A 288,358-nucleotide genomic window follows, 5' to 3' on the forward strand; every position below is an offset into this window, starting at 1 on the left:
CAATATATGTACATTCATTTTTTTAAATGATACATTCCAAGTTTACATAAATTTTAATTTCATATCCTAGTCTAAAACTACATCTTGATCTTAAACCTAGAAACATAATTGCTCTAACACATTAAAGAATACTTCATTTTCCAATATTGTAAAGTGTACTGTATTTTCAAATATGTAGTATAAATTTTTTTTGCACAAAGTTTATAAAGGCATACTATTAGCGAGTAATAACTACCGTGTTAAGCAATTATACATAGGAAAAAGTTCACAACAAAACATAAAATTAAGCATAATAATGATTGCATTTAACACAAAAACACAAAATCAAGTACTTTTGAATATACTTTCTTCTTGTTTTAGTAATTACATTACAAACAACTATTAGTTTGATAAGCATAAGATTCTCTAAGATTTGTTTTTCTTGGTGGTTATTTTTCTTCCCTAATATCCTCTACAATAGCAATTAGCAATTAATTTTCTTTTGAATACATAGTAAAATAATGTTTATAAGTTTTTATCTGAATCAAATAAAAGCTAGTCCTTACCTTACTTTCATTTTAAAAGTTATAGTCCATCATTTGGACCAAAATTAAAATTAACCATATGTTTTTTGTGATAAAGTACAGTCTACATGTTAACAACTTGCTAGGGGTTATTAAAAGGCATATCTTGATTTTATCTGTGTTTTAACTATGGTTACACAAGCTTCTCTCTCCTTTTCCATGAGAAAAGGAGATAAAACCACGTAATGGTCCTCTTCACTCTCAACTATTTTGAGATACAGCTTTAAATATAAGGGTGGATCAAATCAAGTAATGTTGGTAATCTCCTATTTTGCATAGAAAAGAAAAAATAAAACAAAGGGAGTTATTTCCTTCCTAAGGTCTCAGCTAGTTTCTTAAGTCTTTTCTTCAGCTCCAATGGAAATTTTTCATAGCACTTCTTACAGACTGGCTTCATGTCAAATTCCACAAATTTATTCCTAAAGAGAATAATAGCAGAAAGAAATTAGTGAAAATATATTCAGAGTAGACATAAAAATCACATTAAATAATTTTCACTGAAGTAAATGAGAACACTCAATGACAATATCTATATTCATGTTAGATAAAAACTGTAATCTTAATCTCAATTCTTGTCAATTGTGGCAGATATAAAAAATTCACAGTATCATTTGAAAAGAATTGTCCTTGTAAACTGATTTTATACATCTATCTCTGCAATACAGAATGTATAACACATTTTAGTCAGTACTAAATATACAGGAAATCTAATGTAAATATAATTTACATAAGTAAATTTGATCACATTTTACAGTATCATGAGAACATTTTAAATTAAAGTTATTTAAAACAAAGAATTGTATTTATATAATTTAAATGATCCCTTTTCTTAAAGGCAAAATGACATTACATAGTATTTTACATTAGCTATGAATTTTCATCTTTTCTGTCATAAAATAGTTTGCCTTCTATCCCCACACACAACAGAAATCACTTTAAAAAATCTTCCCCCCATAAGTCTTAAATCATAATGGGATATTTTGGTAGGGGAAAAGTTGGTAGGGGAGATTTTAATCACTCTTAAGGAACACAAATGGACAAATTGCCTGTAGTTACCTTTTGAATGTTAGCTCTATGGATAACTTAATTCTTCTTTTTAAAAACTAGAGTAGTACATGGTATCTGTTTATTTATAAAACAGTTCTGGCGATAAGTTTTCAGGCAGCCTACTTGTACTACATTTCCAATTGGTAATAACTGCAATTGCTTGTTACCATTGAAATCTGGGGTCCTTAACTGTGGCTTGAGTAAATACATAACTTTGTAACTGGTTCATTTTCTGTGAAATTATATTTAGGAAGTATCTATGGAACAAGTCCAGTGGCACATTATCATCTGTTGAAATTATTAAATCTGCTAATATAACTAATGTATTTTTAAAGTATATTAAACTAGAATATATGCTTCATGATAACTACACATTTATTTATTTATTTATTTATTTATTTATTTATTTATGCATGCACGCAAGAGCTGGGGTGCAGGCTAAAAGTGCAAGGGGTGAGAGGATTCACCAGAGACAGCGGGGAGCAGAACAGGTAGATGGACGGAAATACACTGCTGAGGGGAGCAGTGGGCGAGACAGGAGAGATCTGCTGCGCCATGTGGGTTACTCCCTGGCCTGGGATCGAACTCATACTGCAGTAGCTGCGGATTGCCTCATAATGCAGACGCTTAACCCCTTGTGCCATCAGGAAGGCCTGATAACTACACATTTCAAATGAAAATTTTTTTGTTTTTTAATACCACATGAGAATTATTTTCTGTTTTTTTCAGAGACTGTAAAGCTGACTATAATTCAAAATGATGTTATATTTCAATTGGTACTTAAATGTACCAATACTTAAATGGTATTACTTAAATGGTAATACTTAAATGGTATTACTAAGTCAAAAATTTCTACCAAAGTCTCTTTAGAAAAAAAGCTATTAAACTGCCATTTTTTTAGATAACAGAAATAAATGGTCACTGTTTTCAGAGCTACTGCTAAGTGCAACTTCCAGTGTTTTGATTTTATGTATGAATTGCAGAAGGAAACAAGAGAACTGAAATTAAAAAAGAAAAACAACTTATAGCATGTAGAACACAATGGTAACCATGAAGGAAAAATGGTACAATCATGCTGGTTATTCAACAGATTTTCAAAGATTGAAACATTTCCCATAAAAATCAGGAATAAAATAGAGAATGAATTCATAAACAGTAGCATATGGGCATTGTATGGAAGTACAGATACATACACCAAAGATACCAGAAAGCTTATGTATCAGATGGTGCTTAGAAATGAAACATGTTGAAAGGATTTAATTTTTTAAAATATTTATTTATTTTTATTTACTTATACAAGAACTGGGTACAGTCAGAAGCGCGGGAGGGTGAGAGAATTCACCAGAGCCAGAACAGAGAGCAGAACAGGCAGACTGATGAAGGACACTGCTGAGGGGAGCAGTGGGCGGCAGGAGAGGTCTACGCGCCATGTGGGACCCTCGCCCGGTGGCTGGGGATCGAACCGGTGCTGCAGAGGCTGCAGGCAGCTTTGCTACCCAGCGTTCAACTGCTGCGCCACCGGGGAGGCCCTGAAAGGATTTAATTTAATAAAGAACTTTGAATACGTAACACTTCAAATTTATCAATTAAGTAATTTTAGGCAAAACCACAAAAAAAAAACCCCTCAGGATTTAAAAAGCTGCAATAATGAGACAAAAATACTTCAAAGCTTTTCCCAATATCTATTAAGAGAATGGATTCTTCCTTTTGAATCCATTAAAGAATTTCATATAATATTGCAAATTTTTTTTTCAATGATTTATTTATGTGTACAGGCCAGAGGTGTGGGGGTGAGGGTGAGAGGATTCACCAGAGCGAGTGGGGAACAGAACAGGCAGATTGACAAAAGTACACTGCTGAGGGGAGCAGCGGGGCAAGTCAGGAGAGGTCTGCTGCACCTTGTGGGTTGTTCCCTGGCTGGCCAGGAATCTAACTCATGCTGTAGTAGCTGCAGATAGCTTCATAGGATGTGTCTTAATTCTTGCGCCACCAGCGAGCCCCAATATTGTAAATTTTAAGAAGAGCGATGAGGGAAGTAACTAAAGTACAGGCAGTATTATTAAGTGTGGCTTTTATTCATGTAAGTCTTATAATTTTAATAATTACGCAAAGACCCAACTCTATACAGATTATTTGTATTTCAATCTCTGATGGCTACAAGTACATGCCAAAAACAAATAAAAAAAACCAAAATACAGAAACAGATCAAAAACATATTCTAAAGAACTAACCAAAGAAGAAAGTAGTGAAAATGATGATAGAAGGGACAGAAAAGTTTACAAACAGACTGGCTTTTTCTTCTTCTGTTTGTCCTTATCCTTTGCTTCTCTTTCTCGTTTGGCAAGTCGCCTCTTAAATTCTTCTGGCATTTTCTCATAACAGTGTTTGCAGACTGGTTTTAGATCAATCTCAACAAATTTATCCCTTTGAACAGGATAGAAGGAATAGAGGAAAGAACAGGGAATAATTAAAGGAAGAATATTTATTTTCAGAAGGCCTGAACAGAAAGAAGAAATAGGCATCAGGTAGATCTCTTTTTAAAAACTGTACTAATATTTAAAAAATGTTACCCCAAAGTTTTCAGTTTTAGGGCTCACACTAGACCAAAATGTTTACTTACTTGAGTGTTAATTTAGTGTTGCAAGTAGAACAGGCAAAACAGTTCACGCACCAGGCCTTATTAAGAGCAGAGACCACTAGAGAAAGAAGAAGATATCTGGTCACACACACTGGTATGGTAAGTGGGGGGAGTTTACATTTGTAACTCTAAATAGGAAGAAGTCAAGTTTACTTGCAAAAGAATCACCTAGCTAAAAAAATCTCAGTGCCAATAACTAATATTTATTGAATCAATTATATTAATTCATTAAAGTTTTCACATTATTAACTGTGAAATCAAAGAACTTTCACATTACAAAAACATACAAACTAAGTGCTTTCATACGACTGTAGACTTCTTACTAAAGATTACTGCCTTTCTCAACCTTTATTTATAGTTACACGTTGTCCCTTTCATTTGAACATCCTGTGAAGCATTTAAATGGTATAAACCATGTTTTCACACCAAAGCTCATGTCCTCTACTCTCATGGATGCTTGGACAGACAAGCTTCGTCGCAGAGTGCTTGCTTAACCAGTGCGCTTTCCCCTCATTTTCTGTCCTTACTACCATTGGTCCAACAAAGAAAGATGGACTAGATAATATAAAAAAGAAAAAAAATCTGGACATTAACTTATCTACCTGTCTTTCTTCCAAAATTAGTAAGAAAAGGGTTTTCCTTTGATAGCTTTTTCCATCTGGCAACTGTCTCATGTAGAAGGGAGTTAAATTTTATTTGCAATGGCACTAAAGATTGCTTTCCTGAACAAATCCCTTCACAAAATGCATATGGGCAGTGTTTCAGAAAATATTTCCTGAGTTAGGTTCTCTGCCAAGAACCATGAAGCACGATGAAAACAGGAATGTTTAAAACTCTGCCAGGAAGCTTCTGGCAGTGATGTGCTAGTGACTATTAGCAAACACAGCTGTTTCCTTTCTGTCCCAGTCAATCAACCCTCCCTAATTACCATGGTACTAGGGTGGTTAGCATCTACAGGATTAAAGGGACTCTTACTATCACGGGCAGATTAAACTATTCCTAATAAAACAATACTCCTCAGATTCCAAGTCATATAATTCTAGGAAATAGAAATAGAAACAGGTTTCAGGGTCAGCCATGACTAATTCCCTCAATTCCTACTGTATCAATCCTATGGGACTATTACTATTAAATTATAATGGTAAATAAGTATCAAGTTTAATTGTTATGTGTTATCAACTCACTGCTAAAGATTTGGGAATTTTGCCAAAAAAAAGAGAAAAGTAACTGATAATGATCATATTCCAAACAATACCAATCATAAACCTCATTCAATGTTCATATTACCCAAGTGCTTTTGTGTGAAAATGGTACCATAAAATTCCTACACTTACCATCACCTTCTATCACACGGTTGCAGTGGAAGCAAACATCACCAAATAGCTGAAAAGGATAAAAAAGGGAAAAAAATATTCAAGATGTATTAGAACTAAGTTTTAGAAAAACCAAACTTTAAATGCAGAATTTACCATTACTAGAGAAAATTAGTGGAAGTTCAGACTAGTTTTTACTTCTTACAATGAAAATAATTTACTTTTCATCACTAGCAAAACCAAAAACAAAAAGGCTGTGGAAAAGCTCCAGACTGAAGGAGGTTGAAGGAACAGGATAACCCTATATTGGATATAGGAAATATATCCAATTATTTTTTTTCCTCAAATGGAAAAAAAAAAGCTATAAAGACATTCTTACGTTAAGTGACCAAATTGGGAAAAAACAGGTTATAAATGTCAAAATGATAACTATGTAATATGAGAGAGTTCCATATTCTTGGGAAATACACATTGGAGTTTTTAGGGATAAAGGATCATTATGACATTATCCTCAAATGATTCAGAAAGTATATATATTTGAATTTATATATACATATATTTGTATGTAAAAAGAAGTGCATTAATGTAAGTGTGTGTTTTTATAGAGTGTGAACACATACAAATGATGAGCCTGAGTATAAAGTGGTATAGGTATTCTTTGTATTTTTATTTTACAATCTTTCTGTGAGTCTGAAATGGGTGCTTTGGTGGTGGGAGAGCTACAGTGACCACACCAGAAGGAAGAAATGCTACAATGTCAAAATATTAACAAGGATGTAAACAAACAAACAAAAAAAAGTTAAAAAGAAATCTGTACAGGCCTATGTACATTTCTTACGAGATTTCCTTGTAGCTAAAATATTGCTAAATTCAAATTTATAAAAGTATATTGATATTCAATGAGTATGATCAATACCTGATTATAGTGGGTTTCACAATATGCCAGGCCTTTCCTTTCATAATGGCGATGTCCAAGAAATGGTTTTTCACACTTGGCACAAACAAAATGCTGGAAAAAAGTTGCTGTGGGTCATTTTTAAATTGCCATATTTTATTTAATGAAGAAAATTTGGAGAAAATCCCAAAGTTAAACTGTCCTCAGAGAAGATACATGAAAACTTGAGGTAGTTATTTCATGAGCGGAAGGGTAAACATAAAGTACTTGCAATCTTAATTCAGGTGTCTTGAATCTTTGACTGGTTGCTTTAAGGCAAAGCCCATTTGAACAACACAGAATGACAAAAGAGGTGAACATCTTAGTAGCATCCCTAAGGGAGGGTCTGGTGGTGGAATCAGAAAGCACATCCTGTATTATTACTGAGAGTTCATAAAAAAATACATATTCTATGTTCTTAAATTTCTACAAAGTCGACTTTCATTAACATGTCTATATTAATTTTTAGAATCCCCTAATCTTGCCAGCACATCCAAACCATGGAAGTGCAAAAGTATAGATTACACCACCACCATTTGGAACTCACCTCCACATGCCACTGCTTACCCATGGCATTTACCACACGCCCTTCAATGGGTCGGCGACAAGCACCACAGATGGGGACCCCCATTTTATCATGGCATGGCAAGCAATACAGTTCTCCTTTCAGCTCCCGGGCATCAGCAGTCAGCTCTTTCCTATCCAGGAGAAAGATAATCAACAGAATAATACCATCGAGAGAGAAAATCAGGCATCCAATGTGGCTAACCCACTTTTTAAAAGGTTTTTGGTGATATTACTATAACAATCCCTGTAATTTCTATTTTCTCTCCTGAGAGGTGATCAGAGTAACAAGAATTAATAGGCTTCAACAGGTTTCAGATTCTAATCCAAACATTAGTATGTAATAACAGATGTACAAATAAGTCAGATATATACCATGATACCAGTCACATTTATCATTTCCTTTTCTATTATCACATTATAATCCATTTTTATTCCTACAAAGCTAGAGGAGAATCATCATAGTACTAAGGACAGACTCAATGATACCACATTTCAAAATAACTGAGGAGTTAGGATACTAGTCACACAAAACATTTAACATCTTAAGGGAAAAAAAAATTTCCTTAAGGAAATGCAAATGGCCAACAGGCATATGAAAAAATGTTCAACATCACTTGTAATCAGGGAAATGCAAATCAAAACTACCATGAGATACCATCTTACACCAGTGAGAATGGCACATATTAAAAAAACTAGCAACAACAAATGTTGGCGAGGGTGTGGAGAAAAAGGAACTCTCCTGCACTGTTGGTGGGAGTGCAAACTGGTCCAACCACTATGGAGAGCTGTGTGGAGATTTCTGGACCTACTAAACATAGAGCTTCCATATGATCCAGCAATTCCACTCCTAGGTATTTACCCAAAGGACACAGAAACATCAATTCCAAAGGGCACCTGCACCCCTATGTTTATAGCAGCACTGTTTACAATAGCTAAGCTTTGGAAACAGCCCAAATGCCCAAAAATAGATGACTGGATCAAGAAGATGTGGTACATATACACCATGGAATATTACTCAGCATTCAAAAAAGATAAACACATGCAATTTGCAGCAACATGGATGGCGCTGGAAGGGATCATGCTCAGCGAAATAAGCCAAAAAGAAAAAGAAAAATACCGGATGGTCTCACTCATAGCAGGAATCTAGAAAACTTAAATAAGGGACCAGGAAAATGAATATAAGAAAGTGAAAATCAAAATCAACAAAAAACTATGAACCAGAGACACTTTTTGGGGGGTGGGGGGGCGGGAGGGGAGGGATTGGGGTCAGAATGGGGCGTTTGCAATTGTATGGGGGAATATAAAAATAAAATTTATTATTTAAATTAAAAAAAAATTCCTTAAGATTTGTCCATGAACAAGAGCTTTATATGTATGTGTTTACCACAGTATGCATTACATTAGGAAAAATTTTTTTTATTTCATTTGCTAATGATTATTTAAATTGTCACAAACTGTTAAGAATAGTCACAGGTTAACAGTAAACTAGTCACTTATGTCAAAAAACACTTCGCCGCACGGGGCCCCAATTCATCAAATGGATTTGTCTGAATTTCACCTACTTAATTCTTTAGGAAAAGTTCTAATGAAAAGGAACAAAAAAATCCCACCAGAAGGACGATAGGCAAGAAAGCAAAGGCACAAATGATAATTACAAAAAAAAGTTGAGGTAGTTGTATTTATACCATGAAGGTGTTTTCTTAATCTTTAGCCTACCTTGTCTCTCCCCTTTCCAGTGTAATTTAATATGTGAGTTCATACTTTTTCCATTACATTTTTATAACAGAAAATTTAGAAGAACCATAGTCTAACAATTCATCATGTGTTTCCGAAGGAAAAATTCTTTTTAGATGTAAATCAACAAAATAAACATAATTTAAGATACTTGAGATAAGACCTAACTATTTCAAACTGTAAAAGTTATATATGTAAGATGATAAGACTTTTTAATTCTCTTTAATCCTGCATTGGAAAAACATAATGAAAAACAGTTTTGGGGATAATGGTATATTTTAATATGTACTGAATATTTTATTTTTTATTTTATTATTTTATTTATTTTTAAATTTTTTATTTTTTACATCATTGTTCATTTTTTTTTTAAATAAATCTTTTTTTTCCATGTATTTATTTATTTGTTTGTTTGTTTATACAAACACTGGGTACAGTCAGAAGTGCGGGAGGGTAAGAGAATTCACCAGAGCCAGAGCGGGGAGCAGAGCAGGCAGAAGGACCGAAGTACACTGCTGAGGGGAGCAGCGGGCGGCAGGAGAGGTCTGCGCGCCATGTGGGACCCTCCTCCGGTGACCGGGGAGCAGCGGGGGATCGAACCGGCGCCGCAGAGGCTGTGGGGAGCTTCGCAACCCAGCGCTCAACCGCTGCGCCACCGGGGAGGCCCCATCATTGTTCATTTTTAAACAATATTTGCTTCCCCCCACCCCCTCAGGATGGACTGAATATTAAAGGTATGTTGTATATACATGTACGCATGTACACATTCTCAAATGTGGCAAAATATTAATCGGGAATAAAATGAAGAGTATACAGACATTCTTTTTATTAGTCTCTTGACTTTAAGTTTAAAATTTTTCAGGTTAAAAATTGGAGAAAAATAATTTGATTTGCCAGAGCGTAAAAAACAAAGATATTTGTGGTCTTTTGTTTCCACTATTTGTACAATAATAACTGAATAAACTATAATACCCGCAGTTGGCACAGTTGAAATGGTCTGGATGGTAAGGGTCATTCTTGAAAATCAGAGGTTGTTCATCAATGATGGCGTGGCATTTCTGGCAGATGTATTTTCCAAGGCCTCTGGCTTTCTCACGATTATGACAAGGGCGACACAGATGTCTGAACAGAGTCAAAGTCATTGAAAAATGTAAGTTAAAATCTAAGGGTCTTCCTATTAAAGAGACTATGCTACCCAGAGTTCTTAAATTAAAGAAGCCATGTCTTTAAAGATCACTGCTACACTTCGTAGAGCAGATGCAAGCCATTGCTTTTTACATAAACAATTATTTATTCCAAATCAGATTATCTGATTGATCTTTAAAAAACTCCATCTTAAGTACCAACCCCCCTTTGGTGACCCAGCAGCCATGTAGCAGCCATAAACTGCTACACTGAAATTCTAGAACCCTCTCCTAACAGTTACCAGATAAGCCAATATATTGCAGCGTAGGTCCTTACACCTTAAATTCAGTGATCTACTGTTCTACCTTAGAGTCCCATCAGAAAACAAGCATGACCCTGTAGTAGTCACACTATCCACCCACACTCAACTAGGATGAAAAACTCCTACCTTCCAGCATTCTTGACAAACCCAATATCTGCCAGAACTTCCTGGCAGATGTCACAGCGGAAACACTCAGGATGCCAGCTGTTGTTCATGGCTTTGATAACTCGGCCAATGATGAATTCACCTGTGGGAAAGTAAACCACAAAGGATGTCCAGTGGGACATCTTAAAAGGAAAAAATGTGTGATATCTTAAGGGAAAAAACATGAGAAAAAAATACATTTAAACCTTTCTCCATAAACAGGAACTTTACATGTATGTGTTTACCACAGTAAGCATCACATTAGGAAAAGCATTTTTTATTTCAGCTGAATTCTTGTTTTTGATTCAGTGTCCCTGTTTTCTGGCTGCTTCATTATATCTTTGATTCTGGCTTTCCTTTTCTAAAGGATGAGTGGGCTCTCTTGAATGCCTTCTGGTTATTTCTGGTGATTGTTGACACAGAAAACTGAAATCCACAGTATACTTTCTTATATCCCATTGTTGTGCAACCATGCCAGGCTGGGTAGGTTCACTGCCAATTCTCATAGATGAAAAGAGAATTTTGGAGACTTCAGTAGATGTTACAGGCCTTTAATGCTGAATAAGGGGCCAAACCATCCATCAGGGAGATAGCAACTGAGCCCACTAGCCCCAGAGTGAAGGCCCCTCTGTGAACACCAGAGCTGAGGAGCCCCTTTGATCCCTTGCATCTGGGTCCAGGTGTTGCATTTACATATGCACATGGATGTGCTCTCTGGGCCCAGGTGTCCATAATCACAGGGGCAATGCCCATGCCAAAGCCTCTCACCTGTAACCTAGAAGCGCAAGACCACGGGTGCCAGCCAAAGAGGCCAACAGTGGGAGGGTGGAAAAAGCCTGAGTTAACTCCATTTCCCCTATATCCATACTTAGTTTCTTCATTAAATCTTGAGAGCATTCTATTCAGTATGTCCAAATTATGGAGGCCTTCAAAATAGAGCTGTCAGGAGTCAGTGCAACAGCTGAGAAACAAGCAGCCTAAGTACTTGGGTAGCCCACAAGCAACTCTTTGGTATCTTTTAAGCACCATCCTGATGTCTTCCCTGTCTCTTTCCTGGCAAACCTCAGAAGTGGGTAGGTAAAGGTTGCATTAACATAGGAAAGAACATTTCAAAAGACCATGTAACCGAAGTCCTAGTTAATCCTGAAACATCTTTACACTTGATGTCCTGAAAAATCACTTCTCTACAGGTTTTGATATTCTTCTACCTTGTAAAACTACTGATAATCGGTAAGAGGACTAATAAAATATCTAAATGCTACTTATAACGAGCACCAGAAACCATTTAAGTAACAAGTAATCTTAAAACTTACTCTTTACTTTGCATTCAGTAGTAAAACTTACCACACTGATGACAGCAAGGAGCAAAGAGCATCTGAAAATCATGTTCACAGTACTTTCTTCCTTCAAACTGAAAAGAAAGTATTACCAACTAGTGAATATGAAATAATCAATGGGGCCTCCCTAGGGGTGCAGGGGTCAAAGACAGCGCTATCAAGCTACTGCTAGCCACTACCGCGTGAGTTCCATCCCAGGCCAGCCAGGGAGCTACCCACATGGCGCAGCAGACCTCTCCAGTCTCGCCCGCTGCTCCCCTCAGAGTTGTATTTCAGTCAGTCTGCCTATTCTGCTCCCCACTCTGTCTCTGGTGAATCTTCTCACCCCCCACACCTCTGGCCTGTACCCCAGTTCTTGCATGCATGCATGCATAAATCTTTTTAAAAAATGAAATAATCATAGGTGAATATCATGATTTTATGGAGACATAGGAAAGATGTTTTTGATCTAAGAATTTATAATTTTCTGGGTAATTTAAAAACAGATATACTTTTATACCTTCCATACATCTACATATGAGGATGGAAAAATACACCCAACGAATAAGAAACTAAAACTAATATTATACACCCAGAGCATGTGAACTCACTTTTAACTATGCTTGTTTTTTGGCTCATATATTCTCCCTGTAAGAATCTGATGAAAGCTTCAGCACCCTCTCTGCAGAAAGTATGTATTGAATACATACACAAAATCCCCTGAGCACATTATTTAGGTTGATATCTACAATATTACACAGTAAGCTTAAATATTTACAAAGATAAACATTCTAGCATATTTAAATTTTAAATAATTTTAAATGGGACCCAAACCCATTAAAAAAGTAGACATATTCTTCCTTAAGGACACAGGAAATTACATCCTTCGCTTTTCTTCTTGAACCGTTTCCATTTACTTTCCCCAAAGTTTTAGCCTAGTTTAGTATTTTCTACACTTGAGTCTTTAATCACCCACAAAACATTCCTGCAATTAAAATGTTCATTAATGAAATTAAAATTTATTTCACTTTCCAAATCTATAGGCTCTAAAGGTTAGCATTCTTATAATCATTCACCACAAGGATTATTAGTATAATATAAATACTCCAGTGTTAAATTTTATATTTTGGGGGTGGGGGGCGGGGAAAGGAGGGATCGGGTTCAAAATAAGGGGTTGCAATTGTATGGGGAATATAAAAATAAAATTAAAAAAATAAAGTATAAATTCTATGTGTCCTGACACATATACAGATTAAAAAAATTTATTTTTCACTATTTAATAATTTACTTTAAATGTGTATCTTAGGGCCTCCCTGGTGACGCAGGGGGTAAAGACGCAACCTATGAAGCTGTCTGCAGCCTCTGCAGCACGAGTTCGATCCCCGGCCATCCAGAGGGCAACCCACAAGGCGCAGCAGACCTCTCTTGATTCGCTGCTGCTCCCGTCATCAGTGTGCTTTGATCCATCTGCCTGTTCAGTTCCCCACTCTGTCTCTGGTGAATCCTCTCACTCCCTACACCTGTGGCCTGTACCCCAGCACTTGCTTGTATAAATAAATGAATCTTTAAAAAAATTACATAGCAGTCCTTCAGCCTCTTCTTAACCTTTTTAAAAAAAATAAGTGCATCTTAATAAGGAGCAGAGGTACCTTCTCTTCTCACAATTATTTCATATATCTGCTACAGGGCAGCCCCGATATAAAACGGGTTGCCTGACTGTGGGTCCTCACCTGCGCGCTTAAAAGGACTTATCAATACCCTACTGCAGGCACACGCAAAAGGTTAATAAAAGGTTTATTTACAAGGAAAGGGCAAATGAGGAAATGTACAGCCCAGGGAGAAAAGTGGGAGACAAAGTTTTAAATGCGTCCTACCCGATCCGCAGATCTGGAATCCCGAATGGCACTCTGAGAGCTGGCCACAAGCCAGGCGCCCAGAAGCCAGGAGGCGAGCGAGAGAGCGAGATCCCCCAAGGCCCACGTGTCTGGTTTTTATACCAAACCTGGCTGCTTAACTCCACCCTCAGGTCCCAGCCACCTTTCCTTTGGTGGTGACGGTATTCGTCTTTCCCAATGTCTTGATGGCTTTGGTCTGGAGTGGGGGTGGAGTCCACAAAGCCTGCATGGGATTAGCTCAGGACGTCCTTTCCCCCTAACATATCCATGATTAATGACTTATTGCTAGAAAAGTCAGGGCTCAACATTATTTCTAGGGTTCAACATTAGTTAATTTTCTATTTTGGATGCTGCCCTTACCCTCGTCACATAAATAAATTGTAGAAATTATATCATGTCCCCTTTTGAGTCTCTGAGCTCCTTACAAGTTATATGTTAAAAAAAAAAAATCACATACTCTTTGATTATCAAAACTATTTTTTAAATCAACTCAAAATGGTTAAAAGAGTTGAACATAAGACCTGAAACCATAAGACATATAGAAGAAAATATAGGTAAAACGCTACATAACATACACCTCAGTAACATCTTTAAAGACACATCCCCCAAAGCAAAGAAAGTGAAGGAAAAGATAAACAGCTGGGATTACATCAAACTAAAAAGATTTTGTACAGCAAAAGAGACATTAACCAAAACAAAAGAGACACCCCACTGATTGGAAAAAACTCTTTGCACTCCATACAATTGATAAGGGACTGATCACAAAGATAGACAAAGAACTCAAACAACTCAACAAAAACAAAGTAAACGAATCGGTCAAAAAATGGGCAAAAGAACTTAAAAGACATTTCTCCAAAGAGGAATGCAAATGGCCAACAGGCATATGAAAAAGGTTCCACATCCCTCATAATCAGGGAAATGCAAATCAAAACCACAATAAGACACCATATGACCCAGCAATTCCTCTCCTAGGGATCTACACAAAGGATACAAAAACATTAAATCAAAAGGATACCTGCACCCCTATGTTTACTGTAGCACTATTTATAATAGGTAAACTTGGAAACAACCCAAATGCCCAAAAATAGATGGCTGGATCAAGAAGATGTGGTATACAATGGAATACCATTCAGCAATCAAAAATGATAAACTCATACTATTTGCAGCAACATGGATGGAGCTAGAAGGGGTTATGCTCAGTGAAATAAGTCAGAAGGAGGGCCTCCCCTGGTGGCGCAGCGGTTGAGCGCTGGCCTGCAAAGCTGCCCGCAGCCTCTACAGTGCTGGTTCGTTCCCCGGCCACCGGCGAGGGTCCCACAAAAAAAAAAAAAGAAATAAGTCAGAAGGAAAAAGAAAAATATTGGATGGTTTCACTTATAGGAGGAATATAGTGGAACCAAATAAGGGATCAGGGAAAAAATAATAACAATAAAAAACACACCAAAATAAAACATAAAACAGGCAACTATAAATCAGAGACATTGTGCAGGACAGGGGGAGGGAGAGAGATCAAAACGTGGGCAGGAAGAGCACAAGGGACTATGGTGATGGTGCATGGGTGAACTAGTGGTGGAAATTCTACGGGAACTACACCTGAGAAAAGAAAGCAAACATTGTACAACAATGAACAATGATGTAAAATATATATAAATTAAAAAAAGAAAAAACCTATTTTTTAATGATTTATCAGTTGTTAACTCAATTTCCTCAACTATGGAAATTAGCTACAGACTTAGTTCACTTCAATTTATTGAACATATCTCCCATAGTTTAACTGGCACACCAGTCAAAGCAGATTTGTATCAGAAAAAGTCTAATTTAATTTTAAAATTCAAATGAGTGAGCTTTAAAATTTCCTAAGTTACAGACAGCAGATAGTAAATCAATATGCTATTATTCAATTCTCTATCATAATGCATTATTATGTATATCCAAAAGTAGAAATTACTTATGAAGTGAGATATGTTTCTTTATTGAATGTATATTATTTACCTGATATTCAGTTTTTAGCAATAATAAAGAAATCCAGTATAAAAACTCAGAAATAAATCCACTAATTTAGTTTGAAATTCCTATTCAGTGTTAGCAGTACCCTCTCAGAACTGTTTGTTTCAATTGGCCATTAAAGTTTAACTATAAAAAATGTTAAACTTTTTTTTTTTTTTTTTTATAGAGGCATGCTTTATTTATTTGTTTGCTGGTTTCTTTGTTTGTTTTGTTTATACATGCACTGGGTACAGTCAGAAGCGCGGGAGGGCGAGAGAATTCACCAGAGCCAGAGCGGGGAGCAGAGCAGGCAGAAGGACCGAAGCACACTGCTGAGGGGAGCAGCGGGCGGCAGGAGAGGTCTGCGCGCCATGTGGGACCCTCCTCCGGTGGCCGGGGAGCAGCCGGGGATCGAACCGGCGCCGCAGAGGCCGCGCGCAGCTTCGCAACCTAGCGCTCAACCGCTGCGCCACCGGGGAGGCCTAAACTTTTTTTTTTAAAGATTTATTTATTTATGCATACAAGAGCTGGGGTACAGGCCAGAGGTGCAGGGGGTGAGAGGATTCACCAGAGACAGAGTGGGGAACAGAACAGGCAGACTGACTGAAACACACTGCTGAGGGGAGCAGCGGGTGAGACAGAAGAGGTCTGCCTCGCCATGTGGGTTTCTCCCTGGCAGGCCAGGGATTGAATTCATGCTGTAGTGGCTGCGAATTTCTTCATAGTGTGGTGCTTAATCCCTTGCGCCACCACCAGGGAGGCCAAAAAAAGGTTAAACTTTTAATAGTGAAACTATTGCATCATAAGACTTTGAGAAGGAAAGGAAAATGTTTTGTGGATCATTGTGTGTGTGGGTGGGGGAGGAGGGGACAGTTTTAAGTTATCAGTTTTTAATATATTACTTTGTAATGGAAACAACTTGACTAACAGTCTCTCACAGAATTTTAAGTCTATTACAAAGTTTAATGAGAAAAAAAAAATCAACCTCTAATCTGTATTTAATACATAAAGACACAATGTTTAAAAAAAGTCTAGTATTTACTATATATACTGTATGTTAGTAGATGGTAGAAAATGAATGTAAAAAATGAATGTAAAATGAAATAAAGATTTGGTATAATTTTAAAGTCTTTTGAGATATGATTTGAATAAATGACATTATAGGAGTGAAGAACACTGACTGAGGATCCAAACACCTGAGTTGAAGTCCTGGCTGAATCACTAACAGGGCTGAATCACTGACTGACTACGAGACTGTTTAAGATGCTTAACCGCTCAATGCCTCATGAGAATCCAAAACCTACTTTGGCTATTTGCTATAGACTTGTAACAACATATACTCACAATTTCTTAACACAGCTCTTTTGCTTTGACATATAGGATTCTCTTTTTGAAAGGACAAATCCTTTTGAAATTAGGAGATGAAAAAGGAATAGTCCTGAAAGCAAAGTTGTCATGACGATCCCACATTCCCTCCAAATTTGCCAGGTATCTAAATATAGAACACCTTATACAATTTCTAAAGCAAAGCTTCATGGTGGGGGGTGGGGGTGTAGGTGGGGGGGATGGGTAAGGACTTCCTCTTGACTGGTGTCTGGGACAATTCATCATAAGTAAGATTTGAGATTCCTTTTTTTCGGTAAAGTGAGAGAAGCCTAATTTGAATACACATATATTCATCACAGATGCACTCATCACAAGAAAAGAAAATGCATACAGTTATGGATGGTAACTAAACTTATTGTGTTTAGTATTACAGTATTTGTATATATATACAAATATTGAATCATTTTGTTGTACACCTGGAACTACTACAAGGTTTATGCTAAATATACCTCAATTAAAAAAAAGAGAAAAACATATACATTACCATGCAAATCTACTGAGGTCTAACTTAAGAATAATCTAGAAATTGAATTATGTGAAATCAAAATATACGGATTTAGAAGTGAATTTCTTTGAAGCCAGCCTTAATGCAAATCCCTTGCACACCCTAGGGTGTGCTTCACTACAGTATGAGAAGTACTTGCAAGTTGAGAATTCCTTTTGCTACTAGCAGATGTCTCCTTTCTACAATGTGTAGAAATGATTAAACAGAATTATGGCCTGATTTCCAAGGCTAGAAGAAAGTAAAATTCTAATATGTGAAATGGTAAAAAATTAGAAATTGAAAATTTGGAAAAATCAAACTTACATATATATGGCCATTCTGAGTAATTACATATCATATCACCAAACTATAAGAAATATAAAAGCTCCAAATCAGTAGCATTTAAACAAAATGCCTTAGAACCCTGGGGGTCCCACCACCTTCAGGGAATAGGGGTTGTTTAGTAAGGGAAGGGTAAACTCCAGCTAAGAATAGCTCTGCTTTAAACCGTTCTAAGTTTTATATAGTTTTGGGAAGATTGTCATTGGGGTTAATAAAATTACTCTGTTGCCACAATAAAGCTCAGAATTAAAACTTAACTGATGGTCTCATTTTAAGTCAAGTGAGTGCTGAAAACCTTCAGTTTGGTAACTTACACTGGTTTGTCAGAAGTTACTTTAAAGTTAAGTGCACCAGCAGATAAGTACCTCCTCTAGTTGGAAAGTTTCCTCCCAACCAGTCTGTCTGTCTCAAATTTCAGTCTTCCTGAATAATCATGATTCCCTATTAAAGGAAATGAGTGAAGAAATCTCTTTGTAAAACATTTTTCCACTAAATCACTCGTTATAAATTGGTCTTTCCTGTTCTGCATTTTGTGATAAGGAAAAAAGGACATATTTGGGAAATTCTAACTAAGAGAAAATCTGAAGTGTTAACAAAGAACCCAGTCCCTAAATGTGGACTATGCCAAACTGAAAAGGCTACACAAGAAGTTCCTAGTGCTTGGTTCAGTGCATCCTGACTTTTAATATTCCTGGAGCTGTATCACCCTGTAACTACTGTACATTTCATTTTCAAAAGTATTTGTTTAGGGGAAAAATTAAGATAATTTCATTGGTGATAAGCCCAGATGTCATAAAGTTAGACTGATTGTTAGATTGACTGTTGATTCAGTCATTTTACAAGTATTTCTTCATCTATAGTGAGTATGACTGGAGATACTGGGAACATAAAACTGAAACTTAAAACTTAACTGAAAAGCAAACTTAACTGAAAACCAGTACTGAAACAGATTTCCCTTTGAAGATAACTATGAAGTCAAATTTAAAGATCACTAATCACATGTATTAGGAGATGTCTGAAAGTGATGAAAAGAACCATGAAAAAGTCATCAAGTTCTACCCAAATCACTTTGAAAAAGGGATTCACTCCTGAAACCAGAACAAACTGTGGTCTATGCAACACATTGTCGTTTTTCCATTATATTTATTGAATGATAAATCAAACAGCAGTGATGGCCATATATAAGAGAGTGTTATCTGCCAACTTTATAAAAAACATCATTCCTAGGAAACCATTTCAGTTTCAGTGACAGTTGGGGAATCATAGTGGAAAAGAAGACACCCCGTGGAGAAAAGCAGGCCTAAGATAAAATCCTGATTTGACTAGTTACTCATCAATTAGCCCTAGGCACGGTCTCAGAGGCTCATCATAATGACATGTAAATTGGCAAAAATAATCCCTAACTTTCAGGGTTTACGTGAGAATCAAATGAAAGAAAAAGAAGAAAACCAAATATAACAGTTTATAAAACACATATTACATAGGTTTAATAGTTACCACAAAAATTAAAATAGTAATATATTTCACGCACCCTCTAAAATGAGCAACTGTAGAACATTCATTCATGTATAAGGCATTACATGCCAGGCAAGGTAAACGAACGTGAAGTAACACAAGCGAGGTGAGCTCTACCTTCAAGAAACTCAGATTACACTGGGAAGTAACATTTCAACTCTCAGTAGTGGTAATGGTGAAAAGCAGTAGCATGGTTGTTTGTTTACATTGCTTTTGTTATTACCCTGCTCACTATCTTCTGACATAGATAAAAACTAAAATATGAATAATTTTCATAACCATTAATATTTAAAAGTTATTTAACATTAAGTTATAGTGTCCGGAGCCGCCTGGAGCATGCGCCATGTTGCACATGTGCTCGATGAATTAGGTTTCGATTTACTGTTTTGCCTTCGGAGAAACCCCTGCGTTCTCCTGTAAATCACGCGAGACTGAGAGGTATGATGGGAGGAGCGACCTGGGTATAAGAAGGAAACCACGAGAGAGAAAAAAAGGAGACTGCGAGGAGGCTGTAAGGAGATACGGCAAGGGTTTCTGCGAGAGGAGCAGAGAGAAGGCCAGGGAAGTAAGAAAGACAGGGAAAAGAAAGACATGGAAAAGTAGGAAAAGGATAAAGGAAAAATAAAGAAGCAAACGCTAGCGTCAAGTTGTCTCAAGCCCCTCATTTCAATCCTCAGCCCTTCTCTTTTAGTGCCTCCGAATCCCGCGGGCCGGGACATTATAGAATAGCTGGATAGAGACAAATGGATTTCAGTCTCGGGAGCCAATTCAATTACTACATGGAAAATGCATCTTGCTCTCTGCTAAATGAGGATGATATCTTCAATATAAACAGTTGAGTGATGAGCTATTCAAGAATGACATGCTTATCTTCCTTTGGTATACTTTCTTCAGTGAATTCTTTATAGAAATAATCCTTTCGGGCCTCCCCTGGTGGTGCAGTGGTTGAGCGCTGGGCTGCGATCAGCGAGGGTCCCACAAGGCGCGCAGACCTCTCCTGCCACGCCCACTGCTCCCCTTAGCAGTGTATTTCGGTCCATCTGCCTCTTCTGCTCCCCGCTCTGGCTCTGGTGAATTCTCTCACCCTCCCACGCTTCTGACTGAACCCAGTGCTTGTATAAATAAATAAATTAAAAAAAAAAAAAAAGAATCCTTTCTAGAAACATGTCCTAATTTAAAATTCTACAGTCAGATTTTTAGAGTCAGAATTAGGAAAAGTATTTTGTGCAGGTGTTGCCTGAACAACCCAGGAACATGCCACTTAGAATCATCATGCTGTTACTATAGTGAGATTATAAACTATTTGAAGGGAAGCCCTTAGTACATTGATTTTTCAACTGGGGTGATTTTGCTACCCAATGGATATTTGGCAATGATTCAGGATATTTTTCTTTCCACAACTGGGGATCTAATGAGTGGAGAATAGGGAGGTTACTAAATATCCTTCAATGCACAGGACAGTACCACAACAAAGAATTATCCAGTTCAAAATGTCAGCAGTGCTGAGGGTTCGGAACACTGGCTAAGGGTGTGCAAGTATTATCTGTAGTGACACCCACCAGGAAGTGGGAGAAAAAACTAGGCTAACTTACTGGATACTGTAATGCTACTTGGGTTAAACTCATCACCTCATGAGAAATATGTTCCCTTGTTATTCCTTTGTTAGAGAAAACTGAAATTCAGAAAGATTAAATAACTTGCACTGAAGGCAGTGGAGCTGGGGCTCAAATTCAAGGCTGCGACACCAAAAAATATGTGCTTCTTCCTCTGTGCCCACTCTCTCTCAGATACAGCAAGAGAATACATCCCAGAATTCTTCAATTATCTTGTAGGTTTCTACCAGAACTTAAAAACCATGGCTGACTGAAAACTCTGGCTTCTTTCCAACAAATGACATGACCTTTACTTCAGAATTGCTTATTTGAAGAGGTAATTCTTTCAGATTGGGGAACAATGGCATTAGTCTTATAATACTGGATTATAATTCTTTTTGACTATGCACCAAAAAGTGAATCCTCCCCCACTGAGTAAATCTGAGAAAAATGTCAGGACCCCGAAAAGTCCTAATTATGGATGCATGCCTCCTAAGACATTTTAGGATACACAGTTTCATTGACAGCTTCACTCCATCAGCAAATATTCAAAGTACCCTCTAAGGCAAGGCACTATGCTAGGAACTATTATAGATATGTGTACTAACAGTCTATAAAAATCACACCATGATTATTTTCTAAAACCCTTTTTCTTCCACTTACTCAGTTCTTACCAAATGTCTGGCACTATTTAAAACATCCTCTACTCTAATTTACATTAGATTATGGGTGGGAAAATCTGTCCTCAAGGAGATTAACTTTTACCAGACCATCATTCATGTTAAGTTTTGGTATCAAGCTTTCAATGACTAGATCTTAGTCTACTTTAATTTACTGTAGGATAAGTTCTTTGAAGACTACATCTATTTTACTTTATTTATAAATAGAATGTTTATATTCATAAACAGAATAAAACATAGCATCTGGTACACTGTAATTTCCTAATTAATATTATAAATATTTGCAGAATGGATGGATAGATCAATAAGTAAGTGTCACTCAAAATCCTGTAGAAGTCAGATCAACTGAGGCTCTTTAGTCTCCTCCAATCTGTGATGGTTCCTCAATCTTCCTGTCTTATTTGACCTTGACACTCTTGAAGGGTACTAGTCAGTTATTTTAAAGAGTGCTCTTCCTTTATGTTTTTAATCTCATGATTAGACTTAAGTCAGAGATTTTTGGGAAGAATACCACAGAGGTAATAATGTGCTCCACTTGTTGCTTCCTATGGGGAATATATGATATCAGCATGACTTATTAGAGATGAGATTAACCTGGAAAACTGAAGGCTTCTTGCTCCCTTCTCTGTACTTGGAATGTGTACTGCCCACATTCCTGCCCACTCCCAGAAGCTGCCCAAGGACAATTCTTGAGATACAGTGTGTTGTTGAGATCATCTGGACTGTGCACAGGACTAAACCCAGCTAAAGTCTCTACATAAACTTTAAAGATTTGGGGGATGGGTGTAGAAAACTCTCTTATTTTGCAGCTGCCCAAGATTAAGTCTTGTAAGCTCCCTTGGTTCTTAAAACTGCCACCTACCAAAATGGACTGCTCTGCCTTTTTCCTTGGTCTTTCCTTGCCCTCCATTTACAGGGGCAGGTTTCAGATTACACCTGGAAAGTTCCTGAGGTTGTGACCCAACAAACTGTCTGTTTTGTAAAAAAACATGTTATATGCTTGCTCTACATGCAGGCATGATAAAGTAAAGACAAGGTGTTAGGGGGAAAGGGGCTGCCCTGTAACAAAGGTTCATGAGATGAACAACAGGAACTGGATAAAGACTACCAAGATTTAAATCTAGTCTGCAAATGTTTACATTAGAAAATATCAGACCTAATTCCTCATTAGTATGTTAGCAGTTTATTTTGCAATCTATACATACAAGTACTGTATATATATCATTGTACTTAATAAGCACATAAGTCACCAAATAATGTAAAACCAGTGACGAATATAACTAAAGACTTACTCAAAATTAGACAGAAAGAACATAAAAATATAAATAAATACCTATAATAAAATGTGTACTCTCCATACTAAAGGTTTATTTATTTTTTAAATTATTTTTTTAAAACTTTTTTTTTAAAGATTTATTTATTTATTTATTTATTTATTTATTTATACAAGCACTGGGTACAGTCAGAAGCGCGGGAGGGTGAGAGAATTCACCAGAGCCAGAGTGGGGAGCAGAGCAGGCAGAAGGACCGAAGTACACTGCTGAGGGGAGCAGCGGGCGGCAGGAGAGGTCTGCGCGCCATGTGGGACCCTCCTCTGGTGGCAGGGGAGCAGCCGGGGATCGAACCGGCGCTGCAGAGGCAGCGGGCAGCTTCGCAACCCCGCGCTCAATCGCTGCGCCACTGGGGAGGCCCCATACTAAAGGTTTAAACAAAAGACTGTTAGGTCTCAGATAAGAGAATCGAAATTAAATATATGGGATAAAACTGGAAACACCACTAATGATGTCCTATAGTAAGAAACACCTTGAGTAAAGCTAGTCCTTATTATTATTCCACTATTTGGTGGAAATGGATACAATGACAAACTTTCAGTTCATTTTTTTTTTAATTTTTTAAAAAAGATTTATTTATTTATACAAGAACCGGGGGACAGGTCAGATGTGCGGGAGGGTGAGAGGATTCACCAGAGACAGAGCGGGGAACAGAACAGGCAGACTGAAGAAATACACTGCTGAGGGGAGCAGCGGGTGAGACAGGAGAGGTCTGCCGTGCCATGTGGGATTCTCGCCAGCCGGCGGGGATTGAACCCGCGCTGCAGAAGCTGCGGACAGCTTCACAGTGCGGTGCTCAACTGCCTGAGCCACCAGGGAGACCCTCAGTTCATTTTTAAAACCACATAATCTAATGGGATTCAAGTTCACCTTGGGTGGGGAGCCCATGTGGGTAATTATCTGAGTTGCTGCAAAATCACTCACATGAGAAGCTGCAGAGAACCAGAAATAACTGCGCTCAATTAGCTTATCTATCTCCAGACATAGCTCTTAGTCAGTAAGAAGAAATTCTAGACTTGCCTTTGTGGTCAAAGGGAAGAATGTCCTGACTTTCTGATGTAAAAATAAAAAAGTTCCACAGTAAAAGTGAACCACATTTTCAAGGGAAGTGGTTACAGAGAATTCACCTGAAAGATCTCATAGAGTACCTTCAGAGAAAGAGACTGTGGAATGAAGAGAAGAATTTTAGTAATAAGAAGAAAGCAATGTCAAAGTTACAGAAAAGAAAAGATGCATCTGCTATTACTATGTAAACTGAAACACATAAGTTGTTTCTCAAATGGGAGAAAAAAACTAGGTAAGTTTTCAAGCTTCCTTTTCTGGAAAACAACGTATAGCTGAACATAACCAAAAATACAGATTATTTCTTGTAAGCCTCGGACAGATGTCTTTCCCTCTAAATATCACTCAACCCAAAGGAAAGATCTTATTTTCCATATGTTGATTACAAATCCCTGTCTTAGAAAAGGGGTTTTATTGGTAAACATAGCTAAAATAGCAGTCTTCCTCAGGACCCAAGGGAGCCTGTGCTAGGCAACAGCCCATTAACAGAATGGATCTGGGTATTCATAACATCTGGAAGAAAACCAGACAGCTCCAGGGAGGTATTTATAGTCCAGAAGCAAAGAGGAGTAAGGGGTGGGCAGGACAAGGGTGAGTCACACTTTATTCCGTTTTGCTCTTACAGAGCCTTTCCTCTGACTAAGCACAAGTAGCTGACAGCTGACAGGAACTAGGAACTTGGGAGGTGATCATGCTCATCATTATGAATTCTAAAGTGGTAGGCAACAGATAAGGTGGGAATAAGAACGTGACAGAGTATTGGTGCTCCAGGATGCTTGCAGAACAGCAGGCCAGGGAAATCAGAAAAATGTTTGGGAAAACATTTTGGGAATCAGAAAATGTTTGGGAAAACTTTCTCTTGAGTTCTTCCCTACTGTTTCAGTGGAATCTCTACCAATTTTAATAAAAATATCTTAGCTTTTAAAAGGAAAACATCATTGTTCATTTTTGTACACTGTATACTTTCTCCTCTCAGGCTTAAGTCCCTGTAAAATTCCCACCACCAATTCACCCGCGAACTATAACCATAGTCCCTTGTGTTATTCCCTCCCATTTTGACCTCTCTACCTCCCCCTCCCTTGCAGAAAGTCTCTGATATAGAGTTGCCTGCTAATTTTTTTTATTATTGTTGTTATTATTTTTTCCCCCTGCTCCCTTATTTGGTTCCCCTATGAATTTAAAAGGATTTATAAGGGAAAGAATAGCATTAATGGATATTAGGAAATCAAATACTCCCATTCATGTAGCAAAACTTTTGTGTTATCAAGGACTTTGCAATCTCTGGCAATCAAGTCAAGGGAGGGGAGAAAGGCAGTGGTAAAGAGGGTTTACACAGTATAAAGGCTAGTCTCCTCCTGAGGCCAATTCCAATATCCTCCTTACATATGCTTGGGAGTCTCACCTCCTTCCTGGCATGGTCCTGGCACCCTCTACTGTGCTGACTTAGAGAACTCAAAGTGTTTTGTCACAACCCTATATAAGCAAGTTCTTAAGTCTTTTCCCCACCTTGAATATCATCCAGAACCCCTCCCCTGTCCTCTGTTCCTGCTGCCTCAGCCCCTCAGGTTTTCCTTCCCTGAATTGAACCGCCACCCTTCTCACTGCGGAAGTCAGGACTACCACAACCTCACAGGGGATGTATAACTTGGTGCCAAGATCACACTCTCTTCGCTCCTGCTACTGGAAACCTTCCTGCTTCTGTTCCACCTCAAATGTCACTTGCCATCTCCATCCTTGACAGGAAAAAGATTCCCACTGCCCAGGGAAGGAGCAAGGAAGAACTGAGAGAAAGAAAAAACCTTTTTCTATTTCTAGGGTTTTTGTTAGAGGGGATATGTACTTCTGGGACACAGCAGGAGGTCAAAATCTCTGTCCCAATAAATAAAAAGTGTCCCCTAATCAAACTCTTAAAGCTGTTTCCAAGAGTTGTACATACATGGTAGGTTTGTATTTAATGCATCATGATGGACTAAACAGCCTCTCTGCAGACTGGCCTGGGAACCTCTCTCTCATGAGGCATTGTTTCTATGGGAAAATGTTGCGTGAATGGCAAACAATTGGCTTACTAATGACCTTTCAAAACAATCTTTCCTTCCTCAGGAATGGTATGTAAAACAGGGAAATTATAAAATGTGCTAGACAAAAGAAGAAATCAGGGAGTAGCTGAGACGTCCTTGGCTATAACATAATTCTGCACAGGCACACTATGAAACAGAAACACATATGTACACAAATATGTAAGGAGTATGTTAGAAAAAGTAAATTATCTAAGTGGTCTTCCCCTCACTCTAGTCTGTTGTTAACAGCATAGGTTTGGCCTCCCTAGACTCCCAAAAGTAGACATTTATTGTGAAAACTGGTTTCAGTAATGATTAAGAGCACAAAGGAAGTGTAGACCACACGGTAAATGTCCAGGATCAAGAAAAACAAGCACTGGAAAAAAAATATAAGGCACACCGAAGAGCTAAATATAGACAGGGTATTTCCCCCAAATAATCAATTTCTTAGGAAATAAATGCATGGAGATCCCACTCACTACCTGAGAGTTGTGGAATAGGTAACAATTCTTCCTTTACAAAATACATCAGTGGTGTTCTCAGAAGAGGGCAAGACACACAGGCAGGAATCAGGAAGGTATGTGTAGGGATAAGCAAGTAGGGACCTGAGTGGAGAAACCAGAAAAGCTGTGGTGAAAGGATTTTGTCTCCTAAACTCAGTTCTGACAGGGCCCAGTCACGAGGCATTGCGGGTTCTGAAATAGGAAGGTAAAATAAACAGCATAAATGATGGAACCTATGAGGGCATTCCATACATAAGCCACTGTACCTGACAGGTACCAAGTGGCTGACACAGTATCAGGCACTTCAATATAATCTTTGATATGGAAACTTAAAGTGAAGAAGGATGCCTTGGAAAAGAAGGGAAGTAGAAGGGATGGGTGGGCAATGCTACCTCTGAGTTTCTGTCCAGGCTGACTCACCTCGTAGAAAAGTCCTTCTGGGAACTGCTGGAAGCACTGCGCACACACAAAGCACTGCTCGTGGTATAGCTCGCCATTGCTGTTGACGATCTTCTCCGCAGGGGCAAAGCCACCCCTGCAACGCTCACAGGTGGCGTTGGCAAGGGCGTTGGCCATGTTGCTGTAAAACACAGAAGACAGGAAATCACAAAATGTCAACCTTTTTTTAGACTTAAGGCCAAACAACAGGGCAAAATGAGGAGCAAATTCTATCTTTTCACAAAAATCCTATTTTATCAGTAAAGTCCAAGTCCTTGTTTGTGTCTTAGATACACTTAAATCAAACTGTTTCTTCTTCTTTGTGCTAGCATCTAAATGTGCTCCTCCTGCTCTGAATCTCTTTTTTCTTTAACATTTCTGACATTCCTCTTGCTAAATATGCTATGAATGAGTGTCTATGACCTATTGAGTACTTGGCCTAGAGATAAAAGTCAAGTGTTGCCACTCAAGGAGCTAGAATTTACAGCTTGATATATAGCTTAATTAAAGACCCATAAGTCAATATCATAAAGCCAATTTCTCTCCCTTCTGAGACCAGAATTTAACTGAATGTCAGCTGAGTATCAAGTGATAGCCTGGACACAGGTCATCCATTTTGAAAGCAACAGTTTATGTAACTCTTAAAACCAACCAAAATGCCTTAATTTTATAATCTCATTGGTAATACAAATCTTAAACACAATATTATAAAATGTATCTTAAAATCATAGAATTTTACATTATAAACATACTTTTACATATGACAAAATGCACGTTCAGAGGGGTAGAGTAGTACAATGTCACAAAACTGATCAGTAGAAGACAGGGGTGAGAAACCAGGTCCCCCACTCAAAAAATCATGACCAGATTAAGATTACAATATGAATTTCAGACACTTGAGGATGACGACATCAACATACTTCTCAGATCAGGAAAGTGAAACCAGGCAGTCAGGTAAACATTGATAAGCCCAGCAACTTGGTACTTCATTAGTAATTTCACCATACCGTAAACCACACGGAGGCATTCAAAGTATTTTTATGATTCTATGTAATTACTGTGTGGTTTAGAAGAAGAAAAGCATATAAAAAGCTTATAATCAAATACTTAGTCACTCTCTAATGAATTGTCCAGACTTCACATAAAGAACTGTTTTGCCTGAAAGGGCTCCAAGTAAAGAAAATCCCCTAACCAGAACAGTCATTGGCTAAGCCTTCCTTTATAATTCTGCAAGTTTATTTTCAGATTCCCAATCAAAGTACAAGCTCTACCTGTGGTCCATACCCCGGTATAACCCAGATTGGAACGACATACCTCATAAGATTACTCCAACGTTCTCTCTCTCTCTTTTTTTAAGATTTAATTAATTAATTAATTAATTTAAGAACCAGGGTATAGACCAGATGTGTGGGAGGGTTAAGAGAAGTCACCAGAGACAGAGTGGGGAACAGAACAGGCAGACTGATGAAATACACTGCTGAGAGGAGCAGCGGGCGAGACAGTAGAGGTCTGCTGTGCCATGTGGGGCTCTCGCCAGCTGGCGGGGATCGAACCAGCGCTGCAGAAGCTGCGGACAGCTTCACAGCGCTGCGCTCAACTGCCTGTGCCACCAGGGGAGACTCCACTCATAGTAACTGCCTCGTCCCACATCAATGTCTAAGTTTTGCTGTTTCCTTAGCAAAAGTGTTCCCGCATATCTTATTTCACTTCAACCTTACCCCAGCCTCCAAAGGAGGACAGCGTTGCCTTCTCCAAAAATGAACAGTGTTTCTGTTTTGTAGCTTTGCCATAACTTACTCTATGTAGAAGTACCATGTTCATAACTCATACTAATCAAAACTTAATTTTACTTAGTAGAATTGAATACATAATTTAAATGTTACCCCCCAAAAAAGGAAAGGAGGCAGCCTCACTGCTGGGTAAACCTGGCCTAAGTCTCATATTAAAACATATTTCTGGCTATTCTCCTTTGAATCTGCCTACACTTATTCGAGTCCATACTATCACACTCGAAGCTTCATTTCCAACTCACCTGAAAGAAAAAATGACCTTATTTTCTACCTTGTCATTTTAAAATAACCTGAGTTAGGGAGAGAAATCCATAAATTTCCCTTCTTTACCTAACTGCAATAACCCAGATAAATTGTGGTAGTTTCAGCTAAATTCTGGAAGGGTTGCTTTCCCTTTTTCCTGACCAAAATCCACAGGTACTCCTGTCGAAGTATGGCATGTCCACATATGCCCAACAATCCTTACCACTGTTTTGAGATGAGAAAAAGTACGTAAAAAGCACTCTGGAAACCAGAAGATGCTACTCAAATATAAAAAATTATTAATTTTAAATACTTTCAAAAGATTCACCAAATCCTCAATAATTTTAACAGAACTCTCCAAGAGCTAGAAAAGCACATTCTGATTCACTACTCCCTAGATCAGTGGTTTTCAAAATGTCACTGTGACTCTTTCAGGAATTTGAAAGATCCTTCTCCCCTTTCTAAGTATATCTCTAGGGGAGGCCATATTTTATTTATATACTTTATCTAAAATAACAGGCTACAAAAGGACGGATGCAGAGGCAGATATGAGAAACTGTCTTTTTATGAAGATAGACATTAACAAAATTTGCAAAAATATAAGTATTTTTACAATATTTATATAGAACTTTAAGAGTAACTGGGACCCATTTGAAACCTATATGTTATAAAACAATGTTACTTAAATAAAAACAATTTTTTTAAGTACTTAGAAAATTATAATTAAACAGTAATCATACTGTTTGGTGAACTTTCAGGATGCTTTTTGGTTGTACACATTTTTGCATTTTAATGCCAGGAAAGTTGTTTCACATACTTTGATAAATGAAGCACTTGAGTAATACCACTCTTCCCAATAAGTTGTTGTTGTTTTAGAAAGTTATTTTTCATGAAAATCAGTATTAATGGCTATTATTAACTTGCAGTAAGCTTATTTATTTTTTAATGACTTAAAAAATGTTGATTTTTTTTTATTTTCTAGCACATGAAATATTGATAAACAAAAGCCCTCTTAGGACCTAAATAATTTTTAAGTATAAAGGGGTACCATGATTAAAACCTTTATCATGGACCTGTTTACACAGGTTTCCCCTGCTATCAAAAAGTAGAATGAACATTCTGTTTGGTATGAGTTGGAGGGTTTTTTTGGGGGGTTGGGGGTTGGGGGTGGTGTCTGAGAATGCTATTCCCATTAATTTACTATATGGACAAAATTTTGCACTTTCCCAAACCTCCAAAATAAACTAATGAATCATACCAAGTAGGGACTTTCTACTTTCAGGGAGTAGAGAATATGTACTCATTATGATATTGATTGTTTTTATTCAAGTCCAAACACTAAAGTAGTTAGAACTAGGAAATAGGAAAACATTATAGCAAGCATATAGTTTTTCTCACACACAGGAAAAATAAACTAGTTTTAGATATAATGTAACATGTACTTTTGAAGAGGTTATTTTTTTAAAATAATGAGCAGGAAAAGAAACAGAACATTAGAAAAATTTTCAGAAAATAAATACCAATAATCTCACCAACCTACTGAACTGTTCACATTTCCCCCTCCTGTCTTATCTTTGACCATCTGGCCCTATACATTTTTTTTAAAGGACTTTTAAAAGAGTAGTTTTAGGTTCACTGCAAAACTGAGCAGAGGTACAGAGTTCCCATGCAGCTCTGCTCCTGCACATGCACAGCCTTCCCCATTACTAACATCTCCTACCAGAGTGGTACATTTGTTACAAATGATAAACCTATATTGATCTATGCCTTGTTTAATTTTATAGTTGATTTTTATATATAAGAGCATATGACAGAAGTTACTTTTTAAAAGTATGAATGATAGTTATAGCTGTCATTTGTTATTTATAATTAATTGGTTAATTTTTCATAAAAGTTTTTCTGAAAAACTAAAACAGAAATGCTGAGGATAAGAAATATATACTTTAGGGAATATATATGTAAAAAACCTTTAGTACATAATCTTCATCACTGGCCAGTCGTGATTTAACTGATCTACTTCCACAAATCAACCTCATATAGAAAACTTACTATCATAGAGCTTTCTGTTACTCAAGTGCCTCATTTATCAAAGTATGTGAAACAACTTTCCTGGCATTAAAATGCAAAAATGTGTACAACCAAAAGGTATCCTGAAAGTTCACCAAACATTTTGGTTAATGTACAATTATAATTTTCCAATTACTTAAAAAAATTGTTTTTATTTAAGTAATGTTGGTTTATAACATAAAGGTTTCAGATGGGTCCCAATTACTATTAAACAGTTCTTTATAAATTGTAAAAATAAATAATAGTTGTGCTACCACAAAGCACAGTTTAGTGGAAATAGAGAATCAGGTTAAGTTTTCTTTAACTCTTAATTGACAAATTGGGGATATGCAAGAACTCTAAGCTTTCAAATTGAATGAGTTCAAGTTGGCCTCAACACTACACACTGCACTATTTATATAAAGATTTGCTAAATCCCACTTAATAATATAAGTTGAACTAACTTTTAAACTTAATGCAAGATATATATATGTATGTATATATTTATGTATATCTTTATAAGCAGTTTATAAATCAATTTTTCATTGTTTCCCTCAGCCTGCACTTTATTGTTGTGGAGAGTTTTAGAAAAGAAAAATTTCTACTGTAAACACAGACAAGGAAAACCCCAAGCTTCCCTTTTGGACTGCATAATGAAAATATACTATCATCAGGAATCTACTGAAGACAACGACATTGCTACTCTTTAAAGGTAGCACTTTCCTCCAGATCTGCATTTCATCCAGTGGAAGTTTTAAGTGACCAAGAAGCCGATCTGTCTGCTGGAATATGCGGCACTGTGAGCAGTCCTCTAAGCACCCGTCACCCAGGAAAGCTGTTACTGAAAGTTGAGGATATGAACTCGCAGTTGGTTAGTGCACAGAAACCCAACGAGGCTACATCTGGAAAACGGGGATTCCAAGAGAGGAGACACTTACAATTTCGCATAAAAGTCACAAAACTCCTTGTAGACTTTTACATCACTATGCCTGCGCTGCAGTTTGGACTCAGCCCTCTCATCTTCATTGCCATTAACCTGGTAGGTACTGTTAAGGGCTGTCTGGGGCATTTCTTCATTCTCAGGGATAACACAAGGGCGCATCCTCCCTGGGAACGCCATCTTCGGGAGCTCATGAGCTCTGAGCCCAGGCGGATAGCAGTGGGACAGGAGAAGGGAGAAACAATATCCACTCCTCCCCCACTTCCCTGCCAGGGACACTCCCACTGTTCCCACACGCTTCAGCGCCAGGCCAGCAGGGTAGCTCCTGACCCTTCATGTTAAGAGCTCAGACGTCAAAGCAGTCAGTATGACAATCCTGATTTACTGAGGCAATTAGAAAACCTTTCACAGAAGCAGTGACACAGTCCTTGCAGGAGCAGGCTTCCTGGTATACTGTGTCTGAAAAAACTGGTACAGGAATAGAGAACTACTTGGTAGACCTCCAAGAGAAAGAAATTTCCATGTGCTCTGGTAATCTGTCACCAGGCTTTCTATATACACTAGCGCTGTGCTTCTTGACCTTGGTGGGTGTGTAAGTGTCTCCTGGACATCCTGTCAAACACCATGAGAAATTCTGTTTCGAACAAGCTCTTTGGTAAGAATAATGCAGCTGGAATGCACTCTGAGCGGCATCATAATGCCCAGGCAGCTCATTCCATGGCTGCCTTCCCCAGGAATCTGGGAACCCCTGAAAGTAAGAGCAATGTTAGGCTTTTATTTACTTAAGCACTTCGTACACAGTAAGTCTTCAATAATGTTGATCCTACTACTTGGCTCACAGTCCAATGAATGTAGCAAAAGGAAATAGGAAAGAGCTGGGGTTTGGTCAGAATCCTTTCTGTTTGAACCCCAGCTAACCCTGTAACTTTGGTGAGCCATTGTTTTCTTGGTCTTTATCATGATTAAGGATGCCACTGATAGTCTTGGTATATTCATTCCATATTAGTATTAGCAATGAAGATAATGTAGTACAATGGACAACAAAAGGGTTTAGAATCTTCCTCAAGATCCAGTCCTCTCAGTACCAGTATGCCATGCCATGAAAAACAAGGTCCCAGAAAAGAAAATTGAGACAACAGTCAAAGTTACATTGCTCTGACCACCAAAGCAGATTACATCAGAGATAGACATGCCATGAAATCAACAGCAAGTGGGCAAAATGCAGCTGAGACTCCTGAGTGAATAACTACAAACAATGGTAGCTAGGCATTGATAAGTGCTTACTGCCTTGTCTCTGTGAGGTGGCATGATTTACAGAGGAGGACACTGAGGTTGAATAACTAGAAAGCAGGTGGCGGTGTTAAAATTCAAACCTAGATAGTATGCTATCACAGCCTATGCTGTTAACCACTCTGTGAGAAAATGGTTAAACAGAATATGGGACTAGAAGCAGAAAATATTAATACGGGAGCCCAAAAGATGTTGGAGTACTGGTCAGGAACTGATCATGGAACAACAGACTCGACATTTTTAACAGGAAAGAAGCCACCTCAAGTTTTAAATTTTTTGTTTCTACAAAGACCATGTGGAATAGAGGCAGGTTTGCGGTGGGAAGAAAGGGAAGAACAGATTCTGACACCAGAAACAGGGTGAATTAAGGGCAGCATGTAGACTACTACTCATGATAACAAAGATAAATTCATGCCATTTGCTACAACACTGATAGAGCTGGAAGGGATTATGCTAAGTGAAATAAGTCAGAAGGCGAAAGACAAACATCCAAGTTTCTCTCACATGTGTAATATAGAGAAACCAAACAAATGGGTAGGAAAAAGACAAAATTTGCAAGCTGAATGAAGAGCTGAGGAATACAGCAGGGGAGGGACAGGGAAAGAGGTCAAAACGGGAGAAATGAGCATAAGGGATGGGGGAGATGGATCCCGGGTGCTGTGGTGGTGGGAGAGCTACGGGGACTACACCTGAGTGGAGAAATCAAATACTGACCAAATATTAACAATGATGTAAGGAAATAAATTTGAAAAACCCAATAAAATTAATTTTTATGTTCATCATCTTAAAATTTATCTATGTAAGTATAATGGAACCAAGTCCATGTGCACAGGGCCTTGCCCTCCCTAAGAAGAAGATTCTAGACAATGACTTGTTGGTAAAGAAGGGGTCCCAAGCACCATTATGTGTTCTCATTAATAATCTGGTTCCAACTTGCCAGTCTACAATTAACTTTCACATAGAATTAATTGATCCTGCATAAAAATAGGCTATATTTACCTTCTTAAGGGAAGTTATGTGATTTGCTCAAAGTCACACAGCTAATAAGTGGAAGATCCTAAATTCAAACTCAGACATCTGACTTCAGTGTTTTTGTTTGTTTTACCTCTTTATAAAATTCAGTCTGTATTAGCGCTTCCAATAACTTGTCCATACATCTATGATTTGATTGCAAATCATGTTCATTCTCCTGCCAGAAATATCATCGGATCCAAAATAGTCTCCTCACATTGAGATAATGCTACTTGGAGACTCAAACCTTTAGGGTAGAACACTGGTTCTGTGTGGGCACTGGGAAACTTCCCCTTCCCTTCAGTGTCAAGAGCATCCAGGAGTCACAAAAAGTAAGCAAGCAGACAAATCCTCTACCTTCATTCAGTCTCCTTTCACAAGGCAGGAACTGTCTTGTTCATGACTATACACCAGAACCATGAATAGAACCCACCACTTAATAAGTGTGCAGTAGTTATTTGTTGAAAGAATGAACTAGGGTTAATGAGCCATCTGCTTGATTCAGAGAACCATGAAAATAACGAAAGCAAATTAGCCACCAGTCTGCCAAGTACTTTGATTGAGTCAACAGATCTAAAAATAAAATTTCTTATCTTCTTTACTTCATAACAACTACTCTTATTTCTGTTAAGACTGAAGAAAAAGTTTATGGATCATGAACATATGTCACAATGAAATCTGTTATCTGTCAAAGAAGAACAATGTGAAAGATGTACAATCAAATCTTAAAATTTTTATTTTGAAGTACAGTCACAGGAAGTAATAAGGATTGTACAGAGAAGTCTTTTGTACCCTTTACACAGTTTCCTCTAGGATTACATCATGTGTAATTAAAACCCAGTATCAAGTCCAAGAATCTGACATTGGTACACTGTGTGTGTATAGATCTGTGTCATTTTGTCACTTACCAATACCATAATCAAGATACAGAATTACTCCATCACCACAACAATTTCCCTGTGTTATCTCTATGAGTCACACCCAATCTCTCCCAGTCTGCCATTCCTAACGTATGGCAACTAGTAATCTCTTTTTCATCGATAGAACTGCCATTTAGAGAATGGCACTGAATCTTTGTGTCCCTCCTAAATTCCCAGGGTGCAACCCTAACCCCCAATGTAACTGGAATTTGTTTGGTCTTCTGAAGAGTTGGATTACAGTTAGACTAGGTCACAAGAATGGGCCCTAGAAAGAGGGACCACACTCTGTGTCAGCCATGCAAGGACATGGCCAAAAGATGATGCTCATGAGTCAGGAAGTAGACCTAAGACACCACATCTCTGGCACTCTGATTTTCGATTTCCCCACCTTCTTGGGAAATGATTACATATTTGCTGTTTAAGTCACAGAATCTATAGCATTATTGTTACAGCAGCCCAAACTAACAGTTGCATACATAGACACTTATAAGTGTGTGGCCTTCTAAGTCTAGCATTTCTTTTTTTCTTTTTTTTTAAAAGATTTATTTATTTATTTATACAAGCACTGGGTACAGTCAGAAGCGCGGGAGGGTAAGAGAATTCACCAGAGCCAGAGCGGGGAGCAGAGCAGGCAGAAAGACGGAAGTGCACTGCTGAGGGGAGCAGCGGGCGGCAGGAGAGGTCTGCGCGCCATGTGGGACCCTCCTCCGGTGGCTGGGGAGCAGCTGGGGATCGAACCGGAGCTACAGAGGCTGTGGGCAGCTTCGCAAGCCAGCGCTCAACCGCTGCGCCACTGGCTTTTCTTTACCAGGCAAAGCGCCCTGGAGATCCAGCCATGTTGTTAGGTATGTATACATAACCTCCACAGATTGTTTCTTTTATTTCTGAGTAGTATTCCATGGTATGGGTTTTGTTGTGCATAAAACTGTGTATAAGTTTCTGGGTAAATATAAATTTTCACTTTTCTGGGATAAATGTCCAAGGGTAGAACTGCTAAGTTGCATGTTTAATTTCTCTAAGAAACCATAAAATTGTTTTCAAGAGTGGTTTTACCACTTATGTTGTCACCAGCAATATTTGAGAGATTACATTTCTCTACAGCCTCACTGGCGTTTGTGTTACCATTATTTGTTATTTTTTGGTGTTCTAACGTGTCACAATTTTCATAACATATATGCATTACATTTACATTTATGCAAATAAGTATAAAAATGAAGTCATAAATTTCACTCCAGCAGTATTAATAAGGAGGGAAATAGAATAATGCTTATATTTTGGAAGAAGTCAAACACCACAGAACAGGTATAAAATGAAAAGTAAAGTCTCTTAATGGTGCGTGTGTACTCCTAACTGTCCTTTTTGACAAAACTAAAGAGCTTACTGAAAGAATGATTTGTTTCTTGGTCACCAACAAGATATTATGTTGTCATTAAAGCAAAGATTTTCAGTCTGTATTTTGTTTTCTGCAGGGCCCTGAGTTCACTCAGGTGCCAAGTTCTGACAGCTGAGAGCCACCAGAGGGCTGTGTATAAACACAAAGTACATCTAGCCCTCCTTCCCTATTAGCCACTAAAATGCTCCATGCCTTCAACTAAGTTGATTCCATGGTATCCTTCTGCTAAACCAACAGAGCTGAAAATTTAGTAAAAATTATCTTATCCCACCTATGGTAAGAGGGGGAAGACATGAAACTGTTTCCCACACCCACCCTGCTCCACCCATTTCCCTCTACTTCCACCTAGAACACTATTTATGAGGAAGTCACGTTGATGTGATTCAGTAATATGCTCAAGAACAGCATGTATTATGGAGGCTTTTTTAAACTGTTTGATCAATCAGTGTAATAGGATCCATACAGATGTTAAAACAGATTTGTGGCTGTCTCTTTGTTTACAATTGTGCCAAACACATTCTTTCTTCCTTTCCTTTCTTTTTATCACCTAAGACTATCCTAACTAGGGCCTGGAAGGGAGAAAGGAAGCTGGGTTCTAAAGGGAGAAAAAATGGGGCATGAAAGAGCCAGATCACCTCCTACCACACAACTCCTTCCTGTTAGCTTTTCCCTATGAGCAAAGGGACCTGACTAGTTGATTCTCACAGTGGAATTCTCATGGCAGAGAATTTTTTTGCACCTTATCCAAGTTATATATGCTGAAACAAGGTAGTTATTATAGTAAGGGTTCAAAGGCAAAGGCCTGGACGTTGCCCACCACGGCAGCCGTGTTGATTAAGTAGACAGTTATTTTAGGGGTCTGTGGCAATACAATGGGCTGCCCTTTCTTTAGCAGCTTTTCCATTAAGTTTTATTGTTGCTTTAAAAAGTATTGTTCACATTATTCCACCGTTTGCTTATATTACTTTACAACATATCTGAACATAAGGAACTTTTATTATGTGCAGCAGACCAAAGTGGGCAGGACAGAGTATTTGTTGAATGAATAAACAGGTGAATAAAGGCACAGTCTCTGTTTCTATGAGCATATGATGTTGTTGGGAAGACAATCTATGAATAAAGATGGGTTTTTCTATTATTCAGGCATATCATAATGCAGATTTCTACTTCAGTGTCCAGTATGTAAGGATCTAAACCATGCAACCACTGAAAGGTTAAGCAGCACTATTCACTCAAAAGGACTGTGTGCTCAGGTGAGATTGTTGGTGAATTACTTTTCTTATCCTACTACCATCCATAGAGCAGAGTGAAAAGAAAGTGGGTTATTTTTCCAAGAGGACAGAGGGCAAATAAATACCATTGCTGAAGTTTGATATACAGGCATTTTGTTACCTTTAAGCCATTTTTGTTACTTAGTAAGTCATTCTGAGAAATGCAAACAATCCTTTAAAACGTTGATTCTAACTATGAAAATAATATTTATCTGAATTGCCTTGACTGAAATCACTACTACCACTATAGTAGCATCAAAATAGCCCTTGAAATAGGATGGAAAGCTGTTTTTAAAAACACTGAAAAAGCTAGTCTTGTCTCAACAGTGGGCTTGTTAGGTGGGTTTTTCTGAAGACCTAGGATTTCTTAATTCATGACTCCTTAAGAGTTCTTCCCAAGAACGTCTATAAGCTGATTAGTCCTCCTTATTACCTTGGTTTATATGGATCAAGAGAGCCAACAGGACAGGTCTGAACCCCAAACTTCCCTTAAATTCATCCAGAGTAGAGAGAATTATATTTGATAAACTCAACATTTTTTTGGTCACCTACTGTGTGCTAAACTCTGTCATTTACTGAATTACCTCCGTGCAGTGTCTTTGTCCACTTGTGCTGCTTGTAACAAAGTAACACAGATTGGGTGTCTTTTAAATAGCGCAATTCTATTTCTCATAGTTCTAGAGGCTGCCAGTTCAAGATCAAAGTGCCAGCATGGTTAGGTTCTGATGAGGGCTCTCTTCCCTTCTTCTTGGTTCAGAGTCCCTGCATTTACTTTCTCACTGTGTCCTCACATGGTGGAGGGGTTAGGGATCTCTGTGGGACCTCATTTATAAAAGCACTTACCCTGTCCAAGAGGACTCCACCTAAGTATAACCTAAGCACTTTCCTCACCTTCTAATGCCATCACCTTTGTGAATCAGGCTCCCCAGGTTTGAATTTTGGGGAGGGCATAAACTTTACCGTAGTAGGAGGATCTGGCCCCCTGGCTAAGTACAACTAACAGTTTGTTTGATGCCAAACCACACACAATGTATCTGATGTTAAGCTGACCATATATTTTTTTAAAGATTTATTTATTTATACAAGAACTAGTGTACAGGAGGGTGAGAGAATTCACCAGAGACAGAGCAGGAAAGAACAGGCAGACAGACAGATCAAAAACACTGCTGAGGGGAGCAGCGGGCGCAGCAGGAGAGGTCTGCTGCGCCATGTGGGAATCTCCCTGGCCGGCTGGGAATCGAACCCGCTTCACAGGGCTGCACTCAACCTGCGGCACCACTGGGGAGGACCCTAAGTTGACCACTTTAATGTCTGTAAAGAATGCTGCAGGGCTTCAGAGTATCAGTCTAGTTCACTCCTTATCAGTTAAGAATTTGAAAAAAGAAAAAAAAAAAAACAATTTGCAGCTATTTTCAAACACTTAAAACCAGGTATAATCATGAGCACAGGTACAAAATTCCAAAGGCAGTTTAAATTTTTTAAATTAAAATTTTTTCAAATAGGGGCCTCCCCCATGGCACAGCACTGTGAAGTGCAGCACTGTGAAGCTGTCTGCAGCCCCTGCGGCGCGGGTTCGATTCCTGGCCAACGAGGGAGATCACACACGGCATGGCAGACCTCTCCTGTCTCTCCTGCTGCTCCCCTCAGCAGTGCTCTCCGCTCTGTCTCTGGTAAATCCTCTTACCCTCCCGCGTCTGGCCTGTACCCCAGTTCTTGTATAAAAATAAATATTAAAAAAAAAGATTAAAAAAATTTCTCAAATAGCAACAACTGAAATCTGCATATTACTACCAAACATTTCATCTTTGTGGATTTTAAAAATCAGGCTGAACATTTTAACCAACTGCCTCTAAAACCCTATTATAGGAAAAAGGGAGTGCTAGTAAATGTTTTACTTCACTCCACAGATAGATTTACATTACATGGATGACTTAAACCAAGCACTTGTCAATAACAACTATCAGAATGAAGTTTTCCCAACTTCAAACAAAAGAAAAGCTTTACTCAAGTTGTTGTAATGGTCTGGTTAAGTTATCATATGGCAAAATAAATTATTCTCACTTTGATTCTCTATCCCACTCAAGTGGAAAATTTAATCTGATTTCCCCCTAAACTAAAAACAAAACAATCATGACATACATGCAAAGATAATGAAGCTGGAAAGTTCTTTCTCATCTCCCAGCTTCCAGGACAAATGTACTGTGGTTGTTTTTTTATTTTTTCTTTTAAACAGTGAGGAAAGAGACAAAGTTTGGTCAGAAAAGGAAATGGAATTGCAATTAATATGTCATCTTCGCCTTGACAAAATTATTTCCTAATTCCTGACAGCAAAAGCAAAAAGAAATTATTACAATAGGGGCAAGAGCATGAGAGAAGTATGGTGCACATCGTCTCTAACTTAAAATGAAGACAACTGCACATCTGTTGAATGCATGTATTGGTGTTGCTTTTCTGCATCCTGATCAAAGCAGGGCAAAGCCTCTATGTGTTTACAAATAAATGAAGAGGTTAAATGAAAAATTTCATCACCTAACAAAGATGAAAAGAAAAGATTGTAACCAGTGAAGGCTATTTGCACCTGATTTTAACAGCCTTCAAAATGAGACTCACTGAAAAATTAAAGACTATCTTTGGAGGTGGAAACAGACTTATAGTATCCCAAACCTTGTGCTATTTTCAGAAAAGTGTTCATATGCCTCATAAGGAAAATGAGTGAAATGTAACTCCACTTCAGATTGAAAATTTTTGAAAGGCTAGCAGATATGCTTCTAGTCTTTTTTTTTTTTTAAGATTTATTTATTTATTTATTCATTTATTTATTTATTTATTTATTTATTTATTTGTACATACATACAAGCACTGGGTACAGTCAGAAGCGCGGGAGGGTGAGAGAATTCACCAGAGCCAGAGGGGAGAGCAGAGCAGGCAGACTGAGAAACACACTGCTGAGGGGAGCAGCGGGCGGCAGGAGAGGTCTGCATGCCATGTGGGACCCTCGACCGGTGGCCGGGGATGGAACCGGCGCTGCAGAGGCTGCAGGCAGCTTTGCAGCCCCGCGCTCAACTGCTGTGCCACTGGGAGGCCCTCCCCCCATGTTTCTAGTCTTAAAACCAACAATTAAAGACAGTAAAGAGGGTGAGGTAAAAGTTTCTTCTCTGGTGTCAGAAGGAACACTGTCCTGGATTTATTCTTGAAGACCACAGGCAAAAGGGTGGCCACTGGAGGGCTAACAGGCAGAGGCCCCCCAGGGACAGTGCTGTGCCTTGGGGCCACAAGGGCTCTGTGACCAAGACAGGGCCTGGAATCGCTCTACAGCTCAAAAATACTCTGCTGCAATAGACATGAAGTGCTGCAAATAAACAGTTCAGCTACTCAACCTTAAGCAATTTAACAAGTATTGTCAGCCCTCTGAGTGGCCTATTTCTTAGGAAATAAATCTCTCTGGATTATCTCAAAAGTACTTTCCAACATTACTAACCAAGAAATACCCATCCATAACCTCACAGATTTACAAATGAATTCTACCAAACATTAGTGCCTATCCTTCACAAACTCTTTAAAAAAATTGAGAAGGAAGGGATAATACCAAACATGTTCTATGAAGCCAACATTACACTAATACCAAAACCAAACAAGGTAACACAAAAAAAGAAAACTACAGGCCAATCTCTCTAATGAAGACGGATGCAAAAATCCTCAATAAAATTTTAGCTATCAGAATCCAATCATGTATCCATAAGATAATTCACCACGACCAAGTAGGATTTATTCCAGGGACACAAGGATGGTTCAACATCCGAAAATCAATCAGTGTTATCCAACACAGCAACAAAAAGAAATATAAAAACCATATAATAATATCATTAGATGCTGAGAAAGCATTAGACAAAGTACAACACCCATTTATGATAAAAGCCCTTGAAATTCTCGGGAAACAAGGCACATACCTCAAGATCATAAAGGCCATATATGACAAGCCCACAGCCAATATCATTCTCAATGGTGAAAAGCTGAAAGCATTCCCATTAAGATCTGGAACAAGACAAGGATGTCCACTCTCACCACTGGTTTTCAATATAATACTGCAAGTCCTAGCCAGAGCAGTAAGACAAGAGAAATACATACAAGGAATCCAAATAGGGAAGGAAGAAGTCAAACTATCACTATTTGTGTACAATATGATAATATACATAGAAAACCCCAAAAACTCCACAGAAAAACTAATTCAACTCATCAATCAGTTCAGTAAAGTGGCAGGATACAAAATCAACACATAAAAATCAGTAGCCTTCCTATACACAAACAATAAATCTAAAGAAGAAATCAGAAAAACCGTCCCTTTTATTATTGAAACAAAAAAAATCAAATACTTGGGAATAAACCTAACAAAAGAGGTAAAGGACCTATACAAAGAAAACTACAAAACACTGTTAAAAGAAATAGAAGAAAACACAAAGAAATGGAAAGACATCCCCTGCTCATGGATTGGAAGAATTAACATTATTAAAATGGCCATCCTTCTAAAAGCAATATACAGATTCATGCTATTCCAATAAAAATTTCAATGACATTCTTCAAGGAAATAGAACAATTATTGATGAAATCCATATGGAAGCACCAAAAACCCCAAATAGCCAAAGCTCTCCTCAAAAAAAGAGAAGGGAATGGAGGTATCACATGCCCAGACTTCAAACTATAGTACAAAGCCATAATCATCAAAACTGCATGGTATTGGAACAAGAACAGACACACGGACCAATGGAACTGAACAGAAAATCCAGAAATAAACCCACAGATTTATGGTCAACTAATCTTTGACAAAGGAGCAAAGAATATGCACTGGAGCAAAGAAAGTTTGTTCAGTAAAGATGCTGGGAAAACTGGGTCGCTACATGCAAAAGAATGAAGCTTGACTACTACTTCACACCATGCACAAAAACCAACTCAAAATGGATTAAAGAACTAGTCATAAGACCTGAAACCATAAAATACATAGAAGAAAATATAGGCGAAACACTACATGACATGCACCTCAAAGACATCTTCACAGACACATCGCCCCAAGCAGTGATAGTGAAGGCAAAGATAAACAGCTGAGACTACTTCAAATTAACGAGCTTCTACACAGCAAAGGAGACAATAACCAAAACAAAGAGAAACCCCACTGACTGGGAGAACATTTTTGCACACAACACTAATGATAAAGGACTGATCACAAAAATCTACAAAGAGCTGATTAGACTCAACAAAAACAAAGAAAATAATCCAGTCAAAAAATGGGCAGAAGAACTAAAAAGAAACTTCTCCAAAGAGGAAATGCAAACGGCCAACAGACATATGAAAAAATGTTCAACATCACTTGTAATCGGGGAAATGCAAACCAAAACTATAATGAGATACCATCTTACATCAGTGAGAATGGCACATATTAAAAAAACTAGCAACAACCAATATTGGCAAGGTTGTGGAGAAAAAGGAACTCTCCTGCATTGCTGGTGGGAGTGCAAAATTGTCCAACCACTATGGAGAGCTGTGTGGAGATTTCTTGACCTACTAAACATAGAGCTTCCATATGATCCAGCAATTCCACTCCTAGGTATTTACCGAAATGACACAGAAACATTAATTCCAAAGGGCACCTGCACCCTTATGTTTATAGCAGCACTCTTTACAATAGCTAAGCTATGGAAACAACCCAAATGCCCAAAAATAGATGACTAGATTAAGAAGATGTGGTACATATACACAATGGAATATTACTCAGCAATCAAAAAAGATAAATACATGCAGTTTGCAGCAACATGGATGGAGGTAGAAGGGCTCATGCTCAGCGAAATAAGTTAGAAAGAAAAAGAAAAATACCGGGTGGTCACTCATAGCAGGAATTCAGAAAACCTAAAAAAGGGGCCAGGAAAAACACTAATTAATACAAAGTAAAAATCAAAATCAACAAGCAACTATAAACCAGAGACACACTATGGGGGGCAAGGGAGGGAAGAAGAGAGGAATGACTAGGGTCAAAATAAGGGGGGGTGCAATTGTATGGGGAATATAACCAAAATGATAATGTATACATTGTGCAAAAATGAAAAATGATGTAAGAATTATATATAATAAAATATTAATTAAAAAAAAGAAATACCCACCCATAAAAGACTTCATCTTGTGCAGTACAGAGAGTTTAGGGAAGGTAAAGAAGAGAGACTGAAATAAAAGTCATCATAGCATTCTCCTCTTTCTCCATGATACTCTGAGATGCACACATCTGCTTCTGAATCAAGTGTAGAGAAAAAAGAACAGAGTGAAAGATTTGTGACATCGTCCCCTCTCCATGTAACACAACAGAGCTGACTTGCTCCCTGCAACTTGCTACCCTGGTGCTACACAAGGCAACCCACTAAACAAAGAAAAACACAAAATTACTCTGGGAAAGTAGCAAAATATGTAGGAAAAAGGCAAAATCAATTAAGAGCAGAAAACATGACTTAAACAATGGGGCAGTCTACATTTCTGTAAGTTCTACATGTCTCAAAAATGTGAGACCAATCCAGGATCACTGGATTGCACTGTTGTTTGATAAATTAATTTCCTCATACCCATCAGCCCAAATATAATATAGAATATTATAGAAATTTTATAATAGGCAGAGAATTGTATACTTCTGCCACCTTGTATAAGCACTTTAACATTTTGATGTCTGTTCATTTTAAAATACATATACATACATATGATTTTAAATAAAAACAAGATTGTTGCAATGAGATTAATTTAGAAGAGTCGTTAATCGTATCTTTAATAGTGATGAGCAAACACTTCCAGTACTGGGGGGCAGATCCAAAAAGGATATGAAGCTTTTTGGATGAACACAACCCCCTTTCTCCCAACTTTTTTCAACCTGAAACCCATCCAATCCTCACATTCCTACTCAAGTTCTTCTCTAAGAAGCTTTGAGCATTCCAGCCTGTACTAACCTATTTAGAATCTACAATGCTCACTCTCCTATTCAGTGAGTGAGTAAAATTTCATTAAGATTTAACACTGTAAGGCGCCATTAGAGAAAAACAAAGATTCCGAGGAAACCTACAAATAGCCCAAGGCCAGCCAGTAAGCTTGTGTGGAAAAGCGTGCGCTTGAAAAGCATACGCAGATCATGGCTGCCCAGGTCCCCACGCCTGTGACCTAGGCTTGCAGGCAGACATGCGGGAGCCCTCACTGAGGTGAATGTCCCTCATTGAGTAATCAGAAACCAGGCACCTTGACATGGGAGCAGGGTGCAAAAGGCGCCATTTCTGCGGACACTGAACTGGGCTACAGCCTGCGTCCTGATCTGAGGGTTTTGGAACACAGACCCTGGGCATGAAATTCGGGGTGCGGAATCCACGACGGTAGGGCACGGGGCAGACACAGCACCCCCATGCCGTTGAGGTGCTCCACGCCATTCCCACCCTGTTCCCCCGACCCACGGGAGAAAAAAAAAGTTCTGGAAGGACACTAGGAAAGAGCTCTGGTGCCACCTAGCGACCAGAAAAAAATCACCAAGACCCTATAATTGGAAATCAGGGATCCCAGAAACACCCTCATGCTCTGAGAGAGGGTGGGCCAAGCAAATGGGGGTAAGGAGGGAAATAAGGCATGGAGCAAGACCCCATCCTGGAACTCGGAGCCAGGCACAGGATCTGGGGCATGGGACGCGCTATACAGCGTGCACTGCACAGGGTGACAGCCAGCGTTTTGGATCTGATAGCCCTGGAACTGAGAGCTAGAGAACAGAATTCAGGGCGTGGGATCCACACAGCTGCAGGCACAGCAGCTGGTGAACACTGGGCAGACACACACCCAGCTTGAATAAGATCCCCTGTGTTGAGGTGCTCTCCTCCGCGCCACCCCCTCCACTACTAAGAGAACCACTGGGAAAAAGCACAGGTCAGCAAGTACGGGTCTCTGGCGCCACTTCGTGACCACAACAAAATCACCAACTAGCTGATTCCCTGTTGGAACTGAGTAAATACAGAGGAAGGGAATTGTAAGGGACAGTGCCCAGCAACACAGCATCAATACCCTGGTGGAGTTTTGGCCTACCAGTGCTGGTCTCAGTCTGGTAAACAGTTTCCAACACTCCTAAAGGAGGACTCCAAAGGGATGCCTGCCAACACCAGTGGCACAATGTCCAACGCATAGAACTAATTAGAAAGCAAACAACAGGGAGAAGAAAAAATATAAATAACCAAGCAAGCCTGGAGGAGGACACACCACAAAAAGAAATATAGTCACCAGAGCTCAACAATGACATGGAAGAACTCAGCCTATCAGATAGAGAATTAATAATCATCCTGATTAAAAAGCAGAAAGAAAAAGGAAAAAAATGAGTTGAGACAAATAAAAACTGAAGAATGAAATTGAGACCTTAAGAAAAGAAAGAAAAGAAATGAAGGAGATAAAAAGATTACTAGAGGAGATAAAGAACTCTGGGAAAAGCAATGAAAACAGAATTGATGAAATGGAAGAACGGATCAGTACTATCGAAGATACAGAAATAAAAAGAGCCAAAAGAGAAAAGGAGAGAGAAGTGCAAATGAAGCAGTATGAGGAGACTCTTAGACAATTATCAGACTCCATGAAGAGAGGAAATGTAAGAGTTATAGGCATTCCAGAAGGTGAGGAGAGAGACAAAGGAACTGAGAAATCATTCAAGGAGATTAATTGAAGAAACTTCCCAAGCATGAAAAAGGAGATGAATATAGACATACAAGAAGCGAGAAGAACTCTCAATTACCACGATGAAAAGAAAACTACAGCAAGACACCTAACCTAATAGTAAAGCTTGCAAGAGTCATAGACAAGGAAAAAATAATGAAACTGGCAAGAGGGAAGAAACAGATAATTTATAAGGGAAAACCAATCAGGTTAACTTCAGACTTCTCCGAAGAAACATTATGGGCAAGAAGAGAATGCAGTAACATATTCAGCAAACTTCAAGACAGCAAATGCCAACTAAGAATACTTTACCCTGCAAAGCTCTCCTTCCTCTGCGAAGAAAAAATATGGACCTTCTCAGACAAACAGAAACTCCAGAAATTCGTTACAACTAAACCGCCACTCCAAAAAATTCTACAAGAAGTCCTAAAGCCAAAACCAACAGAGGAATGAACAAGAACAGAATAAAGCAAGGAATAAAATCACAAAAAAGATAAACAAAATGGCAAACACAGATGCCAACATATCAATATTAACTCTAAATGTAAATGGATTAAACATCAATAAAAAGACACAGAGTAGCAGGCTAAAAAAAACAAAACCCAACCTTCTGCTGTCTCCAGGAAACACATTTAACCACAAAAGATAAACACAGACTGAAAGGAAAAGGCTGGAAAACAATCCTATAAGCAAATGGACCAAAAAAAGGAGGGATTGGGGCCAAAATAATGGGGGTGCAATTGTATGGGGAATATAAAAATAAAAAAATCTAAAAAAAAACATTAACATTGTGTAGTGTACTGCAAAGGTGCTCCTTATCACCTCAAGCACACAATAAGCTCCTTAATGTAAAAATTTTTTGATTTTGTATCTTTCTATTTGGATCCATTAAACTGAATCTCTTTGAAAAGTTGTTATAAAACAGGATTGGGCAAGGGTTCCCTCCCCCAAAACTCAGACAACTGCATCCATCATTATTTTCTTTTCTCAGGAAAGTTAACACACTTAATTATGCTCACTGCAGTTTGAAATCTACAAGCTCTCTCTCAAATTTCTTCTCACTGTATCCCTATAGCTGCTCAAATAAACAGTGTTTGGTCAACTGAAAAAACATTCTTAAAATTCTTTTTCATAGGTTGGGCAATTTTTTCTCTGAGTTTTCTAAAATATCTTTGCTGGAAAACACTTCTGTAGCAGTTCCTTCATTTTTCAAATCATTTCTCCATGTTTTTCACATTGCCAAATACTAACACATATTTCACCCTTAGACATCTTTCTGAAAAGTTGTATTGTACCTGACCAAACATACAAGTTTGAGGAAGCCTTGTATATCAAATATAGAACAAGAGCATTTCAGCCAAAAGTGTTAAAAGCCCAGCTTAACAGGGAAATCCATGTAGTGTGTCTATGATTTTATATGGCTGTGGTGCCAGCAGCACCAAACTTTCTGGCTCTGATTTACATTCTTTTTTTAGTTCTGACTAAGCCAGGGGCTATCTCACTGAACACTGACCTTCAGCTAAGTTGCTAAAGGAAGTCAGTGGGAGTTTTTAATTTTGTAACTAAGTGTACTTTCTTCAGTGAGAAGGTAAAAACAAAACCAAGAATTTCAGTATGGAAGGAGAGAAAAATAAAACATGTTACTCAGGTCAAGTGAAAATAACCCTTTACAATATAAATCTGCATCTTTCATTGCCAATTGTTTTCTTTTTAACATGGAACATGTTTTCATGTATTTTCTACCGCACTAAATAACATTTAAAAATATTGTACAGGAGGGCCTACCCTGGTGGTGCAGATGTTGAGCGCTGGGTACGGTCAGAAGCGCAGGAGGGTGAGAGAATTCACTAGAGCCAGAGCAGGGAACAGAACAGGCAGACCGACGAAATACACTGCTAAGGGGAGCAGCGAGCGTGGCAGGAGAGGTCTGTCACGCCATGTGGGACCCGCACTGGCGGCCGGGGATTGAACCGGTGCTGCAGAGGCCGCGGACAGCCTTGCAGCCCAGCACTCTGGCGAATTCTCTCACCCTCCCCCGCTTCTGACTGTACCCAGCTCTTGTATAAGTAAATAAATAACTCTTAAAAAAAAAAATTGTACAGGAATAAGTGGAGGAATAGACTTTCTCCCCCTAATTTAAAAAAGATTAACTTCGAGTTCTGTGAAGTTAATAGAAAGTCAAGGAATTGTTTCAGATTTTTTCTCAAATATGATCTAAAGATGTGGAAATGATGTAAAATTGTAGGGAAGCCCTCCTGCCTGCTGGTGTCAAAGCAATGGTGTTCAGAACACAGTTAGGGCTTCAGTTTCTCCTAGTTGTCTTCTGCATACTCCTTGTGTTCTTCTAGCTTTTGTCCCTAAGCTCTTTTCTCTCCCCAAAGAGTTCATCATTCTGTCACAGAATGAGGTCTGGATTTTTGAAAGCAGTTTATTGGGCTAGGCAGGAAACTTTTTATTAAATTCTTTTAGTTCTCAAGTAGCCATTCTATAAATCTAGCCATAATATATAAAAGTATTGGTAAATATGACGATAGACAGACCCACTCATTTGCTGGGTAGAGGGTCAATGGGATAGCTTTAACATGCCCATGTGGAGTTACTGCCTGCCCTGTGAAAGTGGTCTTCTTTGCAAGCCGGTGCAGGGGTTTTTCAGTAGAGGGCGCTAAGATATCCAGGAGGAAAGGGGTTTGCATCTTGGTCCTGGCAATGCTCCCTTGCCAAGATTCTGGGTGCAGGGCTTTCTCTGGCACCAGCTTCCTTCTGCACACAGAGCTTCTTCAGTGTCCAACTCCTGCAAGCATGGTAGTCAGAAGCAATCAGTGGCAGGCAGCTTCGTTGGCAGCAGACCCTGGTGACTCTGCAGCACAGGGCCTTACTACACAACACACACTTTATTTCTTGGTCATGGCCATCCCTGTCTCCCTTTGTCATATTACTCTTGTTAAATAATAATTAAACAGCAATCTGCTTTCTAACAGACCCTCAATTTTAGAAAATTTGTGGTGAAAAGGACCATGTGTACAGTTTAACACTGACATGAGTGCACTTCTCCAGAAGTATGGTCACAGATGCTGAAGAAAGCACACTTGAGGGCCTGAACATGAGGCTCCAAGCTTACAACATCATGTTTTGAGCTTCCATACTTTCGGTGGGGGTTGGGTGCAGTGGGGGGTGTTAGGCAAAATCTAAAATATCATACAATAATGATCTAACAATTTCTGCCACAAAATAAGCCTTTGAGAGATGATATATAACTTCAGTATCTCTTCCCCTTCCTCATTATCTACCCACCTCTCAATCTCCATACAGGATAAAAATTGAGGAAAATGGCCGGCAGGCACAAGACAGAACCAAGAAAAAAAGCTTGGGGAACAACAGCAAGGAGGCTCACCGAACATTCAGATACTTTTGTAATTGAAGCATACACATGTGTGTTTTTTTGCACATGTCTTTTAACACTTAGTTACTTAATATAAACTGAAAATAAATCTTCCTGACTATAGGGCTATAGGGCTACAGCCCTTCCTGACTATAGGGCTGACTCCCTGCTCTAATCCTTTTATAAAAATAAAGCCCATGGAGGTATTAGCAGTAAATTGAGATTTTCTTGTTTCTCAATCCAATCTTTCTTCTACATTTTGAGAATTTCACTTTCAAGCAATATTAAGGAGATATTCTTTTTCAACAAAAGCTGTGAAAACTTTGATAATTATCATAGGTAGACATCCTAGATTAAGCTCCTGTGGGGTTCCTATTTCTTTCCCTTCTTTCCCTTCTCCTCCTACCAACCTCCAAATACCAGAGACACAAAGGTTGAAATTCTGGTTTGGTTTACATGCCACTAACAGGCATGTGGCTAACGGCAGAGGGAAACTGTCTGGTGCTCTGCTATGTACCTGATTATTGATACAAGTGTCTGGATGAGGCACAACCCTGATAACTCAAATAAATGATAAATTATAATGTGATAGTTACGTAAGAGGGAATGGTTAAAATTGTGCCAGTCATCATAATACATATCAAGAAATTTTTTAGCTTTGACTACTGAAGACTTAGCACACATATTAAATAACTGAGAGTAGTAAAATGAATGTGATCCAGCCCATCAGTCAATGCCAAAACTTACTAATCACAATCATTTTGTTTTACCTGTTCAACTATAAAATACTTTGACAAGCAAGTTCCATATATCATATAATTTGATCCATAAATTCTTCAGCCTATATCCACGGTATACATTTAGGTTATTTCCATTGGGGTGTAACATAATACAGTGAATTTGAGGGGAACTTACTGCAGAGATTCTCAAACCCCACTATGCAAAATTATAGACCCTTATGTGTCTATTTGGTGGGTGGGTGGGGGAAATGTCACTTCAAATCATGCTCTCCTGAGATTAGATGCTTCAGCTGGTGCCCAGCAATAAGGTAATAAATGGAAGTGGAAATCAGGGTGCAATACAGCAGGATGTAAAGCACACATAGGGACACTGCAGTGCTCTGTCCATTCACACAGGGACAAGTGGATCTCAAGGACAGTGGTCAGTGACAGAGATGAGATGATTCAGGGAAAGATTCTGAGTGCAGAGAAAGCAGGTGGGTTTAACAACACATCAACATCTAACACTGCTTGGGAGCAGTTCTTATTCTCTATGCACTATTGTGGTGGCAGGAAGGGCCATAGCAGGTTTTCTAATCCAGCAGCAGGGGTAAAGGAGGAGTCCTGGAGCCCTCAGTGACTTTTGCAGGCTTTTATTGGGATTTACCAGGTACACAGCAGGCAGGGATGCTGGGGGGCCGGAAGGGATTTACCAGGTACACGGCAGGCAGGGGTGCTGGGGGGCCGGGAGGCTGCCAGGCCCCCCAGCCCCAGCAAGTCTTCACTCTATCTGGGCTCTACAGCATTTTCTTGTGGTCTTTTTTTCTCTGCTCCTTTCTTTCGCTCTCGTTCTCTGCTCTCCTGGCGTCCCAGTAACGCCACCCTTATAAGCCCAGCCTTAGCCCAGGGGTACCCACTTACCCATGTCCACACCCTACTCCAGGTGCCTGCCTTCAGGCATGCATTCAGGACCACAAGGATCCATCATCAATGCTAATGGCGGGAGGGCAGAAAAGCCTGAAAATCACTTACCCCACAACTATATACAAGTGGTCTTGGGTCAGTTGACTCTCTCTCTCTAGGACTCTATGGTGAGTCACCTCTGTGTGGCAGGCAGCCACTAGGAGACCCTGGAGACTGACAAAAGATTTTTGTCTCTCCTTGACCAAAGTCTAGTCAGGTTCTTCGGAACTCTTTTGAGCTTGCATGTTCACCTCTGCATTGTCCAACTGTAGGATAAGGTAAAAAGTATCAGGCTTTTTTGCCCTTCTGCCATTAGGATAGATGACGGAACCCTGTGGTCCCGAATGCATGCCTGATGGTGGGCACCTGGAGAGGGTGTGGGCATAGGTAGATGGGATTCACCTGGGCTGAGACTGGGCTTTTAAGGGCGGCGTCACGGGGACGCCAGCAGAAGCTGAGAAGCAGAAGCTGAATGAAGAAGCAGAGAGAAGCAGAGAGAACGCGAGAGAAGGCCAGAGCCCAGACAGAGTGAAGACTTGCTGGGGGATGGGAGGCTGTCAGGCCAGGAAGACTCCTGGCCCCCAGCACCCCTGCCTGCTATGTACCTAGTAAAATCCTAGTAAAAACCTGAAAAAGCCACTGAGGGCTCCAGGACTCTCCTTTACCCGTCCGCTTGGATCATAGAGACCCTGCTCCGTCTTCTTGCCTCTACACTGTTGTAGGGTAAGGTAAAAGTATCAGGCTTTTCTGCCCTCCTGCCATTAGGATAGATGAGGGAACCCCGTGGTCCTGAATGCATGCCTGATGGCGGGCACCTGAAGTGGGTACACCTGGGCTGAGAAACTGACTTTATAAGGGCGGTGTCACGGGGACGCCAGCAGAAGCCGAGAAGCAGCCAAGAACGAACGGAAGCAGAGAGAGAAGCAGAGAACGCTGGAGAGCCCAGATAGAGTGAAGACCTGCTGGGGGCTGGGAGGCCTGCCCGCCTCCCAGCCCTCCAGGCCCCCAGCCTGCCATGTGCCTGATAAAGCTAAATGAAAGACCTGCAAAAGCCACTGAGGACTTTGACTCCTCCTTTACCTGGTCTGCTGGATCAGAAAACCTGCTCCGTGGCCATTCCTGACTCTACAATTGGCGTTAAGTCGGCAAGATGATCCATGCAGATGGGTATGGGGCCCCCCGAAGACCTGGAGGGACTGAGGAGTAGCAGACTGTTTGCCTGTGCCAGCACTGGAGGCGTTATGGCGGCACAGAAGGTGGACAAGGTCCGGGAGCTACGGGATAAGACCTCGCCTGGAGGAGGAGACGCCCGTGAGGACCAGCCAATGACCCCTGAGGCAGCAAGAATCGTTGGGAAAGAGAGGACCATGGTTCGGAGCTCACCAGTGCTGATGCAGGGAGAGGCCAACGGACTTGGACTGATGGACTTGGACTGATGGATTTGGACTGACAATCCCGCAAGGAGGAGGAGGAACTTTGGCAAGTTAAGTTTTTTGGGAATCTGGGGGTGGCCAGTGGGCCTCAGTGGCCAAAAGCAGCCTGTGTACTGCCCAGCAGCTAAGCAGAGGAAAAAAACCAATTTTGAGAAGGCAAAAGCTGGTGCTAAGTTGAGAAGCCCTGAGCGGCTGTTAAGCAGCCTAAGTATGCTGAAGACCAATGAGTCTCTTAAAATCACCTGTGGGTGATGCCCTGCTCGTTCTTGAGTGAGGGTGAGGAGCTGAGGAACCCATCCTTGGGGGACGGGTGGGGAATGTGGCTTGGGGTGGAGCCCAAGCCGAAGAGAGGACCCAAGCGAGGCCGCATGTAGAGTTTGGATCCCCGACCCATGTGCTTGTGCAGTGGGTTGGCCTGAGTGCAGGGGTCTGTGTGTCGCATTGGTGGCTATGAAAGCCGAGTGTTGGAGCAACAGCAGACAGAAATCCTGAGGGTTGGCGATTACCCCCAACAGAATAGAATCGCCAGTCCCAGAGCTAGTGCATCCTGGGGGTGGATGCTGTGTGGCTTGTAGCTGAGACTACAGCCAGAGAAGGCCAGGAAGCCTGACGGCTCCTGGTGTGTTACAGTAGATGCCGTGAGTGGTTCCCCTCCCTCGTATGAGCAGTGCCTTCGGCAGCAGATTTGGTGGATCATCTGCTGGTGCCAATAATTGTGTTTTGCCACTTGGTTGGTGCCCTGCCTGGAATTATTTGTGTTCTGTAGTATTTTATGTATTTTGTTGTTCTATTGTGATGTATATTATTTGTTTTTGTGGACCATGACTACAGTGTTCTATTGCCAAGAGAAACGTATGTGACTTGTGTATACTGTCTGGCAGAAAACCCTGAGGGGGTGGATTGTAGGGTAAGGTAAAAAGTATCAGGCTTTTCTGCCCTCCCGCCATTAGGATAGATGAGGGAACCCCGTGGTCCTGAATGCATGCCTGATGGCGGGCACCTGAAGTGGGTACACCTGGGCTGAGAGACTGAGTTTATAAGGGTGACGTCACAGGGACGCCAGCAGAAGCCGAGAAGCAGCCAAGAACGAACGGAAGCCGAGAGAGGAGCAGAGAACGCTGGAGAGCCCAGATAGAGTGAAGACTTGCAGGCCTCCCAGCCCCCCAGTCCCCCTGCCTGCCATGTGCCTGATAAATCTAAATAAAAGACCTGCAAAAGCCACTGAGGACTCTGACTCCTCCTTTACCGGTCTGCTGGATCAGAAAACCTGCTCTGTGGCCATTCCTGACCCTACAATACATTTTAATTTCTGTGTATCTGTGTAGCGGCAGGAAGAGCACGGAGCAGGAGCTCTAGGATTCATGCAGACCGGTAAAGGAGAGAGTCCTGGAGCCCTCCGTGGTTTCTGCAGGCTTTTTATTAGGTTTACCAGGTACACAGCAGGCAAGGGTTCCCGGGGGCCAGAAGGCTGGCAGGCCTCCTAACCCCTGGCGAGTCCTCACTCTTTCTGGGCTCTCTGGTGTTCTCTCGTATCCTCTGGTTCTCTGCAGGCTGTTCTCTTTCACTCTGCTGTTCCGCTCTCTTGTTCTGCTAGTGTCCCTGTGATGCCGCCCTCATACAGTCCAGCTGTATCCACTTACACATGCCCACACCCCACTCGAGGTGTCTGCCATCAGGCACGCATTCAGGACCACAGATCCATCATCAGTCCTAATGGAGGGAGGGCAGAAAGGCCTGATAGTTTTTTACCTTACCATACAATCTGTTCTTTTTTTTTTTTTTTAAAGATTTATTTATACAAGCACTGGGTACAGTCAGAAGCGCGGGAGGGTGAGAGAACCCACCAGAGCCAGAGCGGGGAGCAGAGCAGGCAGAAGGACCGAAGTACACTGCTGAGGGGAGCAGCGGGCAGCAGGAGAGGTCTGCGCGCCATGTGGGACCCTCCTCTGGTGGCTGGGGAGCAGCCGGGAATCGAACCGGCGCCGCGGAGGCTTCGAGCAGCTTCGCAACCCAGCGCTCAACCGCTGCGCCACCGGGGAGGCCCCAATCTGGTTTTTTGACCATATAGTACATTCAATGCTAGTAGATAATGAAAGTTCTGTTTTAATTAACTTGATATATCCCCATTTCCCTAGCACATAGTAGGATCATAATGAATATAGAGTATGAATTTATGCTCAGTCATGAACTACACACTCTAGGGTAAATGGACGTTATCAGGTTCCCCCCATCCGCCATTAGCATCAATGATCACGCCTGTGGTCTTACACGCGCGCCTGATGGCGGCACCTGGAGCATGTGTGCGTGTGCACGAGTGGGTGTCTGAGCAGGAGGCTGAGCATATAAGGGTGGCAGAGGATCATGTGGCAAAGAGCGGTAGAGAACGCCAGAGAGCCCAGAAAGAGTGAAAGAACGAAGATTCCCGGGGGCGGCCTGCCAGCCTCCTGACCTCTGGCCCCCACCTTGTCTGCCCTGCACTTGGTTGCTGCACTACAAATGGTGTAGAAAGATCATTAAAAGCCAATGAGGGCTACAGGATTCTCCTTTACCCATTCTGCCCCTGGTTGTTGGCACTACACACACTAATGCAGAAAACTGATAATCTTACATTGTAACATTTAAACAAAGTCTGACATTAAGATCCAAAATGACAATTTATGCTGAATAGCCTGTTTCCAGTTGAATCCATTTTAAATATATTTGTTGACTGCTACATGAAGGATGATTCCAAATACATCTTTTAAACTCAGTATAATTTCATAAATTTTTTTTAAATACATAGAACATCAGTTTATATCTGATACTTCCAAGATTACAGCTGTTACTTTTTCACTTACCCTACACATAGTAAGAACTATCAGGCTTTTCTGCCCTCCCGCCATTACATTAATGATGATCCCTGCGGTCCTGAATGCATGCCTGATGGCGGGCACCTGGAGTGGGGTGTGGGCATATGTGGGTGGGTTCACCTGGGCTGAGACTGGGCTTTTAAGGGCGGCGTCACAGGGAAGCCAGGAGAACAAGTGAGAGACTAGAATGAAAGAGAAGCAGGAGAGAGAGAATGACAGCGAGAGAACACCGGCGAGCCCAAACAGAGTGAAGACTTGCCGGGGGCCGGGAGGCCTGCTCCTCTTGCCGTGTACCTGGTAAAATCCCAATTAAAAAAAGCCACCAAATGCTCCAGAACTTTCTTTTACCCATCTGCTTGGATCATAGAGATCCTGCTCTGTGCCCTTCCTGCCCCTACACTATGAAACAAAAGCTTTCTAGCATCTGGAGTTGTTACTGAAATTTTCCAAAACACCAGAATTTCAGCTTTGTCCCAATAAATTCTATTAGAATTAAAAATTAAAGATGGCAGCACCAACTGTCAAACATAAAAACCTATATGCAAAGATTGATTGTAGCTTCCCAGTTTGGTTCCCATCACACTAATGCCAGGGCAGGAGGACATATTTTAAGGCAATATAAAAATCTGGTGTGGCGGCAGGATGGGCACAGAGCAGGATCTCTATGATCCAAGCAGACAGTTAAAGGAGTCCTGGAGCCCTTGGTAGCTTTTTCAGGCTTTTATTGGGTTTACCAGGTACACAGCAGGCAAAGGTTCCAGGGGGGCTAGGAGGCTGGCAGGCCTCCCAGCCTCCAGCGAGTCCTCACTCTTTCTGAGCTCTCTGGTTCTCTCTCGTGGCCGCTCCTTCTCTGCTGGTCCTTTTCCAGTCTCTCTTTCACTCTGCTGGTGTCCCTGTGACGCCACCCTTATAAGCCCAGTCTCTAAGCCCAGGTGTACCCACCTATGTATGCCCACAGCCCACTCCAGGTGCCCGCTATCAGGCATGCATTCAGGACCGCAGGGATCCATTATCAATCTTAATGGCGGAGGGCAGAAAAGCCTGACAAACATTTACCCTACAACTGGATATACAAATTTAAGGAATATATTCATTTTCAAACATGAATTTTTTAGCTTTTTTAACCTATATATTCTCTGGCAAGCATCTATGAAGAAGCAGCACAAGACTTGTTTTAACTTTATTACCCACAGGTAAGCATAACAGGTTAACTTTTATGTTCAATGAATTTTTAACCTTTTAGTTAAGTCTTAGCACTATCAATATTATGGCCTGAGCTCAATCCCTGGCCAGGGAGCTGGCCTACAGGGCACAGTAGACCTCTTCTGTGTCACCCACTGTTCCCCTCAGCACTTGTATTTCAGTCAGTCTGCCTGTTCTGTTCCCTACTCTGTCTCCGTAGACTCCTCTTATCCCCTGCACCTCTGGCCTTTACTCCAGTTCTTCTACAAAAATAAGTATTTTTTAAAAAATTTTAACCGTTAAGACATGATCAAGTATATTCAGATGGGGCCTCCCTGGTGGTGCATGGGATTAAGACGCAGCCTATGAAGCTACCCCGCAGCCACTTCAGCATGAGTTTGATCCCCAGCAGGCCAGGGAGCAATCCACATGGCGCAGCAGACATCTCCTGACTCACCCGTTGCTCCCCTCAGCAGTGTATTTCAGTACATCTTACTGTTCTGCTCTCTATTCTGTCTCTGGTGAATCCTCTCACCCCCCACACATCTGGCCTGTACCCCGGTTCTTATATGCATCAATAAATAAATCTTAAAAAAAGAGTATATTCAGAATTCCCATGTAAGACATCATACTCTACAACCTAAGAAGCTTAAGTTCATTAAAGGCTCACACTTTCAATATAAAAACATAATTAGGTACAGCCCTGAGTTCAAATTCTACCTGCCCAAATTACCATGTGTCTGAGTCCTTGTCTTTCTCTGTCAAAAGGGGGGAATATGCCATATCTCACAGGATTATTGTGAAGATTCCATGGGACTATGAAGTATTTTCCAGATAGGCAGGAAGCAATAAATGGTATGAAAGGTCAAGTTGATTTTTAAAAATGAGTTTATATGGAAAAAGTTTATTAATGATCTCATGGACTGTGGGTTTTGGAAAGATGTCCTAATAGGACACAAAAATCACAAACTAACCAAAAAAAAAAAAAAATAAGCCAACAAAATGAAAAACGTTTGCTTCTCAAAAGATTGAGAATACAAGCCACAGGTAGGGAGGAGACATTTGCAAAATATGTTATCTACAAAGGACTTCTATCTAGAACATATAAAGCATTGCTACAACTGAATACAATGAGAAACAACTCAATAAAACAGGAGCAAAAGATATAGTCAGAAGAGGTTATGGATAGCAAATAAGTGAAATTTCATGAGTCATTAGAATCAACTTTATGAGTCATTAGGTAAGTGCAAATTAAAACTGCAATGAGGTACTGATACAAAATGGTGTAAACTGCAGTTTTTTTTTTTTTTTTTAACCATACCAAATGTTGGTGAGAAGATGGAGAAAACAGAATTCCCAGACACTGCTAGTGGGAATACAAAACAGTATTTGGAAAATGTCTCAAAAAATTAAAATACACCTACCAAATAACCCAGTCACTTCACCCAAGAAAAATGAAAGCATATATCCATACAATGGCTTATACATTAATCAAACTGGACATTAAAAATGTACTTTATTGAGGTTTATTAGTTTACCTCAAAAAAACCTTTTTTTTTCCTCAAAAAAACCCTGCACACTAGAATGATCTTTAGCCTTTATATACTACAATATGAACAGACCAGTGTTATGGGTTGATTTTCTGCCCCCTAAAAGGGTATCTGCTGATACCCTAACCTCAGTGTCTGTGAAAAAGATCTTACTTGGAAATAGCCTTTGCAGTCACAATTAAGATACATGTTAACATGAGTCATACTCCAGATGGAGCAGCCCTTCATCCAATATGACTGGTGTGCTTATAAAAGAGAGGAGAAACAGAAATAAGACACACACCGGAAAAGGATGGCCATGTGATGTCAAAAGTCACAATGGGGTAATGATCTATCACAACAAGCCAAACACTAAGCACTGCCAGCAACCACCAGAAGGTCCTGGGCAAGGAAGGATTCTCCCTTTCAGGTTTCAGAGGTAGCATGGCCCCACCGACACATTTATTTCTGACTTCTAGTCCCCAGACTGTGAGATGATAGATACTCATTTGAAGTCACCTAATTAGTGAACTATGTTACAGATGATCTATGAAATTAACACAATCACTAAAAGACTTAAAAGTTTTATAATTACATAAGATATTTAATAATCATTTCTAGAGATTTTCTCTAAGAATAGTTATAGTAAAAGTTTGTTTTAATCACAGAATGGCTGTTGGGTTGCACAAATAAACAGCAAATGACTATATCTCTAAGACAGATATACATACACACATACATATATAAAAGAGCTGCTTCATTTTAATAGTACCTATCCTTGGGCCTCCCTGGTGGTGCAAGCGGTTGAACGCCACACTGTGAAGCTGTCCGCAGCCTCTGCAGCGCAGGTTCGATCCTAGCTGGCCGGGGAGAAACTCACAATGCGCGACGGACCTCTCCTGTCTAGCCCGCTGCTCCCCTCAGCAGTGTATTTTGGTCAGTCTGCCTGTTCTCTTCACCGCACTGTCTCTGGTGAATCCTCTCACCCTCCCATACATCTGGCCTGTACCCCACTTCTTGTATAAATAAATAAATCTTTAAAAAAAAATAGTACCTATCCAAAGTAATGTAGGTAAAGCCCAAATTTAAGTCAACTGCTACTTTTTTTGTTTTTATAAGGAATTTATAACAGATACTTCAAGATTTTCTATTTCTTTAAACCAATAGGAAAGTAATGATAATGATTAAAATCTTAGTAGCTGGCATTGTGAGTCATTCAGAATATTTTATGTATATTGACAACAAATTTATAAATTGATTCTGCTAAAGCTGAGGTTCATTACTAAAGCCTCTTAGCAGTACAGAAAAATAAAAAAGGAATCCTTATCTAAAGACATTTCACTTTAATTATTCCTTTAACATACCTAATTTTTAAGCATTAACTGCTATTTTTGAATTTCAGCATATACTCCTTTCAACTATACAGAAACAGTGTAGGTGACAGAAAAGAAAACATATTTCCTTCCCTTTAGAAAATCAAGTTCCCAAGCCACTGAAAAAGAAAACAAAATGATGGTGATCTATACTTTGGTGGATACAGTCCTCTCTGAGGCTTCTCAGTGTGTGCTATATTTAAAGTGTAAGTTAACAAAGACTAGAAAAGTAATCAGAGTAAAAGGAGTTTAATTTAAAACAAGAGGTATCTGGAAGTCACTTTAGTTTCTCATTCCTTTATTCATTCAATGAGGTATAGATACTGAATAGTGATAACCTGCTAGGCACTGGGGTAGATAATGGAAATGTAAAAGAGTGAGGTGAGGCCTCTGGTCCTGGTCAATCCTCTTTATTAATGGGGGTGGGAAGATGAAAGGTGTGTGCCTGTAAAATAAATTATTACAATATGAATACTTACGGATCATACTCTTTATTTTTTTAATTAACTATAACAGGCATTAAAATTGTACAAGTTTGAGTTGCACAAGTGTTCTAATAGTTTATATTTGCAATATGATTACAATAGCATCATCAAATACTTTGTCACATAATTATAATTTCCACTTTGTGTTGAAAACAGTTAAGATCTAATCTCTTAGCTACTTTGAAGTTCTTAATACAGAATTATAGACTATAGTCACTACTTTGTACATTAGTTCTCCAGAACTTATCTCTAATAGTTTAAATTTGTACCCTTAAACAAGTCTGCAATTCCCCTATTGCCCTCAGCCCCTGATAAAAACCATTCTCTTATTTTCACAAGTTCATTTTTATTTTTAGATTTCATATATAAATATCATACAATATTTGTCTTTCTTTTCTGACTTATCTCACTTAGCATAATGCCCTCAAGAACCACCTATTTTGTCACAAATGGTATAATCTCCTTTCTCATGACTGTCTATTCCACCTCATATATATAAACACACATACATGCATTTACACTAGAGCTATTAGTTTATGTGTTGCTTTCTAAAAGGTTACTGCATAGTGGTTGCTTATATTAGAAAACACTGCTACCTTTTAGTAAGCAACAATGGCAAACTGATAACTCTCTTACCAAAGAGAAGACATATTTGGTATGTATTGTGAGATAAGCTCATTGCTAGGAAGATTAAGTGTGTTTTCACTGAATCACTAAATAATGAGAACAGATAAAAATGGCAAAGCTGCAGTTTTCTCCTCCTTAGTTATCTAACACTCAAACATTGTTTAGCCAAAAGATAGGCAAAAAAATAAACAGCAAATTGCAAAACAGGTATGTAAAGAAATGCGCATGCTAGGTGGACCTACTTCAATCTCAAATGAACTCAGAGCCCTGACTTGTTTGAGTCAAGGACAGCAAACTGTGACATTAGGATGTATTGACTGAGTCCTAACAGGCCTCGATCAATGGCAATGTATTATTCAGGAACACGTGATTTCAGCGCTGTTGTACTCTCAAGCGAGTCAAGGACATTCCCACTACTTCAGTGATTACATACTTATCTAGAAAGATACAAATTCACAAGGTTTCTTTACTAAACAGAAATTAAAGGTTACTTTTCTTGGCATTTCCTTCTAGTCCTAGTTATTCATATACGTTAGGAAAAGGGCAGCAAAGGAACTTCTTATTGCTGCACTCAGTTAACCTCACAGAGATACAAATCTCAAAGGACATTTTCTTGTTCACATTCATTTCAAAAGACTGACAGGGCCCTGATTTTATCCAGGGATAAAAAATCTAACTAGGAAAGGAGTAGGGAGGGGAGATATGTAATTAAAGGAACAACAGAGAAGATCTAAGGTTTCTTTATCTTAGCACATGACTGGGACCTAGTGACCAGGTCAGCCAGAAAACACTTTTGCTGGCACACAGGTCTGTGTCACAACTCAACTCTGCCACTGTAGCAACAAACCACCATAGACAACATGCACAAGTAAGTGTAACTGTTATTTATGGACACTGAAGTGTGAATTTCATGTCATGAAATGTGTGTGTGTGTGTATACAGCTTTTTGTTCAACCAAAAAATTAAAAAAACAAAAACAAAAACCAAATGAAAAATGTAAAAAGTCATCCCAAGTTCGTGGGCCACATTTGGTCTAATAGTCACAGTGTGCCACACTTTGCATTTAACTGTGTTTTAGGTCCAGCCAGCAAAGGCTTGAATTCTGAGGTGTCCCTAATTGGTTACTTACATATCCTTCATATTTGAGGCAGACCAAAAGTGACTGAGGATTTTAAAGGGGATGGGGTGAGGCATGTGCAAAGTTCAGTTTTGTTTTTCATTCAGTTTCTTTAAGAAACACTGGGTATGACATAATTTAAGAGAATCAGTAGTTACAGAGCAAATACATATATCCTAGATATTAATTAGGGGCATCAAAATTTCAGGGAAGAACAGGTCAATGCTCTGAAAAGGTATGAGATTCTGAACACTTTCTGAGTCCAGTTTGGCCCACTGGACTTAGAAAGTGTAAGCTCCTTCACACTAAGGAGTTTACTGCCTAAGTTTCAAAGTCATACCAGTTCTATCCAGGTTACAAGGAGATGGACATTGTAAACTATTTGTGAACAGTCTTTATGTACAGGGTCATTATGTATAAATAAATATACACACTTTGTCCAAATCCTTAACATTTAGCTTCATAAGGGAAAATAATTTCCAATTGTTTCTTAAGCATGTTACATTCTGGCCAAAATTAAGGACATGTTCCAGGACTCAAGATAGGTAATAAAGGCCCACAGGACACTCTTTACTAGAAGTGACAATTACTATTTAAGATAAATACTTTGGTGTAACATAACCCTAAAAACACTGGATAATGTTACACTGTACAATATATACTGCACAAATTATGAATTTAGTGTTTTTCATGCTGCTCTTAAACTAGCTTGTATTTTAAACAATTTCAAGTTTGAGATCAGAACTATTTTCATGTCTATTTAGTGCTCTTTGAACAATTGGATTTGTTTTGGGTCAGTCTTGTATTTAAACCGGGAAGAAAAATGTTTTAGGCAATGAGCACAGCCCAATTTTGTACCTGATAGTTTTCTGCTAGAGCCCACAAACACTCCCAAAATATACTCCATGAACATGTAAGTAAGAAGGAATGAACAGAGGAATGGGTCTTGTGCAATACTTGAGACAGCATTTAAGATATTTGATAGTGTGAGTGTTCAAAGTTGGATAACTGCTCCTAGGAAGAACATCTGTTGGCCAAAACCTAAGTGTTCCCTGAGGAACTATGTCTGATTCATCACTGTATCTTCATTTAGCACACAGTATGCTCTCAAAAAATAGTTAAGTAATCAAGAAGGCATTACCCTTACAGCACTATTCACAAGATAATAATAACACATTCTACCTCCCAAGTTGGTGGTGAAGATTTTGAGATATCAAGGATGCTCAGTAACACTAGCTATTTTTATGCTGTATTTTAAAGAGGAACAAACTGAGGTTCAACAAGACTTTATAACTTGTCCAACTGAGTGGTGCTGAAAAGGGTGTGCCTACCTTCCCAGATTCCTACTAGCTAAGAAACTTGATTAATACTAAAAAAATTCTATTTTCGATTTCTGAATAGAAAACTAGAGAAAAGAAAAACTCTGCCTCTCTAAATTAATAAAGTTCAAAGAAAAACAATTGTCCTACACTCCTAAAATAAGGAAAATGGCCATTTGTTTCTGCTTTAGGGGACAGAAATGGCAGAGACATAAGCTCCTTGTAGCACCAGGGAACTACCTCACTAAATGGTTGGAAAAGTATTTCCCCTTAGCCCAGTGGAACGATCATTACTTCTAAAAAATTACATTTTGTCCTTTAATTTAAACTCTCGACAAAAGAAAAAAATCTAGTTGCTTGAAAGGCCATTATAATTATATAAATAACTGTTACCAGGCACAGAGGGAAAGTTACTACTATCTGAAAATTCATAAAAGATGGTTACTCCCAAATGTCATTTTACATACCTTAATCTTGATTAATCCTTAAAAGGAAATCCCTTAGCCCCTCCCCCCAATCTGAAATTAAAACTGTTTTTGGTTAAATTTTCTTTTTTTCCACATCAGAAGGGTAACGTGCTGACGTCATAACAAGGTTTAAGGGAGGCACATCTCACACAACCGCATGAACACCCAATCATCATGCTTATGAACTGGAAAAGGATCTTCGGTTAAATTTTCACTCAAGAGATTTATATTTATATTTCAGATCAGAAGATTGGAATACAAAACTAAATGTCAATTTCAGAGATCACTTTCAATAGCTTATGTGAGTTTGAGAGCTTAATATTTTTGAGATATCTAGGTAAAAGAAATGGAAGGCCTGTAATATTTTCACTAAATCTCATACTTAAAATGTTTAACATTTCAAACAGTAATGCTTATAAATTGTTTAATCCAATCACTCCAAAGCTAATTTTTTAAATTTACCTGAGACAGATTACATATCATTCTAATGTTAGTATGTTATCCTGGAGACCACCCTGTTGCAAGTACAGTAGCAATCCTTTAACACTATTCTCTTCAAAAGATATTGAAAGAATCAATAGTATTCAAATAAATGTTTCTCTACAAAAGTACAGTTCTTGTAGTAGAGCTGGCTAAAAGACAAATACAAATTTAACGGAAGGTTTAAAAAGCTTCCTTGTCATTTTTCCCTGTCAAATTTAAATGAGAATTTAAGATAAATTCTAAAAATGAATTCAAAAGAAGAGCAACAGAACATAATGTATAAATATCCTTCCTACAATCTAACTGGACTATTCAAACACTTAAATCAGGAGTCCATAAACAAATGAAAGTACTATTACAGTCTTCTGTCAGCACCGAAACAAGAATACTTCATCTCAGAAACAGAAAATCTCAACATTTCACAGTTAACATAGTATTGTAACATACAGATTAAAGTTGCAAGGAACTTTTCAGAGACTAACATTAAAAATTTTTATTTAATAGTTACAACAAAGACTACAACTGTATTACTTCAGGCAAATTAAATTTGAAAACAAAAGTCCTAACTTTAATAAATGTCTCCAGATTTTTTTTTATGTCTTTCTTTCCTCAGTTATATTTAATAGTTTCACTGCATTCTTTCGTGAAACTATTTCAATAACAAAGCATATTCAAAGAACACCACCCAATCCCCACCCAAAACAACACAACCTACACTCATCAACCAAAAATCAGAGAAAAATTCCTTACACAAACAAGTCTAAGCCAAAACAATTTACCTTTAAACTATGTTGGAGAAGGGGGAATCAATTGTTCCCAGTTTTAAATATTACTCTGGTGATTATGTAATTTTAAAAACATAACAGAGTAGGATTGAGGGAGGAGCTAAAACATCTCACAGATTACTTTTTTGAAGAAATGGGAAAGAGTTCTACTTTTGTATACTGACAGTGAAGCACACTCCTGGGGTTGTGCTCAATCTTCATTTACAGACTAGAAGTTTCCTAGTAGAATCTTCTTAACATGATCTCCCCATTACTGCATCTACTTAGCCACGAATCTCCTGCAATCTTGAAGAGCCTTGACCTTTAGCCAGCCATGACTTTGCACTCACCTTAGCTCTTCTTCCGGTAACCCATTCAGTCTCAAACTATCAGGACGATCTCGTCTTCTCCTATAGAGACCTGAATGTGAAAGCTCTTTAAGCTGTAATGCAGTCATACTTCTCTCTACACGTCAATTGCTGACAATTTATGCTGAGCAGTGTGGCTTTCAGGGCTGAGGAAAACAGTGTCCCTTGCCGCGGGGCCTGGGCACACACACCTGACCAGACTCAGAGCAGCCAGGCAGGCAGGCACAGAAGCACAGCTTCCTGTTTCTCTGGGTACACACCCTTTTCAGCAAGGCCTGGCCTGTCTTATCTCTGGGCCTTCCACCTTGGAGGGGGAGTCAGTGACCTGCAATGCTCACATGTTTACTAACACGCAAAATTTAATTGTTATGAATAATCTTATTAATGCCTTTATAAACATTTGCAGCATCATTCTGAATTAAAATTCAGAACTAAAAACTTCCAGTAAGGTAATGACCAAAGAAGAGTCCTACTTTATTTGCCAGAAAATCCATTAACACTTCACAATCAGTTGTCAGTTTAAAGAAGTGCCTGGTCATCATGAGTTCTTTTGGATAATTTCTTTAAAAAAAAAAAAAAAAAAAGGCAGAAATCTAAAGGGAAGCAGTTCAGTTTTTCCCTCTCACCACTAAATCCTCTTTAGAAAGGAAATGACTAATTTTCTCCATTAATTATTACTCAAAAATTCATAACTGAAAGGAAGATGATTCTCAGATTCTATAACTACCCATCCTGTCATGAAATGATCCTGTCATGAAATGTGCCCCTCACTTTGTTCAATATTGTTTGTCTGAGGTGTTATAAGCACCTATGCAGCATATCTGATCTGAGATATTGAGAAAGTTAGGAAGGAGGTTTGGTTTTTGGGGTGTGGGTGAGTGCATGGGTGTGGGTGAGTGTTTGCAGGAGGGAGGTTAGAGGTTGTAGATAACATGACAGATAATATGGGGCAAGTTCTCTATCAAACAGCTATACAAATGATGTTAGTGTGATTGCAGGTGAGCCTCTGACCAGATTCAATGCCACTCAGTACACACCACCACATTACAAACACAGGCTAGTCATTGCCCAGTTTTCAGCAAATACTTTGACTTCATGAATCCAGTAATTTCTCTTTGGGTAGTTTGTATCAGACACTTTCCCTACTAGAATACCCTCAACCACAAAAGCACAGAAAAACGGGTGTGAAACTTTTTAGTAACAAGGATTAGAGAGTTAACATGTTCACCTGTCTGTAAAAATCTATATTACAAATACAAAAATTAAAGTACCCCTGTAGAAAAGGGGAGGGGTGTGGATCTTACTGTTAGGGAAGGTACATGCAGCCCCTCTGACTAGCTACTGGGAACTAGGGGCAAAGCTGAGTGGCCAGGTGAAGCTGTGTAACATGGAAGGCAGGTGGGTTTGGGGGTTCATGCTTCCTCTGGCTGACTTTTCACCCTTTTCACCCTGGTGTGTTGAAAGAGTGAGAGACATGGTGGGGAAGCTGACAATGGCAACCGTTTTCTTGATGTGCCAGCTTTCTGGGAACTGCTTAAATCCCTTCTTGCTGTTTCCTGCCAGAATATGCTTGAGATTTGTGGCAAGTTTTTGGCTTCAGTGGTCCCAGTTCAGGCTGACCTTGTTTGGTTAGGTCCTTGCCCATGAAGCAATGGGTAATGCTGAAAGTTTTATTAGGAAACCACTTTATTAGGAATATCATCTTTTCGTTAAGCACACAACTCTATTTAGGCTCTATCACAATAAGTAGCTGCTTCCTTTGTCTTTATGCAGTGGGTGGCTGGACTCTTAGCACACCTTCAGCTTGGGGGTCTTTGGGTACACCTCGGTCACATGCTAACATTAATACTTTAATCATGACATACAGCTGCTAGCACCTTTTTAGGGCTACCATTAGTCACCCTCGTTCTATGTTCCAATGAAAATAGACAACTTTTTTATAGCTGCTATAAAAACATAATGTACACATTTAAAGATGCAAGGAAAATACTAATTTTATTGCTATACTGCATTTAATTAGCAATGAAACGTGAAGTAAATCAGGTGACGGATGTCTCTTTCTGGAAGGATACACGAAAAACTGATAATATTGGGTGCTTCAAGGAGACCTGGGGATGGGGCAAAAGCAAGCTTTCTTTTCACATATACTTTGTACCTTCTGAACTTTGAACATCCTGCCAATTCAAAAACAAAAGTAAAAAATGTAGAAAATTTATATGCAGTTTGAGGATCTCGGTGAGATGTTAAGCAGCAAAGTTTAAAAGTTTTTAGTTACATAAGCAAACAGAATTAGTATTTCTCAAGTGTCTCAGTTTCACATTTTTGTGAAGATGTGAAAAATAAATGAAAACATAAAACCACTATGTCTTTAACTTTTTTTACTCTATGTATCAAAATAGAACAGATGCCTGATGAATAAAATACCAATCAATGGTATTCTGTACAAACACAGAAACCTCAAGAGCAAATATGACTTGTTTCTATAGAAAAATGTAAATAAGATAGCTTGATTGTTAACAGAACTTTAAAAAAAAAAGAAATGCAGCATATTGACAAAGAAAAAGAGCGTGGTAACTACTTAAGGTTAACAAGACAGGAAACACCCAAATATGTAGGATGAATCTGTACTTGATGAGTCTAAAGTTAAAAAAATGTGAACAGAAAAAAATCACCACACTATAACAAACTAACATTTCTTGTCCTCTTACTTTAAAATGGCAATAGTGACAAATGGGGATTTCAGTAAATCAATGTTCACATTCTAATTTGACAAAAATTTATAAGATGACCATCTTCCATCCCATTTCCATTACAGTACAGTTGGTCTGTGGACCTAATTACAACTTTATATTCACTTCTGTCCAATCTGTGGGTTCTCTTTGGATCTGTTCTTTTCAATTATATAACATAAATACTTGTTGAATTTTAATGCTATCACTGTAGCTTATAATTTCTTCTTTAAGTTCAAGATCTTAGTTGAAATGACCAAATACAAAGCTCTATGGAGCATCACACAAGGTCTTTACTCTGCCAGACTAACATGTAACCTGTAATCAGCTCTAACTAGTAGTTTTCCATCTTTTGGAGGGCCATACACCTTTTGTAAATGTGGTGAGAAGTTAATAACTCTCAGAAAATGCATATGAGCACAAAGTTTTGAGGTATTGTTAGACTCCTTCAGAAACTGACAGACTTTACCTTAGAACTTCCAATTTGGATTTATCTCCCCTTTCTCTGAAAACCCTAACACGTGGTGCCCTGCAACGGGCTAGACACAATTTCTTCAGAATTCCTTTAGTCTCCCCTTAATTTTTCTCACTCTCCTGAGCTTTTTGCCACAGATCTTATCCTCTTCTAAACTACTATCAAATTTCAAAGTGCTCTTCTAAAATGTAATTTGATCACCTACAAATCCTGCTGAAAAGCCCTTCCTCAATGGCACCAGGTGAACCCTGAGACCCCATCTCCACTGTACTGAACTCCAGGGGGCTCCCAGGAGACTTCTCCTTGCCTGGCATTTCCCACATGCAGCTTCCTAAGAATGGAAGAAAAATGTCTGACAGGACCTGCCTTGTCATTCCACCAGGACTCGCAGCAAAGATTACCTCCTCTAAGATTTTCTATGCTCTCTGAACCCACAATCCCTTTCTGTGTGCTCTCAGAACCACCTGTGCTTACTTCTGCCATCATATTCAGTCTTGCGACAGGGGTTTTCTCACCCACTCTCTTTGGAATAACAGTTCTCTGAGGGCATCATCATATGTAATTTATCACTGTATCTGCATTGTCAAGTACCTGGTAGACATCTGCAGTTACTGAATAAAGCTCCTCTTTGGTTTAGCTGTTCAACTGATTTTGAGAGCCAATCACTTTACAATGGTATATTTGAGACTTAGTTTCAGCCATATTTGAGATTTAGCCTCAGTGTTGAAGCTTTTTTTTTAATTTAACACTATTATCTAAATGAGATTTTTAATCTATTTTTAATCTATTCTGCCATTTTGGAAAAATTTACTTTCTTGGTGAGACTGTAAAAACTCAAAAGCTTTTCTTCATATTTGTACAGTTGAACAGTACAAATATAAACACTTTAGAACCTAATTAAACAAGAAACCCTTAAAATTGATCGTTAGTGTTAATTAAATGGTCAATTCCTTCTTTTTTTCCCCTATGAAATGGAGTACAGGCCAGAGTCGCGGGGAGTAAGAAGATTCACCAGAGAGAGAGCGCGGGGAGCAGAACAGGCAGATGTACTGAAATATAACTGCTGAGGGGAGCAACGGGCCATACAGGAGAGATCTGCTGTGTCATGTGGGTTGCTCCCCAGCCGGCCGTGGACAGCCTCACAGCGCTGCGCTCAACCGCCTGCGCCACCAGGGAGGCCCGGTCAATTCTTTCTTTTATACAGAGTTAAGGCAGCTATAAACTGGCTTCCATAGCAGAGGTAATTTGGCCTCATTAGCAGTACCTTTTAAACTAGGTATAAAAGCCTGCAAACTGGCAAGCAGTGTAAATTTCCAGGTCATTAGTTGTGTGACATAGGTAGGAAAAGAATTTTATATTTCACTACTTTGAAATTAATTCAATTAATCCTTTTTTTGAGGTTAAATTTTATGACATGAATAATCACTTACAGGAGAAAGCAAACACTAATAAAAGCAGGACACCCTTCCTCACTATTTCCAACACATTCATATCTTAAAAATTTATTTTCCAGACATGTCATCTCTCTAAATGAAGCCTCTCATAAGTGTTCTAGGTCACGAATATGAGCTAAGAACTCCATGTTGAAGACAGAACGGCTGCAGAATAATTTAAACTGTAAAATGTCACATTTGGCAACTTGTTGCGGTTGGTGTATAAGCACACAAGAAGTCATTTTACTTCTATAGTCCTCTGTTCTTTCATTTGGAAATGAGTGTCCATTTCAGGTACTCTCATTGCCTTCCTCTCCAGCTTAAAATGACTTGATTTTAGAAAAGAACCAGAAGAACATGGTGTACCTATATTGACTAAAACCGCCCACATGGCACCTCTTAATCACTTAGTCAGAAATTCCACTCCTGGATAAAACATTTACACATGGTGAGGATTTATACATTTAGCCATTCAGCAAACATTTCTGAAGGCTAACTAGAGGCAGAAAAAGAGTCTCTAACTTGTGTAGGTGTTACTCCCCTCTTTACTTTTTTGTGGCCAAAAGAACTGCTCTGAGGTAAGTGTTATACAGTTTAGGGTAAGGTAAAAGTATCAGGTTTTTCTGCCCTCCCACCATTAGGACGGATGACGGAACCCTGCGGTCCTGAATGCATGCCCAATGGCGGGCACCTGGAATAGGGTTTGGGCATATGTAGATTGGATTCACCTGGGCTAAGACTGGGCTTTTAAGGGTGGCGTCATGGGGATGCCAGCAGAAGCAGAGAAGCAGAAGCAGAACCATGAGAGGAGCAGAGAGAACACGAGAGAAGGCCAGAGAGCCCAGATAGAGTAAAGAACTGCTGGGGGCTGGGAGGCCTGTCTGCCTCCAAGCCCCACCCAGCACCCCTCCCTGCCATGTACCTGGTAAATCCCAATAAAAGCCTGCAAAAGCCACCGAGGGCTCCAAGACTCCTCTTTTACCGGGTCTGCTGGATCAGAAAACCTGCTCCGTGTCCATTCCTGCCTATATATACAGGATATAAAACACCACAAAAAGGAAACTGATTATCCTAGCTCCACACATACCTGATGCTAAGTGAACAGAGAGAATCCTCCTCCATGGAGTACTGAGGTCACAGGGAAGGAAAAAGGAAATGGATGTTTGTAGGAGGACTGCACTTTTATTCCATGAGGGCAAATTACAATGTATTTCATTTGATACATTAAACATATTTTTTGAAAATGGCATATGAAACTTAAAACTTTTATAAACAAAATAATTTTCAATTATCCAGATGCAACAGCTTTAAAAAAGGAATTCCAGAGGTAATATTTTCACAAATGAGTGTGTGAATCCAGATTTTCATTTAATTTGGCTTAAAATGTTTCTAAATTGCTTTTTATATAACATTAATATAGGTAAGTTTCTACTCATTCTATCTGTTCACCTTAGAGCATGTTCACCTGCTGAGCATATTTCTAAACTAAACCCTCATTTAAAAAAATTCAATAGGAAGTATCTGCATGTGAAAGGAGGAAAGAAACAGCTATTTTCTCATTCTAAGCTAGGCAGTGTAACAAGTCAGTAATTCTGATCTTCTGAGGACCCAGAAGAATAGACAACATCCTCCTCCCTGCACTGGAAGGTAGGAGGTGAGTCCTAAACAATTAACCACAATTTCTGCCCCACACCTGTATGGGTTTCATGATTATAGTTAGTGTTGTCAACACATCAATTTTCATTTCAAAACTATTTCCACCAGTTTATCAAAATCTTCCCTAGTTTATTATATAAAGTCTAATCTTTTTTTTTGTAAATTCTAATCTTAATGACATTTTTTTAAAAAGTTGTGTTGCCTCAGTGCTGATATCAGTATTATCCCTCATTGACTGTTATGAGTTTGGTCTCCCCAAAAGGATCAGATAGGTTTTCCTCGATATGCCCGAGTAGGCCTTCTGTCATCTAGGGATGGGAAGTAGAAGGCAACAGAGGGCCCCAGAGCCTTAGGAGGTTTATTACCATCACTTTATTTTATATTTATTTTTTTAAAGATGTATTTATTTATGCATACAAGAGCTGGGGTGCAGGCCAAATATGGGGGGGAGGGTGAGAGGATTCACCAGAGACGGGGTGGGGAACAGAGCAGGCAGATCCACTGAAATACACTGTTGAGGGGAGCAGCGGGCGAGACCAGAGAGGTCTGCTGCACCATGTGGGTCATGTCCCTGGCCGGGGATCAAACTCGTGCTGCAGTGGCTGCAAGATAGCTTCATGGAGAGCTTCACAGTGCTGAGTCTTAACCCCTTGCACCACCAGGGAGGCCCTATTACCATCACTTTAAAAGGATGGACTACATGGAGTGCACAGAGGACCCTGAGGCTGAAAAGTTTTTCTCCTTAGTCAAGTCCTTTTCCTAATCAAAGAAGAAATCACTGTTTCTCCTTTTATGATCTAGGATATCTTTTTTTTTTTTTTTTTTGGTGGGACCCTTGCCGGCAGCCGGGGGAACGAACCGGCGCTGCAGAGGCTGCGGGCAGTCTCGCAGCCCAGCGCTCAACCGCTGCGCCACCAGGGGAGGTCTGAGAATCTTATCTTTTATCCTCAGAGTAAGGATTGTCTGTTACAATCTCCCCCTCACTATCCTTGATGCCTCAAGTCCCTAAACATAGAATAAATCTCTCCAGTTCATTCCACTATTCTTTCTAATGTACAAACACTGTAAATTCTCCAGATATATGTTATTAAATTGAGTTTTCCTTTGCTAACCCATCTGATGCTATTTTGAGTACTCATCCAACCTGAGATGAACCCAGAGGGAAGTAGGTTCCTTTGCTCCCTGAGACTGATACTTTTTCTCCCCAATGCAGACAAAAGTTCAATTGAGTGAGAAAAATAGTATTTAAAAATTAAAAGGCTCAGTATTTTAATAAGAACAATATTTTTTGCATTGTTTCAGAGATTGATGAAGACTGACCATGACAATGTAAACAATTTTTTTGTATGAAAAGACATTAATGATATAAAAGAAGACTACAGGTCACTATACACTGGCAAGACTACATACATATGTACCACGTACGTTTATGCACACACCATGGGGGATGAAAGAGAAAATGACAAATCCTGATAGGCAGAATTTGAGAAGATGTGAAATTATTTTTTATTACTATATTTTTTAATGTTCTATAATAATAAATACTAAAATGCTTAAAATAAATGGAGAGAACAAAAATTAAAATAAATTCATCTTCCAAGGGTTTTGCAAGGTACTCAGATGCTGACACTTCATGAAGCCTCAGTGTGTGTGACTGAGGGGCATGTCACAGGGATGATGGGATTCCAGAGTACAGACCATTGAGGCCAGGACCACAGCTTTCAAGTAGGTAAGAAAAAAATATAAGTCATGTGTAGTGTCTGTCATTGCCCAAATATAAGATGAGGGGCCAGTTGAAGCTCGCATGAGAAAGCGGAAGGGGAACGAGACAGACAACATTTTAACAGGACTGCAGGGAAGTGCATTAACAGGATATAGATGAGAGCACCCTGCACCCCTCCCCACTGCAAACGCCTGCTTACACATGGCTAGTGAGCATCTTAACACATAGCAGGCTTGGCTCTAAGCAGTAGAGACTCAGGGTTCTCATGGAACTTTTAGTCTAGCACTACCCATATAATTACAGACCAAAAAAAAAAAAAAATAGGTCAAGTAATAGAAGAACGGTGCTATAGGGCTGGGCTGAGGAGAAGGGTTAGGAAGTGAAATGATACCATGAGATACCATCTCACACCAGTGAGAATGGCACATATTAAAAAAACTAGCAACAACAAATGTTGGCGAGGGTGTGGAGAAAAAGGAACTCTTCTGCACTGTTGGTGGGAGTGCAAACTGGTCCAACCACTATGGAGAGCTGTGTGATTTCTGGACCTACTAAACATAGAGCTTCCATATGATGCAGCAATTCCACTCCTAGGTATTTACCCAAAGGACACAGAAATATCAATTCCAAAGAACACCTGCACCCCTATGTTTATAGCAGCACTGTTTACAATAGCTAAGCTTTGGAAACAGCCCAAATGCCCAAAAATAGATGACTGGATCAAGAAGATGTGGTACATATATACCATGGAATATTACTCAACATTCAAAAAAGATAAACACATGCAATTTGCAGCAACATGGATGGCGCTGGAAGGGATCATGCTCAGTGAAATAAGCCAAAAAGAAAAAGAAAAATACCGGATGGTCTCACTCATAGCAGGAATCTAGAAAACTTAAATAAGGGACCAGGAAAATGAATATAAGAAAGTGAAAATCAAAATCAACAAAAAACTATGAACCAGAGACACTTTTTGGGGGGTGGGGGGCGGGAAGGGAAGGATTGGGGTCAGAATGGGGCTTTTGCAATTGTATGGGGGAATATAAAAATAAAATTTATTATTAAAAAAAAAAAAAAAAAGGAAGTGAAATGAGACCAAAGTGACAGGCAGTGGCATGTTTCAAAGGGCCTCTGTGTTTTGATGTTTGCAAGTGAGGTCACAGGGAAAGAACAAGGAAATAAGATGTTTGCAGGAGGACTGCCTCAGGAGGGCAAATTGTTATGTATTCGATATAATAAACATGTCTTGAAAACTGCATATGAACTTTTTATAAATCAATGTTAACATGTTTACCTTACCATACATATTAGGATTACAGGTTCACAACTCTTCAAATTTTTTTATTCTAAGAGAGACCCACTGTTAAAAAGTGGATCAAATTTGTTTTACAAAGATTCCTCTTTACTGCTGCATCTGGGGAGAATGGATTTAAGAGACTAGTGGAGATGAGGATACAGTTAGGATCCTGTGGAGCAGTCAAGGGAGTGGTGACAATGAAAACAGAGAGGAGAAATGGTGTGAGAGGTACTTAGGAAGTAAAATGGGGCTGGGGATGTGGGGAGACCAGACACAGAAGTGTAGAAGGAAGCAGTAAGCATCCAGTTGTTACCTCCCCACCCCCACATGCTTTCACTAATACAGCAACAGATCAAGCATGCTGAACCAGCATGTTGTTTTACTTTTGACTACTGTTTTAAAATTGCCACCCCAAAATGTATCTTTGACAAAAGGCTGGTTTCATGGAAGGGAATCTGATGCCTGGGTAAAAGCTGCTTTTGAAAGACATTTATCTTTTTTTTTTAATTTATATATATATATATATATGTATGTCTGTATCTTTTACATCATTGTTTGCTTTTGTACAATGTATGCTTGTATGCTTTCTCCTTTTAGAGAAATTCCCTATAAAATTCCCACCACCAATTCAACCATGAACCATCACCATAGTCCCTTGTGCTCTTCTCTCCCCTGTTTTGGTCTCTTTTCCTCCCCCTACCTTGCAGAATGTGAAACCATTCGATATTTTTCTTTTTCCTTTTGGCTTATTTCACTGAGCATAATCCCTTCTAATCCCTTCATAATCCCTTCATGTTGCTGTGAACAGCATGAGTTTATCTTTTTTTTATTGCTGAGTAGTATTCCGCTGTGCATATATACCACATCTTCTTGATCTATGAATCTATTTTTGGCATCTAGGTCATTTCCATATCTTATCTATTAGATACAGAGCTGCAATAAAGAGGGTGCAGGTATCCTTTGGAATTAATGTTTTTGTGTCCTTTGAGTGGATTCCCAGGAGTGGAATTGCTGGGTCATATTGTAGCTCCATTTTTAGTAGTTTGAGTGGCTGCTACATAGCTTCACTATTATCAAGTCCAAAGTCTCCTGACTATGTAATATTGTAATTATTATTAACAACAGCTGCGTTTTTTTTGTAGGCCCCCCCCCCGCCGGTGGCTGGGGATCGAACTGGCGCTGCAGAGGCTGCGGGCAGCCTCGCAACCCAGCGCTCAACCACTGTGCCACCAGGGGAGGCCCCAACAACAGCTGAGGTTTCAGTGCCTGCCAAGCATTTTACATGTACTATCTCATTTAATAGTTTGACTATTATGAAGCTTGTATCATTATTATTCCCATTATGTATAAGAGGAAACTAAGTTTTTAAGTAGTTAAATGTCATGCCATGTAATACAATAAGGAAAAAAGTGTGGCTCTAGACCCAGGTCTATTTGACTTCAAAGTTCCTTTTTTAGGCAATAACTACACTGTCTTTGGGCCCCAAAACACTTTGCCCAAAGATCACCAAAAAGTCCATTCTGAACTGGAATTGTCTAGTGCTAAAAAAAGAAACAGGCCCAAAGTGGGCAAGCTCTACCAAGACTAATTACTAATTGTAGTTTCAGTCTCTCCCCAAAATGAAATTTTACAACTAGTGAATGTGGAAATTCCTGGTCAGCACTAATGAGGTCATCTCTTTACCTCCCACCTCCCAAATCCACCTCCTTATACCCTTGCCTTTGCCAGAAATCATCTTTCTTGCCTTTTGCTAATAACCTTGTCTATATTGTCTGTGACTATAAAAACCTTCCATATTTTTTGCAACTCCTAGAGGTGTTTCTCTACTTGCTAGATGCTTGTTTTTCTACTTGCTGCCCAATTCATTAGACATTGAATAAAGCCAACTATATTTTTCAAATTTATTCTGATGAATTTTGCTTCTTTAACATCATAAATACTTCCTACAAAGTGCGTGGAAAACACAGGAGTACCTCCAGAAAACCTCAAGACTGTAAACACAGACTAGAAAGAGACTAAACCAGTTACCTTAGTCAGCCCACACTTACCCTTCCCAACACAAGTAGTCCATTTCCAACAACACAGATCTTCCACTAATTTTTGCTTTACAGCTCAGGAAACAAAAGGAGTGAATTTGTGACCTTTGAATTTAACTGAATTCTGGATTCCTTAGAGGTGTTTTAAGTCCAAATTATAGATGCTGCCTTATTTTCTTTTACAGTACATGTGAGGCCTCCCTGGTGGCACAGGCTGTTGAGCGCTGCACTGTGAAGCTGTCCGCAGCTTCTCAGGTGCAGGTTTGATCCCGGCTGGCGGGGGGAGATGCCCACGTGGTGCAGCAGACCTCTCCTGTCACACCTGCTGCTCCCCTCAGCAGTGTATTTCGTCAGTCTGCCTGTTCTGTTCCTCGCTCTGTCTCTGGTGAATCCTCTCACCCTCCCGCGCATCTGGCCTGTACCCCAGTTCTTGTATAAATAAAAAAAATCTTTAAAAAAAATAAAAAGCAAAGTACATGTGATTACTGTTTCCAAGAGTTTGGGGGGGAGGGAGTGCAGTGGGGATGGTTAGGCAAAGATTTAATGGCAACAGGTTTTCTTTATCATAGCTAAAACCAAGTACACAGTTGAACAGCAGCAGGAGGGTTACTGGAAGCACCTAAGACAGCACAGAGACCTTAGGACAGCATAGGTATACAAAGAGGTGCTGATACTGTGACCTCTCCAATTTCCATTCCTCTGGGAACACTTTATGACCACAAATAAACGTCTGAGTTTTTTGGGCCTCCCCGGTGGCGCAGCGGTTGAGCGCTGGGTTGCGAAGCCGCCCACGGCCTCTGCGGCGCCAGTTCGATCCCCGGCTGCTCCCCGACCCCAGAGGAGGGTCCGGCATGGCGCGCAGACCTCTCCTGCCGCCCGCTGCTCCCCTCAGCAGTGTACTTCGGTCCTTCTGCCTGCTCTGCTCCCCGCTCTGGCTCTGGTGAATTCTCTCACCCTCCTGCGCTTCTGACTGTACCCAGTGCTTGTGTAAATAAATAAAATAAATCTTAAAAAAAAAATAAATAAACTTCTGAGTTTTTTAATAAAAAAGTCATGCAACATGGAAAGACGGAAAACAACCTTTGTAATGAGCCAAAGGGTTGTAATCTGTCCAGTGTCCTGACTTTCCCCCACTTATCACCATCCCTATGGACCCTTGTCCCCTTCCTTCCTCAACCCCTCTCAAGTTCACAGCCCTCTTGCTATTTATTGAGGTCCAGTGATTTCTGAAAGTGCATTGTCATCAAACTGTTATATGAATTTCCAACATTTGTTTTTATCATTCTGACTTGTTTGGCTGCATATAATTATTTCAAATCCCCTCCATTTTGTTGAAAATGGCTGCATTTCACCCTTTCCAGAATACCCAAACCTAGAAACAAGGTCATGACACAGTTTAGGGGCTCAGTCTCCCAAGGTTGCCCTACATTTCAGAAGCTGAGTGCAAACCCAAGGCAAGCCTTCTGACCAACAAAATATACATCAGGATCACCACAACCCTTTCCTCAGACTTCAGGTGATAGCTGAAAGTTCCAAATTATGATTTGTGAATCTGACTGTCCAGCTATCAATCAGACTGAACCTCAGGTTCAATTAATTTGCTAGAACTGCACACACAACTTGGGAAACCCATTTAGTTACGAGCTCACCAATTTATTAATAAAGGACGCTAAAGGGTACCAATAGCCAGATGGAAAAGTGGAGCAGTGTAGAAAAAAGACACAAAAATCAATGTGTGGGAAAAGCAGCCAAGATTCTGTGCCCTCTCCAGGACAGCCATTCTCCCTCAAATCCTCACAAGTTCATCAACATGAAAGTTCCTCAGAGCCACTTCTTCTTAAGCTTTTTTTAAAAAAAGATTTGTTTATGCATACAAGAACTGGGGTACAGGCCAGAGGCATGGAGGGTGAGAGCGTTCACCAAAGACAGTGGGGAACAGAACAGACAGATTGACTGAAATACACTGCTGGGGGGAACAGCGGGAGAGTCAGGAGAGGTCTGCTGCGCCATGTTGTTGCTCCCTGGCTGGGGATCAAACTCATGCTGCAGTGGCTGCAAATACATAGGTTGTGTCTTAACCCCTTGCGCCACCTGGGAGGCCCTACTTAAGCTTTTATGTAGGCTTCACTACTCACAAGCTTGAGGGTTAAGTAATAGCCCACTGACAATGGCATTCCAGCCCTAGCATCAGAAGTCTGACTGAAGGTCCTTCCTCTATTAATGTTGATTTCCATGGCAACCAGCTCCAACCTTTCGATAATTTCCAAATGTTACCTTCATTAACACAGACCCATTTGGAGTAACAAGACACCCATTTAAACGTTTATGGCTCTGAAGCTTTCTCAGAAACTGAGAACATAAGACTAAATATGACAAAAGACGCTCCCATTGCCATAAGGGCTGAGGAAACTCCAAGATCTGGGATCTGTGAACGAATACCAGATATGCATGAGCAATATATTTTGGTTATTTTAATAACCATATATACATATGACCCATTGAAACAAGCCACAGTGCATTACTGGCCCATGCTGGCCAGCACTGCTGATGGGTGACCAGCACTCTGGCCACCTTTGAGAGTTATCCACTGCTTCTTATGATCTGGCACCACCTTCCAGTGCTGTTGCCTCTACTGCTGTCTGGTACAGCGTATGGTACTGCCCAGACCAGTGCTGTGGGCTACTGCTGTGTCATTTCAGCAACTCCACATGTGAGCACCTCCAGCTGCCACCATGAGTTGTATCCTGCCCACTGCTTGCCAGTGTGCCACAAGCTCTAGGCCCTTGTTGGGACAGTGCCATCTTGAACGAGCAGTCTTTTGTTTAGAACTATACACAAAAAATTAACTCAAAGTAAATTAAAAACTACATTCTAAGATCCCAAACCAAAAAACACCTAGAAGAAAATATAGGCAGTAAGCTCTCCAATACTGGTTTAGCAATAACTTTTGGATTTGAAACCAAAACACAGGCAACAAAAGCAAAACTCAACAAACAGGACTGTATCAAAGTGAAAAGCTTGTGCAGAGCAAAATGATAGGGTCTAGGTAGGCAGATGAAGAGTGCACCATGCATAGTTTAGGAATGTGCATGTACACATACTTCTTGTTTGCTGAGTTAACTTCCCAACCCAGGAGGTGCCTGGAAGAATAATGGATGTGATTTCTTTTTTTTTTTTTAAAGATTTATTTATTTATGCATACAAGAACTGGGGTATAAGCCAGAGGTGTGGGGAGTGAGAGGATTCATCAAAGAGAAAGGGGAACAAAACAGGCAGATTAACTGAAATACACTGCTGAGGGGAGCAGCTTGTGAGACAGGCGAGGCCTGAGGCGCCATGTGGGTTGCTCCCTGGCTAGCTGGGATTGAACTCATGCTGCAGTGGATGTGGATAGCTTGACAGCACTGTCTTTAACCCTTGCGCCATCAGGGAGGCCCTGGATATGATTTCTGTCAGACACTGAGCTGCCCCAGAGGCAGTAAAGTGCTCTAATTCCAGATGCCATCTGAGGGGGAGCTGCCAGGGAGAACAAGCAACATAAACTTCCACAGTTGTTAACCATCTGGAGTCAAAGTCCACTCTCTGATAATTAACTGTCTTTGTTTAACTCACAGCCAGTTAGAGAGGAGGTGTTAGAACAGTTTCTTCGGAACATGATTTTTGCCATTTTCAGATTATCTGACCAATCTATTAAAGTGCATATTAAAGATTCAATTCCTTTGTTTGCTTATTGAATTCTAGCTTATTGGCAGGCAGCAAAGAATCTGGAATTTTCCTGGCAACAAAGGACAATCAAAAAACTGAAAAGGCCTAGAACTATGGGCTAAATGAAAGAAAATATTTGCAAATCATGTCTGATAGATTCATCTCCAAAATATATAAAGAACTAATAAAATTCAATAATGCAAAAAAAATCTGGTTAGAAAGTGGGCAAATGACAGGAATAGATGTTTTTCCAAAGAAGACATATAGATGGACAACAAGTATATGAAAAAGTGCTCAATATCACTAATCATAAGAGAAATGCAAGTCAAAACCACAGCAAGGTATTACAATCCACCTGCTAGGATGGCTGTTATCAAAAATACAAAAAAATAACAATTATTGGCAAGAATGTGGAGAAAAAGATACCCCCGTGTGCTGTTAGTAAGAATGTAAACTGATTTGAGGGGGGAAAAAGCAAACCTTGTTTAAAAATGAATAGTGACATAAAATATAAATACATTAATTAAAATTAAAATAAAGAAGAAAGTGCCTAGTAAGAGAGCACATAATAGTAAGAAAATGGAGTATTTATTGACTGAACTATTTATGGAGAGCCTACCATCTCCTAACATTGTGTTAGACACTAGACTATTAAGACTCTTTCATTTAACACTTATTTGGGGAGTACCTGTTTTGTACTCCCAGGTGTAAGCTAGAGTAAACTTTAATGAAATAAAAATATCCACCATTCCACTTAGGAAGTTTAATAAAAGGGAAAACTATATTTTAAAAAAAGAATGTAAACTGATGCAGGCAATATGGAAAACCGAGGTTTCTCAGAAAGTTAAAAACAGAGCCACCATATGAACCAGCAATTCCACATCTAGGTACTTATCTCACAGAACTGAAAAATTGATATTATACATATCTTTTTATATGTATAAAAAGATACATATATATCCACATTCACTGCAGCAATCTTTATAATAGCTAATACATGGAACCAACCTATATGTCCACTGATGTGAGTGGATAAAGAAAATACAGTGTAGACACACAGACACACACACACAGATTATTAAGCCATAAAAAAGGGAAATCTTGCCATATGCAACAACATGGAAGGACCTTGTGGGCATTATTCTAATTGAAATAAGTCAGAGAAAGACAAATACCATATGATCTCACTTATATGTGAACCCTTAAAAAAAACTCATATAAAGAACAGACTGGTTGTTGTCAGAGGTTGAGGTGGGGGGCGGGGAGTGAGGAGGTTGTTGATGGGGGGGCATAGTGAAATAGATTAAGGTGGTTTAAAGGTACAAACTTACAGTTAAGAAAGAAACAAACCATGGAAAGGTAATAAACACATGCTGACCATAATGAATAATACTGTACTGCATATTTAAAAGTTGGTATGGAGAGGGCGGAGCAACATGGCGGCGAGGAGACGCTGCGAGTAAGATCTCCCATTAAAAAAAGTTAATAGGGAGGAAAAGCGGCAGGTCCCAGTGAGAACTGGGACAGGGAAGATAAACGGGTGACTCCAGCAAACTACCCGAAGAAGAAAGTTGCCATAAAAGAGGACCAGAAGGGAGGAAAGCGCAGAACCCTGCTCCCCTCCCCCACCCACAGAGTCCGCACTCTCTGACCAGCAGAGAGGAGGAAAACAACAAACCAAAACGACCAACAAGAACAAACGACGCAGCAAGCGGGACTGTGAGTGGAAAGGAACTATTTCAGCCACCACACCCCGTGAACGGGAGCTGTGGAGAATCCTGCAGGATTCGCCACGGAGGTGAGCTCCAGGCGCCATTAAAGAGAGCCCCCCCCCCAGGAGGAGACCAGCACCAGCACACGGCCCCAGGCCGCACGGTAAGCTTGCGGGGAAAAGCGGCGCGCTGGAAAAGCAGGCGCGGATCAGGATCGGGATCGTGTGGAAAAGCAGTGCGGTTGAAAAGAAAACGCGGATCCGGATCACAGCTGCCCAGGTCCCCGTGCCTGCGACCTAGGCTTGCGGGGAGACGAGCGGAGGCCCTCACTGAGTGAGCAGGAACCAGGCGCCCAGGCACGGGAGCGGGGTTCAAAAGGCGCCATTCCCGCGCCACTGAACTGGGCTACAGCCCGCGTCCTGGAACTGAGGGCTTTGGAACTGAGACCCGGGGCACGAAATTCGGGGCGTGGGTTCTCCACGACGGTGGGGCACAAGGCAGACACAGCACCCCAAAGCCGTTGAGCTTTACCCTACCATTCCCGCTCTGTTCCCTGTCCCACGGGGTGGAAAAATCAGTTCCCCAAGGGCTCTAGGAGAGATCTCTGGCGCCACCTAGCGACTTGAATCAGCAGAGGCTCCTGGAGGAGCCAGTGGCCAGCTGGGGAGTTAGCCCACGCCGGGCCCCTTCCGAACAAGTAGTCTGAGCCCACAGGGGGAGCGAGCACCCACAGCCTGGGCAGACCAGGCGCGCAGAAGAGTGTGCCTGAGACCAGACGCGCAGGGAGTGTGTCCCGCATCGCCATTTTAGAACAGGGACATTTCTTCAGTAAAGACTACCTGCAGAAGGCTTCCTCAGGAGCCAGAGGTGAGCGGGGGAAGTTCGCCCACGCCAGACCCCCTCTGGCCTGCAGTCCAAGCCCAGAGGAGGAGCAGGAACTCACCGCCGGGGCAGACCAGGCGCACAGGGGAGTGTGTCCCCACATCGGCATTTTAGAACAGGGACCTTTCTCCAGTAAAGACTGCTTGAAACTGACAGATGGCTCCTGGAGGAACCAGAGGGGAGCAGAGAAGCTCACCCAAGATGCCGGCCAGTCCCAGCAACACAGTGTCCCAACGCATACGGCAAATTAGAAAACAGACAGTAGGGAGTAGAAGAACCACACGCAACCTAGCAACTCCCCAGGGAAAAAGCACACCACAAAAAGAAAACCAGCCCCCAGATTGCAACGAGAGTAACTTGGAAGAACTTCTGAGCCTTCCAGAAAGAGAATTTAAAATTGGCGTGATTAAAAAACTGACAGAAGTCATAAAGGAAAACAATGATAAGGGAAAAATAATCAACGATCAGAAGAATGAAATTGAGTCCCTAAAGAGGGAAGTAAAAGAAATGCAGGAGACCAAAGAATTAATGGAAGAATTAAAAAATTCTGGGAAAAGCAATGAAAGCAGAATAGATGAAATGGAAGAACGAATAAGTTCTCTTGAAAACACAGAAATAAAAAGAACCAAAACAGAAAAGGAAAGAGAAGTACGAAGGAAAAAGAACGAAGAAAGACTTCGGGAACTATCTGACTCCATGAGGAAAGGAAATATAAGAGTTATAGGAATACCAGAAGGAGAGGAGAGAGATGTAGGAACAGAGAAAATATTCAAAGAGATAATTGAAGAGAACTTCCCAAATGTGAAGAAGGAGCTGAAAATTGATATACAAGAAGCAAGAAGAACACCAAACTTCCACGACGAAAGGAAAAATACAGCAAGACACATAATAGTAAAGCTCCCAAGAATCCAGGACAAGGAAAAAATAATGAAGCTGGCAAGAGGGAAGAAACAGGTAACATTCAAAGGAAAGCCAATCAGGCTGACATCAGACTTCTCCGAAGAAACACTACGGGCAAGGAGAGAGTGGAGGGACATAGTCAACAGACTCCAGGAAAACAGATGCCAACCAAGAATACTCTATCCCGCAAAGCTCTCCTTCCTCTTTGAAGAAAGAATATGGACCTTCCCAGACAAACAGAAACTCCGGAATTTCATTACAACTAAATCCCCACTCCAAAAAATTCTACAAGGAGTCCTAAAGCCAGAACCTCAGAGGGACTAATAACAATGAAAGAAGGCCAAAAAAAAAAAAAAAAAAGTTATTGAAAGAATAAATAAAATCAAAGGAAAGACAAACACAATGGCAAATACAGATGCTAACATATTAATATTAACTCTAAATGTAAATGGACTAAACTCTTCAATAAAAAGACACAGAGTTGCAGCCTGGATTAAGAAACAAAACCCAACCTTTTGCTGTCTCCAGGAAACACATTTAGCTACAAAAGATAAAAATAGGCTCAAAGTTAAAGGATGGAAAACAATCCTACAAGCAAATGGACCAAAAAAGAAAGCAGGAACAGCTATACTTATATCAGATAAAACAGATTTCAAACTCAAAAAGATAAAAAGAGACCCCAATGGTCACTACATTATGATCAAGGGGACAATACTTCAAGAAGAAATAACACTCATTAACATATACTCACCAAACGAAGGAGCACCAAAATATATCAGACAACTGTTGTCCTCTCTGAAAACAGACATCAGAGAAAACACATACGTAGTGGGAGACTTCAACACACCACTATCAACAATGGATAGATCAACAAGACAAAAAATAAGAAACCAAAGCTCTAAATAAGGACCTAGAGCAATTGGGCTTAACAGACATCTATAGAACACTAAACCCAAAAAAATATGAGTACACATTTTTCTCAAGCACACACAGATCATTCTCCAGGATCGATCACATACTGGGACACAAGACAAACATCAACAGATACACCAAGATTGAAATCATATCAACCATCTTTTCTGACCATGAAGGCATCAAAGTAGAAATAAACCATAAAAAGAAGGCAAGGAACTTTCCTACCTCATGGAGATTAAAAACCACACTACTGGAAGACCACTGGACTAATGAGGAGATCAAAGAAGAAATTAAAAAATTCTTTGAATTGAATGACAAGGAGGACACCAATATCCTAAATGTATGGGATGCAGCAAAAGCAGTAATAAGAGGAAAATATATAGCAATAGAAGCTCACATCAAGAAACAAGAAAGAACTCAAAGAAACAACCTAATCTCGAAGCTCAAAGATCTAGAAAAAGAACAACAAAAAAACCCCAAAACCAGTAGAAGAAAAGAAATAATAAAAACCAAAGCAGAAATAAATGAAATTGAATCTAAAAAAACAATCCAAAAGATCAATGAAACCAAGAGCTGGTTCTTTGAAAAAATCAATAAAATAGACAAACCCCTAGCCAGGCTCACAAAGGAAAAAAGGGAGAAAGCACAAATAAACAGGATCATCAATGAAAGAGGAGAAATCACAACGGACACAGCAGAAATCAAAAGAATAATCAGTAACTACTATGCAGAGTTATATGGAAACAAGTTTAACAATCTAGAGGAGATGGACAAATTCCTACAACTCTACAATCACCCAAAGCTAGACAAAGAAGAAATAGAACACCTAAACAGACCAATTACAAGCAGCGAAATTGAAATGGTAATCAAAAACCTCCCCAAAAACAAAAGCAAAGGACCTGATGGATTTACAAATGAATTCTACCAAACATTCAGAGACGAATTAGTGCCTATCCTTCACAAACTCTTCCAAAAAATTGAGAAGGAAGGGACAATACCAAACACGTTCTATGAAGCCAACATTACACTAATACCAAAACCGAATAAGGACAACACAAAAAAGGAAAACTACAGGCCAATCTCCCTAATGAACACTGATGCAAAAATCCTCAACAAAATTTTAGCTATCAGAATCCAACAATGTATCCATAAGATAATTCACCACGACCAAGTAGGATTCATTCCTGGGACACAAGGATGGTTTAACATCCGAAAATCAATCAACGTTATCCAACACATCAACAAAAAGAAATATAAAAACCATATGATAATATCAATAGATGCTGAGAAAGCTTTCGACAAAGTGCAACACCCATTCATGATAAAAGCCCTTGAAATTCTTGGGATACAAGGAACATACCTCAACATCATAAAGGCCATATATGACAAGCCAACAGCCAGTATTATTCTCAATGGTGAAAAGCTGAAAGTAATTCCATTAAGATCTGGAACAAAACAAGGATGTCCACTCTCACCACTGCTTTTCAATATAATACTGGAAGTCCTAGCCAGAGCAATAAGACAAGAGAAAGACATCCAAGGAATCCAAATAGGAAAAGAAGTCAAACTATCACTATTTGCAGATGATATGATAATATACATAGAGAACCCCAAAAACTCCACAGAAAAACTAATTCAACTCATCAATCAGTTCAGTAAAGTGGCAGGATACAAAATCAACACGCAAAAGTCAGTAGCCTTCCTATACACAAACAAAAAATCTGAAGAAGAAGAAATAAAAAAAACCATCCCTTTTTTTATTGAAACAAAAAAAATCAAATATTTGGGAATAAATCTAACAAAAGAGGTAAAGGACCTATACAAAGAAAACTATAAAACACTGTTAAAAGAAATAGAAGAAGACACAAAGAAATGGAAAGACATCCCCTGCTCATGGATTGGAAGAATAAACATTATTAAAATGGCCATCCTTCCAAAAGCAATATACAGATTCAATGCTATTCCAATCAAAATTTTAATGTCATTCTTCAAAGAAATAGAACAATTATTGATGAAATTCATATGGAATCACAAAAAACCCTGAATAGCCAAAGCTCTCCTGAAAAAAAAAGAAGGGAATGGAGGCGTCACACTCCCAGACTTCAAACTATACTACAAAGCCATAATCATCAAAACTGCATGGTATTGGAATAAGAACAGACATACAGACCAATGGAATCGAATAGAAAATCCAGAAATAAACCCACAGATTTATGGTCAACTAATCTTTGACAAAGGAGCAAAGACTATGCCTTGGAGCAAAGAGAGTTTGTTCAATAAATGGTGCTGGGAAAACTGGGTCGCTACATGCAAAAGAATGAAGCTTGACCACTACCTCACACCATACACAAAAATCAACTCAAAATGGATTAAAGAACTAGACATAAGACCTGAAACCATAAAATATATAGAAGGAAATATAGGCGAAACGCTACGTGATTTGCACATAAAAGACATCTTTACAGACACATCACCCAAAGCAGTGATAGTGAAGAGAAAGATAAACAGCTGGGACTACATCAAATTAAAGAGCTTCTGCACAGCAAAAGAGACAATAACAAAAACAAAGAGAAACCCCACCAACTGGGAGAACATTTTTGCACCCAACACTAATGATAAAGGACTGATCACAAAAATCTGCAAAGAGCTGATGAGACTTAACAACAACAAAGAAAATAATCCAGTCAAAAAATGGGCAGAAGAGCTAAAGAGAAACTTCTCTGAAGAGGAAATGCAAATGGCCAACAGGCATATCAAAAAATGTTCAACATCACTTGTCATCAGGGAAATGCAAATCAAAACTACCATGAGATACCATCTTCCACCAGTGAGAATGGCACATATTTAAAAAACTAGCAACAACAAATGTTGGCGAGGGTGTGGAGAAAAAGGAACTCTCCTGCACTGTTGGTGGGAGTGCAAACTGGCCCAACCACTATGGAGAGCTGTGTGGAGATTTCTGGGCCTACTAAACATAGAGCTTCCATATGATCCAGCAATTCCACTCCTAGGTATTTACCCAAAGGACACAGAAACATCAATTCCAAAGAACACCTGCACCCCTATGTTTATTGCAGCACTGTTTACAATAGCTAAGCTTTGGAAACAACCCAAATGCCCAAAAATAGATGACTGGATCAAGAAGATGTGGTACATATATACCATGGAATATTACTCAGCATTCAAAAAAGATAAACACATGCAATTTGCAGCAACATGGATGGCACTGGAAGGGATCATGCTCAGCGAAATAAGCCAGAAAGAAAAAGAAAAATACCGGATGGTCTCACTCATAGCAGGAATCTAGAAAACTTAAATAAGGGACCAGGAAAATGAATAACTATAAGAAAGTGAAAATCAAAATCAACAAAAAACTATGAACCAGAGACACTTTTTGGGGGTCGGGGGCGGGAGGGGAAGGATTGGGGTCAGAATGGGGGGGTGCAATTATATGGGGAATATAAAAATAAAATTTATTATTTAAAAAAAATAAAAAATAAAAAAAATAAAAAAAGTTGGTATGTATAAATCTTAAATGTCCTTTTTATAAGAAAAAAATTTTTGTGACTACGTGATAAATGTTAAGTAGGCTTGTGATCATGTCATAATATATGCAAATATCAAATCATTATGTTGGACACCTGAAAATGTTACATATCTTAATTAAAAGATGAGAGAAAGGCCTCCCTGGTGGCACAGAGGAGTGACCATGAAGCTATCCACAGCCACTGCAGCAGGAGTTAAATGCTGGGCCAGAGAGCTGACACAGCAGACTGCTCCTGTCTTCCCCGCTGCTCCTGTCTGCATTGTACTTCAGTAGATCCACCTGTTCTGCTCCCCACTCTGTCTCTGGTGAATCCTTTCACCACCCCCAGCACCTCTGGCCTGCACCCCAGCTCTTATATGCATAAATATATCTTTAAAAAAAATTTTAAAAATGAGAGAAAAAAGGGATATGTGAAGCAACTATGACAACACAGTAATTAAGTCTGGGTAATGAGTTATGGGAATTTATTTATGTCATTTTTTATACTGAAAAATTTTCTTAAGAAATTTTAAGTTAAAAATTTTTAACCAATGCAAATGAAAACAAGCCTAACTTACTTGAAGTCAGAACAGAATACAACATCAATAAAAAGATAGTAGGACATGAGAGGACAACAGAGGGTCTGGGCAAGTTTCCTTATTGGGTACTTTTTCCAATGAGGGGGCTGAAAGTGTCACTTCTGAGGGATACTATGCAATTTCTCCAATTCATATAAAGTTACATTAAAAGGTATGCTAAACTTTGAAAGAGGACATGGGGGGAAAGGAGAAGAGCGTATTCTAGGTGGAGAAAAACAAAGGCATGGAAAGGTAGAAAACTAACAAGACAAGAATGGAAAGTCTCATTTTTTGGAAAACACTGTGGGAGCAGAGGAACAGTGAGATAAGGCATCAAGACAATTAGGTAATATTCTGAAGACTCATCAAAGCCTGGCTAAGGAATTTATGTGGTATATGATAAAATGTCATAAATAGTTTGAATTCAGGGTGGGAAAGGTTATAAATCTGGAGACATCCAGTTGCAGAAGGTAATCCAGGCAGCAAGATGTACTATGTGTGGAGGAGAATGAGATTAGAGTCTTCATGACTTGTTAGGTAAAAAACATTCTGAGAAAAGTCCAAAACAAACAAAAAAGCACACACACCTAAACAGGAAATTCTTTTGCCTTTCACTAGCTAGATCATGCCCCAAACAAGATCACCCCAAACCCTCAATTATCTCAAGTCAAATCCCACCCACCTTTCCTCTATCACTCTTTGCATTTTTCTTCTCTTTAGAGAAAACAGAAGTCATTCAAAAGGAATCACCTAAACCACCCATAAGCCCTTGTTTTAAAAACTCTCCTTCTTTTCAGGATGTTCAGATTTCAATGGAATTTAATAGTATATGCACAAGATAATGTTGATGAGATTACTGTCATCTTGATCGGGTAGTAATGATGATAATAATTATGATGCTAAAGCTTTACAGATTATTTCATTTACACCTGTGCGATAAATGGTCTCCCTATTTTGCAGAGTAGAAACAAAGGTCTATATCTGGTTAGTGGTATTAGTGGGATAAGAAGGGCACACCATCTCCCCAGCTACCTAGTCCATAATCACTCTACCACACTGTTTCTCTAAATGTATGTCAACATGAAAACAGATGTACAATTTGTGAGCTCTTCAATGGAATACTATACAGCTATAAAGGAAATAACTAAATAAACAGAAGTCCACATGAATCAATCTAAAATATAATATTGACTAAAGGCACAACTTGCATAGTAACACAAACAGTATAAAATATACAACAACACACCTTCATGTACTGTAAAGAATACATAAGTGTTTAATAAAAGCATAAAGACACGCAGAGACATGCACATACCAACTTCAGGAAAGTGCCTTCCTCATCAAGAAAAGCAGGAGGAGGGAAAGTAATCGTAACAGGAAAGTGCACCAAGCTATTTCAAGTGTATTTGTAATGTTTTATTTCTTTAGATAGGTGATGAATATTTGGAGACCCAATTAACTCTATATCATATTAGTCTTTAAAAAAGAAGACACACAGTACAGATTCTCTTGATGCATGGTTTTAAAGTCCACAAGATTCAAAGCACTGTTTCTGCCATCGTGTGGTTCCTTAAAATATTACATACACATAGCTTTCAGGACGCAAAAGTTTAAAGGAGGTATTGTTAATATACAATAACACAGGACTATAATTCACAGTGAAAACACTAAATAACAAATATTAAAAAACCTTGACTCTGGCAAGATGGTGGCAGAGTAATGATTCGAGGCTTGCCTCCTCCATATATTCACAAATAACTGCACCAGAGCAAAGTCAACAACCCTTGAAACATAAACAGACATTTAACATGGAGAGCCACAGTATGGCAGAAAGGGGTGGAAAAAGTGTAAGTGACTTGTGTTTACAGCAACACTGAGGCAGTACAACTCACAGTGGGAAGAGCAGAATCCTTTTGTTGTTGGCTTAAAGGCACAAAGGCTACTTTGGAGACCAGTCACTGCACTGAAGAAAGGGTCGCACAAACTTGACGTGCAAGACAGAGGATGTACTAGTGGAGAACTATAGCAGTGAGCATGCAGAGTGATTACTGGTGTGAGCCTGTAAGTCACAATCACAAACATCTGGAGCCCAAAGCAGCAAGAAAAGCGAGATTGGAGCATCAGTATCTCTTCATAGAAGAACGGTTATCTGCAGTCTGAGAGTGACTGCTGAAATCAAGACAACACGTGAATGCTTCAATAACCAAAGTTTAAACACCTGGATCATAACAACACGCACAAGGGCCTCCCCGGTGGCGCAGCGGTTGAGCGCTGGGTTGCGAGGCTGCCCGCGGCCTTTGCGGCGCCAGTTCGATCCCCGGTTGCTCCCCAGCCACCGGAGGAGGGTCCCACATGGCGCGCAGACCTCTCCTGCCGCCTGCTGCTCCCCTCAGCGGTGTGCTTTGGTCCTTCTGCCTGCTCCCCACTCTGGCTCTGGTGAGTTCTCTCACCCTCCCGCGCTTCTGACTGTACCCAGTGCATGTATAAACAAAACAAACAAACAAACAAATACATAAATAAAACATGCCTCTATTTAAAAAAAAAAAAAACAACACGCACAAGTACATCCGGGTAACTCTCCAAAGTCTAGAAGCAAAGAGAACAATTCCTCATTTGTAGCCTTTCTCAACTACAATCCTCATAGATTGTAGACCATTAGAAATTTTGGGGAAAAAAAGTAACTTAATAAAGGAACACCAATTAGACTGGTAGAAAGTTTATAGGCAAATCAGGAGATTTACAAAGTACACAAAGAAAAATATTTCTAGCCTAGAGTCCTTTCCTCTGGAAGATCAACACTCAAGATAGAAGGATAAGGGAATTTATTGAAAAGCAAAAACTAAAAGATTTTATAAACACTAATCCACATATGTAAAAGCACTAACGGCATTGTCATAAAATAAAAATGAAACCAAATACAGAGGTACAGACACCTAAATTATACAACATGGAAGGGAGGAGAATAACAATATGGCCCATCACAAGTCTTGAGATGAGACCCTCAAATGGGTCACAAAAATATTCCATCTTATACTATTCTTAGAAATTTCAAACAAAATCAATAAAAGTAACATATAAGACAATGGAAATGGAACCTAAAAAAACATAAAAGCAAGATGTCAAAAAATGAAATAAAATTTTTTTAAATAAAAAATGGCAATAAGCACAATAACCACATTATATGTAAATGGCTTGAATTCACAGGTTAAAAGTTATAGTGGCTGAGTGAACTTCTGCTGTTACAGAAAATCCCTCTCAAGTATAGACTTAAAGAGTGGAACACAACTCTATAAGCAAATGACATAAAAGGGGCAGGAACAACTATAGCTATATCAGATAAAATATATTTCCAAGTATAAAAATAATGAGATAGAAATGAACATTAATAATTAAGGGTCTAGTACAACAAGAGAAAATAACAATTATGTAAGTACCAAATGATAAGTGATTATTAATAGAATTAAAGAGAGATATTAACAACAGCACAATAATAGTATGGTATTTTAATACTTTACTTTCAACTAGGGACAGATACCAGACAGAGATTAAATAAGGAAACAATAGCCTTAACTAGTGAAGGCAACTAGTTAGCTCAAATAATCTTAACAGACATCTACAGAACTATCTAAAAATCACTGCATACATATTTTTCTTGAGTGCACATGGAATATTCTCAAGAACAGACCAAGTTGAAGCACAAGCCAATTGTAAAGAAAACTACAAAGATTCAAATCTTACCAAGTATTCTTTCTGACCATAATGCCATAAATGCCATTAAACAAACTATTTTTAAAAATCAGAAAAAACTATAAATACATGGAGACTAAATCATATGCTGCTTAACAGCTATTGGATTAAAGAGGAAATTAAAACACAAATTAAGAGAATACTTTGAAACTAACAAAACAAGGACATAGAATCTATGGAACGTGGCAAAAGCAGTCTTAAGAGGAAGGATAATTGTAATAAAGGACCACACAAGAAGAAAAACCCCAAACTTAATAATAACAATAATATATACAACTTGATATTAGTTTCCCCAATGAGTTTTTTGTATGTCACCAAAACCACAAGCAAGGAACAAAAGCAAAAATTATCAATTGGGACTTTGTCAAACTAAAAAGCACATACAATCACAAAAAATCACAAGCGAAAAAAAAACATAAGCACATACAATCAACAAATCAAAAAAATGTACAATCAGCAAACTGAAAAGGCAATGTACTAAGTGGTAGAAAATATTTCTTTTTTTTTCTTGTTTCTCAATTAGTATAACTTTTTTTGTAATAATTTTATTTTTTAATATTTTATTTCATATAATTCTTACATCATTTTTCATTTTTGCACAATGTATGCATTTTCATTTTTGTTATATTCCCCATACAATTGCACCCACCCTTATTATGACCGTAATCCTTCCTCTCCCTGCCCCCCTCCCCTATAGTGTGTCTCTGATTTATAGTTGCTTGTTGATTTTGATTTTTACTTTGTATTAATTAGTCTTTTTCCTGGTCCCTTATTTAGGTTTTCTAAATTCCTGCTATGAGTGAGACCATCCGGTATTTTTTTCTTTCTGACTTATTTTGCTGAGCATGATCCCTTCTAGCTCCTTCCATGTTGCTGCAAACTGCATGTGTTTATCTTTTTTGATTGCTGAGTAATATTCCATGGTGTATATGTACCACATCTTCTTGATCCAGTCATCTATTTTTGGGCATTTGGGTTGTTTCCATAGCTTAGCTATTGTAAATAGTGCTGCTATAAACATAGGGGTGCAGGTGCTCTTTGGAATTGATGTTTCTGTGTCATTTGGGTAAATATCTAGTACTGGAATTGCTGGATCATTTGGAAGCTCTATCTTTAGTAGGTCAAGAAATCTCCACACAGCTCTCCATAGTGGTTGAACCAGTTTGCACTCCCACCAGCAGTGCAGGAGAGTTCCTTAATGGTAGAAAGTATTTCTAAACCATGTATATAAGAAGTTAATATCCAACTCTCACAACTCAACAGCAGCAACAATAAAAATCTGGTTAAAAATAGTTAAGGATCTCAACAGACATTTTTCTTGAGAAAAAATGTCCAACATCACTAACTATTAGGGAAATGCAAATCAAAACCACAAGGTGATTGTTCTCTGGCCAATTTGTTTTAAATTAAAACAAATCATTATTTTTTTAATCCTGGATAGAAAGGATGCTTAATGATATACAATCATTACCCTAAAGGTTGCACATTGCTAAAAAGTACTTTATAAGAAAGAAAAAGTAGGCTGTATTGAAAATCTTCATCTGCAGAGTAGAATTGTTGAAATAAACAATTATTTTCAAAATTATCTTTTGAAATATATACTGCAGTCTTCCATTGATTAATACATCATTTTCTACCCTTTAATACTACTATAGAGTATCCTCAACAACTCATTTATGAATGGGAAAACATTCCAAATCATAAAAAACAAAGACAAAGCTATTAAAGTTCATCAATGGCCAAAGCCATGGATAACAATTAGTAGTTATTATTAAACACTTACTACCTTAAAAAAGTACTGAAGTAGCTGTATTTGGTCCAATTTAAAGAGTCAAGGTAAGAACCAACACTAAACAACAGATTGTTTGGAAACCTCCACGGATATAACAACATATCTATCAATACAACAGTTTATTTAGGTTAGTAACAATTTTGCTGGCTTTGTTTAGAAAGCTTTAGCTCTACATTTTTACACTCCCTTCCCCTCATGTTTTATTTTTGATGTCACATTTTACATCTTTTTATTTTGTGTTTTTCCTTTATGTAATATGTGTTGATTCCACTTACATGGGGTATCTAGAATAGACAAATTCATAGAGACAGAAAGAACAGTGGTTACCTAGTGCTGGGGGCACGGAGGAATTGGAAGTTTTAGTTTAATAAGAGCAGAGTTTAAGTTTTGAAAGATGAAGAGAGTTCTGAAGATTGTAGCACATTTATGTGATTTACACTTTATTACCATTTTAAAGCTGCAATGAGGACCCCGAAGGATTATAAAGTATTCTAATTCTAATCATTTTCATTTTTCAGATGAAAACATATTTAAAGTCTCACAGGTAAGAAAGCCAGGAACAGGACCAGGTACACTGATTCTTAGTACATAGCTTACTACAATTAAAAAATAAAAAGTAAGTATAAGGGGGGAATGCTGAAAGAGTGGACAAAGCCAGCAGAATCACAGGAAGAAAGAAGATGAAGGGGAAATTCCAAGAGAATTTTATAATTTCTGCTTTGCTGCTGGAACAGAAGTCCGAATTTTTTTTTTTTTTTTTTCAGAAATCTGATTTTATCTTGCTCTTGATAGAGTTGAAATTTGGGGCAGTGATATCTATATACACATTAAAGGCTGTGGTTTCTGGTCTTAATGGTTAGCTTTGCCAAGACACATCATGCCCCTGCCCAAATATGGCTTGGTTCTAACAATCAATAGCACACAGTCTTCCTGTGGCTTTCAGTGGTGTGGTGATAAATGTCAGTATGATTATATTGCTTTCCATAAATGGTCTTTAGTCAGTAATGTCCCTTATTCCAGACAGTGACATCTTTATTCTCCTTTATAGAGCAGTTCTGCTTTTTACATCTATACCTTTCTTGAATGGAATTTTCCGGCTAAGATGAAGCTGTTCTCCTTGATTTACCATAATTCCTCCCAATAACTTCAAAGATGGGAGTCTCTACCTTTAATTTTTTAGAATGAGCCTCATTACCTTTGTCTTAGATCTACGCTTTCCAACTTGGGAGCTACTAGTCACATGTGTAATTGGAAATGTAGATAATCCAATTTAAGATTTACTTTAAGTGTAAAATACACATAGGATTCAAAAATTTAGTTCATAAAAGCATATATTTTTCAACATAATAAGAGTATGGCATAGTTAAATTAAGAATATTATTAAATTAGGGGCCTCCCTGGTGGCGCAGTGGTTGAGCGCTGGGTTGCAAAGCTGCCTGCAGCCTCTGCAGCGCCGGTTCGATCCCCAGCTGCTCCCCGGCCACCAGAGGAGGGTCCCACATGGCGTGCAGACCTCTCCTGCCGCCCGCTGCTCCACTCAGCAGTGTACTTCGGTCCTTCTGCCTGCTCTGCTCCCTGCTCTGGCTCTGGTGAATTCTCTCACCCTCCCATGCTTCTGACTGTACCCAGTGCTTGTATAAATAAATAAAAAATAAATAAATCTAAAAAAAAAAAAGAATATTATTAATTTTACTTGCTTTATTTTTTGTTCTTGGCTACCAAAAATTTTAAACTACATGTGATATGATTTATATTTCATATTTACTGGATAGCACCATTATGCTTACTGAAAAAAGAAATGGAATCCAGAAAACATTTTGAGGAGGAGGAAAACTCAAGCTGACCTTGTCCAAACTTAGAGAAAAGGAATCCTCATACTTGATCATTTCTAACCACCTGGGCAAGGGGAAGTGGCAACCTGGACTGCAATTCTGGGTCTGTTTCTCATTAGCCAGAGGAAATTTCTTCACCTACACATTTGATGCTTCATCTATGACATGGACATTAAAAAAATCTCCCTCACAGCTGTCAAGAAAAATGACAAGTCAGAAGGAATGTTTCAGCATTGGGTTGTGGGAAAAAGTCATGAGATTTTTTCTATGCAAAAATGCATCATGACTTTTCCAACCACCAATAGCAACACAAAGTACATTCTCAGTAAACATTACTTCCCTTTAAAGTCTTAGAAATCAGTGGACATGTTCAGTAGCTTAGTCACCTGGGGGGGGTCATTAATGGTAAGTTTGAATTCCTATGTTTTTCTTCTCCCCACTCCTAACTACCTGAATCACAAAATTCAGTTACAAGTAAGGAGTAGTGTGGGGAGCTCTCTAGGCAAAATTTATCCCCTTCCCCATAGCTGCATACTCATCAACTGCCTGCCATATTCTTACGACTTCCTCTCTGCTGATCCACGTATTAACAAATTAAAATTAATTTTAGATTTCTGACTGCTGCTTAGGAATTTCTTCTTAGGACCTTTATCCTAAGGATCATTATCATTGCTACTACCTAAATTTATATGCAGCTTTGTTATTATTTTATCAATTTTGAATAAGCACTCTTCATTCTCCTAGGATGTACTAATATATCCTTTATTTCCCACTCTGTCTCATCAGATACACAGCAAATGAATACCTTAATCATGGTCCTAGAAACAAAATAAAACTGAATGCTGATTTCTGATTACTAATCGAGCCAATCAGAGTTATAGGAATGAAAAGTAACTTCTTTGACTAAGAAATCGCATCTGACTTAGTTCATTTTTGGCTACTTTGCCTGTGGAAAATTCACTTTCATGATTTCCTCCCAATTGTGGGCTGACAGCCCTGATGATTAAAATTCCCTTTGGATGATGCTATTTTCTACCCAACTTTTCCCAAACGCTTGCCATTATTTATTACACATGTTAATCCTTCTGAAAGTCAGGCTTAGAAAAAAGTTATTGTGTGCCAACTTAATCTATTCTCGGGATTTCATTCCATCTCTAGAACCCTTTCCACAAGGACGACAGCAGCTCCCTTTCCAGGTGGCATTGGGGAATGGAGAAGGAACAACTCTTGCCAGATTTCCTCCTTGACATCCCTTTGGAGAAGATGGGGTACTGGTGACACAGGCAGAGGAGAAGGGAAATAATTATCTAGGGTAAGAAAGCGTAAAGAATGGGAGAAGGTTTAAGAATGAAAACAGTAAGGGAAAAAGAAGATCTCTAGAGTAATAAGCAGTGGAGGGGTTGCATTTGTTTGGAAGTGGAGGAAAACCACAAGATTATCAGATTCTGGTTTCTTTCAACTCTTGAGTTCTAATAGTTCTGGTTTTTAAAGGAGACATGGTACAGAGTTAAATAAAAAACAAAGGTAGGTAAAAGTTGGTGGTCTCTCAAAAAGTGAAACATAGAATTACTACATGACTCAGTAATTCCATATCAAGGTATTCATCCCCAAATGTTGAAAACAGAGCATTATTCACAATAGCCAAAAGGTAAAAACAATTCAACTGTCCTTCAACAGATGAATGGATAAACAAAATGTGGTATATACATAAAATGGAATATTCACCTGTAAAAAGGAAGTAAGTTTTGCTACTTGCTAGAGAAAGGATATGACAGGCAGAGGTGCTTAAGGAGAGGGCAGACATCAAGTATGCCCTTGCCAGAATAAGGACTCTGGATTTCATTCAAGGTGAGATGGAAAGGTAATGGAGGATTCTGAACCAGAAGCAAAACTGACCTGCAAATCTTTGCTCTGTCTCCAAATCTACTTCGACTATACTTGCCCATCATTTCCAAATGTTGAAATTTACTAACTCTTTAAAACATAACACAAAAAAATCACCCACCAAATAGTGCTATCCCTGACACTGTAGGTCACCTCTCTTTTTGGTTATTCCCCAAAACCTGACAGCATTCATGATGGCCTGGTTATATTTGGTGATTGTGAGTATTTTTTTACAACACCGTGTGTATGTTTATTTGCAGTATGAGTTATGAACAGTGCCGTGGTATTTGCAAACTACAATATGCCCCATTTTATTAATTGAAAGATCAAATTAAACTGCTCATCCTGTTATTTTTTTTCTTTTTTATCACTTAAAAAAATTCTGTTCTTGGGCCTCCCTGGTGGTGCAAGGGGTTAAGCCACAACCTATGAAGCTACCTGCAGCCACTGCAGCACGAGTTTGATCCCTGGCCAGGGAGCTACCCACATGGCGCAGCAGACCTCTCCTCTCTTGCCTGCTGCTCCCCTCAGCAGAGTATTTCAGTCTGCCTGTTCTGTTCTCCACTCTGTCTCTGGTGAGTCCTCTCACCCTTCACACCTCTGGCCTGTACCCCAGTTCTTGTATGCATAAACAAACAAATCTTTTAAAAAATTCTGTTCTTCTGATCACAACTACATATTTCACAATTATGTGTACTTATATATAATACAAATATAAATACACATAAATATATATGTAAAATAAATGACTCCCTTATAAATCACCCCATTCTAGAGTCCAGATATATACCTCTCAAGATTACCATGTTCCTCAAGAACAGACATATGGACCAATGGAACTGAATAGAAAATCCAGAAATAAACCCACAGAGTTATGGTCAATTAATCTTTGACAAAGCAGCAAAGAATATGCAATGGAGCAAAGAAAGTTTGTTCAATAAATGGTGCTGGGAAAACTGGGTTGCTACATGCAAAAGAATGAAGGTTGACCACTACCTCACACCATGCACAAAAACCAATGCAAAATGGATTAAAGAGCTAGACATAATACCTGAAACCATAAAGTATATAGGAGGAAATATAGGTGAAACACTACATGACATACACCTCAGTAACATCTTTTTTTTTTTTAAAGATTGATTTATTTATACAAGAACCGGGGTACAGGCCAGATGTGCAGGAGGGTGAGAGTATTCACCAGAGACAGGGCGGTGAACAGAATAGGCAAACAGACGAAATACACTGCTGAGGGAAGCAGAGGGTGAGACAGGAGAGGACTGCTGCGCCATGTGGGTTGCTCTCCAGCTGGCCAGGATCGAAGCTGCTCTGCAGAGGCTGCGGACAGCTTCACAGTGCGGTGCTCAAGTGCTTGCGCCACCAGGGAGGCCCACCTCAGTAACATCTTTAAAGACACATCACCCAAAGCAGTGATAGTGAAGGCAAAGATAAACAGCTGGGACTACATCAAATTAAAGAGCTTCTGCACAGCAAAAGAGACAGTAACCAAAACAAAGAGACACCCCACTGATTGTGAGAAAATTTTTGCACACAACACTAATGATAAAGGACTGATCACAAAAATCTACAAAGAGCTGATGAGACTCAACAAAGTAAATAATCCAGTCACAAAATGGGCAGAAGAGCTAAAAAGAAACTTCTCCAAAGAGGAAATGCAAATAGCCAACAGGCATATTAAAAAATGTTCAACATCACTTGCAATCAGGGAAATGCAAATCAAAACTACAATGAGATACCATCTCACACCAGTGAAAATGGCACATATTAAAAAAACTAGCAACAACAAATGCTGGCAAGGATGTGGAGAAAAAGGAACTCTCCTGCACTGCTAGTGAGAGTGCAAACTGGTCCAACCACTATGAAAAGCTGTGTGGAGATTCCTCAACCTGCTAAAGATGGAGTTGCTATATGATCCAGCAATCCAAAGGACACAGAAACATTAATTCAAAAGGGCACCTGCACCCCTATGTTTATAGCAGCACTTTACAATAGCTAAGCCATGGAAACAACCCAAATGCCCAAAAATAGATGACTGGATCAAGAAGTTGTGGTATATATATACCATGGAATATTACTCAGCAATCAAAAAAGATAAACTCATGCAATTTGCAGCAACATGGATGGAACTGGAAAGGATCATGCTCAGTGAAAGAAGTCAGAAAGAAAAAGAAAAATATCGGATGGTCTCACTCATTGCAGGAATTCAGAAAACCTAAAGGGACCAGGAAAAAGACTAATTATAATAAAGTATAAATCAAAATCAACAAGCAACTATAAGCCAGAGACACAATACAGAGGGTGGAGGAGGGAGAAGGATGAAAACAAGGTGGAGCGGGAATTGTATGGTGACTATAACCATGACGAAAATGCATACATTGTGCAAAAATGAAAAATGACATAAAAATTATATAAAATAAATAAAAAAGATTATCATGTTCCTGAAAATTAACTACGAAATAAATGCTTTCATAAGTAAACTCACTCATGTGTAAGGCACAAGAATCTTTTGGGGTTTATAATGACCCCTTTTTTTTTTTTAATTTCAAAAATTTTTTATTTATTTATTTATTTTTAAGATTTATTTATTTATTTATACAAGCAATGGGTACAGTCAGAAGTGCGGGAGGGTGAGAGAATTCACCAGAACCAGAGCAGGGAGCAGAGCAGGCAGAAGGACCGAAGTACAATGCTGAGGGGAGCAGCGGGCGGCAGGAGAGGTCTGCGCGCCATGTGGGACCCTCCTCCGGTGGCTGGGGAGCAGACAGGGATCCAACCGGCACTGCAGAGGCTGCGGGCAGCTTCGCAACCCAGGGCTCAACCGCTGCGCCACCGGGGAGGCCCTATAATCACCTCTTAATAAAGGCTTTACAAATACAGATCTGGTGCATTAAGATTCCTCTAAACTGCTCTGCTGATTTTTTTTAAATAACAGATTTATACAAGTTAATGAATAAGAATAACTTCTTCAACTAGGTACAGTTGCATTTTTCCCATAAGGCAAGACAAAAAAAAAAAAAAAAACCCTCATTAAATATATTGTTAAACATACATGTTTGTTTGTGGACCCTAGACAGAAAGAAAAACATTTAACGTAATAAAATGCCAAAAAGCATTACAAATGACTTTTATAGTACAAGTCTGCAGGACCACAAATTATACAGAACTGAACATTAGTTTAATCTAGAGGCTTTCCATTATTATATATGCACATTTAAACAGATATCTTTTAGATTTACTTTTAAATAACTGAGAAAGTTCCTAAGGGGGGGGGAAAAAAAACAAACCTAGAAATAATATCCTATGCTTGTCTGGTCTACGGCATCATATCCATTTCTTCTTTCAGACTTAATTTCCGTCTTAATCACTTTGCATGCAAAACCCCCACTTCTGCAAAATCAAGTTGTACCCCACGCACTTTACCTGATGTGTCTCCACGCTCCCGTTCCCTTCTCTCAAGAATAAAGAATCTCTTTTCTGGAATTTCTACTCTAATTTTCACTCATTTAGCAGGGTTTCACCTCACAATGAATTATCTTTAAAAGCTCCTGTTTCCTAAACTGTATAGTACTTCCTCATCTTAATTTTGTATCCACTTCCTTGAACTATATTTAAGCCAATGAAACCAAGCTGAGGGTTCTGCCCCCACTGCATTCAGTCAAACATTATGACAAGGAGTGTCATACAATAATACCACAGTTCTGAAGCAATGAGACAACACCCCTAAATGTCATAACTCACATCCTGTTGAGTGTTTTCATACTTTACTGTTAAGAAATTCTTCCACAAATTTATTGCAAGTACTTGGTAATATGCAGAAAAATATTTACAAAAATGAACAATAATCAATCAGCATGGAGAAAAAAGAGGTAAAATTTCATTAACAGCTTCCATTTTTAGGTCTCGACAGTATTTACATGTCTAAGTTTTTTTTTTTTTTTTTAAAAGATTTATTTGTTTGTTTGTTTATTTATTTATTTATTTATACAAGCACTGGGTACAGTCAGAAGCTTGGGAGGGTGAGAGAATTCACCAGAGCCAGAGCTGGGAGCAGAGCAGGTAGAAGGACCGAAGTACACTGCTGAGGGGAGCAGCGGGCGGCAGGAGAGGTCTGCGCGTCATGTGGGACCCTCCTCCGGTGGCCAGAGAGCAGCTGGGGATCGAACCGGCGCTGCAGAGGCTGCGGGCAGCTTGGAAACCCAGCGCTCAACCGCTGCGCCACCAGGAGGCCCATACATGTCTAAGTTAACGGAGCTTCTTTTAAGCCTCCTCTGAATGCTTTACCACTGTAGTGTTTAACAGCTAGTCTGTAGCTTCCCTTCCCTGTGGCTCAGCCAAGCTTAGAGACAGGAAAGCCAGGCTCTGTCTAGCTGTGCACTGGAAACAGTTCCTTCTGCCCCAGATATCCCACACAAGAACAGAGCAGAGGGGGAGCAAGGCCAATGTCGCTAAGGGCTCATACACCCAACTGAGTCACCTTCCAGGATTTTTGGTGCCAAGAACCCACTGAAAAACGATAAAGGGATCTCTGATTGAGATAGAGGAAGAACACTGAAGCAATTCATACAGTCTTCCTGTTCCAAGAATGAAAGCTCACTTGCCCTGATTCATTGAAAATACAAGAAAATTTTTTAGCCAATTTCCTAATTATAGAAAAGTCATTTTTAAGATGGTAATAGCATTTTTTCAGTTATAGGACCTAAAGTTAACCTGTGAAAACAAGAAAATCACTCATCACCTTTGCTTGTTACACTAACACTATAAACTGAGTATTATGTAACACTCAGAGACGGCAAAAGTATTAGGAGTAGAAGTCAAAGGCACCTCTATTTCATAGGGAAGGAGTTAATGTCTGACACACTCAAGCTTGTCAAAAAGACAAGATGAAAGTGAGTGAATACTAAAAATCAGGGCTCAGTCCAGCACTCCTGTAGCAGGGAGTTTCATTTTCACATTGAAATCTAAAATCCAGGGGCCTCCCGGGTGGCGCAGTGGGTTGAGCGCAGCGCTGTAAAGCTGTCCACAGCATCTGCAGCGTGGGTTTGATTCCCGGCCGGACAAGGAGATTCCCACATGGCACGGCAGACCTCTCCTGTCGCTCCTGCTGCTCCCCTCAGCAGTGTACTTCGGTCATCTGCCTGTTCTGCTCCCCGCTCTGTCTCTGGTGAATCCTCTCACCCTCCTGCACCTCTGGCCTATACCCCAGCTCTTGTATAAAAATAAATAAATCTTTAAAGGAAAGAAATCTAAAATCTAACCATCAGAGCTGGGTTTGAGTTACTCATACATTACTCAGTGCAGTAAACTATTTACAATAGGTAAGATATGAAAGCAACATCAATGCCCAAAAATAGATGACAGGATCAAGAAGACGTGGTATAATATATATACACAAGGAATATTACTCAGCAATCAAAAAGGATAAACTCATGCCATTCGCAGCAACATTGATGGAGTTGGAAGGGATTATGATCAGCAAAATAAGCCAGAAAGAAAAAGAAAAATATCAGATGGTTTCAGTTATAGAAGGAATGTAGAGGAACCAAATAAGGGGTCAGGAAAAAAAATAACTATAATAAAGTAAAAATCAAAATTAACAGGCAACCATAGACCAGAGACATTATGTAGGGGAGGAGGAGGGAGAGGGATCAGGACAGGGGTGGGCAGAGCACAAGGGACTTTGGTGATGGTGCACGCGTGAATTGGTGGTGAGAATTTCACAGGGAAATCACTATTGTACAAAAATGAAGGATGAGGTAATAAATACACTAAAAAATACTCAGTGCAGTAATATTCCAACCAGAATACTTTTCTGCCTTTGATTTATTTACCTTCTTTTGAGAAACAGTAGCATGCAGAAGGAAGCTGGAAGTACAAAGATTGTGGGTAAGAAGCAGACCACCTTTGATCCACTACCAGCTTCACAGTGCTGTGCTCAACCCACTGCGCCACCCGGGAGGCCCCTGGATTTTAGATTTCAATGTGAAAATGAAACTCCCTGCTACAGGAGGGCTGACTGAGCCCTGATTTTTAGTGTGAGTCCTTATACCATAGATGCAAGATTGTGTCTAAAAGCAGCCATAATTTCTCTTGGAAAAAGGAAAACAGAACAAAAGATTGAGTTAGAGCTCCAGGATATGGAATTCCCTGTAAGAAATTAATTTACATTGTTAAAGTTAAAATCCAAGAGAGGGAAACATCTGACATTCTGTGTCCCAATTCTTTGAGGGTCACCATGTGCTGTGAAGAACTGGGGCATGGATGCTTAGGTTGGGTGATCAGGAGAAGTCTATCCTTAGTCTCTCTGGATACCCTGTCTCCTTCTTTCACTCTTCTTTTAGAGATTTTTTTCTAAGCACAGCCTCACATTTACCCTTCAGTGTATTACAATCTACAAAGATCTCTTTCTTAAGGTCATAAATATCTCTTAAAAAACAAATCCAGAAGACATTTTCAACCTTATCTTACATTTGGCATTTATAAACAATGCTCTCCTGGAAATTTTCAATTCAATTTCTTTGGTGTCCACATGATTACACTTCCACCTCTTTAATCAAATCCCATCACTGTCTCCTCTACAGGACCCTCTCCCTCTGCCTGCCTTTTAGATATAACAACTTCTGTCCGGAGCCGCCTGGAGCATGCGCCGTGTTGCGCAACACACGTGCCATTAATTAGTTTTCGCTTTACCGTTTTGCCTGCTGAGAAACCACAGGTGTTTCCTATTAATCAAATGAGACTGGGAGGTACGATGGGAGGAGCAACCAGGATATAAGAAGAGAACCACGAGAAGGTCAAGAGGTTATTGCGAGGAGGTTATTGTGAGAGAGGTTATTGCGAGAGGAGCAGAGAGAAGGTCAGGGAAGGTAGAAAGACAGGGAAAAGTAAAAGAAAGGTAAAAGAAAAATAAAGAAGTAAACGTTAGCATCAAGTTGTCTCAAGCCCCTCATTTCAATCCTCAGCCCTTCTCTTTTCGTGCCTACGAATCCCGCGGGTCGGGACAAACTTCTCTAATTCTGACCTTTGATCCTTCCTGTCCCATTGGCATTTCCTGGTGATTTCATCATCTCTCATGGCTCCACTGTAAACACCACCATGAGTAACATTATATTCTCTTCTGGCTGTTTACACAGAGACATCCTAATTTGGCAATCAAACTCAAGTTCATTAAATAAATCACTCACCCCTTCCCTGTCGTTCTGACATCTGGTCCTTCCTCTTAACTTGTCCTCTCTAAGGTATGGCCACATTATCTAGTCACCCAAGCCAGAAATCTCCCAGTCATCCCTGACTTCTTGTCTTCAAATCACCTGCTTCTGCCAAGTGTACTTCCTAAGTAGTTTTCTAGTGTGTCCTTGCCACATCTCACTTTCATTTTTAGCCTCACCCCACAGCTCCAGATGTCATCACTGCACCCCTGGTCAGCTGCAGCAGTCTTCTAGATTCACTGTCACCAGCCTGATGCCCTTCAGCCAAGTCCAAGAGACACAGTGATCGCTCTAGCTAGCTGGGTACCTCTAGGGGGAACTTGCTTTAACTCTTCAATGACTCTCCACTGAATCGAGCACAGAGTCTACCATCTTAATGAAGCATACAAATCCTACATAACCTGGCCCAACTATTTCCTCAAATCCTCATTTCTGGATACTCTCTGCCAAGCAACCCAGCAGACACACACATACACACACACACACACACACCATGCACCCCCCTCATTTTAATGCTGCTGCTTCTACTGACCCCTCAGCCTAGAATGGCTTCTGTCATCTTCTCTGTGTTAACTCTAACATCCCTAAGGTGAAAAACCAGATTTTTAAGAAACCTGACTAACCCGTCACCAGTCCACTCTCTTGTCTGGATCTGGCACTCCTCCTCAGGGCTTCTATAAGCCCTTCTCACTTATATTACAAGGAATTATTTTTCACATCTCCTGAAGGGCAGGAACTAGATTCTTATCTTATGCCCCTGTAACTATACCAGTCTGTACACTATGAAGTTCATACAGTTTAACTACACAGAGCCTATGAAGAGACACTGAAAATGATGCTCAGTAAGAGGTTACATGACTTTTTAAAAGTCACCCAAGAAGTCTAAGAAAGGAACTTAGAACACAGGAGCACACCAGCAAAATGAAAATCTTTTCCTCAAAAGCAGAAAGCCTCTCAAAGCTAAGCTCAGTGGGAACAGAGAATGTGTCTAAGTTTACTGTTACCCTAGAGTCTAACAAAGTTCTATCTGGCACACAGAAATACTTAATATTACAGATATCAGTCAGCTCACTCTAATCCATGAGGACCGCTAACATCTATTCAATATGTTCTGTGCAGGCGTGGGTTTGTTTCTCTCCAGCAGATGGAGCTACAGTTCTATATCATCTCAAGCTAGACTAAGTGCCTTTTTTCACCTATCTACTGCACTGCTTCTTTTTTCTTGACAAGACTCACAGATGTAAAACAAATTAGAATAAATGGTTTTCAAAGACTATTCTCTGAATGGACATAATGTATTTTCTAACTTGAATGGACTTGCGTATCTTCGCCTCTCTGGCCTTTCAACTATTTCGAGTCATTTCACCCAACTTGATTTACCAGAATCTATCAGGGCTACCATTCCACACTCCGCATACTTCAGTCATGTGGATCTACCTATCACATCTCACAATCCTACCTTCTCTTCCCTCTTGGGCCTTTGTACTTTCTGCTCTTCCTCCCTAGAGTGCCATCGCTGGAAGATTGCCATTCATCATACAGGACTCAGTCTTAGATATTATAGGAATTTTTCCTAAACCCCTCAGACTGGTCATTCATGTTCCCGTAGGTACTTATTACTAAAATAAAGCTTAAACAGCCCAAACTGCATTTACCTCATTCCTGATAGTCTCACCTCAATATAAGTTTATTCCAAATGGTGTCGTTACTCACCGTGGTGTCCCCCTAGACTTAAGCACAACATTAGCAGGGAGCAGGCTCTCTGCAAATACTTACCAAGTAAATGGATACACCAGGAAATCAGAAGTACATTTTAAAAATTCCGGTTAGTATTGAGGGAAGTGCACAGAGGCTTAAAATAAACGTATATCTTTGGAGTCAAGAAACCGTGAACATTCAATGTTAATTTATTTTAATATTAATTCATATTTTAAATAATTTGTGTTTACTTTGTGAAAAGTCTTCAGGTATACCTAAGATTTGTTTGTGCAATCTTTTACATGTCTCTCACACATCACTACAATATTTTAAATACATTTAACATAACTGAAAACCACAGGTATAGGTAACTAACAAGTTTAGAATGCATGGAAACACCATATAATGGTAGAGGGTGCATTAACTACAAATAAAATCTCCCAGATTCGTAACACATACTAGTTTGGACATCTTGGTTCAGTCAAAATATTTGATATTCAGCTTTAGCATCTTTATAACACGGGGTAATAATTATTCTATCTAAATTTCAGGGCTACAAGACTGATAAAATGAAATCATATAAGTAAAGCCAAACCTAAGATATTTTGGTATGAAATTCTGTATCATTTCAAAGTGAATGTTAGTTGAAATACAAAAATCACATTTTGGAAAATACACTTTGGCATGAGAGTTCCTATGCCCCATGACTATACACATACCAGAGATAGTGAATCTAGAGTACTAACCTGAAATTTAAGATTAAATTTACTCTTAAGGAAAAAGGATCTCCCTACATCATCATTTTTTTCTAAAGCATTACCCCTTGATTAAAGAAATCTCTGAAAATCGGATGGAGGAAAGCATAGATATTTTGTAATCCATATGGTCAAGATCTTAGAAAACCAAGTTATATTATTAAGTTTGACATCAGAAAATTATTTCAGAATAAAAGCACCTGCAGTTAAAGGGAGTGTAAGAAACACACTGTGCATATGGATCAGAAATACATGAAACAACTTTTTATATACCAAAGTACAAAGGATGTACTCTGTTAAAAATAATTCAATTGAAGAAGGAAGAAGAAATGAGTCATAATTAGTAATTACTAGTAACTAATTGGAAATTTTATTATATATTTCACTATAATATCAATATCTATATAATCTCATGAGCATATTCAACAGTCATTTGGTAAGAAGGAAGAACAAGTGGAGAAGATATTTCCTAGAAAAAAATAGGTTTTCATTGTTATTTTATTTTTAAATATTTATTTATTTATTTTTTAAAGATTTATTTATTTGTTTTATACAAGAACCAGGGCACAGACCAGATGTGGGGAAGGGTGAGAGGATTCACCAGAGACAGAGCGGGGAACAGAAAAGGCAGACTGACAAAATACACGGCTGAGGGAGCAGGAGTGACAGGAGAGGTCTGCTGCTCCATGTGGGACTCTCGCCAGCCAGCCAGGATCAAACTGGCACTGCAGAGGCTGCGGACAGCTTCACAGCGCGGCGCTCAAACGCCTGCGCCACCAGGGGAGGCCCAGGTTTTCATTTTTAAACTACTATACCAAAATACTATTTTATAAGGTACCAGAAATGCTAAACAGAAGTTTAAAAACACCCTAAGAAACTTTTTCTCTAACTTAAAAAATACGATGCTATAATATAGAGATAGTGGCATTTATTAAGGACATAAATGTATAAAAAGTTAGTAAAAATTAACTTTGGAGCAAATGTAAATATTAACTTATCATTACCCACATTTTACCAATGCTATAATATTACATTAAAATGAGCCTTTCCCCCACCCCCAAGTCCTCTGCACATGTTACAGCTCAATTACCAAGTGCAAAAGAACTTCAAATACTGGCCTCAGTTGTCACTGTTGCCTGATGAAGGGGTGGGACACATGTACCTATTAGTATGCCATTAAACCTGCCAGCAACTATTTTTGGGCATTGGGGTATGACTGGATCAAGAAGATGTGGTACATATACACAATGGAATATTACTCAGCATTCAAAAAAGATAAACACATGCAATTTGCAGCAACATGGATGGAGTTGGAAGGGATCATGCTCAGCGAAGTAAGCCAGAAAGAAAAAGAAAAATACCGGATGGTCTCACTCATAGCAGGAATCTAGAAAACTTAAATAAGGGACCAGGAAAATAAATAACTATAAGAAAGTGAAAATCAAAATCAACAAAAAACTATGAACCAGAGACACACTATAGGGGGTGAGGGGCGGGGAAAGGAGGGATTATGGTCAAAATAAGGAGGTTGCAATTGTATGGGGAATATAAAAATAAAATTCAAAAAATAAATAAATAAACCTGCCAGCAACTTATGGAGTCTAGAGACCCTGGATTTCTGGAAAGTTGGTCTCCAGACGCAGAGAACAGGTACTATTATAATAAAAAAGAATATATAAAAGAATATATATATAAAATATATATATAAGATATATAAAATATATAAAAGAATATATATAAAAGAGGTACTACTATAATGTTTTGATTTCTTTTTCTCCTTATAAATATAAACAATAGTTCAAACCATCAAGGAAAAAAGTTCTCATCGTTCTTATAAACATACAAGATAAGGTTTACATATACCATTCTCTATTATGTAGCAGTAAAGAAGATTAGAGGTACGTTAGCATTGTTTTTCACCGAACTCTCTCTCCTCACTTATCACCCCCTCTCCTCTACCCTAACAAAAACTGAAAATGAAAAACACATGATGGGAAAGGAGTCTCTTCAATAAATGATGCTGCGAAACTTGGATATCCACATGCAAAATGATAAAGGTGGATCCTTAAACTACACAGAAATATTAACTCATGAGTTAAAGACTTAAATGTCAGACCCAAGCCTATAAAACTGCTAGAAAACACAGGGAAAAAACTGCATGACATTTGACTGGGCAATGATTTCTTGGATATTATCACCAAAAAGCACAGGTAACAAAAGCAAAATAGGCAAATGGGACATCAAACTTAAAAACTTCTGTGTATCAAAGGATACAAGGGGAGAAAATATTTGCAAATCACATGTGATAAGGGGTTAATATTCAAAATATATATAGAACTACAATTCAACAACAAAAATCAAATAGCCAGACCACAAAGCCATTTGGATGACTATTATAGACAACAACAAAAATCCAGAAAATGACAAGCGTTGGTAGGCATGTAGAGAAGCTGGAATCCTTGTACTCTGTTGGTGGGATCATAAAATGGTGCATTTGTTATGAGAACCAATTCCTCAGAAAATTAAAGAGCTACCATATTCAGAAATCCCACTTTTGGATATGTATTCGAAAGGACTGAAAGCAGGGTCTCAAAGAGGTATATGCACACCCATGTTCACAGCAGCACTACATACAACAGCCAAGAGGAAAAGCTAACCCAAACACTTATCAATGAATGAATGAAGAAAATGGGATATATACATACAATGAGATACTATGCAACTTTAAAAGGAAAGCAAAGTTTTGTCACAAGCTAGTTCTGTCACAAGTTCTGTCACAAGCTAGTTCTGTCACAAGTTCACAGAATAGGTGAGGAGATTGTTATGTGAATAAGCTACTCCTTCGCAACAGGACAGATACTGGGTGATTTCACTCATATGAGGTGTCAAAAGTGAAATTCATAGCTATAAGAAGTAGAATGATGGTTATAAGTTGGGAGAGGAGAAATGGGGAATTACTTAATGAATATGAGTTTCAGTTGTACAATATAAAAAAGTTCTGGAGATCAATTCCACAACAATGTGAAATATTTTTAATACTTAACACTAAAACTTAGACTTAAAACTGTTAAGATGGTGAATTTTATTATATGTACTTTTAACCACAATTTTTAAGAAGCATGTTATGTTTCAAAGAGTATGGTGTTTGAGTCTTACAGACCCACATTTAACTTCAGTTTGCTCTTCCTTTTACTGTGTGGCTTTGGGAAAGTTACCGAGTCAGTTTCCTCATCTCTCTCAATGAGTTTATAAATAATACATATCTTAGAAAGTTGATCTGAAGATTAGATGACAACTGCTGCTACAGAAGACAAAGTTGGATTCCTTAATTCTGTCCCCAGGGAATGATTAACTGCAACACAATCATCAAGGCAGCAACATGAATTCAAGGTTTAATGAGGCGTGTATTGTTCTTGGTGATTGACCAGAATTCTTTTCAATCCTCACAGGAAAAAAATTAGGCAGAATTATAATCCCCACTTTGCTAATGAGTAAAAGGAAGCAGAGACATGTCCTAATTTACCCAGACCAAAGGAAGTGACACAGCCCAATAACTCTGAACCACTCCATTTTATTGCAGACATAAAACAGAGCTAGTAATGTAAAAAATAACATGTAAAGCAGTCCATAAGAACAATGTCCCAAAAGTCAATTAAATGATCAAATGGATTAAGTGAAATAATTTTATATTATAATTGACATTTCCAAAGACTAGTTTAAAATGTTCTCTACTCTTACTGCCTTTTTACCCTCAAAATTTATCCCCCGCTTAAGCATTAATTTTAATATTCAGCTACCTTGCTATACAAAATTTTAACTCTATCTCAAGATGTAGTTTAAATAAATTTATTTCTTTTTCTAACCAAGAAAGAGCTAGTTAGCATTCTCTGACTACTAAATGACTAAGTGTAACAAACATATAAAGCTTACAAGTGAAACTGAAAATATTAAGGTGCCTGCAAGCACTGAGTCAAAGTTGCTGAGGCCTCATACTGAGTGTTAAAGACTGATAAAGCAGATGGTGCCAGAGCCTAAGCCTGATAAGGTATAAAAGGAGCAGCTACCTGAAGCAGACTCAGAGCAGTCCTAAAAACTGGCTGAGAGCAAAGGACTTGCCTGAGGCTACTGGAGTCCAGCTCGCTGCCTCCCTATGGACTCAGACTCACTCTCCAGCCGAAAGCTCTCCTTGCCCTGCTCATCACTCCCGGCTTCCTGGGGGTTTGGCACACTGTGACCCAACCTGCACTTCCCAGCTCTGCTCTCCAAGAAACACTCTGTGCGACCATCCACACTGCCACTGCGGGCCCTCGAGCCTAGAGACTTCCACAGACAGAGGACTTCCACCTAGGTGGAAGGCCCAGCTAAGACACGTTGCAGCTACTGTCTTCAGTCAGTCTGTCTACTGTCTTCATATAACTGTCTTCAGTTATATGAACTTGTGTGTGTGTGTGACCAATATAGGAATAAAATTCTCTTTGAGAGCCAACTTCTGATTGAAGCTTATCTATCACGCTCGCAACACTAAGTTACATTCCAAACATGGACCATAGCCCTTTATTTCCACTAAATTTTAAAGCATCCACTTTAGTAACCTTGCCACAAATTGATTCTCCTTGGTTAAGCCCTAACAGGGCAATATCACTCACTGTAGCAACCTTATATACATCTCACTTTGACCACCCTTGTGGAATGCACAAGACTACCCCCGAGAGAAAAAAATAAATTATTGCCTGGCTTCTAGCGGTATTCACAAAGAACAAGGCTGAGTTAAAAGAATCAAGAATTTTAGCGATCAAAGCATTTATGGAGCAATTCTGGGTTTCCAAAGAAACAGACTTGAAGAAAGCTCAGAGATCTGTGGCCTAAAATATTACCTTTCCTTGAAAGTGCAGAGCAGGCTTCTTTTCTCCCTTATGTGTTCATGTCACCCCAGGGTAGAACACCTCCCCTCTGGATGATTACAGCCAAGTTCCTTCAGGCTATTCTGTGTTATCCACACTCATATTTCTCTTAATGTTTTGTCAACTATTATAACTTTTGACAACTCCAATTTTTCTCCTTAAAAAGCAAAACACTTATAACAGGAATATAGGGGAACCAAATAAGACATCAGTGTAAAAAAAAATAAATAACAACAGTACAAAACACAACAAAGCAAAAACAGACAATTATAAATCAGAGACATACTGCAGGGGAGGAGGAGGGAAAGGGATCAGAGGGAGGGAGAGAGGAGAACAGGAGACTGTGGTGATGGTGCACAGGTGCCTTGGGGAAGGAAATTCTAGGGGGACTCAACCAGAGGGGGTAGGGGGAAGCAAATATTGTTTAAAAAAAATCCACTTCTCTGCAAAAAAAGACACAGCATGTAAAACAACTGGAAATAATGCATCCAAAGATGACAATCTGAAGCGACTATGACTAATATTCCAGCACTTTCAAGATAGGAATGATCAATTTTTCTTTCATCTATTTCATGGCCTTTCAATAATTCCCTTTCTTGATTTAAGTTAGCCAGAGTTGTTTTCTGTTGGTTGCAACCAGAAAAGCCCAGTGGTAAGAGTGACTACAGACAAATTCTGAACTACTCACTCCCTGCATAGCCTATATAACTCACCTTTAAAATCTACTGTTGAGTCAAATTTCAGATAAAATTGCATCTCCCAATGTTTCACTTGCATCTTCAAATATATAGGAAAAGATGTGATCCAGCATATATAGCCCTTGTTTTTTCTGAAAACATGGAATAAATCCTTTAGTATTTTATGACCAATAAATTTCAGACATCAAAGGAATAGCACTTTAAAAATTTTCCACACATTTTATTATGATAGGGTCTACTATAATGCTTTATTTAAATCTGCACACTTGACACTTTGCTATAAATAATGCAAGATCCTTGTCATGAGAGTTAATGTGCAATGGGAGCACATTAAACACTCTAAAACCAGAATAATCTTCTTGAAATGTGCAAAGGAAAATGATCAGAAAAAGAAAGCTGCAGAAAAAGACATGTGGGATTCAACTGAGGCTCTGACTTGCTCCATGAGAGATGTATACTCACAAGAACCAATAACAATAATGAACTACTAAAGTTGTGCATTAGGATTCATAGTACAACTGAGGACAAAAGAAAGCTCTTGAATTCTTCCCAATTCATTCCATGAAGCCAATGCACTATTATCCTGACAATAAAAAGCAGACATAAATATAAGAAAATTACAGAATATAATGATTATAGACTCAAAAATCCTAAAAACAAAACAAGTAGGAAACATAAAAATATACATACCAGCAGACATTTCAAAAGGATTACACACAAAAATCAAGTGGGATTTATCCTTAGAATGCAAGTTTAGTTTAATATCCAAAAAAATCAATCAATATAATATTACCACAAAATGGAATGAAATACAAACGAAACCCCTGATTCTTTTAATGGGCATAGAAAAAGCTTGTGATAAGGGCTTCCCTGGTGGCGCAGCGGTTGAGTGTTGGGTTGCAAAGCTGCCTGCAGCCTCTGCAGGGCCGGTTCGATCCCCAGCTGCTCCCCGGCCACCTGAGGAGGGTCCCACATGGCGCGCAGACCTCTCCTGCCGCCCTCTGCTCCCCTCAGCAGTGCACTTCGGTCCTTCTGCCTCTTCTGCTCCCCGCTCTGGCTCTGGTGAATTCTCTCACCCTCCCGCGCTTCTGACTGTACCCAGTGCTTGCATAAATAAATAAATAAATAAATCTTAAAAAAAAAAAAAAAGAAAAAGCTTGTGATAAAAGGCAACATTCTTTGGTAACAAAAACATAACAAAACTAGAATGCCCTCTCCAAAAGGACAGAAATAAGACAGGGAAGTCAACAAGGTATAGGCAGATCTAGCCAGAGCACTTCAGGAAGAACTAAAACTATCTACAAAAAACATGATCCCGCATTTAGAAAATCCTAAGGATCATACACATATCCACACCACACTGGTTTAAGCAATGTGCAATAAAAGAATATACAAAAATTCAGTTGTATTTCTAAAACCTAGCAATGAGCGATTAAAAAATAAAATTCCATTTACAAATAGCATCAAAAATAAATTTAACATTGAAAGAAATTAAAGAGCTACATAAATCTTAAGAAATCCACATTCAAAGGGCCTCCCCGGTGGCGCAGCGGTTGAGCGCTGGGTTGCGAAGCTGCCAGCAGCCTCTGCAGCGCCGGTTCGATCCCCGGCTGCTCCCCGGCCACCGGAGGAGGGTCCCGCATGGCGCGCAGACCTCTCCTGCCGCCCGCTGCTCCCCTCAGCAGTGTACTTCGGTCCTTCTGCCTGCTCTGCTCCCCGCTCTGGCTCTGGTGAATTCTCTCACCCTCGCGCGCTTCTGACTGTACCCAGTGCATGTATAAACAAAACAAACAAATGAATAAATAAATAAATAAATAAAGCATGCCTCTATTAAAAAAAAAAAATTTAAAAAAAATTTAAAAAAAAAAAAAGAAATCCACATTCATGGACTAAAATATTCGATAATGGTAAGATGGCAATACTTCCTAAATTGATCTACAAATTTAATTCAATCCTTATCAAAATTCATCTCTGCAAAATTGACAAGCTGACCCTAAAATTCATACGGAAAAGCCAAGGAACCCAGAATAGGGCAGAATTCTTGAAAAAGATGGACAGGTAAAAGAGTCATACTCCCCAATTTAAAAATTACTATGCAGTTACAGTACTCAAGACAGTGTGGTGGTATTGCTCTAAAGATAAATATATGGAACAATAGAGAAATGACTAAGTTAGTAAAAGGCAATGTACACAGAGAAAGGGAAAGGCTGGTTGCCAAATTTTTGTGTCCAGGGAAGTCTCAGGGTAATGATTACTCCCATTCTTTAAAAAAGATTACTCCCAACTTTAAAAAAGAAAACAAAAAACACAATGCTGTTTATTTAATTTCAAAAATATCTCAGCATTCTAAACATACCAAACAAATAATAAATTGTTGAAAATTGTTTAATACAGAAGGATTTTGAACTTTCTTTGATAGAGAGGCTCTTTCCTTGGCTGAAGATGAAGAGTACTAATTTGTTTAGAAAAAACACTTTAAAAATACAGCACTGAACTAAAGAAATCCAAACATTTCTCATGCTTGCTGAGCCCTCTTTCCACAGCTAAGAATGGCAGCAGAATGCTATATTACTACATACAAAATCAAGACAACCTGAAGCTAAATGGATGCCCACTGCAGTGGCCACAGGTCCAGTCTCCCAGTGTGCACCCTGAGACACCATCCCTCCAAAAGGCACCTTCCCTAAAGCCTCACTGCCATGCAAGGAGCACCTAGGGTTTGTTTTGGTTGTTTTGTTCTCTTTACAAACTTACATATATGCACAGTTGATAACTCAGGATTCCTAGCCGGTAACCATATAGTTAACGCCACCTTTTAAATTAAAAAAAAAAAAAAAAAAAAACCTCTAAATGCAAAGTGCACAAAGCAAGGTGAACATGAGCGTCTTCTGAGTTTTAAAAATGTTGAGAAATATGTACAACTTTGACATAGTTTCTGGGAGCCCTGGACACTCCTGGGCTACTTCAAGTAAACCACTGGCAATTCCTAGGGCACTCTGAGAGACTACAAAATGATCATGATCCAATTATGTGACTCAATCTAATGAGGGCAACTGTCAGGTGTCTATGTAGCTCCACGATTCTAAGGTATTCACAGGCAGGAAGTGTTTTTATTCATCCTCCTGCCCCACTTCCTCTTCTTTGTCTTCCTTTTCCACCATTTGCTTGGCAACTTTTAATGGAATACAAATTATACTTCAATAAATATGATTTTCTGAAAGCACCTTTTATTTTCCTAGGCATTTTATGCTTAAATATAAAGTTGCAGTCATATTTATAATTTCACATACTGCTTTTCTTAACTAGAAAGTGATCATTTTATAACACATTAATAATTTTAAATACCTACATAATTTCACTAAATAGATATTATTTTAACTGATCCTTTACTGTAATCTATGTATTTTCAAACTTCCAACAGTATATATTATTCTGCTAAAATCTTTTCACTTACAATTCTCTTCACAGTTAAAATTACTTTCTTAAGTTTGATTTATAGAAGTGGAAACTGTGGATTACAAGTTGTAAATAATTTCAGTCTTGCTACATACTGCCAAATTATCTTACTAGCAAATGTTGTCAATATACCTTCAGACAAGAAATAAATGATAATTATGTCTTTAACAAGATCTGCTAACACTCCAGGCAGCTATTATCTATTTTAATAAGTACTTCTCTGGTGAAACACTAATCATGTTGAACATTTTTTATAATTTTGTACATTGGTTCCATTTTCTTTTGCTTCCATTTTTATCTCCTGTTTTACTTTCTGATTAATAGTAATGAAGCAATTTATTAATAAGGAAAATTGAAAAAGTTCAATAAAAAAGTTAATGTTTGATATAAAAGTCATAACTCATTCACTTTGAAAGCTTCATTGATACAAAATATAGCCTATTTTCATGTCAAATCAATGTTTCAGTAATAATTCTTTTTTAATTAATGTTTTAATTTTTTTACATCATTGTTCATTTTTAAGCAATATTTGCTTCCCCCACCCCCTCAGGTGTAGTCCCCTTAGAATTTCCTTCATGAATGCACCCGTGTACCATCACCACAGTCCTGTGTGCTCCTCCCCTAATTCTTACGTAAGGAAAAAAACCACTGCAGTTTACAGTATTATTGTAATCATGCATATCTAGAATGAACCTTGAGGTCTTATTTAATGACAACTAAAAATTACATAATTAAATGAAGAAAAAAAACTACATATACCAAGTAAAACAAACCACATCATTACTTGTTAATTTGAAAAGTATTTACCAAGTAGCTACACAATGTCGTGTAAGTGTAAGATACATAGGTATCCCCCAAAAACATAAGTAGCTTTTACTAAATTCTTAGACGTTAACTTCTTTATTAAAATTACCAAAAAACTCAACCTTCTATTTTGACTTTCATCCTATGTATTTAGTTTATCTGTAGCAATACTTCCTCCTGGAAAGTACTATTAACAAGGATTGAACAAAAGAAAAATCCATTTCTAAAATGTTCCCAGGCCCTTGGAATTCCCACCACCCCCTTCTCTTAACTGCTCTTATTTGCTGTAGCCTTCACATTCCAGAAGTATGGTCACAACTTCCTTCATAGAAAACATTCTAAATGACCTAACATATTATCAGAAGATGTGGGAGCTTCTTTATTTTAAAAATCAAAAGGGTTCAAGCTTAGAAAACTCTTCTTCTTAAGTCTGGTCTCACGGTCCCAAAAATGACCCTTGTGGGAAAAAACAGACCTCTGAAATTTTGAGGAATCACTGAAACAAACATTTTTTCCTGTTGTCAAATTCAACAGAGTTACGTATTAAAATTAAGCATCATTTTCCACATTTCACCAATACCCTCTGTCATTACAAATAACACTCTCCAAAGGAAAACACCTGACAATTACTTGAACACCCAGTTCTAAAATAGAGTAACAAAAAGTTGTTTTAATATTACTGTGTAACATACAAGTATATTGGTTAAACATTATATTACAAAGCATAAGGAAAATGCCTTAAACAGACATCTGCAATGTCTCATGCTTTATACACATCTGGCAAATGCCCAAAGGACAAAAAATGCTCGCATTTCCTGATGTGAATTTTAATGTTGTATTTAAAAACACACATGGTAGGTTCAGAAACATCGTTAAATTTTTTCAGATGCTAGCCTTGCTCTCACTTCAAAATTATATCATTGTAATTCTGGTCCATCTTATAAAACAAATAACTTGGTGACATACACATAGACCTTCCAAAAAAATCAACACATTTTTCCATCATTATCCTCAGTCATGTAAATATAGTCCATCACCTGAAATGGGGTAAGTGCTAATAGAACTTGTCATATGTCATTGAGTTAGGCACAAAGCTCTACTTTTTTGAACTCATGTTTAATTAGACAAAGCTGGGTCTCCCCAGTGGCGCAGCAGTTGAGCGCTGGGTTGTGAAGCTGCCCGCAGCCTCCGCAGCGCCAGTTCAATACCCAGCCCCCAGGCGGGGGTCCCACATGGCATGCAGACCTCGCTCACCGCCCGCTGCTCCCCTCAGCAGTGTACTTCATCTGTCTGCCTGCTCTGCTCTCCACTCTGACTCTGGTGAATTCTCTCTCCCTCCCGTGCTTCTGACTGTACCCAGTGCTTGTATAAATAAATAAATAAATAAATAAATAAATCTTAAAAAAAAAATAAAGTAAATAGACAAAGCTAGTTTCTGGACATGTTTACAAAGGATTAGTAGCTATATAAAAATATCACTACCCACACTCCTGAAAACAAAAGGCTGCTCTTTTGGTGGATGAAAAATTCCATCTCAATATTCTAATGAAGACTACTGTACATTCCCTGAAATGTGTCTTACTTTGACAAAACCCACATTATATTCTGAAGAAAGAACTATCCTGGCAATAACCTGATTTTCTCAGTGTATTCTAATGTGAGCAATGACCTTCAACTGTGACATTCTAAACATCGTTCTCCCATATGCTCTCTGAGAAAATTTTAGAGTAGTGAATGAATGTTTGTTTCGTTTTTTAAGTTTTCCATTAATGTAACAGTGCCATTCAACAAAAATCTAAGGAACGGGACTAAACTTTAACCCACAGTCATGTATTTTACCTTCTAGGACATCCAAAGAATAAATCTAAACTGGATAAAAAGCATACATCAACATGCCAAAGGTCCTTTCTTTAATTGTGGGCTTAGCGTATATCATTTTTATCTGACTTTTTGTATCTCTGTCTATGAGCCCAGGACTAAGTGAAATACTACCCAGAGGGTCTCCAGCCACTCCAGCCACTCCACCCACAGTCAGTAGTAGGTAAGCTAACCTGTGCTTAAATTCTCTTGCCATCAAGTTCTAAAGACTGGAGAAAAGACATCTTCCCCCTCTCCCAGCACCGTCCTTTGATGAGGAAGTGTAGAATGCAGATAATTCTCAAAGAAGTCACACATGGCCATTCACTGCTCTGGACTATCACTTGGCTGACTTCCCAGCAACTTAAATTTCAACCACACTATCAGTAAGTGTGGAAGCATACTGATTTTGTGGTGAATCTAAAGTTTAACAGCTATTTCATAATCCAAAGGAAGAGGAAAGCGCTTTACCCAGAATTTATATTGAATTTAATTTCAGAACACAATCCCACCTAGCAAAGTCCATTATCCATTCTTCATATCATTTAATGAATGAGTCATTACATTTCTTCAGTCAGATTAGGCCAAGGAGGAGTCAGATTAGGCCAACTACTAGAAAGGAGAAAGTTATCATTCAAACAAGCACTGTTAAGAAAATTTTGTTTTCATTTTTAAAAAAAGGACATCATTAACATCTGAAGGTTTTGCAGGTGCTTTTTAAGATTCTATAAGCAACTTAGTTTGTCCTTTAGAAATGACTTTTCCCCTGTTTTTCACTGAAAAACATTTCAAACTCCATGATATTTAACATGGAATTATTTGTATGTACCACTGATTTAAAAAAGGATAATCAAAATTAGTGTCAGGTATGCTAAGTAATGAATAACTAAATTCTGCCAGTTATAAGCAACACAAACATTAACTATATTCTTCAAAGGCATGGCAATTAGTGAAAGAACAGGGGTTATTAGCCAGGAGCAAGAATGATCCACTCTCTGTCCACTGGGTTTCCAGGAAGTACCAGATGCCACACTCACCATGGGGGCTTGTAATACAAGAGCAACATCCCATTAGAGAAAAGGAAGGCAGCCTGAGATTAGGGGGAAAAACCCTGGTCCAAGTCAGAGAATGGAGGATCTCAAATTTAACTGAAGTACTTATATACTAAAGCATACAACACTTAAGCATTATATAGGTATCAGGGGCAATGTGTTTTCCTGAGCACATATCTCCTGTCTAGTATTATACAGCAGTGGTATATAGTAAATACACAGAGCGCTTAATGTACTCAGCACTGTTGTAAATGTTTTATATATAGTAACTTGTTTAACTCTATGACAACCATACATGCAAGATGAATTATATTATTTTCATTTTTCACATGAGGCAGAGAGAAGTTAGGCAGTTACGGAAAGATAACAAACTGGGGTTTGTACACAGATAATTTATCTCCGTAGTCAATGCTCTCAACTCTATATGCACTGTTTCCATTTGTAATGTCTAATGAGCACAGATCAGTGAAAACACACAGCTCTTTTCCTTTCAGTAAGGTAAAACTAGTAAACGTATATTCATTCCACCTAGGTATCCTAGGTAGAAAAACCACTGTTCTTCAAGTTATAAGAATTCAAGCTCTAGCTCTTCCCAATACCAGCTTTGCAGTCTGAGTACATCTTTTAAATTTCTAAATCTCCAATTCTAAGTGAGAAAATATGTGTGGAGATTTCTGGACCTACTAAACATAGAGCTTCCATATGACCCAGCAATTCCACTCCTAGGTATTTACCCAAAGGACACAGAAACATCAATTCCAAAGAACACCTGCACCCCTATGTTTATAGCAGCACTGTTTACAATAGCTAAGCTTTGGAAACAACCCAAATGCCCAAAAATAGATGACTGGATCAAGAAGATGTGGTACATATATACCATGGAATATTACTCAGCATTCAAAAAAGATAAACACATGCAATTTGCTGCAACATGGATGGCGCTGGAAGGGATCATGCTCAGCGAAATAAGCCAAAAAGAAAAAGAAAAATACCGGATGGTCTCACTCATAGCAGGAATCTAGAAAACTTAAATAATGGACCAGGAAAATGAAAAACTATAAGAAAGTGAAAATCAAAATCAACAAAAAACTATGAACCAGAGACACTTTTAGGGGGGCGGGGGCGGGAGGGGAGGGATTGGGGTCAGAATGGGGGGCGGCAATTGTATGGGGAATATAACAATAAAATTTATAAAAAAAAAAAAAAATAAAGAGAAGCACACCAAAAAAAAAAAAAAAAAAGATTCAAATTTAACTCTTTCATTTACTTATTAAGCACCTATTATGCACAGGAATTATTTTCATATTTTAGAACATAAAGGTGAATGGAGTAAAGACATTTCCCTCAAGGAAATCAGAGTCTGAAGTGGAAATATGGGAAAATAATCCTTTACACACTACAGGAACTCTGTGTGTGTGTATAATATATATACACACATATGTGTGTATAATATATATACACACATATATACACACATATATATATATAACATAGAAAGGAATGTGTGACATTTCCCTGCATGAGCAAGAGGGGAATGTTAGGTGAGGGGAAAACATCATGGAGAAGTGAGTCTTGAAAGTCCTGAAAGATCAGGAATATCGTAGGGCATACAATATTGAGAAAACAGGGTATGCAAAAATATGAAGAAAAAGCAGATAAGTCTTAATTTCAAACAGTTCTAAAAGTGTTCAACACATCTACTGGGCAGTTGGAGTAGGAGAGGATGGATAATAAATGGAGCTGGAATGGCAGAGACTGGAAGACAAAACAAATCATTTTATAAATTCTCAAACAATGCACAAATAGACTGGTATTGAAAATAATCATTACTAAGGACCCAATCATTGTTGACAGTCCAACTTTCCTCAGCAAAATTCTGGACAAACTTACTAGAATGTGTGAGTCTCTTAAACACAACAGCTCTGAAAACATTATTCCTGAGTTCTGTCCCAAAAGCACCTGAGATGAAAATACAGCTTCCTTATGCCTACCCATACAAAATTTCAGATTTCAAAGTCTCCAGTTCTAAATTAGATGATTTTCATCTGGAAAAGCCAGCCTGTGTTTCTGACAGAAGATTATAGAAATCTGAGAGATATAAAGGGTACTTAAAAAATTTTTTAGTCATTACCATTTGGAGATGTGAGGGTCCAACATAGGAAGTCTACATTACTCCAATAATTGCTTCAACTTTGTATTTCACTTTCCTTTTTAGTAAATGAGGTAGGAAATGAATGGCAGAATAATTTATGTGGCCTAAAAAATGTTGATTTTCTCTAACTCACTCTCCATTTTATTGTTGGAGAAATTCAGTGAAAATTAGGAAAATGTGTTATCTAGGAAAATTATTGGTATCTAAGATTTTCAGTGGCGCACAGGTGGGAAGAAGAGAAGACAGCTGTTCCTTTTAGGAAAATATGCATTTTTAAAAATTAAATGTTTTGAGATCATTTCGTTCATATGCAGGTCTAAGAAGCGACATAGAGACCTTATGTTCACTTCACCATTTTCTTCCTATGGTAACATCTTACAAAACTATAGTGCAAGATTACAACCATGTTGAAGACTGAAGATTACCACAAGAATCCTTCACATTGCCCTTTTATACCTATACCTTACTTTCTCCCCTCTGTCCTTAATCCCACCTCCTCTTAACCCCTAGCAAACACAAATGTTTTCCATCTTTATAATTTTGTCATTTAGAGAACATTATATAAAATGAACCATGCAGTATGTGAACTTTTGATTGTCTTTTTTCCCCAGTCAGTATGTCTTCGAGATCCATTCAAATTGCTACAAAAATCAATAGTTCATTCCTTTTTATTGCTGAATAGTATCCCATGATATGAATTACTATTTTATTTAACCATTACTTGCTGAAGGACATCTGGGCTGTTTCTAGTATTGGGTATTAAAAATAAAGTTGCTTCTTGAATGTTAAACCTGGGATACCTGAAATAAAACCCAGTAGGTTGAAATGTATAATTCTTTTTATATTACTAATATTAAATTTGCTAATATTTTGTTGAGGATTTTTGCATCTGTGTTCATGAAAGAGATGGATTTTCTTGTATTTTCTTTTCTTGTATTGTCTCTCTTCTGGTTTTGGTATTATTGTAATGTTGGCCTAATCAGATGACTTAGTAAGTATTCCTCTGCTTCCATCCTCTGAAAAAGATTCTAGAGAACTGATATAATTTCTTCCTAAAATGTTTGGTAGAATTCAGCAATGAACTCATATGAACCTGGTGCTTTCTGTTTTGAAAGGTTATTAATTATTGATTTAATTGCTTTAACAGCTGTAGCCCTATTCACATCATCTATTTCTTATGTGATTCTTGGCAGATTTGCTTTTTTAAGGAATTGGTTGATTTCTTTTTTTTTTTTTAATAAAAATATTTTTTTACTTTTTAAGCAGCCCCAAACACAAAAAAAAATCACCTACAAAGTCATACCAAATAAGAACATCCTACTTTTGGAGTCCAGGGGACAGGACAAAACTGTACTTCTATATCCTCATATTCAGCAATAGCAGTTGACTAATACAGGGAAGTCACGTGTATACAAAAGAATATAATAGAAGTCCTTGGTCAGCCGTGCCTTTTTTTTTTTTAATGAATAAATTTTATTTTTATATTCCCCATACAATTGCAATCCCCCCATTCTGACCCCAATCCCTCCCCTCCCGCCCCCCACCCCCCAAAAAGTGTCTCTGGTTCATAGTTTTTGTTGATTTTGATTTTCACTTTCTTATAGTTATTCATTTTCCTGGTCCCTTATTTAAGTTTTCTAGATTCCTGCTATGAGTGAGACCATCCGGTATTTTTCTTTTTCTTTTTGGCTTATTTCACTGAGCATGATCCCTTCCAGCGCCATCCATGTTGCTGCAAATTGCATGTGTTTATCTTTTTTGAATGCTGAGTAATATTCCATGGTATATATGTACCACATCTTCTTGATCCAGTCATCTATTTTTGGGCATTTGGGCTGTTTCCAAAGCTTAGCTATTGTAAATAGTGCTGCTATAAACATAGGGGTGCAGGTGTTCTTTGGAATTGATGTTTCTGTGTTCTTTGGGTAAATACCTAGGAGTGGAATTGCTGGATCCTGTGGAAGCTCTATGTTTAGTAGGTCCAGAAATCTCCACACAGCTCTCCATAGTGGTTGGACCAGTTTGCACTCCCACCAACAGTGCAGAAGAGTTCCTTTTTCTCCACAACCTCGCCAACATTTGTTGTTGCTAGTTTTTTTAATATGTGCCATTCTCACTGGTGTAAGATGGTATCTCATGGTAGTTTTGATTTGCATTTCCCTGATTGCAAGTGATGTTGAACATTTTTTCATATGCCTGTTGGCCAAGGAATTGGTTGATTTCATCCAGGTTATCTAATTGGTGAGATTGTTCACAGTATTCCTTTACTGTCCTTTTAACTTCCAAGAGATCTGTAGTGATGTTCCCCATTTCATTTCTGATATTGCTGGAGCAACCACCTCCAAGACCCCACTGCTACCAATCTCCCTCAACTGGGCTCCATTTTCCTTGCCAACTGCAGTTGTCAGCCCCTCTTATGGAGCGGGACTACACTGCAGTTGCTGCTAGCCTAGGAGCAGGAAACCATGAGGCCAAGCATGGACTGTGCTGAGGTTGGTGGCCCCTATGCCCTCACACCATATCAGATCTCCCTGCACCACACTGGTGCAGTGGATGGACCCACCACCTTCCCTGAGACCCGGATGAAGGCCAGGACCAATAACCTCCCCCAGGCAGTGGATGGTGCTCAAGGTAGAAGGTGGAATTCTGGACTCCAAATCCCCTGCCCAAAGGGGGCTGCTGGGAGTGAGGGGAGTTGGAGAGTGGCCATGAAGACATTAAAAACAAAAACATCCCTCTTGATGGCACCAGCTTGACCTTCAGTCCCTGAGCTCCAGTGGTACTATATGCCCAGCTCCAGTTCACCACTTCTAAACTGGGTGTCACCCTTTTTTCTTCCATTCTTGTGGACAGCTGTCACCTTCCACATGCAGCTCTTGGTTTGGATTCTGCTACAGGAAATTCTCTAGGATAGGACAGTCTGCATAGGCCATGCAGTCTATAAACACACTCTCTCTCTCTCTCTCTCTCTCTCTCTCTCTCTCTCTCTCGTCCCTTGCCTCTCTCCTGCTTTCCCTCCCCTCCTCTATTTCTCTTCTCACTCCATGTAAATAAACTGTGGTGTTGTTTCTGTGCTTGTGTGTGTTTGGGGTTGTTTGCTGCAGTGGTAAGTATGCAGGTGAGAAACACCAACTAGGTCACGCCCTTTTCCTTGTAGGTTTTGCTTACTTTCAATATTAGTAATTTGTATTCTTTCTATTTTTCTTAGTCTGTCTAAAGATTTATAAATTTTAACGAACTTTTTCAAAGAATCAGTTTCTGGTTTCACTGATTTTTTCTACTGATTTCCTATTTTCAATTTCACTGATCTCTGCTCTAATTCTTATTTCTCTTTTTATGCTTATTTTGAACTTAATTTGTTCTTCCTTTCTATTTCATAAGACAGAAAATAAGACTACTGATTTTTATCTTGTTTTCTTTTCTAAAATACACATTTGGTATTATAAATTTCCTTCTATGAACTGCTTCCACAGTATCCCATAAACTTTAAGTTATATTTTCATTAAAAATATTTTAATGAAAAATATTTTTAAAATTTCCCTCAAAATTTCTTCTTTGACCCATCTGTTATTCAGAGTATGTTTTAATCTCAAAGTGCAGCTGACTCTTGAACAACCTGAGGGCTAGAGGCACCCCCAAACACACACATACACATTTTCCATGCAGTCAACAATCCATGTATAAATTTTCACTCACCAAAAACTATTAATAGTGTGCTGTTGACTGGAAGTCTTGCCAATAACACAAAGAGTAAATTAACACACACTTTGTATGTTATATGTACTGTATTCTTAAAATAAGTGTAGAACCATGCTATTAAAAAATTATGAGAAAATACATTTACAGTTCTGTGCTGGTATTTATTGATACCTTACATACACATTGTCTGCTTGGAAAAAAATCCACATATAAGTGGACCCATACAATACAAATCCATGTTGTTCAAGGGTCAACTATATTTTGTGGTTTTCCAACTTTTTTTGTTATTGCCTTCGCGTTTAATTGTGGTTTGACAGCAGCTAGTGTGTGGTTTCTATTGTTTTCTAAATTAGGTAAAGCATATTTTTTGTTTTTTTATGGCTTGGAGTGTGGCCTATCTTAGTGAATATTCCATGTAAGCTTGAGAAGAAATGTGGTGTGCTATTGTTGCCTACAGATGTCAATATCCAGTGGTTGATGGTATTGAGTTCAACTATGTTCTTACTAATTTTCTGCCTGCTGCATCTGTCCATTTTAGAAAAGATTTTGGAAGCCTCCAGATATAGTCGTAGCTTTATCTATTTCCTTTTTCATTTATCTTGTTCTATTTCTCATGTTTTGTGGTTCTGTTATCTGATACAGGCATATTTAGAATTGTTATGTCTTCTTAGTGGACTGATCTTCATATAATACCATTCTGTCTCTGGCAATTTGTCTTGCTCTGAAGTCTACTTTATCTGGTATCTGGCATATTAACATAGTCATTCTGTATTGCTTCTGACTGATGTTTGTATGATGTATCCTTTTCCATATTTTTACTTTCAATCTGTCTACATCATTATACCTGAAGTGTCTTGTAAGTAGTTCATGTACTTTAATGAAACATATATACTAATATTTTATTGATGTATTTAGCTTATTTACATGTAATGTATTTACTGATATTCTGGGGTTTGCGCTGTCATTTTTATTGTCTAATTATTCTCTATGTCTTATGTATTTTATTTTTGCTTTCCTATGGGTTACTTCAACATTTTTAAGAATTCCAATTTGGGGCCTCCCCTGGTGGTGCAGGTGGTTGAGTGTAGCCCTGTGAAGCTGTCCGCAGCCTCTGCAGCTCCGGGTTTGATCCTGGCCGGCCGGCGAGGGTCCCACATGGCCCAGCACACCTCTCCTGTCACGCCTGCTGTTCCCCTCAGCAGTGCATTTCAGTCAGTCTGCCTGTTCTGCTCCCTATTCTGTCTCTGGTGAATCCTCTCACCCTCCCGCACATCTGGCCTGCACCCCGGTTCTTGTATGCATGAATAAATAAATCTTAAAAAAAAAAAAGAATTTCAATTTGAAGCATTCTGAAAATATCTCTTTGAATAGCTTCTTAGTGGTTGCAAAGCTATAACATTAGTCATGTGCTGCATAATGACATTTTGGTCAATGTTGTTCCACAAATACAATAGTGGTCCTAAAATCCCTATTTCCTAGTCATACTGTAGCACACAGTGCCAGTGCATTAAAGGAGCAATAAGAAGTTAAGGATGACCCAGATCCTCTCCAAAGATGTCCTCCTGAAGGTTCCTCAGTCTACTAAAAATGGAACTACCATATGACCTGGCAATTTCACTCCTAGGGATCTACCCAAAGGACACAAAAACATTGATTCAAAAGACCACCTGTACCCCGATGTTTATTGCAGCACTATTTACAATAGGTAAAACCTGGAAACAATCCAAATGCCCAAAAACAGATGACTGGATCAAGAAGATGTGGTATATATACACAATGGAATATTATTCAGCAATCAAAAAAGATTGTTTGGATGGAGCTAGAAGGAATTATGCTCAGTGAAATAAGCCAGAAGGAAGAAGAAAAATATCGGATGGTTTCACTTATAGCAGGAATACAAGGGATCCAAGTAAGATATCAGTGTAAAAAAAATAATAACGGTGCAAAACACAACAAAGCAAAAACAGACAATTATAAGTCAGAGACATACTGCAGGGGAGGAGGCAGGAGAAGGATCAGAGGGAGGAACACAGGGGACTGAGGTGATGAGGCATGGGTGCACTGGTGAAGGAAACTCTATGGGGACTACACCTGAGGGGATAGGGGGAAGCAAATATTGTTTAAAAATGAATAATGATGTAAAAAAATTAATTAATAAAAAAAGATGTCCTCCTGAATTATTGGGTTGTTGGAAAAGTCATATGGTGTTTTTTCTATGTTTTCAAAGGTCATTTATTTACATAAAGAACAAAGATCAATCAATGATGTATTGCCCGTTTTGTTCTATAACTTTTTGCCATCTTTCAGTGAGCTTCATCATTCCTCCTTCATAGAAGAACCTGTCTTTATCAGCAAAAAACTGAACATGGTGCTGATTTACACCCTCATCTGAATTAAACATTATACCACACAAGGAGTTTTGAAGAGGGTAAAGCAAGTCGAAGTCAGACGGCAAAGGTCAGGTGAGTAAGGTGGATGTGGCAACACATCCCATCCAAGCTCTGATAATTATTGACAGGTGATCAAACTTATGTGTGGTCTCACATCGTTGTGATGGAACACAATTCCCTTATGATTAACCAGCTCTAGGTATTTCTGGATGATGGAGTCATTCAAACTGTCCAATTGCTGACAGTGCACATTCTAATTGATTGTTTGGTACCTTGGTAGGAGCTCGAAAAACGTGACACCTTTAAAATCCTACCACACTGAAAGCACAGCTTTCCTCTGACAAATGTCTGCTTTCATTGTCATTTGAAGCAAACCATCACATCAGGACCAAGACTGTTTGTGCACCACATAGTTGTAAACAGTCTACTTCTCATCACCAGTTATCAGTTGTTTCAAAAAACGTTGTCTTCCTCATGTTTAATGAACACATTGCAGATGTTTATATATGCCACCAAATGAATTTCTTTGAGTTCATAAGGAATCTAAACATCAAGCTTGCTTAAATATCCCAGCTTTTTCAGGTGGTCATGAATGCTTGAATGATGGATGTTCAATGTTCTGCAATCTCTCTTGTTGTGTAACATGGGTTTGACTCAATCAGTGCCTTTATATTGCTGTCATCAACCTTGGTGGGCCTCCCTGATGGAGAAGTATTGGCAAGATCAAAATTACCAGCATAGAATTTCATGAACCACTGTTGGCACTGACATTCTTGTAGAGCATTGTAATCATAAACTTTATGCAACTTCCACAAGCTTGACACATGATCTTTCCTTTAAGGAAGTAAAAGAGTAAAATGTGAAAATGCAGTGTGGTCTTCCATTTTCAATTTGTAAAATCTCCAAAACTCAACCAAATCACTCATTTTTTTTTTTTTTTTTTAGAATGAGGTTAGAACTGTCAACTGTCAAGTAACTAGCAATAACATAAATGTGAATGACTCTTGTACTTTAAAAATGAACTAGTGCTACCTGTTGCAAAAATGCATATGACTTTTCCAACAACCCAACACTATGACAATGAAATGGAGAACTATTAATTGAAAAATAACTTACCACTATGATATTTATACTACAACAAAAGTGCCAACAATATATTTCTTAGAATATACCCCAGTTCAGCAAAATATAACTGTATATGGAACTTACAGTCTACTATTGTCATCATTTTACCAGTTTGCATGCACTAGTATACAAACCTTACATCCTTGTATGTCCCTTTACTCTCCTGTTTATAAATGTCGTAGGTATTTCCTTTATATAATTAAAAATCACATCAGTGTTATAGGTATGCTTCAACCTCTGCACATAATTCAGAAAATTAAAAAGAAAGTTTTCTTTGTTTACCACAGTTTTGTTTCTTGATATTTAAAAGTTCATTCTTTTATTTTCTTTCAGTTTATAAAATTTCCCTTGCCCATATTAGGGGAAGGAGGAGTGTCAAATCCCCTGGTATAATTTTCTTATTTTCCCTTCATCTCAGAATGTCTTGAATCCCCTACATTCCTGACAGATATTTTCAGAGGGTATGATTCAAGGATGATAGTATTTCCTTTGCACTTGAAAACTGTTGTGTTCCCAAACACTCTGTACTGGGTGCCCAGCACTGGGTGCCCTGGCCACTGGAAGAATGTCCCGACGAATATGGGATGAGCTCCAGTGGCCTGCACTATCGACCGTGTCCCCTACCCAGCCCCAGACAGCCATCCAGCCAGAAGAACACCCCAAGTAGATAATGGAGAGATTCCAGAATCAGCATAGACCCCACAAGGTCATACCCACAAAAACAGTAAACACCAAGAACAGTGGGAGAGGGACCCACACAAAACAAAAAGCCCCAACTATAGCAGATCAAACCCAAAGAAAACAATGCAGAGAAAGAAAAATACAAAAGGCTAACTAAGTCCTCAGGGGAACAATACACCACAATGAGAAAACAAAACTCCAGAATCAAACCATAAAGACAATAGAAGAGCTTTATATAACCTATCATAGAATTCAAAATTGCCATGAATGTGAAGAAATATAACACAATATGAAGAAAACGCAGAAAAACAGTTCAGAGATATGTAAGTAAACACAGAAAAGCAAATGAATGTTATGAGAAGTACAATCAAGAAACAAAAGATCAAAACTGACACTTTATGCAAGAAAAGGATGAAAGTACAGAATATAGAAATATCAATGGAGGATATGAAAAATTCTGGAGAAAGCAGGGAAGTAGCATAAACCAAATGAAAGATTGACTCAGTGTGCTCAAAGAAGCAAATGAAGAAAGAATCAAAATAGCGAAAGAAAGATACAAAAAGAAAAAAATGAATAAGTAGAGGAAATATCAGAATCATAGGCATCACAAAGGAGTAGAAGAAAATTGAAAAATTATTTTAAAAATAATGGAAGAAATCTTTCCACACTTGCAGGACCTCAACACACAAATACAGGATGCTAAAAGAACACCAAGCTACTTAAACAACATGAGACTTACATCAAGACACATAGTAGTAAAACGTCTAAGAATCCAAGATAAGGAAAAAATAATGAAGCGGATGAAGGGAAACAAACAGATAACCTATAATGGAACCTCAATTAGACTAACATCAGCATAGTCTTATGCTGAAAAACACAACAGGCAAGAAGAGAATGGAGGAATATATTCAAAATACTCCAAGAAGGGCCTCCCTGGTGGTGCAAGGAGCTAAGCACAGCACTATGAAGCAGTCCGCAGCCTCTGCAGCATGAATTCAATCCCCAGCTGGCCGGGGAGAAACCCACATGGCAAGCCAGGCCTCTATTGTCTCGCCCACTGCTCCCCACAGCAGTGTATTTCAGTCACTCTGCCTGTTCTGTTCCCCACTCTGTCTCTGGTGGATCCTCTCAGCACTACCACCCCACCCCATCCCACCCCACATCTCTGGCCTGTGCCCCAGCTCTTGTATGCATAAATAAATAAATGTTTAAAAAAAAATACTCCAAGGAAAAAAAACATCCAGCCAAGAGTTTTCTATCCCACAAAGCACTGCTTTCTATACACTGAAGAAATGAAGGTCTTCTCAGACTAACAGAATCTTAGGTAGTTTGCAACCACTAAATCCCCACTCCATGGATTAAAAGAGCTTTATATTTAAACCAAAGAGGGGAATAAACACTAGGACTGAAAAAGCAATTAAATAGAAACACAAAACAAAGGGAAAAAATGGCAATGGCAGTAGTAGACCTACCTATGTCAATAATCACTCTATATGTCAATGGTCTAAACCTACCAATAAAAAGACAAAGTATCCATATCTGGATTAGGAAACAGAATCCAACTTCCTGCTGCCTCCAGGAAACACACCTAAATTCCAAGGACAAAGAGAGACCAAAAGTATAAATTCTCTCACCCTCCCGCGCTTCTGACTGTACCCAGTGCATGTATAAACAAAACAAACAAATAAACAAACAAATAAAACATGGCTTTATAAAAAAAATTTAAAAAAAAATTGAAATTAAAAAAAAAAAGTATAGGGATGGAAATCTATAAGCAAATGGCACCCAAAGGAAGGTATATACAGCCATACCTTTATTAGATAAAATTAGACTCCCAGCCTGAAAAGGTAGCAAGAGACAGAATGGATACTATATAATGATTCAGGTAATAACACAACAGGAAGACATGACACACATCAAGGTGTACTCACCAAATGAAGGAGGACCAAAACACATCACACAATATCTGAAAACATGTGGTTGGAGACTCAACACCCAACTCACCACCAATGACAGGTCAACTAGACAGATAATGAATTAGGACACAATGACCCTGAATGAAAACACGTAAGTTTAACAGCAATTTAGAGGGCACTGCAACACCAAAAAGCTGAATACACATTTTACTCAAGAACACGTGTCATTCTTGAGGAGTGGTCACATAGTGGGGTACAGGACAAGACACATACATTAATGAAGATCAAAATCATAGCATTTATTCTCTCTGACCATAAAATGAATGAACAGAAATCAACTACAGAAAGAAAAAAAGGAAATGCTGAGGAAGCATTTCATGAGATTCAGCTTCCATGATGAAGAAAATCTGTGAAAATTTGGGGATAAATAGAACATAGCTTAACATAATAAAAGCCATAGACAATGAACCCATATTTATCATCATTCTCAACTGTGAAAAACCAAAAGCCTTTCCACTAAGATCTGGCACAAGAGAAGGATGTCCTCTCTTACCATTACTATCCAACATAGTATTAGAAGGCCTAGACAGAACAATTAGAAAGAGAAAGCTATATAAGGAATCCAAACTGGAAAGGAAGTAAAACTATCATTATGTGCAGATGATATAATATACACAGAGAACCCATGAGACTCCACAGAAAAACAAATTAAAACAATAACCTAGTTCAACAAAGTGATAGAATACAAAATCAATGCACAAAAATCAGTTGCCTTCTTTATTTATTTATTTTAATTAATTAATTTATTTATTTTAATTAATTAATTAATTAATTTATTTATTTATACAAGCACTGGGTACAGTCAGAAGCGCAGGAGGGTGAGAGAATTCACCAGAGCCACAGCGGGAGCAGAGCAGGCAGAAGGACCGAAGTACACTGCTAAGGGGAGCAGCGGGCGGCAGGAGAGGTCTGCACGCCATGGTCTGCACGCCATGTGGGACCCTCGTCCTGTGGCCGGGGAGCAGCCGGGGATCGAACTGGTGCTGCAGAGGCTGCGAGCAGCTTCGCAACCCAGTGCTCAACCGCTGCGCTACTGGGAAGGCCCTCAGTTGCCTTCTTATATACAAATAATGAACTAGAAAAAGAAATTAAGAAAGCCAGCCCATTTACAATCTCACCAAGAAAATTTAAATACTTGGGAATAAATCAAACAAAGAAGGTGAAAACCCCTAAAAAAGAAAACATACAGAACATTGTTAAAAGAAACAGAAGACACAAAGAAATGCAAAGATATTTCCTGCACATGGATCAGAAGAAATAACATCATCAGAATGGACATCCTACCCAAAGCAATTTACTGAGACAATGCAATCCCCCAAAAAAATCCCAATGGCATTCTTCAAAGAAAGTAGTACCGAATTCCATATGGAATCACAAAAGATCCTAAATAGTCAAAGTTCTTTGACTTAAAAGAGAAAAAATGGAAGCCTCAAACTCTCAGATTTGAAACTATACTATAAAGCCATAATAATCATAACTGCATAGTAATAGAACAAAAACAGACATATCAATGGAATAGAATTGAGAGCCCAGAAAAAGTACCACATATTTATGGACAACTAATACATGACAAGTAGCAAAGTACATACACTGTAACAAGGAAAGCCTCTTCAATAAGCCATGATGGGAAAATTGGACTGCCACATGCAAAAGAATGAAACTAGATCACCATCTCACACCACACACAAAAATGAACTCAAAGTAGAAAAAAAGACTTGAATGTAAGATTTGAAACCATAAAATACATGGAAGAAAACATGGGTAAAATACGCCATAGCATAAACTTCTGAAAGATCTTTGCATTTTCATCTCCAGCAGCAAGGAAAACAAAGCAGAATATAAACAAGGACTATATCTAACTAAAAAGTTTCTGCACAGCAAAAGAGACAGTAACTGAATCGAAGAGACACCCAAGTGAAAGGGAGAAAATATTTGCACACCACACATCTGACAAGGGATTGAAATAGAAGATCTACAAAGAGCTCATAAAACTCAACAACAATAACAACAACAACAAAAAAAAAATTAAAAAATGTGCAGAAGAGTTAAATAGGTGCTTTTGCAAAGGAGATATATGGATGGCCAACAGGCATATGAAAAATTTCATCATCACTTACCACCAGGGAAATGGAAATCAAAACCACAATGAGATGTCACCTCACACCTGTGAGAATGGCCTATCAAATAAAACCCCCAAAAACCAGAAACAAGTGCTGGCCAGCATATGGAGAAAAAGGAAGCCTCTTACACTATTAGTGGGAAAGTAACTGGTCCAACCCCTATGGAAAGAAGAGTGGCAATTCCTCAAATGACTAAAAATGGCTCTACCCATGACTCAGCAATACCACTCTTAGTTACCTACCCAAAGAACACAAAAACACTTTTTTTAAAAAGATTTATTTATTTATGCATACAAGAAATGGGGTACAGGCCAGAGGTGCTGGGGTGAGAGGATTCACCAGAGACAGAGTGGGGAGAACAGGCAGATCTACTGAAATACACTGCTGAGGGGAGCAGCAGAGGAGACAGGAGAGGTCTGCTGTGCCATGTGGGTTAACTCCCTGGCGGGGAATCGAACTTGTGCTGCAGTGGCTGTGGACAGCTTCACAGTGATGCATCTTAATCCCCTGCGCCACCAGGGAGGCCCCCAAGAACATTAATTTGAAAGGAAACCTGCACTCCTATGTTTATAATAGAACTATTTACAAATAGAAGACAAGATACGCAAACAAGCTAAATACTCCAGAACAGATGAGTGGATCAAGAAGATGTGGTATAGGGCCTCCCCAGTGGCGCAGCGGGTTGAGCTCAGTGCTGTGAAGCTGTCTACAGCCTCCGCAGCACGGGTTCAAATCCCAGCTGGCCAGGGAGATTCCCACATGGTACGGCAGACCTCTCCTGTCGCGCCTGCTGCTCCCCTCAGCAGCGCGTTTCAGTAGTCTGCCTGTTCTGCTCCCTGTTCTGTCTCTGGTGAATCCTCTCACCCTCCCACGCCTCTGGCCTGTACCCCAGCTCTTGTATAAAAATAAATAAATCTAAAAAAAAAAAAAGTGGAATACTATTCAGCAATCAAAAAAGAAACTCAGCCATTTGCAGCAACATCAAAGGAAATGGAAGGGATTATGCTAAGCAAAATACATCAGAATAAAAAAGAAAGATAAATACTGGATGGTTTCACTCTAATGTGGAATATTGAGAAATCAAACACAAACTTTATAAAGTCAACACTTGCATGCTGACCACAGATCTGAAGCTGACCATATGGGGATGGGAAAGGAGAGAGTACAATGGACTCTAGTGGATAATTATGAGTGCTTTCGTGGTGGGAGAACTATGGTGACCTCACTGGAAGGAAGAATATACTGTGAAAAAATTAACCAGATGTAAAATAATGGTACTTCATTAAGAACATTAATAATAAAAATATTTTGCCACTTCCTTCTGCCATAACTTCTGATTTTAAAAAAAGTTTTTATTCAAAATACATTCCATAATGTGTCATTTTAAATAAGGTAATTTTTCTCTGGCTGCTTTCACACATTTTTTATGTCTTTGGTTTTCAGAAATGTAACTGTGATGTGTATTACCCCAAATTCCTTTGGATTTATCCTGTTTGTGGTTTGTGCAGCTTCTCAAATATGCAGACTTCTGTTTCTTGCCAACTGGAGGCTATGTGCAGCCATTAGTTTCTCTAGAACATTTTTACCCCAACCTCTTTCTCCTTTTCTTTTGGGATTCTAATGATACAAATGTTGGCTCTAAGTTAGGTCCCTGAGGTTTTGTTCTTTTTCTCCCCAGTAGGCTATTTTCTTTCTATTGTTTATACTGGATAATTTCTATTTTTTTTTTCTTGCAGTTCACTGATTCTTTGTCCCATTCCTACAGTTGATCCCATCCACTGTGAGCCTATTCACAGAGCTTTTTATTTTGGTTACTGTATTTTTCAGCTGCAGAATATCCACTCAGGTCTTCTTTATATCTAGTATTTCTTTGCAAAGGTTTTCTACTTCATTTGTTTCAAATAGCTTAACAGGTTTTCACTAAAGCATTTTTATGACTACTCTAAAATCTTTGTAAGGTGATTCTAACATTTTTTCTGTTATCTTGGTGGTAGTATCTATTCATTGCTTTTTCCCACTCACTTTGATCTTCCTGGTTCTTGATATGAGACAAATGACTTTCTAATGAAATGTAAACATTCAAATGACATTATAAGACAGAATTTTATTTTATCTTAATGTTTTAACAGGCTTTTTCTGATATCTCTCTGGCAGGGGAGCTCCCTCATTACTGCCAGATAGATGTAGAAGTCAAGGTTCCCTATCTAGTGACATCCAGGAGGGGAACTACTCATAAATGATGGGTTAGTATAGGAATTCTGGTTCCTTACATCATCTCCTCTGACCCTGTGATCATGGGGGCAGTAATTACAAGTGGTTGAAAAGAAACTGTTGGCTCCCTACTTAGGTTTCCCTGATGCCATCCAACAGGGGCATTGGAATGCTAGTTGTAGCCTGTTGGAGGTACAAGTGTAGGCTCTCTACTTTGCCTCTGCAACAGTCCTCTAGAGAAGGGTTTGTGTCAGTTTTTGCTGGATGTTTGGCTGAAGCAGAGTATTTAGGTCTACACATTTTGTCTTGTTAGACTGTATCTTTCTTGGTCCTTTGGCTACAGAAGTCTTTATTATGGGTTTTGCTTTTTTTTTTTTTAAATGTGCATACATCCTGGCATTTCCAGATCGCCAGTCTTTTCAGCTCCAAGTCTCCATCAATTAATAAATGATGATTATTACTAAGAAAGTTTTATAAGTAGCCTGGCAGTGAAAAAGCAAAAAGAAAATCCTGAGACCTCACTACCCTCCTCACCATGGTCCCAAGTCAGTATTTCTCTTCTCTCAACATTTATCAACTCTTAAGTTTGTTTTATATATAATATTCAGTATTTTTAGTTGTACTTAGAGGAATAGGAAAATGTACATCTGATCTGTCTTGTATTTTAAATACTAAGGAATAACTCAAAAGTATAGTATTTTGTGAAATGAAAATTACAAGAAGTTCAAATTTAGTGTCTATGCTAAAATGTTACTGGAACACAATCATTCTCATTTACTTACTACTGTCTGCGGCTGCTTTCACACTGCAACAGCAGAGTTGAGCAGCTGTGAGAGACTGTATGGCCCCCAGAGCTAAAAATATTTACTATCTGGCCCTTTAGAGAAAAGTTTTCCACCAGTGATCTAGGGCACTGATCTTCCACAGCTGCTAATATCACAAAAAAAGACACAACCAGAATTATTTACCTCCCTACAGAAGAATCCAGCACCATCTATCTCGCTGGGCTAGGGAGGTATGGGGATTAGACCTGAATTTTATCAGACTTCTAGAGCATTTTCCAAGAAGATTTAGAAACCAAAACTATTTTTGTAACAATACTACGATGGTTTTGCCTTTTCCTTCTCATCTCACACGTATACAGTGGAGTTTTCCAGAATATATATGACATAAAATATAATAAACACATCAGGTTCTTCAATGATTTTATAAAATGGTCCTGAGGCCAAGAAGTTGGAGACCAGCTTTTGTTAGATCCAACTTCCAATTTGCAGGCTATATAGGAAAGAAAATATGTTAAAATCTACCCTGAGGATGCAATCTGCGAAATCCAGACTTTGAGAAATTGTTCAAACAGAAACCCTGTTTCCTCAACCAAAAATGTAATAATCACAAGATGGAAGGAGGGAAGGAATGAAAGATGTGCCCATATGGTAAAAGAAACTAAAATACTTATCAAAGTATTTGACATGAAACTATCAAAATGTGTGGACCTTATCTCAGCTTCAATTTAGAAAAATTATGAAGTCAAATGGGTGTCTGAAATAATGGAAAACTGGGTAGTTGATGCCATCAAAGTACTTACTGGCAATCTTTTTAAGGTATGAAAATGATATAGTTATGTTTGAAAAGTTCTTAACTCTTAAGGCCACATATTAAAATCTTTATGATATAGGGAAGAGAGGAGTAATGAAAGACTGGCCCTCAAATATTTACCATCAGTCAATAATTATTGGTGAATGGTAGCATATAAGATATAATATCCTCCCTATTTTTGTATGTATCTTAAATCCCCATAAAGAAAATTTAAAAAGTATAGACTTCATGACATTTCTCCTCCAAGAAGTAGGAGATGAGGCTAAACAATCTGTACATCTCCTATGAACCCCATGCTGAGTGGTCAGCAGCCTATGTTTTAAAAACACTGCTCTACTTGATTTCATGAATTTCCTCCAAAACATTTCATTTCAAATAAGTCAGGCCTCTGGTTGAACACCACTATGACTGACATCTCTACCTCCTGAGCTCAATAATCATCTGAGTGGTTCTCATGTCTTAAATAAATAACAATACATCTACAATAACTGTTAACAGATGAAATCCTCCTTTAAGTTAAAGTCTTTAGTTAAGACTTTTAACTTATATATTTGCACACGAATAGTTACAAGATAATGTGCAATCCCTTGCTAAAGTGTAATTACATGCTCCCCCCCCAACTCGCACCAAAGGAAAAGGCAAGTTCAGATGGAGCTGTGAAAAGATGATATAAGCTAAAGAAAGAGCAGTAGGAATTAAAACTGGGTGTGCTGATTGGGCATGCAGAGATAAAGCCTTGAAACCTAGGAAAAGGAGTAGGGAGCAGTCTCTTCTTCACAGAGACATGCATTGAAGGGACAGGAGGTTCTGCAGGGCACTTCAGTGTGAACTTGAGCTCTGTCACTTGGTGAATTCTTAACCTCGGGAGCTCAGTTTTCTCATCTGTAAAGGGGGCATAAAACCCTGACTTTATGGTGTGGCTGCGAAGGATAAATCTGTTACATAAATGTTTAACATCTATAAAGTACTTGTGTCAAAGCAGGTAATTAATAAAAGATGGTTATTACTAAGAAAGTTTCAAGAGTGGCCTGGCAGTGAAATGAAATAATCAAAACAGGGATAAGGAAACATCATTTGAATTTCTTTCCAAGTCTCTGTGGATACTGGGTCTCTGCCACTAGTAGGCTGATAACGCTGCATAGTTAAGTCAAACCAAAAATGAAGGCTATCGTCTTACTTACTCAAGGTTTTGTGAGTCTATTCAAACAATGTCATAAGCACTAAACAGACCCAGTGTGAAGGAGAAATAAAGTATTTTGAAATCCAGTTTGTTTTTCTTCGGACAACTTAAAAATTTGATTTAGACATCCCTTTATTCTCAGAGATTACAGTTTGACAGAAAAGACCAGACAGGGAGACAGATGGATGGCCATAATACAAAATAGAAATTTATCAAAAAAACCTTTTAAGTCAAATTCTTTGGGAAAAGACACAATATCTGAATCTCTAATTCCCCAGCACACAATGGGACACAATAAATCTTTCAAGAATGCATTATTTTGTGGGGAAAGTCACAATTTTGCCCCAACTGCTGAGTAGACAACACAGAAGATGGCTAGTGCAAGACAAGTGTGAGCGATGGCACTGAGATGGGAAAGCACCAGATGTTTTCTGAAGGTGACAAGTGGGTTAATTTAATGAAACAAAAACTAAGGGAACAGAGTATGAAGGCTAAAGAAGGGCTAAGGTCAGATCAAAAAATAGCATTAAATTTTGACTTTGATAGGCAGTAAGAAGTCTTAACGCCATTTTAAAAAGAGGAGTGATAGGATCTAAGTGGTGCCTTAGGAAAATCTGGAACCAAGATAAATGACAAAACAGTAAAGCTGAAAAAAGATTCTCAAGAGACCATGTTTTAGTAACCTTTTCAATCTCCTCAGTTACATTTACACTGTACTTTTGCATATTAAAAAAGCTGTTAAATCTACTGCACTGAGGAGGAGGGACAACCAACTGTGGCAGAGGAAACAACTGCCCACCCAGTGTCCATTCTCCCTCTCCTCCTAACTGTATCAACAAGATGGACTCTATGTAGGATAGCAATGTATCCAGTTCTAAAAATTAAAAAAAAAAAAAAAATCAAAAAACCACAAATCAAAACAAAACACAACCACTACATTTCCCAGTGAGAAATAACTTATAATCTAAGCAGTTGGTGATATTTGTCACTTGTGTATCAGTAAGGAAGCCAGTTCACAGGAAGATCTCTTAGACTGTGCCATGCAGGGCTAGTGTATACACCGTTGAGTGAGAACCCAGGTCTCTGGGAGAAAGAATTATAACCACCAGCACATGTGCTTAGGAATAGGCCATTCCCAAGAAAACAACATATAAAAGAAAAACTCTGGAGAGTGGCATAGATGATGCTTATAATGGGATAATTTGGAGGCAACATTAATAATTTCTTCAGATACCTCCAGAATTACTACGATGGGGCTCAGATGTAAAATCTCACCTCTCAAGGCATTTACAATATAGTGTGAAAGATGAAAAATATGTAATAAACTATAACAATTTTATTTGAATGAAATAATAAAGCCAACTAGTGTGTTACAATAGAGGAGACCCTGTTACCTCTCCAAAGTCTGTGTTAACTCCCTCTGTGGCCTAGCATAAACCATTTTCCTCTCTAAGTAACTCCTGATCTATGAACAGTTTAGTAGGGGAACTTCCTGTTGGCATAGGGGTTAAGTCTCAGTGCTATCACAGCTGTGGCCTGAGTTCGATCCCCCACCAGAGAGCTAAACCACATATGATGCAGGAGACCTCTCCTATCTTGCCATTGTTCCCCTTAGCAGTGTATTTCAGTAGAGCCACCTGTTCTGCTCTCCATTCTGTTCTGGTGAATCCTCTCATCCCCTGCACCTCTGGTCTACACTCCAGTTCTTCTATGCACAAATAAGTAAATAAATCTTTAAAAAAATTAAAGTTTAGTAAACTTTTCACATATGAAGTCTTTTTTTAATGTCTAACAAATTTCTTAGATCTTCACATTACTGTAATTGTATTTTGAGTTCATGCTAATGGATAAAGCACATACCATAAAAATACTACCATATCCCATAATCCTTTTAAAAAGAAAGATCTGCACTTCATAAACATTTAATGAAAAACAGGAACACACAAAAAATTATTTGTTCCACCTCACTGTTTAATATGCATATGGGTTTCTTTTTTAGTATTCTCTATAAAGTCTTCCCAGTCTTAAATCTGTTATGATCATCTGAAAGCTAATCAGGACCAGGGTGAAAATAAAGTCATTAAGAAAGAAATAAGAAAGGAAATAATAAATTCAACAAGAACATCAATTACAGTTATCATTAAATGAGCATCTAAAAAGTTCCCAACATGATGTTAAATCTTTTACAATTATTACATGCACATGGTTAAAAAAACAAAAAACTACAAAGACATGCAATGAAAAAATTCCCTTATTCTGGAATCCTAAAATTTCTAGATTCCTAAACTTCCCCAAAGGCAACAATTATTAATTTCAATTGGATCCTTTCAAATGTTGATACTTGCCATCATATTTAATTTTCACACTCTCTGGGGTAGATGGTATTAATTTATAAATTAAGAAACTGAGCTTTAAAGAGATTATCTGGGCAAAGTCATGAGTCATGAAGAGACAGAGCAGGAATTAGAACATGGGCCCAATCAACCATGCACAAACCCATTCTACACGCAGGGATCTGCCACAGAAAACACTGGCAGATGTTCAAAGTGTCTGCAATAACAAAAAAACAGAACCCCAATGTCCAGTAAGGATTGCTATTATCTATCCATTAAGGACAGGTGATCAATCATACATATACTGTGAAATACTATGCAGCCATTAAAAATAAAGTTAAAAAATTCTAAATCCAGATATGTGATACAGGATAATCTCCAAAATAATGTATTAAGTTTAAAAAGCAACATCCATAAATAGGGAGTTACTGTTTCATGGGCATAGTATTTAAGCTTGGGATGATGAAAAAGTTCTGGAGGTGGGCAGTGGTAATATTCAGACAACAATGTGATTTATGTAATGACAACATATGCAAAAAACTGTTATATATTTTTTACTACAATTTTCTAATGCAAAAAAAGGCAACTGCAAGATAGTATAACTATAATCTCATTTTTGTACAAATAGAATGTACGTAAAAATGTTTTAGACTTTATCTTGCCAGACATTTTAGCAAGGCTCCAGAGTTCTAGGTTTGCTAACACACATAAAACACACTATTCAGATGTGATTTAACTGTAGTTTCCCAGCTCCTACCTTAAATGTCATGGTGGGCTCATCAAAATCCAAAATAAGCTCTAACATTAAAAAAAAAAAAAAAAAGTAGGAAAATGCTGATCCTCTCCATTAAGTTCATGTGTGGAAATGTCTGGTGAGGTCAGGAAAAAAGAAGAGATGACATCATCGGTGTAAGGGGAATAAAATCCCCAAAGCTCCAGAAAGCAAAGTATGTGGCAGAGGGTAATACAGCTCTTACACCTCAAACACCTTATAATGAAAGTTTTGGGATGACAATGTGGCAACAGCCCAGCATGTAATGAGAATGGTATTCCTGTGGGTGGGAAACCACAGCCTAAGGCTCTAAGCATAATTACAAGAAATGGAAAGTTGACAAATGGTTTGAGAAGTTTTTCCTTCTATTTAAGGACAATGCCAGCTAAGAATATAATCTGTACTGAGATTTAGTTAAGTGAATATCTGAAAACAAACACAACATTATTGAAAGAAGAGACAGTAAAGCTGTTCTTGATGTAACCGTTCAAGTTTCTCTGACCCAGAGGAGGGTCAGGAAAGCCTTCTCTTGGAGAATAGGAAAGTTCACTCACTGTGCTCACAATCAGAAGAGCACTCCAGGAGATGGCTACAGGGGTTACAAAAAGGAAAAGTATGGGGATAATTTTTAAAAAATCAAGACAGCACAATCTTGATAGTTAGCAGTAAGTCTACAGGGCACAGGATAATCAGCACTGAAGGCTTTTTCCTCTTCTGCTTACTTTTCATTAAAAACAAAGAGCTCATGGGCCTCCCCGGTTGAGCCCTGGGTTGTGAAGCTGCCCGCAGCCTTTGCAGCGCCATTTCCATCCCCAGCTGCTCCCCAGCCGAGGAGGAGGGTCCCGCATGGCGCGCAGACCTCTCCTGCCACCCGCTGCTCCCCTCAGCAGTGTACTTCGGTCCTTCTGCCTGCTCTGCTCCCTGCTCTGGCTCTGGTGAATTCTCTCGCCCTCCTGCGCTTCTGACTGTACCCAGTACTTGTATAAATAAATAATAATAATTAAAAATAAATAAATAAAAACAAAAAGCTCAATTTTCTCAGCATACATACAGGCACAGAGCACTGAAGTTTTATGAAGATATTCATGGCTATGACATTTTCACTCTTCACAATACTGGTCCATTGTGTCAGGGAAATCCTTAAGGGCTGAAAGTTGCTTTTTCCACTGTATTCTTCAAATCTTAGTTATGAAGTTTTTTAAGTTAATAATAAGTTATTAAAGCTCCTCAAACTAGAAAGCACAGGTATAGCTGCAGCTTCCATCATCGTTTAGGACTTTTTCATTAACAGTGGTTCTCAAGTTGTGGCCCTGAAATGCTGGGAAAGAGGAGTGTGTCTCCAAGGCAGTTTCAAGAGGCCTGGGAAATCAAAACTACTTTCAAATAATGTTTAAACATTCTTAAGAAGCTGCTGTAGCCATTTGCACTGTGTTGACAGTTTCACTAACAGTGCATAAGTAATAGTGGGTACAACTGCTGGTCTCTTAGCACTAATAAAGGTAGTGGTAGTATAATCAAGTTCTTCACTTCGGTATACCTGCAGGAAAAAAAAAAAGCCAATTTCTCTTTTAGGTGTCCTTGATGAAAAAGATACAACCACTCCCAGAAAAGTCCATCAATTTCTAAAAAGAAGAACATGAGCTGGTGGCACAAGGGTTAAAGTCTCTGCACTATCAAGCTGTGTTCAGCCACTGCATCATGAGTTGGATCCCGGGATCCCCACCAGGACCCACATGGTGCAACAGACCTTTCCTGACTGGCTGGCTGCTCCCCTCAGCAGTGTATTTCAGTCAATCTGCCTGTTCTGCTCCCCATTCTGTCTCTGGTGAATCCTCTCATCCTCTATACCTGTTGCCTAGACCCTAGTTCTTTTTTTTTTTTTTTTTAAATAGAGGCATGTTTTATTTATTTATTTATTTGTTTGTTTGTTTGTTCATTTATACATGCACTGGGTACAGTCAGAAGCACGGGAGGGTGAGAGAATTCACCAGAGCCAGAGCAGGGAGCAGAGCAGGCAGAAGGACCGAAGTACACTGCTGAGGGGAGCAGCGGGCGTCAGGAGAGGTCTGCGCACCATGTGGGACCCTCCTCCGGTGGCTGGGGAGCAGCCGGGGATCGAACCGTCGCGGCAGAGGCCGCGGGCAGCCTCGCAACCCAGCGCTCAACCGCTGCGCCACCAGGGAAGCCCTAGACCCTAGTTCTTGTATATATAAATAAATAAAATAAATCTTTAAAGAAAAAAAAGGTGAACATGGCATTACTATACGACTGACAGTTGCACTTTTGGACATTTATCCCAGAGAAAGGTAAAAGTATATTTACATAAAAACCTGTCCATAGGGCCTCCCCTGGTGGCGCAGGCGGTTGAGTACCGCACTGTGAAGCTGTCCGCAGCCTCTAAAGCTCCGGGTTTGATCCTGGCCAGCCGGTGAGGGTCCCACATGGCCCAGCAGACCTCTCCTGTCACGCCTGCTGCTCCCCTCAGCAGTGTATTTGATCAGTCTGCCTGTTCTGCTCCCCGCTCTGTGTCTGGTGAATCCCCTCACCCTCCTGTGCATCTGGCCTGTACCCTGGTTCTTGTATAAATAAATAAATCAATCTTAAAAAAAAAAACCAAAAAAAAAAAACCTGTCTAAAGATGTTCTTAGCAGCTTTATTCTTAAACAGCCAAAAACTAGAAACAGCCCAAATGTCCTTCAACAGGTGAACAAATAAACTGTCAAACACCTATACCATGGCATACTACTCAGCAATAAACACAAACAAATAATGATGCATGATGCATGTAACATCAAGGATGAATCTCCAGGGAATTAAGCTGAATTTTTAAAAAGTCGATTCTTAAGGTTATATACTGTATGTTTGCACTTAAATAACATTTTGGGGGTGACAACATTTTAGAACTGTTGAACAGATGAGTGGTTTCCAGGATATAAGGAAGAGTAGGAAAACATGATAGTGCAAGTGGTTATGAGGGACCTTGTGATGACAGAACTAACTGTTCTATCTTGACTGTGGAGATAGATCCATTTACTTAACAGCTCAGCTAAAATTACACATATGGAATATACATGCAAATGAGTATAAGTAAAATTGAGAAACCCAAATATTACTCTTGATACCTTAGATATTACTGTTTGTATCCAATTAGGCATGAGTAATAATATACTATGGTTTTACAAAATGTTACCAATGGGGGAAAGTGGGTAAAAGATACACCAGATCTCTCTGTATTAGTTCCTATAACTGTGTGGCAATCGACAATTAACTCAATAAAACTTCTATTAAAAAGTGTACATCTGTGTTTATAGCAGCATCATTTCACAACAAAACCATGAAGCAACCAAAGTGTCCATCAAAGGGATGAATGAATAAACAAAACAAATTGTCTATAACTATAATGGAATATCAGTCAATTTTAAAAAAGAAATTCTGACATGATTCAACATAGGTGAACCTTGAGGAATTATGCTAATAAAATAAGTCACATACACAAAAAACAAATACTGGGTGATTTCACTAACATGAGATACCTGAAAGTCAAAATCAGAGACAGAAAATGGAACATGGGTTACCAGTGGTGGGAAGTTGTTTAATAAGCATAGACTTTCAGTTCTGCAAAACGTAAGGTTATGGTGACGATGAGCACACAAATGCTCATGTGACATATGAAAGTTAAAAAAAAAAAAGGTAGGGGATTGTTAATGGAAAATTCAGAGAATGGAAGGAGATGGGATCAAGAAGGGACACTAGATGAGGAAGGGGTTCAAGCATCTTAAAAGCAAACTGTTGTAATCCTTAGTTATACAGTCTACCCACTGTATCGTTATTCTTTATATTTTACATATCTAAAAGTTTGTATGACTTAATAGTCAATAATCTTTAAAAAAAGAAAAAATGTCCTAGAAACAGTACAAATTATTATTAAAGCTTGATTTTGACCTTTCTGTTACTTGTGATGAGTAGGAAGGTATGCATAAAGCACTTCTGCTGCATACCAGTGTGGGTGTTAAGATGACTGCCTGGAGGAAGAGCACGTGTCACTGAGTAAAGAGCTGAATTAAATACTTTTTTTATGACACACCATTTTTACTGGACAGAATAACTGACAAACTGTTTTTTAGGCCTGTATTTGGCAGACATTTCTTTAAACAAAGTGAACCTATCACTTTGAGAAAAACCATTGACAACAGAATCCTGCCAGCGATAAAATCAAGTTTCAACTGAAAATGAGAATTTTGGAAAACTTATAGCCACCACCTTGAATATCACAGCTTCACAAAAATAGAAGACTTTTGAAACTAATGAGAGGAATGAAATCAATGGTGATAATAACAAATGTTATTTAGTGATCTTGTATAAGTAAAATGTTTCAGCATTATTGAACCGATATTTTCCAAGTGATAAACATGTGATATTACAATGAGAAATAAGTCCATTTAAACTGCAAGAAAGACCAATGAAATTTTTTTTGTTGCAGTAACATTAGCATACAACAGTGCATAGGTTTCAGATGTACAGTTTCTCTCTTCAGCAACTAAAGCCAATAAATTCTATGCAACAGTGCGAAAAATTCATTGGTAAGGTAGGACTTCAGATTTCACACCCAAAGCAATCTTTAAGTACTACCACTTAGCTAGTTTTGGTGCAATAACAAAATATACCCACAATTATTTGAAAAATCTATTAAAATATTCCTCCCTTTCCAACTACCTAACACCAACTTTTGTTCATACAGTTAAATCAAAATGTATCACAACAGACTAAAAGCAAAGCAGCTAGAAAAATCCAGCCGCCTTCAATGTAGTATCATGGCAAACATTGGAAAGGTCTGCAGACTGTAAAAATGCCACTCGTTGCACTAATTTTTCTATATTGGAAAATATTTTCATTAAAATATGTGATGTACGTTAACTTATCATGGACTTACTGTTTATACTGCTAATTAAAAAATATTTTTCAGTCTCAGTTTTCATTTTTAATAAAGTATCTGTAGGTAGAACCATCATAAGCAGAATTTCTTTTCTAGCTTTAAAACGGGTGCTAAGACCATGACGTCCGAGAAGCGCTTGCCCACAGTGTACCCCGGCTGGCAGGATTTAAATTATTCACTAAGGAAATACTGGCTGGTCCCGCGCTCTGCCACAGGGAGCGAGTGGCCGCCGCACAGCGCCCTCAGCGCACAGGACACGTCGACGACACCCCGAAACCACCGCCCCGCAGCAGCCCGGCCGCGAGGCCTCGGCGCGGGGCCCTCCCGGCGCGGGTCGCCCAGCCGGACGCCGTCCCGTCCCGGGACGCCCGCACGCCTCGGCTCGGGGCGGCCGGAAGCGCCCGGGAGCGCAGGCCGCCCGCCCACGGCCGGGCCCGGGAGGAGCAGGCCGAGGGCGAGTCCGCGCCGACGTGGCGGGTGGAGAGTGGCGGCCGGGTCCGGCCTTACCTGTTGGTCATTCCTGCCGCCACGCCCAGCATCTCCGCGCCGTCGGCCACCGGCCCTCAGCACCTCCGCTGCCCGCGCCGCGGCAACCACGTCCTCCGTCGCCTCTGCGGCCAGGCGGGCGGGCCACGCGCAGGAAGGGAAGGCGGGCAGGGGCGGGGAGATGGCCGCCTCCCGCCCAGAGCCGGCAGAGGGGCGGGCTGGCCGCGCGGGGGCGCGCGCCGGGAGGAGGCCGGGCGGGGAACGCGGGGCCGGGGACGCGAGGCGCCGGCGAGCCCGCCCCGGGCCTCAGGCCCCGCCCCCTCCGGGCCGCCTGGCCTGGGCCCCGCCCCCGGCACGGACCCGCCCCCGGCCGGTCTCGACGCACGTCGTCCCGACCCCAGCACCGCCCGGCCGCCGGTCTGACCGCGGCCCCGCCCACCCTTGTTGGACCTACCCTCCCCGCCGGCCCGCCCCAGCCGGGGTCGCCAACCCGCTCCGCGCGCACGCCCAGTCGACACCGCCTTGCCCGCCCGCGGCGCGCGCCCCGAGCCTGGCCTGAGAGGCGTGTACGAAGGCCGGGCGGGGTCCCAGAGCTTACCCGGTAGCCCGGGGCTTGCTGCCTCCGGGGTGACCGCATTTTAAGCCTCCAGCTGGACCGTGTAGCTCTAGCAGAGGTCTTTGGGACCAAGGTGTTGCGGCGCCCCAAGGTGCGCCCAAGAGCCTGGTGAGATGCTGAGGAGACTGTGAGAAGGGGGTGTCTAGCTCACCAGGCTTCCGGGAAGGGGTCCTTGTCTAGACTGGGCACCCCAGAGGTCCTGTACTGCAAGCCTGCCACATAATGGGCTGCTCCCTAGGATTTTCACTGCTTTTATAGGAAGACAACCTTCCTTTGAAACATTCAGTCCTGTTTCTACACCGTTTCCTTTTGGTCCTCATTCTTTTGCCCCATCCCCTCTACCAAAACCTCCTATCTGCAAGATTTAATGAAGTTATTAATCCTGGACATAAATGACCTCTTCTGGGGTAACTGATTTTGTAACTATACATACATTCTAAATCGATCTTCAACCATGCTAGATATATGTGTAAAAACACTGGATGCCTTTGACATCTTTATATCAAAATAAATTAACACCAGATATTTATGTTTTTAAAAATAACATTAAAAAACTGTGAGAAAAAAAATTAAGGTTGGAGTGGAAAGAAACTTTTCAAACAGAATATAAGCTCCCAAAGTCATAAAATTAAAGATTGATAAATGTGCCCAAATAGAAATCTTAAATTTCTGCAGAGCAAACAAATATGGCAAATAGCAACCGAGAAAAATATTTATAAGATGTATGACCAAAAAAAGGTCTAAATTCCTTATAAAAGGAATCAGAACAACTCTGAGAAAAATACACAACCTATATACAGAGGCTTAAGAGGGAAAAAAGAATAGATCTCGTTTTCTTCCTTGCTTTTCCACTGTACCCTTTGTTTAAGTGACAATCCCTATACTTACCTTCTACACTTGAGCACTAATGACCTCACCTCACAGTAAAATGCACCTTCACATTCCCCTAAAGGTTGACTCCCTCCAGCTCCTTGAAATTATGCTTAGGTGTGTATTCTCTTCCTGGTATACATGCTGCTCTAGAATGGAATTCCCAGAAGTGGGAGAATTGGGTCATCATGTACAGTGGTATTATTTTTTCTAGATTTTGCAGATTGCTCTTCAGAATGACTATATCATTCTGCACTTAATCCTAATTATTAAAAAATAGATTTGGGACAGCTTAAAAAGTAGGATATTCCAAAGGAATTGGCACATGCTACCTAGCTATATGGGTACACATATGATTTTCTCAATGAGCACTCATAACAGGCCTGCAAGCTTCATTTCTTTCCCACTTTTACTCACCTTAATTTGCCTTTTATTTACCAGTATCAGCTTTCAGTTGATAGTCTGCGTTCATTCTGATCTTTGAAAATGATTGTCTTCTTAAAATAACATTGTCATTCTTCACATTACATGTTTCCTCTGTGGAATTCCTGTCACAGCAGTGACAGGAATTGATATTCATGTCATATATGATGTTGGTCATAGGGAGAAGGAATAGGATATATGACTTTGAGCAACATTGTTGGGGTCAAGACCAAATTCTCTGAGCCCTAAGTGACCTTACATTGCTGACAGAAGAGTCATTGCTTCATAATTCCAATCATGGGACCAGGGTATCAAGAGTAGCTTTCTAAGGCACCTACCTAGTCCCCTTGAGAATGCCCATTGCTTCTCATGTTTGTAAGAAAGAGGCCAGGACTAGGAATGTAGTGCTTAAGATGTTGCAAGGTGAAGGAGGACTTAGCTTTTATAAATATTCCTAAATCTTTACTCCTTTGAGTTATACATGAACACTCCTATACACCATGAAATCAGTGAAGTTTCATTAAAATCCAGTCTGACTTCACTATATCTCTTGTTAATTTACATTCCACTGTATCACAACCACAAGAAATGGTTGACTAGATCAGCAATGAATGGTATGTATATTATTTTACAGAGAGTAATCCCTCCTATCCTCAGTACAGACAACATTCACATAACTTCTATTACAGTGTATTGTTTTATTTATTTTTTGAAAGATTTATTTATTAATGCATGTAAGAGCTGGGGTATAGACCAGAGGTGCGGGAAGGGTGAGAGGATTCACCAGAGACAGAGCAGGAAGCAGAACAGGCAGATGGATGGAAACACATTGCTGAGGGGAGCAGCAGGCACTACAGGAGAGGGCGCCCTGTACCTCCTCCACCTCCCCCCTCCCTATCATCCCCCTTCCCTCCCCTCATTCATCTGTTTTGGGGCATGAGTTATTTCTGTATCTTGGCTATTGTAAATAGTGCTGTAGTAAACATAGAAGTGCAAATTTCCTTTTGAATTAGTGTTTTTTGTCCTTTGGGTAGATTTCTAGTTGTGGAATAGCTGGGTCATATGGCAGATACAATTTTATTCTTTTAACATTTTAACATTTTAACATTTTAACACAGCTTTCCAAAGCAGAATTTTACATTTTAATCAGCAGTGTAAGAGGATTCCTTTTTCTCCATATCCTTGCCAGCACTTGTTGATTCTGGTTTTTTTTGTTTTTAATACAGGCCATACTCACAGGTGTGATGTGGTATCTCATTGAGGTTTTGATTTACATTTCCCTTATAAGTGATGATGAACATATTTTCATATACCTATTGGCAATTTGCATTTCTTCATTGAAGAAGTGTCTTTTTAGCTCTTCTGCCCAATTTTTAATTAGGTTGTTTGATTTGTTTTTGTCAAGTTATATGAGCTCTTTGTAGATCTTTTTTTTTTTTATTATTAGATAATAAATTTTATTGTTATATTCCCCCATACAATTGCAGCGCCCCCATTCTGACCCCAATCCCTCCCCTCCCGCCCCTCTTTGTAGATCTTTGATTGCATTCCCTTGTCAAGTTTATGGTGTGCAAATAGTTTCTCCCATTTGTAGGCTATCTCTTCATTCTGGTTACTCTCTCTTTTGCTGCACAGAAGCTTTTTAGTTTGATATAGTCTCAGTTATTTATATTCTCCTTTGTTTTCTTTGCTTTTGGAGACATATCCTCAAAGATGTTTCTGAAAGTTATGCCTTGAAGTATTTTTCCTCTATTTTCTTCTATATATTGTATGGTTTCAAGTCTTACATCCAAGACATTTATCCTTTTTGAATTGACTTTTGTTTATGGTATGAAATAGTGATCGAGTTTCTTTTGTAGGTGGCAATCTGAATTACCCAGCAGCATTTAATGAAGACACTGTCCTGTTCCACTGTATATATACTTTGCTACTTTGTCATAAATTAATTGACCATCTATGTGTAATTTATTTTGGGACTTTAAATTCAATTCCATTGATCTGAGTGTCTGTTTTTGTTCCAATACCAAGCTGTTTTTATTATTATTGCTTTGTAGTATAGTTCGACATCTGGTCTTGTAATACTCCCATCCTCCCCCTTTTTACAGGAGAGATTTTGTTATTCAGGTCTTCTGTGATACCACATGAATGTCAGCAGTATTTTTTCTATTTCTTTCAAGATTTCCATTGCAATTTCTATTGAAATGTAATCTGTAAATTTCTTTGGGTAGGATGGTCATTTTGATAATTTAATTATTCCAGTCCATGGGCAGGGACTATTTTTCCATGTATTTTTATCTTCTATTTCCTTTTACAATCTTCTGTACTTTTACTTTTATAGTTTCTTCACCTTCTTTGTTAGGTTTATTCCCAGGCATTTAATTTTTTTTTTTTGGATATGATTGTAAATAGGATGGTTTTCTTAATTTCTTCTTCTTCTCTTCTTCAGGCTGATTGTTTGCATGTAGGAAAACAACTTATTTTTGTGTAATGATTTTGTAACCTGCCATTATACTGATCTGGTTTATTGTTATACTTATTTTTCTGTGGATTTTTAAGGGTTCTCACCATATATTACCACATCATCTGCAAATAATGAGAACTTTACTTCTTTCCCAATTTGTATTCCATGTATATCTTTCTCTTGCCTAATTGCTCTAGCTAGGACTTCCAGTATTATATTGAAAAGCAGTGGTGATGCTCTTCAATATAATACTGGAGTACTAGCCAGAGAAATAAGACAAGAGAAAGACATAGAAGGAATCCAAATAGGAAAAGAAGAAGTAAAACTATCACTATTTTCAGATGATATGATAATATGCAGAGAACCCTAAAAACTCCACAGAAAAACTAATTAAAATAATCAACCAGTTTAGTAAAGTAAAAGGATACAAAATCAACAAACAAAAATCAGTAGTCTTCCTATATACACAAACCATAAGTCTGAAGGAGAATTCAAGAAAACCATCCCTAATATAATTGAAACAAACAAATGAACAAAAACAAATACTTGGAATAAACCTAACAAAACAGGTGAAGAACCTACACAAAGAAAATTTTAAAACAATGTTAAAAGAAATAGAAGAAGACACAAAGAAATGGAAAGACATCTCCTGCTCATGGATTGGAAGAATTAACATTATTAAAATGGCCATCCTACCAAATACAATTTACGGATTCAAATGCTATTCCAATAAAAAAATCTCAGTGACATTCTTCAAAGAAATAGAACAAATACTTATGAAATTCATATGAAACCACAAAAAACTGCAAATAGCCAGAACCCTACTGATGAAAATGAAGGAGAATGGAGATATCACATGTCCAAACTTCAAACTATACTGCAAAGCCATAATAATTAAAACAGTATGTATTAAAACAAAAACAAATACACAGACCAATGGAACCAAATAGAAAGCCCAGAAATAAAGCCACACTTATTTGGATAACTAATCTTTGACAAAAGAGCAAAGAATATGCAATGAAATATGCACAGTTTGTTCAATAAATGGCACTAGGAAAACTGGACCACCACATATGAAAGAATGAAACTAGACCATTACCTCTCGCCATGCACAAAAATCAACTTGAAATGGGTAAAAGATATGGACATAAGACCTGAAACCATAAAATATATAGAAGAAAATATAGGTAAAACACTACAAGATATACATCTCAGTAACATCTTTAAAGACTCATCACCCAAAGCAAAGAAAGTTAAGGAAAAGACAAACACCTAGGATTACATCAAACTGAAAAGCTTCTGTTCAGCAGAAGAGGCATTAACCAAATCAAAGAGACATCCTACTGATTGGGAAAAAATCTTTGTACTCCAAACAAATGATAAGGGACTGATCACAAAGATATATGAAGAACGTACAGGACTCAACAAAAACAAAGTAAACAATCCATTCAAGAAATGGGTAGAACTTAGAAGACACTTCTCCAAAGAGGAAATGCAAATGGCCAACAGGCATATGGAAAATGATCAACATCCCTTATAATCAGGGAAATGCAAATCAAGACCACAATGAGATACCACCCTACACCAGTAAGAACGGCACATATCAAAAAAACAAGCAACAACAAATGTTGGCAAGGATGTGGTAAAAAGGAAGTGGGAGTGCAAACTGGTCCAACCACTATGGAAAGCTGTATGGAGGTTCCTTAGTCTACTAAAAATGGAGCTACCATATGATCCGGCAATTCTACTCCTAGGGATCTACCCAAAGGACACAAAAACAGTGACTCAAAAGAGCACCTGTACACCTATATTTATTGCAGCACTATTTACAATAGGAAAAACCTGGAAACAACCCAAATGCCCAAAAACAGATGACTGGATCAAGAAGATGTGGTATACATACACAATGGAATATTATTCAGCAATCAAAAAAGATCAACTCATGCCATTCACAGCAATGTGGATAGAGCTAGAAGGAATTATGCCAAGTGAAATAAGCCAGAAGGAAGAAGAAAAATATCGGTTGGTTTCACTTATAACAGGAATATAGAGGAACCAAATAAGACATCCATGTAAAAAAAAAAAAAAGTACAAAACACAACAAAGCAAAAACAGACAATTATAAATCAGAGACATACTGCAGGGGAAGAGGAGGGAGAAGGGTGAGTGGGAGGGAGTGAGGAGCACAGGGGACTGTAGTGATGGTGCAGGGGTGCCTTGGGGAAGGAAATTCTATGGGGGCTTAATCTGAGGGGGTGGGGGAAGCAAATATTGTCTAAAAATGTAGAAAATGATAAATGTTAAAATAAAAAATAATTTAATAAAAAGCTCTTTGAAAAAATGACTGCAAGTATAAGGTGTAAGCCTTATTTTTCATTGACTTTATTACTGAACTCATCTATATGTTTTTTTAAATTTTGTTGTATCTTTTTGATTAGCTTTTCTGATTTCTCTTGTATCATTTTGACTTTTCTAAATTTTCTTCAATTTCTTTGAGTTTTTTTATTATGGTAATTCTGAGCGCTTTTACTGATAGCAATATAATCTACCATATTAATGTGTTTGGATTCTGGAGCACTGTTCTCATCTTGTGATAGCATATTCTTTTGATGTGTGAAGTTGCCATGTGCTATATATTTTCATCTGTCCATGCTACTTGAAGTCAGCCTATATTTTTAAATGTCTGTAGCGGTAAATTAGTATGAACTGCATTTACTTTCTCCATAGATGGTGCTGTACTTTTGTTTTATTTTATTTTTTCCTTTGCATGCTTCTTTATGTACTTGATCTGTTTTGTAGTTGTTGATTCAGCAGGTGAAGGGGGGTTCTGGAGGTATACAGATATTGGTGCTAATGAGTGTGCTTGTGGCACCACAGATACCACTGATCTTTGGTCTTCAGATCAGTCTATACATTCTCACTGTGTCTCATGAGCTAAGCAGCCATCCCAGGAGGTAAGGAAAGGGGCATGTAAACCAGAGTGATGGCTCTGCTCTTATCTTTACCAGGAAACAAGCTTGTGTTGAGTATCCCAGCTTCTCCACATGGTTTCCCCCTTGTTCGAGGCTGTGTGATCCATGCAGTCTCCACTTTCTCCTCCCTGAGGCCCCTTGCTGAGCTGACAACCCTATCTGACACCTGTTCCTACCACAGCCACTTGTTCCTCCACAGCCTCTCTCATTCACATCCTACTCAAATGCGTCTTTAATCTCTTTAGTGTGATCTGTGCACTGGTATCCAAAGTCCAAGGGGTGCTCAAGAGAGTCTTAGTTGTATCCACGGGCCTCTCTAAATGTAGTGTCTCTTCAAGGTAATTGTTAGCTATTACTCCTGATGATGAAGTCAGGAACCTCCCTCTTATCACCATCTTAATTTGGTCATATGTACCAGAGGAGACTCACAGCCTTACTCAGATGCTGCTACCACCATTACCACTTTTACAGAACCAACTTTTTGCTTTTCTACTCTGACAGCTGTTGCCAGTAGGGATCAGACACTACCACACCTTTGTGCACCCGGTCCTACAGCTGCCCAGACCTGTCTCTTATGTATTGCCCTGTCAATGCTGCCTTATGTGCCAGTCCCTAATTCTCGGTGCTTGGTTAGGTTGACGATTCCTCCTTACTTTTCATGGATACACTCTTTATTAGTATAAAATATTTTTCTTCTACTTTTAATTTACTAAGAGTTTATAGGAATGTGTGTTGAATTTGATCAAATAACATTTCTCTTTTTATCTGTTAATATTTATGGACTTTCTAATATCAACCTATCATTGCAGGCCTAAGATAAACCCAGCTTAATCATAAGTCACCTTCTTTTATACACAGTAGCATTTAATTTGTTAATTTTATTTTGTTTAGAATTTTTGCACAAGTCCTACCCATAAGGTAGAATTTGCAGTATTCCTTTCTCATTATATCCTATCTTTTTTTTTTTTTTTAAAGATTTATTTATTTATTTATACAAGCACTGGGTACAGTCAGAAGCGTGGGAGGGTGAGAGAATTCACCAGAGCCAGAGTTGGGAGCAGAACAGGCAAACTGACGAAGTACGCTGCTGAGGGGAGCAGCGGGCGAGGCAGGAGAGATCTACATGCCATGTGGGACCCTGACCAGCAGCCGGGGATCAAACTGGTGCTGCAGAGGCCGCGGGCAGCCTTGCAGCCCAGCTCTCAACCACTGTGCCACTGGGGAGGCCCTATATCCTATCTGATTGTGACAACAGGGATTATGCTGGCCTTATAGAATAAGTTGGAGAATTTTTTCTTATTGTCTGAATAAATCTGCATATGTTTGGGACTATTATTACTTTTGAAAGTTTGGTTGTGTCATTAAATCTATTTGATCTTTGCATTTTCTTTTGGGAAGAGATTAGAACCATGCAAACTTCTTTTATAGTTATAGGAATATTTAACTTTTTAATTTTTAAAATATTTATATATGTATATTACATCATTATTCATTTTTGTACAATGTTTGCTTTCTCCTCTCAGGTGTAGCCCCCATAAAATTCCCACCACCAATTCACCCATGCGCCATCACCATATTCCCTTCCTTGTGCTCTTCCCTCCACTGTTTTAATCCCTCTGCCTCCACCTCCCTTGCAGAATGTCTCTGATTTATAGTTGCTGGGTAACTGTGTTTATTCATTATTTTTTTTCCCTGATCCCTTATTTGGTTCCCCTATATTCCTACTATAAGTGATCACTGCAGGTACACAGCATCTACAGAGTATATTTAAATATTAAAGGAATTGGTCTATTTGTTCTCTGAAGTTTCAAAAGTGTTAGCACAAATTTATTTCTATTATTGTCATATCTTTTAAAATTATACTTAGTACAAATTCCCCTGTATATTAATAAAATTACTTACTTGTGTCATTTCTCTTACTTCTCTTGATCAAATCTGCCACAGTTGTGTCTATTTTACTAGTTTACTCAAAGAACCAAATTATGCCTCTACTGATTTTTTTCTCTTGTTTTTGTATTTCATTATTATATGCTTTTATTTTTATCATTTGTTTTCTTCTAATTCTGTTAGAGCAGGAAATGACTCTTTACTTTTGAGACTTTCTTCTTTTCTAACATAAATATTGAAGACTATGTAATTCCTTTGAGTTACCTTTAGTGCTATATTCCATGACTTTTGAAATATCATTTTAGATTTACAGAGCAGCTGCTAAGAGAACAGAGACCTCCCCCACTTCCCTCATGCCATTGGATGTTAGCATCCAATGTTAATGTCTCCTATAACTTTGGTACAGTTATTGGAACTAAAAAATTAGCTTTGGTATAAAATCGCTAACAAGGTGTGAGTGAGCTGAGGCGTGTGGATGGCAGATTCCCAGTCTTCATTGTGTTGACAACTCTTCTGCAAAGATGTCAATGTACCTAAAACCAGAACATTCTGCAAGTAATGTGGAAAGCATCAACTTCACTAAGTGACCCAGTAAAAGAAGGGCAAGGGTTTTCTGTATGCCGGAAAGAGGCACTATTCAGAAGCAGAGTGGGTATGATGGGCAAACAAAGGCAATTTTCTGGAAGAAGTCTAAAACACAAAGAAGATTGTGCTGAGATCTGATGTGTGGACTCTAACTGAAGATCCAAAAGGATGCTGGCCATTAACAGATGCAAGCTTTCTGAACTGGGAGGAGAAAAGAAGAGAAAGGGTCAAATAATCCAGTTCGAAGCTTTGAAATTATCTAAATTATCTTGTTATTTTTCAGAGGGAAATGGTGAAGCTTCAGGAAAATTCCCTGTGTGAAAATAAATAGTAATATTCTTTTTTTTAAAAAAAGATTTATTTATCCATGCATACAAGAGCTGGGGTACAGGCCAGAGTTGCGGGGGTGAGAGGATTCACCAGAGACAGACTGGGGAACTGAACAGGCAGATTGACCAAAGTACACTGCTGAGGGGAGCAGCGGGTGTGTCAGGAGAGGTCTGCTGCGCTGTGGGTTGCTCCCTGGCCTGCTGGGGATCGAACTTGTGCTGCAGAGGCTGCGGATTTCTTCATAGTGTGGTGCTTAACCCCTTGCGACACCAGGGAAGCCCAAAATAGTAATATTCTTTTTTTTTTAAATACATAGTATTTATTTATTTTTTAAAAAATTATTTATTTATTTATACAATCACTGGGTACAGTCAGAGGTGCGGGAGGGTGAGAGAATTCAGCAGAGCCTGAGCAGAGAGTAGAACAGCCAGAGTAACTAAGTACATTGCTGAGGGGAGCAGCGGGCGGCAGGAGAGATTTGCGTGCCATGTGGGACCCTCGCCCGGCCGCCAGGGATCAAACCGGCGCTGCAGAGGCTGCGGGCAGCTTCGCAGCCCAGCGCTCAACCGCTGCGCCACCGGGGAGGCCCAACCAAAATAGTAATATTCTTACTCAAAGAAAAATATTGCCAAGGAAACGCCATACCTTAGAATTTACCAGCCTTTCCTCCAGTAACGTCTCTATTTTGGAATTTAATTTATGATTCTTGATACTTGTTAGTTTCTCAAATATTCATCAGTCTGATTTTGTCTGATATTTTCTCATGGTTAGTAGAGCGCAAGGATTGTTGGGAAGGATACTACAGAGGTGCAGCACCCTTCCCGGTATATCCTAGCAGGGGCACACAGCTTTGGTATGTCCCACAACTGGGGATGTTAACCTTGGCTCCCTGGTTAAGGTGCTATCCGCCAGATTTCTCCAGCATCAAGTCACTAGTTTTCCTGTAGTCAACAAGTATTTGTGGGGGTGACACTTTGAGCTATGGAATACCCAATGTCTTTAAAACATTTGTCTTCTAATTTTCATAGTCATCAATTGATCTTGCCTAGAGCAATTATTAGCTCCGGTATCTCAATCACTATTTTCATCGCTCTCATGCCTACCAAATTTATTAAATGAACCTCTTCTATGTGGGAGAGTTGTCTTTTCTCCTCCATGTTTTCACTCACACATGAAACTCATGGGTATTTATTTAATTCTTTGGGCTAAAATCCAACAGTTATTTATTTTGTTGCTCAAATTGTTTTAGCTTTGTCCATTGGGAGCCTTTCCAGTTTGGTTCCTGTGTCCCTTTCACATGACCCTATCCCTATTTCTACTACTTTTTTACTTTCTGGCATCATATGTGGTCCAGGTTCACCTTTTATTTTTCCTGTATTTTTAGCCCTGGAAGGAACCAAGGAATCTTGGTTTCCTTTATTGGAGGATAACATTTTAAAAGCAAGAGCTGGTCACTAAGTTGTTCATCTTAGTCAACAGGGCTTTGTAAATATATACTAATGTATACCAATCCATGTAAATATATTGTTTCTCACCCTCTCTCCATATGTAGTAAAATAACATAACTTATAATGATACCTCTGACTCAAAACCAGCTCCACAAGATTCATTTGAGCAGTCCCTTTTGGCTGGTTTGCTCTTTCTCTCTCTGACAGTGCAAACCTGGTTTTCACTGTCTTGTGGAGAATTTTCAAAGCCAATTTAAAGTTTTATTTTGTAAAATGCAACTATTTTATACCACAGTTATTTTCAAGGCTTGTGAATTTTCACTTATTCTGAGGACCAGTATAGAACCTACACTTTTTCTGCTCTTTAAGAAGAGATTTTTAATTTAGTCTGCAATTCATGAATCACATATGAAAGTAGTCCTGTGTTTCTCTTAGAGCTAACTTGTGTTGTCAGGTTTTGGGGAAAGGACAATTTAATTATTTAATTACATACTTAATACTAAAATGGGAATGAACCAGGCCTACTCTTCTTCAAATTACATTTTTATAAAAGGAGCTTAACATTCCCCAAATGTATGTAATTTGTGTATTGTATTTGGGGAGTGAGTATTTTTGAAGAGATATGTGTATTCCTCATTTTTTCTAGCTTTTAGAATTTGAAGTTCTAAGAAGCCCCTAACCTGGTACTATGTTCCTGGAAGGCTTTGGAGTTAGTATAGGACTTACGGAATGACTATAACAGCTTTGTGTAATAGCAATATAATACTAGCTACAAATGTGATTCCTACAAACGAGTTCTAAATTTTCTACTAGCCAAATTATTATTGTCCATGTGGACCTCCAGTTTGTGGAATATGGTTCAGGGGTTGGTACACAATGGTCCCCTTCAACCTAGAATGTTCTCCATATGCCCACTTCCTCTACTGAGTTAAGATGTGAAATATGTATTGAGAGTTTGCTGGATGCCCATGTCTTTGTTGGGAACAGGGAGAGAGTAATTAGTAGGATACTAACAGTAATCATTTGTTGAATACCTTATATGAATTGATTAATATAAATACCATCTAGGGGCAGATTAAGAAGTTTGTACTCTCTGACACTCCTCCATTAAAAGGTGGAGGCTCTGGCCTCTCCCCTTGAATCTGGGCTGGACTGGGACTGCTTTGACCAAGATAGCATGGTCATATGCTATGACCGTAAGGCCAAAGTTAATCCCAACAGAGCTTTTAGGAGAGCTGGAATCTTCTGCTTAGACTCTGGGAATCCAACATTGCCATGTAAGAAATCTGATAACTCTGTGACCCCCATATTGGAGGGACCACCTGGAGAGACCTGGAGTCTACAAGGGGTAGGAGAGAAAAATGTTTCTCTTCTTTTTTTTTTTTTTAGCTTTTGAAGAAAACAACAAAAACAAAACCAAAATACCCTCCAGCATCCCTTATTCCACCTCCCCCTTCACCCTTTCTCTTAACGTAGCAACTTCTTCACCTCTTGTCACCTCAATTTGATGGTCAGTGTTCACCAGTTTGTTTTTACTTTGGTTTGTCATTTCACCTGCTTTGTTTCCTTATATTACCCATAAATATAAAACCACCAAATATGTCTTTTTTTTTCTGGCCAACTTGACTTTGCATAATTCCCTCAAGTTTGTTCCGTTTTGTTGCATCTCTCTTCATCGCTGAATGGTATTTCATTATGTATATACACCATGAATAGTATTACGTTGTGTATATACACCAAATATTATTTTTTCAATCACTTATCTGTGGATACTTAGATTCTTCCCTGTCTTACAAACTGTAATGAATGCCTCAACAAACATTGTGGAGCATATACTTTTATGAGCTGATGGTTTCATATTTTCAAATGGTTACCCAGTATTGGGATTGGGATTTGCTGAGCCATATGATATTTCAATTTTTGGTATTTAAAGAACGGTTTATGCTTTCCAAAAGGGATGCACCAGCTTACATTCCCATGAACAGGGTGTAAGACTTCCTCTTTCTATACATCCTCACCAGCACTTGTTATTAGGAGTCTTTTTAATATACGCCATTCTTACAAGTGTGAGATGATACCTCTTTGTGGTTTTGATTTGCCTTTTGATTTGCCTTATTAGGAGTGATGATAAGCACTTTTTCATATGTTTGTCTGCCATCTGTATATCCTCTTTGGAAAGTATCTGTTCAGATCTTCTACCCTTGTAGCCACATTATTAAAGATATAGTTAATATAATCTATTACTAAATAGATACATGAAATAAATTTTTAAAGTATATTTTATCAATAATAGTTTTTATTTAGACAAATGTTAAATGTTAAAATTTCAGCTTATGACTATAAAATTTAATGTTACATTATTTGTTTCACATGACTTTGAAATCTGGTGTGTATTTTATACTTATAGTGAATCTCCATTTAAAGTAAGCACATTTTGGCCTTTCATTATCCACATGTGACAAGTGACTACTGTACTACTAGTGACTAGTGACTACTGTACTGTACTGTACTGTTCTAGAGCAGATCTAGAACAAAGGAATTCTTTAAAAAATATTTCAAAGTAGTAGTCTATCTGAATCTGAATGACTTCTCTTTTTTCCATGAAAGGAAGTGGAAATAATGCAGTCATGGAATTAAATTAACTGCATATTTTATGGGTCTCAGAAAGAATGATCTCAGTGACAAATTCAGCATGAATCATATGACTTAAACATTGGACAATATCCAGTTCTCAATATCAGTTCTTCTTTCTAAAAAGAAAATACTGCAGGAAGGAAGCACAGTGGACTATGGTGGTGAAATACAGGTGATTTGGTGGTGGGTGTACTATGGTGAAAATACCTGATGGGGATATCCTAGTATAACCACAATTAAAAATAAATTCATAAAAAGAAAAAAATATAGATACCTTATAAAAATAAAAATAAAACATTATACCTCCAAATGTAGAGATTTCATAATTATGCTTAGGATAGATGGTAGATTGATACATTGTCCTATGGACTATCACAGATACACACTTTGTGAAAATTTTATTTCTTTGGAAATGTATCTTATTGTCATTTTATTTATTTTTTTTGCTTGTTCCTAGATTTTTTTATTGATATCTTCAATGTGATTTTTTTATTTTTTTATTATAAATTTTATTTTTATATTCCCCATACAATTGTGACCCCCTTATTTTAGCACCAATCCCTCCCCTCCCAGCCCCCCACCCCCTACAGAGTGTCTCTGGTTCATAGTTGTTTGTTGATTTTGATTTTTATTTTCTTATAGTTATTCTTTTTCCTGGTCCCTTATTTAAGTTTTCTAGATTCCTGCTATGAGTGAGACCATCTGGTATTTTTCTTTTTCTTTCTGGCTTATTTCGCTGAGCAAGATCCATTCCAGCTCCATCCATGTTGCTGCAAATTGCATGTGTTTATCTTTTTTGAATGCTGAGTAATATTCCATGGTATATATGTACCACATCTTCTTGATCCAGTCATCTATTTTTGGGCATTTGGGTTGTTTCCAATGCTTAGCTATTGTAAACAGTGCTGCTATAAACATAGGGGTGCAGGTGCTCTTTGGAATTGATGTTTCTGTGTCCTTTGGGTAAATACCTAGGAGTGGAATTGCTGGATCATATGGAAGCTCTATGTTTAGTAGGTCCAGAAATCTCCACACAGCTCTCCACAGTGGTTGGACCTGTTTGCACTCCCACCAACAGTGCAGGAGAGTTCCTTTTTCTCCACATCCTTGCCAATATTTGTTGTTGCTAGTTTTTTTAATATGTGCCATTCTCACTGGTGTAAGATGGTATCTCATGGTAGTTTTGATTTGCATTTCCCTGATTACAAGTGATGTTGAACATTTTTTCATATGCCTGTTGGCCATTTGCATTTCCTCTTCAGAGAAGTTTCTTTTTAGCTCTTCTGCCCATTTTTTGACTGGATTATTTTCTTTGTTGTTGTTGAGTCTCATCAGCTTTTTGCAGATTTTTGTGATCAGTCCTTTATCATTCATGTTGTGTGCAAAAATAGTCTCCCAGTCGGTGGGGTTTCTCTTTGTTTTGGTTATTGTCTCTTTTGCTGTGCAGAAGCTCTTTAATTTGATGTAGTCCCAGCTGTTGATCTTTGCCTTCACTATCACTGCTTTGGGTGATGTGTCTGTAAAGATGTCTTTGATGTGCATATCATATAGTGTTTTGCCTATATTTCCTTTTATGTATTTTATGGTTTCAGGTCTTATGTCTAGTTCTTTAATACATTTTGAGTTGGTTTTTGTGTATGATGTGAGGTAGTAGTCAAGCTTCATTCTTTTGCATGTAGCAACTCAGTTTTCCCAGCACCATTTATTGAACAGACTTTCTTTGCTCCAATGCATATTCTTTGCTCCTTTGTCAAAGATTAGTTGACCATAAATCTGTGGGTTTATTTCTGGATTTTTCTATTCGATTCTGTTGGTCTGTGTGTCTGTTCTTGTTCCAATACCATGCAGTTTTGATGATTATGGCTTTGTAGTATAGTTTGAAGTCTGGGAGTGTGCTGCCTCCATTCCCTTCTCTTTTTTTCAGGAGAGCTTTGGCTATTTGGGGTTTTTGGTGATTCCATATGAATTTCATCAATAATTGTTCTATTTCTCTGAAGAATGACATTGACATTTTGATTGGAATAGCATTGAATCTGTATATTGCTTTTGGTAGGATGGCCATTTTAATAATGTTTATTCTTCCAATCCATGAGCAGGGGATGTCTTTCCATTTCTTTGTGTCTTCTTCTATTTCTTTTAACAGTGTTTTATAGTTTTCTTTGTATAGGTCCTTTACCTCTTTTGTTAGATTTATTCCCAAGTATTTGTTTTATTTTGTTTCGATAATAAAAGGGATGGTTTTCTTGATTTCGTCTTCTTCAGAGTTATTGTTTGTGTATAGGAAGGCTACTGACTTTTGCGTGTTTTTTTTTGTATCCTGCCACTTTACTGAACTGATTCATGAGTTGAATTAGTTTTTCTGTGGAGTTTTTGGGGTTCTCTATGTATATTATCATATCATCTGTGAATAGTGATAGTTTGACTTCTTCTTTTCCTATTTGGATTCCTTGGATGTCTTTCTCTTGTCTTATTGCTCTGGCTAGGACTTGCAGTATAATATTGAAAAGCAGTGGTGAGAGTGGACATCCTTGTCTTGTTCCAGATCTTAATGGGAATGCTTTCAGCTTTTCACCATTGAGAATGATACTGGCTGTGGGCTTGTCATATATGGCCTTTATGATGTTGAGGTATGTTCCTTGTATCCCAAGAATTTCCAGGGCTTTTATCATGAATGGGTGTTGCACTTTGTCAAACGCTTTCTCAGCATCTATTGATATTATCATACAGTTTTTATATTTCTTTTTTGTTGATGTGTTGGATAACGTTGATCGATTTTCGGATGTTGAGCCATCCTTATGTCCCTGGAATGAATCCTACTTGGTTGTGGTGAATTATCTTATGGATACATTGTTGGATTCTGGTAGCTAAAATTTTATTGAGGATTTTTGCATCAGTGTTCATTAGGGAGATTGGCCTGTAGTTTTTTTTGTGTGTGTGTTGTCCTTGTTTGGTTTTGGTATTAGTGTAATGTTGGCTTCATAGAATGTGTTTGGTATTATCCCTTCCTTCTCAACTTTTTGGAAGAGTTTGTGAAGAATAGGCACTAATTTGTCTCTGAATGTTTGGTAGAATTCATTTGTAAGTCCATCAGGTCCTGGGCTTTTGTTTTTGGGGAGGTTTTTGATTAACATTTCAAATTCGCTGCTTGTAATTGGTCTGCTTAGGTGTTTATTGCTTCTTTATCTAGCTTTGGGTGATTATGGAGTTGTAGGAATTTGTCCATCTCCTCTAGATTGTTGAACTTGTTTCCATATAACTGTTCATAGTAGTTACTGATTATTCTTTTGATTTCTGCTGTGTCCGTTGTGATTTCTCCTCTTTCATTTATGATCCTGTTTATTTGTGCTTTCTCCCTTTTTTCCTTTGTGAGCCTGGCTAGGGGTTTGTCTATTTTATTTATTTTTTCAAAGAACCAGCTCTTGGTTTCATTGATCTTTTGTATTGTTTTTTAGTTTTGATTTTATTTATTTCTGCTTTGGTTTTTATTATTTCTTTTCTTCTACAGGTTTTGGGTTTTTTTTGTTGTTCTTTTTCTAGATCTTTGAGCTTAGAGATTAGGTTGTTTCTTTGAGTTCTTTCTTGTTTCTTGATGTGAGCCTCTATTGCTATATATTTTCCTCTTATTATTGTTTTTGCTGCATCCCATACATTTAGGAAATTGGTGTCCTCCTTGTCATTCAATCCAAAGAATTTTTAATTTCTTCTTTGATCTCCTCGTTAGTCCAGTGGTCTTCCAGAAGTGTGGTTTTCAATCTCCATGAATTAGGAGAGTTACTTGCCTTCTTTTTATGGTTTATTTCTAGTTTGATGCCTTCATGGTCAGAAAAGATGATTGGTATGATTTCAATCTTGGTGTATCTGTTGATGTTTGTCTTGTGTCCCAGTATGTGATCGATCCTGGAGAATGATCTGTGTGTGCTTGAGAAAAATGTGTACTCATATTTTTTTGGGTTTAGTGTTCTATAGATGTCTGTTAAGCCCAAGGGCTCTAGATCCTTTTTTAGAGCTTTAGTGTGTTACTTATTTTTTGTCTCATTGATCTAACCATTGTTGATAGTGGTGTGTTGAAGTCTCCCACTACGTATTTGTAGTCTCTGATGTCTGTTTTCAGATATGACAATAGTTGTCTAATATATTTTGGTGCTCCTTCGTTTGGTGAATATATGTTAATGAGTGTAATTTCTTCTTGAAGTATTGTCCCCTTGATCATAATGTAGTGACCGTTGGGGTCTCTTTTTATCTTTTTGAGTTTGAAAGCTCTTTTATCTGATATAAGTATAGCTGTTCCTGCTTTCTTTTTTGGTCCATTTGCTTATAGGATTGTTTTCCATCCTTTAACTTTGAGTCTCCTGGAGACAGCAAAAGGTTGGATTTTTTTTCTTAATCCAGTCTGCGACTCTGTGTCTTTTTATTGAAGAGTTTAGTCTATTTACATTTAGAGTTAATATTGATATGTTAGCATCTGTATTTGCCATTGTGTTTGTCTTTCCTTTGATTTTATTTATTTATTCTTTTAATAACTTTTTTTTTGGCCTTCTTTCGTTGTTATTCGTCCCTCTGAGGTTCTGACTTTAGGACTCCTTCTAGTATTTTTGGAGTGGGGGTTTAGTCATAATGAAATTCCAGAGTTTCTGTTTGTCTGGGAAGGTCCTTATTCTTTCTTCATAGAGAAAGGAGAGCTTTGCGGGATAGAGTATTCTTGGTTGGCATCTGTTTTCTTGGAGTTTGTTGACTATGTCCCTCCACTCTCTCCTTGCCTGTAGTGTTTCTTCGGAGAAGTCTGATGTCAGTCTGATTGGTTTTCCTTTGAATGTTATCTGTTTCTTCCCTCTTGTGAGCTTCATTATTTTTTCCTTGTCCTGGATTCTTGGGAGCTTTACTATTATGTGTCTTGCTGTATTTTCCCTTTCATCATGGAAGTTTGGTGTTCTTCTTGCTTCTTGTATATCAATTTTCAGCTCCTTCTTCACGTTTGGGAAGTTCTCTTCAATTATCTCCTTGAATATTTTCTCTGTTCCTACATCTCTCTCCTCTCCTTCTGGGATTCCTATAACTCTTATATTTCCTTTCCTCATGGAGTCAGATAGTTCCTGAAGTCTTTCTTTGGCCTTTTTCCTTTGTACTTCTCTTTCCTTTTCTCTTTTGGTTCTTTTTATTTCTGTGTCTTCAAGAATACTTATTCGTTCTTCCATTTCATCTATTCTGCTTTCATTGCTTTTCCCAGAGTTCTTTAGCGCTTCCATTAATTCTTTGATCTCCTGCATTTCTTTTACTTCCCTCTTTAGGGACTCAATTTCATTCTTCTGATCTTTGATTATTTTCCCCTTATCATTGTTTTTCTTTATGACTTCTGTCAGTTTTTTAATCATGGCAATTTTAAATTCTCTTTCTGGAAGGCTCAGAAGTTCTTCCATGTTACTGTCGTTGCAATCTGGGGGTGGTTTTCTTTTTGTGGTGTGCTTTTTTCCTGAGGAGTTGCTGGGTTGCATGTGGTTTTTCTACTCCTTACTGTCTGTTGTCTAATTTGCCGTATGCATTGGGACACTTTGTTACTAGCACTGGCCGGCATCTTGGGCAAACTTCCCAGCTCACCTCTGGCTCTTCCAGGAGCCATCTGCCGGTTTCAAGCAGGCTTTACTGAAGAAAGGACCCTGTACTACAAAGGCAATGCGGGTTCACACTCCTCTGCGTGCCCAGTCTGTCCCGGTCTTGGGTGCCCGCCCCCCCTCTGGGCTCGGACTGCAGGCCAAAAGGGGCCTGGAGTGGGCAAACTTCCCAGCTCACCTCTGGCTCCTCTGGGAGCCTTCTGCTGGTTTCAAGCAGTCTAAACTGAAGAAATGTCCCTGTTCTAAAGTGGCCATGCGGGACGCACTCCCTGCACGCCCAGTCTGCCCTGGGGTGGGTTCCCGCTCCAACCTCAGGGCTCCTTATTGTCATTTTAAGCTGCACTAAAATAATATAAACTCTTTGTTAAATTGCTCTCTTTAATAGTCTTTTTCTTTTTCTTGACTACTTGCTCATTTTTCAATTTGAATTTTAATTCCAAGAGTTCATTGTTGTAACAACTTTCACTTAGAATCTGATCTTGTTTCATAATCACAACATTCAACTCTGAGAATATTATTTTAAATTTTTGCTTTTATTTTCAGAATGATGTTCTGAAGGCTCACCTTGGATATTAGATTATCTTTAGTTATCTCTTTCTATTTAAGAATCAGATATTAATTGGAAGAGAACTGTCAGTTTTGGGCAGGGTTCCTTTACTAATGCGCTAACTCTAGGTTAACAATAAACCATTCTTATTCTGGGATCTTCAAATATAGTATCAGTTGTTTTTTTCACTGGGTCTGTTGAATTTCTCAAGAAAATCATCCTTTGGTGAAGATGGCAGGCTGAATTATGGGGATCTGGGAATAGAACAGGAGCAGGGGGTGATGTGGGAGGCAGTATGGGAAATGGCTATCCTCCAGGACTTAATTCCCTTGTCTGAAGCAGTCTTCCCTCCCTTTCTGATATATTCAGTATTCTAGAGCCAAAGTTTCTCTTGTTCATTTTTTGGAAAAATCAGTCTCCCTCACGGAGAGAAAGTATTATTCATCTGTCTGCTTTAGGTGGGCATAACTATTCTATTTTTTTACATAGATCTCTACCAAACTTCTCTGTTTTCACCTTCCCCTTCACACCCCAACTCACACAGCACATGCTGTCTTTATTAGGGTTTATATGGCAAAATGTTCTCTCTTACTGTCTCCTATTTCCTGCACTCTGACAAGTTAGTTACCCACCCAAGTAAGTTATTCACATCCAAACATTATGAATACCTCAATCCAAAGTTGAATTACCTTTTATTTTCTTGTTTTTTTTTTTAAGATTTATTTATTTATTTATTTACATGATTTATTTATTTACATGAAACGGGGTACAGGCCAGATGCACTGGAGGGTGAGAGGATTCGGCAGAGACAGAGCGGGGAACAGAACAGACAGATTGATGAAATACATAGCTGAGGGGAGCAGTGGGCGAGACAGGAGAGGTCTGCTGTGCCATGAGAGATTCTCGCCAGCCGGCAGGGATCCAACCTGTGCTGCAGAGGCTGTGGACAGCTTCACAGTTTGGCGCTCAACCACCTACGCCATGAAGGAAGGCCCTATTTACTCTTGTGTTTCATGCCTTTAAAATTTTCACTTTGTGGGATCTGGGGAAGAAGTGCATTTAATCGACCAAGCCATGCCCTGTTACCATGGTTTATGTTAGCCATCTTAAATAAAGCTACTCTCTTAAGTAATTGAGTCAGTTACATTAATTCTTGATTTATCCAGAAGTGAATTTAAATAATACATGCTACTGAGAGGTGATAATTAATACTTTCACAGAAGTTTTGATGAACTTAGAAAACTCAAAAGCGGGAAACAATAAATTAGAAATGGAAGGAAACATTTGCATCTTATCACAATAACAAAGTAGAAAATATAACCTTGCTTACGTGTCAATCTTAAGACAATCAACGTTCTATATTCCCTCCATGTTGGTGGTTTCATAACTGTGGTCTCTATTACCTACAGCCAACCACTGCAGAAAACATTACCTACAGTAAGACATTTTGAGATAAATGTACAACTTTTATTGTAGCATAGTTGCAATTGTTCTACTGAATCACTGGTTACTGTTTTAACCTTTAACCATAACTGTAACCTTTAACCATGTAGTGGCAGAATGGGCACTGAGCAGGTTTTCTGATTCGGCAGATGGGTAAAGGAGAGTCCTGGAGCCCTGAGTGGCTTTCTCAGGCTTGTATTGAGCTTTACATGCATTGCAGCAGCCAGATACAATGACAGGCAGGAGTGCCAGGGGGCCAGGAGGCCATTAGGCCCCCAAGCTCCTGGCAAGTGTTCACTCTGGGCTTCTCTGGCCCCCTTTTCTCTCCTGCCTCTCTTTCTTACTTCTCTCCTGCTTCTGCTTCATGGTGACTGTATCAATACTCCTCCCCTGGCCCACAGAAGTAAACAAGACAGTTTGCAACAATATAACAACTGGGGGTGTCCCATCAAGCAGGGCAATCCTAATGGTGGAGGGCAGAAAAGCCTCAAAAACCTGAAAATGGTGGGAGGGCAGATAAACCTGAAAAACCCTACAAACTGTAATCTATAATTTAAACTTTGTATAGGAAATAATGTAGCATAGATAGGACTCAGTACTACCTGCTCAGTACTACCTGAAATGGCAATGGGCTCTGGAACACTTGCCCTCTGGATAAGGCTGACATGTGGGGATGACTGTAAAAACAGGCAATAGAATACACAAATGGGCATCTTACAACAGGAAACAGCAAGGGCTAAGAAAGATCCCTACTTCATTAGTAATTACGAAGAATGTAATTTAAAACCTTAGGAAAGATGTTATATTAAGCTTTTGGCTTCATTTTGGAGGCCAAGGTGTGAACTTATTTGGTTATCTGGGATCCCAGTTCATCCAACACCGGTTGCCTCCACCATGCAGAGTAAGTTCAACCCAAATGAGAACAAAGCTGCAGAGAAAACTACAACATGGAGGCAGAGCGAGTCCCTCCTTGAAGAGAACTGGGTGGTCACCTCCATTACTGAAACTGAAATCCTATCTGCTAATCATAATATTCAGTGTTCTTTTCACACAAAACTTTTTTAAAATAAAATAACATTTGTTTACATCGTTTTTGTGCTTTAGAAGTATAGGATCCTGTTCCACTGGTGGCACAGGACTGCACCCACCACTAAAACACCCATAATCCATTTCCTTTCCCTCCCTCCAGCCTCTGGTCCATAGTCAACTTATTAGTTTAGTTTGACTTTATCTGATCCTTTGTTTGGTTCCTAACCTTCCTCCCACATTCTTGTTGTGCTGTTGTAGCACAACATATATATCAAATGGACAAAAAATTATCATAGTATCCTAAGATAAATTGCATTTGAACAGGAGTTTCCTTTTTAGTACTTAGAGGTGTATAAAACAGAAAACTTCCCACTGTGAGAAAATGAAGACTCCTTAAATCAAATGGGGGAAGGGAAAGTGCATGTGTTTTTTCTTTGTGTTTAGTTGCTTTAACACTGTCCTTCACCTGGCTAAGCAAGTTTCATGTTTTCCTTAGACATCATTAGGTGCAGAAGGTCTTGCAGGCCAACTTTGATGCTTCATAAATTCTGCTGATATGCTCTTAGTTCCACTACTTCATTAGAACTATTAACTCCTTTTATTATAAATTTTACAAATGGGTGCTTCTGAGTTCTTAGGTCCATTCTATTTTAAAGTTATATATTTGGTTTTCATAAGCTATCCAGGCCTGTCTGGCTACCACCTTGCATCACTGTAACTAGAATGCCTGCTTCAACCCTTTTCTTTAAAAGTAACAATTTGAAGGTCATAACTTGTTCCTTTTCCCCAATGTAATCACATTTTAATGCAGATGAAAAACTTTACCTTCTATATATAACCTCTAAATAGTCCAATATTTATGTTTATGGGGGGAAACTAGCCTCAAGACATCTGCAAAGCTCTATTACATTGTTTTGGTATGAATTTATTTTGAAGCAATAGCTGAATTTCTGGTCCCAAATTAAAACAGAATCTTAGACCAAGTTGTGACCATAACACTGCAATGTAAACATACAGTATGAGTACATTTTTTGTATGCTGTGCCATTCACCTAGTACCAAACTGTCTTAATGGGGAAATTTCACAATCCTCAATGCTATATATTATATATACTTGTATTTCCAGCTACAATATCAGATGTGAGATTACAAAGAACATGAAGCACTGTACGCCTCAGCAAGCTTTAGCTTTGCTAGTAAGCTTGGGTTTTACCTCTACCAAAATTTGTTTAAAGGAATAAAAATTCCCAGTCTTAATTCTCTGGAGCATAAGCAAAGCTCCCTGTATACAAGAGATGTCTTACATCACAGAAAAAACTGCAACTTGAAATGTATCCAAAGAAAGGCTAAGTGTGGTTTACAGTATCAGCTAAGGCAAATTATCAGAAAAGGCAGGCACCATGCTCCACACATCATGTATGAGAAAGGTTAACAATCTGTGTTCAAACCTTAAGTACCTGATATTCCAGGTCCCATCTAAAGACAGTAGTAAAGGAATATGCAATTCAAATTCGTAAACTAATTTAACACTAAAGAGTGTCCAAAAGAGAAACAGTAAGCATAAAAAACACAATGTAGAGGCAAACATATTTAATAGAAATATTAAAATAATCATTACATTTCCTCATTACTGAAACCATGAAAGAATATCCATTTTGTAATCAAAGTAATTCTTTTTTATAATGCAAAATGTATTTTCGTAATTACAATCATGTAGACTATATTTCCAAACAAGTTTATATGGACTTCAAAAAGGCCTAGACTTAAAGAGGAAGTGAAATTTATTTAAATACTATTAGTAACAACGTATGCTGCTGGCATACTCATGTTCACAGTTTATAAAGTAAAAAATCTAAACTTAAAGTCAGCTCTGAAATAGATGCATTTTCATCAGTACATTCACTAGTTAGGCCTGTTCATCTAAAATAGAAGGGACGATAGCATGAGTTATTTTTTTAAAGAATAAACAATATATCAGCAGCAAATCTTGGTTAAATTAAGTTGGAAATCAATGTTCTGAGTAAATTATCAGTCCACCAGCTGAGGCGGCAAATTAAAATATATTACTGGAAAACTTAAGAGAATGTCACAGAACATACTATATGTTTTTAAAATACAAATATTAAAACTGAATTACCAAATTTATGATTTTGATCCAGTTAGTAAAATAAATCCAGAGGCATCAAAGACAAGTAATACCACGGTCTAGAACTAGTCACAAGAAATGCAGTAATGATCTCTAAGGGGTTTTTCTAGTATCATTCTAACATCCCTTCTGGTGGAAAGCAATGGAACGGCATCATCTGCTGAAACATAGGAAGTACCAGTTTCCTTTTTAAATGATGAAAAATATCACCCATGTCTGAAATATTTTTATTTAGGGAGATGGAGAAAATTCTCAAAACAGACTCATGGCCCAGAAGTAGGTGACCCATAACAAGAGCCAGGAGAGACACCAGGAAATCACCCCAGGTAAGCACCACATTTTCACCTATTCACACTCAGTGTACACCAGTCAACCAACACTTGAGCTTCTGACAACATAATGTGTTTTGAATATACTTTAGAGACAAAAAGAACAGCTCATTTTAAAGTAAGTAAAATGTATTTTAACTTGGGCTCATAATTAACTTCAGGGTATTTCCTTTAATAAACTTGTTAATTTTACCAATGAGGCATTTTGCTTCACTGTCAACACATTTTCTTTGAGAATTTACAATTAGTAACAATCTATCTCAAATTTGATTCTGTGACATAGTCTTGGTAACATTATTTTAAAAGCCTGAATTCCAGTTGGTTTGGCTGCAAAATTTAGTTTAAAAATTCACAGTTCTGTCCAAATATAGGTGGATCCTGAGTTTCCAGCAGAGGCAGTGAATTCATTCTCGTTGTTTTTGTCTTGTGGCATGCTTGGGAGATCACAAAGAGTTGTGCACTAGTGTCAATACTTCTTGCTGTTGTACTTTTATTTCAAGCTGTTTTTAAATATATTGACATATGTATATACATATATACGTAGATAGGAATATATATATCTACACTTTTTGACAAAAGAATGACAGCAATATACAGGAACCAATTTTGCCAAATGAATTCTATTTGGTTAATAAATGATGTTCTTTCCATCAATCTATCGAAGTCCAGACCAACTATGCAGATACGACGCCCATCCGGAGGAACGAGAAGCATTTTCTTCCTCACCTTTGGAGTTAAAAAAAAAAAAATAATTCATCTTTCCAAACCACATTTTGCTGTTATAATCTGTCCTTGAACTTTCAATATTTGCTGTCTCTATTACAGAAGTAACTTCAAAATAAAATCCCCAGCTCAAGGTATTTTTGATAATAAATGGTGTAGGGTCAATGATTTTCAGGCTTTTCTGCCCTCCTGCCATTAGGACTGCACGCCTGATGGTGGGCACCTGTATTTTGTTACATTGTTATACTTGGTTGTATTGTTTACTTCAGTGGGCCCTGGCTGCAGTATTTATATATTTTCCAAGTATTTATATATTTATATATTTTCCAAGCAAAACACAGAAAAGAGAGAGAACAGGAGAGGAGAGAAAACCTAGAGAGCCCTACAGTGAAGAGGGAAGATTCGCCCAGGCCTGCTGGCCTCCTGACTCCCCTACCCCTACCCCTGTCTGCTGTGTACATGTAAAAGCTCAATAAAAGTCTGAGAAAGTCATCCAGGGCTCCAGGACTCTCCTTTACCCATCTGCTCCAATCATAGAAAACCTGCTCTGTGCCTTCCTGGCTCAAGAAATGGGAATTTTTTATGTTTTTTAAAAACAGAAGATTTTATGTAATTTAGCTTAGACTCTAGAACCAGTAGATTTATGGTAAAGCTCAAAACTAAACCAAAATGTTTTTCAACCTTTTTTAAAAAAAAAGATTTATTTATTTATTTATACAAGCACTGGGTACAGTCAGAAGCACGGGAGGGTGAGAGAATTCACCAGAGCCAGAGTGGGGAACAGAACAGGCAGAATGACGAAGTACACTGCTGAGGGGAGCAGCAGGCATGACAGGAGAGGTCTGCGCGCCATGTGGGACCCTCGCCTGGCAGCCGGGGATTGAACTGGCGCTGCAGAGGCTGAGGGCAGCCCTGCAACCCAGCCCTCAACCGCTGCGCCACCGGGGAGGCCCTGTTTTTCAACCACTTAATTGAAAAAAAAAAAAAATCAAAGCAAGGTATCATTTAGTTATAGTAAAATTCACCCTTTCTAGGTATAGTATTATGAGTCCTGACGGTACAGTACATTTCTAACACTTCAAAATCCTGTCAGGTCCTCATGGTTTAGTCTTTTCCAAAACATCACACAAGTAGAATCACACTATATTACAGTCTTTTGAGTCATTATCTTTTACTTAGCACAGTGTATTTCAGAATCACCCACATTGCTGTGGGTATCAGTAATTCACTGCTTTTTATTGCTGAGTAGTATCCATTTTGAGACTGTACCAATTTATTTATTTACCATTGAAGGATACCTGAGTTGTTGTAGTTTTTAGCAATTTTAGTCTTTACCCTATTCTCCTAATGAGTTGTTGGCCTTTTCCTTCTTTATTGACTTCTGGATGAGACTTTGGTATATGTTGTATATCAAGTAACAATATGCAATTTTATAAATTATAGCTGTGGAGTAAAGACGTAAAATGTAACTTTCAGTTCTAGCTTGAGATTCCAATTGTGCAGAGAGGCAGCTTTGAGTAGCTCATGACACTTGCCTGGGGTGCAAACTGGGTCCTTCACGGGTATTTTATGGCATATGATGGTGCTTGTCAGAACTGGATAACCTATTTTATACCCTATGCTAATGTTTCTCAAATATTTGTAACAGACCCAATGAAAAAAAATTTGTATCAGCATCTGATACATTCAAATAGATTCCAACATTTATCCATATACCTAGTGTCAAGAAACAATTTCTAACCCCTTAGCATATTCAGTGTATTCTAATATTTGAATTATTCCATTTTAAAAAAGATTCTGGTTGTGATTTACTAAATTAATTTCACCATTCACTAGTGGTTAGCAATCCAAATGAAAAATACTGTTAGAAACTCTACACAAAGTCAGAGATCATAAACATTGCTTCAAAGGAGATGAAGGAGGCAAGAGGTACTTGTGTTCTTTTCTCTAATGGTTCTGTTCTTTTCCGTGCCAGAAAGAGAAACTCTCAGACTCCCATGTGTCACTTCATACACATTCACATGGGTTATCATCTTTAGGGCCTTTATGTTCCTTGTGTGGCAAGTGAGGTCCAGGATTCTTATCTATATATAGCCTAGTGGCAAGTTTCCTCTCTGCATTTCCTCTTGCATCTCAGACCTAGTGAAGTTTTCCTTATGTGTAATGTATGTTGTTGAGAATTTCCAATGGTGGAGGAGTTCTAAAGTTTCTGTCAGAAAAGATTCTGAAAAATATTTTTACTAAGTAGGCAGGTATTTCTTTTTTTTTTTTTTTGGCTGTTCCTGAGCTTTTTCTGGCATTGGTTAAACTTTTGTGTGAGCAGAGGCAGACTTCCCTTTATTTCACCTAGTTGAAATATTATTGAAAAATTCAAATATGTAGATGAATATCCTTCATCAGTTCTGGAAAATTATCAGCTATTCTCTTCAATTACTGTTTCTACTCCATTCTATTTTCTCCTTTCCTTCTGAAACTACAATTATTAAATATATGTTAAGAGATCTCCATTCTATCCTCTGTCTTTCACACATTCTTCTATCATTCCCCCCTCCCCATTTTTATTACTGTCTCTATGCTGAATTCAGAATAATTCCTTCTCACCTAGTCATTCTCACTTAAGCCATATCTAAATCTACTGCCAGACCATAATTATTTTTTAAATTTAGTTTTTGTAAATTTTATTTGTGCATATATATAAGTGACAACCTCTAAAAAGTAAACTAATTTTATAACTGGAGTTTTCCCTATTTGTTTATAGGACATTAAAAAGCTTGCATTTGAGTATTGGTTTCGGATGAACCTCTCTACACAGTAATGTGTAGAATGATCAATAACATCTGTGCTATTGGGACAGATGTTATCTTTGAGATCTTTTTAATCAATGGATCCTCAACTTAGCAGCACCTGGGTGGTAGTAACATATACATTATACTAAGCATGCTGGACTTATAAAAGAGGACTATTAGATATGCTAAATAATGAGAGCATATCATTTCAGTGAAAATTATGATTTAATAAAAAAATGTATATTCTTCTTAAAGATTTGGCTAATTTTATATTGAAAAAGTGGTTTCAGCTATAAGAATATTCTTCCCTCATAGTAACAAAGAAGAAACAAAAAAGAAAACAGATACAGAAAAAAATCAAAACACAATACTACTTCAGTATTGGGGGGGTGGGGGGTGGGATTCAATCTTAACTTTAATTGTTCTCTAGGTCAGAGGTTCTCAAGGTATGGTACCAGAGAACGAGCATTACCTGGGAATTTGTTAAAAATGTAAACTCTTGGGTCCCACTCTAAAATTATTGAATCAGAAACTGGAATGGAGTCCATAATCTGCATTTTAATAATCACCACATGATTCTGATACCTGCTTAATTTTGGGCCAATCTCTAGTTTAGTCAGGAACATGTTAAAGAGCACCAACATGATGAAATAAAGTCAAAAGTGGGACAACCAGACATTCTGGACTTACTGATGTGCTTTCTTAGAAACTATGTAATACCACCTATGAAGTATTTTTGTCTCCCATTCTGCCTAGTTATACCTGGATCCAAACAGAGAACTAACATTCTATCTACAGGCAATATCAGACCAAGTTGAAAGCTATCTTGTGCTCACTTCAGCAGCACATATACTAAAAATTTGAACAATACAGTGTTTAGCATGGCCCCTGAGTAAGGATGACACACAAATTTGTGAAGCATTTCATTAAAAAAAAAAAAAAAAAAGCTATCTTGCAGAGCCAATTCCAGAATATTAGAAATCTATATTTGTGGCTGTACAGGTTTCATGTATAGTTTCTCACCTCAGCAACTGTTAAGCAAGTTACCACATCCACAACTCATATTAAGAATTCTACAAAACAAGTCTCAAGTTTCTTCAATTAATGAATGACATGACTAAAAGGAATATGGAACTGCTATAGATAACAAAAACAAAACGAAGTTTAAGGAACATAAACCAAACATAACATGTTGATTCCTACTTGGGATACTGTAAAATGACATTTAAGATAACCCAGGAAAATGAACTAGGTATAGATTACAGGAGTATAATACACACTGAAGTATTCACTGAAATCAGATAATAATCAAAGATGGATATGAGTATTTTTAAAGGAGTTTATGAAATCATAGTATCAAAGCTTTACCAAATAGCTTTGAAAATCTAAACTCCAAATATATGACAGCTCTAAAGCTGCATTTGCCCAGAAAAATGGACTACTACATTTGGGCCAAGCATTAAACCACATGAATCTTTTGTTTCTAGACTATGGGGGAAGGGAAGACAGGAAGGGTAATAAAGGGAAGGGGTGGAGGGTGGGGTTGGAAGGGATAGAGAGTACAAACCAACACATATTTTAAAAAGCATGATACAAAACCACATTCTTTGACAGAACTCAACACTAGACTGAAATACTCAATTTTCAAAAAATAGATCAAACTAAACATTGTATTTTGCTGCATATTAAAATTATATAAATGTACTGTAGTTGCCCTAAAATGATAAAACATCAGCTTTTCAAATTAAGTCTAAGATTATACACATTACAGACCTAACCCAAATAAACATAGTTACCAAGTTAAAATTTTAAGGTAGTGTTATGGAAAAGATTTAAGCATTCATAGTCTCATTACAAGGCCAACATTAATTTTAAAGTATAAGACAAAAGTATAAGGCTTTCCTTCTTTACCTACCTTGAGCAATTGCAGCAAGTTTTCCCTTTTCTTCAGGGTTGAGCTGCAACATTGTATCTATAACAGGAAGGAGCCTCTCCCTTTCACTACCTGGTTTTAGGAAAATGAACTGCAGCAAGACATTTTTCAAATATTCCAGATTAGCTACAGACTTCTCCCGTTCTTGATTTCTTTCCAATCTTCTTATTTCACTCTTAAGAAGCTGGTGGTAGAGAAATAAATGAAAAATGAGTCTTGGGGGAAAATGGGTTTTGTTAAATGTGGCAGACTAAACACATGCATTTTTCTTCTCTCCCCCCTGATATGCCCCCAAAAAATGACAAAAGAAGAGATTGAAAGAGGAGAAAAAGGCAGGTAAGAAATATCAAGAAATTCTTAGAAGATGTGAAGCAGATGAAGTAGAAATGACTTGGTCTGCCTGCTTATCAAGTACCACCAACAAGAAGAGAGAGAATGCATCACACAGAAACACTGTGATCCTGTCCTAGAAGTACAAGGTATATTAAAATAGCAGACAGATATTGAGGACTGATGTCAAATCTTCATGGGCTGGTCCTATGATGGCCACTTTACCTTAGGCAAATCCTTAGGCACTTAAGATGTCCATAGCGAACTTATGTTACATGATGACAACATTTACCCAAAATACAAATCCAGTCTAGGACAGAATGAAAATTCAGTAATGTTAAGACAATCAAAAATACTATCAGAAAAGTGGGGCAGAAGATAATATGAAAAAGATGGTAAGATGCTAAAGTCTTTGAGCAAGATTTGTGGGTTGAAACAAACAAAAAAATACACTGCTACAGTCTAGGAAAGTTAGCCAACTCTGCTAAAATCTGGGGTCCTGGGGACATTTTAAAAAGTGCCAACAGAGTTCAAGAAATCATGTGAGAATGTAAATTTGCAGGACTGTAGAATTTGAATAGTCACTTGCGTTCACTAGGCCAGTGATCTGACAATGTGTTGACTATGTGGGAAAATATTATTTTACAGTGATACATATGCTTTAGTGGTAGGATATCATAATATATGTAATTTGTTGTAAATAAATGCGCTCTTAGCATTAAAAATACTAATCTGACAAGGACAGCTGGTGGTTTTCCACACAGGTTGGGTGGATTTATTTGGGGGAGCATAGTACAGAAAAGAAGCATTTGCTTTTCAGACAAATAAGGGTTTGAATTTCAATTGTTCCTTCTCAAGTGTTTTTTCATCTAGTGATAATGAGGATTAAAAATATATAAAATTCAGGATTTGGCTAATGTGAACTGCTTATCAAGTGGTATGACCATATTTAGAGAAGTGATTATTAGAGAGACATGGGGAAATTATTTCATTGGGCAATCTCAATTGCTATACAACAATCCTTGGTGTCAACTTTAAATAGGAAAATGATCTTATGCCACTTTGCCATCTCCACCCACACTGAATACTGTGATAAGCAGTTTAGGGTCATAAACATCAGGTGAATGACTGAATCAGAAGTGCTCGATTTTATCATTAGAATTGAAGAACCTATACCAATTTAAAATTTTTATTTAAGCAAATGTAGAACTGACTTCAGTATATCTTATTTTCTCAACCTATTATGGTGTCTTAGAACAGGAAGATATTAAGATAGGCTTTATATAAGATAAAAAATAATATTCCTCAATCTCAGGAATATTTTCTTGGCGGTAGTTTTCTAATCTTACCTTAATTTGCTCCATAAGGATTGCATTGGTTGCCTCTGTTTCCCGAAGCAGGCTATTTAAGTGATCGGCACTTTTTGTGGTGGAACTGAGCTTCTGAACCAATTCTTCTTTGGTAAATTCGGCATGCCATAAAGGAGTCTCTGCAAGATGTTGTTCCAATAATTAATTTTCAAAATCAGAGATTACAGCTGAAGAGTCTAAATAAGAAAAACAACTAGGTATATCTAAGTATAGATATTTTGTCCATTATACAGGCCCACTATTTGCCATTCTTCAACAAATGTCAATGGTTAGAAGTTGACTGTAAAGCACATGATATAACTGAATACAAGCTCTATGTGCCCCAATTCTGAAATTTGTTGGGCTTGTGTTTCTAGACTGCTTTATTAGTTTCATCACTTATCCTTCTCTATTTCCTAATGTCTCAAGGGTTTATGTCATTTTACTCATAAATGAGTAAGGATGAAAATTTACTGATCATGTCTATCAGGGACTCATAACATCTTTATATGAGGTGGGGCAGGTATCATTACTAAAATTTAGTAGATGAGGGAGCAGGCTTAAACTCAACAAGCAATTTTGGCAAAAATGACAAAGCCAATTCTAGCATCTCTTTCTATTCAATCGTGATGCCTCCATCTCACCACTATTAACTATGCCCAAAGAAACCCTGAGTCCACTTTCTACCCACATCATAATCAATACCTGTGGGTATAGACAGTCCTTACTCTAGATCTTGAAACTTCAGAAAGATGACAAAATTCCCCCTTAAGTAGTCACTATAAGTAAGGATAAAATACTCCAAAACTTTAGTATTACTACTACTTAGTGCATCTTAAAGTTCTCAATTTCATAGGAGGGTGAGGGAATAATTTTTCTACTTTCTAATACTACAGAACTTCAATCATCTATTTCTGGCTCAAGCTTATGAGAGAACTTGCATTTTACTAAAAAAAAAAAAAAAAAAAAAAAAATTTTATCCCCAGAAAGGCTGTCTATTTGAAAAGGAGAGGGATTCTGAGAGAAATTTTTTGGGGTAGCTCAAAAAAGCATTTATAATTTAGAGGATCATTAATTAAATGAGGCTGAATTAAATGAAAAACATTTAGAGTGAAACATACCAAGTTTAGTTTCAGAAGAATTAAGAAGCTGCTCTAAAGACTGTGTGTGAGTACCAGTGGAAGATACAGACTCAGTGTCAGTTGTCTCCATTCCTTCTCCTTCTTCCCGCGTTATGGTATGCATGTCCAGAAGGGGAAGGTCTGTGTTTCTCCTTTCTCGAAGGTTCTTTGAAGGTAGGTGGGAAGAAGCTGGGCCAATTACATTTTTATTTAAGGATAAGTAAGAGATAGCTCAAAACCAAACAGAATTAACATAATAAAGCTAAAATGATCCTAGAGTTGTCAAATGATCTCGGAAGGAATCTAGCTTAACTAGAGAACAAGTATATAATTTCTAACTTATATCATGTTTGGATGCATTTAAGCTTTCAAATGTATAAAAGAATTTCTAAAAGTCTTAAAACTGAGCTACTGAACTTTAAAGTTTTTTAAGTAATTTAAGTAATTTAAACAGCTGCTATAAATGATTGTTACTAGCCAAATAAAACAAACTATTAGATAACACAAAGCTCACAATATAGAGGGCTATACATTGCTAAACACTGGTACATATTCTAAAAATAGATTATAGCTATTTTGCATGGTTAAGTATTTCAGAATTGCTGCATACTCTGACACAACATGCTTGCTGAAGTCTGCTCAGCAGACATTCTTGTTGATCACTGGGACTGCTCTTGCTATACTGCTGGCTCTGACTCCTGCCCACTCAGTTTTCAGGTAAGAAGAGCAGAATAAAGGGTGGGGAACTAATTATTCTTAGACAAGGTTTTCCTGCTTGCTGATAATAAACACTTGGAAAGGACTGCAAGGTTTATAAGATACTCTCAAACACATTACTGTGTAAGTCCCTAGAACCTTAAGTTAGAGAAAATAAATGACTTCACATAAGATTAGGGACTAGAATTCTAATCCAAATTTTTTAACTTTAAATTTCATTTATTTTCCATTCCATGAAGTAGTCTCCCCTTTTCTTTCAAACATTAGTTCTGATTGCCATTAGAGACTCATTTTCTTGTGTTTCTGAAATTTTGCTGTGTATTCCACTATTGATTCCTAGACTACATCCTCTTGTGCAACCAGTTTCCCTGATTGGTTACTTTCTTTGCTGACCTATGGCATATGTTTTTATTTTTTTTGAAGCTGGTCTGACCCTGACAAGTGACCCGTAGTTGTCAATGCCCTGATATCATTTTCCATGGGAAACTTAAAAAAAAATATCAACTTTATACCTACACTAAAATGTAGCCTTATCTTGGCTGACATGTTTCCATTTCTTCTAGGAAATAGAATGGAAAATATTAATTGTAGGTGAAGTAAAACTACCACTGATTAAACATTAAAAAAAAAAAAGAAGTTGTATTGGCCAACCAATCCCACAAGTCCAGTGTTGCTTGAATTTGAATTCAAAGTAGATTTGATGACTAACAATGGAGAACAAAAGTAAATGGAGATCTAGTGACTACTGGAACACATTACAAGGCTGACAGAGTATGTATGAGTTAGAGAGAAGAAAATACTCTATGATTACATGTAGGTTAATAAATATATGAAAATCAGTATTCCAAGAGACTGTATAATCAAGAAGGTTCAAATATCTTCTTGGTAAGCAAATTCATTAATCACAGACATGATACTGATTGTCACCTAGTCAAATTTCTACTTAGTTATGAATTTCAGAAGGTATTTAAGTGATAATATACCAGAGCATGAACAACTAATATTTCTATTCATCTATACACACTTCTTATGGTTGGTTCACTCTTAAGCTGAAAAAGCTGAGCTTCCATCTTGGAGAGCTGCTGTTGTAAAGTTTCCATTGTCTTTCTGTGCTCTTCCTGCAAATGTCGTACTTGATCTCGAAAGCTGTTGCGAAGGGCCTCGTTCTGGGACTTCAGCTCGTTCACACTCTGTGCATGTTCAGACTTCATCATCATGTTCTCTGATTGTACTGAACACAACCTGAAGGTGAGAGGAACATGCTGACTCAGCTTTACTCAAGTGGGTTCTGCAGGAGAATTAGCCCCAAGACATCTTCTGAATGGACTTCTTACCTATGCATCTGTAGTACTTGTGTAACCAACTGGAGAGAAATGACATTGATCATTATCTAGTTTAAATCATTTTCTGTGTACGACAGCTTAGATAATGAACCTCAGCTGAAAACTGTGTGGTTCATATGAGGAACTTCCTTTAGAGGTTATCAGAAAATAGCACTAAAAAGCATAAAATAATTATAATTTAAATTAATCCACTTTTTAGGTTATTTTATGTGGCAGCTCAAATAAATATAGGATTAATCTATTTTTTCTCTGCTACCCTAAAAACACAAAAAAGAACACTTTCTTTTGATTCACAAAAAAAGCCTTAAAGGAAAAATACTCATTTTGTTGTAGAGCAGCCCCGATACAAAACGGGGTGCCTGACTGTGGGTCCTCACCCGCGCGCTTAAAAGGACTTATCAATGCTCTACTGCAGGCACACGTGAAAGGTTAATAAAAGGTTTATTTACAAGGGAAAGGGAAATGAGGAAATGTACAGCTCTGGGAGAAAAGTGGGAGACAAAGTTTTAAATGAGTCCTACCCGATCCGCCGATCAGGAATCCCAAAATGGCGCTCTGAGAGCTGGCCGCCAGCCAGGAGCGGTGAAGCCAGGAGGCGAGCGATCGCGAGCCAGAGAGAGAGCAAGGCCCACGTGTTTGGTTTTTATATCCAACCTGGCTGCCCAACTCCACCCTCAGGTCCCAGCCACCCTCCCCTTGGTGGTGATGGGATTTGTCTTTCCCAATGTCCTGATGGCTTTAGTCTGGAGTTGGGGTGGAGTCCACAAAGCCTGTATGAGATTATCTCAGGACATCCTTTCCCCCTAACAATTTTAGAGTCAATTAACACAAAACTCCGAAACATAAAGACTTAGTTTACTGTAGCTGCTTCCAAATCTTGCTGCACAGCTGAGTCATTGGAGTACACTGTTAAAAATACATTTGGTTTCACCCTAGAGTACCTGACCCCAAGTTCCAAAGGTGGTACCAGGAATTGCCTACTTCTAGCACTTTTCCAGGTAATTTTTATGTGGTCAGTCTGACACTAGCCAGTGGATCTAAAATTTTGGAACCACTCTTTCTAATGTCTCATTTGTAGTACTGATGTCTTGTATGTTTGACTGAAGTAAAAAACACATTTTTCTCTTCATGCAAATGATCCTAAACTATAGTAAAAGGGTGAAAGCCATCTTTTATTCACTCTCACTCCCTGCAGTGTAAAATCGCAATTCCAGGGATAAACATTATTCATGGTTTAGCATATAGCTTTCCAAGATCTTTCCCTTTGTACTATACATACGCACATCATGAAAGGCTTCAAAACAAGATTTAGTGGTCAAAGTGTTAGGGGAAAAGGATGTCCTAAAGCTAATTCCATACAGGCTTTGTGGACTCCACCCCCACCCCAGGCCAAAGCCAAAGACACTGGGAACTCCAAATCCCATTACCACCAAAGGGAAGGTGGCTGGGACCTGAGGGTGGGGTTAAGCAGCCAGGTTGATATAAAGGCAGACACGTGGGCTTTGGGGGAGCCCCCCATTTTGGCTCTCCGCCAGCTCGCAGCATCTGGCCAGCTCTGAGAGTGACTTTGGGTTTCCAGGTCGGTGGATCGGGTAGGATGCATTAAAGACTTTATTTCCCTATTTCCTCCCTGAGTTGTACATTTTCCTTATTTCCTTTTCCCTTGTAAATAAACCTTTTATTAACCTTTTGTGTGTGCCTGTAGTGGAGTATTAATAAGTCCCTTTTAAGCGCGCGGGTGAGGACCCACAGCCAGGAACCCGTTCAATATCGGGGCTGCTCTATAACAAAAGGGACACACGGACTAAAAATACTATATATTTCAGAAAAGGTATCTTAATTGCCAAGTTTATATTGATTAATGAGTTTAGAGAATGTCAGTGTATATAGCTACCTGTCAAATCTTCATTTTTTCAGCAAACATTTTTGTTCAAATTCTACAAGGAAAGTAAAGAAGAAGCATCAGCAGTAACAATTTCCTAAGGAAGTTAAAAGCTCCATTGCAGAGTTAGGGTAAAGATTCTTGTTTTACCTACTTGAGAGTCAGAAGCCCAAACCCCTGAACTTCTACATGGAATCAGAACATCCGTTCTGATGAAATTCACTGTTCTGTCCCAGCTTTTACTGGGGTGTTTATATTAGTTGGGTCTTCTGGGCAATGCAGGTATTAGCTGGTAAGATTAATCATTCCTTGGCAGCCTTTTTTTTTTATAATTTCATACAGAGAAGTTATGAATATTAAAATATCTAAAAATTATATAAGGAAAATATATATACTAGGACATAGACTGTAACAGTACTACTGGTTTTTAAGATACCACTTAAAATACCACTGGTTTTCTGAAAAAGTAGAAAAAGACCCCTAATACCTCAAAATGTTGTAAACAGTTTCAGAAGAGTGACTGGCACATAGTAGGTGCTCAAAAAATATTTACTTAAAGCCTAAAGGAGGCATCATTTGTATTCTGTTTTGTCAATAATACAAATTATATACTAGCTTTTCTAGAATAAAGAGTATTTATCTTAGAATAAAGAAAGTTTCTATAAATAAAATAGACAAACCCCTAGCCAGGCTCACAAAGGAAAAAAAGGAGAAAGCACAAATAAACAGGATCACAAATGAAAGAGGAGAAATCACAACAGACACAGCAGAAATCAAAAGAATAATCAGAAACTACTATGAACAGTTATATGGAAACAAATTCAACAATCTAGAGGAGATGGACAAATTCCTACAACTCTACAATCACCCAAAGCTAGATAAAGAAGCAATAGAACATCTAAACAGACCAATTACAAGCAGTGAAATTGAAATGGCAATCAAAAACTTTCCCCAAAACAAAAGCCCAGGACCTGATGGATTTACTAATAATTTTTACCAAACATTCAGAAACGAATTAGTGCCTATCCTTCACAAACTCTTCCAAAAAATTGAGAAGGAAGGGATAATATCAAACATGTTCTATGAAGCCAACATTACACTAATACCAAAACCAAACAAGGACAACACACAAAAAAGAAAACTACAGGCCAATCTCCCTAATGAACACTGATGCAAAAATCCTCCATAAAATTTTAGCTATCAGAATCCAAAAATGTATCCATAAGATAAATCACCACGACCAAGTAGGATTCATTCCAGGGACACAAGGATGGCTCAAGATCCGAAAATCAATCAACGTTATCCAACACATCAACAAAAAGAAATATAAAAACATATGATAATATCAATAGATGCCGAGAAAGCATTTGACAAAGTGCAACATCCATTCATGATAAAAGCCCTGGAAATTCTTGGGATACAAGGAACATACCTCAACATCATAAAGGCCATATATGACAAGCCCACAGCCAGTATCATTCTCAATGGCGAAAAGCTGAGCATTCCCATTAAGATCTGGAACAAGACAAGGATGTCCACTCTCACCACTGCTTTTCAATATAATACTGCAAGTCCTAGCCAGAGCAGTAAGACAAGAGAAAGACATCCAAGGAATCCAAAAAAGAAAAGAAGAAGTGAAACTATCACTATTTGCAGATGATATGATAATATACATAGAGAACCCCAAAAACTCCACAGAAAAACTAATTCAACTCATGAATCAGTTCAGTAAAGTGGCAGGATACAAAAAAAAAAAACAACAAAAAAAAACACGCAAAAGTCAGTAGCCTTCCTATACACAAACAATAACTCTGAAGAAGGCGAAATCAAGAAAACCATCCCTTTTATTATAGAAACAAAAAAAATCAAATACTTGGGAATAAATCTAACAAAAGAGGTAAAGGACCTATACAAAAAAAGCTATAAAACACTGTTAAAAGAAATAGAAGAAGACACAAAGAAATGGAAAGACATCCCCTGCTCATGGATTGGAAGAATAAACATTATTAAAATGGCCATCCTACCAAAAGCAATATACAGATTCAATGCTATTCCAATCAAAATGTCAATGTCATTCTTCAGAGAAATAGAACAATTATTGATGAAATTCATATGGAATCACCAAAAACCCCAAATAGCCAAAGCTCTCCTGAAAAAAAGAGAAGGGAATGGAGGCAGCACACTCCCAGACTTCAAACTATACTACAAAGCCATAATCATCAAAACTGCATGGTATTGGAACAAGAATAGACACACAGACCAATGGAATTGAATAGAAAATCCAGAAATAAACCCACAGATTTATGGTCAACTAATCTTTGACAAAGGAGCAAAGAAAGTCTGTTCAATAAATGGTGCTGGGAAAACTGGGTCGCTTCATGCAAAAGAATGAAGCTTGACTACTACCTCACACCATACACAAAAATCAACTCAAAATGGATTAAAGAACTAGACATAAGACCTGAAACCATAAAATACATAGAAGAAAATATAGGCGAAACACTACATGATATGCACATCAAAGACATCTTTACAGACACATCACCCAAAGCAGTGATAGTGAAGGCAAAGATAAACAGCTGGGACTACATCAAATTAAAGAGCTTCTGCACAGCAAAAGAGACAATAACCAAAACAAAGAGAAACCCCACCGACGGAGAGAACATTTTTGCATACAACACTAATGATAAAGGACTGATCACAAAAATCTACAAAGAGCTGATGAGACACAACAAAAACAAAGAAAATAATCCAGTCAAAAAATGGGCAGAAGAGCTAAAAAGAAACTTCTCTGAAGAGGAAATGCAAATGGCCAACAGGCATATGAAAAAATGTTCAACATCACTTGTCATCAGGGAAATGAAAATCAAAACTACCATGAGATACCATCTTACACCAGTGAGAATGGCACATATTAAAAAAACTAGCAACAACAAATGTTGGCGAGGTTGTGGAGAAAAAGGAACTCTCCTGCACTGTTGGTGGGAGTGCAAACTGGTCCAACAACTATGGAGAGCTGTGTGGAGATTTCTGGACCTACTAAACATAGAGCTTCCATATGATCCAGCAATTCCACTCCTAGGTATTTACCCAAAGGACACAGAAACATCAATTCCAAAGAGCACCTGCACCCCTATGTTTATAGCAGCACTGTTTACAATAGCTAAGCTTTGGAAACAACCCAAATGCCCAGAAATAGATGACTGGATCAAGAAGATGTGGTACATATATACCATGGAATATTACTCAGCATTCAAAAAATATAAACACATGCAATTTGCAGCAACATGGATGGAGCTGGAAGGGATCATGCTCAGCGAAATAAGCCGGAAAGAAAAAGAGAAATACTGGATGGTCTCACTCATAGCAGGAATCTAGAAAACTTAAATAAGGGGACCAGGAAAAAGACTAACTATAACAAAGAAAATATCAAAATCAAGAAACAACTATGAACCACAGACACTCTATGGGGGCGTGGGGGGCGGGTAAAGGGGTCAAAATAAGGGAGTTGTAATTGTATGGGGAATATAAAAATAATATTTAAATAAAAAAAAATAGTTTCTGATGTAAATACCAAATAGGCTTTACCACATATAAGCTAATTTCAAGAGAAATCCTAGGAATAAATAGTTTGAAGATCTTCCCTGAAACATTTTATTTACTTGATTAACATATAAATCAAACTGTTAAAAGAATAAAAAACATGAAAACTATAAAACATTATTTAAAGAAATAGAAGACACAAAAAAAGGGAAATATATTTCCTGCTCATGGACTAGAAGAATATTGTTAAAACAGTCAACATACCCAAAACAACATGCAGATTCAAAGCAATCCCTATCAAAATTTCAATGGCACCCTTCAAAGGAACAGAACAAACATTACTCAAATTCATATGGACCAACAAAAGACCTATTAAAGAGTCAAACAATCCTGACAAAAAAAGATAGGTGGAGGCATCACACTCCTATACTTCAAACTACAATATAATGTTATAATAAACAAAACAGCATGGTACTAGGATAAAAAAAAAACAAAACCCATACTGACCAGTGGAATAGACTGAGAGCCCAGAAATAAACCCACACTTATATGGACAGTTAATCTATGGCAAAGGAGGCAAAAGTATACACTGGAACAAGGAGTGCTTCTTCAATAAATGGTGTTGGGAAAACTGGACAATCATGCAATGGCATGAAACTAGACCACAATCTCACATCACACTGAAAAATCAACTCAAAATGGATAAAACCCCTTACGTTATAATATACATAGAAGGAAGCAGACAATACATTTCACAACACAGATTTCAGATAAGTCTTTGTGGATAGATCTCCAATACCAAGAGAAACCACAGAGAATATAATAAAAAGATATCCCAGGGGCCTCCCTTGTAGCGCAAGGGTTAAACGCCAGCACTATGAAGCAATTCATAGCCTCTGCAGCACAAGTTTGACCCCCGGCCAGGGAGCTAATCCACATGGCACCGCAGACCTCTCCTGTCTGCCCACTGCTCCCCTCAGCAGTGTATTTCAATCTGCCTGTTCTGCTCCCCACTCTGTCTCTGGTGAATCCTCTCACCCCCAGCATCTCTGGCCTGCACCCCAGCTCTTGTATGGATAAATAAATTTAAAAAAACAAAACAAAACAAACGAACAGATATCCCATTGAAATGGGAGAAAGTATTTGCACACCATACATCTCACAAGGAACTGATATCCAAGATCTCTAAAGGATTCACAAAACTCAAAAAAACCAAAATAAATAATCCAATCAAAAATGGATAGAAGAGCTAAAAAGGTACTTCTCCAAAGAAGAGACATACTGGTACTTGAAAAAATGCTCAGCATCACTTATCATGAGGGAAATGCAAATCAAAAAGATAAAATACCACCTCAAACTTGTGAGAATGATCTGTATCAAAAAGACCAGAAATAAGTACTGGTGAGGATGTGGAGAAAAAGGAAACCTCTTACACTGCTGATGGCAATGTAGACTGGTAAAGCCTCTATGAAAAACAGTATAGAGGTTTCTCAAAATATTAAAAATGGTTCTACCATATGATCCAAGAATTCCACTCCTAGATATCAACCCAAAGAATGCAAAAACACTAATTTGAAGGGCTGTATGCATTATTTACAATAGTCAAGGTATAGAAACAACTAAGTGCCCAAAGACAGATAAGCAGATTAGAGATTAGGACAATGGTATGTACACACACATACACACACACACAAAATGTAACATGTTTTTTATATATATATACATACACACACACATAAATACACATATGTTATATATAATACTACTTAGCTATTTAAAAGAGAAAAAAATCTCTTGATATTTGCACCAACACAGTTAGAACTGGAGGGGATTATAATAAGTACAGTAAGACAGAAGGAGGAGAAAGACAAATACTAGATGGGGTCACTTATATGTGGAATCTAGAATAACAAAACAAGATCAGAGAAAAACAAACCAGTAACAAAACACAGAACTCTTGACTACAGAATTGAGGCTACCAGAGGTGTGTGTGTTGGGAGAGGGGAGAGGGTTGGAGAGCAGAGTGGAGAAAAAGGGGAGATGAAACAATGGGTACCTTCATGGTGGGTGTGGTGTGGTACTATCCATCTAGAGGGTGTGATCCTAAGACTCTAAATCATATATAATGTTGTAAAAACATATATGTTTAAAAAAACACCCAAGAAAATGATTTTTTCACTTTTAAGATTAGCATAAATATAATGAGATCCACATTCTACCATCCTTGATATGTGATCCTCAATGAAGAATTACTTTCCTGAGTTTACTGCAGGAATTTTAAGTTCCTTACATTAATGGATTCTTCCAATACTACTAATGCTTTATTTAAATTATTAAAAAAGTGTAACAAAATGATAAGCTGAAGACAGAGATTAAGTTACAAAGGTAATTTGGTAGTGTTTTTAGTCTGTGGCTACTGGAATGTTTTCCTCTAGAGAAAAAAGATAAGTGTCTATAATTTGACACCTAAATTGGTCAGTAGTTTTTTTTTTTTTTTTTTTTTTAAAGAAATATCCTGGTCACAAAGGCCACGGGAGAGACAGAATACTGGATAAGCATATAAGGGGGAGGTTAATGTAGAAAATGCAAAGTTACAAAGCCTTTAAAAATTCCTACTTTCTTATTTTCAATTTGTACTTATCCCATGGAGCAATACATTATGAGTTCCAACAAAGGAATCCTTAGTTGCCTTATGCACAAACAATGTTTCTAGTACCCTTACTTTTCTCGGAGTTCTGCCTCTTTGGCTACGGTTTCCTGTAGCATCTTGTTGTGCCTTTCCAGTAGCGTATCATGTTCAGATTGTAAGGTTTGCAGTTCAGCTACATTGATCTGTAAGTTACTTTGAGTATCTTGTAATTTGATTTTCAGTTGGTCAATCAGCATTTCCAGGTGTTCTCTAAAAAATAAATGAGTTTAAAATGTTTTTAAAAAACATGATTTTGAAGTTTCAAATAAATTTTCCTTTAGTCATTTAATCTCTCAATTTATTATTATGGATGATTCTAAGGAAATAATCAGAATAATTCAGAAACTAGGATTAAATATAAGTGAAAGATATAGTGAGATTTTAGATCTCAGCTTTCACTGATTTACAAAAAGTCTCTTCATTTTTAATTTCATATTCGAGTAGAGCACATGATTAAATGGCATCAACACAGCCTATTTTATGTCATAGAACCATGCCATTCAGGGGACCAAAAAAAAAAAAAAAAATCACAACTCTAAGTTAGCCATTATGAGAACGGTACAGTAGATAACCAAGCTATAGTGAAAAAAATCCCTGGAGAAAACAATTAAAGCCATTATTCTCCCACAAACTAGTATAATTAAAAGCATTTGATATTAAAAAGCACAGGAGGAAATGTAAAACACTAAAATAACATATGAAACCCCAAATTCTGCTATGATAAAAAACGACTCTGGCAAATGGTGTTAGGCTTATATTATGCCAATAATCAACTTCAGTTTTAAAATGAGCTATTGCTAGATCATTTTTTCAGCATATAGTGACCATATTTAGTAGGTTTTGGAAAAGTAACATAGGTCCTACTTTGAATAGTAAGAGCAGATGTTATATCACTTTCAATACTGAACCTCTACTTCTAACAAAACACACATGCTGTAGAATGGCCGCTACCTTATTTTTAGTATATTTTTGAATAATTTACAAAAGTGATCTGTATGCTAGCTTTAAAGAAACTTAAAACAATACACTACTGAAACAGTCATTGAGATGGTCAAAATAAGAAAAAATTTAATTATAGACCTGAATTTAGTATATAATTTAAAACTTTTTGGAGTTAAATTTTTTTTTTTTAAAGATTTATTTATTTATACAAGCACTGGGTACACTCCGAAGCGGGGAAGGGTGAGCGAATTCACCAGAGCCAGACCGGGGAGCAGAAGGACGGTAGTACACTGCTGAGGGGAGCAGAGGGCAGCAGGAGAGGTTTGCGCTCCATATGGGATCCTCCTCTGGTGGCCGGGGAGCAGCTGGGGATCGAACTGGTGCTGCAGAGGCTGCGGGCAGCTTCGCAACCCAGTGCTCAACTGTTGCGCCACCGGGGAGGCCCTGGAGTTAAATGTTTTTAAGCAACTTCTGTTTTGCCTAAAGGATAATAAGCACATCAAGGAAGCATTTTTATTCTACTTGTAAATTTTCAAAATTGGAAAAACTAATCATAATATAATTTTAATGTCTATATTCTATTATGACTAGATCCTACTATAAGATAAAATTATTTAGCTTACATCTCAAAGACTATATTATGGTTTCACTGTTCATTTCACACTATCTTTTTGAGTTTATAACAGTGCCCTTTATAGTGATATTTTCCTGATGCTGTCTGAAGAACCAGCGAAGCCAAAAACTATGTCTGTTGGTAATCGCATGTAAAATTTTACAGTCTAAAGAAGTCAAGTAGGATTTTTAACCTGTGTGATATAGAATATGTCCTAGATTTAGGGGATACCCTGCATGCTTCTTTTAATTCAGACTTTACCTTTCTTGTTTAGCTCCCTCGGTTTCAGCCTGAGACACAGATTTATTTTTCTGTTGTTTTAGAACATTATGAACTCGAACTTTGTAGCTCTCAAATTCAGAGGTTATAGCAGCTTGTTCTGCCTACAATATTAAAAGAGAAAAAATTTTTTCTATTGCATTTTCTATTGTAACATTATCCTATTTTCTTTCATATATTAGTGAATTAAGATGAAACCTGTTTTTGAAAAGGAGAAAAAAGGCTGACAGTCTTTAGTCTTCTATTAACTTTTGCTAAAAAGTGTGCTTCTGGTGGTCTTACACCTTTTAAAATCATTGAATGATGTAATTTTTTCTGATGAGAGGTATGTTTCTACTATGTTTTCTTCCTTGGTAGATCACTTTACCAACCATACATTTTATAATGGTATTATCTGTCTTTGGAACTTAGGAAGATTTGACAAAACTACTGTCTGCTTTCTGTGTTGAACAAAGTAGATCCCACAGACATTCTATTATTTATTTATAATCATTTAGCCCTCACAAATAATTCTAACTCTTCTCTAATAGAAATTTTTTTAAAAAAAAATTAACTTTCTTATATAGAAAATGCAAAATAAGGTTGAAATAAAAATAATATGTACCCATGTCTTTCCATTTAGCAACAAAAAAAGGTTATCAAAGTGACAGGGTGGGGATGGGTTTCAGTTAGAATCACATAGGAAAAACCAGATATCATCCACTAAGTGCTGTTAAATAATAGGAAGCACTGAAAAGGGACTACAGCCCTCAGCAAGCTGGTCGCTACTGGGTAACAGCATCTGGGAAAGGGTGCTTCTGTGAGGAACGCACCTTGGCAATGCGGCACTCTTCCTGAAGTGCTGCCACTTTCTGCTGGTATGTGCCCACTGTGCGCTGGTGCTGGTCCACAGAGGTCTTGAGGTGCTCGTGAACTTTGTGTTTTTCAGATGTTATTTCAGCAAGCTGAATCTGGGGGCAGAATCTTTCAGTTAAGCTCTAGTAAATCTAGTAAATCTCACTGGTTAAACAGATTTTCCCAAAAACATAAACCTAAGGAACAACACATGAATATATAAAAACAATAAATTTTACCTATTATCATTAAAGAGTAGCTACAATAGAAGTATTTTCTCAGTAAGTTTTAAGTTATAATTATAATCAAACCAATCAGTCATGAGAAAATTCCAGATTACATGGTATGATTCATCTAATACTACAGTACATATAACTATCATAGATAATAAAAATATGCATGTAAATATATAAAAATACAATAAATATATAAAATAATCATTTTATAAACTGATTATTGTGGCTGCATTAACATTCTGAAAATTCAGATGCAAGTTTGCGGTCATGTTTTATTTTATGAAGCACTTTTCTTATTATTACAGATTTTGTTACTTATTAAAAGAATCTAACTTGAGCTAAATGGTTCGAGCCCAGTTATATGTCGTATTTGGCTTACTGCTTCTTCTTGCTCAAAATGTTTAGAATATTTTGGGGGGTGGGGAATGTGTGTGTGTGTCTATAAACAAAGAAAGTATACAAGGGTATTTTACAAATATCCCTAACTGGTTCCTTGCCTCTATTAGGAAAAATTATTTTAAATCTTGCAAGGAAAAAAAGCATTTTACCTTATAGACTTCTATTTGCTGCTGGCTTGCCTCCAGCTCTCCCTTTAAAGATGCTTGAAGTATCAAGTGATCAGTTTCCTACAGAATAACAATCTTGGTTAAATTAAAAAAAGAAGTTACTCACAAATACACAGTGATAAGTATTGAAATATGAAACTGAGAAATGAACATACTGCTTGCTTTGAATCTGCCAGATCTTTTTTGGCTTTCACAAGTAATTGTTTGATTTTGGTGTTTTTTTCTTCATATTGTTGCACTGAAGACTGTAGTGAACCTAGCACAAGAAATAATTTCAGAAGAGGTGAAACAATTTTTCAGTGAATTTAAATAAATGACGAGTTTTTTCATTGTATTAACCTATCTTTAAAGTAAGCTTGTTGTAGCTTTTTATCATGGAATATTTCAGACATATACAACAGCAGTTACAAAGTAGAAGCCCCACTTTTATGATACAGATTTTAATAAAATAATTACATACAAGGCCAATCTTATTTTACCCAGGAGTCAGGCCCACACATCAAATTTGGATGCAAGCTGTTTTTATAAGTTTTATTAGAACATGTCCAGCTCACTTATTTACATATTGTTTATGATATTTTAGTTAAAAAACAACAGACAAATATTTACTTCTCCAGCTTTTTACAGAAAAAGTTTGCAACCCCTGACTATACCCTCCTTGTGATCTATCACCTACTCCTTGTGCCCTTACTGGGTCTTTTTTTTTTTTTTAATAGGAAAGCCACTTGTCTATAAATATTTCCATATATCTCTAAAACAAAGGTGTATATATATATGCTCTCGCTTTGAGAATAATCTCAAAAGAGGTGTTGTGTACTTATAATTGTGCCACATCAGAGATACCTGTTTTGTAGAGTAGGTTTATCAGTGAGTTCACTATACAACAAATTGAAATATGATAAAAACTTTTATGCTGACAGTGGTAAGGAAGAAATAAACAAATATCAAATAGGAGTAAGTGGATGTCTCAATCACAGCTATCAAACAGGCAGCAGGCCAAAGCTGGCCTCAGTCTATTATGAAACAAAGGACCGATAGAGACCACAAAGCCCACAAAGTCATAGAGATTATCTGATCCTTTACAAAAAAGTGTGTTTGAAGCCCAAGCTAGACCTGTTCATGGGTACTATATAATGTACTGCTGAAAGATGTTGTAAGAAATGAATAACTTTATAAACTTAACAGTATGTATACAGAATGTATTATGTGGTAAGAATATATTTTAATATGCTTTTTATGATAAATCTACTAACAAACCTAATTCATTTATTTCCTGGCAACTATACAGCCAGTTCTAAAAAAGCAGTAATCCCATACAAAGCATATGCTAAATGCTCCATTTAAGCAAGATATAGTAAGTCTCTGAGCTCAAAAAATACAGAATAAACCTATGGATAATAATTCACATAACAATATAAAGCAAATTATAAATGTAAAAAAGTAATACAAAAGGCTCTAGGGATCCAGATGGTAAAATGTTAAGGGACAATAAAGAAGATTTCATAGAATAGGAAATGCTTTAGATTAGGGAGGTCTGTAAAAGGCAAGCATAGGGTGGGAGGGCAAAAGCACAAAAAGAATAAAAGCTGAAGAAATATAGTTAGGGAAAGTACAAATGTGTCTCAGGAAAAATGAATAGTTCTCTATCTGTGAAAGTAATGAGACTCAAATTGAAATGTCACACTGGACTTAGATGTTGGAAGGGTTTGAGATTACGAATTATTTATTAATTTATTAGAGTGAGTCAACAAATTTCTTTTGGGGGCGGAGGATGGAACAGCCTGATGCTATCGATCATCTTACTACGCTACCACAATTCCTTGTCCAGTCTTCTAAAGCCTTTGCTGCCAGGAAGCTGCTGGCTTTTTTCTACTTTCTACATCATTCTAATTAATCTAATACAGGAAGCAGTTTAATCTTCCCACCCTCTTTAAAAGGTATCCAAATACATTTTGCTATTCATCTACTTCATGAACTGGATCAAAAATATCATACCAATTATACTTTACTTCTCTCTAACCGATTAAGTCAAGTCTTTGACTCAAAATGTCAAAGTTCCAAAGTAATATTATTTAATTTTTGCTCATTATCATGGCTATAGAAATGAATATCCTTTCCCAATCTGCGCTTTCTCTCTAAGCCTTACCTTTAAGGCTCAACTCAGGCTCCACTTTTCATTGTTGGTCTATAGAATCTCCCCGTCTCTGAACTCTCAGCACTCACTGCCTGTACCACTCTTTTCTGTACTTATCAAGTAAGAAGTAGGAAGCTTCCTAAATAAGCACCTCTTCAGTTTCTTCAAGGTAGCAAGACTTTCAGGCACTAGATCAAATATATGTGAATTTATCAATTCATAAAACCAAATATTTGCACTGCAGGAATATAACCTAAAACTCTGTCGTTCAATTTGTACCAAGAATGCAGTTGAAAATATGAAAAGTGAGTGACAGAGGTATAGTTACCTGGGAACTATACAATACATTCAGTTATCTGGATATTCTAAATTTTATCTCTGGATATAGGTAGATGACCAGAACTCTGCCAACTTAAGATTTATTGATTTGTTTAATCATGAACTCATCCTAACTGAGCTCTGATTTGGTCACAGGCTGATAAAAATGATGTTGCATTATGAAACAGTCATTAAAGATTTGTCATTTTATTTAATAATGCTATGCCACTGAGTCCTACTTATCAGTGGTTCCTTAAGTTATAAATACAAAATGGGGACTGTACTTGAGATTTTCCTGAACAGATAAAACCATTTAAGCCACATAAGCAAAACTTAGTTTATTCTCCAATGTTAACTTGTTATCCTGAACTGCTTATTTTTTTTATTTTTTATTTTTTTTTTTTTTAAAGATTTATTTATACAAGAACCAGGGTACACAGGCCAGATGCTCGGGAGGGTGAGAGGATTCACCAGAGACAGAGCGGGCAACCGAACAGGCAGACTGACGAAATACACTGCTGAGGGGAACAGCGGGTGAGACAGGAGAGGTCTGTCATGCCATGTGGGACCCTCGCCAGTTGGCTGGGATCGAACTGGCGCTGTAGAGGCTGCGGACAGCTTCACAGCGCTGTGCTCAACTGCCTGCGCCAGCAGGGGAGGCCCTGGATTGCTTCTTTTAAATGCCCCAATAATGATAAAAGAAACTTAGAATATCTTCTTAAAAAATGGTATAATAACACTTGTCTACTGTAACAATTATTGTAAAGGTTAAACAACTTCTTCATTTCCACTTTGATAGTCATTGGTAATAGTCTATCATGCCCTGGAGCTGTTAGTCTTTGAAAGGTTCCAGTTCCGAACTGTTTTTATATGTACAATAAACTCTTACTGAATACCATGTACTAATTTAGTACTTTTAACTTTTGCTGTTTCTCAATGTTTGCTATTCCTAAGCTAGCTGCTAACTTCAAAAACAACACACAAACCTTTTGAAAAGAGATTTTCAAGGCCTAACCCTTTAATATTCTGATTTTCTATATCCGAGCCTGGCTTTCTAAAAGGCTTTTTGCATACTGTGTGACAATCAAACCAGCTCTGGGACCACTGCTCCATATGATACAGTGTTCCCTTTATAAAACCCAAATGACACAGAAACATTAATTCAAAAGGGCACCTGCACCCCTATGTTTATAGCAGCACTATTTACAATAGCTAAGCTTTGGAAACAACCCAAATGCCCAGAAATAGATGACTAGATCAAGAAGATGTGGTATATATATACACAATAGAATATTACATGACAATCAAAAAAGATAAACACATGCAATTTGCAGCAACATGGATGGCGCTGGAAGGGATCATGCTCAGCGAAATAAGCCAGAAAGAAAAAGAAAAATACCAGATGGTCTCACTCATAGCAGGAATCTAGAAAACTTAAATAAGGGACCAGGAACAAGAATAACTATAATAAAGAAAAAATCCAAATCAACAAACAACTATAAACCAGAGACACACTATGGCGGGGAGACGGGGAGAGGAGGGATTAGGGTCAAAATAAGGGGGGGTGCAAATGTATGGGGAATATAAAAAAAATAAATAAATCTTTAAAAAAAATGCTGAAAATATTCTCTCATACATCCTTCTCCCAGATAAATGAAGTATCCCTCACAAATGTGGGATAAACTTAGTAAAGTTTGGACACGAAGGAAAAAATAAAATAAGCTGCAGAGGTTTGAGTCAGAATATCACAAAGCGCTCATTATGAAGGCACCCTGCAGTTTGCCTGAGATACTGAACAGAACTTTCACCTTAAAAGAGATAAGAGTCCCTGAAGATAATCTCCTATAAATCAAAAGCAATTTTTTTTAAAGATTTATTTATTTATGCATACAAGAACTGGGGTACAGGCCAGAGTTGTGGAGGGTGAAAGGACTCACCAGAGACAGAGTGGGGAGCAGAACAGATAATGACTGAAACACATTGCTGAGGAGAGCAGCAAGCCAGTCAGGAGCGGTCTGCTGTGCCATGTGGGCAGCTCCCTAGCCAGGGATCGAACCTGTGCTGCAGTGGCTGCGGCTAGTTTCATAGGTTGCGTCTTAAGCCTTTGCGTCACCAGGGAGGCCCCAAATGCAATTTTTTTTTAAAGATTTATTTTTATTTATTTATTTATACAAACACTGGGTACAGTCAGAAACGCAGGAGGGTGAGAGAATTCACCAGAGCCAGAGCGGGGAGCAGAGCAGGCAGAAGGACCAAAGCACACTGTTGAGGGGAGCAGTGGGCAGCAGGAGAGGTCTGCGCGCCATGTGGGATCCTCCTCTGGTGGCTGGGGAGCAGCAGGCAATCAAACCGGCGCTGCAGAGGCTGCGGGCAGCTTTGCAACCCAGCGCTCAACCGCTGAGCCACCGGGGAGGCCCACAAAAGCAATTTTTTTATGAGAGATTTTTATCTCTAAGTTCTTGCCTTCCCCCCACACCGACTGCACCTTCCGGAGTTCAGGCATGCATACCCTAATTCTGCTGTATGCTGGGAAAAAAAAAATCAAAGCAATGTTACTCTAACATGTTTGCCTTAATGTGACTTATTTATACTACTAAGAATAGTGTGCCTGTTCCAATGGTATATGAGCCAGAACCTACACCTGAGGTGTAGAAGGGGAAGGTCGGTAAAGAAAGCAGTTGGACTTCATTCTATTGGACTACTTGCTTTTTTTTCTGGGTTAACCCTTAACCTTGCTTCTAAAAGGTAAGTTTTCCTATTTCTTTGCTCTGGCATCCTATGCCTCAGTATTCCCTTTTATACATTACCTCATCATTTATATCTAAAATCTTGTTATGGAGTAATATCTTTGTAGCCACATCAAATTATTATATGGAACCTCTGTTTCTGGCCACAAGAGAGGGAATGGTTGTAGATTTAACCTTCCTGTTGTAAACAACTAGAAAACTCAACAAAATTTAAGAAAAAAGCCTATTTTCTGACAATGAACAATGAAAAGTATAGGGACCTAATCCCCAAGGGGGAGGTAAACAAGATGAGCTCTGTTATAATAAGCTATCTGCCTAAAAGCAACTTCTAGATTGTGGTACAGGGAGAGGAATCCCAAACAAAGTGGCAGTCTTGCAAAGTTGGCTAGAGAAACAGAAATGAGTAAGGAGCTTTACTCTGAGTAATTCTCAGAGATCACACAGGGCTATCAATTTTATCAGTTGTTCATAGAGTAAAAAGATTACATGGACAGTCACTAGAAGATCCCCACCTTGGTAGTAACTCAATCCACAGGAAAGACACTCATTGTGCTAAAAAAAAATAAAAGTCACAAAAGGATAAAAGTGATCTACAAATAACTTGAATGCTTGGCAAAGCTTAACTCCTTTAAATGAATACGCAAACAAAAAAATTTAGTATTCAACAATATAGAACTCAAATCCAACTTAAAAATTACTTCCCAGGGCCTCCCTGGTGGTGCAAGGGGTTAAGACATAACCTATGAAGCTATCCGCAGCCACTGCAGCACAATTTCGATCCCAGGTCAGGGAGCTACCCATATGGTGCAGCAGACCTCTCCTGACTTGCTCGCTGCTCCCCTCAGCAGTGTTATTTCAGTACATCTGCTTGTTTTGTTCTTCATTCTGTGTCTGGTAAATCCTCTCACCCCCCACACCTTTGGCTTGTACCCCAGTTCTTGTTGCATAAATAAATAAATCTTTAAAAAAAATTACTTCCCAGGAGAGGGAGATGGAAGAGCAAAGGGATTGTTGTGATGGTTCATGGGTGCTGTGTTGGTGGGAGTGGGAGAATTACAGGAACTACACCTGAGGGGAGAAATCAAATATTGTACAAAAAGATAGAGGAATAGAAATAACACAAATGGTAGAATTAGCACACAACATTAAAACCACTATTAAATATGCTTAAGAAATTGACAGAAAACATGGACATAATGAAGGATAAATGAAAAACAAAAAACCCAAGCGGAACTTCTAGAGATGAGGAATGTAATATATATATATATATATATATATATATATATATAAAATGTCACTGGATGAGATTAACAGATTAGACAGTGCAGAGAGAAATTATTCAAAACCAGTTCAGGATGTAAACGAAGGAGAAAAACTGAAGAGCATCACTGACCTATGGGACTGTATCAAGTGGTAAAATGTGTGTCAAGTGAATGCCAAGGAAACAAAAGGGAGGAGGGTTTAGACAAAAGATATTAAAGGAAATCATGGTCAAAATTGCCAAACTGAAAGAAGTCTATTAAATCCCATGCATTCAAGAAGCTAAATAAACCATGAGTAGAATACAAACAAGGAAAAAAACAAAGGAAGATTATAAAATTTTACAATATGGCAAAATTATCTTTCTGAAATAAAGGCAGGTTAAAGATATTTTAAAAAGAAAATATAAGAGGATTTAATGCCTATAAATCTACATAAGTTAAGTCCGAGGAATTTCTTCAGGCAATATCGGACAGATTTGGTGTATACATGAAAGAATAACGAGCACTAGAAATAGTGTATATGTAGGTAACTATTCCTTTCAAGTTCTCTAATTTTTCATGTCTTTTAAACAGGAGTTAGTAACCATTTAAAATAGCCCAAAAACACAGGGCCTCCCTGGTGGTGACAGGGGCTAAGTCTCAGCACTATGAAGCCACTGCAGCATGAGTTCGATCCCTGGCCAGGGAGTTAACCCACAAGACATAGCGGACCTCTCCTGTCTTACTTGCTGCTCCCCTCAGCAGTGTATTTCAGTCCATCTGCCTGTTCTGCTCCCCAGTCTGTGTCTGGTGAATTCTCTCACACACCCCTCCCCCACACCTCTGACCTACACCCCAGCTCTTACATGCATAAATAAATAAATCTTTAAAAAAAAGAGTCCCCCACCCCCCAAAAAAATCATAGGCTTGAAGGCTATATAAATTACTGAACTATGTTATTGTAGCATAAAATTTGCCACAGATGACACAAAAAATGGACATGACCGTGCTTCAACAAAACTTTTATTTACAAAAGCAGGCAGGTGGTCATGGTTTGCTGACTCTGCATTAAAAGAAAACTGCTTTCAAGTAAAAAAATGACAAAAATAGCAAAATAAATAAAAGGGGAGGAAAATATACTACTAAAAGATTCTTTTACTATACATGAAGTTGCATAATTTACTTGAAAGTATGGTAGTACCCCCTTTTCTGCAAGAGATACATCCCAAGACCCACGGATGCCTGAAACTGTGGATAGTATTGAACTCTACTTCATGTTTTGTTTTATATACATCCTGTGATAACATATATTAGGCACAGTAAGAGGTTAACAGTAACCAATAAAGCAGAATAATTACAACATTAAATTGCAATAAAAGTTATGTGAACATGATGTTTGCCTCTCAAAATATCTCATTGTATTATATTGTATTGTAATATTTTCAGATCATGGTTGAAAAAGAATAACTGAAAATGCTGAAAGCAAAACTGCAGATAAAAGGGGATTATTGTAATCTGTGATAAATTCAACATGTATATAAACCCTAAAGCAACCAGTAAGAAAATAACAAAAAGGTACAGCTAAGAAGCTAATAAAGGACAAAATGGCACCAGATAAAATACTAATTCAAAAGGAAATAAATGCAGAAAAAGGACACAAATTCCAAGATAAACAGCAACCAACAAGGTGGAAGATTTAAATCAAATTGCATAAACAATTACGTTAAAATAAATGGCTTAAATATTCCAGTTAAATAGAGATTGTCGGCTTAAAGAGAAAAGCAAGATTTAACTGTATGCTAATTAAAAAAAAAAAAAAACCTTAGATTTAAACAGACTGAAAGCCAAATTATGGGAAAAGACATGCTATGTGAATAACAACAGTAGTTATAGTAATATTATTATCAGGTTGGATTTTAGAAAAAGGAGTATTACCAGTGATGAAAAAAACATTTCATAACAACAAAGGATGAGAAAACCAAGAATAATTTTTAATGTATATGTATTTAAGTTCAGAATTTTGATGTAACTGACATTACATAAAACTCTGTCCAACATCTAATAACAGTTAAACAAATTGTTTTAAAATGCATAAGGACATTTACTAAAAGAAATATTCTTGACCATAAAACAAAATTCAATACATTTAAAAGAAATCATTGAGTATGATTTCTAAATACAAAGTAAGTTAGAAATCATTAAATCATTACCTGGAACATTCCTTTAAATATTTAGGAATTAAATAATATACTATTAAATAATTTATGGGTCAAAGAAGAAATCCAAAGGATATTAAAAAGTACTTTAAATAATAAGAACAGTTTTTTAAAAAATGAATGCATCAAGCGCCAACTTGGACTATGAAAGAGAAACAGTGTGCTCTTTAATAATGTTTAGCAATGCGTGAGAGACCTGGCTGGATATAAGGCTTGCTGGAATGTACAACTAACACTATTTCCCTGTTCTGCGCTATAATGAAATTATTTTAAGTTAAAGGGAATTTTGTTTTACTCACTCATTTCTTCTTGCAAGGTTTCCTGTTTCTGTTTCTGAATTTTTATTTCTTGTTCCAAATCTTCTATTTTGCTGTTTTTATTAGTTAATTTTTGATTTAGTTCTTTCATCAAACGTTCATAATCAGCTATTTCCATATTCATCAAGGTGGTCTGTTGGGCATCCTGCACATATCATAAATAATATTATAAATAAAAGACACACATAACAGTGGATTAGTTAATTTCATTTGTAAAACTGCTTAAATGGTACCACAGAAATAAACAGGTTTCAACTATACTCTTTGGTAATATAGGAAGTTTATACATTAATGAAAAAACAAAAAATTAGACACCAGTTTATAAGTTCATAAAATAAAAGTACTACCTACAATCCAACCTTCTTACTTTCATTATATTTTACTGTAATTTTCATGAATCACAATTAGTAGTTTCTACTCTTATGGAGCTCTTCCTAATAAAATACTAACATTTTAAGGTCTTTCAGTACCTTTCTTTGTAGCCTCATCTTAGAAAATGCAGAGAAAAATTAGCTAAAGTTTAATATAAATTTCAACACTGGCATTAATTAAATCTTCATTTGTCATGCAACAATTATGTGTAAGAAAAGTTGAGTAATTTCTGAGTCTAGATTTTTCAGGAAATACAGGCACTCAGAAATAAGTCACATTTTCAATTTTTTTTTTAAAGATTTATTTTTTATTTATACAATAGCTGGGGTACAGGCCAGAGGCATGGAAGAGTGAGAGGATTCACCAGAGACAGAATGGGGAGCAGAACAGGCAGATGGACAGAAACAGGCAGATGGACGGAAAGCACTGCTGAGGGGAGCAGCAGGCACTACAGGAGAGGTCTGTTGTGCTATATGGGAATCTCCCTGGCCAGCCCGGAACGAACCTGCGCTGCAGGGACTGCAGAAAGCTTCACAGCCCTGTGCCACTGGGGAGACCCACATTTTCAATTTTAAGACAAGCAATTTACAAATGATTATTCTGATTCCACAAATAACCTTGTTATTAAAACATTTCTTTTTTATGCTTATAGAAATGTAACAATGTGAATACTGGCATCAGTTTTGAGTCTGGTATTTAAATTTACCTTTCTAACCAGCTCTAATTCTTGCATGGTTTTCTGAAGCTGTTTCTTTTCCTTTTGAAGTTGTTGCTGAAGTTCTTCAAATTCACTTACAGAAAGAGCATGTTCCTAAAATTAAAATAAAGCCCCACCTCAGCCAATCACATTAAAAAAGGTTATTTGTAAGGGGCTAACAACAAAAAAAAAATATGATATATTAAAATGCAAAGTTTGGAAAAATTCCATTACTTAAAAAATATATACCCCAAAATCATAGTTTAAATTCTTAAATTCATAGTTGATGTACATTAATTAATGAATTCTGCTATATTCACAAGAATAATCACTAGCAAGTGTTTGCTTCATTTAAGTATTTTGATGAAAAGCATCACAACATAATGGGAATTAATCCCATAAGTCTATTTTACCTTTATCTTCTTCTCTTTTTGGAGTTTTTCAGATTCCAACTCTTTGTCGGTCATTGCTTTGGCTCTCTGGACTTCTAAAATCTGGACTTCTAATAACTTGGCATTAGACTGTAGTGTCTCAATACGAGCAAGGAGATCTTCATTATCAGATGTTAATTTTTCACACTAGAATGATAAATGTTTCATTACTGTAAACATGCAAGAAATATATACATAAGAGTAAGAATAAAATGGTACATTAAAGTAAGAACGTTGGCATATATGAAAAGCGAAGATTTCAAAATCAATTCCAGAGATGACAATGCAAAATCAAGAATAAGTTTATATAGTCTCACTGTTGATATTAATTTGGTAAACATTACAAGACACTAACAATGCTGGCAGAGGAAAAGGCAAAAAAAGGAAATAAAAACAAATACTCTAGGGGAACTGAGATAAGAACAACAAGTATATTAGGATGGTTATATAGTTATTTTGTCACATTTTTCTCCCAATAGTGGAAAAAACAAAAAAATACCATCCGACACCATAGTTTTAGTTTCTCCATGCAATAAATATTGAAATTGAAAGATTTTAATGTCTGCATTTATTTGATTTAAAGTTACCTGAGCAGCTGAATTCTTTAATTGTCTTGTAAGGTCTTCTATATGACGCTCAAAATTATTAGCACGTTCTTTTTCCACATCCAACTGTTCCGACTGCTTATCATATTCTAATAGGAGATTCTTCAAAGAAAGACAAAAGGACTTAACTTTAGGGTATTATTATACATTCATCTCGACATAAGTTTTTTGAGTTCATACTGGAAACTTAACATTTATCCAAGTTCAACATTTGATATAATACCTAATTGGCATATTACATTATTACAATAAGCATAATTCTGATGACTTTTAGTATGAGGAAGAATCTATTAAAGGGGAAAATTTTAAAAATACAGAATATAGGGCAAGACTTTATTTAAATAGAGTTGGCCCCTAATTAAGAACAGAATGTAAAAAACAAAACAAAACAACAGAATGTCCAGATCAGCCTCTGTGCTACATAACAGCTCCTTTGGTCTCACCCCTCCACAATTCCTTCCTCCCACCTCCTAGCCCCCTTTAGTGCTTCAGTTATGTAGTCAGCTATCAAGGGTTAATTTTTCAGCTTGCCTTTATCTGACTTTTGAGTTTTGTTACTTTACATTCCACATGTTAGTGACACCATCTGGTATTTCTCTCTCTTGCTGACTTATTTCACTTTGCATTATCATTTCAAGTTTTATCCATGTTGCTTCAAATGGCATGAGTTAATACTGCATGATTTTTTTTTAAAAGATTTATTTATTTATTTATTTATTTGTTTATTTATTTATTTATTTATTTATATAAGCACTGGGTACAGTCAGAAGCACGGGAGGGTGAGAGAATTCACCAGAGCCAGAGAGGAGAGCAGAGCAGGCAGACTGACGAAGTACACTGCTGAGGGGAGCAGCGGGTGGCAGGAGAGGTCTGCGTGCCATGTGGGACCCTCGCCCGGCGACTGGGGATCAACCCGGGGATCGAACCAGCACTGCAGAGGCTGTGGGCAGCTTCGCAACTCAGCGCTCAACCGCTGCGTCACGGGGGAGGCCCAATACCGTATGATTAAAGAGCAATATCCCACTGTGTATACACTACATCTTCTTAATCCATTCATCTGTTCTAGGGCACTTTGGTTGTTTTCATAATTTAGATATAGTAAATAATTCTGAAAAAACATCGGAGTGCAAGTTTCCTTTTAAATTAGTGTTTTTGAATTTCTGGGGTAGATACCTAGGAGTGGAATTACTGGGTCAAATGGCAGATCCATTTTTAATGTTTTGAGGTACTGCCACTGCTTTCCATAAGGGCTGGACCAATTTTCATTCTCATCAGCAGTGTAGGAGACTTTCCTTTACCCCACATCCTCACCAGCACTTGTTTCTGGTCTTTTTGATATGGGCATTCTCAGAGTTTTGAGGTGGTATCTCATTGGGTCTTGATCTGCCATTTCTCTAATTATTGAGTGATAGTGAATATTCTTTCACGTGCCTGCTGGCTACCTGAATGTCTTCTTTGGAGAAGTGTCTATTTAGTTCCTTTGTCCACTTTTTAATTGGGTTATTGTCTTTGTTTTTATAGTTTTATGAATTCTTTGTATAACTTTGATATAAATCCTTAATCAGATACATATTTTGCAAATAAATTCTCCCATTGAGTACGGTGTCTTTTCATTCTAGTTATGGTTTCTTTTGCTGTACAGAAGCTTTTTGGTTTGATGTAGTCCCACTTGCTTATACTTCCTTGTATTCCTTGCTGTTGGGGACAAATATCTAAAGGCACCACTAAAGTTTATTTACCTGGGTTTTCTTCTATGCATTTTATGGTTTCATATTTTACATCCAGGTCTTTGATTAACTTTTAGTTGATTCTGGTCTATGGTGTGAGATTGTGGTCTAGTTTCATTCTTTTGCATGCAGCTGTCCAGATCTCCCAACACCATTTATTGAAGAGGCTATCCTTCCAGCAGATGTTTTTGGCTCTTTTGTCATACGTTAATAGTCCAAATATGAGTGGGTTTATTTCTGGACTCTCAATTCTACTACATTGGTCTCTGTGTCTTTAATTTCCAGTACCAGGCTGCTTTAATTACCATCACTTTATAATGTAACTTGAGGTCTGGAAATGTGATACCTTCATTCTCTTCTTTGTAATATTGTTTTTTTTTTTATTTCAGTATTTTGTGATACCATATGAATTTCAGTAGTATTTATTACAATTGTTTGAAAATATCATTGATTTTTTGGGGGATAGCATTGAATCTGTACATTGCTTTGGGTTGAATAGCCATTCTGACAATGTTGATTCTTTCAATCCATGAGCAAGGAATATTTTTCCATTTCTTTGTGTCTTCTATTTCTCAACAATCTCTTATAGTTTTCTTTATATAAATCATTTACCACCTTTGTTAGGTTTACTCATTAAGTATTTAAATTTTTTGTGTGCAACAGTAAATGGGATCGCTTTCTTAGTTTCTTTCTCTTCTATCTCATTTTTCATATACAGAAAGGAAACTGATTTATATGTGTTGATTTTATACCTTGTCACGTTGCTAAACTGTTTCCATTAGTTTTTCTATAGAATCTTGAGAGTTTCTATGTACATTTATTATGTCGTCAACAAATAATAACTTCTTCCTTAATTGGGATTCCTTTTTAATCTATCTCCAGTGATGAGAGAGGATGTCCTTGTTGCGTACCAGATCTTAGTGGAAAGGCATTTGGGTTTTCACCATTGAGAATAATACTAGCTGTAGGTTTGTCATATATGGATTTTATTCTGCTAGAGTTATGTTTCTTTTATCCCAAGGTTTTCAAGGGCATTTGCTATAAATGGATGTTGAACTTTAGCAAATGTTTTCACAGCATCTACTGATATGATCATATAGTTTTTATTTTTCTTTTTATGTGAATTACGTTTACTGATTTTCAGATGCTGAACCATCCTTGTGTATCTCAGATGAGTTCCACTTGGTTGTTGTGTATGATCTTTTTAATGCATTGTCGGATATGGTTTGCTAGGATTTTGTCCAGGATTTTTGTGTCTGTGTTCATTAGTGATATTGGTCTGTAATTTTCTTTTTTGTGTTGTCCTTTTTGATTTTGGTAGTAATGTTGGCCTTAAGAGAAGTATTTTGAAGTATTCCTTCTTTTTCAATTTTTTGAAAGTTTGAACAGGTATGATAATCTTTATTATCATGATAAAATCAGATGACAAACCATCTTTGAAGGTTTGGCAGAATTCACTTGTGAAGTATCTGGTTCAGGACTCATTATTTTGGGTAAGTTTTTTTAAGATTTATTTAATTTTGCATATAAGCTGGGGTGTAGGCCAGAGGTGCAGGGTGGTGAAAGGTTTCACTAGAGACAGAGTGGGGAGCAGAACAGGTAGACTGACTGAAATACATTGCTGGGGGAGCAGTGGGCAAGACAGGAGAGGTCTGCTGTGCCATGTGGGTCAGCTCCCTGGCTGAAGATTGAACTTGTGCTGCAGAAGCTGTGGATAGCTTCTTAATGCTAAGAATTAACCCCTTGCGCCATCAGGGTGGCCCTATTTCTCCCCTATATCTTAAGTAGAATTTGCCAATTGAGTATTCTTGGCTGGCGATTTCTCTCTTAAGTTTTGGGAATATGACATTCAATTGCTAGATATGTTTTTCACTTAACCAGAATATTAAGTAATTCTGTAATAAATAATTTTTGTCATTAATTTTATCAGAAAATAACAGAATTTTACTCTTAAAAATCAGTAACTTGAAGGCACTATTTAAAGCTGAAATACATAAAAATCTGATACGAGGATAACATCACATTGATTAAAAAAATAGGAAAAGTTACTAAGAAATGTAAGGTGACTTATTAAAGAAGTTATAAATTCTTTGTAGATATATTTTCGCACTTAGAAGTTACAGATGTAGGGCCTCCCTGGTGGCGCAGAGGGTTGAGCGCTGCACTGTGAAGCTGTCTGCAGCCTCTGCAGCGCGGGTTTCATTCCCGGCCGGCCAGGGAGAAACCCACATGGCCAGCAGACCTCTCCTGCCTCGCCCACTGCTCCCCTCAGTGGGAGGTGCTTCTTTGGCCCATCTGCCTGTTCTGCTCCCCGCTCTGTCTCTGGTGAATTCTCTCACCCGCCGTGCCTCTAACTGTACCCCCAGTTCTTGTATAAATAAATACATCTTTAAAAAAAAAAAAGAAGTTACAGATGTAATTTGTTACTGAAATAACTATTCTTACCTTATAGCTTTCTGCTCCTTGAATGAGATCTCTCATGGAAATAGACAACTGATCCTTCTCTGATCGTACAGATTCAAGTTCTTCCCGTAGAGTCTGGGACTTTTTAAAATACACAATAAAGAGTTTGTTTTTACAGATAGAAAAATCCCCTGGTTTTCTAAAATATAAGTTCCTTGAATCATACATTTTTAAGTCACCTTACCTCTTTTCTGCTAGAATCTAACTCTTTCTTTGCCTTTACTGCAACCAGTTTTATCTTATTTATTTTCTCTTCTTTCTCCTTGGATTCTTTTTCCAAATATCCTTAAAATATAAATTGAAAGAATTACAGAGAGACATAATTAAGATGGCTACCGAGGTTCTCTGGCTCCTTGCTTCACTCCTGAGGAACACCTAATAAGTTGACCAGAGGGAGCCTACACAAGAGAATCCTATGGCTTGGATGAAACTGGAATACTCCTTAAACATCAGACACCAACATACACTAAACAGAAAACAAAGAGAAAAGTCATCCTCCAACAGAAGATAGGTGGAGAAAAATGCCTAGAGGTGTGGTCCAAGTGGGTACACAGATAGCTGGGCTAAGCCAGGAGCCCTAAGGAGAAGAAAGCAATGCAGAGTGGAGGCAAGAATATGAGTAAGGGAAACTTGATGAGGAATTGGAGTTCTCCAATTTTGTTGGCTTCCTAGTAAGGACAGCACATGACAACACAGACTATACACAGATTGCAGAGTCTAAGTCTCATATCTAGAACCCACAGAGGATAGGTATCGGTAGTGCCACAAACAAAACCTCCCTTGCAGCATATTCCCCACAATTCCTAGATCACCCTAACTCTCTCTGAACCACTCTGACTCTGCAACTAAAAAAAGTTTTCAGGCAGCTCTCCTTCCTGCCTGTCTGTAACTAAGCAGGTGTTTATCCTTTTTATTTACAACTTTTACTAATAAACCTGTTCTTTTAAAATTTTTTTTTTAAAAAAAGGAAAGAAAGAAAAAACAGGTCTTAAATAACTACAGAAAATAGCATGATCCAAAAAAAAAGTAAAATAAATGAAGAAAAAAAAAAAAAACACGCTCCAATTGCAGGAATGGAAAAAGTAGTGCAATTCTCTAGGTTATTACTATGTGTTTCAAAAATTCAGGAAAACTTAAAGCAGCAAAATGGACAGGTAAAAAAATTCAACACTTGGCTCTGATAGACTCAAGAGACTATGACAGTACAATAAGACAACCACTGTCAAATCCAACCACAAAAATATGGAAGATTATACTTTCCTATGTCAGAGAGTTCAAAATTGCTATAATAAAGAAAATCAAAGAAGAAAATATGCAAAAAGGCAACTTAAAGAAATAAAACTCAGAAGAGTCAAGGAGATACAACAAAAACATATGAGCACAGAAAATTCACAAACAGAAAATATAAATTGAAGCTTTAAATAAGAAAATAGAGATTCAGGATGTATAGAGTTCAATATAGACTTAAATCGTATATATATAGTCGTAAGCCAAGATTTATCCAATGAAAATATAATGAAGGGGGAAAAATACCTCTAGAAAAAGCTAAGGAAGCAGAATAGATCAAATGGAGGATATCAGTGACCTCAAAGATAATAATGTTCAAAGGGCCCACGTGTTAGAGGATGGAGAAAAACAAGTGGAAAAAAATGCAGAAAAACATCAAGAAATACCCATCAGGAAAGACAACGTAACAATAATGAAGATGGGGAAGAGATGAAGAAGGGGACGGACAACTTAAAGAAATCACAGGTGAAAATTTCCCAAACCTGGGAAAGGAACTAAATACAAAAAGTCACAAAGCAAGGAAGATCTAGTTATCTAAATACAGTGACACACTAAGCTACACAGTAGTGTAATTACCAAGAGTGAAAGACAAAGAACATGAAGGTGGTTAGGGAGAAAAGGAGGTGACTTATAAAAGAACTATCAGGTTCACCAGACTTTTCAGAAGAAACTCTTAAAGTGAGAATGAAATGATAAAAAAATTCAAAGATTAAAAAATGCTAGCTAAGAATGCAATATCCTATATGCCTATCCTTCAGAAAAGACAAAGACTGAAGGAACTTGACAACACTTGATCTCCCCTATGAGAAATGTTGAAAGGTGTTCTGCTATCTAAATCAAAGAGAGATCCATAAAGAAACTGAGGGAAAAAAAAGAATTAGAAAATGAAAAACAAAATGAAAGTAGCAAATCCTAAAATATCAATAATCACCTGAAATGTAAATGAACTGAACTCAATAATCAAAAGGCAATGAGTGGCTGGTTGGATTAGAAAACAAAACCCAGGATGAGACATCAACATGGTGGTGAGGAAATGTTGCGAGTAAGATCTCCCATTAAAAAAAAATTAATAGGGAAGAAAAGCGGCAGGTCACAGTGAGAACTGGGACACAGAAGATAAACGGGTGGCTCCAGCAAACTGCCCAAAGAAGAAAGTTGCCATAAAAGAGGACTAGAAGGGAGGAAAGCTCAGAACCCTGCTACCCTCCCCCACAAAGTCAGCACTCTCCGACCAACAGAAAGGAGGAAAAAACAAAAAAACTGAAACAACCAACAAGAACAAACTACACATCAAGCGAGACTGTGAGTGGAGAGGAACTATTTCAGCCATCACACTCCGTGAAATGGAGCTGTGGAGAACCCTGCAGGATTCACCGTGGAGGTAAGCGAACGGCTCCAGGAGCCATTAGAGAAAAACAAAGACTCCAGGAGACCTACACACAGCCCCAGGCCAGCCGGTAAGCTTAAGTGGAAAAGCAGCGTGCTTGAAAAGGATATGCGGATGGCGGCTGCCCAGGTCCCTGCGCCTGCGACCAAGGCTTGTGGGGAGATGCGTGGGGGCCCTCACTGAGGTGAAAGTCCCTCACTGAGTAATCAGAAACCAGGCGCCCAGATGCGGGAGCAGGGTGTAAAAGGCGCCATTTCTGTGGACACTGAACTGGGCTACAGCTGGTGTCCTGGACCTGAGGGCTTTGGAACTGAGACCTAGGGCACGAAATTCGGGGTGTGGGATCCCCACGACGGTGGGGCACAAGGCAGACACAGCACCCCAAAGCCATTGAGGCTTTCCCCACCACTCCCATTCTGTTCCCCTGTCCCACTGGGTAAAAAAAACAGCTCCCCAAGGACACTAGGAGTTATCTCTGGCGCCACATAGCGACTAGAAAAAAAATCACCAACACCCCATAGAATAGGGACCTTTCTTCAGTAAAGACTGTTTGAAACCAGCAGAAGGCTCCCAGAGGAGTCAGAGGTGAGCTGGGTAGTTCACCCAAGCCAGGCCCCTTCTGACCAGCAGTCCGAGCCCAGAGGGGGAGCAGGCACCCACGGCTGGGGCAGACCGGACGCGTGGAAGAGTGTGCCTGTCTCCGAATCGCCATTTTAGAATAGGGACACTTCTTCAGTAAAGTCTGCTTGAATTTGGCAGAAGACTCCTGGAGGAATCAGAGGTGAGCTGGGATGTTCGCCCAAGCCAGGCCCCTTCTAACCAGCAGTCCAAGCCCAGAGGGGGAGCGGGCACCCACGGCCAGGGCAGATCCAGCGTGCGGGAGAGTGTGTCTGTCTCCGAATTGCCATTTTAGAATAGGGACCTTTCTTCAATAAAGACTGCTTGAAACCGGCAGAAGGCTCCCAGAGGAGCCAGAGGTAAGCTGGGAAGTTTGCCCACGCCAGGCCCTTTCAGGCCAGCAGTCCAAACCCAGACGGAGAACAGGCACCCACAGCAGGGGCAGACCAGGTGCACGGAAGAGTGTGCCTGTCTCCAAAGCACCATTTTAGAACAGGGACCTTTCTTCAATAAAGACTGCTTTAATCTGGAAGAAGGCTCCCCGTTGAGCCAGAGGGAGAAGATTCCCTGTGCAGTCAGAGGTGAGCTGAAGGCCCCCATAAGCCTGGTCCCACCTGGCAGGAAGTCGGAGCCCACAGGAGGATCCAGAGATTTGGAACCCAGAGTGCAATCCAGCTGCCCCACTTCAAGGAAGTCTGTGGGACTTCAAGACGCACATTTGTAACTAAACACAGAAGGAGAAGAGATTCTGTGACAGTGACCATTAACCTACTCAAAGTACCACTGCCTCATTAGACTTCTGGCATAACAGTTTTTGACTCGTTTGGATTGACAGTTTCTGAAACTCCCGAAAGAACACAGCAAAAAGATGCCAGCCAGTACCAGCGGCACAGTGTCCCAACTCATAAGGCAAATTAGAAGACAGACAGCAGGGAAAAGAAAAACTACAAGCAAAGTAGCAACGCCTCAGAAAAAAGACACACCACACGCACACCAGCTTGCAACTGGGGTGACTTAGAAGAAATTCTGAGCCTTCCAGAAAAAGAATTTAAAATTGCCGTGATGAAAAAATTGATGGAAGTCATTAAGGAAAACAATGCTCAGAAGAATGAAATTGAGTCCCTAAAGAGGGAAGTAAAAGAAATGCAGGAGATCAAAGAATTAATGGAGGCGCTAAAGAACTCTGGGAAAAGCAATGAAATGGAAGAACGAATAAGTACTCTTGAAGACACAGAAATAAAAAGAACCAAAACAGAAAAGGAAAGAGAAGTACGAAGGAAAAAGACCAAAGAAAGACTTCGGGAGCTATCTGACTCCATGACGAAAGGAAATATAAGAGTTATAGGAATCCCAGAAGGAGAGACGAGAGAGATGTAGGAAGAGAGAAAATATTCAAGGAGATAATTGATGAGAACTTCCCAAACGTGAAGAAGGAGCTGAAAATTGATATACAAGAAGCAAGAAGAACACCAAACTTCCACGATGAAAGGAAAAATACAGCAAGACATAATAGTAAAGCTCCCAAGAATCCAAGACAAGGAAAAAATAATGAAGCTGACAAGAGGGAAGAAACAGATAACATTCAAAGGAAAACCAATCAGACTGACATCAGACCTCTCCGAAGAAACGCTATGGGCAAGGAGAGAGTGGAGGGACATAGTCAACAGACTCCAAGAAAACAGATGCCAACCGAGAATACTCTATCCTGCAAAGCTCTCCTTCCTCTATGAAAAAAGAATAAGGACCTTCCCAGACAAATAGAAACTCTGGAATTTCATTACGACTAAACCCCCATTCCAAAAAATACTACAAGGGGTCCTAAAGCCATAACCTCAGAGGGACGAATAACAACGAAAAGAAGACCAAAAAAAAAGGAAAAAAAGGTATTAAAAGAATAAATAAAATCAGAGACAAACAAAATGGCAAATAAAGATGCTAACATATCAATATTAACTCTAAATGTAAATGGACTAAACAACTTCAAAAAAAAAGACACAGTCGCAGGCTGAATTAAGAAACGAAACCTAACTTTTTGCTGTCTACAGGAAACACATTTAGGTATAAAAAATAAAAATAGACTCAAAGTTAAAGGATGGAAAACAATCCTACAGGCAAATGGATCAAAAAAGAAAGCAGGAATAGCTATACTCATAACAGATAAAACAGATTTTAAACTCAAAAAGGTAAAAAGAGACCCCAATGGTCACTACATTATGATCAAGGGGACAATACTTCAAGAAAAAATAACAATCATTAATATATATTCACCAAACGAAGGAGCACCAAAATATATCAGACAACTATTTTCATCTTTGAAAACAGACATCAGAGAAAACACACATGTAGTGGGAGACTTCAACACACCACTATCAACAATGGATAGATCAATGAGACAAAAAATAAGTAACACACTAAAGGTCTAAATAAGGATCTAGGGTGCTTTGGCTTAACAGACATCTATAGAACGCTAAACCCAAAAAAATCTGAGTACATGTTTTTCTCAAGCACACACAATCATTCTCCAGGATCGATCACATACTGGAACACAAGACAAACATCAACAGATACACCAAGATTGAAATCATACCAAACATCTTTTCTGACCATGAAGGCATCAAACTAGAAATAAACCATAAAAAAAAGGCAAGGAACTCTCCTAATTCATGGAGATTGAAACCCACACTCCTGGAAGACCACTGGACTAATGAGGGGATCAAAGAAGAAATTAAAAAATTATTTGAATTGAATGACAAGGAGGACACCAATTTCCTAAATGTATGGGATGCAGCAAAAGCAGTAATAAGAAAAAAATATATAACAATACTGACTCATATCAAGAAACAAGAAAGAACTCAAAGAAACAACCTAATTCGAAGCTCAAAGAACTAGAAAAAGAACAACAAAAAAAACCCAAACCAGCAGAAAAAACTTACAATAAAAACCAAAGTAGAAATAAAAAAGAAATCGAAACTAAAAAACAATCCAAAAGATCAAGAAACCAAGAGCTGGTTCTTCAAAAAAATCAATGAAATAGACAAACCCCTAGGGGGCTCACAAAGGAAAATAGGGAGAAAGCACAAATAAACAGGATCATAAATGAAAGAGGAGAAATCACAACGGACACAGCAGAAATGGGAAGAATAATCAGAAACTACTATGAACAGTTATATGGAAACAAGTTCAACAATCTAGAGGAGATGGACAAATTCCTACAACTCTACAATCACCCAAAGCTAGATAAAGAAGCAATAGAACACCTAAGCAGTCCAATTACAAGCAGTGAAATTGAAATGGCAATCAAAAATCTTCCCAAAAACAAAAGCCCAGGACCTGATGGATTTACAAATGAATTTTACCAAACATTGAGAAAGGAATTATTGCCTATTCTTCACAAACTCTTCCAAAAATTTGAGAAGGAAGGGATAATCCCAAACACATTCTATGAAGCCAACAATACACTAATACCGAAACCAAAAAAGGACAGCACACACACACAAAAAAACTATAGGCCAATCTCCCTAATGAACACTGATGCAAAAATCCTCCATAAAATTTTAGCTATCACAATCCAACAATGTATGCATAAGATAATTCACCACGACCAAGTAGGATTCATTCCAGGGACACAAGGATGGTTCAACATCTGAAAATCAATCAACATTATCCAACACATCAACAAAAGAAATATAAAACCATATGATAATATCAATAGATGCCGAGAAAGCGTTCGACAAAGTGCAACACCCATTCATGATAAAAGCCCTTGAAATTCTTGGGATACAAGGAACATACCTCAACATCATAAAGGCCATCTATGACAAGCCAACAGCCAGTATCATTCTCAATGGCGAAAAGCTGAAAGCATTCCCATTAAGATCTGGAACAAGACAAGGATGTCCACTCTCACCACTGCTTTTCAATATAATACTGCAAGTCCTAGCCAGAGCAATAAGACAAGAGAAAGACATCCAAGGAATCCAAATAGGAAATGAAGAAGTCAAACTATCTATTTGCAGATGATATGATAATATACATAGAGAACCCCAAAAGCTCCACAGAAAAACTAATTCAACTAATCAATCAGTTCAGTAAAGTGGCAGGATACAAAATCAACACGCAAGAGTCAGTAGCCTTCCTATACACAAACAATAAATCTGAAGAAGAAAAAAATCAAGAAAACCATCCCTTTTATTATCGAAACAAAAAAATCAAATACTTGGGAATAAATCTAACAAAAGAGTAAAGGACCTATACAAAAAAACTATAAAACACTGTTAAAAGAAATAGAAGAAGACACAAAGAAATGGAAAGACATCCCCTGCTCATGGATTGGAAGAATAAACATTATTAAAATGGCCATCCTACCAAAAGCAATATACAGATTCAATGCTATTCCAATCAAAATTTCAATGTCATTCTTCAGAGAAACAGAACAATTATTGATGAAATTCATATGGAATCACCAAAAACCCCGAATAGCCAAAGCTCTCCTGAAAAAAAGAGAAGGAATAGAGGCAGCACACTCCCAGACTTCAAACTATACTACAAAGCCATAATCATCAAAACTGCATGGTATTGGAACAAGAACAGACACACAGACCAACGGAATTGAATAGAAAAATCCAGAAATAAACCCACAGATTTATGGTCAACTAATCTTTGACAAAGGAGCAAAGAACATGCATTGGAGAAAAGAAAGTTTGTTCAATAAATGGTGCTGGGAAAACTGGGTTGCTACATGCAAAAGAATGAAGCTTGACTACTACCTCACACCATACACAAAAACCAACTCAAAATGGATTAAAGAACTAGATATAAGACCTGAAACCATAAAATACATAGAAGAAAATATAGGCGAAACACTACATGACATGCACATCAAAGACATCTTTACAGACACATCACCCAAAGCAGTGATAGTGAAGGCAAAGATCAACAGCTGGGACTACATCAAATTAAAGAGCCTCTGCACAGCAAAAGAGACAATAACCAAAACAAAGAGAAACCCCACCGACTGGGAGAACATTTTTGCATACAACACTAATGATAAAGGACTGATCACAAAAATCTACAAAGAGCTGATGAGACACAACAAAAACAAAGAAAATAATCCAGTCAAAAAATGGGCAGAAGAGCTAAAAAGAAACTTCTCTGAAGAGGAAATGCAAATGGCCAACAGGCATATGAAAAAAGGTTCAACATCACTTGTAATCAGGGAAATGCAAATCAAACTACAATGAGATACCATCTTACACCAGTGAGAATGGCACATATTAAAAAAACTGGCAACAACAAATGTTGGCGAGGTTGTGGAGAAAAAAGAACTCTCCTGCACTGTTGGTGGGAGTGCAAACTGGTTCAACCACTATGGAGAGCTGTGTGGAGATTTCTTGACCTACTAAACATAGAGCTTCCATATGATCCAGCAATTCCACTCCTAGGTATTTACCCAAAGGACACAGAAACATCAATTCCAAAGGGCACCTGCACCCCTATGTTTATAGCAGCACTGTTTACAATAGCTAAGCTTTGGAAACAACCCAAATGCCCAAAAATAGATGACTGGATCAAGAAGATGTGGTACATATATACCATGGAATATTACTCAGCATTCAAAAAAGATAAACACATGCAATTTGCAGCAACATGGATGGCGCTGGAAGAGATCATGCTCAGCGAAATAAGCCAGAAAGAAAAAGAAAAATACCGGATGGTCTCACTCATAGCAGGAATCTAGAAAACTTAAAAAAGGGACCAGGATAATGAATAATTATAAGAAAGAAAATATCAAAATCAACAAACAACTGTGAACCAGAGACACTCTATGGGGGTTGGGGGGCAGAGAAAGGAGGGCTTTGGGTCAGAATAAGGGCTTTGTCACTGTATGGGGAACATAAAAAATAAAAGTTAAGTAAAATGTGAAAAAAAAAAAAGAAAGAAATCAAAACCCAGCTTTCTGCATTCTCCACAAGACCCATTTCAATGCCATAGATAAACACAGATCCAAAGTAAATGATTAGAGAACAATCAAAGTACCATAAAAAGGCAAGGACAGTCAAACTTATATCTAATAAAATAGACTCCCAGAAAAAAAAGGTTAAGAAGAGACAGGGGTGGGCGCTATATAACAATTAAGAGACAAGCACAACAGGAAGACATCATAACACTCATCAATATATATGCACCAAATGAAGAAGAACTAAAATATACAAAGTATTAAACAAACCCAAAAACAGATATTGACATCAATATTAGTTTAGTAATGAACTTCAATACCACAACACAGACAGATCAACTAGTCAGAAAATCAATAAGAAATAACGGCCATAAATAAGGAATTAAACTACATGGGTGTAGGGTAAATGGTTTTCAGGCTTTTCTGCCCTCCTGCCATTAGGACTGCATGCCTGATGGGGCACCTGCCTTTTGTTACATTGTTATGTTACATTGTTTACTTCTCTGGACCATGGCAGTAGTATTGAGCTATTCACCAAGAGAAGCAGAAGCAGGAGAAAGAGGCAGGAGAGAGAAGGGGAGAAAGAAGGCCAGAGAAGCCCAGAGTGAAGACTTGCTGGGGGCTTGGAGGCCAACCCGCCTCCTGGCCCCCTAGCCCCTCTGTCTGCTGTGTACCTGATTGCTACACTACATGTAAAAGCTCAATAAAAGCCTGAGACAGCAACTGAGGGCTCCAGGACTCCTCCTTTACCTGGTCTGCTCTTATCACACAGAACCAGCTCTGTCCCTGTCCTGGCACTACAACTGGCGTAGTCGGCACGATGTTCAGATGCAGATGGGTGCTGAGCCCTCTGAAGACCTCAGCAGGAACTGAGAGTAGCAAACTGTGTTTGCCTATGACAAGGCTGGATGTGCCATGGCAGCAAAGGCAGACCAGAGTCCAGGAGCTGTTTGAAGAGCTGGAGACGATGCAGGACCACAGAGGTGGGCAAGGTCTGGGAGCTGTGGGAGGAGACCTCAAGTGGAAGAGGAGATGGCCCGTGAGGACCAGCCCACAACCTGAGGCAGCAGAATCTTCAGGGAAGAAAGGTCCACAATTTGGAGCTCACCAGTGCTGACACAGGGAACAATGGATGGACTTGGACTGACAATCCTGCCAGACGGCAGAGGAACTTTGGCAGGGTAATGTATTTTGCAGACCCTGAAGGAGGATGGTATTGTTTGTACACCCCGGAGACGGGAATCTGCGGGTGGCCAGTGGGTCACAGTGGCCAAAAGCAGCCCATGTACTGCCCAGCAGCTAGGCGGAGGAGATGTATCAAAAAGCCAACTTAGAAAGGCAAAAGCTGGTGCTGAGTGGCTGTTAAGCAGCCTAAGTATGTTAAAGAAGGCCAGTGAGTCTCTTAAAATCACCTGTGGGTGATGCCCTGCTCATTGTTGAGGGTGAGGAGCTGAGGAACCCCTCCTTGGGGGATGGGTGGGGAACATGGCTTGTGGTGGAGCCCATAGCCAAAGATGGGAACCAAGAGAGGCCGCATGTGGAGCTTGTATCCAAGGATCCCTGACCCATGTGCATGTGCAATGGGTTGGCCTGAGTGCAGGGGTCTGTGTGTCACATTGGTGGCTATGAAAGCCCAGTGTTGGAGTGACCGCAGACAGAAAACTCTTGAGGATTGGGCAATTATCCCCAAAGAGTACAGAATCGCCAATCCAAGAGTGAGTGCATCCTGGGGGTGGATGCGGTATGAGGCTTGTGGCTGAGACTAAAGCCAGAGAAGGCCAGGAAGCCTGACGGCTCCTGGCTTGTGATGGCAGATTCCTGAGTGGTTCCCCTTCCTTGTATGTGCAGTGCCTTTGGCAGCAGAAGTGGTGGATCATCTGCTGGTACCAATAATCATCTTTTGCCACTAGTTTGGTGCCCTGCAGCCTTATTTGTGTTCTGTTGTATTGTTTATTTTTCTTTCGTGGGCCATGGCTGCAGTGTTTATGTTTGTTAAGGGAAAATTGTATATAACATATGTAGATTGTATAGCAGAAAACCCTGAGAGGGTGGATTGTAGGGTAAATGGTTTTCAGGCTTTTCTGCCCTCCTGCCATTAGGACTGCATGCCTGATGGGGCACCTGCCTTTCGTTACATTGCTATGTTACATTGTTTACTTCTCTGGACCATGGCAGTAGTATTGAGCTATTCACCAAGAGAAGCAGAAGCAGGAGAACGAGGCAGGAGAGAGAAGGGGAGAAAGAATGCCAGAGAAGCCCAGAGTGAAGACTTGTTGGGGGCTTGGAGGCCAACCCGCCTCCTGGCCCCCTAGCCCCCCTGTCTGCTGTGTACCTGATTGCTACACTACATGTAAAAGCTCAATAAAAGCCTGAGACAGCCACTGAGGGCTCCAGGACTCCTCCTTTACCTGGTCTGCTCCGATCACACAAAACCAGCTCTGTCCGTGTCCTGGCACTACAATGGGCTTAATAAATATTTATAGTACATTATACTCCCAAAATGCCGAGAACACATTCTAAATGCACATCGAACAAACCTAAGTATAGATGATCAATTGAATCAATAAACAGGTGTCAATAAATTGATGATGACTGAAATCATACCAAGTATATTCTCTGATCACAACGGTATTAAAGAAAAAATAACCAGGGCCTCCCCGGTGGTGCAGCGGTTGAGCGTTGGGTTGCGAAGCTGCCCGCGGCCTCTGCGGTGCCGGTTCGATCCCCAGCTGCTCCCCGGCCACCGGAGGAGGGTCCCACATGGCGTGCAGACCTCTCCTGCCGCCCGCTGCTCCCCTCAGCAGTGTACTTCGGTCCTTCTGCCTGCTCTGCTCCTCGTTCTGGCTCTGGTGAATTCTCTCACCCTCCCGCGCTTCTGACTGTACCCAGTGCATGTATAAACAAAACAAACAAACAAACAAATAAATAAAACATGCCTCTATAAAAAAAAAACTTTAAAAAAAAAAGAAAAGAAAAAATAACCACAAAAATAAAGTGAGAAAACTCTAATATGTGGACACAGAGCAACAACACAGTATTGCATGACTAATGGGTTAATGAGAAAATGAAGAAGAAATATAAAAATACCTGACAGTACTTACGGACTCAGCAAAAGTAGTGGTAAGGGGGCTGTATACAGCAACAATAAACTTACAACAAGCAAAAAAGAATTCAAATAAATAATCTAATGTTTATACCTTAAAGAACTAGAAAAATAACAAGTGAAATCAAAAGGCACTAGAAGGAAGGAAATAATAAAAATTAGAGCAGAAATAAATAGAAATCAAAAAGATCAATGAACTTAAAATCTGGTTCTTTAAAAAACTAAACAAAATAGACAAACCTCTATCTAGGGCTCACTGGAAAAAATGAGGGAGAAAAGCAATTAGAAGTGAAAGAGAAGTTGTAACGACATGTCATCTTTATGTCCATAAACTGGATAATGTAGAAGAAATGGACAAACATTTCAAAACTGAATGAGAAATTTGAAATCACAAGCAAGGAAAACAAAACAGTAATCAAAAGTGCTCCCCAAAACAAAAGGTCAGACCAGAGGGTTTCACTACTGATTTCCACCAAACCTTTGAAGAGGAACAATACCTATGCTTTGCAAATTCTTCCCTAAAACTGAGGAAGAGGGAGTATTTCCAGCACATTTTATCAGGCTGACAGTACTCTGAAACCAAAAGCAGGTAAGGATATGGCAATAGAGGGAAAAAAAAGATTAAAAGAAACTACAGGCTTTACAACAACATAGACTAGAGAGGCTGGGCCCACCCTCTCCCTCAAAACAACTGTAAAAAAAATTTGCTCATAGGAAGATCCAGACACTCTGTCCCAAGTATACAGTGGCAGGACTTTACCATGGAGATCGTGAACTAGGGCTGGTGGCCCCTGGGGGAAAGGAGCAGGGAGGAAGAAAGGGGAGCATGACTGGGAAATATATATCAGCCAGCAGAACAGGCTAGGGTAAAACCATTCAAGCCATGATAGGGGGAACCTGGGCCATAGTGAAATTTCCTGGAGGAACTCTGCGGACACTTGAGTAGGCGCAGACCTGACCTGGGGCAGTGGGAACTCTGTTGGAACAGACACCTAAAGCTCCCTCCCCATACCCTTCCTGGAAGAGACCAAAGAGATGCCAGGCTGGACTCCATAAAAAGCCCAATAGCAGAGAGTAGGCCTTGTGACATAATCCACGCATCCACTGGGAAAGTACACAAATGGCATGCAGATATTGCAGCACTGCAGAAGCAGCAGCAGATGCAGGGGTGGAGCAGAAAGGGCCATAGCAACAAACTGGCACATGCCCACCTGCCACACTCAGGCTCGATGCTTCCTGCCTGCCAAGCAGCACCTATTCATGAAGTTTGAACCTGGCAGTCCAGACCTAGCCCCTTCCACTAGGAGAGACAAGTTTCATAGATCATAGATCTGCAGAAGAATAGAATAGTAGGGAGGTAGGGTGTGAAGATAAGATAACCTAAGCACAGAATACAGCACGCAGTGGAAGGAAAGAGGAGGTAGGAGTGTTACAGGGCAACCCCACTCTAAAATGGGTTGCCTGACTATGGGTCCTCACCCGTGTGCTTAAAAGGTACTTACACTGCAGGCACACACAAAAGGTTAACCAAAGGTTTATTTATAAGGAAAGGGGAATGAGGAAATGTACAACTCTGGGAGAAAAGAGGGAAATAAATTCTTAAATGTGTGCTACATGTTCCACCGACCTGAAAATCCCAAATGACCTGCCGAGACCAAACCTGCCTGGCCAAGAGCACAAGCCAAGTGAGCCCCGACCCTGTTAAGATGGCTGGTTTTATTTACAAAGAGAGAAAATGGCTGCTTAACTCTGCTCTTGGGTCCCCACAACTTCCCTTTGGGGATCATGGGATTTGTAGTTCCCAGTATCTTGATGGAGTGGGGGTGGCACCCACAAAGCCTATAAGGAATTTGCTCAGGACATCCTTTCCCCCCAACAGGAGCAACAAACTTCACTCCTCAAACAGAGATTGAATATTAAAGCCCCAAACCCCCTCATGCCAAGGTAAACTAAGAAGAAAAACAAAACTATATTCCAAGTGCCCCAAGCCTAACCCCTACTACACACAAATAGCAAATAAGGTGAGACAACGGATACACTTCCAGAGCAAAGTCACCAAGACTAACCCAGGAAGAAACAAATGAATAAACTGAGCACAAGCATGGAACCTCAAACAGCAATAAAAAAATCTTCCCATAAAACAGAAGTCCAGGGTCAGAGAGATTTACAACTGAATTTGGTCAAACTTTTAAAGGAGAACCAATGCCCACCTTGTTCAAATTGTTTTAAAAATACAAGAAGGAATATTCCCTAATATACTTTATGATGGCAACATTAACTTAAAAACCAAGAGTGAATAGACAGGACAAGAAAATTATAGACTAATATCCCCAATGAACACTCGATGTAAAAATTTCAATAAAATATTAGCTAACTGAATTCAACAGCATACCATAAGGATTATAAATCATGGTCAAGTGGGAGTCACCCCAGGGATGCAAGGACAATTTAATTTAAGTAAATCAATTAATGTAATACATCATAACAAAAGTAAAAATTATATAATATCAATATATAGAAAAAAAGCATTTGATAAGATTCAGCACCCATTAATGACAAAAACTGTAAACAACATCGTAATACAAGGAAATTACCTCAATATAATAAAGGCCATATGTTACAAACCAACAACTTATATACTACTCAATGGTGAAAATCTGAAAGGTTTCCCCATAAAATTCAGAACAAGGCAAGGATGCTCACTGTCACAACTTCTGTTTAACTCAGTACCAGAGGTTTTGGCCAGAGCTATCAGACAAGATACAGGAAATAAATAAAATACAAGAAGGAAAAGAAAAGTGAATACTATTCACAGACAATATATTATATATAGAGGATCCTCAAGACTCCACAAAAAGATTATTAGAAAGAACAAATGAATACAGCAAAGGGTCAGGTTATAAAATCAGCATAAAATATCTAGTCTTTTTATATACAAACAAAAAAACAGCAGCAGAAGAAATAAAGAAAACTCCATTTATAATTGCTTCAGAAAGAATTAAAAACTTGTCTAAAGCATAAGTCTAAATTAAAGACCAGTGCCTCCCCAGTGGCGCAGTGGCTGAGCGCTGGGTTGAGAAGCTGCCTGCAGCCTCTGCAGCTCTGGTTCGATCCCCGGCCGACAGCTGAGGGCCCCACATGGTGCGCAGACCTCTCCTGCCGCCCGTTGTTCCCCTTAGCAGTGTACTTCGTCACTCTGCCTGCTCTGCTCTCCACTCTGACTCTGGTGAATTCTCTCACCCTCCCGCGCTTCTGACTGTACCCAGTGCTTGTATAAATAAACAAATAAATCTTAAAAAAAAAAATTAAAGACCAACGAGAACTACAAGATGTTATTAAAGGACTTAGTGACATAAGGAGATAGAAAAATATACTATGTTCACTGATGGGGAGAAATCAATATTAGTATATTGCTTAAAATGTTAAGCAAATTTAATATTTATCAAGGAAATGAAACAAGAAATATTAAAATTTATACAGAATCATAAAGGGAATCTAACTGCAAAAGCAGTGCTTTGAAAAAAGGGGGGAGATGGAGGTACCACATTACCTGACTTCCAACTTCAGTATAAAACAGTATTGTCCCAAAAATAGATACATGGGCTAAAGCAACAGAACTGAACTGAGAAACAAACCCATGTTGTATACCAGCACCTAATCAATGCTAAAGCATCCATAACTCTAAAATGGAGCAAGGACTCTCTCTTTAAAAAACGGTGCTGGGAAAAATGGAAAGCCAGATATAAAAAAAGGAAGTTGGATTACTTGATAATACCAATGCACAAAAACCAAGTCCAAATGGATTAAAGATTCAACCATAAGACCTGCAACAATAAAATATATAGAATACACTGGCTATACGTTTCATGATATCAACAACAAAATATTTTTGGTGACTCAATCCCCACAGAAAGGAACTAAAAACAAAAATATTGTGTAATGTGTATTACATTAATACACATTAATTGTGTATTACATTAATTGTGTTTTACACAATTGGGATTATCTCAAAATTTAAAAGCTTTTATATAGTGAAAGAATAAACAAGATGATTAAATAGACACCCCACTGAATGGGAGAAAATGTTAATACAAAATATAACTGAGAAGGGATTAACATACAAGATATATAAGGCCCCATACAATTCAACAATAAAAAATCAAATAACCCAACCAGTTAACAAAAGGGCAGCAGATGAACAGAACAAATAATTCAACAAAGAGGATCTCCAGAAGGCCAAAAGACATTAAAAAATGTCATCTGTGGTAAGAGATACAGATCAAAACTACAAAAGAAGTACTACCTCATACCCTTGAAAATAGGACATATTAAAAATACTCCCAACAACCAAGTGTTAGAAACATATACAGATAATGGAACCCTGTTATGCTATTAGTGAGAATGTCAACTGGACCGACCATTAGGGAAAGTGATCTGGATTTACTCTGAAAAACTAAAAATGGAAATATTATTAAGACCCACCTAGAAATCCTACTTTGGGGTCTATATTCACAGAACCAGAAGCCATCAACAGAAAAATCCACATGTTCCACAATGTTTACAGCATTATTTACCATAGCTAGGAAATGGAAGCAGCCTAAATGTAACTCAACAGATGACTGGATGAAGAAGATGCAGTATATACAGCTGTAAGAAAGGATAAAATGCAACCATTTTCAACAAAATGAAAGGAATTTAAGAATTATGTGAAGAAAAATGAGTCAGAATGTAAAAATAAGTACTAGACATTTACCCAATAACAAATGGATAACATAAAAACAGTTTCTGCTCTCAGCTAACCTGTCTTGCCCCAATCATTCATTACAAGAGGAGGCTTTCGAACTATGTAAAGTACCCTCTTCACCTCTGGGCCATCAATCTGGGCATTAAATTGAGAGATTATGGGTACATTACCTAACTCTTACAAGTATTTGTTTCTTTCATTTTAAAATGAGAGTAAGAGTGACTCCATAATGTTTCTATGAGGAATAAGCGAGCATGATGATATCCTAACTCCTCTGCAGGTCATAGAAATGCTTTTATGATTGGACTCTTGCCTTTCCAGGACCTTCCTAGTATTCTCCTTGGTGTTACATGTTAACAGACAAGCTCCTGATGTTCCCTATTGCTGGAATACCTTTTGTGTTAAAATATTCATTTAAGATGCAAAGAAAGAGCATATCTTACTTTCTGATGTTTTTCAAAAGAAGCAGTTAGTCTTCTTCCAGTACTGACCACAATGTACATTGTCCACACTTCAAACTACTGCAATAAGTTTCTTCTGACAGTGATCTCTTTGAAGACATAGCCAATATCTTAATCACCTTTTATTACCAGTACCTAGATACCTGAGCATTCAAACAAAGTTTGCTAAATAAATGAAAAATCCAAAAACTATTATGGAACCATTTATAAATGGAATCGTATCACTGCCTGGGTTAAACAACAGAAAATGAGTTTTGAGAGGAGTAAGAAAGGAGTCATTAGGAAGAGAGTGCTACTTAATTTATTTTTATCAACTCGCTATTTAGTTACATTTTCCAATTGATTCTAACACTAAGAAGAATCTGTGTAATTGTGACAACATATGCAAAACCATAGCTACCTATTTTTTCTTCCAGATCTTTTACTGAAGAAGGCTGATGATTTTCTACAGGTGATTTCTCTACGGAATCCTAGATTTCACAGAAAAAACAAAAACACAATCACTTCACTTCCCTTGATGAACTGCCCATCATCTTAAGCATGAGAAAATTATCAAAGAAAAACATACAAAAAAGCAATTTGGTGAAGTCTTTCCCCTCGATCCCCTTGCTAGAGCCTGTAATACTGACCTTTATCATGCATATAGAATTTACCATAAAAAATATACAAGGCCAAAATGAACAAGCTAACATATCAAATAAAAGGGAAAACACTGATTAGTTTATCATTCATAATTTTTTATAGAAAATTCTAAAATATTGGATTAAATACTTCCATAGCCTTTTTGCTCAAGTGTCCTCTTTTAAAGGTATATATATATATAAAAGAATGAAATCCAAAATTTTTCATGTTTGGCTGGTGGCCAGTTATATAATTTTGGTCAACACATTTAACTCCTAATAATTTAACCCCTATTAATGTAAGATTCCAAAATGATCTAAAATTTAATAATATGATAAACAATCAAATGATAATATTATGATAAATAGAACTGTTTAGTGCATTCTCCAGAAATTTTGCATTTGAGATTATACACTAAAAAATTAGTTGATTCCAATGTGCAAAAATGTTTATATATTTTTGACTTTATGACTAAAACTAAAAATTTAAATTCATGAAGTTAAAATTAACAGTACCTTTAATATTAACTCTGCTCTCATATCTTGCAGTTCAGATTCTTTTTGTTCTAGTAATTGCTTTACATTCTCAAATTCTTTTTGAAAAGATTTTTCATTTTCATTACTTATTTCATTTTTGCTACATGATTTTTGTGATAGTTCTTCAACTTGAATTAAAAGATTCTTATTTTCAAGCCTTGTTTTTTCACTAGTATTCTTCATTTCTAGAAGATCAGATTGCAGGGCATCTTTTTCTGACAGGGTTTCATCTAATTCTTTCCTTAATAGAGCTTTTTCTTGCTCGTAGTTTCTTAGCAAAGACCTAAGTTCCTCACATTGAACTGCATTTTCTTCTTGTAGACACCTAACATCTTTTTCTAACTCTTGTATCCTTTCATCATATTGAAATGTCAAATTGAGTTTTTCTTCTTGCATTTTAGCTAAGGATTCACCTATAGCTTGTATGACATCTACAACATTTTGTTCTTCATTTTCTTCTGCAACTTTTGACTCCATTTGTTTAAGAAAACCATACAACTGAGTTTTGACAAATAATTTCTGAACTTGTTCATTTTCAAACAATTTGCTTAAATTATCTCGTTCTTCAATGGCTAACTTAAGTTTCTTTTCCAATTCAGAAATTTGTTCCTTAAGCATATCCTCTTCTTTTTGCGACAGGTGAGCTTCTAAATCCCTACTCACTTGGTTCTTTTCTGCATTTAGTCTATTATTTTCCTCATGAAGAGATTTCACTTCAGAGGGCAATGATTCCTGATCTTCAGAGAGAGTTTTCAATTGGCCCATTAGCTTTTCTAGTTTTTGGTAATTTTGATCCTTTTCTTCTAAAGTTTCTTCTAGTCTTCCCTTTAATTCATTTACCTTTTGTTCTAGTTCACAGTTATATTGGGTAGTTTGCTCCACTTTCTCCCTAAGTTCTACAATCAATCTTTCTTCCCTTTCATGTATTTTATGGAGATTATCCATTTCTTCATCAGAACTTTTAATTTTACTTATGAAATCATCTTTTTCTTCAGTAAGAGAACTTATCTTGCCTTCAAGTTCTTGTAATATGGTATCTCTTTGGTTGAGACTAACCAAATACACCTCATTTTTTTCCTGAAGGTCCTTTATGGTATTTTCAAGTTCTGGCACAAATTTTTGTAGCAATAATAATTTTTCATTCTCTCTCTGGAGACAATTCACAGTTTCAGCAAGAGCATCTTTTTCATTAAAAGCAGTTCTGAGCTTTTGCTGAAGTTCATTAACATCAGATGCTTGCTGTTGTTTCATTGATTCCAATTCCTGACTTATTTTTCCAGCGGATTCCCCCAATTCTGCTTGTAATATTTCCATGATCTCTCGTAAACTCTCATAATTTAAAATAGCTTCTTGTTTTTCTTGCTGTAGGCTGTCACATTGCTCCTTAAGACCTTGTATTTCAAACATTAATGCTAATTTTTCTTTTTCTGAACCTGACATAAATGCCTCATTTAGTTCTGATATTTCCTTTTGATGTGCTTCCTTAAGACTTTGTATTTCTTTGTTATGTTGTTCTACTGTATAGCAAAATTGTCTATTTGAATCCTCTAACTCAGATTTTAATTTTTCGATTACACAATTCTGTTCTTCTTTAACTAATAATAATTCATTAATTTTAAATTCCAAGTCTTCCCTTTCATGAAAATACTCATCCTTTATATTGTGGGCATCAATTTCAAGTTTTAATTTAAGATTATTCATGTAAGTTAGCTCATCTTTTAAAATACTATGTTGAGACTCCAGTTCTTTTAAGGTATCTTCTAAGTGTTTGACTTTTTCATTTACTACCTGTTCTGCAAAAGTATTTTCTTGTAAGAGCAAAGAATGCAGCTGATTTTCTTGGTTTGCATTTGAAGCTTGCCCTAAGTTTTCTAATTCGCCACTTTCACATTTCTTTTCACTTGTCTCACATGGTTTAACTAAGTTCTCCTTCAGCTTGTTTACATCATCTACTACTTCATGTTCTTTAGATGATGCTTCAATTTGGCACATCAATTCTTTTACTTCTTCTACGTGTGTAGCTTTCAATTGTAAAAATTCTTCTTGTAAATTATTAATATCTTTTTGGTAATGCTGAGAATTGGCCTTAATGACTTCTTGAAGATAGGTAATTTCTTGCTCCTTTTCAATTATGGTAGTGTCAAACTGCTTTTTCATACATGAAATTTGCTCCTCAAAGGCTGACCTAATTTCCTGATTCTGTTTTTGTAGTTTTTCAACATTATCTTCAGAGTCACTCTGAAATTTAAGTTGTTTGGAAAGCTCTAATTGCTTTTTTGTTTTTTCTTCCAATTCCTTTTGCAAGCTAGCTTTATCTTCACTGTGTCTGAAATGTACTGCCACTAATTCGTTTTTCAAATTTTCCATTTCTTTCACATAATTTCTTTGTGATTGTTCAAACTCCCTGTGCAAATCTTCTATCTTAGTTACAGAATTCTGTTATAAAAAAGACACAAAAAGTATTTAAGACAAAAGATAAAATTTTTATCTTCTCTCAGGAAAGTATTAGCCACAGACTCACTAGACAGAAAAGGAACTGAATAGAAATGTACTTAGAAAAATATGATAACTGAGATTCCAAGAATTCTGCTTAATTAGCACTACTAACATGTTTTTCCAAGTAATAATTAAAAGCTAAGAAGTCTCTGAGTTTTCTTTCTTTTAAAAAGTAATAAACTTTATAAGTAGTATTAAGTCACAAAGCAGTATTAAATGTCTCTTGAATGAATTAATAAGGAACTTTCTGGAGAAAATTAACCCAATCCCAACAGGCAACTGAATATCTTATAAGTGAACAGATATGGTATTTCCAGAATGTATGAGGATCAATAATCACTTTAAATAAGTTCTTTCTTTCTTTCTTTTTTTTTTTTAAAGATTTATTTATTTATTTATACAAGCACTGGGAACAGTCAGAAGCGCAGGAGGGTGAGAGAATTCACCAGAGCCAGAGCTGGGGACAGAACAGGCAGACTGACGAAATACACTGCTGAGGGGAGCAGTGGGCACGGTAGGAGAGGTCTGTTGTGCCATGTGGGACCCTCTCCAGCGACCGGGGATCGAACCGGCGCTGCAGAGGCTGCGGGCAGCTTCGCAGCCCAGCGCTCAACCGTTGCGCCACCAGGGGAGGCCCTATATAAGTTCTTTTTAATAAAATACATTTTCCCCCACTTTTATAAAAGAATGGAATTATAGCAATAAAAAGATTAAATAAGTAAACTACAACATGACACCTTGTTTTTCAAATGCTAAAAGCAGATCAGATGCTTTTTAAAGTTTTAGCTCTAAAACACATAACTACATTATAAAAGTTAATAATAAAAAAAAACACTAAAAAGTTGCCTTACCTCAACCTCTTGCTTCATCTTAATATTTTCCTTTTTCAGAGAAAGACACTGTTGCTCAGTCTCTGCTTTTTCCAGAAGAATAGCATCTAGACGTTCAGTCAGTGCCTGTTTCGGAACAGGATGATTTGTGTGGTCAAAGTTAAAAATGGTGAACTAACTAACCCAATGCATAATTATCTCCTCACCTTTTCAAATGATGCTAAAGTAAGTATAAAAGTGGAATATGAGCAATTTTAACACATAAAAAAAAAAAACCCTGAAAATGAGTTAAAGGAAAAAGCTATAAGCCAAGGATCTGCACAGGGAAATACACAGAAGAAACTGGCAAATACTCTCTATAAACTACTTAGGAATTGGAAGTACCAGATATTGCCAAAGGGTATGAGGGATTCAAAAATTGGGGACTGGTGCACAATCTGAGTGAGTGGCTAGAATAATATGTAAGAAATCACCTTACCATGGTCCTCAAACCTGAGAGAGGTTTATTCTTTGCAAAAATTAAATAGGAGAGGGAATAAAACAAATGGAAAAAAAGATCAACAAGCCAAGAGTCAGTTTTCTGATAACAGCTAACAAAATAGGCAATCTCTAGCAAGATAGAAGTAACAAACAAAAGCATGAATTGAAATAGAACATTATCTACATATAAGTTAGAAATTAAGCAATTGAAGAGAATGTTATGCACAAGTACTTAGCAGTGACATTTAAAACTGATATAAAATGGATCAAAATGTACAGAAAAATACAGCTGCATTAATTCGAGTAAAAAGGACAATTACTCTGTAACTACTCAAAAGGACAATTACTCTGTAACTACTCAAAAATCAAACTAGGGATGAAGGGAGGAGCATGGCGGGATTCAGCCACTGGTGTGAATGCTCTGGGGAGGGGGATGGCTAGCCTATGTTTGTGGTACTGCTACTAGCCTTCCTCTTTGGGGTTTCAGACCCAAGGAGGCTCTACAGTCTACACACTGTCAGTGTGTTTCATGAGGCTGGAAGTAATGAGGAAGGTATTGGAGTTGTCCCTTTTGCCAATGCTTTTTCATGATCATTTGGCTTAAAGGAGTTAAATACAGGACACAGGACCAAGATGGCTTCATTAGAAGTTTCCAGATTTGCTTCTGAGAGAATAATCTGAATATTAACCCCGACTGGTACTACATTTAGCAGGTCCCGTGACATGGGGCAAAACCAGAGTAATTCTTGGACATCAGAGACCAGCACAGACCACACCAGAGGGGCACTGAAAATATTCATGTTTCATTAAACAAGAGGCAGGTGGATGCTTGGAAGCTGTGGTCTGGGGCAGGAGGCAGTCACACAAACCACAGTGCTATTTGGCCAAGAGACCTAGGGAAGGGAGAGCTAAATGATGTGTAGGCAAATACACTTGACTGAAGGAAGGTATCTGTAGAGTAATTGGGGTGCTTCAGTAGGCCAGGACCCAGTGAAAAGACAAGAACAATGAACTGGGATGTGTTCTCTCCCCCTCACCACTTGGGGCTAGTACAGAGTTTGTGAAGCACACTGAAAGTGCATACAGACTCAGGTCTGGAACCCTGAGGGGAGGGATACTGACAGTGCCACAAATACAACCAAGTCCCCCACCACTCACCAGACTGGACCCCTCCAGGCCCATCCCCCTAACATTCCCTAACCATACTCAGGAGCTGCAAGATCAGAAATCTGAACTTATGAACACCTGGAAAGGCCAAACATCTAAAGTCATATAAAGGTGGGAAAAAAACAAACCCATAAAAACCCTCTACAATGCTACCTGCTGGAAAAGCAGAAGAAATCTCTAAGTTCCTACTGCAGACATTGAAATGAAAATATAGGGAAGTCTACAGCAGCAAAATAGGCAAATGGAAAAATACAACCCATGGCACCTAGAGACCTCAAAAGACTATGTAAACACAAGGAGAAAACAACACTTCAGAATCCAACCACAAAAGACATGGATATTATCTTCCTATCAGGTACAATGTTCAAAATTGCCATGATAAAGAAATTCAAAGAATTGGAAGGAAACTCAGAAAAATGAATTACCTGAGAAATTAATGAAAAGAAAATAGAAGTTGAAGCTTTAAAAATAACAACAGACGTGCAGGATGTAAAAAGATCAAAAGATAAACAATTCTGGAGAAAGTGATGGTAGCAGAATAAAAGAAGATAAGAACAGTGATCTTGAAGATGGTAATGTACAAAGTACTCAGATGGCAGTAACAAAAGGACTATGAAGGGAAAAATTAAAGAAACAATTCAAGAATTATGTGATTCCATTAGGAAATTAAACAATATAAGAGTAATGGGTATTCCAAGGGGAAAAGAAGGAAATACAGAACTAATTCAAAGAAATAATAGATAATAGAATAATAGAAATAGAAGTTTCCAAACATGGGGAAAGAACTAAATATACAAGTGTGTGAAGATAAAAGAGTATGTGCAGGGCCTCCCCGGTGGCGCAGCGGTTGAGCGCTGGGTTGTGAAGCTCCCTGCGGCCTCTGCGGCGCTGGTTCGATCCACAGCTGCTCCCCGGCCACCGGAGGAGGGTCCCACATGGCGTGCAGACCTCTCCTGCTGCCCGCTGCTCCCCTCAGCAGTGTACTTCGGTCCTTCTGCCTGCGCTGCTCCCCACTCTGGCTCTGGTGAATTCTCTCACCCTCCCGTGCTTCTGACTGTACCCAGTGCATGTATAAACAAACAAACAAATAAACAAATAAATAAATAAATAAAATACGTGCCTCTTTAAAAAAAAAAAATTAAAAAAAAAAAAGAGTATGTGCATATCAACGCTAAGAGTTTAGACAAAGGAAGAATATTGAAATTAGCTAGGGGAAAAATGCAGATACTCAATAAAGGTAGTCCCATCAGGCTTTCAATAGACTTCTTTGAGAAAACCCTACAAGCCAGGAGAGAACAGAATGACATACTGAAAGATAAAAACTGTTAGCCAAGAATATACCATATATTTGAGAGACAATCCTTCAGATACCAGAGAAAAATAAAGGCCCCCCTGAGACAAACAGAAGTTGAAGGAGTTTGCAAACACTGCATTACCCTCTGAGAAATTCCGAAAGCTTTTCTATCTAAAGCAAAAAATATGCCACAAAAATCTGAACAAGGAAATAGGACCAGAAAACTAAGGACAAAAATCACAGTAGCAAAATATGATTAATCACCTGAAATGTAAATGGACTAAACTTGCCAATCAAAAGGCAGAGTGGTTGGTCAGATCAGAAAACAAAACCCAACTTTTTGCTGTCTCCATGAGACCCATATGTGAACACCAAAGAAAAACATAAGCTCAAAATAAGTGATTAGAAAACAATCTCAGATTAAAGACTTGAATGTAAGACCTAAAACCACAAAATATAAAGAACGATAAAATAGGAGAAAACACAGGCAAAACACTCCACCAAATCGGTCTTAGTGATATATTTGGGGACTCAACTCCTATGCCAAAGGAAATAAAAGCAAAAGTAAACAAGTGGAATTGTACCAAACTAAAATGCTTTTCACAGCTAAAGAAAATGTCATTAAAACAAAAAGCACCCTACTGAATGGTATAAAATACTTGCACATCATACATCTGACAAGGGGCTATAAGATCGACAAAGAATTCTTACAATTCAACAACAAAAAACCCAATCAATCAGAAAATGGGTGGAAGAGCTAGACAGATACTTCTTGAAGGACAACATAAATGGTAAACAGGCACATAAAAAAATGTATCACTTATCAGAGAAGTACAAATGAAAAGCACAACAAGATACCATCTCATACCTATGAGGATGGTCCAAACCAAAAAAGACCTAGTTAGCAAAGGTGTGGAAAAAAGCTCTCTGACTGCATTGGTGTCCCAGCGTTGGTGTTAATGTAGAATGGTCCAATCCCTATGGCAAGCTGTATGTGGGATTCTCAAACATAAAAACAGATCTACCATATTGCACTCCTAGGTAAGAATGCAGAAACACTAACTCAAAGAGACACACGTACTCACATATCCACTGAAGCACATTTAATAGCAACATTATTCTGGTCATAAACTGAGTCCCCAAACATGTCAAGGACTATGTGAAGGACTATAATCACCTATGTTTTCTTCTAAGTATTTTACTTGACATCCAAGTTTTTAAGCCATTTTAAATTAATTTTTGTGCCTGATGTAAAATAGTGGCACAGTTCACTCTATAGTCTGTGGTTGTCCAGTTTTCCTGATACTATTTATGGAAGAGAGATTCCTTACTCTGTTGTGTGCTCTTAGCTCCTTTGTTTTAAGTAGGAATTTCATAAGATCCAATTATCTCACTTCTGGGTATTCACCCAAAACCATTATTTGAAGGGATATGCATGCCTGTGTTTACTGCAGCAAATATTTATATACTATTTATAATAACTGGGAACTACTTAGGTGCCCATCAATTGACAAATTGACTCAGAAGTGATATACACACAATGAAATACTGTTCAGCTATTGAAAAAAGATTAAATACTGTCATTTCCAGCAACAGAGATGGTATTATGTGTAGTGAAACAAGCCAGAGCACAACACTAAATGCTTTCACTCATATGTGGTATAAAGAAAACAAACATGAACTAAATTTAAAAAAACAAAAAAATTGGGGATATTAAAAAAAAAAAATCAAACTTGGGACTTAAAAATTGTCCACCAAAGAAATTGCAAGTTTTATAGTTGATTGCCTATCAAATTTGCAAGGAACAGATTATCCCAGTTACAGATGAGCCTGTACAGACAAATAAAAAAAGCATGAATTTCTAAGTTACTCTATAAAACTGGCATAACCTGACCCAAAGTTATGCACACAGGAAATTCAGACTCATTTAACCATGAATTCAGATAAAGTTAATTCTAAATGTTAAAATCTCAAATAAACATCAGTTTACAGTCATACCAGAAATGACTACCTCTAAACTTATGTGAAATACTCTGCTGCTCAAGATAACAGAACAGCCATATATTCAAGCTACAGTTATTACTTAAGTGTGCATGAATATAGTCATTTTAAAGTATAAGACATGAAGATTTCCTCTCATGAATCTATTCTTAGAAAGCTGCAGAAGGACATGCTCTCCTAAAATGAGGTTAACCAAAAAAATGAATGATGACAGAGCAAATTTGAGGATGGGATAGGTGAGGTAGTATACACACACATAGGATAATGGCAAAAGGCATTTCTATATCCTGGAAAACCGTACAGTAGATGTAGAGAACAACTTAACCAAATTAGTGCAGCATTTCCTGGCAAGTGTCCAGGAAAAAATATAAAAGATTATTTGTTTGACCATTTGGAAAGCAGGAGTCATTGTGAAATACAGCTATTAATCTGCTAGCAGGAACAGTAACAGGAAGCTAACAGCTTAATATCTAAAATGAATTAAGAAATAACAAAAGAAGCATATTTATTTAGAAATACAGACATAATTTCCAGAAGTTATTTATTATAATGAAGTAATTATTAGTTCTATCTCTAGATCATGTACCCACACTACCTTAGTTTAAATAATTTTAGTTTTAAATTTTTTATGTTATATAAGGTAATGCGACATAAATTTATGATTGGCAAATAGCTGAAAAAGTCTAAATACATTCATTAATTTTAAGAGATAAAGAAGCCATTAATTGAAAAGAGCTATAAAAAACTTTAAAGATCAGAGGCATAGAATTATTAAGTTACTTTTTAAAAAATACAAACCCGGTCCAGCAAAAAGAAAACATGAGTGATATGTACTAGAAATTCTAATATCTTAAAATGCAGCTTTCACTTTCTTTTTTTTTTTTTTTTTTAAGATTTTTTTTTTTTAATAGAGGCATGTTTTTTTATTTATTTATTTGTTTGTTTGTTTGTTTTGTTTATACATGCACTGGGTACAGTCAGAAGCGCAGGAGGGTGAAAGAATTCACCAGAGCCAGAGTGGGGAGCAGAGCAGGCAGAAGGACCAAAGTACACTGCTGAGGGGAGCAGTGGGCGGCAGGAGAGGTCTGCGCGCCATGTGGGACCCTCCTCCGGTGGCTGGGGAGCAGCCGGGGATCGAACCAGCGCCACAGAGGCCGCGGGCAGCTTCGCAACCCAGCGCTCTACCGCTGCGCCACCTGGGAGGCCCGCAGCTTTCACTTTCTTTTTGCATTTGAAAGAAGTCCATACATTCATTGTTATACCATATACCTCAAATTTTGATACGGGAAATATGGGCTTTTATTAAAAAAAAAATTTTTTTTTTTTAAAGCTCCATCTATTTATGCAAACAAGAGCTGGGGCACAGACCAGAGATGAGGGGGGTGGACAGGACCCACCAGAGACAGAGCAGGGAGCAGAATAGGCAGATTGACTGAAATACACTGCTGAGGGGAGCAGTGAGCAAGACAGGAGAGGTCTGCTGCGCCATGTGGGTTGCTGCCTGGCCAGGGATTGAACTCCTGCTGCAGAGGCTTCGGATTGCCTCACAGTGCAGTGCTCAACCCGCATGCCACCAAGGAGGCCCGATTTTTAATTTTTTTAAGATAAAAAATGTTAGGCTTGCAATAACTTTAGATGTATTGCAATGCACTAGAAGATGGCTATCAGGAATCTCTAAATTAAAAACTGTACAAAGTGATAAATACGAAGAACAGAACATTCTGTATTCAAAATCATGTCTTTCTTGTGTACTTTTCAAAATGAAGAAACAAAACTTAGCAAGAACAGTTTTTCAGTTTTCCAGAGTTACAGAGTATACAATTTGATTTTTATTAAAATATTATAGAATATTTAGAGCGGCTAAATAATTATCTCATACATATTTTAATCATTACCCAAAATAATTTTCTCATTAGCTTAAGATGATCTTTGGAAATCCAGATTTCATTCTCATTTAAATTTACCAATTTTTTTTTTCCTGAGGCTTGAGTGGTCAGGATAAAATGCTTAATATTCAATTAGAACCTGAAAGGTAAAGTTACCTAAAGAAATTTTTAAAATCTCATCTTTAGGGCCTCCCTGGTGGCTCACGGGTTAAGACACAACCTATGAAGCTGTCTGCAGCCTCCACAGCACGAGTTCGATTTCCCAGCTGGCCAGGGAGCAACCCACATGGCACAGCGGACCTCTCCTGGCTTACCCGCTGCTCCCCTCAGCAGCGTATTTGTCAGTCCGCCTGTTCTATTCCCCACTCTGTCTCTGGTGAATCTTCTCACCCCCCACACCTCTGACCTATACCCCAGATCTTGCATGTATAAATAAATAAATCTTAAAAAAAAAACAACTCATCTTTAGGGTAGTTTTGACAGTACAGGGGAATAAGGGAAAGGTGATAAGCAGGAAATATGGGCAAGTATTTAGATATCCTGAAATACAATTGTATAGAAGTATTTTAAGGGGTAAGAGTTAACTAATACAAAATCAGAGAAGAATCTTTGTGAGAAAATAACCTCATACAAAGACCTTTCAGTGTGTGGGTGTCTGTATGAAATGCTCTCCACAAAAAAATATGTGGTGATAATGACAATGAATAATTACTGAGCACTTTTGTGACAGACACAGTTCTAAGTGCTATAAATGTATTACCTCATAAAGCTCACAACTACCCAACTACCCCATGGAAAGTATGTATTATTGTTAATGCAGATGAAGGAACTGAGTTACAGGGAAAGAAGTTAAGAAACTCTGCCATGCTCATCACATAGCTAATAAGTGGAAGAGCAGGCATCTGTGGCTCTTAACCAGGGAGTCTGGCTCCAGATAGTATAATATGAATAGAGAGTTAAAGACCCCTTGTACTAACTCCCTGGGAGTTCCTCAATCGTGTACTACTCACAAGTTGGGAGTCACATAATGAGAAAGTAAGATGATATACAAAGAATAAATAGCAAGATTCAAATTATAAATGTGGCTAAAAAGCAAGAAAAAAAATTACAGCAGAACTTTGAGAAGCTAAAGAAATATTAAAGAAGGTTAGGCTTGAAGGAGATAATGTAAAGTGAAAGAAATCAGAAGCAGAAAGCCAACTATTAGACAGTTTCAATGTGGAATACAGAGAAACAAAACAAAGGGTCAGAAAGAACCAAACCAAAAGAAACCCCATGAGTCTGACTGTAGAACTGAGGCTACAGAGGGGCAAAGGGTAAAAGTAGGGAGCACAGGATTTAAAGGGGGCTGAATGGACTATAGTGGAGGAATATGGATGCCTTGGTGGTAGGTGGGGTGTGGTTACATACATCTAAAGAGGTGTGATCCTATACCTCTGAATCATATAGTGTTATAAGCTATGTTACTTTAATTAAAAAAAAAAAAAAAGTTTAGGCCAAGTGGAGGAAGGAAAAAACAGCATTAAGGGAGTAAGAAAGAATAAGCAACTCCAGTTTTTAAATAGGGAACAAAATCAAAACAGAAATGTGTGACTTGGGACTATGTAACACTAAAAAGAGAAAGTCTAGTAAGGGGGTTAACAAAATGTCAAATAAGATATGAGGTATTTGATATATTCATGGAAATGGAGAGAGAGAGGATAAAGTACAGCATTATATTACAGGAATAAGAGGCCTCTGGTCACTGACACAGATTGAGGAGAAAGGAAACTGAAAAGCTGAAGTCTCTAAAGTAAAAAGACCTGAAAAAGTCCAGGGAAGAAGAGTCAGTCATGCTGAGTATGAAGGAAGAAAACGGAAACGGGTGAAGATTTTATTTCCTAAAAGCTAGAAACACAACTGTGAGATATGGGTCAGTTGTCATTTTATCTAAACTAATCTGCTCTGTTATATACTATCTATAGATAATCAGCCCCCAAATTAAAGTCCTGATGTGGATGGATTTTGGAGGGGGAGAGGGAAGTACATGACTGGGATTGAGGCAACAATCATAATTAGAGTATGTGGGATAATCAGGAGAGATTAGAGTACTCATGTCAGAAGAGAAAGGGATGGAGAAGTTACTTAATCCTCTTTTTTACACTCCACTACAAAGGTAAAAAACTTAATCAAGGGCAGAAAAGAAGTAGTAACACAAGATGTAAAGACAGAGCTCTAGCTGGCTGAGAGTCCTCAAAGAAATGTGACTTATCATTAGATATTTCTTCCAAATAAATAAAAATTAAAACAATATTCACAACTGTTTCATTACCTTAATAATATCATCAGTTCCTCCAGCAACAGGTTTTGATTTGAATTCTTCAATTTCTTTCTCCAATTCTTAAAAAAAAGAAAAAAAAAATGTAAAAGATTCTAGTTTAGAAATGAATATTTTTGGCTGAAGTGATAAGCATATTCTTATAAAAACACAATAAAATAAATTTCAGAAGCAGTATTTTAAAATCAACTTTCCCCAGAATTACCTTTTATTTCCCTTTTTTGTTATGGAAAACTTCAAACAAACAAATAAAAAGAAGAACAATGTGACTAATCTCTATGCACTTATCATCTTGATAGAGCAATTACATGGCTACTCCTACCTCATCCCAACCTGTATTTTTCTCCTTCCCATCTTTTCTTACCATTTTGATATTTTTGAAGCAAATGTCAGATATTCTATTATTTCAGCTCTAAATAAGTTCTTACTCTATAATCTTAAAGTAACAACTAATCTTCTAGTAAGCAAAAAAGTCAATCTGTTTTGTCTACTCATTAGGTCTAGAGCTGGAACGCATTTCCAAAGAAAGCACTCTGTTTACCATACCATCCAACATCCAAAAACACAATTTGATCTTTTCTAGTATAAAGCAAGTTTGCTTTTAGGCTGGGTAGTTAACATTTGTCAAGTCACTGGAAATGCAAGTGCTCACCCACACATACTAAAAAAGAACACTGATCCCTTTATCTGTTTGAAATATAAAAAAGGGGAAATGAATAGGGAATCAATCAACTTCAGCAAATAAACATACTTTAAAATTCCAGGAAAGAAATCTTGCACTACTTTACTTGTGGCCTCTTTTTACTTTCTTTGGGCCCATAACCTTGTCTCTAACATTTCAACTGATTACCCCAGAAAAAATTCTTTTCTCTGAATAATAATCAACCCATGTGAAGAAAGACAATGCTTAACGAATTGTTTTTTAAAATCCTTCTGAATTTATTTTAATTATTTGAAAGTAAATGAAATTTAGAGCTATGAGAGGATAAATATCAAACAAATTGTTAGAATGCTAAAAAGATTCCACTATACTACCCAAGATTTTACTAGTGTAAATAAGTCAATGTACTACACCCCCCCAAAAAAAAAACAAATACCAAAAAACAAAAACCAAGACTAAAAACTTGAATCAGGATTAAATGAGATTGTGATTAAGATGAGTATTTTCAACCCAATACCTGTACATCTTGATTTAGCTTTCTGTATTAGCATCATCTGTTTCTTGGCAAACTTGATGAGATCTTCCTTGGGCAACGTTTCCAGCTGAAAGATATAGATATTACTGACTTGTTTTAACAAAAAACACAAAATGTCTGCCTAAAAATAAGAAAATTCTACTCAATAAATCTTTGTCAACAAAACAGCACATTTTTAAAAAATTAGCAAATGAAACTTCAACTAAAAAACTATTAGTTAAGTAACTACTTTAAAAATTTTAAAACAGCACATATTGTCTTACAGATATTCTTGTCATAGATTAAAGCACTTTCTAGGTTTTGATTTCTTTACTTGCAAGCTTAGACTAGGGCTAATCCTACTTAAAGTTCCTTAGAACTATAAAATTATTTTAATCTACTCAAAATTTAAAAAGGTAAACATATTTACAGGAAGATGAGTAGGGCTACATTTAGGCTTTGAATGAAAAACCAGGGGAAATTAAGCTAGTTTTCTCAACTGTAAGATAGGGATAACAATAGTACCTATCTTATGAGCTTAAATCAAGTAACTGAGCATTTAGGCAGGCAAGTATCTGAAACTTAGCATGCAAGCAATGAACCTCAATAATAAATCACTATTTGTTAGACTCACTGAGTAAATGAAACAGCACAGGGCCATAAAAATTACTTAACTTTCTTTTCACATCATAGAAGGAGCCCACAGAAAGAACAACGTCTCTCTACCTGTGTCATTGCTTTGTCACTACATAATTTTCGTAAATAAGAATGCTTTGTTTGGATGCTTGAAAAATTGCTGAATCTTTTAGCAGTGCTACCGAGGGACAGGAAGCAAACAAGTCAACTCTTTAAATACCAGGAAACGTAAAAAGTAAAAACACAAGGAAATAGATGGGTAACTGGTAAGTCAAAACCGATGTTCCTTGGACAAAAGCTATTTCTTTTAAATAGGTCACCCCTCTCCCCATGCCAAAACTTTCCAATTCATCACCCTTCTACCCGTCAGGGAGCCGGCTAGTTAGGGATTCTCTTCACCTTAGATTTCCCGGTCCCCGGGGGGGCTGGAGAAGCCACCCCATCTTGAACAGGATCCTGCAAGACAAAATCACACCCAGTGATCAGAATACGTTCCTAGTCCCAGACACGAAACTTGTCTGAGTAGAAACCTTTCCGGCGATCAAGTGGAGGAGACGCTTAAAGTGATAAGGAGAACTGAGGAGACAGGAGTCTGCAGCTGCGGCAAATTGTATAGAAGGACAAGGTAACCGCGAAGGATGGTATCTCACCAAGGTGGGACAGACCCAGTCTGCGCGGGTTTGCGGGCGTGCAGGGGAGGCTGCGAAGCAGCAAGTAGGGCCCGCAGCGTGACCCAAACTGCCGCGCCATACGGCAGAGCTGGCGGGGCCCCAGCCCGGCCCCGACCCCCGCCCCTGCCCAGCAGCTTTACCTCCATAGCTCCGGGCCGCCGCAGCAGCCCCGCAGTCCCACCGCGCGGCCCCGCACTTCCGTCAGCGGCGCCTCTGACGTGCTCGACAGCGGGTTAAAGGTCACGCGTTGAGCCGGCCCGCCCACTCTCGCGTCTCCATGGCTACGACTCGGCAGCGCTTCCGCTTCCGCATCCGGGAGGTGGCTCCCCGAGCGCCCCGCCCCCGGCTTCTGTCTCCGCCCTAGGAGGGCTGGGTGTTCTAACCTGGGCGGCCTAGGTGTTCTTAAGCTCACTGCACATGGGCAAGCTTTGCTGTGCGGGTCAGGAACCTCAGTAGGTTTGACTCCTGTCACTGCCATATATTGGCTGTGAAATGGGCAAATGACCCCCTCAGGGCCTTATTTTCCGTATCTGTAAGACCTTGTAAGTGAGACATAAGGCAAGTTAGGGTAATTAGGCAGTTTCAGGGACACTGCAGGAGGGGACCTCGGAGAATTGAGGGAGCCTTCAGAGATAAGGGCAGCAAGAGGAATGTAATTCCACTAGGAAAAACAAACATCCCAGGACCAAGGACAACATTGTTAACGCTGGCCTTGGTTTCCTTCAGGTGATAAAGGGAGGCAGAGATTGGGGAAATGGAGAGTGGTTTAATTTATGGACAAATTAGAAGGGCAGCTGTTTAACTTCAATGCAGGGATGCTCATCCAGAGGACTGGGCCATAAAGATAAAGATGCAACAAATGGGGAAAGACAAACCTGTTAGATAAGGAATGTGAAGATCCCCCACTCAGTAGCAAATTAAGTGAAACAGCTGAGAACTAACCAATCACAAAGAGACTGGTGGAGCTTTAGAATAATTAGGGAAAGAAGGTATATATTCCCTGAGACACGACTCCAGTTTGGCTTCCTTGCCCCTTCCTGGCCTGGTTTCATGGCCTGGGAGTCCCACTTTATTTCCGTTCCTTTTCTTCTCAATAAACTTTTTCTTTCTCTAAACAAACCTGTGTCTTCTCCCTTGCTTGCCTGAGAGTCTGCGAAGTTCCTGCTGCGGCTTTGTGAGATACCAACCCGTGATGATCTAGCGGCTGGGGCTTAGCGCTGCCCCTGCAGCCTGGGATCTGTTCCTGGCTGGGAGACTAGGCCTGACAATTCCAGTATCATAAGAATGATGAGAATTTTGTGTTGGGGCATAGGCACACGCCATTGGGCCTTGCAGTCATCTTGCGCCCTATGGGAAGCCTCCAATTGCCTGACAGACAATGCTTTTGAGAGGTAGACATCAGGAGGCTTTTCTTGGTTCCCCAGAGGGAGCCCTAAGAGGGTTCTCAGGAGAGTGCTGCCTGAGAGGGTCTGTGTGAGGTTGCTGATAGCCTCTCAGGGAGGTGGGACACACACTGGAAGAGACATCAAAGCCTGGATGCCTTCCTTGTTCCTGAATTAGTTTTTTATGACTCTTACCTTCCTTTATGGTTACAACACTGTCCATTAACTAAGGCAACAATTATGGTGGCCTGGGGGACATTTTTTCTTCCTCTTCCATAGTATGTAGGACCTAGTTTTTTGGCTGGAACTGATTTACAGATAGTGCTAAAGTATATAAAGACAGTGAAGTTTTAGACTTCCATTTAATATTTTGTGTAGTGATAGTTTTCTGTTTTGGAAGTGACTGAAGAAGCACAGTCCTGTTTGCTGTTGGCAGATATTTGGCAATATGATGGAAGTAGCTGAGGACAAAGTAGATAATCAGAAAAAGGCAGAGCCAAAAGAGTCACAGTAGAATGAGCCTGGATTCCTGATCAATCTTTGATGAATGAGTCAATAAATTCCCTTTAATTAGGGAGCTACTTAGGATTGGAATTTGCTGCTACTTGTACTGGTGTGACTCATATCATGAGAGGACAAGCTTGTCAATTGGAGAAAAATAAATCATCTCTGAGATGGCTGGAGAAAATGCCATAAATCTGGACACTTAGTTGTGAATGAGTGACTTTCTTCAGAACTAGAAAAATAACTCAAAACTTTTAGAAAACTAGCAACTAATTCCTAAAACTGCTAGCATTTGTGATGTTTGTATGGCAACATGCACTCTTAAAGAAGAGTGACTAAATGGTTTAGCAGATAGTGTTGGGAAAAGAGGACTCTGTTGCTATATTCCCACGGACTTCATTGTCTTGTTATATAGCAGGCATATGTCTTGTCTGTCATGTAGCGGGCATCCTATGAATACTTAATTGTAACTGTTAATTGATGTAGAAAATAATCAACAAAACTTGTGATAGTCAATTTTCCCCATGTTTTGAGTAAGCTTAAAACAAAAAAATACAGGGATATTTGTTTTATCTATTAATATAAAGGACTTTATAGCATTTTCCCTCTTCCTTATGGGATCCAGACAAACATCAGATATTGCATTGAATTGTCATGCCCTCTGGGATCCTCTTATTTGGAACATTTACACAGTCTTTTTTTTTAAAAGAATTTATTTATGCATACAAGACCTGGAATACAGGCCAGAGGTGCAGGGGGTGACAGGAATCACCAGAGACAGAGTGGGGAGCGGAACAGGCAGATTGACTGAAATACACTGCTGAGGGGAGCAGTGGGGGAGACAGGACAGGTCTCCTGTGCCATGTGGGTCACCTCCCTGGCTGGGGATTGAACTCTTGCTGCAGTAGCTGTGGATTGCTTCATAGTTCTGGTGCTTAACCCCTTGTACCACCAGGGAGGCCCCCTTTCTTTATCTTTTATAAAATTGACATTTTTGGGATATTTTTGATTGGGTCAAAAAAATCCAAAAAAGACCCCACAACAAACTAATGGAACTCATACTGAACAACAGACTGATTGGTGATTGCCAAATGTGGAGGGGGAGGAGTAGGATAATATGTGGAGGAGATGAGTGAATACTGTCAAAAGTTACAAACTTTCAGTTATAAAATAGATATGTCATGAGGATGTAATGTACAGCATATGACTGTAGTTAATAATACTGTATTGTATATTGTACAGTTGCTAAGAGAATAAATCTTAAAAGTTCTCATCGTAAGCAAATTTTTTTTTGTAACTGTTGAATAATGTTAACTGAACCTAGCATGGTGATTATTTTGCATTGAATCATTATGTTGTGCATTTGAAATTAATACCATGTTATATGCCAAATTATATCTCAAAAAAGTTAAAAGATTAACATTTTTGAGAACTATATTCTTTCCAACCTTTATTTTTTTCAGTGAACATTCAGTAAATTTGATTTTTCTATTGTCAGACAGTTCTTTGAATTTAAATAAATGTAATTTAAATACATACAACCATTATAATTAGACTATAGACTAGTATTATTGTCCCTCAAAAGTCCTCCATAATGCTGTTACAGGGCAACACCCAATGTGAAATGGGTTGCTTGACTGTGCATCCTCACCTGCGTGCTTAAAGGGACTTATAAAAAGACTCAACTGCAGGCACGCACAAAAAGGTTAATAAAGGGTTTATTTACAAAAGAAGGGGAAATGAAGAAATGAATAACTCAGGGAGAAAGGGAGGGAGGTAAATTCGTGAATGCATCCTATCAGTTCCGTGAGCTGGAATCCCAAAAGCACGCTGAGAGCCAGTGAAAAGCCAAGAACCAAAAGACCCTGAAGGCCCACGTGTCTGTTTATATACTAAACCTGGAGGCTTAACTCTACCCTCAGTTCCCAGCAATCCTCCCTTCAGTGATGATGACATTATGGGATTTGTAGTTCTTAGTGTCTTGGATCTCTTTGGTCCGGGATGGGGGTAGAGTCCATAAAACCTGTGTTTGTGGAGTTCATTCAGGGCATCCTTTCTCCCCAACACTACTCCAATATAGACACATCTGAATCATTAGCAACTATGACATAGTCTTTTTAAAACTTTGAACATAAATTTTATTTTTTAAACATCCTTGTTTGTTTTTTTACAATATAGGATTTCTCCTCTCAGGTGAGGTCATCATAGTTTTTCCAACATCAAAGTGTCCACAGTCAACTCTTTACCAGCATGCACTGCTCTTTCCTGTGGCCCAGTTCTCTACTCTTCCCCACTCCCTTCCTGAATATCTTTGATCTACCCTCTGCTTTCAAGGGGTCAGTCTTAAAGTTTGTCTCATCCTTTTTTGGTTTCCTCTAGATTTCTCATATAAGAGAAACCATCTGGTATTTACCTTTCTGCTTCTGGCTCACTTCACTTAGAATAATATCTTCCATTCCACCCACGCTGCTGCAAATGGCATAAGCTTATCTTTTTTGATTGCTGAGTAGTATTCCATTGTGTATATATTCTACATCTTCTTGATCCAATCATCTGTGGATCAAAATTTAAATTTTTTTCCATATCTTGGTTATTGTAAATAGCCAAATAGCAATAAACATAGAATTGCAGGTTTTCTTTTGAATTAGTGTTTTTGTGTTCTTTGGGTAGATTCCTAACATGGAATAGTTGGGTCATATGGAAGATCCATTTTTATTGTTTTAGGAAATCTTCAGGAAGCTTTCCATAGTAGTTGGACCAATTTGCATGCTCATCAGCACTGTAATGCAGTTCCTTTTTCTTCACACCCTTGCCAACACTTGCTTCTTTTGTGTGTGTGTGTGTTTAAATATGAGCCATTCTCACAGATGTGAGGTAGTGTGTCATTGTGGTTTTGATTTGCATTACTCTGGTAAGTGATGATAGACACTTTTCATATTTCTGTTGGCTTTCTGCATGTTTCTTTGCAGAGGTATCGACTTAGCTGTTGTGCCCATTTATTGACTGTACTGTTTTCATGGTGTTGATTTGTATAAGCTCTGTAGTTCTTTGACATCAATCCCTTATCAGATGTATGGTGTGAAAATATTTTCTCCCATTCAATAGAGTGTCTCTTTTTTTTAGTTCCTGTTTCTTTGGCTCTACAGAAGCTGTTTAGTTTGATGTAGTCCCAGTTGTTTATTTTGTCCTTTGTTTTCCTTGGTGCTGGAAGTGAGTTCACAAGATATTTCTGAATTTCACTTCATTGAGTCTTTTGCCTATCTTTTCTTCTATGTATTTTATAGTTTCAGGTCTTACATCCAAGTCTTCTATCCATTTTGAATTGATTTTTGTGTGTGGTGAGAGGTAGTGGTCTAGTTTCACTCTTTTGCATGTGGTAGTCTAATTTTCCCAGCACCATTTATTGAAGAAGGTTTCTCTGTTCTAGTGTATATACTTTGCTCTTTTGTCATATATTAATTGTCCATAAATGTGTGGTTTTATTTTTGGGTTCTCAGTTCTCTTCTATTGGTCTGTCTGTTTTTGTTCCAGTACCATGCTATTTTAATTATTGTGGTCTTACAGTATAGTTTGAAGTCCAGAGGTGTGATACCTCCATTTTCCCCCTTTGTAGTCAGGAGAGCTTTGGCTGTTGTGTTTTTTTTGTGTGTGTGTGATTTCTTATAAATTTCAGTAATCTTTGTTCTATTTCATTGAAGAATGTCATTGGGATTTTTATTTGGAGTCTATTGAATCTACAAGTTGCTTTTGAAATAAGGGCGAAGTCCACAAAAGGGCAACCAGGTAGGAAGTCGGATGGAAGGATGAAACAACCACTTACCTGCCCAGGCTCTGAGACCAGAGAACCACCAAAAATCCCCAAAAGGCCAAAAACCAAAACCAAGAGTTATAACCTAACAAAGGACAGTGCCTGATAAGAGGACAGGTCACTGTCTGTGGGTCCTCACCTGCATGCACAATTGCAAGAGGCCTTAGACTCCAGGAACAGCAACCATGGGTTTTATTTTACAAACAAGGGAAACAAAGAGCTTACTGTATCCATAAGTGGCGACTATCTCACCCAGGTAGCATCAGTGATGGTTGCCATCGGTCACCAGGAATGCTGGGCAGCACCAGCCAGTAGTGATGACCACTACTGCTCCCTCAGAGGTGGTGTCAGAGACACCCAGTGTTAACAGCTCTTTGTGAGTTTTTGGGTTATACCAACAATAAACAGCTCTTTGAGATACCAGGCCCATGGCCGTTGGTACTCCTTTCAGGCAATGTCAGAGACAGGACCAAGGCCCAGTCTGTGACAGAGTCCTTTGGCTTCTCTTCCCTCCTTGGAGGCCAGCTGCTGGAAGCTTCTTTTCTTCTTTCTTCAAAGGCTGGAACCATCTTCTTTTCCTCAGGGGCTGGCATTGTCTCTCTCCTTCTCTGGGGGCTGGTGTCTTCTCTGGTGTCTTCTCTCCCCTAGCTCCCGCCAACCCTGGCTAATATCCTCTCTCAGGGTGCCCCACCCACAAGTCTGATTGGACCATTTTTCAATCCTGTGGCTGATTGGACCGTTTACCAATCAGCCCATATTACCTGATTGGTCCAGTCCACAACCCAGGAAATGCGCAACTGCCACAACTGACTTGTGGTGATAGGCTAGGTCCCGGTAGTAAAAGTCTGATTGGACCATTTAGTACCAATCAGCTCAAAGCTCACATCTGATTGATCCATTCCATGATTCAGGAAGTATACTGTTATACAAAGGTATCTGAGGAGCAACTGCCAAAACTGACAAAAAGGCAGTCACTGAGCTCTGAGGAGCAACTGCCACAACTGACTTGTGGTGGAGCAGCAGGTTGAAAACACCACTGCTCCTGCCAGCTCCCACCACTAAGGCAGCTGGGTTCTGGCAACAATTTGAGTAGGATGGCCATTTTAACAATGTTGATTTTTCCTATTAGTGAGCAGAGAATATCTTTCCGTTTCTTTGTGCCTTCTATTTTTTTAATTAATGTTTGATAGTTTTCTTTGTAAAGGTCCTTCACCTCCTTTACTAGGTTCATTCCCAGGAATTTAATTGTTTTTTTTGGTGAGATTGTGACTGGGATGGCTTTCTTGATTTCTTCTTCTTCCAGCTCATTTTTTGTATATAGGAAGGCAACTGATTTGTGGGTGTTGATTTTGTATCCTGCCATTTTGTTGAACTTGTTTATTTTTTCAATTAGTTTTTCCATGGAGGCTTTGGTGTTTTCTATGTATATTATCATATCATGCAAATAATGATAGCTTCATTTCTTTCTTAGTATGGATTATTTTTATTGTTTTCTCTTGTCTAATTCCTCTAGCTAGGACTTCTAATACTATGTTGAATAGTAGTGATGAGAGTGAACATCCTTCAGTTTTTCACCACTGAGAATGATACTAGATGTGCATTTGTCATATTTGCCTTTTATTATGTTATGATACATCCCATTTATCCCCAGTTTTTCAAGGGCTTTTATCATGAATGGATGCTGAATCTTATCAAATGCTTTCTCTGCATCTATTGATATGATGATGTGGTTTTTCAGTTTTTGTTTTTAAATTTATTTATTTATGCATACAAGAGCTGGGGCACAGGCCAGAGGTGTGGAGGGTGAGAGGATTGACCAGAGACAGAGTGGGGAACAGAACAGGCAAACTGACTCAAATACACTGCTGAAGGGAACAGCGGGTGAGACAGGAGAGGTCTGCCGTGCCATGTGGGTTGCTCCCTGGCTGGCCGGGGATTGAACCTGCACTGCAGAGGCTGCGGATTGCCTCACAGCGCAGTGCTCAACCCCCTTCGTCTCCAGGGAGGCCCAGTTTTTCAGTTTTTGTTGATATGGTGTATTATATTAATTTTTGGTGTTGAACCATCCTTATGCTTCTTGTATAAATAGCATTTGGTCATGGTGTATAATCTCTTTTGCATTGTTGTTTGGTTTGCTAAGATTTTATTGAGGATTTCTGCATCTGTGTTCATTAGGGAGATTGTTTATGTCTTTGTTTCATTTTGTTATTAGTGTAATGTTGGCCTCATAAAATGTGTTTGGGAGAATTCCTTCTTTCCCAATTTTTTGAAGAGTCTGAGCAGGTAGGTATCAATTTATCCTTGAAGTTTCAGTGAAATTGACTTGTGAAGCTATGTGGTCCAGACTTTTGTTTTTTGGGGAGAGTTTTGATTACCGTTTCCAATTTCCTTGCTTACGATTGTGTTGTTCAGGTTTTTTATTTCTTCACTATTCTATCTTGGATGATTGTATAATTCTAAGAATCTGTCCATTTCGTCTAGCCTGTTGATTTGTTTGCACATAAATATTTGTAATAATCTCCTATTATCCTCTGAATTTCTGCAGTATTGTAACTTCTCCTTCATTTACAGTCCTATTTATTCGAGTTTTATTCCTCTTTTTCTTAGTAGGCTAGCTAAAGATTTGTCTATTTCCCCCTCCTCCTCCCAAAGTATAAGCTTTTGGTTTTATTGGTCTTTTGACTGTCTTTTTGATTTCTACTTCATTTATTTCTGCTCTGATTTTTATTATTTCCTCCCTTTTACTGGCTTTTGAATTTTTTGGTTCTTCTTTTTCTATTTCCTTAAAAAGAGAGGCAGGGTTTTTTTTTTTTTTTTTTGGCTGTTTCTAGTTTCTTGATGTGGGCTTGTATTGCTGTACACTTCTCTCTCAGAACTGTTTTTACTGTGTCCATACATTTTAAAAGGTTATGTCCCTTTAATCATTTGTCTAGAGGTATTTTTTTGATTTATTCTTTGATATCCTCATTAACCCTGTCACCACAGTCTTGCCATTTTATGAATGTTGTATAAGTGGAAATATACAGTACATAACCTTTTGAGAGTAGCTACTTTCCCTCCATAAAATGTTTTGAACTTTATACAAGGTGTGCATTTATCATTTGTCTCTTTTTCATTTCTAAGTAATAGTCATTGTATGGCTATACCATAATTTATTTTTCCATTCACCAATTGCAGAACATTGGGTTTGTTTCCAGTTCTGGGTGATAATGTACAGAGTTATTATAAACATTCATGTACAGGTTTTTGTGTGAACATAAGTGTTTATTTCTCCAGGTATGTACATAGGAGTGGAATTTGCTGGGTTCTCTGGCAAGTATATGCTTATGTTTTTACAAAACTGCCAATATGTTCATCCTTCTCATTACCCATGAAATTGCATATAGGACAGATCTCTTTCTAGGGACACCATATTTAGCAACCTACTGCCTTAATAAGGTGCATAGACCAAGATATGAGGGAGTAGTCAAAAAACCTTTCTGAATTGACTTTTATGGAGGCTATTAAAATACTTTACGATACCAAATGCCTGCAGGTGGCAGGCAGTATGGAAGGTCAGTTTAATACTCCACAGCCCACTGTTGAATAGCTTTTCTGGTAAAGGTTATACTATAGTTGTATTGGAAATTGTCCAGAAAACCAAACCAAACACATAGCACTAGTGGTTTTAGGGGCCACAGTAACATGGATGTGAACTGAAATAACAGCATCATAACATGAAAAATGTGTCCTCAATAATGAGACATTGTCAATAAGTGGCCTGGGAAGAGGGTCAAAGATTAGTCTCCCAGTAGAGAACCAGACTCTAGTGGTCAGGAATGCGTCAGCACCCTCCGGGGACACATTTGAAGGACGAGTGGTGGAGCAGATTTGCAAGTAAAGACTTTGCTGCCAGTGAGAAGCACTCTTTTTTTTTTTAAAAGATTATTTATTTATTTATACAAGCACTGGGTACAGTCAGAATGTGGGCGGTGAGAATTCACCAGAATTCACCAGAGAATTCACCAGAGTCAGAGCAGGGAACAGAACAGGCAGACTGACGAAATACACTGCTGAGGGGAGCAGCGGGCGGCAGGAGAGGTCTATGCGCTATGTGGGACCCTCACCCGGCTGCCGGGGATAGAACCGTGCTGCAGAGGCTGCAGGCAGCTTTGCAGCCCAGCGCTCAACCGCTGCGCCACCGGGGAGGCCCCAGCACTCTTGTTATCTATTAGCAGTAATGAACAAGCATGATTATGTGACAGTGGCAGGAGGAGCAGGATCCAGGGGAGACAAAGGGTAATCAGCTTTAGTGGGGAACAGGAAGGGACATGTTGGCCATGTATACAGGGAGAACTTCTCATGCAGGTGTTTGGTGTAATTTCTGAACTACTCCTAGACCACCTCAGACCATGGCCACACAATCAAAAGGCTACTAGGCATCCCCGGGTGCCTCGTGATGTGGGCCATTGTCTTAAGGCAGTCATGCAGGAGTGCCTTATCCAATTCTTTTACACACACACAGGTGCACAGAGGGGCCATACACACACAAGTGCAGAGGCTGTAAGTGGTAGAGAGGCCACACCAGACCTACTTTGAGTAGTTGTTACAAATCTGGAATGCTGTAGTAGCGTCTGCAGAAACACAACCCTTCTCTTTGTGCCTTTTCTAGGACAGTGAACATGTTGTCATATCTGGTGACAGGGCACTAGCTACCAGGGCATTGCAGGCTCAATTAGCAGCTAGATTTCAGTCTGAGTCATCAGAAACTTAAGAACCCGGGACATTTAGTCAGTAGTTATAATTTGTGTCCCCAAAGAAGAATGTCTTAATCTGTCAGTCTGTGATTTTCAAAGTGTCACACCAGATAGTTGGATCACTGGCAAAAACCCAAGGGTCAATAAACACAGAGCAAAGTTCATCAAGGCAGGTATTGAGAAAGGCATTGAATTCTCTCCTCTGACTGGAGATGCCAAGTCCATTCCAGTGCTGAGGAACTGGCGCTGTGGTTGGACAGCCACTGTGGCTTAGTGGAAGCTATAGAGTTTTAGTTTAGCCAAATAAAGTTCAAGATTTAGGGGAATCAGTGTATTGAGAGAATTAGTGAATTGGTAAAATGGTTTACATGGCTGACTGGAGAACAGAAATTTCCCCAGAGAGATCGTTACCATTTTTATATGTAAAGCAAAATGCCTGTGGGGCCAGGCCATTTTCATTTAACAGTGTTTTGTGAGCCCTTTTCATATCACTAGTCATAGAATCTTAGTTGAATAATAGGAATCTCAGGCCTAAGATTCACAGAGTCATAGGTCAGTCACTCGATTTTGACAAGAGCGCTGCCGAACTGCTACTGCAAGCAGTAGCTACTTTTCTTTTTTAAAAAAAGATTTATTTATGCATACAAGAACTGGGGTACAGGCCAGAGGTGCGGGGTCTTGCTGCAGGAGGCTTTGTTGCTCCAGCCAGATAAAATACTGACAAGCAGCAAAGAGAAAGGGCCTCACACCGTGGGGCTGAAGATCTGGCATTCCTTTGCTTTTTGTTCTTGGTCATAGAGAGAAAAAAACTTTATCAGAAAGTATATTAGGCAGGGCCTCCCCGGTGGCTCAGCGGTTGAGCGCTGGGTTGCGAAGCTGCCCGCGGCCTCTGCGGCGCCGGTTCGATCCCCGGCTGCTCCCCGGCCACCGGAGGAGGGTCCCGCATGGCGCGCAGACCTCTCCTGCCACCCGCTGCTCCCCTCAGCAGTGTACTTCAGTCCTTCTGCCTGTTCTGCTCCCCGCTCTGGCTCTGGTGAATTCTCTCACCCTCCCGCGCTTCTGACTGTACCCAGTGCATGTATAAACAAAAAAAAACAAACAAATAAATAAATAAATAAAGCATGCCTCTATAAAAAAAAAAAAAAGACTTTAAAAAAAAAAAAGAAAGTATATTAGGCAATAAATTATATGTATCAGCATATTGTAAGTAAATAGCATAAAAAATTGTTTGTTTAGAAATTAATTATTAAACAGTTTGGCCCACTTGACAATGGGAGATGGTTTATTAAACATGCCTGGCAAGCATTACAATACAATAATTATAATAGGTTCTTCTTTTGCCTTCCCTTGAAGTTTCTTGGGAAAGTTTTTAAATGAAGCTATTTGAGTTAGGAGTTTCTAAATAAAAAAAGTTCTAATAGCTGAGTAGCAGCCAGCTCCTGCTGTGAAGGCCATGAAAATAAAAAAAGTCTTTTCTTGCTTAGGCTTTGGCTGATAGGGATGTACTGGCGGCTATCTACTGTCTTAGGTTATTGTTTGGTTAAAACAATGAGTTCTAGTGTAAGGCTTAGTTTTTTATTAGCCTTGAAGGTTGCCTTCTTGCTGAGAGCATGTAGTGGTCAAAAGCCCATAAAAAAAAAAATGCACTGATTGTTTCTGCTTTGTTTCTATGCACATGATAATGTAATCTCACTGCTTGCAAAAAATGTATAAATAAAGAAACTGCTGAGCCTTTCGGCAGAAGATACTAGCACCTCACCAAGTGTCAGTGTCTCCTCATTCTACCTCATCCCCTCCCCTCAGTCCCTAAGTTTCAGATCATTCGTATTTGCCTACGCCGGAACCCTGACACGACATTTTGCCGGAGGCTGGTCCCCGGCAAGTGGCGCCCGAAGCAGAGACTTGAAAGGTAAGATTTCTTTCCCGTGCACTCAGCTGACAGGCCCGTATTAACAAAACAGTTGCCTGAACAAATAGATCATTTTTGCCTGGCTGGAGGCAAAATAAAAAATACAAAACAAAAGGTAAAAAAAAAAAAAATAGCCTGCAGTATTAGAAAAAGTAATCAGAATTCTTGGGATAGTAAAATTGTTTTTCAAAAGCCAAAAGTTGATTCTAGAGCCAATACTGACCTCTTTGCAGAGGCATCGGCTCCCAATTATGAGACCATTCCAAAATCCAGCCCAAATTTCCAGCCCGGACTTGGCTAAAATTGTTGAGATAAAAATAAAAACTCAAAAACAAGTAAAAAATAACGTGTCATGATCTTAAATAAAAAAAAAAAATGCTCCAATCTTTTCCTGTTAATTATTTGGGGAGGAGGCTAGGTTCCCCCTGGTGGAGTTTTGCCATTTGTTTCTTTTAAAATAAATAAATAAATAAGACATTTTTAAATAATAGCATTCAAAGTTCATTCACAATTGATATAGTATTAAAAAATGGTTAATTATACCTATGTAAAATTATATAACTATAATATGACTAAAAGGTTTTTATTAAAATAGTATAAACCCACTGCAGTGGGCTGGTGGGGGCTGCCCTTGATCTCAGCAAGCAGCTGCCTGGACTTTTTCTCCAGTGTTGTGATCACTGACAGGTCTCTACTGCCTTCCTGCTATGGGGTACTGAACTTTTCTATTGTCCACCTTAAAAAACTATTTTGGTTCATTCTACAAAAATAGTTCTATTTCCCTGTGTTTCTCTGATTTTAAAGTCTAAATTGTCTTAGGCAAAAACTGTTGAGTTACTTTTGACTTGTTAACAAGCTATACAAAATACTTATTGGTTAAATAAAAGCTTTTAATTTTACTTATTGGACCTATAAAAAATTAAGTTTCTTGTTAAAACTAACTGACCTAATAAAATATAAAGTAATAATACAGACATTTTTGAGCTAAATTCTAAACCTCAGTATCTTCACACATATTGGTAAAATAATTGTATTTTAAAATATATGCACATGGCCAAAAATTTATATGTATATCAAGAAATCTCTGTGTCTGTTTGTGTCTGTCTTTGTATTTTTGTTTTGTTTTGTTTTTTACCTCCGGAGGACTAGTAATAAATGGCGCCTATATAAATTCTCATAAAAACAAATTTTGACATCATCTTCCAAAATTTGTAATATACAAAAACTAGTTCAAATTTTATGATATAATTCAAAGCATATATGCCTTAAAGTTATGTTAAATATTAATAATCTACTCTGTGTAAATGTATCTTTAAAGTATTTTTCTTTCCTTGACTAAAAACGTATATATATGCATATATGTATGTATATGTAAAAATTTTTTTGTCATATTAACTTTACCAAGTGCAACTAAGCTATACTGTTTTTAAGTCAATTTTAGTAATCTGCTATGTTTAAAGTAACATTTTGGGGTGGTGAACATGCAAAACACCTCCTTATGTTCTGGACTACTGAAAAAAAAACACCATCATAATTTGTTAAAAGTTTCAGTAATGTCTAAAAAAAATTAATGACTAATGGTTAATTAAAAAAAAAGATAAAAAAAAGTAGTTTTGTCTTAAAATTAAAATGTCTGGTTGTGCCAAAATGTGAAAAAATAAAAAAAAACCTAAAATTAAGGGTATGTAGTAAGTTGTAAAAGGTTTGAGGGAAATAAATGTTATTTGCCTTAATTTATAAAACCTACAAATAATGGGTTTAAAAAAAACAATAATATGTGTTGGAAATTTGGCTGTATTACATTATTTGATCAATTTATTCATTTGATGAAAAAAAAACTAATACTAAATCTTGCTTTCATGTGGCCACACAGGCCATTTCAGTGAAGTTATCAACATTGTGGTGCTGGACTAAGCCGGTGCCTTCATGAAAATTTTGTGTTGTTGTTTCTGTTGTTTTTCTGGTATTTATGGCAAAGCTTCCCAAAAATCTAAATTCAAGTTCAAATCTGGTAGCCTGTCATTTGGCTGATGCAAAAAAATTTTGTAAAACCTCATTAGAGCTCCTGAGACACTCCACAGGGTTTCTCCCTTTCCTCTGAAAAAGGTGTTAGATAAATTTGTTCTATTTGGTAAAACTAAAAGGAAAGCATTGTCATTTGGGATAATGATAAAACTTTGGCATGTACAGAAATGTTAATGTTATAGGACAGGGAGACTGCCACCATAGATATGGTGGAATAAAAATTAAAAGGGGGGATTGCAACAGTGTGGTCCCCAGGAAAGGGGGAGGTTCCCTGCCCCACCCAAGGGAGGGTGGAGCTGAGCAAGGAGAGAAGAAGCTGCAGAAGAGACTGAGGAAGGAAGCAGGATGGAGAGGGCCAGGAGACCTGGAGGAGGCACATGGAGCCTAGAGACACGTGAAGAAACTGCGCTTGTCTTTTGGTCGTAGACTGGGTGACACAGATGTGGGTGAGACCCGTGGGGAGGTGACAATGGCAGCTTTTATCTTGATGTTGATTTTGCTCTTTTCCTTCCGGGCTTGTCCGGTTGTTTGTGACCCTTTTCTGTGGGTCCCCACTGGAAGATGCTTTACACCTGTGGCAGGCCTTGGGGCCTTGCTCTGGGCCAATCCCATTTGGATGGACTTTTACCCACGAGGGGATGGGTAACTTTGGGTGCTTCATTTAGAAACTAGACTCTTTGCCTTACCTGTATTGTTTCCTAGTTTTATTAAAGTTCCTTCCCATTAAAGTCTCCTATGTTTTGTGTTGATGCGGCAGATGGCAGAACCCATTTAGAATAGGCAGGTTTGCGGGGCTTGGGCTGCCCCTCTCCCTGTCCTATAACATTAACACTGGTTTTCTAAAATGTATATAAAACCTCTCAGTACCTAATATGTATACAAATTGTCAGTGGTGATTGTCACCTTGTAATATTGTATACTTCAATTGTTTATTGTTTATTGTTTATTAATTGTTATTCCAAAAATTGTTTCTAAAAAAATAAAAAAAAAAACCTCAACAAATTCCTATTGATGAAACTGTTGAGAGTAAAAAACTTTCCTACAAAGGACTAAATATACCTAATATTTTCTAAATGTGTGACATAATACTGGTAATTTTTTTGCATTTTGTTCTAAATCCACAAAGTTTTCTTATTTTGGTGACCATAATCTACAGCAAAGTTACAATTCTTTTTTCCAGCAAAGCTAACTTGTGTTTGCATTTTCTCTCCCCTTAATACCAACACAGCATAAAAATAATGGTAGTAATCTTTTACTACTTATCTCAGAGTCTGTTTTTGCATAACTTCCATAGGAATTTTGTCTGCTTAAACAAACAAAAAATTAAACATAAGTTTCATTGTGTGGCTTTGTGTGGAGTTCTTTCAAAAGTTAAAACAAAGCTAAACCAAAAAAAAAAAAAAACCTATTTGCTTTGTTTGTAGGGTTCCAGAAACCTCCAAAGAAGGTGAAAAAACTTGCCTCCATTGGCAGGACTGGATAACCCAGCCAACGAAAAGTCCCTGGTACCCTCATGGAGAAAAAGCCCAGGTGAAGTCTGATGAGACCAACTTTGTTCCTGAGGCCTACATGAACCGGATGCCAACAGTTTGCTCTGATCGTATATGAAGTGTTCCAACAAAGCCAGCTAAAATTGCTGTTTAGTTATTCTGCCCTGTGATTGTATACAAAAATAGGTAATATGGTTTAAAAGTAAATTTAATTTACAAACTTTTGCTGTGCTGTTAAAGTTTGAAATCAAGGTTGGGAAAATTTGTGTTTTACATAAATTAAACCATTTCAAATTTTTTTTTCTGAAATTTTAACATATTTGCTGTCTTGTTTTGGCTAATGTCTCTGAATTTTTTTTTTTTTTTGCTTGGACTAATGAACTGTTTTTCCAAAAATGGAGGACTTTTACTTTCTACAATGAACAATACCTGAAGGGACTGATTTTCTTTCACACTGAAACCCGTTAAATTTTCATCTAAGACTGCATTCCAACATCCATATATTCAATCTTCATCACCATGAAAATAATGGTTAAAAACAAAAAAGGAAAAAATGCTGCAGGAGGCTTTGTTGCTCCAGCCAAATAAAATACTGACAAACAGCAAAAAAAAAAGGGCCTCACACCGTGGGGCTGAAAATCTGGCATTCCTTTGCTTTTTGTTCTTGGTCATAAAAAAAAAAAAATTATCAAAAAGTATATTAGGCAATAAATTATATGTATCAGCATATTGTAAGTAAATAACATAAAAAATTATTTGTTTAAAAATTAATTATTAAACAGTTTGGCCCACTTGACAATGGAAAATGGTTTATTAAACATGCCTGGCAAACATTACAATACAATAATTATAATAGGTTCTTCTTTTGCCTTCCCTTAAAGTTTCTTGGAAAAGTTTTTAAATAAAACTATTTGAGTTAAGAGTTTCTAAATAAAAAAAGTTCTAATAACTAAGTAGCAGCCAGCTCCTGCTATAAAGGCCATGAAAATAAAAAAAGTCTTTTCTTACTTAGGCTTTGGCTGATAGGGATGTACTGGCGGCTATCTACTGTCTTAGGTTATTGTTTGGTTAAAACAATAAGTTCTAGTGTAAGACTTAGTTTTTTTATTAGCCTTGAAGGTTGCCTTCTTGCTAAAAGCATGTAGTGGTCAAAAGCCCATAAAAAAAAAATACACTAATTGTTTCTGCTTTGTTTCTATGCACATGATAATATAATCTCACTGCTTGCAAAAAAAATGTATAAATAAAAAACCTGCTAAGCCTTTCGGCAGAAGATACTAGCACCTCACCAAGTGTCAGTGTCTCCTCATTCTACCTCATCCCCTCCCCTCAGTCCCTAAGTTTCAGATCATTCTTATTTGCCGACGCCGTCTCATCCTTTCAGGAACCCTGACAAGACATTTTGGCGGAGGCTGGTCCCCGGCAGGGTCTGGGGGGGTGGGAGGATTAACCAGAGACAGAGTGAGGAACAGAACAGGCAGACTGACTGAAATACACTGCTGAGGGGAGCAGTGGGAGAGACAGGAGAGGTCTGCTGCACCATGTGGGTAGCTCCCTGGCCGGCTGCAGAGGCTGTGCTTAGAGGCTGTGATCAAACGTGCTGCAGAGGCTGTGAATAGCTTCACAGTGTTGTGCTTAACCTTGTGCAACCAGGGAGGCCCCCTACTAGCTACTTTTCAAAAGGGATGTACCTGGTATCCTTACCTGTCCCAACCCACGGGATTCGTAGGCACGAAAAGAGAAGGGCTGAGGATTGAAATGAGGGGCTTGAGACAACTTGACGCTAGCGTTTGCTTCTTTATTTTTCCTTTACCTTTCTTTTACTTTTCCCTGTCTTTCTACTTTCCCTGACCTTCTCTCTGCTCCTCTCACGGTAACCTCTCCTCTCTCGCAATAACCTCCTGACCTTCTCGGGGTTCTCTTCTTATATCCTGGTAGCTCCTCCCATCGTACCTCCCAGTCTCATTTGATCAATAGGAAAACACCTGTGGTTTCTCAGCAGGCGAAACGGTAAAGCGAAACTTAATTAATGGCACGTGTGTTGCGCAACATGGCGCATGCACCAGGCGGCTCCGGACACTTACCAGGGAAGTATCTGGTAGTCTTGCCAGGGAACTCAAGAACCCAAACCCCCAAGGATATTTTTAGGTGGAGGCTGCTTCCTTCCCCTGAGGCTCTTGTCAACACAGTCACAGAAATTTTGGTAGCAGTATTAGAGGAGTTTGTCGTACTGGCACTTTTATGCATGAGGCTTTTATTGGGAATATCTGTTCTGGCACATATAGAATCAGGAAGCAAAAGCATATAATCTATGTTTCTATAACATTCAGATATAGAAACAACAGTGCATTGAACCAACCAAAAGGGCCCCTACCATAGGGTCACTTTAGCTTCCCTTCTCCCTGAAGAACTACCCATGCTCCACTGAGTGTGGTTGCTCTCTCCTCTCAAGAGACCAGGTAGAATAACTTGGCTGTTATCTAAGAGTCATAAAAATTTGAGTTCTTTGCTCTTGAAATCCTCTAGCATATTTAGATGGATGCATATGGGCAAAGAGGAAGACCTCTGCCCAAATAGTGATCTCTACTTAAAGCCACTGGTGGGAAGGCATAAGTAGGGAGGAAGTTGTCAGGGATGCAAAGGAGAGAGCAGCAACATCTTGCAAAACAAGGTTTTATATTATATTTTGTTTTGAGCAGAGTGATGGTGACTCAACCAAATGACCTTCTAATGTTTTCAGTACACCAAAAACTTAACCTCATTCCTAGCACTATTATTTCGCTACACAACATCTTTGAAGACAATCCAGATAAAAAATTCAGTGTCTCTGTGTAAAGGGCAGGAACTGGACAGAGTGCAGGTTTTCTGATCCCATGCAGACCGGGTAAAGGAGGAGTCAGAGTCCTCAGTGGTTTTTTGCAGGTCTTTTATTGGGGTTCACCAGGCATATGGCAGGCAGGGGTGCTGGCTGGGGGGCCGGGAGTCTGGCAGGCCTTCCAGCCCCCAGCAAGTCTTTACTCTATCTGGGCTCTCTGGCGTTCGTTCTGCTGCTTTTCGGCTTCGGCTTCTACTGCTGCTTTCTCTGCTTCGGCTTCTACTGCTGCTGCTGGCGTCCCCGTGACGCCGCCCTTAAAAGCACAGTCTTAGCCCAGGTGAATCCCATCTGCCTATGCCCACACCCTATTCCAGGTGCCCGCCATCAGGCATGCAATTAGGACAAGGATCCATCATCTATCCTGATGGCGGAAGGGCAGAAAAGCCTGACATTTTCTTTACCCTACACTCTGCCTGAAAAATACACAGAAATATGAGAAATCCACTCAGAATTACCTCTCAAACTTTTATCATGTGACCTTCCTAACTCAGTTTTAGGAAGTTTTTGTGAATTTCCTCCTCCTGCCCCCCAGCATTTACCTGTGGATTTTAAAGAAAATTGACATTTTTTATTTCTTCCTTTCTGAAAGTATGCCTTTATTTAGATTTTTCTTTTCTTATATTACAGGCTGAGACCTGAGCACTATGTTGAATAGGAGTGTAAGAGTGTACATTCTCGCCTTGTTCTGATCTAAGGGGAAGAGCATTCACTCTTTTACCATTAAGTGTGATGTTAACTGTAGGTTTCATGTGGATGCCCTTTATTAACTCTCTGAACCTGCAATTAAAAAAGAAACCTCTGTTTTTACAGTATCATTATGTCTTCATTATGAAAATTAATTGTAGGTATGGTGAGATTAAAAATATGATTTGACTCAGTCTGTGTTAGGCAGTAGATAGTGTCCAGCAAGTCTCAAGAAAATGCATGATAGTGTATATTAACTCAGGCTAAGACTAACCAAGTAGAAAGCAACATTTTCTTCACTGGAGATATGAGGTAAGGTCACCTACCTGTACTATCATAGTGAGTTCCCCTATCTTTAAAAAGGAACCCCTCCCCAACACATACTTTAGATAAAGTTTTCACCACTAACAAGCCCTTTAAGCTAACAACCCTCTAGGCTAATGATATGGAATCTATGATGAGGAGGTCACAGGCATGAGAGGATTCCATGTTTGAGAGATGTAATGACTTCATGGAAAGAAGGGCAGAGAAAGTGTTTCAAGCCCCCATGGGTCCTTTGCCCTCTGGGGAAAGACTTCACCAGAGAGCTCTAGGTATAGTTGAATGCAGAGATTTATTAGAGAGTCTCATGCATGACAGAGTCAGTTTGGCAAAGGAGAATTTAGCCTGGCTCCTCAAAGTGAGTTAGGAAGATATATTTAAAAGGTAGGTTTATGGAACAGGGAGGAGGACAGAGTCATAGCTTGTTCTGGTGTGCCTTATGCCCTGGGCATGTGCGGATAGTTACATTCCAACTGTGCAGGTGGGTTCTCAGCCTTCTCTCTCCAGGAAATTGCGGGATCATCAATAGTCAGTATCTAACACTGTTTAAAAAATTTATTTTTTTATGTCATTGTTCATTTTTAAACAATGTTTGCTTCCCCACCCCCGCTGGTGTAGTCCCCAAAGAATTTCCTTCACCAATGCACCCGCGCACCATAGCCACAGTCCTCTGTGTTCCTTTCTCCCTCTCCTTGATCACTCCCCCTCCTGTCCTACAGAATGTCTCTCATTTATAATTGTCTGTTTGTTTTTGTTTTGTATTGTTATTATTTTTTCTCCCCTGATGTCTTATTTGGTTCCCCTATATTTCTCCTATAAGTGAAATCATGCAATATTTTTATTTTTCCTTCTGACTTATTTCACTGAACATAATTCCTTCTAGTTCCATCCATGTTGCTACAAATGGCATGAGTTTATCTTTTTTGATTGCTGAATAGTACTCCATTGTGTAAATATACCATATCGTCTTGATCCTGCCATCTATTTTTGGGCATTTGGGTTGTTTCCAGGTTTTACCTGTTATAAATAGTACTGCAATAAACATAGGGGTACAGGTATTATTTTGAATCAATGTTTTTGTTTTATGGATGAGTTTAATCCATTTACATTTAGAGTTAATACTAATACATTGGCATCTGTATTCACCATTTTGTTTGTCTTTTTGTGATTTTATTCCTGGCTTTATTCTGTTCCTTTTATTCATTCCTCTGTTGGTTTGGCTTTAAGACTTCTTGTAGAATTTTTTGGAGTGGAGGTTTTGTAATGAATTTCTGGAGTTTCTGTTTCTTGAGTTCTGTTTGTCTCAGATCCTTATTTTTTCTTCACAGAGGAGGGAGAGCTTTGCAGGGTAAAGTATTCTTTGTGGGCATTTGCTTTCTTCAATTTTCTTGACTATGTTACTCCATTCTTTTCTTGCCCGTAGTGTTTCTTCAGAGAGGTCTGATGTCAACCTGATTGATTTTCCCTTATAAGTTATCAGTTTCCTCTCCCTTGCCAGTTTCATTATTTTTTTCCTTGTCTTGGACTCTTGCAAGCTTTACTACTATGTGACTTGCTGTAGTTTTCTTTTCTTGTCTTTCCTTCCTTTTTTTTAAAAAAGATTTATTTATTTATTTATACAAAAACTGGGTTACAGGCTAGATGCATAGAAGGGTGAGAGGATTCACCAGAGCCAGAGCGGGGAACAGAAGAGGCAGACTGATGAAACACACTGCTAAGGGGAGCAGTGGGCGTGACAGGAGAGGTCTGCAGCACCCTGTGGGACCCTCGCTGGCTGGCTGGGATCAAACGGGCGCTGCAGAGGTTGCGGACAGCTTCACAGTGTGGTGCACAACTGCCTGCGCCACCAGGGGAGGCCCGCTATAGTTTTCTTCTCATTGTGGTAATTGGTATTCTCACTTCTTCCCTCTTGTAAACTACATACGTTTCCTTTTTCATGTTTGGGATGTTTTCTTCAATCATCTCCTTGAATAATTTGTCAGTTCCTTTGTCTCTCTCCTCACCTTCTGGAATGCCTATAACTCATTTCCTTTCTTCATGGAGTCTGATAATTGCCGAAGAATTTCCTCATTCTTTTTCCTTTGTACTTTGCTCTCCTTTTCTCTTTTCGTTCTTTTTATTTCTCTATCTTCAAGATACAGAAATATCTTTGAGATACGGAGTACAAGGACTCCAAGTACTGATCTGTTCTTCCATTTCATCAATTCTGTTTTCTTTGCTTTTCTCAGAGTTCTTTATCTCCTCCAGTAATCTTTTAATCTCCTGCATTTCTTTTATTTCCCTTTTTAACATCTCATTTTCATTCTTCAGTTCATCAATTATTTGTCTCATATAATTTTTTTCCTTTTCATTTTCTTTATGCTTTTTTATCATGGTGATTATTAATTCTCTATCTGACAGGCAGAGAAATTCTTCCATGTCATTGTTGAGATCTGGCGATTGTTTTTCTTTTTGTGGTGTGTCCTCCCCCTGCAGATTTGCTTGGTTATTTATATTTTTCCTTCTCCCTGCTATTTGCTTTCTAATTAGTTCTATGCGTTGGGATGCTGTGCCACTGGTGTTGGTGGACATCTCTTTGGGGTGCTCCTTCAGGGGTGTCAGAAAATGTTTACTAGACAGAGTCTAGTACTGTTGGGCCAAAACTCACCAGGGTGTTGATGCTGTGGCTGTGTTGCTGGGCACTGTCCCTTACAATTCCCTCCCTTTCTATTTATTCAGTTCCAGCAGGGAGTCCTGGAGTCCCTGCCTTCCAACTATCAGCTAGTTGGTGATTTTGTTCTGGTGATTTTATTTTGTTGTGGTGCTGAGACCTGCACTTTCCAGCCTGTGCTTTTTCCCAATGGTTCTCTGGGAAACAGATGGGGGAGAGAGGAGCTCCTAAACAGAGGGACTATTGCTCACACTTTGTGCTGTGTCTGCCCTGTGCTCACCCAGTGCTGTGCCCACAGCTGTGTGGATCCCGTGCCCTGAATTCTGTGCTCTAGTTCTCAGTTCCAGGGCTCTCAGATCCAAAATGCTGGCTGTCACCCTGAGGCCAAAGTTCAAGGAACTTGTTAAGTGTCCATAAGATGATTAGTGGCAGAACCAGGACCAGAACTAAGGATTCCTGATTCAGTGTAATACTTTCTCCTTTGTGACATAAAAATATGCCTATATATTGTTACATTATAAAGTCACACGAATATACTTTTGCTATCATAATAACAACACTGCCATCCAGTATCATGTTTAAAATTTTTATAACCAAGTTGTAAACAATGACCGTGAGTATTGTTCATCCTGGTGAATTCTTGTTTCTACTTTAAGTCTGCATGAGCTTCTAGTGCCTTCAGTGTATCAGTTTATATAATTATTTGTTTTCTAGGACTTCTATAACAGAGGTCCATAGACTGGGTAGTTTAAACAGTGTAAGGAAAATGAGTTAAAACCAGGCTATTTTCCCCCTTCAACACAACAGATGGGCCTGGCATTTGCAACAATGTATCAGTTGTGTGGCTATGGGCACTGAACAGTGTGTAGAGGCTGGGCAGTGGGTTTGCTGTTCTACCTCTCAGAGCTGGAATCTCTGTCTTCCTGTGTACACAGCCACAGCATTAAAGGCCTGCAAAATCCACCAAAGTCTCCAAATTCTCTTTTTGTCTGTGAGAACTGACAATGAACCTACCTGAACTGGGAGAATTGCACAACACTTTGCAATTCAGAAAATTGTCTCTAAGGAAACAGGGAAGGAAACAAGGAAAGAAACACGGTGATGGAAAAGGACAGTGATGATGATGCCTGAATAGTTGGAACTGAGTCAGGACCTGCCAGAGGAAGGCCCAGGGGTAACCTGAGGGTGACACTTGCAAATTCAGGGATTTTCAGCTCTATAACCTACTTTCATTAGGCCTTTTAGATTTAAGAGAGAAGTTACAACAATGGTACAAAAATCCCGATATGCTCTTTGCCTAGATTAGCAATTTACCACATTTGCTTTATCATTCTCTCCCTATGTGTATGCACATTATTGTTGTTTTTAACCGTTACTGTTGTTGTTTTTAGGGATTAAGTGCTTAATCCCTAAACACTTCAGTGTCAAGAGAAAGACGTTGGCCTTACATAATCACACATAAAAAACAAAATCAGAAGTCAACATTGGTCTCTTATCTAATCTATAAATCTTATGCAAATTTTACCAATTGTCCTATCAATTTTCCTTTATAGCAAAAGCAAGGAAAAAACACACACAAAAACCCCCTATGTAAACCTTTCTACTTCAAGTTCCAATGCTATGCTCTGCTCTTTATTTTTTTATTTTTACTTTTTTCAAATTCTTTTTTTTTTTTAAAAGATTTATTTATTTATTTATACAAGCACTGGGTACAGTCAGAAGCGCAGGAGGGTGAGAGAATTCACCAGAGCCAGAGCGGGGAAACAGAACAGGCAGACCAACAAAATACACTGCTGAGGGAAGCAGTGGGAGTGGCAGGAGAGGTCTGTGCGCCATGTGGGACCCTTGCCCAGCGGCCGGGGATTGAACCAGCACTGTAGAGGCTGCGGGCAGCTTCGCAGCCCAGTGCTCAACTGCTGTGCCACCGGGGAGGCCCTGCTCTGCTCTTTAAATCCAAACATTTCCTCATTTTTAGTCTTCCATGACCTTGACATTTTGAAGACTGTACGTCAATAAATTCTGAATTTGGAATTACAGTTTGTACTGTTTTGCCAGTAATACCAATGAAGCTGTTATCAGATATATCACATTACTGATGATCATTTGGTGAAGGTAGTGTCTGCAAGATTTCTTTACTGTGAAGTTACTACTTTCCCCTTTGTAATTATTAACTATCTTATGGGATATGCTTTAAGACTAAGTAAATATCCTGTCTCATTAAACTTTTACCCTCTGATTTTAGCACCCAGGAAGTATTCTGCTTGAATACTTCTTATTCTGTCATTCTTCCTACCTTTATTAGGCATTCTATAGGAAGAAATAACTCTCCCTCTTCCCCCATTTATTTATTTATCTATATTTTCATTTATTTCTAACTCCATGGATTCTTAGTCTATGACTTATAAGTCATTATTAATGTTATTTATTTTGATGTTTATACTGGGTTTTATCAGTCAAGAATTTTCAAGTCAATTTGTATTCTTTTGATATATTCCTGTCATTATTAGAGCTCTTCCTCATTTTCTGGCACAAAAGATATTCACTGGACTTACTTTATACATACTCCACCCCAGTCCTAGACTCAGCCATTTCTCTAAACAGCCATGTTTACTTTTTTTTAAGGTTTATTTATTTATGCATACAAGAGTTGGGGTACAGGCCAGAGATGGGGGGAGGTGAGAGGATTCACCAGAGACAGAATGGGGAACAGAACTAGAAGACTGAAATACACTGCTGAGGGGAACAGCAGGTATGACAGGAGAGGTCTGCTGAGCCATGTGGGTTGCTCCCTGCCTGGCCGGGGGTCAAACTCGTGCTGCAGAGGCTGTGAATTGCTTCACAGTGTGGTGCTTAACCCCCTGCACCACCAGGGAGGCGCAGCCATGTTTACTCTGAATGGAGTATGCTGCTTAAAACCAGGATCTAGGGAAACAGTGTGCTCATTGTTACTGCTGTCATTGATTCTAGATATCAATTTTAATGCCACCAATCCCCTAGTCTCAAACATTTTTACTTCTTTGTCATTCCTTAATGGTATCCTTTCTCTCTCACCTATTTCTTCTATGACATTCAATGTGCTATTTTGGTTGAATTTTAGACATTGTGAAAATACCATCTAGTCTAAATTACCCATGATGCTTAAATGCATGTGTCAGATATCTGATGAGAGTTATCTTAAGTGAACTGGAAGAATTTGTTGGATCACATAATCTGCCTGTTGTCCATTTTAAGAGTATAGATGGATCTGACCTTGGTGATCTCTAGAGCTATTGCAGAGCAAGGAGAAACTTATACTTAGATACAGGATTCACACTGTTCATAAATTAAAAACAACTTGTTACTCAGAAATAGCGCAGCTTATCTTGATATGAACACCTAAAAACATTTTTTCACATGGAGCCTTACGAAACTCCGTGTGATGAGATGCACAGTACCTTCAACAACATTCCTTAGCTATGTAGATTTGGTTTCTTATTCTCATGAAAGCACTTCTGTAATGATCTAAGATGTGTGTTACAGATCACTTGTCTAGATTGAGGATGAAATGTGGGATATCTGATGCAATTGTTCTCCTTAGCTTTGAATCCTGTCCACAGTCTGGAGCAGGATAGAATGCTGCTTTAAGGTCAGCTAGTAAAATTACTATCTCCATGCCATGTTCCAGAAAGACAGTCTTTCAGACTTTCCACAATAATTGCTATCTTCTCTCATAATAAGGCAAACAGATGCATTTTCTATAGGCCACTAGATTAGGGGCCTAAGAGTGCCCTCAGTCAGCTGTAGCATGTCTGAGGCTCATCCACATGCTCTGAAGTCTGACTTTGCTATCTGACATGAAGAGAACTTCATTCTTTTCTTTACCCTTCCTGTCTTACACAGAGGGAGTTTATTCTCAAAACATAAGCTAGATAGGGATCACTGTTCTTAAATATCTTCAGTAACTCCCCTTCTCACTTAGATAAATCCGAAGAGTTAACAGTGGTTTTCAAGGTTTTGTGTGATCTGGCTCCTAGTAAGAACTCTTTTGCCCATTTGTATTTGCTGTTCCCTCTGCTTGATGGCTTTTCTCAGACTTCCACATGGATAATCACTCATCTCCTTCAGGCCTTTTCTGAAATGTCACTTACTCAGTGAGGCCTTTTATGGCTGCACTTTACAGTATTTCAGTCTTACTCCTTGTACTCTATATTTCACTGGTTTTCAAGTTTTTTTTTTTTTAAAGATTTATTTATTTATGCCTACAAGAGCTGGGGTATAGGCTAGAGATGCGGCGGGGGGGGGGGGGGGTGAGAGGATTCAACAGAGACAGAGTGGGGAATAGAACAGGCAGACTGACTGAAACACTGCTGAGGGGACAGTGGGCAAGACAGGAGAAATCTGCTGCGCCATGTGGGTTGCTCCCTGGCTGGCCGGGGATCGAACTTGTGCTGCAGAGGCTGTGGATTGCTTCATAGTGCGGTGCTTAACCCCTTCCGCCACCCTGATTTTCAAGTTTTTTAATCCGAAGTTCATAGTAAGAAATACATTTTATATTGTTACTAAATATGCACATGTATACATACACAAAGATGAAAAACTGAAAGTTCTAAATCACTGCTGACCTTTGCTATGTGCAAAGTCACAGTGACATTTCCTCATCTGTTACATAAATCAGAGTATTCCTGTCTCTTTGTTAGTAGTTATATCCAGTTCCCAGAATATTGTCTCAAACAGAGCAGACGTTCAGTAAATATTTGTTTCATTAACTGAATAAGTTACAAGCTAGAATGCAAAGGAAGGGTACCAGGTTTCCAGTAGGTTCAACAATGCAGTTGTGGTTTTCAACTGGGAAAAGGAATCAGCTCTCTATAGAAAGAGATTATGGAAACAGGCAAGTGACTGGGCACGAAGGGTCCCTGGCAATATTACAGTAATCCTTTGTGCCTGGAGTATTGCTGCCCCAAGGGGCACAGGGATAGGGCCAAAACTTGTGACCCTCAGAGTTAATCAACAGTTTCTTTGTAATCTGTGTGAACTAGGTTGTCTTTTATGCTTCATGTGTTTTCTGTATCTCTTTTTTTTTTTTAATTTTTAGATTTTTACCATAACATGTTGTTGTAGTCTTTTAATAAATCAAGTGTCAGCTGTGATCAAGAGAAGCAGTGGAGGAGTATCTGGTAAGCAGTGAAGCCAGAGTATGAAGGGAAGGAACATTATATTTGCAACAGTGGGCCGCAGAGTGAGAGAGTCTTATGGAAAAAGGGGACCCAGGGAATAGGGGGTTGGGTTCCTGCTTAGTTCCTTTTGGTTTTGGGGGATTTTCTTTCCAGGACTAAAACCTTGGAAATTTTGTGTTTTATTGAATGAAGACATTTGCATCTTTAGCTATTTATTAAATGAAGCCATTTGCATCATTTGCATCTTTAGCTATATCTTACATGGCACATTTTCCTGATTCTTTTGCAGTTTCTCAGGCTGCTAATCTCCCTTTAAAAATGGTTCTCGTAACTGAATACAGGACTCTAGATTTGGCCTGAATAGTAAGGAAAACAGATACTACTCAGATTTGAATGGCATGTAGGAACATTTCCCTTTCTCTTTTATTAGGATAAGCCTAGGCCCTATTCATTAATAAATTAAGCAAACATTTGACATTTCACTGCGTGCCACTTACTCTCCTAGGTGCAGGGAACACAAGGCAGAATTTGTAGTCTAGCTTACTTGTTTTTGTGTAGCTTGAGATTAAATTAGGGCTGTGTGTGTGGGGGGGATGTGTGTGTATAGAGTGTCATATTATATAATTATATTAATTCAGTTTATAATTAACTAATTATTGTTGGGGGATCCAAAGATGAGTAAAATATAGTCTCTGCGCCTAAGGAACAGAGGAGAGTTAGAGCACACACTCATATGTTAATAATTTTATGGATGACTTCTGTTGAAAGACTATTCACACCACGTCTCTCAAATTTCTACACATCTTACAAGAAGACTGTCTTAGTTCTGTGCTTTTTTTTTTAAATGAATGTATAGTAAACAACTTTAAAAGGTAGAGATAGTGTCTCATTCTGAAGAAGAAGTAAAACTTGTCTGCTGCCCATTATAAAATATGCAGACTCTACAGTCCATTGCAAGGAATTAATCATCACAATGCCTGATGGGAATTGGGATTTAGGGAAACCCTGTTAATCTGGCTACTGTTATAGTTGTGAATTTAACTAGTGCTTTTGATTCTCATCCAGGAGTCTGGTTTCTTTTACCAGCACCCGTAAAACTGTAACAGGCTACTTAGTAAGCTTGCAAGTCGGGTAAAACCTCAAGCCCTCGGTACTTACCATTCAAATCCTTTCTTCCTCATTCTTATTCCACCTCTTGATATAGTTACCAGTATCAAGTAGGTTTCCCTTACTATTGTATAGGTATAGCCTAATAGTATGTTGCAAAACTTGTTCTGTTATACCTATCACTTCTTACTGTAGGGGCTTCTTCACAATCTCCTTGTGTTGAGAACCTTCTTAATACATACAGCTGGAGAGTGCAGGATAGTGAACAGCCATGAAGCCATCTTTGACCCATGCAGAAGGATGATGTTATCATTTACTCAGGTGGCAAAGTTCAGGAAGAGCAGGTATTTTGTTTTGCAGTTAACAAACTGTTGTGTTAGGTACTCTTGGAAGAGCCATGCATGAATAAAATATAGTCTCTTCTTCCCACAAGGAAAAATAGGGACCATCCAAAAATATTAATAATTGTATAGGATATTTTTATGTGCCATTCAAGTCCAAATGGAAAGATCGAGAAGGTAGTTGGATATGTAATTCTAAAGTTTTGTGGGTAGAAACCTAGATCTCTCTTGAAAATGGGTAAGGGCATTTGTAGTTTGATTTATTGTAGTTTGATTTCAATAAAGTAAGAGGCAAGATCAACTGCCTTGAGTATATTTGAGCTTTGAAATTGCAAGCAACCAAACTGGGTTTTTCTCTCTCTCTTTCTTTCTTTCTTTCTTTCTTTCTTTCTTTCTTTCTTTCTTTCTTTCTTTCTTTCTTTCTTTCTTTCTTTCTTTTTTCTTTTCTTTCTTCTTTCTTTCTTTCTTTCTTTCTTTTCTTCCTTCTCCTTCCTTCCTTCCTTCCTTTCCTTCCTTCCTTCCTTCCTTCCTTCCTTCCTTCCTTCCTTCCTTCCTTCCTTCCTTCCTTCCTTCCTTCCTTCCTTTCTCTCCTTCCTCCCTCCTTCCCTCTCTCCCTCCTCCCTCCCTCCCTTCCTTCCCTTTCTTTCTTCCTTCCTTCCTTCCTTCCTTCCTTCCTTCCTTCCTTCCTTCCTCCTCCTTCCTTCCTTCCTTCCTTCCTTCCTTCTTCCTTCCTCCTTCTTCCTTCCTTTCTTTCTTTCTTTTTTTCTTTCTTTCTTTCTTTTCTTTCTTTCTTTCTTTCTTTCTTTCTTTTCTTTCTCTCCTTCCTCCCTCCTTCCCTCCCTCCTCCCTCCTCCCTCCCTCCCTTCCTTCCTTTTCTTTCTTTCTTTCCTCTCTCTCTCTCTCTCTCTCTTTTTCTCTCTCTCTCTTTCTTTCCTTATTTATTTATACAAGAACCTGGGTACAGGCCAGATGTGCGGGAGGGTGAGAGAATTCACTGGAGACAGAGCTGGAAACAGAACAGGCAGACTGACGAAATACATTGCTGAGGGGGGCGGCGGGGGAGACAGGAGATGTCGGCCCTGCCATGTGGGACCCTCCCCGGCCAGCTGGGATTGAACCGGTGCTGCAGAGGCTGCGGACAGCTTCACAGCATGGCGCTCAACCACCTGTGCCACCAGGGGAGGCCCCAAATGGGTTTTTCATTCATCAGCAGAAAGCCAAACTGTACCATGGGAATGTTTTTGCTTGGAGGGGTTTATTTAAGCTGATTATCAAGAGAGCTGTCAGGATGAGCACCCCTCCCCCCCCCAAAACCCCCACAAACAAAACAAACCAGGTTCCCTGAGTAGTGGGAGTGCTGTGATTATATGGAGGGAAGGAATGTAAGGAAAGTGTGGGGCTTCCCATTTCTGGGTTTGAGGAGGTGCCAGGCAGTCTAGGTAACATGAATCAAGGTGTTTGACTTTCCCAGCAGCGTGTTTTCTCAGCAATCAGTAGATGTTTGTTTCTGATGCTACTATCACCCTCAGGAGGACACAGAGAATTTTTATTGGGGACATAACCATCAATTTTCCAAGTTGCCAGGAGTAAGTTAATGGTTAATCACAAGGAGGGGTATGAGGAAGAGAGAACAGAGTGACTCGAGTTTAATTTCACTTATTTTTGATTTGTAGTCTAGGAAGATTTTGTTACAAAAAGTGTGACCTGGCTATAAAAGAGTAGAAAATGTTCTCACAATTGTGAGATGTCTGATAAAGAGCTAATAAGCAAGAGTGAAAGAACTACAAAAAGGCAGTAAATTTCTAACTAAAATTAGGTAGAAAGCAGTCATAGATTTGATGGAATAATTTTTTTCTTTTACCAGTTTTTTGATTTTTTACATTGTTGTTCATGTTTTTTCCTGTATTTTTTAAAATTATATGTATATTTGTTGTAAGGGCAGGACAGGACCACAGTGCAGGTTTTCTGATCCCATGCAGATCGGGTAAAGGAGGAGTCAGAGTCCTCAGTAGTTTTGCAGGTTTTTTATTTGGGGTTCACCAGGCATATGGCAGGCAGGGGTGCTGGCTGGGGGCTGGGAGGCTGGCAGGCTCCCAGCCCCAGCAAGTCCTCACTCTATCTGGGCTCTCTAGCGTTCGTTCTGCTGCTTCTCGGCTTCGGCTGCGGCTGCGGCTGCGGCTGCGGCTGCGGCTGCGGCTGCTGCTGCTGCTGGTGCTGGTGCTGCTGCTGCTGCTGCTTGCGTCCCCCCCGTGATGCCGCCCTTAAAAGCACAGTCTTAGCTCAGCTGAATCCCATCTACCTATGCCCACACCCTATTCCAGGTGCCCACCATCAGGCATGCATTCAGGACAAGGATCCATCATCTATCCTGATGGCGGAAGGGCAGAAAAGCCTGATATTTTCTTTACCCTACATTTGTGTATATATATATTATATATATAACATCTGTAGGGTAAGTAAAAGTATCAGACTTTTCTGCCCTCCCGCCATTAGGATTGATGATGGATCCCTGTGGTTCTGAATGCATGCCTGATGGTGGGCACCTGGAGCAGTGTGTGGGCATGTGTAGATGGGAGCGGCATGGTGTGGAGTACAGAGCAGTGCAGCCAATTGCAGCGGAGTGCGGAGGAGTGCAGAGAGTGTGGCAGCGAGCAGCATGAAAACACCAGGAGGTCTGCTTGAAGACGCAGAACCTACCCGGTATGGGATGGTTGCATTACAACATCATTCTTCCTTTTTGTGTACAATGTATATCCTGTAGGGTAAGTGAAAAATTATCAGGCTTTTCTGCCCTCCTGCCATTAGCATTAATGATGGATCCCTGCTGTCCCACATGCATGCCTGACACCTGGAGTCAGGGTGTGGCCATGCATTGGTGGGCACACCGGGGCTGAGACTAGGCTTAGAAGGGGAGTGTCACAGGGAGGCCAGCAGAACAAGAGAAAGAGTAGCAGAATGAGAGAGCAGAGTGAGAACAAGAAGAAGAACGAGAATGCCATAGAGCCCAGAAAGAATGAAGACTCGCCGGGGCTGGGAAGCCTGCCAGCCTCACGGCCCCCCAGCACCCCTGCCTGCCATATACCTGGTAAAAACTCAATAAAAGCATGAAAAGACACTGAGAACTCCAGGACTCTCCTTTACCCATCTGCCTGGATCATAGAAAACCTGCTCTGTGCCTTCCTGCCTCAGGTGTAGGCCCTATAAAACTCCCACCACCAATTCACCCATGCACCCTCACCATAGTTCCTTGTGTAAGAAAACATTCCCTCCCCTGTTTTGATCCCTTTCCCTACCCCTTCCTTGCAGAATGTCTCTGATTAATAGTTGCCACTTATTTTTTTTTTTAATTTATTGTAATTTTTCCCCCGTCCCTTATTTGGTTTTCCCATAATCCTCCAATAAGTGAAACCATCCGATATTTTTCTTTTTTCTTCTGACTTATTTCACTAGGCATAATCCCTTCCACCTGCATCCAGGGTGCTACAAACGGCATCTTTCTTGATTGCTGAATAGTATTCCATTGTGTATATATAGCACATCTTCTTGATCCAGCCATCTATTTTTGGGCATTTGGGTTGTTTCCATATCTTACCTATTATAAATAGTGCTGCAATAAACATAGGGATGCAGGTATCCTTTTGAATTAATGTTTTTGTGTCCTCTGGGTAGATTTCTAGGAGTAGAATTGCTGGGTCACATGGAAGCTCCATTTTTAGCAGTTTGAGCAACCTCCACACAACTTTCCATAGTAGTTGGACCAGTTTGAACTTTGTCGAATGCTTTCTCAGCATCTATTAATATGATCATATGGTTTTTATTTTTATTTTGTTGATGTGTTGGATTACATTAATTGATTTTTGCATGTTGAAACATCCTTGTGCCACTGGAATAAATACCGCTTGGTCATGGTGAATTATCTTTTGATGCATGTTGGATTTTGTTGGCAAGGATTTTCTTGAGGATTTTTGCATCAGTGTTCATTAGAGAGATTGGCCTGTAGTTTTCCTTTTTTGTGTTTTCCTTGTTCGGTTTTGGTGTTAGTGTAATGTTTGCTTCATAAAACATATTTGGTAGTTGTAGGGTAAAGAAAATGTCAGGCTTTTCTGCCCTTCCGCCATCAGGATAGATGATGGATCCTTGCGGTCCTGAATGCATGCCTGATGGCGGGCGCCAGGAGTAGGGTGTGGGCAGAGGTAGATGGGATTCACCTGGGCTGAGATGGTGCTTTTAAGGGCAGCATCACGGGGACGCCAGAAGCCGAGAAAGCAGCAGCAGAAGCCGAAGAGAAGCCGAGATCACCAGAGAGCCCAGATAGAGTGAAGATTTGCTGGGGGCTGGGAGGCCTGCCAGCCTCCGGGCCCCCAGCACCCCTGCCTGCCGTGTACTGGGTAAATCCCAATAAAAGCCTGCAAAAGCCACTGAGGACTCTGACTCCTCCTTTACCTGGTCTGCATGGGATCAGAAAACCTGCACTGCAGTCTATTCCTGTCCTTTACAGTAGTATTCCTTCCTTCTCAATTTTTTGAAAGAATTTGTGTAGGATAGTGTAGGGTAAGGAAAAATGTCAGGCTTTTCTGCCCACCCGCCATCAGGATAGATGATGGATCCTTGAGGTCCTGAATGCATGCCTGATGGCGGGCACCTGGAATAGGGTGTGGGCATAGGTAGATGGGATTCACCTGGGCTAAGACTGTGCTTTTTTTTTTTTTTTAATAATAAATTTTAGTTTTATATTCCCCATACTATTGCAACCCCCCCATTCTGACCCCAATCCCTCCCATCCCGTCCCCCACCCCCCAAAAAGTGTCTCTGGTTCATAGTTTTTTGTTGATTTTGATTTTCACTTTCTTATAGTTATTCATTTTCCTGGTCCCTTATTTAAGTTTTCTAGATTCCTGCTATGAGTGAGACCATCCGGTATTTTTCTTTTTCTTTTTGGCTTATTTCACTGTGCATGATCCCTTCCAGTGCCATCCATGTTGCTGCAAATTGCATGTGTTTATCTTTTTTGAATGCTGAGTAATATTCCATGGTATATATGTACCACATCTTCTTGATCCAGTCATCTATTTTTGGGCATTTGGGCTGTTTCCAAAGCTTAGCTATTGTAAACAGTGCTGCTATAAACATAGGTGTTCAGGTGCTCTTTGGAATTGATGTTTCTGTGTCCTTTGGGTAAATACCTAGGAGTGGAATTGCTGGATCATATGGAAGCTCTATGTTTAGTAGGTCAAGAAATCTCCACACAGCTCTCCATAGTGGTTGGACCAGTTTGCACTCCCACCAACAGTGCAGGAGAGTTCCTTTTTCTCCACAACCTCGCCAACATTTGTTGTTGCTAGTTTTTTTAATATGTGCCATTCTCACTGGTGTAAGATGGTATCTCATGGTAGTTATGATTTTCATTTCCCTGATTACAAGTGATGTTGAACATTTTTTCATATGCCTGTTGGCCATTTGCATTTCCTCTTCAGAGAAGTTTCTTTTTAGCTCTTCTGCCCATTTTTTGACTGGGTTATTTTCTTTGTTGTTGTTGAGTCTCATCAGCTCTTTGCAGATTTTTGTGATCAGTCCTTTATCATTAGTGTTGGGTGCAAAAATGTTCTCCCAGTCAGTGGGGTTTCTCTTTGTTTTTGTTATTGTCTCTTTTGCTGTGCAGAAGCTCTTTAATTTGATGTAGTCCCAGTTGTTTATCTTTGCCTTCACTATCACTGCTTTGGGTGATGTATCTGTAAAGATCTTTGATGTGCAAATCACGTAGTGTTTCGCCTATATTTCCTTCTATATATTTTATGGTTTCAGGTCTTATGTCTAGTTCTTTAATCCATTTTGAGTTGATTTTTGTGTATGGTGTGAGGTAGTGGTCAAGCTTCATTCTTTTGCATGTAGCGACCCAGTTTTCCCAGCACCATTTATTGAACAAACTTTCTTTGCTCCAATGCATAGTCTTTGCTCCTTTGTGAAAGATTAGTTGACCATAAATCTGTGGGTTTATTTCTGGATTTTCTGTTCGATTCCATTGGTCTGTATGTCTGTTCTTGTTCCAATACCATGCAGTTTTGATGATTATGGCTTTGTAGTATAGTTTGAAGTCTGGGAGTGTGATGCCTCCATTCCCTTCTTTCTTTTTCAGGAGAGCTTTGGCAATTTGGGTTTTTTTTGTGATTCCATATGAATTTCATCAATAATTGTTCTATTTCTTTGAAGAATGACATTGAAATTTTGATTGGAATAGCATTGAATCTGTATATTGCTTTTGGAAGGATGGCCATTTTAATAATGTTTATTCTTTCAATCCATGAGCAGGGGATGTCTTTCCATTTCTTTGTCTTCTTCTATTTCTTTTAACAGTGTTTTATAGTTTTCTTTGTATAGGTCCTTTACCTCTTTTGTTGGATTTATTCCCAAATATTTGATTTTTTTTGTTTCAATAATAAAAGGGATGGTTTTTTTTATTTCTTCTTCTTCAGATTTATTGTTTGTGTATAGGAAGGCTACTGACTTTTGTGTGTTGATTTTGTATCCTGCCACTTTACTGAACTGATTGATGAGTTGAATTAGTTTTTCTGTGGAGTTTTTGGGGTTCTCTATGTATATTATCATATCATCTGCAAATAGTGATAGTTTGACTTCTTCTTTTCCTATCTGGATTCCTTGGATGTCTTTCTCTTGTCTTATTGCTCTGGCTAGGACTTCCAATATTATATTGAAAAGCAGTGGTGAGAGTGGGCATCCTTGTCTTGTTCCAGATCTTAATGGAATTGCTTTCAGCTTTTCACCATTGAGAATGATACTGGCTGTTGGCTTCTCATAGATGGCCTTTATGATGTTGAGGTATGTTCCTTGTATCCCAAGAATTTCAAGGGCTTTTATCATGAATGGGTGTTGCACTTTGTTGAAAGCTTTCTCAGCATCTATTGATATTATCATATGTTTTTTATATTTCTTTTTGTTGATGTGTTGGATAACGTTGATTGATTTTCGGATGTTAAACCATCCTTGTGTCCCTGGAATGAATCCTACTTGGTTGTGGTGAATTATCTTATGGATACATTGTTGGATTCTGATAGCTAAAATTTTGTTGAGGATTTTTGCATCAGTGTTCATTAGGGGGATTGGCCTGTAGTTTTCCTTTTTTGTGTTGTCCTTGTTCGGTTTTGGTATTAGTGTAATGTTGGCTTCATAGAACGTGTTTGGTATTGTCCCTTCCTTCTCAATTTTTTGGAAGAGTTTGTGAAGGATAGGCACCAATTCATCTCTGAATGTTTGGTAGAATTCGTTTGTAAATCCGTCAGGTCCATACCAACCATCTTTTCTGACCATGAAGGCATCAAGCTAGAAATAAACCATAAAAAGAAGGCAAGGAACTTTCCTACCTCATGGAGACTAAAAAGCACACTACTGGAAGACCATTGGACTAATGAGGAGATCAAAGAGGAAATTAAAAAATTCTTTGAATTGAACGACAAGGAGGACACCAATATCCTAAATGTATGGGATGCAGCAAAAGCAGTAATAAGAGGAAAATATATAGCAATGGAAGCTCACATCAAGAAACAAGAAAGAACTCAAAGAAACAACCTAATCTCGAAGCTCAAAGATCTAGAAAAAGAACAACAAAAAAACCCCAAAACCAGTAGAAGAAAAGAAATAATAAAAACCAAAGCAGAAATAAATGAAATTGAAACTAAAAAAACAATCCAAAAGATTAATGAAACCAAGAGCTGGTTCTTCGAAAAAATCAATAAAATAGACAAACCCCTAGCCAGGCTCACAAAGGAAAAAAGGGAGAAAGCACAAATAAATAGGATCAGAAATGAAAGAGGAGAAATCACAACGGACACAGCAGAAATAAAAAGAATAATCAGTAACTACTATGAAGAGTTGTATGGAAACAAGTTCAACAATCTAGAGGAGATGGACAAATTCCTACAACTCTACAATCACCCAAAGCTAGATAAAGAAGAAATAGAACACCTAAACAGACCAATTACAAGCAGCGAAATTGAAATGGTAATCAAAAGACTGTGCTTTTTAAGGGCGGCGTCATGGGGACGCCAGCAACAGCAGAAGCCGAAAGAGAAGCCGAGAGAGAAGCAGAGAATGCTGGAGAGCCCAGATAGAGTGAAGACTTGCTGAGGGCTGGGAGGCCTGGTGAATCCCAATAAAAGCCTACAAAAGCCTCTGAGGGTTCCAGGGCTCCTCCTTTACCCGGTCTGCTGGATCATAGAAAACCTGCTCAGTGGCCTGTCCTGCCCCTACACAGTGTTCTTGGCATCACCAGGTGTCTGGAGGTGCAACACTCCACATAAGACTCTCGACTACCACAGGCTGAGACATCAGATCCCATCCTACACAGTGGGGGCCAGAGGAGCAGGGGCTCCTGGTGCAAAGCACAGCTCAGAACAACACCTACCATAATAGAAGAGTGTCCAGACGTGTATCCAGCCACAGCAGCTCAGACACTAGACAGATACATCCACGCATGAGCAAGAGAAATAGAAGTCATGCCCAACAGCACCAGCGGTACAGGGGCACTACAAACAGAACAAAGCCAAAGGCTAACAATGGGAAGAAAGAAAATTTCAAATGATCAAGCAAGCCCTTTTGGGAACAATACACCACAGAAAGAAAGTCAACCTCCAGAACCCGATAACACAGACATGGAAGAATATCCCCACTTAACAGAAAGGAATTCAAAAAGGCCATAATGAAAAAAAAGAGTTGAGAGAAAATGCAGGAAGAGACTTAATAATATAATCAATGAAATGAGGAGGAAAGTGAAGGAACTGAAGGATATTCAGAGATTAGCAGAGAAACTCAAGAATTTGGGGAAAAGCCATGAAAATAGAGTGGAAGAAATGGGAGAATGAGTCAGTACTCTTGAAGATACAGACATGAAGATACAGACATGAAAACAACCACAAAGAAAAGAGAAGTAGAAATAAAAAAATGAAGAAAACACTTTGAGAACGATCTGACACCATGAGAAAAGGAAATATAAGAGTCATAGGAATCACAGAAAGTAAGGACAGAGACAAAGGAACTGAGAAACTATTCAAGGAGATAACTGAAGAGCACTTCCCTATCATGAAGAAAGAAATGAAAATAAACATGCAGCAAGCTAGAAGAACACCACATTATCACAATGAAAGGAAACTACAGCAAGGCACATAATAGTAAAGTTTCCAAAGATCCAAGACAAGGAAAAAAATAATGAAACTGATGAGGGGCAAGAAACAGATAACCTGTAAAGGAAAACCATTCAGGTTGACATCAGACTTCTCCGAAGATACACTACAAGCAAGAAAAAAAATGGAGTGACATATTTAACAAACTCCAAGTCAACAAATTCTAGCCAAGAATACTCTTCCCTGCAAAGCTCTACTTCCTCCTTGAAGGAAAAATAAAAACCTTCTCAGATAGACAAAATCTCCAGAAATTGATTATTACTAAACCCCCACTCTAAAAAATATTACAAGAAACCCTAAAGCCAAATCCAACAAAGTAATGACTAGGAAGAACAGAATTGTGTAAAGAATAGAATCACAAAAAGGCTAATATGGATGCCAAGTATCAATATTAACTCTTAATGTAAAGGGACTAAACTCATCAATAAAAAGACACAGAGTAGTAGGCTGGATTAAAAAACAACCCAACATTTTGCTGTCCACAGGAAACAATAATATACTCCAAAAGATAAACATAGATTGAAAGTAAAAGTTTGGAAAATAAGAAAATGGATCAAAAAAGAAGGCAGGAACAGCTATGACTTATCTGATAAAATAGACTTAAAACTAAAAAAAAGTGAAAACAACATAGATGGTCATAACATTATGATTAAGGGAACAATATATCAGGAAGACATAACACTTATCAACATGTAGTCACCAAATGAAGGAGCACCAAAATATATTAGATGATTATTATCATCTCTGGAAACATACATTAGAGAAAATACATGTGTAATAGGAGTCTTCAACATGCTACTCTCACCAATGGACAGATCAACAAGACAAAAAATAAGTAAGGACACTAAAGCTCTAGATAAGGACCTAGACTTCATGGGCTCTGGTCCCAATTCTGGAAAGGGGATAAGCTAGGTATTCCTCAGTTTGAAAGCAGCTGTGGTGTGTGCAGCTTTACCAGTTACTGAAAGCATGACTGCCATAGCTCCTGTCCTGGTGTAGACTACCTACCTGATAATCTGGTGGTACAGGATTGGGCAACAAAGCCCTGTAGTGGTACTGCTCAGATGCCCACTTTGGCAAAGTTGGGAGCATACCTACATCAGTGCTGCACTGTCAGCTAGCCCCTAACAAGCAGAGTTGAAAGAGTTCCTTCGTCCAGTGACGTATGTCCATATGGAATGGTCTTCAGAGGTTTGTGTGGAAGTCGAGTCTGAGGCCAGTTCCTAAAAGGAGACACAGGCACCTATCTCAGCAGAGGCTGGCTCCATATGGGGCCAGCCAGTATCGTGGGTGACTGTGGCTGTACACCCAGAAACAGACACCATTTGATTTGAAACAGGGACAGGACAGGGCAGCCAGTGGGCTGAACTGTGAGCCGTATGGATGGTGATGGCCCATAAGCCTTCCCCTCAGGTAATCTGTACTGACACTTGGGCAGTGTACAAGGGCCTGACAGTATGGATCTCCACATGGAACTTAAATGACTGAACAGTCAAGCCTTGACCACAGTGGGTCCAGGCCCTGTGGAAAGATCTATGGGACCTAGGACATTAGAAACAAATAACTGTTTAACATGTCACAGGAAATGACCTGTTGGCCTCATCAGGCAATAACGAAGCAGACACCCTAGCCGTGGTATGGTGGCTTGAAACAGCTCTGGGGCAGAAAGTTGCACAGTGGCTGCACAGATGCTTGCTCTGTGCTGGGCAAAAGACAATGCAGGCCACTGTGCATGCCTAGGGTCTACTATAACTTTCGAGGAGATTCAGACTGTGAACAATGTGTAGTGTGTTCCAGGACTCATCCTCGACAATGCTTTGCTTCCACAAGCCAGGTGCTATGGGAGCAGATGCCCCTGACATGCTGGCAGATTGACATCACTGGACCACTACCCGACTCTGATGGACAGCAGTATGAGGGTACCTGTGTGGACACTGCTACCAGTTTGTTAGCAGCTCATCCTGCTCCACATATGGACCAAAAGGCAGCGCTGACACACCTATGTGCTGCATATGGACGTCTGCTGGTGGTGGAGAGTGACCATGGAACCCATCTTACAGGTACCCAAGTGTAGCAGTGGGCCAAGGACATGGGCATTGAATGGAAATTTCACATATTCTACAATCCCAAGGCTTCAGGGATCCTAGAATGCTAGGTAGCAGGGACTGAGAGCTACAGCCCCCACTATGATGCTGGCTGGGTGGAGCAGACTCATGTGGGATGTTATGCGGACACTAAAGGAGCAGGGCAGGAAAGGCAGCCTGCCTCCTGTGGAGATGTTGCTGCATTGCACCACTGTTCCCATCCAACTGCAAATACAGACTTCAGACATTTTGCTTAAGTCTGGACTTGGATGTCAGGGAAACACTGTATTGCCTGCCTGACCAGTTGGACCAAGGACAAAATATGGACTTGGTGCAGCCTTGGACAGTAATTGTTCCCCTCATGCATTGGGTGAACCTGATAGCCTTTTGGGGATGTGGCCTGGAGGTGGATCTACAAGTAATACCTTGGGCAACTGGGCAATGGCCCCAAACAGGTGGGTGTTACCCACCTTGGGGTGGCAGATCAGAGGGCAATGCCAAAGGAAACATTGTGTTGACTTTGTGAACATTATGACCTCACCTATCTTATTGCATGTAGAGTCCTCTGATACCTCTTCTGATGTTAAAGCATGTGTAGTACTCAATACCTGGGAGGCCACTGTTGCCAGCTACCATGTTGTCTTCTGACAAAAAAAATGGCTTGGATACTTCCAGATGGAAGAGATGTCCCACTGCTGGTGACAATAACTTCTTTGTCTTTTTGCTCCTAAGTTGATAAGCCCTAATACCTTAATGGACTAGGCCTAGTTGCATTCTTTTACAATTTGTATTACTTTTGCAGGTTATGGGTACAGTATTTCACTCTCCTTGCCAAGGGAACTTGCAGAAGAATCATGTGTAGATTGCACATCAAACAAACGAACAAGCAAACAAACCCAGAGGGGGAAGAATATAAGGAAAATAGGTTAGCTCAGGATCGTTTTCTGCCATTGGCATCAAGTAAACAACAGATGGCCTGTAATTTTGAGAGTGCTTTCCATGCACAACAATGTTCAGCTATGTGACTATGGACACATAACTATATACAGGGGGCTAGGAGGTTTAGTTGCTATTTGGTATTTCCATCTTTCCATCTCTTTGCCTGCCTGCCTGTGTATCAGGTCCCTGCTTCAGCATTAAATGTAAACATCAAATACTCAGGAATAAACCTAACAAAAGTGGTAAAGGATCTCTACAAAGAAAATTATAAAGCATTGTTAAAACAAGTAGAAGAAGACACAAAAAATGGAAAGACATCCCCTGCTCATGGATTGGAAGAATCAACATTGTTAAAATGGCCATCCTACCAAAAGAAATTTACAGATTCAACACTACTCCAATAAAAATCTCAATGACATACTTCAAAGAAATAGAACAAATATTGATGAATTTATATGGAGCCACAAAAAACCTTGAATAGCCAAAGCTCTCCTGAAGAAAACAAAGGAGAATGGAGGCATCACACTCCCAGATTTCAAACTATACTACAAAGCCATAATAATTAAAATAATGTGGTTCTGGAACAAAAACAGACACAGAGACCAATGGAACCCATACATGGACTACTAATACTTGAAAAAGGAGCAAAGAATTTGCAATGGAACACAGAGAGTTTGTTCAATAAATGGTGCTGGGAAAACTGGACCACCATAAAAGAAAGAAAGAAATAGGCCGCTCCCTCACACCATGCACAAAAATCAACACAAAATGGATAAAAGGTCTGAACATAAGACCTTAAACCATAAAATATATAGAAGAAAATATAGGTAAAATGCTACAAGACATACATCTCAGTAACCTCTTTAAAGACTCATCCCCAAAAGCAAAGAAAGTGAAGGAAAAGATAAACACCTGGGATTACATCAAACTAAAAAGCTGCCATACAACAACAGAGACATGAACCAAAGCAGAGACACCCTACTGATTGGGAGAACATTCTTGCACTCGATACAAATCATAAGGGATTGATCACAAAGCTATCCAAAGAACTCAAATGACTCAACAAAAACAAAGTATACAATCCAGTCAAAAAATGGGCAGAAGAACTTTAAAGACACTCTTCCAAAGAAGAAATGCAAATGGCCAACAGGATTATGAAAAAATGTTCAACATCCCTCATAGTCAGGGAAATGCAAACCAAAAGCACAATGAGATACCACCTTACAAACCAATAAGAATGGCACATATTAAGAAAACTAGCAACAACAAATGTTGGAGAGGATGTGGTGAAAAAGGAACTCTCCTACATTGCTGGTAGGAGTGCAAACTGGTCCAACCACTATGGAAAGCTGTGTGGAGGTTCCTGAGTCTACTAAAAATGGAGATACCATGTGAGCCAGCAATTCCACTCCTAGGAATCTACCCTAAGGACACAAAAACATTGATTAAAAAAAATACCTGAATCTGTGTGTTTTTTATTGCAGCACTATTTATAATAGTTGACATGGAAACAACCCAAATGCTCAAAAATTGTTGACTGGATCTAGAAGATGTCGTGGAATACCAATGGAATACCATTCAGCAATCAAAAACAATAAACTGATGCCATTCACAGCAACATGGATGGAGCTAGAAGGGATTGTGCTCAGTAAAATAAGTCAGAAGGAGAAAGAAAAATATTGGATGGTTTCACTTATAGAGGAATACAGGGGAACAAATAAGGCATTAGGGAAAAATAAAATAACAAAAAAAAATAACAATACAAAACAAAAATAAACAGGCAACTATACATCAGAGCCATTATGCAGGGGAGAGGGATCAAAACAAGAGAGGGAAGAGCACAAGGGACTGTGGTGATGGTGCATGGGTGAACTGGTGGTGGAAATTTTGTGGGGACTATACCTGAGAAAAGAAAGCAAACATAGTAAAAAAAAATGATGTGTTTTATATATATATATATATATATATGTATTATGTATAATTTTTTTATTTAAAAAAAGATTTATTTATTTATTTATACAAGCACTGGGTACAGTCAGAAGCGTGGGAGGGTGAGAGAATTCACCAGAGCCAGAGCGGGGAACAGAACAGGCAGACCATGAAATACACTGCTGAGGGGAGCAGCAGGCATGGCAGGAGAGGTCTGTGCACCATGTGGGACCCTCGCTGGTGGCCGGGGATTAAACTGGAGCTGCAGAGGCTGCGGGCAGCTTCACAGCCCAGTGCTCAACTGCTGCTCCACCAGGGGAGGCCCTATATAATTTTTTTTAATTAAAAATGTGAAGAAAAACAAACAGAATAACCAAAAAAAAAAAAAAGGCATATCAGATATACCCAAGGCTCCAAGATTCTTTTGCTATTTGCCTGAATGAACAGTGAACCTGCCCCACCTGTGATGGTTGTACAACAGATGTAGAAGGGAGTACTTGCAATTTTATGGTTTTACAAAGTGGGTCTAGCAAATG

At 38.6% G+C, this 288,358-nt stretch overlaps 2 protein-coding genes, 2 non-coding genes and 2 pseudogenes across 8 annotated transcripts; 2 read left to right on the forward strand and 4 right to left on the reverse strand.

Moving 5' to 3' along the window:
• Positions 1-423: 423 nt before the first annotated feature.
• On the reverse strand, positions 424-148,682 carry LIMS1 (LIM zinc finger domain containing 1). Of its 5 annotated transcripts, none has more exons than XM_054701400.1 (10): positions 148,568-148,682; positions 26,954-27,113; positions 11,729-11,795; positions 10,367-10,487; positions 9,766-9,915; positions 7,043-7,193; positions 6,478-6,570; positions 5,583-5,631; positions 4,231-4,306; positions 424-982 (listed from the first exon to the last, which is right to left on the reverse strand). In XM_054701400.1, the coding sequence occupies exons 1-10, from the start codon at positions 148,597-148,599 to the stop codon at positions 868-870; spliced, it is 1,014 nt and encodes a 337-aa protein (XP_054557375.1). In that variant the 5' UTR covers positions 148,600-148,682; the 3' UTR covers positions 424-867. The 5 variants fall into 5 exon arrangements, with proteins under 5 accessions (XP_054557375.1, XP_037383302.1, XP_054557376.1 ...); XM_037527405.2 differs by lacking the exon at positions 148,568-148,682 and adding an exon at positions 65,609-65,835; XM_054701401.1 differs by lacking the exon at positions 148,568-148,682 and adding an exon at positions 46,882-46,928.
• On the reverse strand, positions 64,105-64,208 carry LOC119260045 (small nucleolar RNA U13). The gene has a single exon (XR_005128684.1). It is a non-coding gene; the product is annotated as a small nucleolar RNA U13 (small nucleolar RNA).
• A 7,087-nt stretch (positions 148,683-155,769) lies between the features above and the next one.
• LOC129144650 (60S ribosomal protein L36a-like) lies at positions 155,770-158,681 on the forward strand (annotated as a pseudogene).
• A 13,156-nt stretch (positions 158,682-171,837) lies between these two features.
• LOC119258551 (ubiquitin-conjugating enzyme E2 variant 1-like) lies at positions 171,838-174,304 on the reverse strand (annotated as a pseudogene).
• GCC2 (GRIP and coiled-coil domain containing 2) lies at positions 172,953-245,150 on the reverse strand. Its single transcript, XM_037527407.2, has 23 exons — positions 244,832-245,150; positions 244,420-244,476; positions 243,388-243,472; positions 242,204-242,271; positions 233,086-233,190; positions 229,718-232,174; positions 228,982-229,051; positions 211,210-211,310; positions 211,008-211,106; positions 206,818-206,937; positions 206,213-206,377; positions 205,809-205,913; positions 204,713-204,875; positions 195,913-196,013; positions 195,740-195,817; positions 194,934-195,071; positions 194,104-194,225; positions 192,321-192,497; positions 183,855-184,072; positions 182,114-182,302; positions 180,993-181,132; positions 179,296-179,497; positions 172,953-174,597 (listed from the first exon to the last, which is right to left on the reverse strand). The coding sequence occupies exons 1-23, from the start codon at positions 244,835-244,837 to the stop codon at positions 174,527-174,529; spliced, it is 5,037 nt and encodes a 1,678-aa protein (XP_037383304.1). The 5' UTR covers positions 244,838-245,150; the 3' UTR covers positions 172,953-174,526.
• LOC119260001 (U6 spliceosomal RNA) lies at positions 178,209-178,313 on the forward strand. The gene has a single exon (XR_005128646.1). It is a non-coding gene; the product is annotated as a U6 spliceosomal RNA (small nuclear RNA).
• Positions 245,151-288,358: the final 43,208 nt, after the last annotated feature.

Source organism: Talpa occidentalis, unplaced genomic scaffold, assembly GCF_014898055.3.
Source record: "Talpa occidentalis isolate TD23 unplaced genomic scaffold, MPIMG_talOcc4v2.1 talOcc4.5, whole genome shotgun sequence".
NCBI lineage: Eukaryota > Metazoa > Chordata > Mammalia > Eulipotyphla > Talpidae > Talpa > Talpa occidentalis.

Excerpts from the sequence above, each read along its gene's own strand:
- GCC2 (XM_037527407.2), bottom strand. Across the intron at positions 233,191-242,203 it reads GAACTGATGATATTATTAAG|GCACTGACTGAACGTCTAGA; the intron begins GTAATGAAACAG and ends GTTCCGAAACAG. Across the intron at positions 204,876-205,808 it reads AATTAGAGCTGGTTAGAAAG|GATGCCCAACAGACCACCTT; the intron begins GTAAATTTAAAT and ends TGATATGTGCAG.
- LIMS1 (XM_037527402.2), bottom strand. The coding sequence starts at position 32,170 with ATGGCGTTCCCAGGGAGGATGCGCCCTTGTGTTATCCCTGAGAATGAA. Across the intron at positions 10,488-11,728 it reads TCCTTGCTGTCATCAGTGTG|GTGAATTCATCATTGGCCGA; the intron begins GTAAGTTTTACT and ends ACTTTCCCACAG. Across the intron at positions 7,194-9,765 it reads TTCAACTGTGCCAACTGCGG|GAAAGAGCTGACTGCTGATG; the intron begins GTATTATAGTTT and ends TCTCCTGGATAG.